This window comes from Oryzias latipes, chromosome 9, assembly GCF_002234675.1.
Source record: "Oryzias latipes chromosome 9, ASM223467v1".
Classification (NCBI taxonomy): Eukaryota; Metazoa; Chordata; class Actinopteri; order Beloniformes; family Adrianichthyidae; genus Oryzias; species Oryzias latipes.
Window position 1 is genome coordinate 4,274,138 of NC_019867.2, and position 288,358 is coordinate 4,562,495.

A 288,358-nucleotide genomic window follows, 5' to 3' on the forward strand; every position below is an offset into this window, starting at 1 on the left:
GGGTGCTAGTGCTCCTTCCCAGCCTTTCACTGTGCAGTGATGGACAGACTGACACGAGCTTTAGGAAGTCCTCGCGCCCCCATGATTTACTATTCAACAAGTCCCAGTGTCACCTCTTCGGCTTTTACGCATTCCTGCTGACGAAGGGGCGCCTCGTGATGAGTCTTTGATAGATCCGCATTTTCCATGAACGACTTCCTGCTTGATAGAATAAAGTCGCGCCTTCTGGCAACTTTTGGAGGTCTTGCGCGCAAACGCAGCGTGAGGCTCGTATGAAGGATCTATCGGTTACAGAAGGAACAGGTGTAGCGTGTGTCTGCATGAATAATGTAGAGGAGCGCCTTTATAAAGGATAAACAACGCACGAAGGCGTGCACCGTGAAGCCAACACACACATGACAGAAGACAAGAAAAGCAGTTTGGATCATGTTTAGAATCTTTTCAGATTTTTAGTCTCCAACTTTTTATTAAAATCCTTGAAGTTTAATCATTTTGTTTTTCTTTAAACACCGACAAAACCCCAAGAAGTGATCCACTCATCCAAAAGAGGCAGACACAAGCAAAAAGAAGAGGTTTTACGCACTCTATTGGCTGCTAAACTGCCACTCTTGTCCCCAAATCCCGCCCTTCAATTTCGCCCCCCACCACCCCCTCACCCCTCTGCTGCTCTACCGGCTGGTGGAAGCGTCAGAGCTCTTTTGTCCTCTCCTCCCTCCATCACGACTGTGTTCACTCTCAAGTTGAGCGCAGAGGAACACTTGCGCGGAGAGAGGAGAGGAGTCAGTGGACACAGAGCGGGGAAGGAGGACAGGGAGAGAGGAGCAGCTTCTCAGCGAGCGGATTTTGGATTTGTTTCCCCCCAAACGCAGGAGCATCAATCGGCAGTTTTAAATGGGTTTGGAAGTGAACTTCTTTTTCAGTGCATGCTGGAGAGTTCGAGACACTTTTTAAACTTTGGAGGAGCGGAAAGGGTAACAAAGGCATTGACACTGAGGTCTGCGCACCTTTGACCATCCCGTCTGGATACATGACACAGAGGAGCGCACGGTGGGAAGAGGGAAGGGGTTCACACTAAAGCCAGGCGTGACGGGAAGGGTCCACGACGCGATTCTTCCGTTTTGTCGCTGAATACATATGGATTTATAGTTTTCTCCGAATCAAATTTTTGGCGAAGGCAAAGGGACGCAGTTTGGACAGAAAATGAGATTATTGATGGCACCAGTGCGATAGTGGCATTTTTTTTTTACAAAAGGAAATCTAAAAAAAACAAACAGATTTTACCCAATTTCCTCGAACAGTTCTGCTGGTTTAAGTTGGCAGGAGGTATGGAGCGGGTCAAGAGAGGCGCGCTGCTGGGATGTCGCCTCTGGAAGACGATGCTCCTTCTGGTCTTATGGAAAGGTAAGAGGTGGAGGTGGAAACTTTTCGCTGCTGACTCAAAGTTCCCCCCATTACCTCAGGAGTACCGATGTGTTCTTTTTTATAGCCTTTTTCTGTGTGTTCCTAACAAGTTTTAAAACAATATAAGTTAGATTTCTTCCTATATTATGTTGATCACCACATAGATGGAACCACAGCGGAGATGTTCTACGTATTTAGAGGTTGCAGTTTTTGGCTGAACTTTTGGCTCAAACTTAGTTCACCATATATTCCTTCTCCATCAGCATGACTAAAAAATTAACAACTTTCTCCAGTTTACAAGTTATTGAATCTTTCAAAAAGATATTTCCAGCTATTATTTCATAAATCCCTTTACGCGCGTCTGCGGGAATAACGATGACTGATGCTTTTTAAATGTTGGTGTCTTAAACAGTTTCTGAGGCAGCTGTGGCTGCAAAGCCAGCGTCTAATCTATATCTTCATGGTAAAAAAGCCCGACATGAGCTGTGGGAGTTCAGAGCTGATGCGTGTCCCTTGTGTGACCCCAGGATTTTTTTCTTGTTGTTCTTGTGAGGTCTTTCCCATGAATGGAGGATCGGCTGTCTCCTCAGCCTGCCGGAGTTTCTGCGGTACCGGCATGGATGGCCTGTGATATTCTCCTCGTATAATTACAAAAAATAAAAACTTTTGCTTTCCCTGAAATCCAAACTTGGATAAAGACGGGGTTGTTTTTCCCATGATTGGTTTGCTTGCAGAAGTTTTCATTTTAATAAATACAATCGAGTTAAACCGGTTCAGTGGTCTCAATTAATGATGGGTCAGATACATTCTTGCAGTAACTTCCTTGTCTGTGGGGACCCTGAAGTCGCCCAATCAGCTGCTCTATTCACATGAAATTGGATGCAACGTTTACTTGAACGATTACTAAACGGTTCATGTGCAGGTCGAGGAACAGATCCTCATTTTATCCACGGGGAGATAAAAAAAATAGCGCATGAACAGCCGATCAGAGCGCACCATGGCACACGCAGCCTTTGTTTTCCGCACAAATGACACCAGTTCTGCTGTTCCTCCTCAGTCCTGTCTGTGTTTTACCGAATGCGCGGTTGGTCGGCTTTGCGCGTTTTAATCAGCCTGGACGCTCACGCTCCGCCGGGCAGCGCACAGAGGCTGCGTTGTGCGCTCCGGAGCGCAGGGTCGTCGCGGCGCGCGGAACACAAACAAGCGACGGACTCTGAACAGGGGGACGCGAAGGAAAACGGCTGTGGCTGAGAAGCCACCGAGTGACCAAGGACTGGATTTGCTCAAACATCTCCCCTCTTCCTCTCCTTCCCCGACCCTCTGCTCTTGTCTGGCGCTCTGTGTGTGATGGAACACAAAAGCGCTTCGTGTCCAGAGACCGCCAGCGAATTTATATTATCTCCGGCTGCTGAATCTCTCCACTGGTAGCTGCTTCCCCTCCTTGCATTTCTCCTTTCTTGTTCTGCCTCGCTCTCATGCGCACACAGCGAGACCCATCACATCTGAACTGTGGTTAAACGATTTTATTAGACAAGGGAAACTCTGGCCCAGTTAAAAACCCATCCGGGTTTACCTCGATGTCTTTTCAATTGCAACAGCGAGTTCACCATCATGTGGACCTCTTATTCAACACGTTTGTTCCATTGTTTGACTGGAAAACGAAAACTCTTTCACTTAAAAAAAGTTAGGTGTAAGTCTTTGAATTTAAAACATAAATACAAAAAAGAACTATTCTTAATTTAAACAGACAGTAACTGTGACTGAAACTTTTCTCCTGGACTGTTGGGCCCACAAGGCTTTGTTTCCTGCAGTCTGCATTGTTTACTAGGCAAACTCTTTTTCACTGAGGGCCACATCAGCATAGTGGCTGTCCTCAAAGGCCCAGACAAAACTTATACATGTAACTAAATGTAATGAAAAATAAACGTAACTTCTCCTTAATGTTAAATAACTCATTATTCATGTATTATAACTTTTTAATGTGACAGTTACAGTTGCATAAAAAAACATGTTTGTTACTTTAGCAGAAATCCTTTTAAATTTCATTCTGTCAGGTTAGGTTATATGGACAGTGTTTAAGTCCTAATGTATAGTTGCACGATCCAATATTTCAAGTCCGATTCCCCCTAGATATGAATAAATACACAACAATTTTTTTATTTTATTTTAAGAAATGAAAAACTTTTATGCGCTTGCGGGCCACATAAAATGAAATGGAGGGCCACATTTGGCCCCCGGGCCTTGAGTTTGACACGTGTTTTCTAGCCCATAAGAACCCATGGTGACATCACAGAGGAACACCAAAAAATGTATTCTTTGGTCCACTTGGTCTGTGTATCTTGCACAATTTTCCTTTAAGGAAAAATCGGTCTGGGGTCTTATGGGTTAACTAAATGAAGAACTCTGGCCCACCTAAAGATAGTGGTCAGATTTACCTGCAGGTGAACCCTGATGCGGTTCCCCACAGTTATATAGTACATACTGAATTAAAGACGGTGCATTTTCTGCAAGAAATGATAAAAATGCTAAAAAAAACTCTGGTAAAGTGATGGGAGAAAGGAGTTTATCAATATATGATATTCAGAGAAGACTGTTTGCCTTTTTTCTTTTTTTTCCCCCATCCTTGTGCTCATTTATTGCAATATTTCCCCCAAACAGCAACTATAACATCTCCAGAAGGACTGATCTGAAATAAAGATGTGAAAGATCTGAGTGGGCTTGCACAGTGGCGCAGTGGGAAGCACTCTTGCTCACAGCATGGTTCAAATCCCTGTGTGAAGTTTGTGTACATGCTGGACAATCCGGCTTCCTCCCGCAGCCCAAAAAACATCCTTCCTCGGTTGATTGGTGACTCTAAATTCCCCTAGGTGTGTGTGATTGTGTGGCCCTGCAACAGGCAGGCCACCGGTCCAGGCTGTACCTCGCCTTTGCCCAACAGTAGCAGGGACGGGCTCAGGCAACCCTGTGACCCCACAAGGGATAGAGTGGGTTTAGACAAGGATGGATGGAAGATCTGAGCATTCCTCTACAGAAGTGTCTGCTGGACTGTCAAAGCAAACTTACAGCTTTCAATCCCAATTATCTGCCCCTCTTAATTATTCCACACAACACCACATATTCATTTGTGGTTTTCCCACATGCCACCCTGTTTGTCGGTTTTATCAAACCTCTGTTTTTATGTCAGGCAGTTTCTTTCTAATTGCATCATCCCGGCATTTCATCATCCAGGTCATCATCAGGATGTCATTGTGAAAGCAAAGAAAAGAGGTGTGTGTGTTCACTGTTGAAGGCTCACAGGGAAGAAAGTCAATGAGGGTTTCGGAGCAGAACTGCTGTGGGCAGAGTCTGTACATCTGACCATTCAGTTTTTGCAGCTTCATCTATCAGCTTTAGCCTGATCCTGTCTTCTGTCAACACGCAGGCCGTGAAATATCGATTCTTTCTTCAATTAAACAAGGATTTACATTTAAGCTTCACATTTGGATTGTTTTCTGGACAAAAACTGAAGAGATTTGTGAACATGTCATTGCATTGACATCAGCTCTCAAATCAAAAATGTGAAATGGTTGGAAGATTCACTGCAACAGTGGTGGAACCTGGGATTTATTAGAAAAAAATTAGAAATTATAGCAAACTGCTGCTGTTCACTGTAGCTAAAGCTAGACTTGGTATGATGTGTCTGTCTGCTGTTGTGACTGCAGTCTGTCATTCCAAACTGCATTTAAATATCATGCAAAATCCATTTTTGAGCTTTTAAGTGTATTATAATGTTCATTCCTCACGAAAGGAAAACCCCAAAACAGTAATTTATTCAGTTCCTGCATTTCTCATTTCTCTAAAATCCTGCGGCCCTCCCAATCCACGAAAACGAGCTGTTGTAGACCAGTGAGAACAGCCCCTTCCAGGAAGATCTGCGCTGCCAGCACCGCCCCCATCTTTGTAAAAGTTTGGATATTGTTTTTGTGGGGTAAAAGCAGACACGCTGCCGAGGCCGACTCTAGGTTGACATTATTAATTATGCGGTGCCTAAAAGGAGGGAAAGGCGGAACCTAAGAGATCAAGTTGTCGTTTATTTTATTTTTTTTTTCACTCTAGCTTCCAGTGTAACAGTTCTGAGTCATGGAAAAAATCTACATCACATTTAAAGGTTCCTACTTGAAATCTAGTGTACAAATGAAGTTTAAAGCAGCTACAGATGTTTTAGAGGTTGAAGACAAACTTTACCCTCAGATGTTAAGGAAAACTGGAAGCTAGAAAAAATTAAATACATGTCCACTTCAGTCTCGTATAGGTCGGTTTGTAAAAATATTGTCGAACATTAAACCGATCAGCGGCCCAAAAAAGGTTGGGGACCGCAGATCTAAATAAAACTGCTTGTATTTACCTTGTGACGTTTCTTATAACTTTAAAATCACAAAAACTGGCTTAAAATATGTTTAATAGGGGGCATAAGGACCGCTTGACAGGGTTATTAACAGTCGTCTTCTAAACGTAGGACAAAAGATGCTAAAAAAAGGGGGAGGGGGGCACAGCCAAAAATTACAATAAATAAATAAAATAAGACATGTTTTTTGGTCCCTAAAAAAAGAAGTAAAACACCACCATCACTTATGCAAAGGCTTCTTACACCAGTGTAACCAACACCAGCCTCTCTGGAACTGGAAAAAGTACCCTTTATAAATGGCTTAGCCCCTCCCACAGGTCCATTAAACATTCTTCTCTAAATTTCTGCCTTTGCAAATAAAATTTGGAAAACCACTGAAAACAAACTAAAAATTGGAGATATCAAAAACAGGATTTTAAGGCCTAAAATACAAAATAAATCATTGACATAGGAAACAAAGTGAACAATTTTGATGTCTGACATCACTTCCTGTGTCAGAGTGTGAACAGTAGAATGATTCCCCATATGTTTCGTGATGTAAGGAACTTTTGTTGACAAAACTTATATTTAATGACATATTGTTTCCTGTGAAGTAAACTAAAGTTCTTTGAACTTTCTTTGTTTTTTTCCCCTCCCCTTTTTCAGTGTTGCACTAGTTAATATTTGCTGCTGTACTAATGCAGGACTTTAAATCAATAAATTCACAATAGCAGCATCATTGTGAAAAGTTATGCTTAAGTTACGAAAGATTGCACTAAAGAAACGGCAAAGCAATAAGAGATCATTGACTTGATGTATTTTTATCTTTGAATCCTCCTAAACTGTTATCTTTTAAATGCAAAACATCTTAAATGACTTAAAATTAGGACATTCTCTTTAACTTTCAGGCACATAAGAGCTTTTAAATCTGTGTCAGACTCGTACAAACTCAGCATCAGCCGATTAGCAGCAGATGATAAATATTTAAATTTGTTAACTTGATCTATTTTTGTCCTCTTCTGGAGGGGTTGATAACATATGAAGTGATTCTGATCTTAACCTGCTCTAACATGCCTTACTTTTACAGCCTCGAATGTCACCAAAGCTCAATGTTTGATAATTGTTTCTGAACACGAAGGCTATTAGAAAACTGCTTAACTCTTAAAATAAATTGGACTTTTATAAAGTTTTCCAGCAATGCTGGTTAAACTAAAGCTAAATGTAGCTCAGTGTTACAAATAGTCCTCAAGTTTTTGAGTTCTTTATATGATTATGATTATGAATATGATTCTTTTTCATTTTCAATAAATTTTATGGAATGATGCATTTGATTTCCAGTCTGCACAACGCTGAGCACTTTGGCATTTCCAAAAATTGTTCAACCATTTTACAGCGAAACTTTAGTTCCAGTGTTCACATATTTTGACTACTGTAACTCATCGACTGTCTACGCATTGAACGTAACTCCAGCGGATGATGAAGCCAATAAACGCAGCCTGATATGCAACATTTTCCAGCAGTGAAGTGTTCACGCAGTCAACGTAAATCAGCGGATTCTGTCTTGACGCAAAGCGGCTTTGCACTGGCATGCAACACTTTGTTCGTGTTGTGTTGCATAATGATAAAAAGCTGTTGTTCTCCGCATCAAAATCCGTGGATTCAAGTTGATCGCATAAACCAAAATCTATGATACGTCTAAAAGTGTTTTATTTAGGTGTCGCCGGTGACTTTTCCGGTTTAAAGTGTTAAAAGGACATTCCAGATGCGTTGATTTTTCTCCCACAATGCTGTCAGAGGCAGATCGGCTTTTAAAGATGCAGCCTTTTCCTCCAGACCTCATGCAGGGAAATGTTTGACTGACTGGAGCCATTTGAAATGTGTTTATCAGGAAATCTCATCAGTCACGGCCCGCGGTTCGACTAGCGTGTGCATTAGCGCTTGGGTAATTTTAAAGAGATTACCTCAGTGTTCAGTGGATCATTTCATCCTCCATCACCTTTGTTGAAGTCGCCATTTTTTTCTCTTACTTGCTTTCTTTGCAAAATGTGAGTTTCTGATGGAGTAGGTGCTGACTTTAAAAGATGAAAGCTCACAGCATTAGCTGGAGTTGCTGCAATTTCTACACAGTCATATTTTACATGTCACATTGACAGGAAAAAAGAAAAAGGCACCATTCATGTTGTGTGTGTGTGTGTGTGTGTGTCTCCGTGTGTGCCTGCCTCTGTGGTTGAGTGCGTTTTGCACTACGCTGTTAACCTGTAGCAGAATGTCAGCTCTTTGCACCATTACTCATGCAATACAGAGCATTAATTATTAGTGACATAAAATCAGTGACACACACGCCGCTGCTGGTCTTTTTTTTCCTGCCCTCTCTATATGCTGCTCTTTCTCCCCTGCTTTCTTTGTGTCTCAATGGTTTCATTCAGGGCCACGCGCTCGGATCACTCATGCGCGCACTCGCAGACGTTCATATACAGCATTCAGACACAATTAAAGCTGGCTCTTTGAAAAGAAACAGAACGAATTGTCAGTCAGACAAGGGATGTTTCCCCGACGTGAAATATTTGAGTTAGTGAGATGTGAGGCTTCTAACTACCATATTGTTGGTAAATTATGCTCTAATGGTGTGTCTTTCAGCCCCTGAGACACGCATGCACACAGACACTCACAGCCTTTTTGTCATGGTGACAGTGAGCGGGTAGAGCAGAGAGGAAGCCTGAGAGATGTGTTGGAGAAGGTCATGGGGACGGGAAAAACAAAAGTGGGGGTATTAGAAGAAGTGGACTCTTCACTATTTTTGTCTTTTTTTTTGCCAGTTCAGACTTTTCTTTTTGTCTAATATATACCTATGTTTTATAAACCAATTTATCTTATTCTCTTTTGTTTCTGACAGCCCTACATGAATAATATATATATGATTTTATTGCAGATGAAAGAAAGTGCTTCGTACAACAGCGGTTCCGAACCTTTTTTAGGCCATGGACTGGTTCAATGTCACGGACTGGCTGAAGTCAGCGTCTGGTTATTTTTTTTTTTTTTAGTTTCCAGTTTCCCTCAACCTTTGATGTTAAGGTCTATACTTCTTCCTCCTCTGTGAAATATCTGCAGCAAATTGCATACAAATTTTTTTATGCAACGTAAACTTATCCTTGACCTGTAACTGGCGAAGTGGAAGCAAAATTTTTAGGTGCAACGGATAGATACAAAAAGAAAAATTGTCACAAAAACTGTTATTTTCTAAATATAATAATAAACCTGATTCCACTGCTTTAGCACCTTTGTTAGCAGCCTACTCGTAAAATTAGACGGCTAGTTGCCAAATATCATGCATTATTGTTATTATTATTATATTGCTGTGTGGAAACAGCTGTCACAGTAAATTCACATTTAGAGTAAAGACTCCTGGTTTTTGTCTGTTAAATGTGGCTTTCTTTTATTTTGACCTTTTCCGTTTCCTTTTTTCTCGCAAAAAAGGCACATATTTGGAAAGAAACTTTCCAAATACGTTGTTTTTTGTCAACTATACTAGCTTTGATTTAGCATTTGGCAAAGCTGCTTTCAGAAAGTATCAGATGGATTTTAAACATGTGACCTAGCCAAGTGTCGGATGTGGAGAACCCAGTAGTTTTCCAAAATAAAACTTCCTTTAGAACGGGCGGCCATGGTGCAGCGGCAGGGCGGTAGACACATGATCGTATTATTGCAGGTTCGATTCCCGCCTTGCACGCCCATGTGTCGAAGTGTCCTTGGGCAAGACACTGAACCCCACCTTGCCTCTGGTGGGAGGTTGGCGCCAGTGTTTGGCAGTGGAGCCACCGCCAGTGTGTGAATGTGTGTGTGCATGGGTGAATGGGACTGTGACTGTAAAGCGCTTTGGGCCTTCATAAGAAGGTAGAAAGCGCTATATAAGTATACACCATTTTACCATTTAGAATCAGATTATAAATGAGCAGGAAAAAATGTAGGCCAAGTTTCTTGTTTTTCCTTTTCGGCCTATTGCAAACTGTTCCACAGACTAGTACCAGTCCGGGTGGGGGGAGTTTAGAAACCATAGCTGTACAGGCACCTGCAGTAAAATCATTTTTTGAAAACTTATCAAATCAAACAACCAAACAAAGGTACTTTTCATTTTTGAACCAATCCAACTTTTTAAACCTGCAAGAAAACTTTTGCATTTTCCACACTATCGTTTTACTTTGACTGTGAGTGTAGAAATGTCAAAATATAGAACAGCTTTTAAAATCACGGAATACATCTGGTATTTCAGTGAAACAGAGATGTCCGACTTGATGTGCGCTTGGCGTGTTTTTCCAGCGTTCAGATGTGCGATTGAACAGCATATGTACACAGACACTCATGTAGGAAGGCGATAAGCCGCAGAATCAGCTGGCATCGCCTTAAGAAGACTAACTCCTCCTGTCATCACTCAGAGGAGCGAGAAGACGAGCGGATTGAAGACACTGACAGAGGTGAAGATTTTATCTTCGCTCCGCCACAGTATTCATCCTCTGTCACTTCCTTTTATCGGTAATCTGGCGGACAAAGCTTCCGGGCCGTGGACAGACCATATTTACAATCGTGCAACACGCTCGTCCACACATCAAGACAGATTTGTCTTTCCACCTTGGACCAACATATGCCATAACAACGTATACTTTATATTCAGATACTTCATTTATGTTGATAAGGAATAGTAAACACTGATTGCAAACATTTGTTTATTTTAGTTTGCTCATTTTTTATCCATGAAAATGTCTTTCAAATTCCGTTTCTAAACGCTTCTAAAAACTTCAGCACAGCTCTTTGATTCATCTCTTTTTTGGTTTTACACTGCTTCTAATAAGGGAAATACTGGAAATCAAATAATATTTAGACAACGAGAGAATTTTTTTGGCTTGTCAAGAAAAAAAACCAAGTTGACATATTTCAAATCAAGTGCATCAAAGTGCTTTGCACTTCAGAGGATCACAGCAAGTTGTAAAATTTGGTCCAGTTTGGTCATTAAAAGAATCATGTTGATTTACAATGAAAGCATTCATCGAGCCAACACAGAAAACATGCAGGGGATGACTGGACGAGGAACAAAAATCAGCTTTTACTAAAGGAAAAAAAACAAGCAAAACAATAAAACAAAAACAAAAGCATGGCCCTACAGTGGAAGGTAGTCGACAAAAATAGCGGTTAAGGGAAACCTTGGCAGGGATGTGAACAAAGCACAGACAAGGATCTGGCACCAAACATTGGAAAGCTGGCAGCAGAAATACTGAGGAGAACTGATGGCTAATACAATGCTGGAATGAGGCGATTGGTGAAAAACCTGAAGGCAAAATTCCACAAAACACATATCAAAACTTCAGTAGTATTTTTAGGAAGAGGCTAAAAGATTTCAAAGAATTTCCAATATCTGTCTTCTATCACTCATTTCAGTGTCTTGAGTCACAGGCTGGCTGGTTGCGCAGCAGCGGAAAAGACAAATCCCGAGAAGTACATCGCTCTCCCCATAATTCCAGAGTCTGAACACTTTGTCCTGATTGGGTCTTTTCTAGCACAATGTAGCTTTAGTGGTTTCAGCGTGACGACTCATAAAAAGCAAAGGCGAAGATGATGTATTCTCTGTTCCGGGACAAAAAGGATGAAGCCTCTTTACTCTGGCCGCTGACAGGTGTTAGCAGTCAAGTTTTAGATGCTGTTTGTTCCTCTGACAAACACCAGCAAGTGACTTTTACTGAAAATATTGAGGGATTGAATTACCCTTCCCTTTTGTTTTAGGATTTTTGCCCCAATTCTTCCTGCTATGGAAAAACCCTTCAACATGTCCAGCAATGTTAGACAAACGTTCCGCACATGTCACCTATGTTGTTTCGGTCGCCATGGAGATGAGTCTTGCCACGTGCGGGACACCAGGGGCAAACATCTGCTTTGTTTCTGCCATCATTCTCAGGCACTGGGGGGGTTTCTGTTTTGGTCAGGGGTCCTGACCTCGCGTCGTTGCAGACAGAAGGGACATCTAGACCGTGTCGGTGGTGTCAATGTGCGCGTTTCCACATGACTATATCTCTGATTTCTCTCAGCTGGGTTTGATATTCAGTTATTTGTAGTGCTCACACATCTTTCCTGAAAGTCAGCTGATTAGCTTGAACGGTCCAACTCGTTTCCTGTAAGCTTGTGTGAGTGTGTGTGCAGTCGGGGGTGTGGGAGCCAGAGTTTTTGTGTACAGTCTGTGAGGCTGCATGGCTTTCAAAGCCATGTCGAGAGGTTTAAGGGTCTCACTAATGAGCAAGTCATTTTCCCTCAGATTAGCATGAATAGCCAGACTAATTTTCTATGTGCATGCCTTAGCACGAGCGCCAGTGTTGTGTGTGTGTGTTTGCAGCTGTGAGTGCGGGTCCAGAAGTCATGTCTTGGGGTTTAAGGTTGAGCTAATCAGCAACACATTTCCCCCCGCATTAGCTTCACTTGGTTGATTAGTTGCACACTGTGTGTGAAAGCGTTCACGTGTGTGTGTGTGTGTGCTGGAGATACGGCCGGATCATTATCATCAGACTCGATGGAAACTTGCCACTATAAGATTTATTCAAACATTTTTGCTTTTGTTTGCAAAGAAAAGGCCCCGAAACGTTTCATCTGATGCGTCTCTTTGTTTGCATGTTTATAGGATTGCATGTTATGAAAAAATAGTAATAATATACAGATTTTTAAAAGAAACCTGCCAGTGTGACGGTAATGAAAGTCAATGAGTTTATTATTAGTTTATACCCTTTTTAGGAAGAAAAAAAGTGCTCCATATCTTGATATACTTGGTTTAATCCCAGATTATTATTGTTATTATCTTGTTCATGTGTCTGTTTTGCGTGTGCAGCAAACTGAAACGTCTCGATGAGGAAATGAAAAAGCAAAACGTCCATGCACTGTGGTTTTAATATCGGGAAAAAGAAACTAGTTTGACGGTTATTCTTTGACATTAACACATTAAGGCGGGAACAATGACTGCGAAAAAAAATATTTTTAGTTGTTTGCTGTTCTTTGTCTTATACATCATTCTTCTTGCATTTTATGAAAACCTGTCATGAAACATGTTGGTATGTGTCATTTCACACTTTTTTTTATTTTTTGTTTTTTAAATCTGTGGGATTAAAAAGCCCCATATGAAAACATTTTAAAAAAAAATTCAGACTATATTTTAAGAGAGCCATCTTAAAAAGAAAACGTATTAAAAAAAAAAAAAGTAGAAATATGAGGGTGTTTGCGAACGGCCTCTTGTCCTCCAAAAATCCAGTATGATTGCTGCAACTCTGCGGACACGCCCTCTGACCCTCGGAGCTGCAAGTCGTTGTCACACGTCTGGATAAGGACATGAGTGAAGGAATGTGCAGCATTAAGGACAACTGGATACAGTGATGAGCTGAAGCACTGTGTAGGACAGGGGTGTCGGAATCTGGGCCTTGAGATCTGGTGTCAAACATGTTTTCCAACCAAGCTACCACTGAAGCTCCTTCCTGGCTAAACACACCTGATCCAGGTAATCAGCAGCAGCTGAGGCAGGGTTTCTGGGAAACCAGCAGGAGGCCAGCCCTCGAGGCCTGAAGTTTGACACTCCTGGTCCAAGGCAACGACTCATTCTAACAAATTCCATTGATATTTTGTTTTAGGTTCCGGGGCAAGTGGAAGCAAGCAAATCCTGACTGAAAGAGGCAGCTAGCAGATAGTCTAAAGGAGCAGAGCTTGTTAAAAGGTCACAGTATCTGCTTGGCAGTACCATATTTTTGGACTTTATTAATGAGCATTCCATTTCCATTAGGTCATCAGGTGTACCAGATTACAGGACACATTAAGCAACAGTCTGGGACAGTCAGAGGACCAAGAGGCGGATGATTAGTCAGATGGATTGATGGGAAGTTTTCTAGCAAACTGTGTTGTTCATCCACGCCTCTTTTATCTGCAATATTCAACCTTTGCAGCGAGTGCCACAAAACAGACTTTGTTCAACTCATTCACAATGATTATATCTCTCAACATTGTTCATAATAAAAGATAAAATAAGAAAGCAGATACTCAATTTTTAGTGAGACCCTGATATCTGCAGTACTCCAACAATCCATCAAGCTGTGGCACTTTGTAGTTTACCAACGTCCTAGTAAAACAGTTTGACAGTTTTCAAAATGCATTGTGCCACAGAAAAATTCAAGATCAAGACAAACAGAAATCATACATAAAGTTCACACTTTGAGAAAATTAAAGGATTTTAAGTGTGCCGTATGTTAATATACAATAACTATTAGCACTCAGTGGCGAGATGGGACTGTTTGTGAAGCCTGTGTTCTATCATTTGTAAGCCCCTGTCGATGTATTCTTGAATACTTTTGCACACAGTTGCAGAGTATGTCACAGAATATTGCCTTGCACAGATTTATCATCAAATGGCCTTTGGGTTTGACTTCTTTGGCCATGTGTCTGGGCTATGGATCAGATAGGGTGGTTCTTGTGACCTTCTGTTAGGCTCATTAAGTTTGTTTAAAGTCTCTTCTCTTGTCAGATCATCTGCTGGATTATCCATAGAGTCTAAATAATTTGAGATCCAATCCTCATTCAACTTCTGTATTCCTGAAACCAACTTGTAATGGCAAGATTGTGACCCTCCCCCCCGTGTGAACATAGTCAAAACGCTCAACAGGACTGGCCAGTGGATTTCTCAAAAAGTTTGCCAGTTCAGTTGAGATCTTCAGAGTTTCATATAAGGAATAGGTAGCAGGTATTCAGGAGCAACTGTGGATTGTACAAAGTTGATGGGCGGGTTTACCTTCCTGTCAAAGGAATTGCTCCATAACCTCTTTCAGATGCATCTATGAAGATATTCACTTCTTGTTTAGAGGTATTTGGGGTAGCATTCCAAGATCTGCTTCCCAGTTGGACCAGACTTGCAGGAGTTAAGAGTGAAGTTCGGTTTCATTTCCACCATTTAGTGTTTCCCAAAGTTTCCTGAGAATGAATTTACTGGTAGCTTGTGCAGAAAGGGTATGCGGGGATCCTCCAGAATCATACTATGAAGCCAGAACTTGATAGATAATTGTTGCATTTGTTGCCCAAGTAGTTAGTTTGTTAGTTGCGGACAAAACCAAGAGGATTGTTTGTTGGGGGTTAGACTTGTCAGCTAATGACTACAGCTCCAAGCTTTTAGGCTCGACTTCAGCGGGCAGGTGGCTCAAGACATTTTGGTGCAACTTAAACCCGATGCAAACGTGGCCATGAGCTAATACAGTCAAATTTCACCTGATAACTCAGCCCCTTGTTGGCAGTTGTCAACATTAACCCCCTTCATGCCTGAATTTATGAGGGGGAAAAAAAAGTCTGAGAATTGCAGTGTAAGAAGATCTGGGCTTCCTACAGCTCGAAGCATTGACATCCAATGCTGCAACACTACATTGGCTGAATGGGCATTGCTTGTGGAACGGCTTGGCTGAGGATGGGAGGGCTTCATCCAGTGTGGAGGTTTTTACTAAAGAAATCAAAACTCATGTTTTTCCACTTTGATTAAAAGTATTTTTTACATTTTCCTTAGATTTGATTTTATGAACTGTTTTCCTCTGCGTATTTTTGTGCAATGTCAATCTGTGATTTTGTTACCATTACAATATTCAATATTATTTTCATGATTTATTCATTTATTTTAAAGTACTTTGAGTACTTTGACTTCTGTGAAAGCAAACGTGCCCTCCATATGAAGTTGAATCTAAATTTTAAAGGAAAAAAACACACACAACAAAAATAACAATAAGGCACAGAAGGCTATTAGATTGCATTTCAAGTAAAATTGTGTTTTTGAGCTTCAGAAAAGGTCAGTATTTACTTTCAAATAGACTTGCAGTGTTATTTAAAAAAATAAAGGTCCTTGTATAGCTGTGGACTTTAATTAAAATGGTCTGTGTGGCGTTTCATAGTTTTTTTTTTAATGAAATACTTGGAGAAAATAGTTTCTTTTGGCAAATCTGAACAAAAATGTAATCTTCTAGAAAAGATTTCTTTAGGTGAGAAGATTTAGTGGACGAGTCCTCAGCAAACTATGTATTCCCTTCAGGTTTTTCATTTACTTTTGGTCTTTGCGTTTGATAACATCTTCATTTATTCATCCACATTAGGTCATCTGTCATTTTTCTTCACTTGTCTGATATCTGTTCTTCCTCTTCCCCTGTTTTTCTCTCTCAAACTATTGCCTGCTGTCTCGTTTTTTTTGTTTTTCACCATCAGGTTTTCAAAGCCACCCTCATTTTCTCCATCCTTTTCATATTTTGTACCTTTTCTTCTTTTGACTCTTGTACATATTTTGTACCTTTTGTCGTCCTCCTCGTCTTTCTGACTCTCTTTTTCTGATCGCCTCTCAACCAGCCTTTTGAGTGTGTGAGCTGCTCAGCCTAAATGATTTTCTATTACCGGCGCCTGTTAACAGGGCTCCATTTGATCAAGCTAATGAAATTGAAAACTTTCATCTAAGCCAAATTGATTTCAAACCTGAAACCGCATGCGGACAGAGGCAGGAAAAAAGGAAAAGGCAAAGAGTATTATGTTAGTGGAGCGTGACATGCACTTCAGACGCAAACAGAAATCCATTTGCCGGCGTGTCTTTTAGCTTTTGTCCTTGATGGAACAAACGCCTAAATGCTTGTGTATCTGTGTCCAGGTACTTGCTATCATGTACAGTAAGCATCAGAAAAAGGCACCTTTGACAGAAATCTTTTAAACTTTAAGGTCCAGTTTGACGCTGAACTGCTGCAATATTCACGTTTTTAGTAAAAAAAAAAGCTGTCAAAAAAAAGCTTTTTTTAACCTTTATTTGGTGAATCTTTTTGTTTTGGTTTTATAGATATAAAAACGTAAAAATGTTCATTTAAAGCAGCAAAGATAAACTCACTGATCAGTAAATAATCAGAATGACTAATATTTATTAGCTGCAGCAAATAAAAATGTATTTATTATTAATAAATAAATAAATTATAAAGATAAGAAAAAAAAACAGTTTTTAGGAAGTTTTACCTTAGAATTATACTTTCACACTTGGCAATACTATTTTCAGCTTTATACTCTGATAGTTAATCTAAGCTGCGTAAACAACATCAGGCTTTTAAGGGAATTTTAACGAATTGTTGAAAGTCATTGTTGTTTTATAGATTCGAAATCAGAAAAAAATGCATTTTAGAAATAATTCGATGGCAGAGCAAAGACATCTGTGAAATAAATCGAATAAGAAATGAAATATTCTGGAATAAATGGTTGCATGAATCAAAAATTGAAGCTGTCTTTGGGTGGGTTTTCAGTGAGGTGCAACTGATTTATGAAAATGTTTCTGAAATGTTAATGGAGAGCGTGTCCCACGTTTGCGTTAGGATTTCAAACGTGTAGAGAACATTTTTCTCTTCATACTATATTTGTGTGGTTTTTACATAAATCAGAGAGGAGGAAAATTTCATGAAGAGTTGATGACAAATGAAATAAACGGTTACAGAAATAAGAGATCTTGTTTTTTTATTTTTTTTTTGTGGTCCCTGAGCAAATATTAGAAGTAAAACTTCATACAACAAAAACCCAAAGGATTTAATGAAAACGAGGTGTTACGGACACAAAACGAGCCGAAGTGCCGGAGCAAATCAAAAAGCAGCATTTTTACAAACTCATGAGCTACGTCAGCAAAAAGAGACAATGAACTAACTTCTAAAAGCATTTTTTAACAACCAAAGTTTTTCTTTTGTTTCTTTTTGCTTTTATCTGTAACTGTTTTATCATGTTTTTATACATTTAGGACTTCTTAAAATATGATATTGTTTTACTGTTAATAATAAATAAGTAGAGTCACAGTTGTTTAAAGGGCTTTACATGTAATGTTCAGTTGAGAGAAGACGGTGTATTCAAACGTCAAATTAAAATAATTATTGTAACATCCTGATGCGAGACAAAGGCAAAATATATCCTTTAGAGGTAGAACTATTTGATTAACATTAACATTTGATTTACATTAAATACAATTATTTCTGATCAATTTTTAAATATGTTTGTAATAATTTGCAATCTGTGTCAAAAGCCTCAACAGGTCTTTTACCCCATTGCAAATTGAACATTTTCATTTGGTTCCTCAGTCGAGGATTCCTTGGAAGTGAATGCTAAAAGTTTCACAACAAAACAGAAAGTCAGCATTTTTCTGTTTGCTTCCATCGGGCTTTAGTGAAGAATGAGGCCTCATTTGGTCTCCCAACAGGTAATTAACCAAGGAGTTCACCTATTTGTTCTTGTTAAAGTAACAAAAAAAAAAAAAAAATTTTAACAGAATGAAACACTCTTCTTCTTAACTATGGGTGGAGCTACAGGGGAGCAGGGGGGGGGGGGGCAGCAATAAGCTTTGCCCCACACTTCTCCCCCCAGTTTTTGAGTGAATATTAGTATCATAATTGACAAAGATTAAGAATTTGTCAATACAAGCTTCTTTAAGCATTTCAAATTGAACAAAAGCAGCATTTTTAAATAAATGAAAAACAATAGTAATAAAACTGTTATAAACTGTAATATATATATTGGGGCGACAGTGGCTCAGGTGGTTGAGCAGGTCGTCCAATGATCGAAGGGTTGGCGGTTCGATCCTCGCTCCCACCAGCCAAAATGTCGTTGTGTCCTTGGGCAAGACACTTCACCCTCCTTGCCTCCAGTGTGGCTCCACTGGCATGTGCATGTGCATGAATGATCCCGGTGATGGTCAGAGGGGCCGTAGGCGCGAAATGGCAGCCACGCCTCTGTCAGTCTGCCCCAGGGCAGCTGTGGCTACAAGCATAGCTACCATCACCAAGTATGAATGAGGAGCGAATGAATAATGGACACAATGTAAGCGCTTTGGGTGTCTTGAAAAGCGCAGATAAATCCAATACATTATTATTATTATTATTATCCATAATCCTTTCTTTTTAAAGGCCGTCCACTCTGGTGTTTTGCCACCCTTCCAAAGTCTTCTGCCCCCACCCCAAAACATTTGTTTGCTCCGCCTCTGTTACTAACTTTAGAAATATGCAAAACATGCAGAAAGAAAATGGAAGAAGACATGAACAAACACACAACAATGCCAGACAGAAACAGGATCACGTTGAGTTAAAACCGGCGGCGTAGATCCATGGTCGTTCCTTTTGTTTGGCCACCGCTCCATTGTCAATCCATTTGAGCTCAAAAGCTCTCCGGATGCAGGTTGTCTTACGTCGTGTTCACAGAACACAAGGCAGGGTAATTTCTGTTCATCTGCAAATGTGTTGGAACAAATGTGGTGTTGGGGGACTGATGTGCTGAAGAATGTTTAGGCTAGCCTGCACACAAGTCCCGATGTTCGCTTTTGTGGCGGCGTGAAGGAAGTTCAGGGATTTGTGTTTTTAATGTTTGGCTCCAAAACACTTAATGACATTAGCCACAGTGTGGGAGAGAACGCAGGGAGGGGAAGGGAAACGAGTAATGGAAGGGAGATGAAGCTGGAGGAGACGGTTTAAAAGTAGGCAGGCCGTGGTCTGGGCTTTGAAAAAATGGATCAAGTGATGGGGGGAATGAGTCGGAGAAATGAAAGAAGATGAAAAAGTAAATGCGTGAAATCAGAGTGTAGGTGGTGGAAGGAAGGAAAAGGGGAATGAGATAACAAAAAGAGGGAAATGGACAAGTAACAAGAAGAGAAGGACAAGATAAACACATTTAGAAAACAAAGGATAGGAACAGGAAGGGTATTTGGGGAAAGAAAAAGCCGGCGCACAAGAGGGAGATTAAACATTTCCTACTGTGTTGCTTTTAGGCTCTAGGCTGGCATTACAGCTGAGATTTCCACTATTTACAAAGCCCCCAGTAGCATCAGAGCTCCATCTACATAATGTTTAACATGCTCAACTCGGCTGCGCTCTGCCTATCAAAGGGAGACGCTGTACGGATTCTGGGCATCAATCCCTGAGGACTGCAAGAGTCCAGGGAGGCTGCAGCAACAAAACTCAAAGAAGAAAACATTTTTTTTAAAGCTCCCAGAATTAGTGTATTGTTTCACTTTTCAGAAGTAAAAATTCCTTTATTTTTTATTTTGCTTCATCTCTCTTCAGATCATCCATCTGCCAAAGCTGAACTTTCTCCCCCTCTCAGTATTTCCTATCCAAGTGAAAGATTAAAGGAACATCGCATTACCTGTACCTGACAGGATAAGTACACGCTCTAGGAGATGCAAGGAATGCCAACGACGGCGCTGAAACAGGCGACACCAAAGCAGAGAACATTTGACATTTCAGTGAAATGTGGCATGAGGCTGTGCTTAAGAAAAGAACTGAGGCTGCATCTATTGTGGATCACTGACAGCCTGGTGATTACACATTGACTCACTAGCAAAGACTACATCACCACAGGCTTGTCAAGGGACTTAAAACCCGCAATTTCCTACTTCTTATTACAACTTTTATGCTTTTGCAAATAGCTTCTATGGATCATAATTTCTTGTATCGCCTTTAGCTCCAAAAAGTTATCCGTGCAGTAGCAGTTTGTCTTCTTTCTCACATCTGGATTTGTTCTCCTCTTTGGATTTGTTTTAAAAAACATAAAGACAAAATCTGGAAGAACCAAAAAAGTAACATCTTTACAAGATTCTTTTTCATGTGGTAACTGTTTCTTCTTTTGAATCAGTTTTTAAACCAGTCTTCAACCATGCTTAAGTAGATAAATGCATCATATATTCTATCAAGAAGAAAAAGCTAAAAATGGCACCAAGACAGATTTAAAATGATTACAAACCAAAGTGTGTGTTTTTCTCAGAAGGTCTTTTAGAAAAAAGTCCTTTAGGTTGCATGGACAACATCTTTGGTAGTACACTATTCCCTCATTTATCGTGGGGGTTACTTTAAAAAGATAACCCGCAATAGGTGAAATCTGCGGGGTAGGATTATAGTTCACTAGTGGACTATGGTGGCAGAGAAATGCAAGACACGTTTACATATAAAATACAACAACAAATCCCGATACAAACGAACATATCCTGAAGCACTAAAAAATATCTCGGTACAAATCAACAAATACTGAAACGCACGCAACAACAAATCACGGAACAAATTACTGAGTCCTGAAAGACAAAAGCAATTCTGGGTACAAATGACCAAATACAGAATCATACATATATCATCATACAGAAACTATCCCGGTATAAATTACCAAGTCCAGAAACACCAGCGCGAAAGCGGAGACACGGCTTCTAATGAAAAGAGAACGTTCTGTATGGTATCAATATAGCGTTTGGTTGCAAATTGTGGGTTTTGGTTCTCAATTTATGCATTTTGATTCACAGATTTGGGGTTTTGATGCGCGGTTTTACTGTTTTGATGCGCAATACTTTAGGCGCTAATTTGACACCATAGTTCTGAATCTCTTAAGTGACGTAATGGCAAAGGATTGAGAAAAATGACACAAAGCGAGCAGCTGCTAACCACAGAATTTTCAATTTAAAAGGGAATACCCTTTCCGTTAGCAGCTGGTCGTGTTTGTTTAACTTTTTCTCTGTCTTTTGCTGTTCTGTTTTGCACTTGCTGGACTGCTTTAACTGAAAGGGAATACCCTTAATACTGGAAGTGACATCAAAACATTACCTTTCTAAACATTGTTATAAACTTGTCATAAACTTGGCAGTGGTCCACCTCCCATGGTTGCTGCATGACAGCTTCCCTGTTTTGTGTGATGAATGGTCCTTTTAATTGTGCGTTTGAAGCCTAAATTCACAAGAAGAAAAGTGGAATATGTGATAAGATCAAAATGAGTCAATGACTGACGCAAACATTTCAGAAAGCTGCTCTGTTTATAACCGTTTTCTTTGAAATGTTTACATTTTCCTTATTATTCTGAGCCTGAGAAGTTAAAAAAAAAAAAAAAAACGTAAACGTTTAAAGTTTAAACTTTTCTCGGATGTCTGTTAAATTAGCGCTGCCATAGTAAAGTGCCTCTTAAAAAAGCCTCTATGCCACTTTTTTTTTTTTACAGTGTTGGTCTTTAAAAAGTGCCATCTTAATCACAGCAACAAAGGTCAATCAATTTGAGAAATGATGGGAGTGCTGTGCAAACGTGTGGCTGATGGGCTGTAGGCAGCAAGAGTGGTGACCTGCTCTCAGACCTCTGCAGATTGATAGAAGTGCTCACAGGTGTCGCCCAGGCGTCACCCACAAGCTCTAATTTAAAGTCAATTAGAAACTCAGACAGAAATATTACTTTAGACACTCCTTGAGACAAGTAGTTTAAAGATGTTGTGAACTAAATAAACACAATCTTTACAATGACCACTTTCAGAAAGTTATGTTGTCATTATTCTTCCTTGCTAAAAGGGAACAAGTCAATAAAAACAACAAACTGAAACCAATGTTCAAACAACTTGCTGCAGTTTTGATATCACTCGGTGGTTAATGTTAAAGGTTTATAAACTCGAGCTTTGTTTCTCTATAAAAAATTACACCAGTCCGTCTGTGGTGCATCTCCATTGCGTCAAGAGTCCGTCTCACGACCGTCAGTTAGTTTACATGGTCTCCGTTTGGGGTCTGTTCACCCCAAAGTGGTTTGTCCTACCAACCCCGTGTCCAAGAACAGTGTTTCATAACCAGTGTGCCGCGGCGAGATGATCAGGTGTGCCATGGGAAATTACCCATTCACTGAACTAAAAACATTTTCCATCTCCAGGATATCAGCTCTGTGTTCATCCAAACAGGCCCTGATAAAACACTGAGTAGTCAAAAAATACTTTTTTTCTTTGCGTTTATTTAATTCTATATAAGACATTTTGATAAGAATGACAGTACAACGATTTAGCAGCAGCTTCAGCTTTGTTTTTGGAAAAGTCCCGCCCCTTTAACTGTCTCCACCAATCATTCTTGGAGGCTTAATCATACGTCATCAGTTTGACCAATCAGAAGTAGTTAAAGTCTTCACTTCCTTGTTCCGATTCTGCTCATAAAGTCTCATAAATAAAAATTACAGTTTTGACCAAATTTGAGAAAAGCGGAAATATTTTTGGAGTTTGTCTAAACAGCGAAAAACTCTGTCAATCTTTTGGTCAAAGGGACACAATAGGTGTTTCTGTAAGGGAAGCCAATTTGGAAGTTTTGACAGAAGGTATCTACCACCTGCGGATGCTGTGAGGGAAAACAGTCTCTTTTGCTCAGTGACAACCGGATTTTGTTTTAAATACGCTCACCATGAGCTTCTATGCCACGGCATGAAGGTGACCTGCAGAGACAAACGTTTAACCAGAAGTAAAAATGAAAGATGCAGCACCTGCAGCAGGATTTGAGACCTGAAGACTAAATATTTGAAGGGTTGCAGATTGTAAACACATTTATTAAAAAAGGCCAAGACGCAAACAAAGGCACGACAAAACTGAAAACTAAATCACTAGACTGAAGAAATGAGGATCAGACTGAGACAAACTGAATTCAAGCTGGCATGAATAATGAAGCACCAGCAAAGTACTCTTTCTGTGGGTCTTATAAAAAATCTCAGCTTTGGGTTGAATGCTCTGTAAGGAATTTAGGTGCAGATTTTTAAAAGTGTGTACTGAATGTGTTGATGGTTTAAAGTTTTGTCAGAGCAGGAGATTGCATTTGACAAAACGTTGTTGACCTCCGACAGCCTTTGTGTGTCTGCACTTGTTGCAAAGGCAGTGAAAGTCAGTGTCATGTGTGTTTGGGCTGCTGCGGTGGGGGGGCTTTTCCCAACTTTTTTCAGGCTCCGTTGTTTTTCTAAAGAGGGAGGAAGCGATTAGCCGCCCGTTAACGAACCTCTTAACGAACTCCACTAATGAAACCTGAGGGCAGCTCTGGGATGGCTTCTGCGTGCCACCCTAATTAGACTACCAAATGAGAGCTCGTTATGCGAACCAGTCAGAGCTAATCTGCATATCTTTACCTGAGACATTTAGGCTACACAGACAAACGTTTACCTAACGGCAGCGAAGGGGAAAAGTGGGGATGGAGAAGTGGACAAAGAAGTATATGGAGGAGATGAAGGTAACAGTTACTGCATCTGATGTGGGGAGCTCTCATTTGGCTTAATCTGTGGGTGGGTGGATCAGTTTTGAAAATAAAAAAGTACATTTGAAAAATGTTCTGGGGTTTTACTTTAAGGCTGTGTAACACAGCCACTATGTAAAATTTGCACAAATTGCATGGATGAAAATTGGTCATAAATGAATTTATGTGGAATAAGCAAAACATTTTGTGGTCTTTTACTTGAAATTTATATAGATGTATCACGAATGAACTATGTTAAAACGTCGAAGAGGTAAAAATAAACCACGCAAGAACACATAAATAAACTTAGAACGTGAACCATGCATGATTATTGTGCCGTTTATATGCAATTCATGCAATTCTGTTTATTTGCAATTCAATGCAATTTATATCAGAATCAGAATCTTTTATAATCATTCTGCAGTGCACAATGAAATTTTTTCCAGCAACTCTCGTCCAACAATATAAAAAGGTAGAATAAAATAAAATAGGAATAAGGAGCTATATAAGGCATAAATACATAAATACTGTATGCAATAGTAATAGTGATGGTTTGAAATAATATTGAATTGAATTTATTTGTGTGTCAACTACGTAATTAGAACGTGAGATGTGCGCCACATACACGACAAAATAGATATACATCGGTCTGACATGCATGAAAAGTCTGTAAGATGTACGCAGAACAGTCGTGGAAAGCCACAAATTTGCACATGCATCTTGAAAAGGTCACACATAAGTACATAAGGGTTGCATAATAATTGGGTATAATCTATGTAAAATATGCGTAACTGCTTAATTCTCAACTGACCAAAGATTTTGAACAGCTCAAAACTGAATTCACGTAAAGACCTGTCGGCCGGAAACCCTCAACGGACATGTGCGAGCATCGAAAAATGATGAACGAGAGAAACACGTATAAATTACGTGTATCACGCATGTATCATGAAAGACTGAAATTCTTACTTATAAAATGTAAAATGTACATATTGACTGTGTGACAGGAAACTTTCCTTCCATATGATTTAAAAAAAAAAATAAGTAAAAAATAAAACATTTTTACAGTTTCATAATTTAATTTGTGCAGTGTCAGGTAGTGAAAATGTAACACTACACAAACTGATTGCAGCACTAGTGTTCCATCGCTATATTGTAATTCACCTTTTGCGGTCTCCCCGTTTCGTGCATTTTTTTTCCAATTGATTTTTGCATGCTTTTATTTTTCATTTTTTTATGGCACACTTTGTTCTGCCTCCTGATTGGCTGCAGACCTCGTCTGCAGTACACAATGAGTTCCACTTACCACATTTAAATAAATCTTCAAACACTAGCAGATATTTGCTTTGATTCTATAAATCGGAACTTAATTTTCTACCAAGGTTTGAACTTTGAAACTATATTCACACCAGGCTTAGAAATACGTATGTGTTCAGACGACCACTTACATGGAAAAGTCTATTTAAATGCACATATATGTGCATTCAAAATGCTCGTTTTCATGCGTCACTACGTAAGTTTTTAAGCTGGTCATGGGGGTCCATGTAGAAAACATTGAATGGGCGTTAAAAGCACCTGTTAAACTTTGACTAATCAGGGACTCGGATTTGTTGTATATGTGGCATCCTTTTTAATTCATGCAAGTGCCAACCAGTTGAAAATTGATCATAATTGTGGTTTGTGTTGGAATTAAATGAGACCAATTCTATTGGTGAAAGGACAGTCCAGTGTGAACACCACATGCTAAAGGCGCATTGAAGAACCCTCGTTCACCACATGCCCAGTGTGCATGTTGCATGAAAGGTTAAATAAGAGAAATTTTGTTAAAATGTTCATATTTGTCAGAGAAAACTGTATGAAGTGTGTAGTGAGGAGTTTTACAGCCTGAAAACATCTGTAAAGATACTTTGAGGAGTTCACCTATTGCGGGTTAATTTCAGAAATTAACTCCCACGATAAACGAGGGAACACTGAACTTAAAAACTAGATCACCATAGGCATGAAGTGGAGCTGCATTTGTGTCCTCCTGACTTGTTCCTACATGATTCATAATACATGCAAGACCTTCTGTGATTGGCTCCTGGGTGAGATGCGTATTTCCTTGCAGCTGTCTCTGAGGTTGATGGGTTTGACCTCTGCAACAGGAATCCTGATGGATCACTTGCAGCAGCCAGCCCAGACCCCTGTATGCTGTGGAGACTGACGCTGCATATAATGCTCTATGAGTGCTGCCATCTGCTCGTTTAAGGTCAGCTTACCTGTATTTTAAACCGTCTGAGCCTTTTTTCCTCTTTGGTCTACTTTACTCATTTTTATGGGGAAATTGTTTATTCAGTTCCAATAAAAACAAGCAATCCTCCTTTGAGGAACACGGCGTGGTCGGATATAATGACAGGTGTGTGCGTGCGCCTGTGAGCGAGGGTTTTCTTTTGTGTGTGTGTGTTTGGCTCATTAGAGCAGTGGTTCAGAGGCGATTAGTTATCGTCATGTTGCTCGGCCTGCTGAGTTGTGGCACAGTCAGCAGCCATCTTTTTTCCACACTCTCGCACAAACAAATGCACACACACACTGAGCTCTACAGGAGTTGTAGAAGTTATTACTTGTCCCCCAGTGCTTTGTACAAACACCAACACACACACCTTCATAACTTATCTTAAACCCCTTATTCCTAAACTCAGATGTGCTGGAATAAACGCACATTCCCTGCACAAACACACACATGCTCTTTCTCAGACTAAAACACACAAGCTAGACCCACACTTGGTCTCTTTATCATCCACCCCTGACTTTGTCCCGGTGACCTTGGGCGATCGTTGCCAGTGGCTGCTGCTGAGATTTCTGCGTAGGGGGTTGGAGGGCGGATGGAGAAAGGCTTGGCCTGGGATCACACAACTTTCATCCCTCCATCCATCCGTTAGTGCGCCTGATGAATAGGAGAAAAGTTTCCCCCTCTATTGACAGATGGCTGTGTAGTTTTTTTTGGAAACTCATGAGGAGTTCATTTATAATAAATCCTCTTTGGATTCCAGCTGCAACCGCATCATATCATTGAAAATGGTGTGATTATGTTTTTTTCAAACAGTGAATGTACACAAAGTAGCATTAGATGATCTACGTCTGGTTAGAAGCACCAAAGTCTAACTTTATTTATGCTGTTTTAACACGAAAACATCTTTACATTTAATCCCAATAGAAATATTAAGAGAGTTTCTTCATTTACAGTCCCGCTCTATAAGTGTAGGAAAAGCATAGATTAAAAGCATCATGTAAAAGCCACTCATACATTCATTAGTGAACGTCTTTAAAACCCACTCGGATCATCTTTTGATCTTTTCTTAAAGCGTTCCCAGTTGTCTTTTGATGATGATTATGGAATTTCTAAAATCCAAAATCCTGTGTTGTTTCCTTGGAGAAACTGTAGTTTCTGCATAGCGACAGGATTTCATTAGAAATGTGTCCCAGAGTTTTGGACAGGACCATTGGTGCAGAGCAACCCCGGTCCCCCCTCAAAGAAGGGAGCTTGTGGCCCGCCCAGTGTATTTTCCACGTCACAAATAAACTTTTTTTCAAACAGTTTTTCATCTGGTCCTGATTCACTATGATTTGACTATAGAAACACTCAGAAATGCAATTTTGAGCTTAACATTCTTTATGTACACCATCAGAAAAATGCCATAAGAATATGTAAAAAAACACCAAAAACGCTTTTTTTACCGGAGTGGGTCTTGAAGCTTGGTTTGATTCAGTATCTACATTACGTTCCTGTTTGGGCTCTACATATTTTCATTTCACGTTTCCTTTTGTAACCCTTCTTTTCCTTAAATTGTTGTGAAGGTTCACAATTAGTCAATGGAGAAGATGGGGGTTTCTTGCAAGATCTTTTAATATGTTTTTTTTTTTGTAAGGGAAGATAAAAAGGTAAAAAAACAGAGTAGTTTCTAAACTAAAGTAATTTGGGCCCAACTGAAAAAAATAACTAAATGAAACAAGACAAGTGGGACTAAACTAAACAGGCCTGACCAGACTCAGCCCCAGCACTGACTGACACACTGGGGAAGCTTTATAGACAGGGACAAACCATGCTGGACACATGAAAAACCATCTAATCAAACATTCCAACTTACTAATCTAATTACAAAACAGGAAAACAGAAACCAAACAAAATTCATAAAACACAGAAATGGTCTCCAACAAGAAATGGACTAAATAATTTCCTTTAAATAAACAAAAATAAAGTCCATGAGGAGAGTTGGTAATCCAATCCCCAGTGGAATTTCCCAATCTCCTCTACTGATCACTAAGGAGGCTCTCACCTGGGATGGAAACTCAGAAAACAAACAAAAGTGAATAAACTATTTTTTCTTACTTAAAACAAATTAATCAAATGTGTGCACCCATTATTTATTTATTTGAAGTAAACAAAGTAAAAATGAATTAAAAGAAAAATAAAGAAATACTAACACCTATGTGGTGGTTTGAGGTTCAACCACCACAGTTGTGTCTGACAAAATTCTTTTTGATGTTTAGAGAGAGATTTTTCTACAACCCACTTTTTAAAAAGATCTGTGGCTGTTGGAGTGAACCTCCTGCTCCACAGAGTGAACCATGTCTCTGATCAGAGCAGCTGGAGTCTCGTAGCTTCGTGTTCGCAGGCGGAGAAGGTGCTTTGTCATAGTGTGCGGCCCGGAGAAGGATTCGGACCGCAGTCCGTTCGGCTGCAAATGCACTTAAGTATAATCATAACAATAATAAAAGCACGTTTGGAAGATAATCTCACTCTATGTCTGAGCTCTGTTTGTTTACAACCGACCGCATAATATCTTCTTCTATGATATTATCGTAATTTGTGCAGACCAATCACTATCTGACACGTCATCGGAGCAACGGACAGCCAATCACATAATGTGATGTCAGCACTAGTCGAAAGACTCCGAACGGTTGTTGCAGGCCGAATGGTTATGGTACCTACACCGGTATTTTTCATAAATTTTACAGACATAACTACAGAAATGTGTTTATTATCGGTGCAAAGCTGCTTTTCTCCACATCAAAATCCGCTGGAATTGCATTAATTGGGTAAACGGTTGAAGTTCAAACGATTTGATTGCTGGAGCTAAAGCTGTGGTGTTTAAGGTTTCATTTAAAGGAAGAAAATATCGTTTCCTACATTCAACAAAATAATATCAGTGTTGAATGAATCATATTACACACAAAAATTGTCAAATTAATTCCTTTGATGTCTAAATGTGAGCAAATAAACATGGCCTAAACTTAAAAAAAAAAAACAGCTTTTAGTGTTGGGTTTATAAATTCTAACGTTAAAAGGCTTTTGACACATGAATGCAAACATTTGATGTTTTTAATAGAAATTGGATTTGGTAAAACAGGCCTGACTTGCCTACAGTCTGGATTTGTCTCTTCTATCCTTTTAACCAAGCTACAAATAATCTGTTGAGACAACTTCTGTTTTCCCTTAAGTCATGACGAAAACTTTTTTTGTCATACTCTTTGAACTCGCCTGTTGTGTCTAAGATTTGCGTGAATCTGACTTTCTGGCGTTGATAAGCATCTGCTGTAGCCCAATGTCCTTGCAGTCAAAGCTTTTGTTCAGATTTTCTTCAGTGAAGAGGCCTTTAACCTTGTAATACTTGGTTATTTGATTTGATGACAACATATTGATGTAAATGTCTGATGCTACTCATGCACCGGCTCAAACTGATGCGCTGTCAACCATGTCTGGCAGTATCAGTCCACAGTCACAGTTTCATTGGCCACACAGCTGCTGGCTGCCATTTTGAAGAACAGCTGACATTTGCTTTCTCTCTCCATCAGATACATTACTGGGCCTGGGCCTCTGACATTTTTGACAATGTGTGTCTCTGTGTGTGTGTGTGTGTTTATGTGCGTGTCTGTGTGTGATGAGTTACTTGGGCATGGCTCACTGACATTTTATTGGATGCTAATGGGATTCATCGCCCTGGATGCTGGATGGGAGGCGGGCTCGGCTGGCCGTGTGTAAATGGCGCCTGTCGTTCACCTGTAGGAATGCGTGTTGATTGTGAGCTGGGAGGAGCTCACAGCGACACATGGGCAGTGTTGAATGAAGGTGTGTGTCTGCGGAGTGGTGGATGCTATGTCAGGGTCTGCTGTCCTTGCAACAGTGTTGGTTCATGGGTGGGGGTGTGTGTCTGGAGGGCAAAGAGATAAAGGCGCCTGGCTTTTTTTGATAAGGACTCCCACCTCAACCTCTTTATCACTTCACTGTTCTACCTCTCTCCCCTCCATCTCACAATTTCATCTCTATCCGTAACAACAACACCGCCTCTTTCCTCCTCTCGACGGTTCATCCTGCCAACGTTCGTCTATTTTACAGTCAGACTTTGCCTCGCTGGCTGAAACAAAGATGCGGCTGCCTGAGGCAAGCTTAAACATTTAACTGTACAATAGGAAGCTGACGCTTTAAACACTGATGTATAGGGTGCAATTTATTATAGTACAAATCCGGTTTTAATATTATTTAAGCTTAAGCATTGCTCGACACGTTAAATCTTAAAATCTATTTTTAGTACAAGTCAGGGCTTTTTTTTTAAAGTTTACAAAAATGGAAGTCTCTTTAAGCCACCCATCTGTCAAGCATGGTAGTTGACTGTTGATGATTTCTCCTTGCACTGGTGGAAATTGGGTTTTACGCAAACGTAGCAGAAATCTGGTTAGACTGGGTCCTGAATCAGATGATGAATGCATGAATCGGGTTTACATGTTCACCCACATTCCTTATCCCACATACACTTCATTAGAAAGAACAATGCAAAGAGCTTGTTGGCTGTTTTCTTCTCGCTGAAGTTGTTGTTCAGCTTTCGGCCTCTCCCGTTTGAGGTTGCAACAGCGAAACGGCTTTAACTGATTCGCACAGGTGGCATGACAGATATTTTTTTTGCCGGCTGCCCTTCAACCCTGTTTTTTATCTGGGCAGGGAACCGAAAGGCACAGAAGGGGCCAGACTTGGGGCCCTCTTGTGGCTACACACAGTAGTAGTGCAAAGAGTCTTGCTCACTCTGGATGAAGCTCATTGTTCACGTGAAATTAACTCTAGTTTCATATAAGGCAGAAGAAACATCCTAAAATGAGAACTTTAGGTCACATTTCAGAAGTTTGTTTCAGTATATTTTTAAGGGTATTATATTATTATTGTAGCATTTTAGCATGTTAATATTATTACACTTATATTATTATTTAAAATGTTTTCCTGTGTCAACACAAAATAAATTATTACAGAAGGTGTTTAGGGATTGAAGATTTAAATTTGTCAAAGAATAGCTAAAGATTATTGTCAGTGTTGTTAATCTTGAATAAAAGTTGTCAAGTTTAAATCATGGCTATAACTAAATCTAACCAAAGTTTTCCATAACAAAACTCCGTATTTTTTGATAGTTTTACGATTTCCCTCTAGCTGACAAAGTTTGCTAAATAAAGTTGTCTATTCTGATTGTATTTTTGACCTTTTTAAAAATTTTAGCCAGCTCAGACACTAACACACCTCACAGCGTAGCACAATTCATGGTTCCTCCTACGAAATGACTAAAATTAGATGCATTTCTCATAAGAGATTATGTGTCTTAGTTTAATGACATCACTTGTTTTTCTTTATTTACTGAGCTGAAAGTTATAGGCTACAGTTAGGAGGCTGAAACAAAAGCTCATCATTGGCATTTGAATTTGAAATTGCTCATCTATGGGTACGCAGGAATACTTCTATACCTGCAACTTTAAATTGTATTTTTTTTAGAACATGGCAAAGTCATGAATCCTAACCAGTCTTCAAATATATCAAAACAAACAGCTGGTGAACATTTTTAATAAAGAGGTGAGAAAAATGTGTTCTGCTCCAATATAACCAAATATTTATAAAACCTTAAAGTTTTGCTTTGTCAGGGATCAGCTGCAATAACAGCCGATGAAGGATTTAGAGGGAGATTGCCCCCTGCACTTTGGAAAAAGGACCTTCTTCTTGCCCTACCAGCCACTTAAGGACTGTAAATCAAGCATACATATAGATGAACTAGTGAAGGATTAGCTTGAAAGTGGTTCTCAGCAGGAAAGCAGACGTAGCCTGTGGTTCTGCGCTCTGATCTTTCTCCTTTTCCTGATAACTCCTTTCTCAACACGCTTCTGCTCACTTTCAAGCATCAAGAAGAAGAAAGAGACGCGTGTACTGGCTGTGATGGATCATTTTCTCTTTGGTTGTCGTAATTGAAACACGTCTAAGACGATTTTCCCTCTTGCTCACTCTCCCAAACACTCCTTTGTTTGTGTCATGATGCATATAGTCTTTTTTTTTTTACTGCTGGGCATCTGTTCGTGCTGGATGAGGTGGCGAATCCCTCCATCTGTACCTCCCCTCTTGCCTCCTCTGTTTCCTGCCCTACATACACATTTATTTTCCTTCTTTCTCTCTCTCTTTTTAAACTTTTTACTTTCATCCTTGGCCACTGACTTTCCACTCTATTCATTTCATCATCTCATGATTTAGGTTTCCATCGATTTTTCCCTCCCTCCTTCCATCCTTACTTACTTTTTCCTTCTGCCTTTCTTCTTCATGCCTGCCTGTCTTTCTCTCTCCTTCTTTAATACCCTCTTTGCCTCCTTGGATCCTTTCTTTTCCCTCCCAGCTGGCTGTTTAGGAGCTGTTTGATATCTGATGTTCCTATGAGAGGTAATTAAAGCCTGAATTACAGGCTGCATGTGTATCCGCCTGTATATGTGCACATTTCAATGGATTTCACACTAATTTGCCTCAGGCTAAAATTGGAAAATGTTTCGGACAAACCACACCTACATGCATTTTAAAAACCTCAAGCCCTCATTGTGGCGGTGATCATCCCGTTAGATCAAACTAAATATGGTTTAAAAATAAATTATTTTTGGCTCTACAAAAGGAGATTCATGCAAACATCTTTTCAAACTTTAAATCTCCAGAAGTTTAACAGTTAGATTTTTTAAGCCTACTTGCTCTAATACAGAAATTGTAGAGACAACGAGACAAGTGCACACGTGCCCTTCCATTTATTTTATTTTTAGGAGGAGTCAAATTGATCACTTTAAGCTTTATCAATAAGCAAATCCTTGAATCCTGACCCACTCTGGAATAAGCTTATCGTGCTTACTGGAAGAAGAACCCTGGTCTCCCACGTACCAGTCCTTCAACTGAGCCATCCACCCGCTAAATAGTCTATATACTGTATGTGATAAACAAAAGTTTTTAAGCTATGGTTGGTCTTAATTTTCTCTGGTTTCCTTCGTTGGGGAGTTCTACAGGGCTCTACTTTTGGACCCTTTGCCTTTTCTCAGTTTACGGTCTTCCTCTGAGTTTGTCATCTCTTTTCTTTGATATGCTGTTGGAAGTCACTTAAATCAGGCTGCACTGTGTAAAAGAAGGGTAGTCGCAGACTACAACTGTTGATTACTTTCCTTTTCATCCAGCTTTGGCAGCTAGCTGTTGCTTTGCAGTACAGCACGTTGTTTTTTGTAGTCTTTAAAGTGCTTCTTCGTTCCTCATTCAGCTGCTTTTCTCCTGAAGCTCAGGTTGAATAACCTCTAAACTAAAGCTCGAAGCAGACAGATGCTTTGCAGCTTCAGACTCCTTGTTGTCATTTTAAAAATACATCTTTGAATTTTTTATTGTTTCTAATTTTTTTATCTTTGTTTTGACCCAACCTGAGGTTGTGTTCTTCTTTTTATCATTTAATTTTTTTTTTTTAATAATACTATTTAACATACATTCCATTTTAGGCTTATTTTTCCTTCTTAGATAAGTTTTGCATACATAGAATAATACGTATATCAATTTTGGTTTGACTTATTCTTATTTTTTCAAACATTTGGGACGAAGACATTAACATGTTCTTCAGATTTTATAGCAGCAAATATGAAAATGGAGCAGAGGAAAAAAGTAAATCTTCTGCCATTTTGTGTCATAATTGTTCACAACAGCATTTATTTCTTCATAGTATTTGCAAATTTCAAAACTCTTTAAAGAAATTACTTATCTTCAAAAAGCAGTTTAGCTGCATGCAAAGCACACATACTAAAATATATTTTGTTCACCATGCTACACTGGGTAAAACAAGTTATATCATTTATTCTCATTTGCTCCTCTTGTGTTGCCGTGTTTTTTCTCATCTATGCCCCTCTTTGTCTTTATTCTTCCATATCTCTGCATCGCCGATGTTCTCTCATGTGCCACTTCTGTTGTTTTCTCACTTGCCTGTCTGTTTCAGCCTCAACCATGTCACCTCATCCATCATTCCATGCACACATTTGTCTCCCTGGGAGTGTTTTTGAGAGACAATGAGTCAGTGGGAAATAGAGAAAGACACCGTTCGTCTGTTTTTGTTGTTGTTCTTTTATCTTTTTTGAAGGCAGTTTGAGATTAGAAAAGAAAACATTTATTAAGAGCGGGTTACTTTCATTGCTCCAGGCTTGAGGTAGAAAATGAAGTTTATGTCTACTATCTTTACTAGAAGTTGACACAAGGTAAAACTTTATGAATACCTGTTTATTAATTGTCTTTTTAAGCCCATACTTTATTAATGCTTTAACGGATGAATGACAGCTAGGAGCCCGTCAAACTCAAAATTTCTTCTGTTCCTTTCCAGTACAATCTGTGCAGCAGGGACTTATCATTACATCTGTAACAGAAATATCTGGTTTGACAGCTTCCAGCAGCTTCTTTAGAATTAAACCGGTACATTTGAACTGATTCATATAACAGAACTTTTCTAAAATCCAAAAATGATTTTCACCTCCTTTGTATAACTTCTACGTTACACATTTTGCCAAGTCGTTTGTTAAAGATAACCTAAGTTGTTGTTTATGACCCAATGAGTTGGGTTGATTTTGACCCAACAAGTTAGGTTGTTTTTAATCCAACTGCGAGGTTAAAAAGGGACTATTTTCAGGTTTATTTGACCTTAGGAAAAAAAAATAAACTTAGGGAAAAATGAAATCAATCTAGCTCCCCCCAAAATCTGTTTTTCACCACACAGTAACCCAAAAATATATCCCAACATGAATGACCCAGAAATGGGTTGAAGAAGTAACCCATGTGTGTTTTTTTCTATGGCTTAGAAAGTTCGTAATTTTTATAGATGAACATCTGAGAGGCAGTATTCAATTCCTTTTAAATTTGAGACAAAGATTCAAAATCTGTGTCTACCTGGTAAGATAAAGAGCACCTGGATGATGGGACACTTTAAATAAACATGTGAACAAACCACAAAAACACAGATTTTAAACCATTTTCCCCTCATTAATTAAGCATAACTCTGTTAAATCAAAGGCAATTGACAGGACTGGTCTGACAAGTGTGGATTCAGATCCATTTGAATTATTCTGATTAAGACTTAATGTCTTAATTTTGCTCTTACTGTAGCACACTGCAGCTCCTGTTCAGCATCTTATATGCAAACACCCAAAACATTCAAAAAAGTAACTCAGTATGAAGACAGGCGGTGTTGGTGCCAGCGTCCCAGAGCGGTTAGGATGTTACCTGCAAGAGCTAATGAGTGATTTCACTTTGGTTGCAACCTTTCGATTAGGTTTTGACTGTGGGACGATGACAATGATCCTGCTTTAGGCTTTTTTATTTTATTTTTTTGTCACAGCGCATGAAAAAAAACCCAAACTGTGCTGAATCATTGCAGAATTTTGCTATTAAAAGTGTCAAATGTGTTCAAAATAGTGGCAACTGTTATTGAGGAAAAATGAACTTGAAACTAGTTCAATTGTTTGCTGAAACAAACTTGGCATGCTCAGAGTTGGAAGGAGAAAGGAAAAAAACTTGGAAGGAAATCATGGATTCCCTTAATAAATGTATAGAAGGGGGAAAAAAGCATGAAGGACAGCAAGAAAGGCAGGAGTTGGGAGTCAAACAGTAGAGGATCACATCTAATCGATTGGAGGTTCCTGTACTTTTTGGCAATGGTTCAGAATTAAAATGCCTTTGTATCTGCAAAGGGAGGCAGAAGGAGCTGCCAAATGTGAAGCATGATGGTAAGAGTGAAGGCACTGAAAAACAGAAGGCTTAAATCGAGGTTTGCTGTGGATAACAGACGAGTGGCTCAACCCAGACAGCTGAAGGATCTGCTGCTGTCCTTCTGACAAACTGCAGCGGAGACTCTTGTGGGATTTGTGTCTGCAACTGATAAACAATATTAGGCAGATGGCTCTGTGCTTACACCTGAAAGAAGTGAGCAGCTTTCCAATGACGTTGTTTGAGGATATAAACTTAGTCACAATAAAGCCTCTCCATAAAGTTCTCTCACCAAACTGGTCAAACTCAGCTAAACCAAGGATAAACAATTGTTTATTAATAAAGTGTGAACTTGTGGGCAGATGGAAAAAAGGATCACAAACAAAAAAAAGTAAAGATAATTGCATTATATACCATATCTGTGTGGTTTCACACAGTACATCGAGACCTCCCACATAGTTGCAGGTTCTGGTTCAGCACCATGGACAGCACCACAACTCTTTTTGACGTAAATGGTTAAACAGAGCAGTGTTTCATCCAACAGTTTGGTCAAAAAAGACACCATTTACACTTAAAAACAGATTATGTGTTCATAACATTCAGAAAAAATCAACTACTTAAAAACATATTAACCATTAAAAAAATACTTTTATCATTTCATCTTAACCAAAATATCTGTTAAAGTTGCCTCTTTTTAAAATAATCCTATTTTTAAGAAAGTAGCTTTGGGTGAGGACACCCTGGATAGGTCACCAGTCTGTCGCAGGGCCACAATCACTCACCTATCCACTCTAACATTCAGACCTAGGAACAATTTATAGTAACCAATTAACCTATGAAGCATGTTTTTGGACGGTGTGAGGAAGCTGGAGACCCCGGAGAAAGCCCTCGCATGCACGGGGAGAACATGCAAACTCCACACAGAAAGGTCCCCCACCGGTGTTCTGTTTCATGTCCCCCAGCCGGGACTTGAACCGGTGGCAAGAGCGCTAACCACTGCACCATTTAACAACAACATTTAAATGTTGTTAGATGTTTGGATCATTTCTAGTCGGTAGGCTCTCTGCATCATAACACAATTAAGCAAAATAGAAAATGTGGATTAAGATTAAGAAATATTGTCTTTCTTGAGATTAGAGCTGAGATCAAAAGCTAAACTTTTTATTTTTGAAAAAAAAAAAAGATTGTGTTTGTCATTAAAAATTTAAGCTTCACTTTATCACAGCAGCACATTTTTTGAATATACAGTATTTGGCCTTTAGACGCCCAACTATGAATGCATGTCAGTTATGGAGCTTCTCTAGAAGCTCTGATTTACACTGTTTGCCTGGAGTGTCTGAAGTGTGGGAGGAAATGATTTAGACCAGCGAGATAAAGAGTATCAAGAAAGAGAAGACTAGAGGATGAAGGAAAGGAGAATGAGATTTAGTGAGAGTGAAAAAAGAAAAACTGCAGATACACTCAAGAAGTGAGGGGGTGATATTAGCCAGGGTGAAAGTGAGGACAAGTACTTTTTCCTTCTATCCTTCTGTCGTTTACTTGGCAGAAGAGCTCCTGTGGTTGTTCCAGTTTGGCAGAATCACTTTGTACTCAAGCTCTCCTTTTCACTATCTCTCTGAGTTAATGTGGAAAAATAAAAGGGGACTTAATGGCTGATATACATGAGGAGACAAGAAAACACTTTCTCCTTCCTTTTTGTGCAGATAGAGGGACTGGTGTCAGCAGAAAAAAGCACAACCGCTGGAAAAAATCCAAACCACACACGTTTAACTTTCAACTTCCTCAGCGTCTTTTTCGACACAGTCGTGCTTCGTATTTTACAAATTTATATCACAAATGAAGTTTTTTTCTTATCTGTGAGGACATGTGGCACTCGATGTTTTACTCAAAAACTTGTGTTCATGTGGTAGAGGTGTTGGGCCTGACCTTCTGCTTGGAGGATGAACTTGCTGTCCTTTGAGTCAGGATCTCTCCTCGAGTTTTTATGTGAGGTGAACATGTTGAAATTCTGAGAGGGACAGAAACTGGTTCTCTTGGTCCTTTAGAGAGAGTGAATGGACCCCTGGTTCCTGTTTGCTCCACCCTTTCATTAAAGACCCACTCGGATGAATATCGTGTTTTCAACATGTTCTTGGAGCCTTTCTCTCATAATGGAGGACATATATGACGTATATGAATGTCAAAATTCCGTTTTTTTTTTATTCAAATTGTTGTAAATCAGGAGCAGATAGAAAAATACTGTTTAACAAAAGAGCATAGTTGTTGCTCCACACCAAAAAACTGCAAAAACTGTCCCAGAAAACATTTTTTTAATTTTGGCTAAAAATGGCATAATAATAATTAAAAGACCAATTTGAATGCTTTGAAAATGGGACTTTTGGCATACTGAAATGACTTTTTGTTATTTTTTAATGTTAACAAAATACCACCTATTACATATTGTATCTCCACTATGAGCATTTGGTTTTCATCTCAGACTTTTTTTTCCTGTGTCTGATGGGTTCTAAATTTTGTTTTCATTTTCTGAGAAGTAAAAAACTCTGAATTTAAATATTTTTTGAATTTTTTTATAGGGTTTGTAAAGAGGGTTTAGACAATTTTTCTACACATTTTTCTTTACATGTTTGCTTTACAAAATTTCCTGAGAATGACTTAACGTTGATCTAAATGGGAATCATTGTTTACCGTTTTACTCATCTAGTTTTGATCATAGTTCTCTCAAGTTTCCTGGCTGCACATGCAGTGGAAAGCTTTTCCAGGAAGCTGTGCAGAGGGAGCAGCTGTCAAGGCAGGGTTGTGGTAACGATGGCTATGCATCACTGTGCTGATGTTTGTGTGCACACGCAAACGTCTGTGAAAGGGATTGGAAAGAGTGACTGCTCATATGTAGTATTTCTGGGTGCACATGTGTGCTGTGTGTGTTTGGTTAAATCTGACAGTCTGTCAAAAAAAAAAAAGAAAATCTTTTTTGGATGTCATTTATCTACCACACATGGAGGGATGTGTGCATGCACACACACGTATAAAACTCCCCAAAAAATCCAGAAACGTTTTTTTTTTCATGTATTTATGCAATTTTTTCCTGTATGCTATTATGTTGTGGATATATTTGTCCCTAGCTTGTTTGCAATTTCAGGATTTTACAATTGAAGTAAAAAGGCAGTGAAACTTCTGAATCCCCATTAAGTAACCATTTTCTGTCCCCTCAAAAAAGGCAGGTTCTTGCCTAAAATCATGACATCAAATGCACAGGATGAGCTCACAGCTGCAGAGTCACTGGTGTTGTGGGTCATTGTAGGTCAGGATTAAAGGATTTGCTCACAGGAAGTTGCTCATCTTTCGACAGGAATGAGGCGAAGACGAGGAGGTTGATGTCGGAGTTGTTTTTGAAGAGATCTGCAGGTCAGACTGGGCGGCAGGTGGGTCTCATCACCTGTTGGTGGCAGCTCGCAATTCTGCGTTCTACACCCGTGCAGCAGTTACAGATGTTTTAGTAAAATGTTAAATAATGTTACAGAAAAATACAGTTTTTAATAAAATAAAACCTAGAAAATACATTTGCTGACATCACAAAATGTTTTTAGTGCTGAAGGTTTATTTTTTTGAGTCCGTTTTTTCACACAAGGTAAAGGCCGTTTGTTTGAGGTGCACTGAAAAACGATGTTTAAAAAATATGCTGGCATAATATCATTTTAGAAAGCAGTGTGCTTGTAATTCTTGATAATTTACCTCATTAATTACAGCTTTCATTGTGACTACCGCCGCTGATGAATTATGCAGAGCGGCTGTAATATTGTTGCTCCTTGCAGACTCATTATTTTTATTGCACGCTTTAATTTCTCTCGTAGAAACTGCATATTTATGGCTCATTTTTAAGTCAACCACTTCAGCTGGGTGTGAAGCATAAAAGAGTTTGTCATATTTATGATGCAAACCTTTTGACGACCAAAGCAGTCTAGGCTAAATGTTGAAGAGAAGCAGAACAAAAGTAATGATGCGAGACTGAGTCAGGAACCTTCTTAAAATGTGGTCGTTTGGAAGAAGATTCACTCCAATGAAAAAAGTGATTTTGGTGTTTTTAAACATGTTTTGGGGCATTTTTCTAAAGATGGAGCAGATATATAAAGAAACTAAGCTTAAAATTGAATTTCTGAGTGTTTCGCTACTCAAGTCATTTTGAATTAGTAGCAGACGACAGAACGCCCCTTGGAAAAAGCTTGTTGCTGTGAGGTGGAAGCTACTTTGGGAAACCAAAGGTTCCCTGCTCCGCTCCATTCTGATGCATCCACATGTAGATGACTGGATCCATGGACGTTTTGGTTTTCCTCGTCTGAGCTGGAATCTGGATCAAAACCATATGGCTGGATAGCTATAATGTGTAAGCACTAATGTGAAGCCCGTGTCACACAGCCACTATGCATTCTGCGCACTTTCCTCGTATGAAATTTCAGTCTTTCGTAATACATGCGTGATATACGCAACTCATAAGTGTTCTTACGTTCGTCATTCGCCAATGTGCGTCGAGCGTTTGAGCAAATGGATCTTTATGTAAAGGCGGTTATTAGCTGTTAAAAAATTTTTGTCGGTTGAGAATTATGCAGTTTATGCGGATTATATATAGTTTATACGCAATTAATACAAAAATTTAGTGCAATTGTGCGTGAATTCTGCGAGATGTATACACTAATTTGTAGTTTTCAACGACTGTTACACGTATGAAAAATGGACTTTTCACGCATGTACCACCGATGTATAAGTTTCATATTTCCTAAACGGCGCACATATCACATTAAAATGACGTAATTGTTGCATGAATCACTAATGAATTCCACATAAACAGCACAATAATCACACAGGATTCATTTTTCTATGTTGATTTACGTGTTATTTGCGTGGTTTATTCAGACTTTTCTGTGCTTTTAATGTGGTTAATTCGTGATACATCTGTGAGAATTGAGAAACGACCACAACTTTCTTGCTTTTTTTCACATATGTATGGGGTGGGCTTACAACGGCCACAACTCAGTCCAAATAAGTCCAAAAAAAAATGACCCAGGTTTTTTTTATTTTTTTTTTTAGATTTGGGCTAAAAACAACATAATCCTAATTAAAAGACCACTGGGAATGCTTTAAAAATGGATTAAAAGAGGATCGGAGTGGAACTTTAAACACAAAAAACAGATCCCCAAAGCTTAAATGATGAAGATTTATCTTGGAATATAAAGTTGCAGCTTGGAGAGTAAATAAGAGACTAAAGTAAAGGTGAGACAGAAATGATGGGGGAAAAGAAGAGATTAAAGAGCCAAAAGGTAGAGGCAAGTGTTTTAAATGTGGGACTGGAGGAAGTTAACTAACCCCTCAGAGTGTGTTTGAGCATGTGCAGGACATTCAGCAATGTAGGGCATCACCTTGTCAGAAGTATTAGATCGTTTTCATCCTTTCTCCCGCCTGTGGGGAGAACTGAGGGAGAGCTTCACTCACACACATGCACACTCACAGCTGCTTGGTAGAATACACTCACTTGAGCTGAAACAGACAGAAACATTTTGCATAGTATGACACACGGAGCACATCTGTACATGCCCAGTCACATTGTTACAGTCGCGCAGAGACAGTGTGTGACAGGCTGCTGGTTTCAGACTTAACATGCTCCCTAAGCTGTCGCTTCTGCCTCACTCGGCCAGTCAGAAGGATCCAACCTGCCTCGCCTCACATTTGCAGGATGAGGTGGGCAGAAAGGGGAGAACCTATTACACTACTCTGTGCTATAATCCACTTAATGCCTCTTTGGTTAAAGCTAGGACTTCATCCATTTTTTAAAAAACTTACTTATTCATTGTTTTTTTACTGTTTATCTCTCATTGCTATAATATCCTCTGGCTTTAAACTGCAACCGGTTTCCTTCTGCTCACTTGTGCAGAGAGAGATTGGATGTTTCATTCATTTCATTGACGCACAAATATTTGACTTTCATGACTTCTGCTCTGAATTTGTCCTCAAGGAATGCAGGAGTATTCTCAAATATCGTTGCACATCTTAATGTTCCACATTCATGCAAAAGAGAGTATAATTTCCTGGGCAGCTGTGCGTGACCTGAGACTATGCATAGAGAATATGTTTTCTGTATGTTTTGGATTTCTATGCATGGATTCAAAATTAGCAGTTTAAGTAGTGACGCACATCCACTGTGATTTGCGTGTCAGGAGCATCCAGTTTAAATGCTAAGTCAATGTACAGACGCGATCAGCGGGTACTGTGGCGTGTTTTGAGCATCGAGTGCAGCGCAGAGGCCATTGCGCGTTTTTGGGTGAAAATTCTGTTGAAAATTACAGATATAGTCATTGTTTTTACTGTTTATTTCGCTGCATGAATTCAAATATCGGAACTTTGGCAAAGTATTGTGTCATGCCAACCATTCAGGAAATGAGCTTTGGCCTTTGTTGTGTTGATGATGTAATCAGTGGGTGGAGTCCAAAACCAACACCGAGGACAATCTGATCATTCTCCTCCTGAACTTTATATTTTTCTTTTTGTATCACGACAATATTAAAAAAGTTTCTTCAATTTTAATTTTATTTTCATTTGTTTCCTCCTCGGACTAATGCGGGATAGCAAGCAGTCAAACTGGAGAAGCTCACCGTGCCGGGAGAGTCTCTGATGGATCTCATGAACCCAAACATGGAGACAGGACTGTAGAGCTCCTTAAAATGAATAAACCTGATGTCATCCATGTCTTTCATAAAATTTAAATTAGATGTTCAGTCAATGCTTCCATGTAGCGATGAGGCCGAAAACTTTGGGCAGTAGCTCCTCCCACCCGCGTCTGGAGCATCTCGTTTATGAAACATTTTTGGACAAGTGTCCAACGGCAAATTTGCCGTTTGTCAAAACGGAGGTAGAGGATGCAAATTCGCCGCTTAAACTGGTGTGAACGGAGCATGAGATTCAGAAAGGAAGAAATCTCAAATAAGCAGAACTTGTGGTTTGTTTGTAAAACCACCACTTTTAATGTCTGCTGCTCACAAATTCAAACCGTCTTTTGCTACATGTACAATTGTTTTATGATTCTTTAAAGGAAGAATTCATAAGAGAATGGATTGTTAGTGTTGCCTGAAGGGCCCGGATAAGAGTTTTACTACAAAGAAAACACAAACAAACTTTGAACTCCTGGCATAGCCGTTTAAACCTCTTATTTCTGAAACCACAGATGTCCTGGTGTGTATGTTGAAGCTAATCAAGCAAATAATAACCAAAACAAACTAATTAAAATGAAGCAAAAAGAGCCAATCATTTCATTTATTGATTGGTCAGTTTATTTGAAGATTTAGTAAGATTTGATTTTCAAGTGAGTTTATAATAAGATGGCTTGGAAGCCAGTTATTTTTCAACAAGTGACCTTTTTTTTTATTAGTATACATTTAACTGTATGATGTTCTTACGTAGGTGTAGCTTAAAACATCTGCTTTCTTCAATCAAATCCACCCCTACCCATATAATAATAAATCCCCTTTTTTGCCCCAACATTTCCACAAACTTACCAAACAGTTGTGAATGTAAAACAGAAGTTGGACACACGAACGGAAACGTTTTAGGGTCTCCATTAGTTTTAGCACAGGGTAAGGATACTTTTTTAACCAAATACTATGATAGATGACACCCAATAAATGACACACATATATTGAAGTCACTCTATGAATGAAACAAAGTCTTCTAAAAAGCCACTCTTTGAGGGAGTCCCTACAGTTTTTTCAGTACTTTTTGGCACTATAGCCATGCTTGTGTTGAATTTCTGTTACCCTGAGATAAAGAGGTCTAAAAGAAAGCAAAAAAAAAAGTCTTTGTTTATTTGTTCCTGTCTTCTGCTCCGAAGGAAATAGTATGTACATGTAAATAGTATGTGGAAATAGTATGTTCTTAAAATTCTGATTTTTTTAAATGCTTTATTCAAAAATAATTGAGCAAAGCAGTACACCAAAGACAAAAAGACCCCCCCCCCCCCAGCCTTAACACACATAGATAACACATTTAGGCTCAAAACCTTAAAAGTCAGAATAGATTTTATCTTCTGTGAATCTTAATGGTTTATTAGAATTATTTGGAACAAAACTGGAACCAAACAGCACTGCTCTGTGGTTCTGTAAGGCTCCAAACATGCATGTAAAGAACAAAAAATGCGGAAACAGACAAATCTTTTGCTTCCTCCTCCTGCTAACTTTCACAACAGACTTTATCATTCAATTCCAAGTGAAACTCCATTGTGGTGAAAATGCTGATTTGATTTAGTTGCACATTAAGATGTGGTAAGTCCTAATGGATTCATGGGAGGCAGCCTGAGGGCATGAAGCTCAGCTGAGAATAATTCCAAGAACTCTGTTTATTTTGATTTTATGAACAGTGAGAAAATTACTGGAGAAATGTCTAATAATACAAAGAAGAAAAAAAAAACTCAAGACGTAACCATCAAACTGTGATGGTGAGACATCATGCAACAAAAGTGCGCTTGTGTCAATACGCCTTCAATTCAAGAGACAATTCCACATTTTCTGCAAATATAATATAATCCAGCTCCATTTGTACATCATTCTCTGCTCCTTCCATGTTTCCTCTATGTCTCTTTCCATGTTTCTGTATTCTCAAAGCCTCCTCCTGATGCCTTTGTTTCTCTTTACAAGTTCAGCATGCTAACTAGAGGGCGAAGATTAGATGTGATTAAAGCTACATTGGAGACTGTTTCCACCTGCTGGGCCTCCTGGTGTTTTCTCAGGGCTTCCCTCTTAGTCTCCCTCATACTTCCTCGTTGTTTCCTTCTGTCTGCTCTTTTGTTACGTCAGCGTGGAGCTCCTCGTCGTCTGCAGTGTGTAATACTGGGAATGCTGTCTTAATGCCCGAGTATTTGCCAATGAGCCATACAAGCTCTGCTCGCTGAGCAGCAGCAGCATAATAGAAAGTGCACACACTTATGAAGACGCCACAAATGCAGACTGAAACATTGATGCACTTTAAGTTATTTTAAAATCCAGAGCAAGAAGACACTTTTGGTTTTGCTGGGTTTCCTTTGATGCTGCAGATTTAAACACTGTTATTAAACCAGAAATGTTGAGACTAAATTCTGCAAAGAATTTGAAATGCACAGATGAAAACGTGGATTTAAAGGCTGCTGAAACAAAGGAGGTTGAGTTTTTATTTCTTAAGGATCATTAGTCAAAAAACGCTGTTCAAAAACTGCAGAACCTGCTAAAAACCAGAAATGTCATTTGACTGGACCGCCAGAGGTTTAGCTGGAGCTGGACCAAATGCAAGGCAAGAATCTTTGGAACCTCGTGATTCAGTTTGAATACATTTCAGGAGATGATAATTAGAAAATTAAACGACTGTTGATGCATTATGAATCAGTGCTTTAAAAAAAAAAAAGTTTTCTCTTCCCAACAAAATACTAGACTACTTATTTCTTTTGAATGTGTAGCCCATGGTGTTCACAGTGAACATGCAGGGGGGGTCTTCTTCTTTATTCTTTTCCTACTGTTTACAATTGCATGTCTGCCACCTACAGTTGGAAGAGGCTTTGCGCAAAATGTCGAAGTGGTGCAATGTGTGCATAGAACTCAACAGGTTTGGATAATTCAATGGTTCGGTTCTTGCAATGGGAGATTTGGGTTATTCTGTCAGGAGAATATTCCCTTCTCTGCTTCTGTGCCGCTCCTAAGCCCGAATAAATTGAGAGGGTTGCGTCAGGAAGGGCATCCGGCGTAAAACATTGCCAAGTTAACCGTGCGACTCATCCTCGTAGGAGAGGTTGTTTCGCCGTGGCGACCCCTGATGGGAAAAGCCGAAAGAGGAAGAAGAATTATGTCAGGAGAATGGCCTTGGTTTATCTTTATTTGAAAAACAAATGCAGACGTTGTCAGGCTTGTCGCTGTGTCTGAGTTCCAGCTAAATCCTAGATGACCTTAACCCTAATCCAGATAACCCTAACCCCAACCCTAGCCCTAACCCTAACCCAGATAACCCTAACCCGCCACACTCTGAGTTTCGGTGAGTTACCAAATCCCCGATCGGTCAAAGTTCCACCGGGTTTGGGTAGCAATGCGCGGTCAGCCCCTATGCATTTGATACAAGGAGCCCAAAAATAGTCAATAAAAACTTGCATAGCAACAAAAGAGTTTTAAACGCAGGAGCCCGAAACACATGTTTGCATATACCTTTGACTGGAAGTGGCCCCTTAAGCACGCTTTGCAGAGGGCAGTGTGTACGTAGCTTCACAACTACTTCCATTACAGTTAACTTCTCATTTTTATAGCAACACCGTAAAAGAGATTCCCTTTTTTACTCTGCACTTTGCATTTCTTTTGTTTTTTCAAAGGGGAGAAAGGTTTTGCATCTTAATTTCCTGTCATCTCACTGATTGATGTGGCACAATCAAAGATCTTTATAAAGAAAAAAAGCAAAACGTTCTCCGAGCTGGAAATAAGACTTTCAAAGGAAAGCATGTTTTATCAAACCCTGGGGAAAAAAACAAACAAATATTGACTTATTCTAACAGTCACTAAACTAGTGTTTATTTTAAGTAACATTGAGGTTCTTGAGTGGGAGACTGAGTAAAAGAACCTGCCGAGGACATGGGCTGATAAACAGAGATGCTGAAGGGAGATTGTGGGGGAAAAGGGAACTAAATCCTTAAAGACGAGCGACACGGTATAACAAACATAAAAAAATGTATCTTCCCTGCACAGACAGGAAGCCAGAAAGTTGGTGACAGACAGAATCCGATGGGTGGAAAGAAAAAGGTGAAACTTGAGCATAAAACAGTTTGGAAGAGGCCGAAATGTGCTAGAGGGAGAGCTAATCGGTGAGGCATGTTGTTAATGTGTCCTGTGTTTCACTGTGGCCATAAATGAGTGAATGAGTGTCTGCATGCATGTGAACACAAGTATATTTTTAGCTGGGATGATGAAGCTCAATGCATCTGCTACCTTTCGCCCGTGGGAGGCTGGAGCATCCATACTTACTGCATTTCCCTCACACTTTGTTCCGTCACAAACTCACACATGCATGTGATCACCGACATGTCGCCCGCATGAACACTACACCCAGAATGAATGAAATCACACATGCAAGTGATGTTGCTTAAACTACCACTATCTTTTGATCTATTTTCTAGTGGTCTTTTAACTATTAATAAGCCATTTTTAGCCAAAATTAGTTAATAAGAAAGAAAAAAAAAACATTGTTTTCTCTGACACTATTTCTGCAGAGCAGCAGGAATTCATTAAAAATTTGCCACTGAGTTGTAGGTTAATTGATTAGTCTAAATTGTCCCTGGGTGTGAATGTGAGTGTGTGTGTGATTGTGGCACTGTGACACACTGGCGACCAGTCTAGGATGTCCCCAGCCTACGCCCACAAGTGGGCGGGAGAGGCTCCGGCAGCCCCGTGACCCCGAAAGGGACAAAAAGGCTTAAAAGATGAATGAATGAGTTGTGGGCGGGACTGTTGGTGTGAAGCAACTCCTCCTACCTTCCCCATTGACCAACACAAGGAATCTCTTTTGAAAGATCTCTGTGAGGCAGCACCTGAAATGATAAAATATAGTCTTCTAAAATAAAATTAAAAAAATGCACATACCCTTTATAGACACTAAACTCGATAATTATGCTTTTTTTTCCCTTCCTGATCCAAATTCCTGATTTTAGCTTCTCCCATCTTTGCCTTTTTCTTAGTTTTTGCTGTCAGCATCATCCCAAAAGTCAAACTAAAGATATGAAAACTGCTGGGTGCTCATCTTAAAAGCCGGCCCTCCCTGACAAATGCATGAGCTTGCTTATTGCTGGGTGATTTTTTTTTTTTTTTTCTTGGTTTAGAAGCGGTCACTTTCATCCCTTTTGACTGTTCGGATGTAACACAGCATGCAGCTTTGTAGGTTCGTTTGATTATTAGACAATAAAGCGGACGGAAACTCTGGTGACGAGTATGACTGAGCAATTCAGACCTGCAGTTCTGCTGCATTCGTCCGTACACCCACCAAGTCCTGTTGGCACCAACAAACCCCTGGTCTGTGGGGCTTTTGTCTCATTTTTATATTCACTGATGTCTGTTTTGGCTTTTTTTTTTTGTTTTCCTAAGCTGACAAACCACCTACAGACTGTGGTTTGGCAATTGTAGCTCATTAAATGCTCATGGTTCTGTGGCACAAAATTAACTCTGTGGGACAGCGCTGCTTTATGCAGCACACACAGAAGGGCACTTCTTTCTCCGCCCATGGACATTTGGGTTTATTATGCTTTTTCCTGGTCAGTGAGCTTCTTTAAAGCGTGGCCACTTGTGTCAATGCTTTTGTTTAGTTTTTTTTTTTATTGTGTTTTAGTTGGTGCACCACTCTCTGAATGCCATTATGTTTTAGGATGAACTGATAGAGGCAGGCAGATTAACTTAAATCCTTCCAAACGGTGCATGGAGCTTCCAGGATCTAATAACTTTAACAAAGTACTCCCTAAAAATAAAAAGTTTATTTTATCTGGGCTCAGAGAATGATTTGACATTATGCTTTTATTTCTGTTGTGTCCGTCTTTGAGTTTCACGATGTACAGAAAATGTGTTTGCTTTTTAGCAGTGCCAAAAAAGATAAAATTTAGTTTTAATAGGTTTGCTTTTTTATCCACAAGAGGAGCTGTTTGAGCCTGATGTTTTGACTGTTGTTATGTGTGGGATTGTACACAAACCTTTTCTCAGTTTCTGCTCCACGCCTTCTCCTTTTATTATTTTTTTTTTTCTTGTGCACTCTGGTTTGCCAGTCTGTCTCTTTGGATCTGGCGTGGCAAAGCAACATCAGTGAAGTGTCAGACAGGCCTGATCTTGTTTTGACAGAGGGGAAAGGATGAGGGCGGAATGGCAGAGAAACAGCTAAACAGATGCTTCCTCAAAAAAAAGTCAGAGGGAATTATTCTGCTTGGTTATTCAGATTGATGTACATATTTTTTTTCCCTGAAATTAGATTATGTATAAAAAAAAAACTCAAAGACAGACATTTATCTGTACATAAATATATTAAACTTACTTAGGGTATTTAGTCATGAATTGACAGGAAATTAAGAAGTAAAAAAAAATTATAGGAATAAGCATTTATATATATTTCGTTCATGTGATTATATTGGCACACATCATACTTTTATTTTGAAAATATTCCCCACATTTCTGCCCCCTCCCATTGTTCTTCTAAATTTAGTTGGTCTAGTTTTGAGCATAGCTTGTCTTTGTTTTAGATTTACTCAGAAAAAGTTCAGACATCAGAATAAACACATTACATTTGATGAAACAAATCCAACATTTTTAAACCAATAAATATTATGATTACTCCCAAAATGTAGGTTTAATTATACGATAAACGGATACGTTAAGGATAAATGTTTTAAATCGAATACATACTTTGACTCTCACTTTGATAAAAAGTTTAATAAAAGAAATTCCAAATGATAAAACACTTGATGTCAAATTCCAAAAGCAGAAGAAGTGAATTTAGGTCAAAATCACTTGAATAAACAATATGTGAGAGGAAAGAGCAAAATCCTGTTCAACGCTACACTGAGACTCTGGGGAATCCAGACACAAAAGCACTTAAACTGACGGCCCGAACTTAAATTTCACAAACAGACGTGTGATTACCAAAGCTGGCTTTCTCTTTATCCAGCCGCCTCTTCTTTCTAGCAGCAAAATCCAGGGACTTCAAGCAGAGGCTGTAACGCTGCCAGGCTGGAGAGGCAGGGAAAATGAGTCAGAGAGAAGTCCATCTATGACAAAAAAAACATGCATTTAAATCAACGTTTAAACTGCATTTTTTTTCAGTTTCAATTTCATTTGTTAAAAAGCTACCAAAACATTGACATGTTTACAGTTTACTTCCAATGTTTACCTAAATATTTCACTGTAAATTTGCAATAACTTGCACTCATTTTGTAGCATAAGAGGTTGAATTCACTCACAAAGTGTGGGACCATCCAGCGCCCTGGATTTTAAAGGCCCACTCTGATGACAATCCTGTTTTTAAAGTTTTCATGTTTTTGTTTGTGACGTATATAAAAAAATCAAGTACAAAATTGAACTAATTTATTTAAATCAATGTGAATCTGCAGCAGATGAAAAAATGCAGTTTGTAAAAGAGCTTATGTGTGATGCAGAAAATGTGCAGAGCGAGCTCTCTGCTCTCAGCAACAGGGAGGGGAAGGGGGGGGGCGGGGTTGCTCCATGCGGACAGTCCTGCCCACAACACAGAGGCAAATTTCTAATGAAGTACTGCAGCTTTGAGGAAATATGTCCTGGAAAATGACACTGGTTTTTGGATTTTGGTTAAAAACGGCAATTCGTTAACATACTATGAGTCACTCTACTTTTTTTTTAAATGTATTCTATGCAAAAAATATTCAGAACATTTTGCAAATACTATTTATGAATAGTGTGTTCTCATGATTTAAATAGTTTTTTTTTTTTTTCCAAATAACCAATCATTCAAACACAATGCATTGTGGTCTATTTTTGCAAATTAAATAAGATTTGATGCACATTAGTTTTTGGTAGAGACTTCTGGGAAATTTCAAGGGTGCTGGGTTTAGGATTTTCCAGATTGACACATGGCAATCGCCCTTTATAGCGCACTGAAATGGTGACTGAATTCAGATGAAGTAATAGCATTTTTAATGTTAAATATTTTGTTTTTCAGGACTTTACTTTGGTCAAGTAAATGTCTCACTGGTTTCTGTGTTTCACTGAGAAAAAACTCCTTCTCGACATCATCTGGCCACAATCCAAAGTATGTTTGAAATGTTTTACATATTGTTTTTGCTGCCAGTGATTCGGTGCCACATGGTGCTCAGTTTGGTTGTATTACACTGCTTCTCTAGTTAATAGGGTGAGACAAGACAGCTTCCTAGAGACATGCTGTGTTATTCTTACATGAGCCATTTGAAACTTCTGTCAGCTGCTGAAGTGAAAAAGATTGCTTGTTGAAAGTAAAGAAAAAAAAAGAAAGGCTAAAACGAAACGTTGTCTTGTGTCTTATCCAGTTTTTATTTGTCGTTTGATGAGCGAGTTCTAATTTTCCAGCAAAAGAAGAAGCAACTCTTGCCAGAGTAATTGAGCAGGATTAGCCTTCCAGACACTTTTTAAACATGTTGCTGCAATGTTATTGAAAGAAGTAAAATACCCAAACACCAATTTGGACAGTCTTGCGTGCTAACGCTCTATCTCCTCCTTTTTGTACAACACCAAAACAGCATCGCTAATGAACTGACTTGACATTAAAGTCCCCGGAATCTGTGCTGAGGGATCTATCTCACTGACAGCTCGGGACTTTTTGGGAAGACAAAGTGCAGAAAACATGTATTTATTGACATTTATTATTTGTAATCTTATTTGCGACACGGGCTCCAAAAGTTCATCAGTGATTTTTCTGCATGATCTGTAACATCAGGTGGAGAAGGAGACTTTAGATGGTCACCAAGTCTGTGAAAGTTTAGTTCTGTAACTCACAAGCTTCCCATAAAATGTTCTCACACTTTCTGACTCCAGGAATCTAAACTGGTTTGAGATGCTTTTGAGGCTCCTGCAAGGATTCGTTCAAAGGTGGAGAAACACATAATAATAATAATAGATATTTTATTTATCCCACAATGGGAAATTCTCCACATTTTGACCCATCCCCTGGAGGGCGCGGTGAGCTGCAGACTGGCCGAGCTCTCGGGGGGCGACAGCTGGCTGGGGAAAGCGGGGATTGATCTGCCAATTCTTTACTTGTTGGACAACCTGTTCTACAGTTTAGCTCAGCAACATGATTGTGCCCTTATAATTGGGGTTGAACTTTGTAAGGTTTTGAAATAATTTGTTAGAAGATTTTATGTGCTGGCAGTCTCTCTGAATCTTTTTACAGGTTTGTAACTTTTGAGCTGAAATAAAACCTCTAAATAGTCATCCATGATCAATTAAAGTGTTTTTTTTTTTTTTTCAGTCAGATATTGAATAGATGGCAAGTTGGAGTCCAGAAATGATGTATTGGTGTATGTTCCAGCCTTTGAGTGTGGGAGACCAGACTCTCTTTGTTAAGACTTCATATGAAGCAGCAACATTTCAGATCTTCTCTGCATTAATGACGAGGCTGACACTGAGGTTCGGCTTCAGCAAAGCTGCTAGGTGTCTAAATCAAACTGTGGGGACTGTGATATTTACTCGAGATGTGCATTGCTATTTTTGCAGCTTCTATATGGTTGCAGACATGATCACTATGGTGTAGTGTTTGTGCTGCAGAGGAGGTGCTGTAATTGGACAGTGTTTGATTCTGGTGGCTGCATGTTTCAGAGGAAGTCCCTTTCATCCTTTCATCACTCATGACACGCTTGATAACCTTTTATTGTCTGTCTCAACTCTTCTTCTCTTTTGTTACCCCCACCCTGGCCTCTTTATCCCCCCCCCCCCCCAACCTGCTTGCTCTTCCTGTTCTTTGTGCAGTTTCTGTTTCCCTCCCCGCCTCTCGTCTTTCCTCCGCCTTCGTCTCTCTTTGCAGCTTCGTGTCGTCATGTCTGTATTTTGGCTGTGTGGGCGTGATCCTGTCAGAACCTGCTGTGTGTCTGTACTCTCCCGTCTCCACACATATCGGTGTTCCTTTGTGCACACGGTTCTGTTGCCTGTTGTGTGTCTGTTGATGTTGTGTGTTTGCAGTTCAGTTGCCATAGAACTCACAGTTATTTCCTAAAATTCCAAACTTTATTGTCTTTCTTGGAAACATTTTAGTTTTTCTTGTTTAAAGGTTGTCTTCACAAAGGAAGTCTATAATCTTACACCAAGGATTAGCTGTGTAGTATTATCCAGCAGGAGTGACCAATAATTACACTGAACAAAGAAGAGGTTTGGAGAAATCCTCCAAATTTAGCAAGAAAGGCCTGAATGAAACCTCTAACTAGACTGTATTTGAGACCATCTGTCGTGACCCAGTTGGGTTTAGAGAAGATGGGAAAAACACAAAAAAACATCAGAAAATCTATTGTCACACATTTTCTAGCCATTTGGGCCGTTTTCTAATGTGCTTCCCAGATTTCCTTGCCCTTCTCTTGCCGTATTTAGTTGAAAGCAATGTAACAACATTGACCAAGTAAACTCCTTAAACATGTTTCTGTGCTATAAATCATCCTAAATTGGGATTTAAGAACCCATCAAATGAGGTGTCCTTTTTTCTCTCTTATTTAGAACACCCCAACATTCTTGTTGATACATCATTGGGATTACACAGAAGGTGGCAGAATGTTGTGATTCTCAATCTTGTCACTTTTGTGTAAAATCTGGGATGGTAGTCTCTTGCTAAGTCCTCCCATATGATGTAACTCACTCCTCTTTGCTTTGTGGAAATAGCAGTTTTTCTTAATTGCAAACCAAAAATAGATTGATCTGTTTTTCAAAAGCCTGATTTTATTGTCAATTATTTGACAATTATTACTTTTTCTTCTTTTTATACAAAACTGACATCAACTGCAAACAATTTCTGATTATTTAAAAAAAACTTTTAGAAATATTTTTTTATGTATCTGAACACATTTTTTACTTTCTTACATCAGACACGCTCCACCTGCCAATTAAAGCATATTTATAAAAAATAAGAATCTTCTCGCACAGACAAAATAGAAAGTGTGACTTTACCGTTCGTCTCATTTCCATGTGCTTATTGTGTTTTATTGTCAGACTGAACCAAAAACGGCTTTCGACAAGAAAAGGAATTTTAGGTAATTTGTTTGGCTCAAACTTTAAAGTGATAAAGTTTCATCTCACATTCAGCCCACACTGCTGTGTGTTTATGCCAACAGTTTTCGCCCTGGTTCTTAAGTATGTCAAAGTAATGAACAGTGTGCTTTGTCAGGACTGCCACAGCAACGGGGGTTCCCGCAGAGTTTGCTGCCCTCACCAACAGAGAGAAGAGAAAGAAAAAATTCTGTGGGCATCCTGAGCTGATTATGCATTTACAGACACTTTTTCAGGACAAAGTTGAAGACCAACTAATTGACTGTTCAACCCAACCATTCACACAGCAGCCTCCAAGCTGAATGAATAGTTGTTTGGTTGTGGTCTTGACAGGCTGCATGTTAAGGTTTTTGTGGTTCAGACATTTGCCCTCTAACGCTTTTTGGCATTTATCCTGTGAGAGCCCCTCAATATTCTCTCATGCGGGTTCTGGCCCAAATTCAAGACTCCAGTAATCCATTTTAGTCCAAATCATTTCAAGACTAACTTTTCCTAAAAAACTTTCAAATACATTTTTGTACAACCACGTAACAAATAAGATTGAGAATTTTTGTTCAGTGTTCTAAAAAAATAAAAATTAAAAATAAAAACCCTCCCTGAGAACCCCGGATTTTAAAAGCAATTTGGACACAATGCTTTTAAAAGCATTGTGCAAACGCCACACAGAGAGGTCCTGTTTTTTTAGATATGACGTCAGAAATTTCATGAACTGAAAAACCAAATCAATACGAGCATTTTAGGACAACTATTAATGATTCCACTGTGTTCTGATGATGAAAACATTCATCTTCTTCTGCCGTTTTATCCCTTTCGGGGTCACGGGGCTGCTGGAGCCTATCCCGGCTACTTGTGGGTGAAGGCAGGTGGACACCCTGGACAGGTCGCCAGTCTGTCGCAGGGCCGCAATCACACACCCATTCACACTCACACCTAGGGACAGTTTAGACTTGCTAATTGACCTGTGAAGCATGTCTTTGGACAGTGGGAGGAAGCCAGAGACCCTGCAGAAAACCCACGCATGCACAGGGAGAACATGCAAACTCCACACAGAAAGGTCCCCCATTGATGTTCTGTTTCAGGTCCCCCAGCCCGGACTTGAACCAGGGGGCTTCTTCTTGCTGTGAGGCAAGAGCGCCAACCACTGCGTCAAGGTGTATTGATGGTTTATTAAAACAAGTAACATTTAAACACATTTTTTTCCCCAAAATTGTTCAAACACAATGCATTGTGTTCTATATGCCCAATCGAGTGAGCATTAATGCACTCTAGTTTTTACGGACAGTACTATCAAATGGTGAACGCACTATATAGTGCTCAATGTTGTGAGCAGTGAAGGAATTCAGACACAACCTTAATGTAATCTACATGTTCGACACTGCAATCACATGGTTATAGGGTAGCTTTTTTAATCCTTCTGAAATCATTCCTCCCTTTTTTTGTAAATCTCTTTTAGTTTAACATTCAATCGCTGGAAATAAACTTGATTTGAGTTTTTATATGTTAGCCATTTCCTAGAATGTGTTTGAAAACAAGTCTCTTGACATCTTTGAAAACCGGATCCTGTTTTTTACACCAGCCATCCAACTACTATTGAAAGGGACTTAATGTTGACCTACTAGGTAATGGAACATGCATTTTAATTTTTTTTTCTTTAATAATAATAATTCGGCTCTTTTCCTTTTCCATCCTCTCATTACTCAATAAGAATTGGTGCTTGTAAACCAAAGCAGACAATGAGAGAATTCTGAATTAGATAAACAAACAAACCTCGTGACCTTCTCTCCACCTTTCATCTCAGTTTCATATATCAGTCACTTTGTCGTTTATTTCCCTCTTTAGATCTTCTCTGCTCATCACTTGTAGCTATCTCTCTCTCTCTCTCCTGCTTTTTCTACTCATTTTGTTAATGTCACTTAACCTCTCATCCCTTCTTTGTCCTTGTGTGAAGCTGTCAACTCTTTTCCTTAGCTGCAAATCAGCGCTTATTTACCATTTAGTTGACCTTATCTGACATTTAATAGCCTGTAATAGGAGATTGTTAAAATATCTTGTGCCTGAACCTCTATAAAAGTTTGCGATATAGCCATTATTTATGAATACAACATAAAATTGTTCAACATCTATTTACATTTTTAATTTCTAAACGCACACATTTAAAAAAAAATCATCAATTTTCTTAACAACCAGAACGACATGTCATTTTCTAAAATAATTTAAGAATTTTTATTGAAATTAATAAAATGACAATGGATATTTGAGACCTAAAAGATCATCAGTGTGACGGGCGATGCTTCAAAAAATAAGAATTAGTTTCTTTATGCAAAGTCAGTTCTTGTCAGAACAAGCATGTGTGAGCAGGCAGCTTCACTCTGGAAAGATTTGGAGTGTAAAGTTGGATATAAAAACACTTTTTTTTTAAAACAAACAAATTCTTCTTTTCTGTTGAAATAATTTGGTTTAAAGCTGCAACTTTCCATCATTAACTGTTTCAATATAAAAGTCAATGTGGTGGAGGATGTAGAAAAATCCCCCAAAATTACCTTTTTATTTTTTTTAGCCCTCTGCAGCTTTGACGATGAATTGTCTAATTGAAAAGCACTAATCACCCTTTCAGGTGCATCTGCTTTCACGTCTTTCTCAGAACTCTATGTTCTTGAAAGCCTCCATAGTAGAACTCAACAGTGAGACAAAAGTGAAGTGAGAGGCAATTCCGTCTAAATCTACACTTTATAAATAAAAAAAAATAAAAAAAAAGAACTCCATCAGAGAAAACAGGAAGGGAACAGAGAACTAGATTAAACCCCGTCTCAGAGACTGAAGGCATGACAGGAATCTGTCTGGGTAATACAAAAACCTGACATGAGAAACTTAAGGAACCCCACCCACATTCATCAGCGATGGAGGGGGGAATTGAAATTTATAAGAAGTAAGGAAGAAAGGGATTATTTATGCATTGTGACAGACATTATTAAGTGGATTTCTAATATGTAATAAGAGAGCTGAAAGGAAAGAGAAGGAAGCAGACACTAAAACAGACTTTCGGGCTTGACTGCAGGATCATCTGAAGAGCAGCAGCATAGAAACACCAAACAGTTAATACATGAAAACATTTCCCAGATGTTTCTTTAGTTTCTAAGTCCCTGAAAAACAGTCAAAAAGCGGAATTATTAAACCTTAAACCATCTGAAATCATATACCAGATGCAGACAATTATTAATGACATTTCATTTTTTTAATGTCCCCCCTAAAGCCTTATTCACATGCACATGTACAGAAGGTGACCTGTGATGGTGCAGCAGGTTATTATGTAGTCCGGGCCCGTAGAGGGTCATAGAGAGGAGTGGCTGCATTTTAGCCCTGTTAATCCCACTGGAATAAAGAATTGACCTAAATTTATTTTTTTTTTAAATTAAAGGGACTATATCATGCTTTTCTTCAGCCTTTCAGAGAAAACTATATCCATATATATGATATTTTTTTTACCTTTGGCACACTAAAGAATCATTTTTAAATGAAATATACGTTATTTTTGCAGCTCTTTTTCCTACCCGGGGCTAAGACGACTCGATCTCTGAGGCGGCTCCTTATAGGTGCCACCCAATTTGTGGCGTCATCTTAGAGCCGGCCTCGGCAGCATGTCCGCGTTTCACCCATGAATACGATCAACATCCAAACCTTTACAAAGATGGAGGTTCATATAAAACGAACAGGATAACTGCTAGCTCAGCGGAGAAAGTGTGTGTTTGTGTTAGCCTGGCGGCAGGGCTGGCAGTGCAAACTCTTCCTGGAAGGGGCTGTTTCCCCATTTTGTGACCCCCAATGTGAGAACTATCGTTTTCATTGATTGGCTGGTGCTCAGAGGCAAAGTTTTGTAGAGGAATAATAAGAAATGCGTGAAGGTATCAAAATACTGGTTTGGGGTGGTTTATAGTGAGGAATGAACATTATATTACACTTAATAGCTCAAAAAAGTTGATTTTTCTTGGTATGGACCCTTTAAGATGATTTTTAAACACTGATAAAATCCACAAAATATTTTTGTAATAGGATTTTTTAAAATTAGAATTGATTATAATTTAAAGGGTGATTTGGTAAGTAAAAAATATTGAAATGAAATTTCAGGAAAAGTCACCTTACAGTCTCTCATTTGATACAGTGGTTTGATAACATAGTGTAACTGTATCACAAAGAAATACTCATCATCAACAAAACCTCAAGTACTCATTTCCTGCCAAAACTGTTTTTTGTTTTTCGATTTCATGAAAGCAGGATTGGTTGACAACAAAGAAAAAAAGAATCTCAACAACATGCCTGCTTCTCACTTTCTTCACTCTGACTTACCCTTGCGTGTTGTATACGTGTTTTCTACAACCTGTCACCCAGACAAAAATATGCATGAACATTTGCACTGTTCAGGCTGACCGAGTGGTGTATGAGCTTGGCATTTCATGTGAGCCACCTGCGTATAGGTTTGCTCTTTCTTTCCCCTGCAGACACCCATTGACAGTTTAGACTAACGCTTAAGATGTTTATTTCTTTTTCCTTATTTGGGAAATTGTGATCCTTGTTTTAACTGGAATACTGAAGCAACATGTGGAATCTTAAAAAAACCGGAAGCATAATGCCATTTGACTGTAATAAGCAGTGCAGTGGAAGAAGTTCTTACATAACAGCAGGAATGAGTGTACAGGGCAGAATGAGCACTGTGGCAGCTTGAGGCAGTGTCAAATGAGCTGTTCTAATGCTTAATAGTTTGCTTTTTTTCCAAAGCAGCTGAAATGGGAGTAAAGTTTGAGTTTACTGCCATGATACCACCTTCTGTCTGACTGACAGGTCTGGAAATGAGCTGAAGGCGAGTCTTAAATCTAATCGGTGAAGATGACTACAGGCTCTTGATCCACTTCACTCCCAATTATTGCACCCGAGAAGATGTAGCGGGGCAGAGTTACAGGAGAATGGGAGATTAGCACAAGCACCGATAAATGGTGTGTTCAGGCTGTGCTTGAGGAGCAAACATGCTGCAACTATGACGTTTGGGATTCGTGGCTGGCCGTACATGTCATTTGACTGTGTGCTTGTGTTGTTTTCTCCTTCTTATATTATTGTACTTTGCAAAAAAATGGACCACTGTCAACTGTTCCCCTGGATGCTGGGTGTTAATCAGCTTATTTCATCTATTCAAAAGGGAGACAGCAAGTCTTCTGCATGCTGGGTAATCACAACGACAGATTCCTCTTTGCCTCACTCTCCGGTTCTGTGTCAAGTTGAGTTCCCACACTATTCAAGCATATTTGCGCCTTTTACCTTTTTTTGTCAATCAAATAGAGAAGCAGCTAATGAAGCAAATATAGAATTTGAATATTTGTTTTTAAAAAGGACAGCTGAACAATAAGGTGTTTGAATATTCCAACAAAAGAGAGACATTGCCTTCAGTCTGTTTTTTTCAGACAGCTGAGCGATTAGGTAAAGTAAACGCCCTTTTTTTATGGAGCCTAATCAATGCTGCAACTTTATCACTATCTTTATCACAACTTTATCTATCATGCCCTGCAGTTCTGCTTGTGCGGGACGGAGGCAGAATGGAGATCAAGAATTTTGAGGCTTTGACTCAGTGTCCAAGACTCAGCACAGCAGTAACGCCTCAAACATCTGCCATGTGGCTGATTACCAGCGAGCCATCTGAAAATCACGCATCTGATTGGCAATACCCTCCTTTCTTCTGATTTAGCAATAGTGGGTTAACCCTGAATGACCCTTTTGGAAAATTATTAAAAAATTACATTTTGCTCTAATATTTTACTCTTTAAGACCCACTTTAATGAAAATTTTATTTTGGGGGTTTTAATTATAAGGTTCTTGTGTCATTTTTCTGATATGGAAGGTGGACATATATAAAGAAAATTAAGTTCAAAACAGAATTTCTTTAATCAAATCGTTCTGAATCAGGAGCAGGCGAAAAATGTCATTTGGAAATTAGTTTATTTGTGACAGATAATACTTTGGGGGGGGGGGGGGGGGGTCACAAGCTCCCTGCTCTTCTCCATTCTGATGCATCCACTTCCAGACAAATGGATCTATGAACGTCTTTGTTTTCCGCGTCTGAGCAGGAATCTGGCTCAAAACTGTACAGCTGGATGGCTTCAATATTGCTTGCCACTTTTGTAAATCCGGTAATGTTAGGTTGGGGGTGTGAGGGACTGTAAGCCAGTGAAGGAGTGTGTAAACAGAAAGCTCTCAGTTATGGATGACGGGAAGGGGTGGGTTTGGTTGCTCTGGGCCAACAGTCTGACTCACAACTTGGAGGCAAATTTCTAATTAAATCTGCGGATACAATTTCTGAGACAATGGCACACCTCTTTAAAAATTTGGCTAAAAATGGCATAATCTAACATAAAAAACCCCACAAGGAATGCTTCAAAAATAGATCAAACGGTGATTGGAGTTGGTCTTTGAAACTGTTTGTTGCTGAATGCCCATCTTTTTATGAAAACCCCAGCCTCTTTTTTACTGACATTTTTTTATTATATTACACAATACATACAGCGCGGCTAGTCTGCAGCTCACCGCTCCCCCCAGTATGGAAGCAATTCTGTAGCTTAATTAAAAATAAAAGTCAAAACCAGAAATGTTTTTCATTTTTAAAATGAAGCAGCATTTTTTGACTCAAAATTAAAATTGAAAAAGCAATCCATCAAAATGCTCTTTTCTTTTCTACTTCAACACCGCTTATTCTGTCACTTAATTAAAATGATAAAGAAAATGGTATTTGACATTTCATTTTCAAAACGTTATCTGGTAAATGTGTACCAAAATTAATTTAAAAATATCAAATTTGACAATTAAAATGAATTAACAGAAATGCTTTTTCATTTTCAAAATGTAACTGCATTTTTTGACTCAAAATTAAAATGAAAAATCAATACTTAAAAATGCTTTTTCATTTCTACATAAAAAACGCTTATTTTGTGTCATATTTAAATTTTTATTTATTTATTTTTTTTTTTTTTTTAGACTTGTCCTGTCCAACAGCTAGGCAAACAGATGAGAGCTGAGGGCCTCTTGTGTTGGACATATTTTATTTTAACAAGAGGGGTTATTAATCTTCAGACAAACCAAAGGTATGTCTGAATAAACCCCTTTTGTAATTGAGGCCAAACTTTATTAATTTCAATCATGTTTGAAAATCTTTGGTGTTGGACCGGACGGAAAAGGAAAAAGGGGAAGAAGAGAGAGGGACGTTGGAGAGAGGGGGGGGTAGGAGGGTGATAATAGGAGGGGAAGGGGGGTAAGACCATGAAGCAGCATAGAGCAGGCAGGTTTACTGGTTGTTTATCGTTACGGTACGGTTCAAATATAGTACAAAAAGGGCGGGGCCTGTTCACACACACTCAAATATTATCAACACACCTGCTAGCTGCAAAAATGTCCACATGTCAACATGTACACAAAACAGATAGTGTTCACAAACGCATACCTATGCCTTTAAACCAACTAGTGTGAAATCTTTCATTCATTCAATCATGCAAACTGTTAGTGCAAAGGTGAGCTAACACCTGTGCTCAGGTGAGTGTTTATGTTCTTCTAAAATGGATGGTGGAATGTGAAAAGAAGGAGGAGGAGCGCCCAGCCACCCCCACACCCAGACCCCCGCCGCAGCAGCAGCGGCAGCGGCAGCGGGAATTCCCCCAACGCCACACGGGAACAGGCAGGGAACAACCGCCCCCCGGGCGACCAAGACCGCCACCCAGGCCAGGGCCAGCAGGACCGCCGCGAGGCCCCCAGAGCCAGAGAGCAGGGAGGCGCAGAGGGAAAGAGAGCGCCGCCCCAGCCCAGCCAGGAAAGCAGCCCCCCCGCCGCGCCGGAAGAGCCCAACGCAGGGCCCCACCGGAGAGGGACGCCCACAGCCCCAGACGAGCACCCCACCACCACCCAGGATTTCGGGCATCCCCCCGCCCCGACCCCAGGTACGAGCCAGGACCCCCCAAGGGAGACCCGCTCCGCACTCCAGGCAGCCACCCACCCGGCCCACGGTTGGTCCAGGTAGGAGCAAGGCAGGGGCCCGCCGCCCCCGCCCAGGAGGGGGGAACCCCGGGGAAAAAAGGGTGGCCCACAAGGGGTGTTATAAATATGGCCCGACCAGGCTCGGCCATGTTGGAAGTTTGGCGGGGCCCAGCGCACAGGGGCAAGGACCAGGACCCACCCCCCAGGGACACGAACACCCCCGGCTCAAATTAAAATGCAAAGAGGGGACTGCATTTGGATTTTAACATCCACCCTGCGAACATTGTCGCATTATTCAATTTGAATAAGCATTTCCAGATGACGTCAGTGCTATCTCCATGTGTCCGGCTGCTAAGAGACACATGCTAGGAGCAGTGTATCTTTGTGTTAGCGGCAGAGGAGAGGGCTTTGTGATGGTTGTGAACTTCTGAAGATTTTACACAACTGGCAGCTGCCTTCACATAGCGGAGCGCAAAGCCCCCCGCGACCCCTTCCATAATTCAGGGGATGGGTCAAAATGTGGAGAAGAATTTCCCCATTGTGGGATAAATAAAGTTTAAGGTATTATACATAATAAGCCTGAAACTGTACAAAAAACAAAATTCTAAGAAGTAAATAATGTCAATTTTTTACATAATGAATTGAGATCAGATGATTTATAAATTTTTATAAAAAAGACGAAATGTGTATAGACAAAAATAAAATAAGGAAATCCAAAAACAAAGCAAAGAAAAGGTCAAAATAATGTAAAAAATGTGTTAAAAAACAAAAAAAAAACAGACGACCCTCCATGTTCACATTTACATGACATAACTCTTGTCAAGTTTGTTTTTAAACCAAAAACGTCTAATCAAACATGTCTATGAAGACTCTCATTCTAATCAAACAACCATTTTGAAACGTCTAGGTTAAAATTTTGAATGAAAACTACAATAATGTCAGGTTGGCGTTATTCCAGCATCATTGTAAACAGCCGAAGTGATTGGTTACGCACCGGTCAGTTCAGAGACTACTTAGAGAGCAAAGGTGACCTTTTCAGTGCAGATTTAGTGCAACAGGCTTTACCGACATGACTAAACACACATTCTTTTTTTATAATAAATAAAGCAGACTTGTTCGCATGCACCCATGTTTGAAGATAACATATATGTATTGATCGTGTGAAATCAGATGTTTTTGTGACACATTTAAAACTAGCTTATATTTGCACATTTCAAATAGACTGGAACACACAGGCATGTGTGTGAGTGTGTTTCTGCAAGGCCTCTTAACATTGATAATAGCACACTCCTCTGCAGTAATAGATCTGCCATTCAGCAGAAAAATAAAAGGCCACACAAAATCTCCTCTGTCTTGCTTTCTTCACATACTTTAAAGCTCCTTTTTAACGTATCATTATCAAGCCATCATATTTCCAAATTGAGGCAACACTGTCACATATTTTCTTTAATTGGCATAGGAAGTTACCCCCACATTCAGATTTTCCCTTTGAATTGTAAAAATTCCTGTATTAAGGATTAGGTCACAAGCTGTCACATTTCCTCTCCAGCTATAATTAGGAGTTATGTAACACAATACCGCTAAGCGCACTGTTAGACACACACATGTGGCTGCACACATATCCTCGCGCATTACAATGCAGTTTCTACAGACATTTACCCCCTCCAGACATGCACAGGAAAACGAGCATGTGCACAAAAAAACACACAAGTTGCTGATGTGGGAGAATGGATGCAACACGCCTGAGGGACTTTTAAATTATTGAGATGATGCCTTGAAACAAGTGATCACATGCAGCCTGGCATAAACACAGATTAAGAAAAAAGACTGTCTGGATTGCATTACTTTCTTTTCCCGCCATAAAACAAGCCTTCGGGTAGCAGAAAAAAACAAGCGGTCAATGATTCATCAGCAATGACCTATTTTATAAATAACAAGCTTTAATTAGCGTTCTTCAGGGCGCACCTGCTGTATAGTTAGAGGTCTATCAGCTTTAAAATACCATTAAAATGATTTCCATTAAATATGAAACTCTTCAAATGGAAAATGGGAGATAGATGAATAAGAAGATAAATACATAACTGGGCTATTGCCTCGCGTATTGGACAGGGACTTGATTGGAATACCTGACGAATTTTGTCCCAAAAAAGAAATATGAATGCACAAATGGAATTTCTGTCTCATTCCAGCTGGTGGAATATCAGGCAAAGACAGAAAATAATGAAGAGATGAATGAGGAAGACATGGAAGCAGAAAGAAATGTGGATAAAGTATTGCTTAAATCCAAAGCAAGAGATGGAAATGGATAGACGGATGGATGGTAATAGGATTTCTGCCTCGTTTTTGACCAATGGACTTTAAGCCTCATGTTTGTTGTGTGCAGATTGACTGAAAGCTGCTTATAATGCTTCACACTGCTGCAAGTCAACTCTTACAGTTTTTACTGACTGTAACCCCACTTATTACGCTGTAGGAAGCTTTGACTGACAGCCACTTTGCAGCGCTGATCTAAATTTAGCTTATTTTGTCTAAAGCAAATTTTAAAAGTTGAGTGACAAAAGATGGTCTAAATCCACTGATTGCCTTCTGGAGGTGAAAATAACTTTTTCGCTGACCTTTTCTGAGTAAAATTGAGTTTTTTCTTTAATAATTCCCATCACCAGTGACCCTCCTGCTGTTTTACATGCCATCCATTTCCCTCACCATATGCTGAGTGGGTCAGACAGTAGACTTTACTATCCACAGCCAGGGGAGACTATCTCAAAAAAAAAAAAGTTCACTTATTGTATTGGCTTTTTCATTGCAAAATTTGTCAGGTTTCTGGTGTTTAAAGGTGTTTTTTTTTTTCTTTGATTGTCTGTGGTTCTGTTAACGTGTGTGTCTGTGATTGTGTGTGTGTACCAGAGGACATCCAATATCACCTCTGCAGGAGGCCAGAAAAACCACCGCTTCACAGTTGGAAGCCAAGACAGTCATTACAAAGGGCATTGTGTTTCTATTTTACTGTGTCCAAATCTGTCTCATGTGCAAACAAAAGCAGCAACACACGAGTCCATATTACATAATAATTTGATTATTTTCAAGTTCATTCCTGTAATGAGATGCAAAGAACCACAGGCTTCAATGAAATGGTTTTGGCCAAGTTCTCGGATGAAACATTTTCCCTGGCTACTTTTTAAAAAGAAAAATCAATAAATTGGACAGATACATGTTAATAAAACTGAATCTTTAAAAAAACCTGGATTGAAAAAATGTATTGTTTTATAAAGTTCAAGTTTGAAAAGCAAGTTAAGATTTTAAAGAGTTTAGATAAGCATCGTAATTAGCTTTGGAAAGGATGCCAAATAGCGGCACGTTCTTAGTCAAAATGACATAAAATCAAAAACTGCTAGCAAATAAAAAGAAAACATTATTTTGTAACATATGATGTTTTGTTCCTCTCACTCTTTGCTTGAAATTCAAAATTTTCTGTTTCAATCTAGACTTTTCTTTTTTGGTGTTGAGCCTAACTGTAGGTGGAGCTGAAATGATGTCATCATAACCTCTATTACCCGAGGTCAATCATGTTCAGCAGCCGATGGGCTCAAAATCCTAGATTTAGGCTCAATTCCAAAAACAAAGTCTGAATTGACACTGTAAATTGAGGACTGAAAGCAAAGAAAGAGAAATGAAAAAATGAACAATTCAAATTCAATTATTTTAAATATTTCCTCCAAGTTTACAACGTGAATTGATAAGTGTAAAACTCTTTTCAAATGGTCATTTTTTTTTTCTGATTTACAATCTGTTTTTTTTTTTATAACCCACAGACATGTTTTAATGTGTTACTTTTTACTGTCTACGGTAAATGCAAAATTATTCAGTCTAAATAGATTGTTATTTGTGCAATATATCTGTCTGACATACCTAATTTAGTATCTGTTAAAAGTATCCGGGTGGGTGGCCTTCCTTCATTTCTTTGCTTTGTTGGTTCCACTTGCAGGATGCTGAATGTTGTTGTTTAATCAGTGGTTCAATAATTAACTCAAGCTGCTGGTAAGAACTTCTTCTGCACTTCTTCTGTTCCAAAATGGAACAGTAATTGACAATGAAAATTGGACAATATTAAGTAAGAGTTGCAGAAACTACCACCTACGTTCAACAAAAAATCAAGAACTTGCCTTAATCAAACCAAAATGAAGTTTTTTTACTAAAAACTTTGATTACGCGAACACCAAAAATTCTAATAAGATTCATCTGTATTTTTCTGTAGCAGGTCTGGACATGACACTTGCCGGATAAACATTAATCCCACTTTTGGTCCTGTGAGTTTGTGTATAATGTGTTTTGTTGTGCTATCATCTTAGTGTGTACCCCCACGATGTGCAAGAATGCTTTTCAGTATATGTGCAGCCTTTCAGGTGTGTTTGTGTCATTTCGTATGTGACTGAGCCTTTGCATGAAAAGAAAGGTAGGATTACTGGCTTGTTGTTGCGAGATAGGGTAGGATTTACGTGAGAGGGAAAAGGGGAAGGGGGAGAGCTGAGGCAGGGGGTGTGACAGGAGCTGAGATACAGAAACAAAGAGATAGATGAGGTGACAGTCAGTGGGAGGAAATACAATCAAAACGAAGAGCTGAAGAGGCGGTTAGAAATTAGAGAGAGAATAGGATACAAAGAACAAAATAAGAGGGAAAAAAGTGCACATTTCTAATTCAGGAGCATTTTAAAATAATAAGTTGTGTGTTACCAGTTGACATTCTACATGCGGTGGACTTATTTTCAATGTTTTTTTCTAAATCTGGAGATGATGTTGGTATTTTGGATGAATTTCCAGCAACTGAGGAGGGATGCATTCGGATATTTCCCTCAGAGGCTGGGTGAGAGGACAATTGTCGGTGGCTGCACAGATTTAGAACACTTTAACAAAAATGTTCATCTTTCTTTTCATGGAAGAGAATTTCTACTTTCAAAAATATAGCGTTTATCTTTGATTGTGACCCCCGGGGTGTCCGGCAGTAAGTCGGCCCTTTTCCCGGTGCATGTTGGACTCCGGCAGGGCTGCCCTTTATCACTGATTCTGTTCATAGTCTTTTTGGAAAGCATTTTTTAGGTGCAGTCAGGGACCAGAAGGGGGTCTGGTATGGGGACCCAAGGATTTCCTCTCTGCTCTTTGCGGATGATGTTATGCTGTTGGCTTCATTAAACCTCCAGCATGTGATAGGGTGATTTGTGGCTGGGATGGAGCTCAGCATCGCAAAGGTAGCTTGTTCTCTCTGGGTGGGTGGAGTGCTCCTGCCCCAGGTGGAGGAGTTTAATATTTTAGAGTCTTCTTCATGGTTGAGGGAAGATGTGTCACACAAGATTGACAGGTGGATTGGAGCAGCATTCGTTTTTATGTAGTTACTGTTTGGTCCGTTGTGGTGAAGAGAGAGCTGAGCCAGAAAGCAAAGGTCTCAATTTACCGGTTGATCTTCGTTCCAATACTTACCTATAGTCATGAGCTCTAGGTCATGACCGAAAGAACAAGGTCCCGAATACAAGCCGCTGAAATGAGCTTCCTCAATAGGGTGGCTGGGCGCTCCCTTAGAGGTCGGTGAGAAGCTTGGTCAACTGCAGAGAGCTCGCAGTAGAATCACTTTTCCTCCACATCGAGAGGAGCCAGTTGAAGTGGTTCAGGCATGTAGTCTGGATGGGCCTCCTGGAGAGGTGTTCCGGGCACTACTCACTGGGCAGAGGCCCGGGGAAGACCCAGGACACGCCGTCTCTCGACTGGCCTGAGAACGCCTCAGGGTCCCCCCAGAGGAGCTGGAGGAAGTGGCCAGGGAGAGGGAAGTCTGGGCATCTTTGCTTGGACTGCTGCCCCCCAAATGAGTGGAAGAAGATGGATGAATGGATGGCTGGATGGACAGACAGTCTTTAACTATCCTAAATATGACGTTGGTGCAATATTTTCATGGTTTTCATGAATAACTAAAATTATCTGATCTTCTGCTTCCTGCTTATCACAATAAGACGCTCTGGCCACCATCAGCCTGCAGGTAGCCAGGCTAATGTCAGGTAATCTTTTGGCTTATGTAGCTCTTATTGATTAAGCAGACAATTTAAGGCATAAAATGGTTAAAGAAGAGGTCACACTGGCTGGACATGACCTCACTCTGTTTCAGTTTAACCTCATGCCCCAACGGGAGTATCTCAGAGGTTCTTTCCATTCCATGAGAGGAAAAATCATTTCTGGGACAGAGATGTTTTGTGAAACTACTCTGAGTAGAAAGGCACAAATGATGGTGAGAACAATGGAAACCGTCACTACAATAGTGCAATGTCAGTTACAGGAAGTTTCATGACAGGCAGAGAGGCAAAGCTCAACTCCATATCTCTGGTTTGCAAAAAACTCTTTTTTTTTTGTTTTTTTGTTTAAATAATCAGGTTCTTTAAACTAAGGCATGAATTTGTTTTCAAGAATAAAGTCAAATTTATTCATTATTCTTAGACAAAAGACAGCAGAAAAAGCAAATTCGTGTTATTTTAAAATGAGAAACTTTGGAGGAATTCAAAACCTTGTTTATGTTTCTTTCTTTTTTCAGCTATAAAAAGTTAAAGTTTTATATATATTGGATGGGAAGCAGCCCTAGTCTATAATCAAGGTAACAAATTAGAACGTTGACATGTGGGGTACTACCTGTCTCATTTCTTTACCATGTCAAAAAATGTTTATTTCAATATTTTCCACCCCAACTCCTCTCTGGATGTCAGGATTTGTGCAGAAGCTGCTCATCTCCAACCCCTCAATGTGTAATTTGGAAATGCAAACGTCAACCCCCAGATTCAGTCTTCTCAAAGTAAATATGTTGGGAAGAATAGCAGAATGAAATTATTAAAATAAAGTGGGAAAGGCTGTTCAGTTATTAATGTTTGTTTATACTGGCTTCTGTTGAAAGGAAATGAATGCAGGGTGAAGCAATAAAGGTGCAGGCGGCTGCATTTTGGAGCTTCATGCTAATCAGCTTACACTTATATATTCACCCTCTGCTCAATGTGACACTCTCAGCAGGCAGGGATGCCTCCGAAACACACGCTGAATTCCAAACTTCTTTAACATTAAATAACCCATTTATTATGTTTACTTTGTATTTGTTTATAAAGTTGAATGGTTTAGTTATAATTTCTACCAAAAAATACTTAAATATGGCAAAAATAATGCTCACATGCCGCAATTTTCTACAGGCTTCAGAAATTATGAGTCAGAAAACAATATAGCTGTTTTGATCCCGGTGATGGTCAGAGGGGCCGTAGGCGCGAAATGGCAGCCACGCCTCTGTCAGTCTGCCCCAGGGCAGCTGTGGCTACAACCATAGCTTATCATCACCAAGTATGAATGAGGAGTGAATGAATAATGGCCACAATGTAAGCGCTTTGAGCTTCTGGAAAAGCGCAGATAAATCTAATCAATTATTATTATTATTATTATTAACCATTTTTTGTTACCTTTGCGAGTGTGATGGAAGTATCTCTGTGCCCACAAATGAGCGAAGAAAAGATTTACCTACTTTGACTCCTCAATAGTACACCTTATTATAGCAACGTCTCCTGAAGTTTATAATAAAACAGGAGAGACCTGATAGCAGTTAATCAGTACTGCTTCAACTTATAAAATAAACTAGGTATGAAATCTAGACGTCTCTAACCTTTTGTCTTATATGGGCCGGTTCACAGTAAGGGATACACATGGACGGCAATGAAAATACCCTTTCAAAAGTTCATAAGAATACAATTCAACAGTGTACAGAGTTAGTGGTAGCCCTGATGACGCTGGTTCTCTTCATATCGGCTTTCCATTGATATGCAATACATCACCAATGAAAAGAACCACATTTCAGTGCAAGGCTAACTTTCTGAGGTTCACAATCTGCTGGAATTATGCTAATTGTGTAAATGGTTGAAGAGATACGGTACTAGAAACAATTTAAACACGTGAGCTAAAGCTCTGGTGTTGAAGTAAAACAGGAAGGAGCTGTTAACAGTTGGAGTCAGTGACCAAAATATTATGGCTTTAAAATTATGAGATCATCTTGTTACAATCAAGTCCCAAAGTCTTTAACTACTTTTTTACTTTTATTTTGTTATGGTTATCTTGCATGGATGGCACTAAAAACCCATTAAAAAGTGTATAAGAATAACAAGAAAACTGTATACAGAGTTAGTGTCCTGTGCTTGTTTCTCTTTAATGGTCAGTCATACTGCGGGTAATGGGACACATTGAGAGCCTAAGTGAGTTACTTAAATGTAGTTTTGTTGTTTTCCTCTCAGTCAGGATCACCACAGAAAATTCCAATTTGCAAAAACTGGTTGTTGATATTCCATCATGTGACTGAGATAAGTTGCTTCCAATCTGGACAGAATAACAATTCTATTCTTGTTTTTTTTTTTCACAGAGAACATCTTAAAAATGTGGATTATGAATACTATCCTTTTAAATTGTTTTCTGTGCATTATGTTACCAAATGACCCACAGATACCCACAGATACCGGTCTAAGCCCCAATAGTTGGGTACTACATTGCCTGGGTATGCATTGTTTCTTTTTTAGCCACTATTTTAGAAATATCATAAATATCAGGATTAATGTATATTTAATTGAGAAAAAAAGATTTTAACACACACAAAAATATAATGTCCATATATTTGTTCCTCACTCCCCTGAAATACACAGTGTCTTAACTGGGTCTTGTAAAATTAGAAAGGCAAAAGAAAGAAGTGGAATATTGGAGGAACATCTGTTCAGAAATGAATAGATCAGGTCTGTTATAATGCTTGAGCTTGTGTTGATCCACTTTAGATTTCAGAAGTGGCTGCAGATGTTTCCTCCTTTGATGTGAAACTGCAGATACAGCCTGGATAATTGACATGATTTTTACAATTAAATGCTCATTCAGTCTCAAAATAATGCTTGTAAGATGACTCATACTATAATACATTCTCAGATGTTTGGAACAATAGGAAACAGAGATTAAAAAGACAGCAATTAAAACACATGGGATGCATTAAAATTGTAAGAATCTGAGCACAGATTGTAAACTATCTCAACATTAAGCAATAAAGAAACTTGATACAACAGCTCTAACCTTACAAGCTGCTTTTTTTTGTAAAAGGGAACATCACCTTCGGGTTTAACAATGTTTAGAAAAACCAGAGTATTCTCTGCCTCTGTTACACACTGAAAAAATATGCTTTAGAAAGAGTAAAGTGACTGACATGTAGGCTTTCTTTGTGCAAATGTGTACAATTGTCTTTTTTAATTATTTTTTGCTTTGGGTGGCAAAAGTAAGGTGGCCGACACTGCTCACACTACATGCAATAGAAACAACGCAACGGCATAAGCCGTAGCACAACGGAGTGGAATACAAGAGAAATGAGGAACGGACCTTTACTGTAAATAAAAAACAAAAAAACTATTCAAAAAAAGTTATTCAAGCTATTCAGTGCTTCTTAAGAGGTATGTGATATTTGTACTAATAAAACGTGTTTTCTTTCTAGACGTTATGTCTTACTAATATACGTTTGTCTAACAATGTAAATTTAGCCAGCTCTCCATAGTGACATGTGCGTCTAAAGCTTTTTGTTTAACACTAGTAAGAAATCATGTTATCTAGTTCAAATATCACATAACTCTCAAGAAGCGCTGAATTGCTTGAAACTGAACTGATATTTTATAATAAGTCCGTTCTTCATTTCTGTTGTAATTCCCTTCAGTTGGGCTTTGGTTTATGCCGTTGCGTTACTTCCTTTACATGTAGAGTGAGCCGTGTTGGCCACTGTAATAAAGCCTATCTTTAATGTTTACATTTGTAAAAACTTACAAAAGCTTTAAAAAATTATTATTTTTCTTAATTTAAAAACCCCACCTACGGATCTACAGGCTCTGACTTTTTCATTCAAATCCAAATAAAAAAAAAAAAAAAAAACTTGACATGGTCTACTCAAATCAGATCTGCATTTTGTCCTTTGAGGATTTGTTTTTGTGAAACTTTTCACTTGTTGGTTTTTGTTATCAGTTAACATCATCTAAGGATTAGGAGTCAAAGTCTTGGAAAAAAAGTAGGAATGTAAAATGAAAAATAGGCAATTCTGTGTAATTCTACGTCCACTTAGAATAGAGAAAAAAACATTTAAAAAAACCTTGCAGAGGAAAAAAACACATTTGTGGAAAATGAAGCTTTTATTTGATGGAGGGATGAGCAGCAGCTAAAGTCAGTCACCCTTATGGGTGATGCTGGCTGTCTGCAGGTAAAATATGGTCAAGCCTGTACGTGGCACGCAGGTGTTCGGCACAAAATATTAAAGTTGTAGACTCCTCGGTGAGTCCGTAGGGCAAAAATATACATGCCAACTTTTTTATGCATGCTGCAAGGGACAAATTGTAAGGAACACGACAACAAACATAAGGGTAAAGCAGGTAAGATGCAGGCACGTTGTAATGAGTTTTGTTTGGGCATCCTACCGGCACTTACAAATCATGCAGCATGCAGCATTTGTGCACGGTCGGTGAGGAGCCAGAACTCACACCTTACCTACAACTAAAATGTGCAGCATAAGTACAACAGCATCACCAGCACATCATACGTACAGGTAACATACCATATACCACACGTGGCGTCATAACATCCCAAAAGCTGCATGAGCTTTAGGGAGACTGCAAGACACAGCTGCGCTCAAACCTACAGCAACCTCCTGTACAATTGTATGTGACTGGGGCATCAATTTAAGGCAGGATGTTGGTTTACACTTAAAAAATTGTAAAATTGTGCAAAAAAATTATTTGTTTCATTGATATTTTCATTTAAACGGGTTGACTGATCCCGCATCCATTGATGAGTTTTAGAATAAAGGTCCATGAATCCGGTGAAAATGTTATAAGACTCGCTGTACAAACTTGTGTGAGTTTGTTTGTGTGCTGACCACGGTAAAGTGGCACCCTATTCTTTACCAAGACCCCCTAACCTCCCACACATATACTCAGTGTAAGCACAGACTGGTCCTGTAATGAAGTTTAATGACTGTGAGGCTGCTGCCAAACAAGAACAGGGAAGGTTGGAAAGAGGTACAACAACATTACCTGCTTAAAAGTCTGGAATGTTCATTGAATACAGGATATTATGCATTCTGCAAACTGTAGTTGATGCCTTTACTGCACCTATGGGCAAATGTGGGCAAGTGTTTGCAGTGAGACTAAATGAGACCAGATGAAAAAATTACTAATAAAAAGCAATTCATAACACCCATAAAACACCTTTGTGAGCCACCCTTTAAATATACAATCCAATTTTTACCCTAATTTGCTCATTTGTCAAGCATTTTTAGCCGTGCCTTGCCATGTTGACCACAAAGTTCAAGGTGTCTCTTTCACCTCATTGTGCTTTCCAACGAGTTTTTTTGTTTTTTTTTAATCTGTAGGATTTTATGCATTTAGCAGAAACCTGCAATTGCAATATTTTCTCTGGTGACGGGGCAGGATGTGACCCCCAGAAGGGTTTATAAATGGTTTGCCACACTGCCTTTGATAATTTGTAATGTTACCATTAATCTCAGCCGTAGACTTGAGGGACTCCCGTGTCTTAACACCGCATGCTCAGCAGGAATGAAACCCAACATTACTGACATGTTAGAGGCCTAAAATACTGAAAGATGAGCTACACAGTGGGAAACCTGCTATTTAGGTGCATTGGCACAGATCACTAAGAAAGGTGAGTCACATCTTAGGAACCAAGAGAGGCTTACCAAACCTGAATACATTGGAAAATGTTGCTCTGAATCAGTCTTACCACAACTTCTGGATAAAAGAGTCCAAATTTGGCACCAAAACCAAACATTGAGTTACTTACAATTTGAAATTCAAAATTGTTCTGTTTTCTTGCATGGACCATGGACAGGAAAAAAAGACTTTTTCAAAAGAAGTTGAAGTGTTTTTCTGAGAAGATTTCTTAATAAAATAAGATTTCTTAATAAAAGTTGTAAAGCCCTTTTAGCCCCTTAATGCCTGGTGTTGCTAGCGACAAACCACTTCGGCTGCCGAATTACCGAAATGTAGCATCTTCTAAAAAGCAAAAACAGAAGTGATTTTTTTTTCTCCATAGCTTGATATATTTTCAGGCTTTAAGGGGTTTAGGCAAAATTAAATCTTGAAATTAGCTATAAACACTCATATTTAGGTATATTGATCTGGTAATTGGAAATATTATGTCCTAAATAAAGTGTGTTTTGAAAAGGTTTTTTCTTCACTAGAGATATTATTTCTTATATCACGTGTAAAAATATATTAACACTAAAATCCAGACAAAAATACTTTTGTACGGAAAGACCTTTACGTTTTTAGTTTAAGTGGCGGCAAAGACTACATCTAATTGTTTTGTATCAGCAGCAGGGGTCATGATTTGTATTCCAGTCCGTGGTATGTTGAATGTATGCATAGGTATGAATGCTTTATAAATGCGTTTTTGTGTGTTGGTGAATCTCTTAAAGTGCTTGAGGGCTGCATTGACTTTGATGGATCAATTAGCCTGTTGAGCCATTATTTTACTAATTTTTTTGGCAAAGTGGCCGAGCTAAATTTTCAGGGACAAAAGAATAGAAAATGTTACTTGCATGCTGTCAAAACAATGAAAAAGTACATTCATGTTTAAATGAACTAAAGGATTTTAATTTAAAGATGTAAATGTGAATAATGAAGATGTAAATTTTACTTTTTGTGTTTTGCTGTTCCTAGCCCAGGAAGTTGAGGCCTCAGCTGCATTACCGGTACTAATGATGAAGATAACAGTCTTTTTCACTTCGACCTTTCATTTAGAGGGAGTTTTCCTCAACGCTGCCTCCTTTGCTTACTCAGATATTACACTGACAAACTTTGATGTAATCTGTTGGTCACTTAAATAGGTCATTAGGACAGTTATATAAATAATATGGCTTCAATGGAAATTTTCTGGACAGAAATTGATTATTTTGGCTGTAACTGTAAAAGCTCTTTCTAACTGATGTTTCTCCTTCGGTTTTTGTGTTGCACTATGAAAAAATGAGATGAAAAATGAGAAAATTTACTGAATATTAATCCAATGTACAGTGGTGCAAAAGGTGTTTCACAACCAGATTCGGCAAGTAGTCTGATTTAAAAAGACAAGGAAGGAACAAATGAGGTCTGTACTGTGAAAATAAGTATGTACGTCCTACGAACAGGCAAGAACTCACAGATCTCTAAGTTCTTGTTTAAGAAGCTCAATCTTGGGTCAACAGCCAACAATAATGGAGAGAGTGGAGAAGAGGTGAGGAGGTATGTCCAAGTAGGTTGGAACTGGTGGAGGAAGGTTTCAGCTGTGATGTGTCAGCAAGAATTTGCAGTAAGGTGTAGAAGACTGTGTTGAGAGCAGCCATGTTGGACTCTGAGAAAGAGGCTGGAGGCAGAGCTGGAAGCAGCAGAGATGAAGATGTTGAGGTTCTCTTGGGGAGTGACCAGGATGGTACGCCCCCCCCTCCCCTTTTTTTTTTAAATGATGCTTGGCTGGTGCCAAAGTCATGAGGCAGATTGACTGACTTACAGCTACATCCAATCATGTGATGGGTGTCAGCTCTCAGCCTCAACAGTTCAATTAATGTTACAAACTCTAACTATTTCTGTAATAAAAAAAAAAAAAAGTATCTTTATTTTACTTCTTGGATAAAAACCTGTCAACCCTAAAATGAACTGTTTTTTTCAATTAAATGAAAATACTAAAGCTGTGATCATATACATGTTTTAACTGTTATAAAGATGTATAAAGTGAAATATGCAGTTTTAACGAGTTTGTTGAAGCAATTTTTGGAATTTGCTTTACAGACACTTTCCATTATTATAAATCAAAAGTATTTAATGTCAGTAACACAATTTTTACTTTATTGGTTAGTGTCATACTTTTGTGAATTTTCTTATTGATTGAACATCTTTCAGCATTCAAGAATGTAATTGGATTCAGCACAACATATCAAACCTATTTTGCAGACGTCAAACTTGACTTTGATACATTATCAATCACGGTAATGTTTTATTAAGGAGAGACACCAAGCCTTTCCTGCTATTGAACAGAGAGCCTTTCATCAAGTGCCAAGTAATGGTATCGTTGTTTAAATCTGTTTCGTGTCTGTCTCATATGAATTAGAAAGGTATAAAGTAAAATTAGAATTAAAATTCAACACATTTTCAAAAGCTAGTGATTTTCTAAGGGATGAAGTTGGATTTTAATTTATTATTGTTATTTATTGGACATGCTGGTGTCCAAAAGAAACAAACAAAAAAATCACGTCATCTGATTCCTGAAACTTGCAAAATTAAACTATTTTTACCTTATTTTGTTTATAAGCAGACCTTGTCTGAAAGTTACAGGTATATATTTTACTTTGAAATAAAATATAATGGGGAGGTTGTAGGTCTCACTTTTGAAGATTTTTTTTTTTTAGAAGTGCCAGAGTGTTAATGATGTCATATCCTGCCAATGCTAACCAGTGGTTCACACCTTTGGACGGTAAAACCTTAAGACTTGGCTCGGCAAATTGGACTTTTTCTGTGAAACACAACATGAAACTTAGATGAAACAAGAATTTCACTATTAAAGGATGTGAATTGGTACTACAAGTTTAGAACCATTGGAATTTTTGATTTTCTTCATTATTTAACTATATGAACTCATTGTTAATATTGTTGTGGGGTGCCAGACCTATGGTACAAAGTGTCTGTGTTTGAATATTAAAAGAACGTTTTAATAGACAAACCTGCTTTTCTTAGAACTTCCCGTAGTCATGACAACAAATGCAACTTCTTTATCACTTGATTAGGTTAATGTGCTCAATTGCTTATTGACTCAAAAATCTAACCAGCAGATAACACAGCTGCAGCTCCATGTTAGAGGGCATCTCTGTGAGAAGTTACCTTGTTTGTTTGCTGATCGGCTATGAGCAGAACACCCGAGGCTACGCCCCTAAAAGAAACTTCACAGCAGAAGGCCGTAAACATCTCGCTTCCTCTGGTGGCTTTGAATTTTCTCCTGTGTGATTCAGATAGCAGATTGTGAAAATGTCCTGAATAACATGAGGCATTTTATGACCTCATTATAGTCTCTTGAAATACTGCAGTCATTCTTTGGTGGTGTCAGCGATGGAGGATTTGTGTGGATCTCAGCTAACTGTAGGACTCATCCTGTCTTCCATACAGCTCCTGACAACAGTTTAGCTGATTAAACAATTTGTTGAAAATAGAATTGAAATTATTAATAATTAAAGATAAAGGATTGAAAAAAAAGTTTAAAGAAAATAATGTGACAAGTTACCATTTGAAGTCATGCTTTTTTAACTAAACCTATTCGAATGACAAAATTGTCTGCAAACATGAGAACTGATGACCATGTGACTCGCTGGGGGATATTCACACCTTTCTGGATTTCACATCACACATTATGGGATGGCAGGCACACAGCTGCGTGTTTAATAGATGACCTTAAGGAAGAAATGATTAAGTCTGAAGTGTGCACTTGCAAATGTGTGTGCAAATGCTTAAGATTGGAAAGATTAAAAACAAAAATAGCGGAGAAAAATAAGTCTTTCCTCTGCTCTTCTAGTTTCTGCAGAATTTGAGATGAATGTTTGACGATTGTAGGACTTTAGAGAACAGCTAATGACATGAATTGATAGTTTTCATAACAACTGCTGTCTTGGATTGGTGTGGATGTTATCTCTAATATTAACATAAGCTGACACCCTCCCAGCACACACATGCTTACAAAATGGCAAAAGTTCAACAAGGTCACAATTACCCTCACAGCTTTTCACCCCAAATCAAGCCTGTTACCGTATTAAGACACAGAGATTTAAATGGGTTTGCCTGTGTATCTGTGGGTTTGAGAGGAAGTGACAAAAATACTTCCTCTTGTCGGATTGAATTACGTTCAAGTGGCTTTAAGACAGCTCTGAGTGGTAAACTATTGACGGCAAACAGAAGGAGCCTCCAGAGCATCCCAACAAAGTCTGAATCTGAAGAAAAGAAGGTGAACGAGACACAGGAGAAGGAGTCTGTCAAAGTTCCTCCTAATAGTCAGAAGATTACTTTTATCAGATTATGTTAATTAACTGTGGAACATTAATAAGATTATCCTAACCAGATTAGAGCTGCAAACAGATTATAGGGGGATTACAGTAACCTGCTGTAGTAAAAAATGTGTAAGATATTTCACGCTGTGTTTTCTACAGATTTGAACACTAAAAGCCAGAAACCACAACACAAAACCTACATTATGTCGCTTATCTCTGCTTTTTTCTTTCTCTCTTTCTTTTTTTTTTTTTTTTTAATTGTTGAAAGATTTGGTTTGAACCACATTTTAGTTAATCTAACAGTTTTAAATGGAGGTAGCGGAGTTCAAAATGATTTAAAATCTTTTTATTTTTGGCCATATGCTTAACCATGTAGATAGAAACAAACAACTCAGCGAGAACCTGACAGAAAACCCCCTGGAGGTCGATCTATTGCTGTCACTGTCAAACTAACACATTTTACTCTGGTCACAATATTGTCACGTTATTTTCAAACTTTAATTTAAATACATAGTTTCCTTCATAATCTAATAGAAATCTAACATTATTAGGTTCTTTATGTGGAAACGACGTTAAATAACCTTCAGACATTTTTAGCTGGTTTAATAAACACATGTTGGCTCTGAAGTGCAACGCCACGATTACTTTATATTATAATGCCAAAAAATCCACAGATTCAAAAGGTAACTGTATGAACCACAGCCTAGCTATCACTTTTAGCCCTGTGTTTATCACTTTTCTCCTTAAAAAGATCCATGCATTTGGTTTTGAGGTTTTGAAAGGACCCTTTATAACCCCACAGATCAATATAATGTATATTTTTAAAGTTTTGCTTTTAACCTGACTTACTGAATCATTTATTTACACTTTTATTTTTTGCAAAGCATCATGTAAAGTGGCTCCACTTCAGAAAACTCACAACACTAATTTGTGTAAGTGACACTTTCTCACCTACATATGCTCTTACCATGAAAACATTTTGCTTCTATTAATTATGCAAAACATAATTAAACTACATTTTATTTTGCCAAAATCTTTCTTTTTAAGAAATCTGACAGATTTCGCAATTCTCCTTTATTTGAAATAATCCGTTGTTTAAACAGAGTACCTAAGAGTGCAGGTAATTGTTGTAAAAGGATTCATTCCCTAAAAAAACGTGTTTTGACAACTTTTCTGGAATTTTTACCATTTGACTTAAAGCCTTATTACAGGAGCTCTAAGCCACTGTGGCAATTTGTCGAAACAGAAATCAATAAAACGTAATTACACAGTCGATGCTAAACTGTGGCATGACAAAAGGATGTAACATCACTGATATCTAACTCCAAGCTAATTTGTGTTTTATTTTGTTTTCTTTCCCTGAACAGCTAAATTGATGTGTATAAATGTATAGAAAATTCATTAGAGGACATGTTTGTCATTTTTAGTTTCCCCTTATATCTTTTCAAAACATGTTTAGACAGTCTAATTAAAGTTGAGTTTTAATTGTCAAAGCTTCACTATTTATTGCAAATTTAGGGTGAGGAGGTTAGATAAATATAGTGACATTGTAAAATTCATGTGCATATTTGGACATAAAAGCAAATAAAGTTTTAATAACTGAACTATTTGTAAGTCGCTAGGATCTTCTACTTATAGTAACTTTGACCAATGACGAGTTTCTTTCATTCAAGAAAAGTAAAAATTGCTAAATGTTCACCTCGCTTGATCTCTTCACCTCCTTCAGTTGTCTGCTTAGATTTACTCATCTGCTCCTTTAGCTCTTATCTGCAGTCATTTTATCTCCCACTCTTCCTTCTTTCTTTCCCTCTTTTTCTTGATTAACCCTTGTCCTTTTCTCCTCTTGTTAGCTCTCAGCCCTCATCTTTGGTGTCCCCCTTCTTTTCCCTCTAGGAGAACCTCTTGTCATATATATTTTTCTCGCTTGTCCTTCAGTTTAGCTGTTTTTTTTTGTCTTTCCAACTTATGCTCTCTTCTCATCCTTACCAGCACCATCGAGAGCCATCTTTCCTTCCATCATTTCTTTCCTCTTACTGTATCTTTTCTTTTCTCTTTCTTTCCTTTTAGTTGCTTATTTTCTTTCACTTGCTCCATTAAATCAGTTGAGGCTGCAAGTCCTTTAGCCCTTTATAAGCAGCTTTTACAAGTTGGTTGAGTGGCTGTGGGTCACTGAAGGATAGAATTGAATGGCACTAAGGCCCAGTGGATTTATCCCTCTCTTATATTCACATCCAGGAGATCCTGGCTTTGCTCACACACAGGGTTTTCTTCAGATCCCCATTGTTCAATGCTCTTATTGAAAACCCTGTATGGAGCTTAAAAATGAGAGTTAAAAGATGTTCAGTGACTTTTTGCTTAATCTGTTTCAGGAGGAAAACAAACAAGCATCCAATAACAATTGTTTTATTTAATTTTTTTGTGTAATTCTTAAAGCCACATTTGTATGTTAAAAATGGAGAAAAAAATATTCAAATTGTAATGGATACAAATCCATATGATTTACTGCACAGGTCAGTAAATCTTTAAAAGAAAAAGTCATTTAAAATGGCCATAAAACTTTTATTTTTTACGCTCCCCTCTGAACCCCCACCTGAACGTGGTGGGGGAGTTTGAGAGCTCGAGTGATTCCAGGAGCTTAGCTGTCTGGGGCTTAAGCCCCTGGTAGGGTCTCCCATGGCAGACAGGTCCTAGGTGACGAGCCAGACAAAGAGCGGTTCAGAAGCCTCTGATGACAAGAAAGACCAAGAACCAGATTATGTCGCCCGGATTGGCGTCAGCGGGGCCCCACTGTGGAGCCAGGCCTGGGGTTGGGGATCGCAGGCAAGCCCCTGGTGACCGGGGCTCTTCCCACAGGCCTCTGTCGGGCTCAGCCCGAAGGTGCGACGTAGGACCACTCTCCCATGGGCCCACCACCTGTAGGAGACCTCAAAAGGGATCGGTGCAATGTGGTTTGGGTGGTATGGAATTTGGCTTTTGGGACATGAAATGTCACCTCTCTGGAAGAGAAGGAGCCTGAGCTGGAGCGAGAGGTTGAGAGATACCGTCAATATATAGTTGGGCTCGCCTCCACACATAGCCTGGGCTCTGGAACTAAGTCCTTATAGAGGGGTTGGACTCTCTACCACTCTGGAGTTGCTCATGGTGAGAGATGGCGGGCTGGTGTGGGCTTACTTGTGAGCCCCCAGCTCAGCCACCAAGTGTCGGAGTTCACCTCGGTGGACGAGAGGGTCATGTCCCTCCGCCTACCAGTGGGGGACAGGTCTCTGACTGTGGTTTCGGCTTACGGGCCAAACAGCAGTTTGGAGTACCCGGCCTTCTTGGTGTCTCTCGAGGGGGTACTGGAAAGTGCCCCAGCGGGGGACTCCATTGTCCTCCTGGGGGACTTCAATGCTCATATCACACAGATGGCCGTGATTGCTAGAAATAGCCCCCTGATCTGAGACCGGCACGGACTGTTGGGGAGGCAATAACTCGGTCCTGGAAGGAGTTCGGCGAGGCCATGGAGAAGGACTATCCGTTGGCCTCGAAGAGATTCTGGCAAACCTTCCGGCGCCTCAGGTGGAGAAAGCAGTTCTCTACAGGCACCGTTTTCATTGGAGGTGGGGAGCTGTTGACTTCGACTGGGGACATTGTCGGACGGTGGAAGGAAACCTTTGAGGATCTCCTTAATCCCACTGACACGCCTTCTTTTAAAGGAGCAGAGAATGACGACTTTGGGGTGAGGCTGTCTATCACCCAATCGGAAGTCACTGAGGTAGTCAACCAGCTCCTCAGTGGCAAGGCTCCGGGAGTGCATGAAGTCCGCCCTGAGTACCTCAAGTCTCTGGATGCTGTAGGACTGTCTCGGGTGCCACGTCTCTGCAGCATTGCATGGCAGTCGGGAACTGTACCACTGGACTGGCAGACAGGGTTGGTGGTTCCCCTCCTTAAGAAGGGGGGCCAGAGGGTGGGCCTCCCTGGGAAAGTCTATGCCAGTGTACTGGAGAGGAGAGTACGTCCGATAGTCGAACCTCAGATTCAGGAACAACAGTGCGGTTTTACGACCTGGTCGTGGAACAGTGGACCAGCTCTACACCCTCCTTAGGGTGCTGGAGGGATTATGGGAGTTCGCTTATCCAGTCCATATGTGTATTGTGGGTTTGGAGAGAGCGTACGACCGTGTCCCCCGTGGTATCCTGTGGAGGGTGCTCTGGGAGTATGGGGTCCGTGGAGCCTTACTGAGGGCTGTCCGGTCTCTGCACGACCGGAGTAGGAGCTTGGTTTGCATAGCCGGCAGTAAGTCAGACCTGTTTCCGGTCCACCTTGGACTCCGGCAGGGCTGCCCTTCATCACCGGAATTTCTAGGCGCAGCCAGGGGCCGGAGGGGGTCTGGTTTGGGGCCACAGGATTTCCTCTCTGCTTTTTGCAGATGATGTTGTCCTGTTGGCTTCATCAAGATAGGATCTCCAGTGTGCATTGGGGCAGTTTGCGGCAGAGTGTGAAGCGGCTGGAATGAGGGTCAGCACAGCTAAATCTGAGGCCATGGTTCTCGACCGGAAAAAGGTAGTTTGCCATCTCTTTGTGGGTGGAGAGTCCCTGCCCCAGGTGGAGGAGTTTAAATACCTTGGGTTCTTGTTCAAGAGTGAGGGAAGACCGGAGCGTGAGATTGACAGGCAGATCAGAGCGGCATCCGTGCCAAAAGCAGAGCTCTCAATTTACCGGTCGATCCTTATTCCGATACTTATCTATGGTAATGAGCTATGGGTCATGACCGAAAGAACGAGGTCCCGAATAGAAGCGGCTGAAATGAGCTTCCTTCGTAGGGTGGCTGGGCGTTGCCTTAGATATAGGGTGAGAATGTCAGTCACCTGCAAAGAGCTCGGAGTAGAACCGCTTCTCCTCCACATCGAAAGGAGCCAGTTGAGGTGGCTTGGGCATCTAGTCTGGATGTCTCCTGGACTCCTCCCTAGAGAGGTGTTCCGGGCATGTCCCACTGGGCGGAGGCCCCGGGGAAGACCCAGGAGACGCTGAAGAGACTACGTCTCTTGGCTGGCCTGGGAACGCCTGAGGAGGAGCTGGAGGAAGTGGCTGGGGCGAGAGAAGTCTGGGCATCTCTGCTAAGACTGCTGCCCCCGCGACCCGGTCCCGGATAAGTGGAGAAAGATGGATGGATAGCTAAAATATTTTTCTGTTGTACAAAAATTAAACTTTTCTGCATATTTTCTTTATTTAAATTGTTGTAAATCAAGAGCAGATGAAAAAGTGCAGTTGGAAAAAGCTTGTAGTTGTGCATAGAAGCTACAACCTGCAGGCCACAAGCTCCTTGCTCTGCTCCATTCTGATGAATTCACTTGCAGACAAACAGATCCATGTAAATCTTTGTTTCCTCGTCTGAGCTGAAATCTAGGTCAAAAGTGAACGGCTGAATAGCTCCAATATTGCTCTCCATTTTTGTTGCACCAGTAGTGTTAGGTTGGGGATGTGAGGGGCTGTAAGCTAGCGGGAGAGCACGTAAAATCATAGATGATAGCGTTGCTCTGCGCCAACAGTACCACACTCAACTCAGAGTCAAATCTTAAGAATTACTGCTGCTCTGCAGAAACTATGTCCTAGAAAACAACACAGGTTTTAATTAAAAGAACATTGGGACAGCTTTTACAATGGATCAAAGGATGATCAGAGTGGGTATTTAAGGAGTAATGTGTAATTATTATTCCAACTTAATAATATTGAATGTTATGTAACTTATCCATAACTTGGGAAGGGTTTTGTGGGGCCAAAGAGACGGAAAGCTGAACATTTTTGACATTTCTCTGCAGATTATTTCCATCATCCAGCTGAATAAATTCTGTGTGTGTCTGTGAAAGTCTTAGTGAGTTGAGTCTTTCTTGCATGGTGCCCCTCTATTTTCCTCTGTGCAGTTTGACATCTTCTCTGAGAGCTCTCTCTTTTATGTGCCTCTGTCTCTCTGTTGCAGGGTGACCATGTGAAATTGCTCTTCACACTTCCCTGCTTTTCCTGCCACGGCACACATACACAAAGAAAGCAGGAGGATTGACCCCTGCACACATGCATGCACACACTCTCATAAATCACACTTACAAAAACCACCATTTCCTAAGTCCTCATCCCTCTATTTCATCCTTCCTTTACTGGGTGGTTCAAACTGGATGAAAAGTTACAAGAAAACTGTTGAGAGGAGGTCAGTATTGATTACGGACAAGGGGAACATTTTCACAGTTGGACAAGTTAAAATGGGGAAGGAGAGTCGGGTGACACAAGTACACTCAACTTCGACTGTCAAACAAAGACATCTGTGGGAATTACCCAAAATCCTTTAATGCAACTAGACTTGGTTTGTCCTACAAGGGGTGTTAAACATTTTTATTCAAAATCATGGACTGTAGAGGGTAAATGCAGGGTGTGTGGTATATTTTAGTTAGGTTTGGGACTGATCTGAAGCTTGTTTAGTTTTGTGGCTGTCATCTTGACCATATAAAACATCATCAAACCACTACCTTAAGCCTTAGTCAAAACTGCCCTTACAGGTGGAAGTATGCACAAACTTGCACGGGGCTCACAAAATTTCGAGGTCGAAGACAACTCAGTTTTTCTACAGGCATACTGCGAGTGACAGGTCATGGCAAACACTTGTACAAAATGCAAGAATGAAGTAAGGGGGAAGTAGGTGCGACTAAGACAGGTAATTTAGAATGCACACCTCGTACATGCAGCATTTAAAAGCGGTCAATAAGGGGCCAGTACACGCACCTTACTAAAGACGAGAGTGATGTGTAAGGACACCATACGACAGCAGCACTTGTACGTCGTAACAACATGCAACTTCCAACTACATGTGCTGTGGCTGCTCCTCTCTACCACCGTCCACAGGCCCAGACAACCCAAAAAAAGGCTAATGTGAGTAAGACTTTACTAAAAAAGGACTAACTCTGCCTTCAGCCAACAAATCTAGCATTATTTGGAACCAAGCCCCCACCTTGCATTTTTGGTTTTGAAGTTTTGCAATTCCTTGAATCGCTAATAAAGATTAGTAACAAAAGGAGCAATTTAACATTGATTCCAGTCAGATTTTACACCCAAAGTAATGGTATTAGTGGCCTGGTATTTTTCCTTCTTACTTATGGCCATGTGACAACTGGGAAGTGAATCAGTTTTAAGGTATCATTTTGACTTTCCTAGAGCTCCAATTTCTGTATCATGAGTCATGTTTTTTATTTGTATGTTTTTGATTGGCAGGTGGGTTGACCCTAAACTCTCACTGCAGTTTGCCCCCACCCTCCCAAGACAGACACACTGTATGTTGTTGGGTTGCAGTAGTCCAGTGCAGTGTTCAGATATTTATTAGAATGTTGAATTTTAATTTATTATTTTTTTTTTTGATAAGTTCTTGAAAATGTAAAGCAGTAAAGCCACATTATAAGCAAAATCAGGCACAAGGCCCTCCACAAAAATATAAAAGACGGATGACTTTGGCGCCACATTTAGGTCAAAAATCCAGGGCAGGCAGAAATATGGCTCAAGTTTCTAAAATCATAGATAACTTTGTGTTTATAACAGTTATGTCAAACTGCTAAATAACCTTTGGTGAGTTTTGCTTCTTTTATTAAAAAAAAAAAAGTACTTTGCTACATAAATAATCCAAAAAGGTCACTGATGTCAGGTGTTGGTGTTGAAAGTCAGCCTCCTTTCTCCTTTAAAATCCTTTGATAATCCATTTTCTCAGCCTTACTTTGTGATTTTTTTTTTTTTTGTTTTAACTCACATATCTCCAAAGGAGGGAACTTCAGAAGTATTTTCTTATCTTGGCCTGTTTCTCACCTTTAGTGACTGGATATTGAATTCATCTTCAGCAGACATTTTGGACTCAGTGAGGTACACCCCAGGCATTTAGCTAATTGACTTTTTTGTGATTAAATAGAAAAATGTAGCTTGATCAATACTGGACAGCAGGAGAAATAGTGAGAGCACAAAAGAAAAAGGAAAAAACTAAAATGAACTCCTTGCTTGTGATGAATGTGCCGCTCTGAAATAGAAACCTCATCCCTCTTTCATCCCCTTCATCCTCTTTCACCCTGTTATGTCTCCTCAACGTCTTTCCCTTTTGTTCCTCCATAACTCACACCATCTCTGTCTCCCTGTAACGCCTGCAAGTTTTCCCCCTTTCCCTACCTCCTCCTATACTCTTCTTCTCCCTCTTTGATAGCGTGCCATCTGTGTGATCAATAGTGTTCACTTTTCTCAGAAAATTTTCCTGTGATGAATTTTCCAGGCTATCAGTGTTGAATGAGTCAAAAGCAGTCTAACATTTTTGCTGCTTCTCATCAAAGTCTTCTCAAAATCAGAAGAGCTGATGTTAATTAATTTTTTTTTGTACGTGATAATGGCAAACAAATGTTAACACACAAAAAAGAACAAAAAAAGAAAACATCGATACGTGAAAGGTTTCTAATTTAAATATTGAGCTGCTGTTTTTCCTAACATGTTCAATCTTGTGATGCAGATACACACTTCCAGTTCCAGTCCCATAAAGCTGTTTGGAAAAAACAGCTCTTACTGCCGGATTTTTTCGGTTCCAAAAACCCCCCAAAAATCAGAGTCATACTTAATCACATCAATAACAGAGTAGCACTAATGTCGTTATCACTTACTGCCGTCTTTTCTTTTCGCTCACACCCATCTGGCTCTGCTCTTGTTGACTGTCTGTTTTGTTTCTTCTTATCCTACACGCTCCAATGTGTTTTGATTACTGGCTGCATGTGTGTGTCTGTACTTGGGAACAGAGCCGGATGGGCATTTTTATTTGGGGAGAGGAGATCCCAGATGGGCCTAGTCAAATCCTTATACATCTGGCTTTGTTCCTGTCAAACAAATAAAAGGAATATGAATTTTTAGCATTGGTTTCCTTGATGCATTGCACCCATTCTGCACGCATGTGGACAGGTTTGCACTTTTAAAATGTGGCACGCCTGCACGTGTTCATCTGAGCACAATGATGTACGCTAGACTGCTCAGAAATCCACACAGAGACACACAGACGCACAGCGCAGCAGGACGCAGTGGGTATGGACTCCTGTTGTGTTTTATGGTTGCCAAAGTAATAATGCCAGGGAATCTGGGCCATGCCAGCTTTAATGGTGTCCAAAAGCACAGTAGTATAAGTGTGACTGAGGGCCAGGCTGGCTTGTCATATAGTGTCTCCTATCGAGCTGGGATTTGTCATTTACAGCAGACTGCTGTAGATGTTTTTTTCCCCAAAGTAAGTCATCAAAACAACATCAGAAATGGGGTTTGTGTCATTTACTATTTGCTTTTGTTTCCTACTGTTATAAACTGTTTCTGTAGTATTTTGTGGAAACAAGGTGTATTTTTAAAGCTTCCCCTAATGTTGATGACATCAGTAAGTCAATGTGAGGGTCATCTTTTGCTCGCCAGGCTGTGTGCGTGCGTGTGTGTGTGTGTGTCTGTGTCAGCTGCTTCAGGTCCCAATCTGGGGTTGGGACATATGCTTCAGGAGACTCCTGTGGACAAACACCCATGTGGGCCCCAAAGGATGTTGCATTCATTTAACACACACAGTTTTATCTGAAGTGACACCCACGTGGGGGGTGGGCAATATGGGGTTCAGTATCTTGCCCAATAACCATTTGACATGTGAACTACATAAGTTGGTGATCCGTCCAACAATTGGTGATTAGTCCTCCACTTCCTGGTAGTGTAATGTTTTCACATTTGTATCTGAGGAAAAAAGTCGCCTGATGTTTCCATGATGCTTCACAATTGCATTGGCATGAAAGTTGCAGCCAACATGATTAACTATGTGCATTATATGTGGGGCTTCAATCAAAAAAGCAAATAATCTAGAGCTTAAACCAATTATTCACTATCAATAATATGTGTACTTTTCAAACTGTTCACCTTTCAGACACTATTCATGGTAAATACTCTTTCTTCACCAGTTCCATCACTCAGTTTGACAATCATATTTACTGGATTCATTGTGTCGTGTGGGTAGTGTACGTATACAATTGGAAATATGTCTGCTTATAATTGAGATAAATTTTTATGTCAAGAAGTTGTTTTCTTTATTTTCCAAGATATCTGAAATAGATTTGATATATCTTTATATTTTGACTTTTATTTTTTTATGTTGTCATTTTCCCCCTTTTTTATTGCTTGAAATAAACCAATTAATCCAATCCTCCAAATCCTTACTTATACAAACGACTACATTAATCAGTTCAAAGAGCAACATTGTTGGTTAGTTGTGATTTGTGTGACGTAAGCCCCCACCTTTCATTCCTAAGTTTTAAAGCAAACACAGGGAGGGATTTTCCATTGACTCCTATGTTAAACAGTAAGCTTACTTTTGTATTGAAGCTGAAATTATTGTGTTAAGATCTGTATATAAGAACTGGACTGAGGGAATGTGACATTATTCATAGAAAATGGTTGAGTTTGTTTGCTTCTGGCTCAGATGATATGAAGCCAATTCAGTCGCCATTTTTTACGGAATGGAAACCGCCATGTTGGAGCCAGACAATGTCAATAAGCAGGGATTGGTCCGAGTTGGTCTGAGTCAACATTTCCATGGCAACTGCTGTGACCAATCAGGTGTGAGCCTGTTCAAAGTTCACACCCCTACCACTTAAAAGCGCACTACAGAAAATCTGTCAGATGTTTTGAAAGTTGGACATTGGGGCCAGCAGGCACCATTTATTTTTATTGAGGCATCTGATTGGCCAGTTTATGACTTGAATAACTTGCAATAAAGAGAAAAATATATATAATTAAAAAGTAGCATTAGGAAGAACATCTTAAAGAAGGTATCAGAGTAAGACTGAGTAATAACTGTTTATTTCTCTATCGAGGTCTGTGGGATTGAAGTGCCAGCAGGCACTTCCTGTTTGGAATGCTGTCGGTTACTCAATCTAGTTCTCACATACAGTCAGTGGTTAAGGTGTGTTTCTTTGATTGGCAGGTGGATGTACTTATGGCTAAAATGAAAAAAACATTAACAAAACATTAAACATAACATTAAACATAACATTAAACATAACATAAACATTCACAAAGTGTTCCGGTTTCATATTAACGTTTCTAAAACATACGGTTCCTGTCAAAGATTGTTAGTCCAATGTATGTCCATAGTATTCGTCTATCGTGAATAGTCGGTCTCTCGTTCTCTTAACTTGAGGACTTTTCTTTCACAGACATTTCTTACTCTTTGGTTTTCTTTTTTTCGTTAGTTGCCTCTGCTGGTTTTGCTTAAACTCTCCCCTTTGTGTTCATACATTACACTCAAACTACTCTGCTTATTCATTTTTACACTGAGTTATCACTTCATTTCTCTGCTGATTTTTCTTTTTTTTCGTTATTAATATTATTTTTTTTTGGAGTCAGTATTACTTGCCCCAGACAGCACCATGCTGTCCCGTTCTCATTATATTTTCACACTCCACTTCCCTGGGACTCAGAAACACTCCCTCGTCTTTTCCACTCACCACTGGATGTGTGCTTTCCTTGTTTCAGGCGGGTTTTGGAGAGAATCTTCTTGTCTGATAACCGTATAGGAACCAAGCGCAGCAAAGATTTCATTGCTCCATAACATGAGGGATTGTTTCGCGATTTTTCAAATGGATATTCATGGAGTCTGATGTACTTAACACCAATATTGGATATAGTGAAGTCTAGCTCCTCTTAAATTGAACTAAAAGTTTGTTTTAGTAGCTATCAGCTCTAGCAAACACCCATCTCAGATTCCAGTTAATATGTTTAAGGGAAGTGATTGACCATGTTCTCAGCTGGGATGAGGGTCAGTGCCACCAGGTCTGAGAACAGAGAAAGGTTGTTGTCCTCTCTGGGTGGATGAAGCGCTCTGGTCCAGGTGTAGGAGTTTAAGTATCTTGGCATCTTGTTTAGAGCATGAGGTCAACAAGTGGTTTGGTGCGATGTCATGCAGTCCTTGAGCCACTTCATTGTGACGAAGGATGAAAATTCACTGGTGGAGCTTTGTTCCAATACTCACTTGTTGTCATGAGAGCTGGGTCATGACCAATAAAACTAGGCCCTGTAGTGAGCTGTAGTGAGCTTCCTTTGAAGGGTGGCAGGGCATTGCTCTAGAGATGAGGTGTGAAGCTTGGTCACCCAAAGAGAGGTCAGAGTAGAGTCGCTGCTCCTTCACATTGGGAGGAGGCAGCTGAAGGGGCCTGGGCATCTGGTCCAGATCCCTCTTGGACTCCTCCCTGAGGAGGTGTTATGGGCATGTCCCACTGGGCAGAGACCCTTGGGGAAAACCCAGGACACACTGGAGAGACTGTCTCTTGGTTGGCCTGGGAATGATTCAGGATTCCGATTGAGAAGCTGGAGGAAAAAGGGGCAGAGGGGAAATTTTGGGCATCTTTGCTTCTACTATTGCTTCTGTGACCTGGTCCCACATAAGATGAAAGAAGAGAGATGGGGGGATGATGGAAGATCAAGATTAGTGCTTTAAATTCCATCAAGGCACATTTGGAACTCTAAATTTTGTTTTGAAAATAGGAGAGGACATCAAAAGGGCCACTATTCCATCCATTTCTTTAAATCCATTCAGCATTTTCCCCTCTGGATACTTTGACAGTCTTTGCAGGGCCACACAGAGAGAGACAACCTCACACACTCACATCCACACCAAAGGGACAATTCAGATTCACCATTTAACCTATGAAACGGGTTTTTGGAATGTGAGAGGAAGCTGGAGCACCAGGAGAAAAGGCACAAGGAGAACTCTATACAAAAGGTCCCAGCTGGGATTTGAACCGGGGCTTTCTTGCTGTGAGGCAAGAGTGCAAACTGCTGCACAACCCACAGCCCACAATTTATGGTGTCAAAATTCCAGCATGTCAGAAATGCATGAAAAGCAAATGTAAATGTACAAAAAAAAAGAGAAAAAGCAGCATGCTCTTACTGATGAACACATGTAGTGCGCTTTGAGCACATGCTTAGAAAAAAAATGCTATAATGTAACTGCGATGCTGAGCTGATCATTTGAAAAAACCTGTGAGCTAATGTTTCCGCAAGTGGAGAAAGTGTGAAAAAACACCATGTTTTTTTTCCCCCCGCTCTGTCAGTGGGTAGTAATGTGTGTGTGAATTCATATGAAAAAGCTGTTAGGTGTGTGTGTTTGTCAGTGTGTGAACACAAAGGTGCATTTGACAGGTCAGTGACCCTGAATGCACGGCTGCGCTCATTTCAATGATTGGCCTTTTTGGAAAATATTCAGAATAAATCAAACTAAGAATTTCAAGTTGTGAGCATTCAAATCTAATTCTATTTTTCTTTTTTCTCCATCCTTTCTTCATTTTTTCCTTCTCTTTCATCCATCCACCCTTTCCCTGTTGGTGTATTTGTGGACGTAGTTTCCAACAGCACATTAGGAGCAGCAGGAGGAGGACTAGGAGGAGGTCCAGAGTCCTTGCTGCCACGCTTTTCCTCCTCTCTCCCCACCTACCTCCCTGTCCAATGTCAGCTGAGTGGTGCTGACTCCGCCTTCTTCCTGCGGGAAGCCAATCAAGAGGTCATGCGAAACAGCAGCCTATCGTCATGGACCGAGCCTTTCTTTCTCCACCAGCTAGAACCGGGCATCGCTGCCCCGCAGTCCCTTCCCAGCGTCAACTGCAGCTACGGAAATGTGAGCATCGAGCAGCCAATCCCAGCGGAGCTCCTTCAGGGGCCGCCCCCACATCTGCTGCACTCCACCAACCAGGTGACGCTGAACTGGAAGGTCAAAGGACAAGTCGTGGTGCCTAAAGTGGGGTCAGCAAGGCCGTGGATACAGGTGGTTGCTGAGAATTTACTTAAACATTGAAACATCTTTAAATGTTGTGTGTTCATAACTTTTTAATGTAGTCATTGATTTTTGCACATATTTAAGCCAAAGCAGCAGCAGGCCTGTTGGTGATTAAAAAAAAAAAAGATGGTGAAGGACTGAAATGAAAAATATAATTCTTGGCCAAAAAAGCAAAATTAAAATTAATGAGCTATTGAGTTAGATTATAGTTTCTCAGCACTGTAGGCATAATTATTTTGTAATTGTCCAGAGTAATTAGACTTACTAATGAGACACTGTAAATACACTCTTGTAGCTTCAAACAAAACTCTAGTTATCGAGATTAAAAATGTTGCTCACCTAAATTACATTTTTCTTTCATACTTGGCCATTAAATAGGAAAACCGTCAGTCACAAAGGTGAAGTTATTACAAAAAAGTAATGTTCAAATGCAGGAGAATTGAAAGAAAGGTGATTTAATAACAAAAAAGGCTCATAATTTATTGGACAAACTTGTGCCCTCTTGCTTAAAATGTGAAAATTATTCTAACCAAAAGTATTTAAGTCAATCAAAGCAATTAAAGATTTTGCAACACAACCTTGCACGCAAAACCTTCAAAGTGGTCAACAGTCATTGGGTTAAAATAAAAACAAATACATTTATTTCAAAAACTCAATTTTACTGCTAAAAAAAAATTTTTTTACAGAAATAATTTATCAATTTGTACATTTAAAGGACCTTCATCCTTTGATTTACATAAAAATCTTCTCAGGAGTGACATCATATGCATTTTTACATCCTGTTAGGTACTGTTTTACCTGATAGGACGGCGCTGGGATGACCCCAACCTGCCGCCTCCATCCCTCCTGCCTTGTGTCAGAGCCTTGGCTGTTCGTGACAAAAGTGAAGAGGCTCCCTCAGCAGGCTGCCGCCTCATGGGACCATCCGGCATCTGTGTTGTCCGTCTGGAGATTCCCCCAGTCTGGTTTGCACCAACACAAGCGAGAAAGAGACCACCTGAAGCGGCCCTTCCGTCAGTGGATGTTTACTACTCGATTATAGCCATGGAAGGAGCTCGTCAAGAGTGTCCTTCTGTTGTTAGCGAGCCATGGAGAGCTCCGATTTCAAGTGCCGGGGCTGTTTTGGGCCTCAGTGCGGGGCTAGGGGGACAGTGGACTACCATTGATGATGGAGGCCTTCAGGACATGCAGAAAGCTGGATCTGTGGAGATGAGCATGGGCACAGTTTCTGCCAAAGGAGAAAGATTGCATTTGGATGAAAATGTGGAGGTTCTGGTTCCACCCAGCCCGGTCCGGCTTGGCAAAACTGTGGCATTTGGCATTCACATGAAGACCAACTCAAACACGGAGCAGTTTACGTTAAGGTAGGACAGTAAATGCTTTCATCCAGTTTGATTCAGTGTTCCACAGTTTTTGTCTCCTATTATTCATTTCCTTTCATCTCTGGCCTTTCTTGTTGCACCGTCTCTCCTTATTAATTTCTTCCTCATTCACTTTCTCCCGACTCGGCTGCTCCTGAGGTGGATGGCTGTCACTTTTGTATGCTTAGCCTCTTTCAGTAACCGGCAGTGCAAATTACAACTTCATGAATATTCAACGTGACTGATCGAAGAGGAAAGTAAACAGAAAAAAAAGGGTGACTGGGGAGACGGAGAGCAAAAGATAGATTTAAACGAGTACATCTGTGTTATTTAGAGGAATGGTAATTCGTAGTATGTCAATGGACATAGCTGCATAAATGCATTTCATTTTTAATTCAATTGAGCCTTTTTATATTAACTATATTTCACAATTTGAATTAATAATATAGTCGACAACTGATCAGGATGCACACATACTACTATCCCTCCAGATACTAACCCATCACTCAAACTAACACTTAGGTGAGCAGAATATGATGGAGCTACATTCTCAATATAATCTATCATTTAAAGATAGTGTCACAGTTAGAAGAAAATAACATAAGGAATCACCTAAAAACCCGACAATAAAACTGAACTGACAGTTGGGATTCATGCCTGATCTTAGTTGACTTGCTTTTTTGCTTCCTAAAATCTGTAAACGCCATTATTAAGAATGATATGGAATATAAAACTCTGGACTTGAAAACTTGTTTTACCCTAAACTTTTTTTTTTTTTTAAACGTAACACTGGATACATCCTTATGAGATTCACGAAGCTCTATTACATTCTTTTTATTTATTTATTTTTCATTTATTCATCGTCTAAACCCTTTTTTGTCCCTGTCTTGATCACTGGGTTGCCGGAGCCTAACCTGGCAACTCGTGGGGCATAGAAAAGCATGTAAGAGGTGTTTTCAGCGGTGTAATAATAAACAGTTTGACCCTTTTTTCTCTTTGATGATGACAATTGTTGCTTTATGTTCGTCTGCGGCTCATCTGTTGCTTCATTTTCATTCCAATTCTGTTTACGTCGGCTATGGTGGCCGTTTTGGTCCTATACCAGCGTCCGCTTGGGTGTATTCAGACTGAAAATTTGTTCCGGATTATCAGGGAACCAAATGTGTCTTGTCTGAATACACCCTTAGTTTTACTTCCTGTTCTCGCTTCCCACTTCCTTTTTGTTGCTGCTGCTCTTGCTGCCTTTCACTTTATTTTTCACATATACTTTACAGATGTCTCATTGTTTTTTTCATATATGTTAATGGCATTAATTTGCTTTCTATTAAATTGTTGTGTTTATTAGAGGTGTTTAGGCAAACTCTTCGTCTTCATTTTAAAAATAACGTTTTTTTCAGATTTACCTTTCCTATGCATCCATTTAGTGTTCAGTCTTTTAGTTCTCTTTACCCATTTATCCATGATATAGGAAGCCTTTTTAAAATATTTTTTTGTTGCTGAAGTTATAGGGAAGAAGAAATGAGTGTCTGTGTTTGTTTGTGTTGGTCAGTATGTGCTTTTGATTCTTGCCCTCTATCCAAGCATACACTCTAATAGATAATCTTCCATGTTCAAAGCACAGTCAGTCATGTAATAAGGCTTAAGTGGATCCTGCTTGAGCGCAGGAGTGTGTGCATGTGTGTTTTTATGTGTGTGCCAAATAATAAGCCTTAAGTGTGCTCCATTACACTGAGGGGATATGATTATGATAAACTGCTGAGGAGATGGAGCGGCACGAAGAGAGGATGAACCAGGCAGATAGATGGAAAGGAAAAAGGGAAAAATAGTCGTTCTGCTCCAAAAATATAAACAGACAAAACCTGATGAGAAATGAAACAAAAAAAAGAGGAGAGGATCCCCTCGCTTGCATTTCTTCAGCAGCTCCCGAAAAACAAAACAAAAAAAAGATGAGATGGAAGGATGGGCAGAATCCTGCGTTAGTTAAATTAGATCAGGCATCCGTTTAGAATCACCCATCACCGGGCTTGTAATTCACATCACCAAACATGTTCCTGTCACAATGGCTTGAGACTGCCAGTGTGGAGAACAGCTAAAACTGAGGACCTACAGACACGCTCTCATTCCCAATTTGTCACATACTGATGTATGGTCAAGGGCCCTCTATGCCAGTTTGCATGCAGCGAGTACCCATTTATGTCACTTTTTGACACTTATCTAGGATATTTCTCACAGTCTGGGTGTATTTTGGACTTTTTTGTAGATTGTGTCCTTTGCTTGTCCTACTGAACTACTGAAAACTTTTCATTCTCTGCTCTTTCCTGTTTGTCCTGTACGGTTGACTGTATATGAAAACTGGACTGAATGAATGTGATGTCACCCATATAATGGCTTACTCTCAGTTCCAACAAAATGAAGCCTATTCAGTCACTTTTTTTTCTTTTTTTGTGATGTGGCCGTTGCCACGTTGAAACCAAACGATACCAATAAGTGATTGCTCCGAGCCGGTCTGAGTTAACATGTATACTGTATGACAGCCATTCTCGCCAATGAGGAGTGAGCTTGTTAGTCAGTACCCCTCCCACTGGATAGTAGAGCTTCTCCATGTCATTCCATTTTTTTAATTATATAATTCAGAAAGGTACACTTAGAGCTATTCCAGGCTATTTGATGGTGTAAGTTTAATCATATTTTGTTTGGGTATTATAAAGTCAATGTATTTTCAATTTGACTAAGCTCAGGAAAAAAAAAAAAAACTTCACCTGACCACTTATGTGCAGCTCTGCTGTGTTTTAGTTGGAAAACCAAGGAAGTGTCGGCAAAGAGCAGCTGAAGGTGGAGGAGGATGATAAGGTGGACAGTGAGGAGGAGTTGTCCTCTTTTCAGAACAGAATCAGGAAAGAGTTCTGCTACTTACTGTACAATTTAAACTACTTATAATAAAAAATGCTCCAGCCGTATTGTTCAAGTTTCACGAGGATTGTAGAGCTTTATTATGTCCAATAGGTTCTGGCTTTCAAAAAATCAATTGAAGGAAATTAAAATAATTTATTTTGGTCTCAGAAAATAAATTTGAGAAAAAAAAAGTTATTTATCCAAAAGATGTTGAATCTGAAATGAAATCAAGTTGTGAAGTTGTCATTCAAAACTAAATAATTTAGTAATTTAGCTGTTGTTTTTAACACAGCCCTCCTCCCCCGCCCCAACCTATTCTAACAACTAAAGTTGAAGTTAACGTCTCACTAGTTGTCACTAGTTGTCACAGGCGCTGGGTGTGTCAGATTTGTTCTCTGCATTCAACCCATCCTCAGGGGGGAAAGATGAGTTGCAGACAAAGTTGCACACATAACATTTGGTGAATCCAACACCAAAATGCCGATTATGAAAAAGGGGGGCATTAGGACCCATTTTGGTAAAACCCGACCATTGACTGTAAAAGAGAACCGGACTCAGGGAGTGTGGCGCCATCCATAGGAAATTGCTTATTTCCAGCTCATTCAATTCAATTCAATTTTATTCACATAACCCAATATTTACAACAATAGTCATCTCAATAGGCTTCATGCCGGTAATTGAGTAATAAACATGAATCATAAAGAATATAATGTCATATCCGGTCCAACACCAAAGATTTTCAAACATGGTTGAAATTAATAAAGTTTGGCCTTAATTACAAAAGGGGTTTATTCAGACATACCTTTGGTTTGTCTGAAGATTAATAACCTTTATTGTTAAAGTAAAATATTTCCAACACAAGAGGCCGTCAGTTCTCATCTGCCTGCCCAGCTGTTCGACAGGACAAGTTAGAAAAAAAAATAAAATAAAATAATATAAAGTCATAGAAATCTAGCCACAGGGGTTGCAAGCCAGTAACTTCTGTGCCGGTCCCAAGCCCGGATAAATAGAGAGGGTTGCGTCAGGAAGGGCATCCGGCGTAAAAATTGCCAAAATAACCATGCGAATCATCCACAACACTTTAGACATACCGGATCGGTCGAGGCCCGGGTTAACAACGACCGCCACCGATGCTGTTAACCTACAGGGTGTCGGTGGAAATTTGACTACTGTTGGTGGAAGAAAGAGGGGAGGCAGAAGGGTCCGTTGCCAGAGAGAGAAGGGAAAAGGCAGGAACATAGGTTTGAGAATAGGGACTCTTAACGTTGGCACAATGACAGGGAAAGGCAGAGAGCTGGCAGACATGATGGAGAGAAGGAAGGTAGATGTACTGTGTGTGCAGGAGACAAGGTGGAAGGGCAGCAAGGCACGTAGTATTGGAGGAGGATACAAACTTTTCTATCATGGTGTTGATAGGAAGAGAAACGGGGTAGGAGTGATTCTGAAGGGGGAGTTTGTAAACAGTGTTCTAGAGGTGAAAAGAGTCTCAGACAGGATGATGAGCCTAAAGTTAGAAATTGAAGGGGTGATGGTGAATGTAGTCAGTGGGTATGCGCCACAGGTTGGCTGTGAGTTAGAAGTGAAGGAGAGATTCTGGAGTGAGTTGGATGAGGTCATAGAGAGTTTTCCCAGAGGAGAGAGAGTTGTTATTGGAGCAGACTTTAATGGGCATGTTGGTGAGGGCAACAGAGGTGATGAGGAGGTGATGGGCAGGTTTGGTGTGAAGGAAAGGAATCTGGAGGGACAGATGGTGGTGGACTTTGCGAAGAGGATGGAAATGGCTGTAGTCAACACTTACTTCCAGAAGAGAGAGGAACATAGAGTGACATACAGAAGTGGAGGTAGGAGTACTCAGGTGGACTACATCCTATGTAGACGAGGTCATTTGAGAGAGGTTAATGACTGCAAAGTGGTGGTAGGAGAGAGTGTAGCCAGACAGCACCGCATGGTGGTGTGTAAGATGACTCTGGAGGTCAGGAAGAAGAAGATAGGGAAAACAGAAAAGAAGACCAAGTGGTGGAAGCTACAGAATGAAGAAACTTGTGAGGAATTTAGGCAGAAGTTGAGGCAGGTCCTGGGTGGTCAGGATGAGCTTCCAGAGGACTGGGAAACTACAGCAGAGATTATCAGGGAAACAGGTAGGAAGGTGCTAGGTGTGTCATCTGGAAAGAGGAAAGACGGTAAAGAGACTTGGTGGTGGAATGAGGAAGTACAGGAATGCGTCCAGAGGAAGAGGTTGGCTAAAAGGAAGTGGGATGTAGAAAGGACTGAGGAAGGTAGACAGGAGTACAAGGAAGCGCAGCGTAGAGTGAAGAGAGAGGTGGCAAAGGCCAAACAGAAAGCTTACGATGAGCTTTATGACAGGTTAGACACAAAGGAAGGAGAGAAGGACTTGTACAGGCTAGCCAGACAGAGAGACAGAGATGGGAAGGACGTGCAACAGATAAGGGTGATTAAGGACAGAGATGGAAAGGTGCTAACAACACAAGAGAGTGTACAGAAAAGATGGAAGGAGTATTTTGAGGAGCTGATGAACGAGGAAAATGACAGGGAAAGAAGGGAGGAAGATGTGGTTGTTGTGGAGCAGGAAGTAGCAGAGATTGGAAAGGATGAGGTTAGGAAGGCTCTGAAAAGGATGAAGAGCGGAAAGGCCGTTGGTCCTGATGACGTACCTGTGGAGGTATGGAAGTGCCTAGGAGAGACAGCAGTGGAATTTCTAATGAGGTTGTTCAATAGGATTCTAGAGAGTGAGAAGATGCCTGAGGAATGGAGGAGAAGCGTTCTGGTCCCGATCTTTAAAAACAAGGGTGACACGCAGAACTGCAGCAACTATAGAGGAATAAAGTTGATGAGCCACACAATGAAGCTGTGGGAAAGAGTAGTGGAAGCCAGGCTTAGGAAGAAGGTGGAGATTTGTGAGCAGCAGTATGGTTTCATGCCCCGTAAGAGCACCACTGATGCCATTTTTGCTTTGAGAATGTTGATGGAAAAGTACAGAGAAGGTCAGAAGGAGCTGCATTGTGTGTTCGTAGATTTAGAGAAGGCGTATGACAGGGTGCCGAGGGAGGAGCTGTGGTACTGTATGAGGTCGTCTGGAGTGGCAGAGAAGTATGTCAGAGTAGTTCAGGACATGTATGAGAGAAGTATGACGGTGGTGAGATGTGCTGTAGGTCAGACAGAGGAGTTCAAGGTGGAGGTGGGACTACACCAAGGATCAGCTTTGAGTCCTTTTTTGTTTGCTATGCTGATGGACAGGCTGACAGACGAGGTAAGACAGGAATCTCCCTGGACAATGATGTTTGCGGATGACATTGTAATTTGCAGTGAGAGTAGAGAGCAGGTGGAGGAACAGCTAGAGAGGTGGAGGTTTGCTCTGGAAAGAAGAGGCATGAAGGTCAGTCGTAGTAAGACAGAATACATGTGTCTGAACGAGAGGGATCAAGGTAGAAGCGTTAGGTTACAGGGGGCTGAGGTGAAGAAGGTGCAGGAGTTTAAGTACTTGGGGTCAACAGTTCAGTGTGATGGGGATTGTGGAAAAGAGGTGAAGAGGCGAGTGCAGGCAGGTTGGAGCGGTTGGAGGAAAGTGTCAGGAGTGTTGTGTGACAGAAGAGTGCCAGCAAGACTCAAAGGAAAGGTGTACAAGACAGTGGTGAGACCAGCTCTGCTCTATGGGTTAGAGACGGTAGCAGTGAGACAGAGACAAGAGGCTGAGATGGAGGTAGCAGAGATGAAGATGTTGAGGTTCTCCTTAGGAGTGACCAGGTTAGACAGGATAAGGAACGAGTACATCAGAGGGACGGCTCATGTTGCCTGTGTTAGCGACAAAGTCAGAGAAGCCAGACTGAGATGGTTTGGACATGTTCAGAGGAGGGATAGTGGATATATTGGTAGAAGGATGTTGGAGATGGAGCTGCCTGGCCGGAGGGCAAGAGGACGGCCAAAGAGGAGATATATGGATGTCTTAACAGAGGACATGAAGTTGGCTAACGTTAGGGTAGAAGATGTCCATGACAGAGTGAGGTGGAAAAGGATGATTCGCTGTGGCGACCCCTGATGGGAAAAGCCGAAAGAGAAAGAAAGAAAGAATATAAAGTCATAGAATTCCATAGCTGATTGCTGAACTAAACAGACTAAACTGAACTAGGCATCCCGGACGTTAGACCCTCGCAGCAACATGTCATCAATAAACAGTGTATGGTCTGAGTTGGTCTGAGTCAACATTGCTATGGCAACGAGGTAGTAGGTTGAAAAACTGTCATCTGGACTTGGCTTTTAAAGTTGAAAACATTTCACCTTTTATCCAAAAGGCCTTGTCAATTCTGAAATAGATGGTAAAAGAGCAGGTTTATGGGAGGAGTCAGCCCTGAAACTGGATGCCAACCACTCTTGCCTATCAGGAGTGAGCTTGTTGGAAGACCACACCCCTACCACTTGAAAGTGGGATGAGGGGAATCTGTCGGAGATTTAGAATTTAAGATGTGGGGGCTAGCAGGCACCACCTATTTTTTTTTTGAGACAGCTGATTAGTCAGTTCATAACTTGGATAACCTGAATTACAGAAAAAAATAATATTAGCAAGAACATGTTAAAAAAAGGTAGTTGAGCAAGAATGGTAATTCAGAGAAACAGAATGACTGTATAATAACAGTTTATATCTACATTAAAGGATGAGGGATTTTGGCTTATTGGAGCCAGTGGGTGCTTCCTGTTTGGAATGTGAGGGGAGGGGGGTCGCTCAGTCTAATTCTCCTTTGCAGTCAATGGTTTAAACTCACAATCTATACGTCTCAGTGGTTAGTTAACCTCTGAGTTGGTTCCAAGCTGTCTGCTTGCCTCTATAGTTACCACCTTAACTTCCAGCTAATTAACTACTACCTTCAAAAGGAGTTCAGTAGCTACTGAAAAGGTCGTAAAAAAGCACATAAATTAGGGGAACATAAAGTATTAATGTCAACAAACCCAAAATACTGAATGTCTTATAGGTAAAAACAGAACAAAAACAAAGCGAACATAAGAAAAGGACGTTGATGGTCCTGCTTGACTGAATCTTTCCCTCTCACTTCTTTGGGTGAAGACAGCAAATGTTTCTCAATCAACTTTACATTTCCTCTTCTGCCTCTTCAGCTTTTTCCATAAATGTAATTGACATGTTGCTGTGTACCAAAGGAGGTCAGATCTAAATGCCTTAAAAGCCACTTTCATGGACCGTCTTGGGGATTTTTAACCTAAGTGGATTTTAAGACCTGCTGCTTAGTGAGTAGTCACAGATGGAATTAATTTTTATTTCATCCCATAAATATTATTCATGAGTTTAACTCAGTCCGAGGACATCATATTTCAGAAGATTAATCTCCTTGTGTCACTTTACACGGAACACATGTGGGCATGACACCTTTAAAGTTTAAAGTGTTGCCTCAAGATGAAATATCTGTCTACAGCATTAAGATGAAAAAATGACAATCTCCATACAGTAGTGTAGCACAATTTCTGCCTTTATTTTTCAGCTCCCTTTGCTTGATGCATTGCTCGTTGTTCAATTTTTTTTGTCAAATAAAGCAACTGTGCTTATAGTTTTGTGCAGTGCAATACAGTTGCTTTGTTGTCAGAAATACATTATGTCATCACAAATTAAGTTTTAGCAAAGAAGGCTTTTTGAGTAAATAAAAACAGATCTAACAAAAGGTAACACTGATGCAGAATTTACAATGAAATGTGATAAAACCAAAATCCTGAGTAGCTAAAGGAAAAAAAAAAGCCAAATACACAAGGGCCTGCAGACAAAGACATATGACACACAGCAAACAGGGGTAGCAAAGATCATTGAGTTTGTATCGCAAAGATTGCCACAAAATTTGAAGCAGGTCTAAGAATTGTCAGCTGAATCCAGGTCTTTAGATGTGATGGACATGAATGGCAAAAAGGCAACTGAGCAAATGTCTGATTTGCTGTTTTTGTCTTTTCTGAAGAAAACAAATTATTCAAACTATAGCATCAGGGATATTCTACACACCAGAATGCACACTTGAAATGTTCTGCCGGTGATCAAAGCATCAGAAAGGATGATAAATCTGAAGCTGGAAGTTGAAGGTGTGATGTTGAATGCTGTCAGTGGTTCTCCCCCTCAGGTTGGATGTGAGCGAGAGAAGGCAAAATTTGAGGAAGATGGATGAGGACCTTAACAGTCATGTGCATGAAGGAAACAGAGGTGATGAGGAAAAGGTGATCAGAACAGGAGTGCAGAAGGTGGTGGACTTTGCCAGAAAAAAAAAGAAATTACATCGAAGAAGATGTTTTCCCAAAGAGAAAGATAGGATGACATTACATCTTGTGCCGACGTTGTAATCTGAAAAACCTCATTGACTCTAGCTGTGGCTGAAGAAGAGAGGATGGTGGTGTGTTGGATGACTCTGGTGGTAAAGAAGATGATGACAAGAGCAGAGCAGAGCAGAGGACAAAGTAGTGGGTGTTGCAAAAGGAAAATTGCTGTATGGCCTTTAGGGAGGAGTCGAAACAGGCTTGGGAGATCATGAGTTTCTTCAGGATGACTGAAATTAGGGAAACTTCTGGGCGAGGACAGCAAATACAGAGACTTTGTGAAGGAATAAAGAATTTCAGGAGTTAATAGGTTAACTGAGAAAAAGTGGCAGAGAACATAAATTAACAAGTAGGAGTACAGGGAGATACAGCACAGGTGAAGGTGGAGGTGGAAAAGACAAAAAAGGGTGTATGGAGACAAAATGAGGAAGTGTAGATCTGTACAGGTGATGCAGAGAGACAGAGATGGGAAGGATGTGCAGCAGGTTAGGGTGATCAAGGACAGAGATGGAAATTTGTTGACAGGTTCCACAAGTGTGATGGATGAGGAAAATGTTAGAAAGGGCAGTAGGAAAGGTGGATACTGTGGAGTAGGGAGTAGCAAAGATCATTGAGGATGAAGTGAGGAAAACACTGAACAGGATGGAGAGTAGAACAGCATCCTGACTACAAACCTGTGGAGGTTTGGGAGTGTTTAGGAGAGGTGGCAGTAGAGTTTCTGACTGAAGATCGTTGGGAGTGAGAGGACGCCTGAGGAACGTTGACCTGGTGACCACATGTTAAGAAGACAGATGTGTAGATCTTGGGAAACCTCAGAAGAACAACGTTGATGACTCGCACAATAAAAAAAAAGAATAATGGAAGCTAGGCTGAGGCCAGAAATGATCATTTGTGAACAACAGTTTAGTTTCATAATAGGGTAGAGTAACACAGATTATGCTTTAGGTGAACAGTGAAGGTCAGAAGGAGCTGCATTGTGTCTTTGTAGATCTAGAAAACGTCTATGACAGTATTCAGAGAGAGGAGCTGTGGTTTGTGTGAGGAAGACTAGAGTAGTAGAGAAGAATGTTGGAGATTTGCACGACACGTGTGAGAGCTGAAAGAAAGGATTCCAGGAAAAAGAACAGGAGGACAATGTGGACGTTCATGCATGTAGCGAAGGAGGACATGAGGGTAGTGAGGAGAATGAGGAGGATCGAGTCAGAGAGAGGGAGAAGATAAAGGGAATAGACGAGGAGTAATATGTGGAGTACAGACCAGAAATGTATCAATAAAGACTCACATAGATGAAAATAGTGTCTTTGGCATTTTAAACATGATGTTGGGACATTTTCTGATGATAGAGGACATATTTAAAGAAAATTAAGCTCCAAGCTGCACCTCTGAAAATTTATTTTTCAAATCATTCTGGATCAGGACTAGATGGGAAAAAAAGGAAATTTGAAAAAGAGATTATTCATGATGTATCAAAAATTGAGGGGTGAGATGATTGAAGTGGGTCTGTAAAAAATCCAAACCCAACGGACCACCTAAAACTCCACACAGCGATGTCCATGTTACACTGAATTTGCCATATAAGGATATTTACATGCTTCATCAATATTTTATTTACAAATTCCAATTTATTCCCTCAAAAAAAAAAAAAAAGTAAATACGAGTCCATGAAACATTACAAGATCCAAATGCATTAAACCATCACAGTTTCCGAATTATTCCTAACATTGCAACTTTAAAGATGAAAAAAAGGACGACTCATCCGGATGAATCCACGACAGCAGCACGAGAGCGTGAAGCTGAATACCTGCTAAAATAACCGCAAAAACTCTCAGCATGAAGATTTCATGCTATAAATCTATGATTAGTTGATGTTTTAGGCATGTCTTCAGTGTAAATATTAACAGAAAGAAGGTTAAAGTGATCAGTATCTCCCTCAGTAAAAAAACTCTCTTCAACTGCATTATCATTGTTTGGTTACCCAATTAGTAAGATAATTAACTATGAGAGGATAATTGATACTCATGTTAGCATATGTGTCTGACAGAAAGTCTCTTTTGCTTGTTTTTTTTAAATATTTTTTTTAATTTTCTGCAGCTATTAATCCATGTTCTTGTCAACAATATTCAGACATTTGTATGGTTCTTCATAGCGCAACTAGTCAAAATGAGTTACATATTATTTTTTAATTTTAAAAAATAAAAAGAAAGTTGCATATTTTTTATATTAGCAGTAAAATATTTAATAATAAAGTAAAGGACAAACAAGGACACGCGGGTTGTGTTTTTGTACTATGAGCTCCAGGTGTGCGTGTTCCCTCGTCCGTGTCCCTGAGTTAGCCCTGTAATGGACCTGTAACCTGTCCGAGGTGAGACCTGCTTCCTGGCGCATGACAACAGACATAAGCTTTGGGATAAAGTGCAAAGAGTGGCTGGAAGTTTGGATGCAAAGATAAGAGCGGTGAGGTTTCTCCAGAGGATGCAAGGGTTTGGTCTGATTTACCTCCATGAAACAGATCTTTAAAAGAAAAAAAACTAAATAAAAATAAAAACGCAAAAATAAAACAGTGACTTTCATTAGTCCTCTTTAAATCTAATAAGAAGCTTTTGATTTGTGTAAAATATTCTTATCTTTTTGGCTGAAGATGGACATTTGTGTTTTGTGTTGTGAAAAAACAGATACCAGCGAAAGAAAAAAACTAATTTGACATGCTTCGCTGTTTTTATTTATTTTTTTGACATTTCTTACATTATTTTTTGACTGTGTCTTTGCCTTGTTTTTAGATTTATATATTTTCATTCTGTTTGATCTTAAATTATGTAAATTCTTACAGCAGCAAAAATATTACTGAGTTTTTTGGGCAGTTTCAGGTTCATTGCGAAATTACTCTGTAATATAATGCAAAAAAAAAGGAAAACGTTGCAGTTGTACTAAAAAGATGGATATTGAGCACTGAAAGGAGAAAGAGTTTTAAACAACAATAAGTAAAGCAAATTACAAAGTATTAGTTTAAAAGGCTCTGGACTAAAAGAGCGTCTATGTTAACTTCAACCTGCCTTGTACTTAAAAATAAACAGTATGTCGAAATACGTCTAAATATTCTCAAAAAATGTAGACAAGATGAACTGTCAGGAGGTTATTAAAAAAATCCTTTTTGCAATTTATTTTAGCATATTGTTTTTTTCTAAAAGTAACCCCCCCCACACACACACACACTTAATGGAGAAATACAATTAAACGGATACTTTCTCAGAAAAACATGCAATCAAGTGGGGGTGCTGACTTTATTGTTTTCATCTAAAATATGTTTGACTTGTATTCAAGACCCACTCTGATCACCTTTTGATCTATAGTAAAAGTGTCTCCAGTGGTCTTTTAATTATGACAATGCCCTTTTTAGCCAAAACAAAAGAGAAAGAAATGTCCTTCTCTAGGACATAGCTTCTGCAGAGCAGCAGTAGTTCATCAGAAATCACCTCTGAGTTATGGATGGGAATGTTGGCATGAAGCAACCCCCACCCAACCATCTGGTCACCCATAACTGAGAGGTCTCTGAATACACGCTCTCCCACTAACTTACAGCCCCTCAGACAAGCCTTTTTTCATCTGCATCTGATTCACAACAATCAGAATAAACAAATACCCAGAAATTCCATTAAAACCTTAATTCTCTTCATATATGTCTACTATATCTACTATATCCTGAAACAATATATATATATATTCTAGGCAATTTATAAATATTATATGTTTATAAAATGATCATTTTGAGACAAACACAGGGATGTGAAGGTTTTGTTTCTTTAAATTGCAGTCATTTTTTTCTTTTTGTATCATTCTTTTGGAGGATTTTGCTATGCCTTACACAGGGGACCCATGTGCTGTTGCACTTTTCTTAGTGAGAGTCTAAGGCTGTGATACAGTCGCTGTAATGAGCATCATTTGACCTTTTGATTTGCATGGGAAAATAACAGGGTCTTTATACAAGCCAATAGTTATTTTTTTCAATTTCAGTTTGGTTTAGGGAAGTCAAGGAAAAAGGTGACTCAAGGGTAACAGTCAAGAGGATTACATTTACTGATTTCTGCTTTATCATTACGTCTACTGGCCTTTTCACCAAAGTGAAGTGATAGGGGAGGGGGGCAGACATAGAATGACAAAAAAAATACCAACAACTTTATTTAACCCCAACTGTCAATGAGCACCAATTAGTTCTTGTAACCCCCTCTGTGCTGCAGTTATGTTTCAGGCAGAACCATTTAGTTTCTCTAGACTGCATCCTTTCAGTCTCCCTCTCAGCACCTCTCTTTCCTCTGGTCCCTCTGTTTCTCTCTTCCAGATTCAAATCATTCCTGAATATTCATGAGGGTGTTATTTGCATTCCTGGCTCCTGAAAGAGACCGACACACAAAGGTGACAGCCATCAACCTCGAGATAGCGCCAGTGTTTGTGCATTTTTGGGCTGTGCGTTTGTTTGAGGGTGAGGAAAATTGACGGGTAAACACAGACTTGCGGAGGAATGAAATGAGGAGAGAGTGGAAGGAAGGCAAAATGCTATTTTTGCAGTTTTACTCACTAAATTATTGAAATATATCAGAAAAAGTAAGTCTCAAAAAAGCAGCATTACTGTACATTTTCTTTCTTTGCTGGTCTGCTGTTGATGTGCTAATGGTTCACCTTACACCTCCACCTCACTTATTATCCCCACATGCTCATTTAACTCTGTCTCCATACAAAATCCTCTACCGGTCTCTGTTTTTAAACTCCTGGCACTCCATTTTTTTCCTTTTGTATGTGTTTCTCAGCTCTGTTTGAGTTTGGGTCTGGTAATGCCAGCTTGGGTGCGCTTGATATGCAAATGTTTAGACGTCCCTTTTGTTTTGCTCATTTTTTTTTTCTTCTTCTACTTCCTGTTGTAGGATAGAAGAGCCTCTTTTAGAAACTGAGTTCCTTTTCCCAACACCTTCATTCTTGTGTGCTAATGATGCACACACCAGATGAAGTGTTAAAGCTGTTAGAGCACAGGGCAAAATGCCTTATTTTACAGTAACGTTTGAACAGTAGTTTCATTTACCTTCATGCTCAGTTCCTGAGGAATCCGTAATATCGCCATATTTTTTGCTAAGATGATGCTGATGTTCACGAAATTGTGTCACTTATTTTGTTTAGCTTTTTACCAAAGAGATGGTTGAAGAAAACCATCAGACTTCCATAAAAACGTTTTTTTTCTTTCTTTTTTCTCTTACACTATATTACTTTGGTTTCTGCTCCAAATATTTACTATCATTTTTTTTTTTATCTTGGTAAAGTACTGTATATTCTGTACCATAGGGTGCACCAGATTTTAAGGCGCACTGTCAATGCATGGTCTATTTTTGAACTTATGTCATATATAAAGCGCACAGGACTATAAGGCACATCAAGCGAGGAAAAAGAGTCAGAGATAAGTCCATTAGTCAGTCAAACTTTATTGACTTAGTTCACAGTTAATTGAGAACTGGGCTACACATTACCCACATTAAAGTATTCATAATACCTGTAACTCCCAACCTTGTTTGCAACACAAGCTCCATTTCCATTACGCATGTGCACAAAACTTTATCGAAAATGAAACCCAAACCGAATCACACAATAAGTCATTCAAAAACACGGATGTGAACAATTCTTTGATTTACAGCAGATACATTTAAATTTCTGCCACGGCACTAGCGCTCATCATCATCAATCAAAGGAGACATCGGCGTCTTATTCAGGCCATGCAGCGGCGAGCCCCTTATATGTGGGTTTATATACGGTTGAAGCCATTTTGGGAAATGGTGGTTGGTGATTTTAAAGAGGAGTTGTGGATCCAACATTTTCACATGACGCACTAAACGTTTGATGAGCTGTGTGACACTGTGGGACCCTTATGTGGCACCAGTTCCTACCAAGAAGCACATTGCCATCCGGTTGTTGGTCACATGACTCGTTTAATTTTAATGTTTCCATTACAGTTTTGCTAAATATGTCAATTTGGGCAGCTAAAAAAACCACCTCCTCCAAGTGCAAAAACTTTTTTTCAAAAAGTGTGAGTTATTAGAAATTCTCATTTATTAATTTATTAGAACAAATCTTATATGAACAATTTCATTATCAATGGAAATTAGCTGAAGACTGATACCGCTAAAATGAACGTTACTGTGACTATGCCAACTCCCAACCTAGTTAGCAACATGAAAAAAAAGTCTGAAACCCTTAGCCGTGCTACTATATTGACAAAAACACCAAAATTTGTTTGAAACTTGGAAAAAAAACAGGCTGACATTTTGACTAAGCGTCATGTACTGTACCTGTGAAAATGACTCTGACATCAGTAGACACAAATGAATCCATATATACGGTGCTCCAGACTAAAAGGCGCACCTTATAAGGCTTTTAAACATGCCTGCCCTACAGTGTTCAAAATACGGTATGTAGTTTAGAGGTGACAACAAATATTCCTGCTGGAGGCTGGGTGTTCATGATCACTGTTTTCTTCCTCACGATGCATTTAACATGTTCAGCAAGACGTGTGTCCTTTTTTTCATCGTCCTATTCCATTTCTACAAGAAGAGGGTTTAATCTACTCATGCATCATTGATGAGTTATGTGAAACATCAGTTTAGGAAGTAGGTAAGGCTGCAGATGGCTGCAGTCACCTGAGACCACAGTTTGAGTCCTGCAGGATGTCTGTCAATTTCTCTCACTGTAGTTAACCTTCACCTGTCATGTTGTTTTTCCCTCCATTATTTTTTCCAATTTCTCCTGAATTTTTATCAGGAACACAAATTATCTCATAAAATTGGGCAAAAGGGGGGACGCCTATAGTTGCACACCTGGGACACCGTATGTCCCAGGTGTGCAATTCATTTAAAGACCGTTTATTCACAGCAAATGCATGTCAAAATGGGCTGTTGGACTCTGCATAAAAAACAGAGAACACAGTGATTGTCTTTGGGGTGCTTTTGCAGGTAAAAATTTAGAGCTGAGCTGTTTTAATATTATAAAACAGATACATTGACTTTCGTGGGCCTTTTATGAATCACCGAACTGATAGAATTACGGGTGACAGCATAGTTGGCATGTTGGTGTGGCGGTTATGGAGATGAAATCCAGCTGGTGGTCGAAAGGTTAAAAGTTGCAATATAATTTCATAAGGGCTGGTTTCACGAGGTTACATCATTGCACCATGTTTTCTGCAAAAAACATTCCAAATGTCTAAAAACAGTGTAAGCCATCCAGCACAGGTGACTGTAGCAGGCTCACGGTGAGGAAAACAACCTGCTTTGGGCAATTTGGTATTAGCCATGTATGTGAGGTTTTTGGGCTGTGGGGGAAATTGTAGGAAGCCTCACAGATGAGGGAAAATTTGCAAGGTCCATGCAATTTTTTTTCATAGCTATATGGTTAGAACCCCATAAAAGCTGGTGTTTTTAGTAAAATAATTATGTGAAAACAAAAATAAATTGGATTTTAATTGTTAAAAATGGAACATATCTCTGTAAAGCCTTATTAAGATTAAACCTTTTTATTCTTTCAGCAGATAAATGTAACAGGAGAAAAACATCGGTCTACCTGATGAGATCAGGACATGTAAAACAAATTCTGATATTTAAAACAAGATTTTGACCAAAAGAATTAACAGATTCTTTTATAAACTAATTTCCTTTGATTATTGTGTTTTAGAAAGGTAAACATGTTTGGGATTTGTATTTATTTTCACTGAATTCTAAATTTCCAGCAGTGGAAAAGCCTAAAGCAATAAGCTACCATGGCTGCAGGGAGGATTTGTGGTGAACATTTTTGCCCCAAGTGCTTTTCCGAGCAGCAAAATCTGCCAAAAAAACGGGTTATTCCTTTATTTTTGCTCGGTGTAGTGTGACTTTGCCTTTATCCATTTGAATGTAGGTTTTGAAAGAGTCTCCCGTTACTCACTGAACCAATGGACAATCAACTGTAGATTCTGTTTTTTTTTTTTTTTCACAAGTAAAGTCTATTTTCTAAGAGAGAAAAATGCATCTCCAGATTCAACACAGCGAGAAAAAAAAAGAAAATCATAATGGTAAACAGCCTGGGGGAGGCATCCCAAAGGCAGCAGCTGCTTGATCTTTGTGCTAAATGACCAATGAAAGCTCACAAAGATGATGTGTCACAGGCTGCAGTTACACTGACCGCTGTGATCCATGGAGGCTTGTAATGTTTGTCATCTGGGAAAGTTGAGCCCCACTGAACTGCTCAGTCATTGTTAAATCACTCTAGACAAGAACTCTACCTGAAAGCATTCAACTTTAATTCTGTGTCAATTATTAATGAAGGAATTGAAGAACCTCGGAAGTCCCTCAAGGTTTTAGAGGGTGATCCTCCAGGGAATGCTGGCAGGTTCAGTCGTAACCCTTTCAGGCGATGAGGTTATCATTTCTGGAGCCATTCTTTATCTGAAACTAAAGTACAACTTACTGTAATTTCAGGAGCTGGTAAGAAGAGTCTCTGAATGAAGTTAAATCTGAAAAAAAAAAAAGGCTGAAGTGTTTGATCAGTAAAAGTAAGACTGAAATCCTAACTTTACAGTATGTGTTATGTATTTTTTAATCTTAGTAATTGATACTTTATTTTAATGTTTGCAGTGAATAAAAAACTATTATATATTATAATCCAATTATTTCAGGAAGGGTGCTAATTCAGCAGAGACCTATTTTCCCAAAACATTTTAACCACAAACATCATGATTTTTTTTAAGGTTTTTTTTTTCCCCCAAATACTTTTCCAAAGAAAAACTGTGCAAATCGAACATCTTTTGTTGAACATCACAACAGTTCTTGTATATTTTAGACTCAAATAAATGCAGAAAACATTTCAAACGTAGAAGCACTTTTACCTTTTACACTGTACTTCAATAAAACACACAGCTAAGTCAGCATTTTTTTCATTTAAAACTTAGATGTAACACTTGCAGACTCATTTTTTTTTCTTCTTTTGTCAGACTCCTTGTCTGAAAAAAACATCTCCTAAATTAACCCTTCAACACTGGAGGCGTCACTGGCCACCCCTAAATGACACACGCACTTTGACCAAACACAACTCTTCGACCGATTACGCAATCATTCCTCTGATTCTGACATGACTTTTCATATCGGCTTTGCTGCAAAATGGAATATATATGCAACACAGCTCAGTGGCCCTGTGGGACAGTGTCCGCCCTGAGACCGGAAGGTCGTGAATCCAATGCCAAGCCGAGTCGTACCTAAGACTCTTACATTGGGAGCCAGTTCCCTTCTGCTTGACACTCAGCATTAAGCGGTTGGATTGTTAAACTGTGTCTGCATTTCACTGCTGCCCCAGCTCATGGGTCAGGTGCAGAGAAGAAGTTTCACACACAGGTGCTTGACAACTAATGGGACTTTAACGTAACTTTTTAATATTACTAACGTAAAGATTTGCATATCCGCACAAGGCTGCGTTTTTCTTCATAATCTATTACTTTGATTGTGTAAACGGTAGTTAAAAGAATGTCAATGCTGCAGCAAAAGCTCAGGTGTTAAAGGGTTAAGGTTCAGATTCAGGGCAAATCTGTTTTCGAATTAAGTTTTATTTACGTAGTTGTCCTTTTTAAAGTGGCATAAACAAACAAACAAACCTTTTCTCCTGAGTTTCTATATGAGAAAAAAACAAACTGCATCCACTGCTACCTGGTGCAAATATTATTTTATACCACAGAGTGACTGTGCTGTCATTCTCAGGTAAAAATGCACTAGCTGAGCCTATTGCTAAGTTCAAGAAACTATTAGAAATTTCCCATGATGCGTGCTGTAATGCCCCTGCCCCATGTGGCTGTATTAGGTCATTCCTGTTCCACTTTTCTGACATCAGAAATTCTGAACATATTTCAGAAAACGTGCTTGAAACCAAAAAAATGTCATATTGTGGGGCAGAGAATGATTTTCTGTTGCAAAGTTGCCCTCAGAAACAGCAAATTCCGATTTAGGAATGAAAAAAAGATTTGTGACTAAAAAAAAACATGGAATTTGTGATAACCCCTATTGACGCAGCAGCAGACAGTTGACAAATGTCATTTGTTCTGCGGCAAAAATCTTTATTTCTTGTTAATACAATGTTTATTTCAAAACAGTTTGGTGCTAAGGCACAATTGATTGCTGACCTAAAACTGAAATCCTATTAAGAGCAGATGCCTTCCATTCATGTGGTATGGTATGAAGACGTGCCCGGCTCCGTGATTGACCACCGTGCTTCATGTTTGCTCGTTTATCAGTGCTAATTTGCCAGCTAATCTCCCCATTAAGCTCAGTGGGAACATTAGCCTAGCAAATTAGAGCTGATGAATGGGCTATTATTCATCGTAAAATACCCCCACTTCTTTCTCTTGCATTTTTGCTTCCTCTCACCATGCAATTCCTCCCTTTTCTTCCTCCATCTTTATCTTAACTGTACATCTCCACGCTTCAATATTTATATTCTCATTCCATGGTATCGCATGTGCTTTGTGACGACTCTATTTTGAGACATAAATGAATATTATAGTGCATTATCTCATGGCACAGTGTACTAAAATACGGGAATTGTTCCAAGAAGAGTTAACAATGAGAATCAGAGCCGTGAGAAGGTGCACAGTTTGGGCTACAGTTAGATCTTTGAATACTGTAACAGCTTGTATACGCGTTTGTTGGATGAACAGATTGTTAGAGAAACAAAGGTATCACAGATGCCTCCAGTCTTTCTTCTATTTTTTACCATCTTTTCTTCCCCTCTGTATCCCTCCACAGTTCCAATTTTACCATGCAGATCTATAGACACTCTTCTCTATATAAATTGTCTTTGAAAGTGGCATGTGTTTTGTGTGGTTTAATCTCTTTTGCATTCTTTGGTCCTTGAAGTGCTTTTGACTTTTTGTATATTTCAACCCTTGTGGTATAAAGCTGGAGTTCCAGGGCCTCTGAAGCCTTTCGTGTGGATTTCATGAAGGATGAGACAAGAAACTGACAGCTCTATAAGAGAAAAAAAAGAGGGAGTTAGGAATGGGATCATGGAGGGAACAAGAAAGAGAAGCAGTTTAATAGAAATTAACTACACTATTCTGTTTATACCTCTTTTCTTTTCTATTCTATTGTCTGTTGTCTCCTGTTCACTTCCTACTGCTCTTTTTGTGTCTAATCATTAGTATTTATCATGTGTTTCATAATTGCGTAATTAGTTTAAGTAGTCATCTTGAGATTAGTTACCCAACAATCTTTCAGAGGGACTCCTCTATCTGCTCATGTAACATGATCTGCGAAGATACTTTACTTGTACACATAACTGCATCCCTGGATGACTGCACACACACACACACGCACGCGCACACACAAATGCACGCGCACACACACACATGCACACTTATTAGAGAACCTTTCTCATCAGAACATCCTGCTGCTTATTAAGGAATTTTATTTTACAGACTTGAACTCCACACCTCTGCATTGAAGTCCCCTCTGACTGCCAGATTGAGAATGTTTGTAACCAAAGTAATAAGAGCCATGTCAGTTCACCAAAAAAAAAAAAAAAAAAAAAAAAAACACTAGGCACCCTGATACAGAAGTAAGCATGTTTAAAAGCTGGTCTTTCAACCGTCTTTGTTTGTCTTTTCTTCTTATTTTTTTAACCTTAACTTTGTATTTCTGAAGGCAATCTCATGTTTTTGCCTTTTTCTGTGAATTCCTGCAACTTTTGGGGTTGTTTGTTTTGCTTATTGAGAACCTATTTGCATAAGATGGGTATGATAATAAAATGAAACACAACAACTTGGGAAAAAAAAACCCGAACAGTTAGTTTCATGTTTAACATGTCTGGTCTGAATACAGTTTCTCTTTGTTTGGAATTTGGCTTTTACTTCACGGGGTTACAGACAATATCAACGGCTGATTGTACGTTTAAAAAATGCACCCACCATCTGTTTAAGACCAGAAGTTCTTGAAGATTGTCCCAAAAAAAAAAAGAAAACAGTGCAGCAAACATCCCACTACATTTATTGCGCATTAAAAAAGTCGATGCCTGACAAAAAAGTTTATAACGAAGCATATGCGCAAAAAAAGTAAGCACAAATCTAGTAAGTGGCAGCCTATACTGCTTATTACAACTGTTTTTTTTTTACTGTGTAAACAACTAGTACAAAAAAGTACACACATACACTATTCACTAACTGTTTAGCTTAAACAATAAAAGGCTGAATAACAATCTTTTCCTGGTAATATTAAAATCACTTTAGATCATCTTTGGCAGTATTTTTATAGATATTTCAAGTATTTGTTGAGTTAACCAGCCTTTTACAAGGATTTTGTACCATAATATGAGCTAATTCATTTTTGATATTAACCGTTACTGAACCAAATCCCTCCATTTTATAGGAAACAAAAAAGAATGAAAGAGGTCAAACATCAGCTTTCGACGAGACGACATTTTCGTTTTTATTTACTCAAATATTAGATCATTGTGCAAGTGTGGTTTTGCATGAATGCTTAAGTTATTAATGAAATATTACAATACAAGAGAAGGGAGGCACACAAAAAAGCAAAAGCAAAGGACAGACTGACAGTAATGGGTGTACTCCAGTGGAGAGTGATAAGAGAGACGGAGGAAGAGTTGGTCTGCATAATGAGCTCTACAGCATGGAGGAGGGATGTGGGAGGGATGGAAAGAAAAAAGAGCAAGCTAGGGACGGATGAACAAACCTACCAGAGTCCAGGAGAGGACACAGAAATCTGCAGAGATGGATTGAATAACAGAGAATGTTGGGTTTAATGAGTATTCCAAGAGACAGCTTGTAAAGACGAGGACACAAAGATGAACATAATACAAAATGAATGTGGAGGTGAAATCTTAAGATAAAAATCCGGAGACTAGTAAGAACAGAGCTGCTGCAGATAAAGGTCAGCATGCCTCGAAGATATTGTATGCAAGCTCACTACAAATGAAGGGTAAAATACCAATTTGCCCAGAGTTTGAAACATGCAAAATTTGTTATCAAGTAAGTTTGATATTGACGAGTTAAGACAAACTAATCTTCCTCCTGTTTATATTGCAGAAGCTGCTCAGGGTGTGTAAAAATAGTTTATGAGGATTCGATTTGTTTTCAAGACAAACATCTGGTGACACTCATAAAAGATCATAACTTTTAAGGGTCCCATATGTGGCATGACTGCTGTAATAAAGTTTATGAGCGAATATTTATTTAGGAAGACCTATGCCCATTTTTAAGTTTTTAGGGGAAATATCTTGGTGTAATATGTAGTTTAAACTTTGATAATTCTTAAAACATTAGTGAATTACATGTCTTAGTGTTTTGACATCTGTCATTCACCATATGTTTCCTAGCAACTTCTCTTATTATATATTCAAATAATTTCAAAATTTGTTTTTAATTTGGTCATTCCGTTATCCCAGAAGACTTTATTTCTTCTATACTGCAGTGGATGCAGTTTACTTTTCCCAGACAAAAGCTCAGCTGGGCAGGATTTGCTTGATTGTGTGTTTTCATTAAGAACAGCTTAATGTAAATGGGAAAACATTTTTTTAGAGCTTGATTTTCTACACTAGAGCTTCTTATATCCTTGAGTAACATTCCAACAAGAAACGATGTTTCCAAGTCCTGCTAGCGTACCGTATTTATTTATTTGCTTCTACTGTTTCTCCAATCGTTTAATCAGGTAAGTTTGAGTAAAGAAAAATGAAAAGTTTTATTCAATATTTGAAACCAAAGGTACTTTTTGGTTAACAAAATAATCTTCTAGAATTACAAATAAACAAAAACCCTTGTCGAATCCCTTAAAAAACATTACCTTTGATATTAAAAAATAAATAAATCAGAAATTTACTTTTGACATTTCAAATAAGAACCTTTTAATTGTTAAAATGATCATTGAGATTTTTTTTCAATGATTTTCACAAATGAATATGTTAAAATAGGATCTGGGCAATAAAGTCCTGGTTTTGCATTATAGCCTTAATGTATCCTCTCTTACTTTGCTCTCATACTTGATCAAAGGAGCCAAAAATGGCTTCAAAAGCTTTGACTTGTAAAAATTCGTAAAGTCTCTCAGTGCTCATTACTAAAAAAATAAATCAAATTTCATCTTTAATTAAAGTGAGCAGTGAAATGGAACCCAAAGTGTTGTTTGATTGTGAATATTTGCCAACCTCGTGTCTGGATGTAGTAAGACTTGGGATCAAGGTATGTTAAACGTGACCATGACTGAGTGTTCAGGACAGATCTGCTATGTTTGACTGATGTGCAGCAACACATTGACTTACTCATGTTCTTCTATTCACACGCAATGACATTTGCAACATACCGATGAGATGAAGCTGCCAGGATCTAGTGGTGCTCGAAGAATTAGACTGCTGGGTATAATGTCACGCGCTGTCTCTCGTGTGCATTCCCAGAAGCTGTTCTAGCATGATCAGCAGTGGGTGGCATCAGAGGAGGCCAGCATATCTACAGATGCTGATGCTGCAGTGGAGACTATGCAAACCATCAACAATAAAGAATATGTTCCAAAAAAACACTTTTCTGTCCTCCTCCCCTTTAAAGTGTCGATACTTTTACAAATGCGTGAAAGTGGTTGAAGACGAATTGTTAAGCCGATAAAAGAGAAACTGGACAAAAATGTACAACAAATAAAACCAATCAAATGCCCATGCTCCCATTATACAAGCTCATATCAGTGGTATAATGGTACATGCATGTTCATGGACATTTTTTAAGAACTTACCCTGTTTGTCATTGTTTGCCTGTATGATTAAAGCATACACATTCATGTGTGTGTGTGTGTGTGTGTGTGTGGTTTCCGGCACAGGAGTCTGTGTGTTTGGAAGCCAAATCTTAAGAGGGGATCTGAAACTGCCCATGCCCATCCACATGTAGCACAGGCCCATTTGAGCCCCATCATGCAGAAACTTCTGATTCCCTGAGGTTACAGATGAACACAAGCTGGAGCGCTGAAAAGAAAAATACATCAAGAATATTTTTACTAACAAAAAGCAAAACAGTTACATATTTAATTTTTTTAGAAGTCTTGACTTTAATACGATATTTATTTTTACATAACTAAAATTTTCTCCCTAATTTTGAGATAATCTATGACAGTAAAGTTAGGACATTTCAGTTCATTCAATTTGTGAAACAATTCTACCATAAACAATTCCTCTTTTTCTTGAGTGATTTATTGTTGATAAAATTACTGAGTATACACTAATTTAATTTTACATAAAAAATTAAAAAAAAAAAAAACACCCCTCTCACCCTCCGCGGGTGGTTTCTCCTCCAAGCTCGGGTCCTCTACCAGAGGCCTGGGAGCTTGAGGGTCCTGCGCAGTATCTTAGCTGTTCCTAGCACTGTGCTTTTCTGGACTGAGAGGTCTGAGGTCTTTCCAGGTATCTGTTGTAGCCACTCCTCCAGCTTGGGGGTTACTGCCCCGAGGGCTCCAATTACCACAGGCACCACTGTCACCTTCACTTTCCAGGCTTTCTCCAGTTCTTCTCTGAGTCCCTGGGATTTCTCCAGTTTCTCATGTTCCTTCTTCCTGATGTTCCCATCGCTTGGCACTGCCACATCCACCAAAACGGCTTTCCTCTGTTCTTTATCCACCACTACAATGTCTGGTGGATTTGCCATCCCATCAGTCTGGATCTGGACACAGGATCTTTGCCCCCTCATTCTCTACCACCTTTGGAGGTGTTTCCTATTTTGACCTTGGGGTTTCCAGTTAATATTCTGCACACATGTTCCTGTATATTATTCCAGCCACTTGATTGTGGCGTTTCATGTATGCTTTCCCTGCCAGCATCTTACACCCTGCAGTTATGTGCTGGATTGTTTCAGGCGCCTCTTTGCACAGCCTACACCTTGGGTCTAGGGCCCTCACTGGGTGATGTACATTCTCCTCCGGGAATCGCACCCATTCATATCTATCTATCTCTATCTCTCCACTCTCTCTCTCTCTCTCCCTCTTTATATATATATATATATATATATATATATATATATATATATATATATATATATATATATATATAAATAAATATAAATATAAATATAAATGAGAAGGTGTGTCCAAACTTTTGGTCTGTACTGTATGTATATGTGTTTGCTGAGTTTGCTCTTTTTCGTGTAATCTTGAGCTTTCAGGCATTGCTGAGGCTCATGCTGCTTGGTTTTGCATTGTTAGGACCTGCAATCAAAGGGATCCTTTCCTTTTTCTTCCTCTGTGTGTCTATCCAGGGATGTTTCCTTGTTTTACATTTCACTTTGTAATGTGGCCTGTTTGCATTTGTAAAGTGTTCATTTACCAAACGTTAAAACACTTTTCCTTTTATCACCCAAAAAAACTAAATGTAATATAATTTTCCCCGTCTGAGAGGTGTTGTAAGAAAAGCATGTTCAGGATTGAGAAGGCAGACAAAGGCCTATATCACAGTTTTTCAGCCTCTTTTGGGAACGGCTTAACTTTGTGGAGTGATGCTTCAATCCCTCTGAATAACTGGAACTGCTCCACTTTTGTTGTCTGCACTCATTTGTCTTAAATTAAAATTTCCTTTGTGTGTAGTCCCTGTTTTTAAAAAAATTAAGCAAACAAGATTCTACAAAAAGAAACAAACAGAAGACCCAACGTTTCATTATATACTTTTAGAGTATCTTATCTTCTTTTTAAAACTTAAGTAAACGCATGCAATTAATATTAATTTGTTTGAAAACAGATTAACAGATTTAACAACAATCACACAGACATGTGGAGATATACATGAAATTACCTTCTAAAAGTTCAGCAGCTTGTTCTACTTTATTGGTAAATGTTTTAAATGGTTTGAGCCAAACAGCTGTCTGAGAGTTGGGATTTTTTGACTACAAAGGTTAAAGCAGACCAACATCGACCTCTGTGAAGTGTCTCATAGTGATGGTGTGGCTTTACAGTAACTTTTAAAGCACAATATGTTCCGTCTGTATCAGCAGATGGGTAGCACAAGTCAACCTGTCAGTTTGTCAGCGATCCAGTCATCCATGTAAACAGGATACCTTCCTAACAAATCCACAGACAGATTCCCTCTCTGTTGTTTTTTTTTTAGTTTCTGTCAGATACTTTTGCTTCAACTTTTTTTAGTTTGTGACTTTTTTTTCTTCTTTGACTGATCATACTATAATAAGGCAAATGGATCAAACAGATTTTTTCACAGAGGGTGAATCCTGACAATGCCTGTAAAGCTCAGTGTGGAGCAACAAAAGAGCTTCAGACAGAACGGTGAAGAAAGAAATGGATGTTGGAAGCAGCAGAAGAGTCAAGGACATGGGGTTTGATTCCACAATGATCTTAAAACATCGGGGAGGAAAAGTGAAGATCAAAAACTCAGAGGAGCTTTTAATTTGAAGAGATGCATTGAGGTTTAAACAGGTGAGATTAAGAAAATGAGTTGAAGAGAAAATAGTGTTGATGGATGACAAGAAACAAAGAGTTTAGAGGGAAAACAAATCCAATTAAAATGACTCAACATTACAAATACATCTTGTTTGGAAATGAACCCATAGCTTTTCATATAGAATGCCCAACTGAGGGTTTGAAGAGATATGGTAGTCGAAAGAATGTAAACACTGGAGCTAAAGCTCTGGTTAACTAGTTGTGACTACGTTATAGCCCTATTCACAAGTGCCTAATGGGCAGCTTTCGTGTAAAGCCAGTTTGGGGCTAGTACTCACACCTTACGAATGACTAGAGCAAGAGATGCAAACTACAGCCCTGCGCGGGACTGTTTCCTTCTTCCCGCTCCCGCCTGCGTCCACTCCCACCCACACCCGAAAAAGAACTTATTCCCGCAAAATGATAGAGATGCATTGATTTTGTGTCTTCTCCTGTCCCGCAGGAAAAGAAAACACGTATTTGTATTGACATTATTAAAGGGATTCATGGGGTTGTTTGTTTCGTGTCCCTTGCCTGCATGTAAAAAATAAAATAAAATACAAACAATTGAGAAAACTTCTCCAAATGTAAGACTTTCCTTGCTGAGACTTTTGTGCTGTAAATCAGCGGTCCCCAATCTTTATTGGCCGGTTTGACGTCTGGCAAAATTCTCACGGACCGGTATGTTATATGTGGCGGAGACACACTGCAGCAACGCTACAATAGAGGCAGAGACATGATAAGGTTGTTATGAAAAATGTGGGACACATAACTTTTACACAACATGCTTCCCAAGAAACCCAGCAAGGGCAAAGCCTCGTTGCTCAAAACAAAAGTCCAAGCGGTCCAAACACATCAGGATTCATATGCAGGACCTACAGTGGCCGGAATTGCCAGATTGATGTCTGATTGTCACCGGACCACCGACCCATGTCAACAGCTCTCGTCAAGTGCTCATGATGCTGTACGATTTCTAATAATCGGACGCTGGCAGTGGGACGGCAGAACAGGAGTAAGGGGTGGGACAATCTGAAATCTGCTAATCATCAGACGAATTTTGACAAATTTTTGGGGGACCTTGGAGAGCTTGGAGATCCAACTGCCAGTCAATTATTCCGGTGCTAGTTGGTTTGAAGGCATAAGTATGCATGTGTGAACACTATCTGTTTTGTGTACATGTTGACATGTGGACATTTTTGCAGCTAACAGGTGTGTTGATAACATTTGAGTGTGTGTGTGTGGACAGGCCCCGCCCTTTGAGATTTGTACTAAATTTGAACCTTACCGTAATGATAAACATCCAGTAAACTTGTTGCTGTATGCTGCTTCATGGTCTTACCCCCCCCCTCCTATTATTACCCTCCCACCCCCGCCTTCTCTCTAACATCCCTCTCTCTTTTTCCCTCCTTTCCTTTTCCGTCCGGTCCAACACAAAAGATTTTCAAACATGATTGAAATTAATAAAGTTTGGCCTCAATTACAAAAGGGGTTTATTCAGACATACCTCTGGTTTGTCTGAAGATTAACAACCCCTGTTGTTAAAGTAAAATATGTCCAAAACAAGAGGCCCTCAGTTCTCATCTGCCTGCCCAGCTGTTGGACAGGACAAGTTAAAAAAAAAAAAAATTCCGGTGCTGCCTTCCTGCTGCCCACCACCACGCGGCCATCAAATGTGCCCGATGTCCACTGACCGATATCAGAAAATCCTTCGGTCTGCATTTAATTAAAAAAAAATTTAAAACCTCTGTGGCCACAACGCATTGTGTAAAGATGTGACTGCCGCCTCCCGATTACAAATGCCACCACACGTGGATACCTGCGGAGTTTGGCTGATAAACTTGTATTTAGGTTGGGGCGGCTGCTGTGCAGTAGTGGGGCGGTCAACCTCCGATCGGATGTTTGCAGGTCCGATTTCTGCCTTGCCCGCCCATGTCTCGAAGTGTCCTTGGGCAAGACACTGAACCCCACCTTGCCTCTGGTGGAAGGTTGGCGCCAGTGTTTGGCAGCGTGTGAATGTATGGGCGAATGGGACTGTGACTGTAAAGCTTTGGCTCCAGGCCTTTGAGGAAGGTAGAAAAGCGCCATACAATTATACGCCATTTACCATTTAAGGTCGCAGCGTGCTGGCTTTTTGGTAAATATGACCTAGGTTTAAGATGTGGCCACTCCTCTCTATGACCCTCCACAGGGCCGGGCAACCCAAAGCCCTGTAGCACTCCTAAACCCCATGTACAGGTGAATATGACTAAATAATATTCTGTATTTTTATCAGCTTTCATGGGGGGAGCAGAAAATTGTCATTTTGCAGAAGAGTTCATTTGTTTTTTGTTGTTGCATCTGGTAAATAAACAAATTTAGTGAAAGTATTTTGTACAAAGAGAATACATTTCACTTGTATATTAACAAGGGATACAAAAAAGGCTGAAATACATATTTGTTTTATTTTTTTGCATTTTAAATGTGAAAAAAACAAACAAAAGCTTTCTTTAATAAATCACCTTGGGCCTCGGTTTGTTCATCTACAAAGAAAACAAATTACTGCACAATAAGCCATTAGATTCCACTACATCTGAATATCAAAGTTTAGCTTCTGGACAAACTATTGATTTGTAGCTTTGATGCCAAGATTGTGAAACTTGTTCTCTTTTCTCCTTAAATGAATTATATAAAAATCACAAACTGATTTTCTTCCTTTTTAATCCAGATGGTTTATGCTTAAGGCAAAAGGCATTAAAAGGAGAAGGTTTATGCAAAAGTTTTCATCACAGTAATGCTAATGTTTTTCTATTGCCATGCATTCTTTTCAAATGCAATTTGATAGGTCATGTTCTTTATTTTTTTTTATTGCTTTGGATGTTTGTTGGTCCTTCAGATCTTAGCTGAAATTAGATTCTCTCATTTTACCATCTGCTTTGGTAGGTTACCACGTTTCACCAAATAATTGCTCTGTTTTTTTCTTTTATGCACAAAAAATACTTTTTTTTTCAGCTTCCCTTTTTCCAATAAAGTGAAGACAGGTACCCTACTTGACAAAGGTTCTAAAACACCAATTACCCACAACTATTTTTTTAGTTGGTTTTGAATGAAATGGACAAGAAATTTGAGCAAAGTAAAATTTTAGTACCAAATATTTATAACAATTTCTGCAAGACTTGAAAAGAGCTGTCCAGTTTTGTAGACAGAATTTAGTAACAATTCAGCTACCTGACCTGTAAAAGGTGTCTATTTAAAATTAAATGTTTAGGGCATATTTTCGTCAATAAATTGATTCCAAGATATTATACTGAAGATTTAAAATGATCAATTTAAATACATAAATGGCCTATATTGTGCCTTTCAGAGTAAACAATATCCACATACAGTATATGATAACAAAGAAAGCCTTTTATTAAATATGAATTATTATCACAGTCCACGACGACTCAATCTCTGAGGCCCCACCTTTGGCTCTGTGTGGGCGCCGCCCATTTCATGACGCCAACTTGGAGTCGCCCTCGGCAGCATGACTGTATTTCAAAGTGGCTGTTTGTGTGTTAGCCTGGGGGTGGTGTTGTCAGCGCAGACTCTTCCTGGGAGGGGCTCTTCTTCACTTTGTGATGTCACAATGTGAGAACCCACTCATTTTCATGGTTTGGTACTCAGAGAGCAGGTTTTTCGTGTTTGTTAATGTAGACAGTGATGATAAAGGTGATCAGAATCTAATGTTTTAATTAAACCGTGGAATGTTCTAAAGTTTTTGAAAGTTTTGAAATTGTGGAACCTCCTTGACTCTTTGTAAATGTTTCTGTTTTTGGGCAATTTAGAAACTAAATACTTTACGTCCATCACCAAAAAATGAAGCTGACCTTACAATTTGTAACATAAATCCTCCCACCAAACACTGGGATGTCATCCCTGGCAAGCAACAGAGCAGGTTTCATTTAAGAATAGTAAAAGGGAAGTTGGAAAGCTGGTCAGGAGCGAATCTATCAGCGTGACTGACAAGTAAGTTGCTGCAGAGCGTTGCTGGCTGGGAAAGCACATCACTCTCAGAGGAGTGGGGCAGAGTGTGCAGCCAGCAGGGTGATTGGGTTTTGCAGCTACACAGTGAGGCGGTCTGGAGCTGGGCGAGGGGCGGTGAGGTGGGGTGGAGGCGCAGCAGAAAGGCAAGATTTGAAGTACAAAATGGAGGAAAAAAAGGTGGACAGGTCAAACAACAAGAGAAGTAGACTGGAGTGGCAGTTTTCTCCAGCCATTCCCACCTCTGCCAAAGTAAACAGGAAAATAAGCAGGGGAGCAGTGTAAAGGTGTGGATACAAGGAATGGCACGTTTGTGTATTTTATTAATGATGATGCTGAGATAAACTGATTTATAACAAAAAAAAATAAAAAAGGAAATGTGAAAGAATCACAAAAAAGAGGTGAAGATCCAAAGTTTGTTGCTAAAAACGTTTATCAGTAAATATCTTTTTATATATATATTTATATGTAAATTCAGTACAGACCAAAAGTTTGGACACACCTTCTCATTCAAAGAGTTTTCTTTATGACTATGAAGTCACACTGAAGGCATCAAATCTGTAAATTATCACATGTGGAATTATATAGTTTTCCGGTTCCGGGTTACACAGCATCGATATCTTATGATTTTTAATTCTGTCTGATAAAAACTGGGAACCGGATATTGATAAATCATGTAATAAAATGGTTACAGTATAACGGGGTGGGATTATATAAGTTTGCTTCCTTCCACTCCCTTTCAAGCAATATTTATTAATATGACTAATTATCCTAAGTTTGATTAGTGACTGTATGAATGTATAACTGATGATGATATTGCTTTTGTGTATTATTTCTACTTAATTGCTTGAAATAAACCATTTAAAAAAAAAAATATATATATATATATAAATAACAAATAGTGTGAAACTGAAAATATGTCATATTCCAAGTTCTTCAAAGTAGCCACATTTTGATTTGATTACTGCTTTGCACACTCTTGGCATTCTCTTGATGAGCTTCAAGTATATTTATTAAAAAAAAAAACACCCCTCTCAACCTCCGCGGGTGGTTTCTCCTCCAAGCTCTACCAAAGGCCTGGGAGCTTGAGGGTCCTGCGCAGTATCTTAGCTGTTCCTAGCACTGCGCTTTTCTGGACTGAGAGGTCTGAGGTCTTTCCAGGTATCTGTTGTAGCCACTCCTCCAGCTTGGGGGTTACTGCCCCGAGTGCTCCAATTACCACAGGCACCACTGTCACCTTCACTTTCCATGCTTTCTCCAGTTCTTCTCTGAGTCCCTGGTATTTCTCCAGTTTCTCATGTTCCTTCTTCCTGATGTTCCCATCGCTTGGCACTGCCACATCCACCACAACGGCTTTCCTCTGTTCTTTATCCACCACTACAATGTCTGGTTGGTTCGCCATTACCATCCTATCAGTCTGGATCTGGAAGTCCCACAGGATCTTTGCCCTCTCATTCTCTACCACCTTCGGAGGTGTTTCCCATTTTGACCTTGGGGTTTCCAGTTCATATTCTGCACACATGTTCCTGTATATTATTCCAGCCACTTGATTGTGGCGCTCCATGTATGCTTTCCCTGCCAGCATCTTACACCCTGCAGTTATGTGCTGGATTGTTTCAGGCACCTCTTTGCACAGCCTACACCTTGGTTCTTGTCTGGTGTGGTAGATCTGAGCCTCTATTGCTCTGGTGCTCGGGGCTTGTTCCTGGGCTGCCAGGATGAGCGCTTCGGTGCTGTCCTGTAGGCCAGCCCTTTCTAGCCATTGGTAGGACTTCTTGATATCAGCCACTTCAGTTATGGTCCGGTGGTACATCCCATGCAGGGGTTTGTCCTCCCATGAGGATCTGTCCTCCAGCACTGTATCCTCTGTTCTCCATTGCCTTAGACATTCACTGAGCACACTGTCATTTGGGGCCTTGAGCTTGATATACTCATGCATCTTGGATGTTTCATCCTGGATTGTGGCTTTTACGCTCACTAGTCCTCGGCCTCCTTCCTTGCGGCTAGCATACAGTCTCAGGGTACTGGATTTGGGATGGAACCCTCCATGCATGGTGAGGAGCTTTCGTGTTTTAACATCCGTGGTCTGTATCTCTTCCTTTGGCCATCTTATTATTCCTGCAGGGTATCTGATAACTGGCAGTGCGTAGCTGTTTATTGCCCGGGTCTTATTTTTGCCATTGAGCTGGCTTTTCAGGACTTGCCTTACTCGTTGGAGGTATTTAGCTGTTGCAGCTTTCCTTGTTGCCTGCTCCAGGTTGCCATTTGCCTGTGGAATTCCAAGGTACTTGTAACTGTCCTCGATGTCTGCTATTGTTCCTTCTGGGAGTGAGACCCCTCCTGTGTGGACTACCTTGCCTCTCTTTGTCACCATCCGGCTGCATTTCTCGAGCCCGAATGACATCCCAATGTCAGTACTGTAGATCCTGGTGGTGTGGATCAGGGAGTCAATGTCACGCTCGCTCTTAGCATATAGCTTGATGTCATCCATGTATAGGAGGTGACTGATGTTGGCCCCATTTCTGAGTCGGTATCCATAGCCAGTCTTGGTGATTATTTGGCTGAGGGGGTTCAGACCTATGCAGAACAGCAGTGGGGACAGAGCATCACCTTGGTATATCCCACATTTGATGGACACTTGTGCAAGTGGCTTCCCATTGGCTTCAAGGGTGGTTTTCCACAGCTTCATTGAGTTTCCTATGAAGGCTCTTAGAGTCCTGTTGATGTTGTACAGCTCCAAGCATTCAGTGATCCATGTGTGTGGCATTGAATCATAGGCCTTCTTGTAATCAATCCAGGCTGTGCACAGGTTGGTGTGTCGTGACTTACAGTCTTGAGCGACTGTTCTGTCGACCAGGAGTTGGTGTTTGGCTCCTCTGGAGTCTCTACCAATGCCCTTCTGTGTGTTACTCATGAATTGATCCATGTGCCTATTTATCTTGGTTGCAATGATGCCTGACATGAGCTTCCATGTTGTGGAGAGACAGGTTATTGGCCGGTAGTTGGATGGGACTGCACCCTTTGAAGGATCCTTCTGAATCAGGATCGTTCGCCCTTCCGTTAGCCATTCGGGGTGAGTCCCATTTCTTAGCAGCTGGTTCATTTGTGCTGCCAGGCGCTCGCGGAGTGCGGTAAGCTTCTTTAGCCAGTAGGCATGTATCATGTCAGGGCCCGGTGCTGTCCAGTTCTTCATACCTGAGACTCTTTCTTGGATGTCTGCCACTGTGATGGTTACTGGATTCTGTTCAGGCAAATAAGTCCCACCTGAGTATAAATCGCACCCCTTTCCAATCTATGAAAAAAAAATGCAATTTATAATCCGGAAAAAACAGTAAAAACACAAAAAACATTTTTTCATGATTTTTGAAATCCAATCTGGTTGCTGCATGTTTCACAGCTGTCAAATATTTTTTCAAATTCACCCTCCAAAGGAATTGTATGCTATTTGTTTTGAGGAGCGGCAAAATAAAACAAATTAAAAGATGGTATTTTGTAATTTCTCCATTTTTTATGTTATAAAATATGTAAACATCAGCCTCTCTGTCTGAAAATATCAGTTATTTCCTAAAATAAAGATCCCTGATTGAATTGAAGCTCGGCTCCTGTGCCCATCCATCCACTGCCTTTCAGTTTGTTTCTTCAGCCCAGAATAGCACTTTGTGCAACTGCTGTTGGCGTCTAATATTGCTGAGGAGAAACGTCACCTTGTGAGTTTCTCGGAGTCCCCCGAGGTTTTGACAAAATTGCAGCATTTGAAACCCTGGAATGAGAGCGGTTTGATTCTTTCAGGCATGGTGCACGCCGCATAAATGTGGACAACCAGGCGAATAACATGACTTCATTAAATCTGACCCAACAGACATAAAAGTTTGAGGTTGCATTCATTGTGGACTTTTATTTGAATCCAAAGCTGTTGGGATCCACCTGAAGTCTGTGTTGATTCAAAAAACCCCTTGGAGAACCATTCCAATTACTTGTTTTAGGAGAACAATTTGAGCTTATAGGATGAATTTTAATGACTGTATTTTTGTTTTTGTTTTTACTTCTTTAGTGGTGCATTTTCTGGACAGCAGATGTCAGTTGAGGTACTTTTCCATCCAAAGACTGACTGATCAACAGATTTCATCTCATCCCAAATCTGTCCACATCTGTACATAATACTTTTGTATTTAATGGTAGCTGAAAATGAGCCTACTTTTCTGTTCCTTTTCCGTCCCCAGATTTTCCCTCTCAGAGGTCATAAAGAGCCTTTGATGCTCTAACCAGCACCTCATTTCTCTTTCCATTAGGCTTTCAGCACATCTATTTGTCATTTTGATGTTAACTCCATATTGCAACGTGGATGAGTCAGCCTTTGCAAATAAATTCAGATCGTCCATTGAATGAGGTCCTAAAAGTCCACACTGGATGTTTTTGTTGAACGAGTTCCAAAGAGCTGACTGTCGAAGCATAGAGAAGCTGCTGGTCGGTTGGTGCGTTGCGTTAGTTGAGGCTGTAGGAGCAGAGCAGGGCTGAAGGAGGTGAAGGGGAGTAGTGGCGCTGTTATCACATGGCAACACCTGGACCACAGACTGACAGGATTGGACAGAGACGCCAGTCAAATATAAACACTGAGGCAAAGACACACGCCAAGCTCAAGCGATGCAATGCGACGCAAATTTGACGTGAGCTGGATTTGTTTTTCCTGTTCTCTGCTGACTTCTTAAAGGTCACTGAGGCTGGGCTGTCATTTACATTTCTGCCCTAATTAATACTTTACTTTGTGTTTCATAAACACTGTCATCTTGTGTTTTTTTTATGAGTGATGTGATCTTTTTCTCTTTTTTTTGTTTTTTTTTGTTTCATTTATTTTGAGAGACTTAGAGGTTAGATCTGTTACAAAGTTATTAAAATGCATTTTTTTTATCCTTTCTGCTTTTCTGACGTTACCCAACCTTTCTAGTGAAAGACATTAGTTCCTTGTTTTTCTGGGTTTGTGTTTCATTGAAACAATTAAAAACAGCTCATGTTTAGCCTAATGTTTACACATCTGAACAATGGACAGGAGTGCCCAGAAAAGCCCTGTGACGGAATTCTTCTTACACTCTTCTTACATATAAAAAGACAACACACCCATAAATATTGAAAAGAAAAACAAGAGTTCATTTACAGGAGTTTATTGGTCCCAAACAAAACAAAAAAATAAACCAACAGTTTCTTGGAGAGCTTGTCACCACCACTGTAACCAACACTGCCCTTCCTGGAGCTGAGAAAACTGCCCCCCTTTATTTAAGGCAGATTCTACGTTCACAACGGCCGTGGCAACGCGTGTTCAAGCAACCACTTCCAATAAAAAGTCTATGTTAAAGCGCATATATGAACTTCTTGTGGGATCAGCATTCAAAACTCTTGCATTCAGGTGTCACTACACACGTTTTTAAGTTTGTTTTTGCGCTTTATGTACAAAACACGTAGCCACTGAACGCATGTTGGAAATAAAACCAGTTGAACTTCGACCAATCAGGGACTTTGGTTATGATGTATGGTTAGTGTCCTTTTCCACTCACAAAGTGCCAACCATTTGAACATTGATCATGCAGGAGAAATCAATAATTGTGGTTTGTACCTGGCCGGAAAATAAACAACACAAGAGAGCTGTGAAAGACAAAACCTGCAGCAAGATTCGTGAGATTTGCGGCTTTGACATTTCGCACCATGTCTCCACCAACTGTAGGTACGTGTACTAGTATCAGGTAGCAACAGTCCAGTGTGAACGCCAATTAACCTAACACCTAAAAGCATGTTCAAATTTCTGCGTTCAGCATGCACTTGAACATACAACACATGCATGTTGTAAATATAGCATTGGCCCCTCCCACAGGGCAATTAACAAACATTTCTTCAAAACGAATACAAATCAGAAAATTCTTGAACATTAGCCAAAACATGTAAATACTTTAAACAGGATTTTATCTCTAAAATTGTTACAAAAACCTTCATTGGTAAACATAAAAATCCTTTAGAAAGCAAAAACAAAACAACTAACAATTTTGACATATGATGTCATTTCCTGTTTCCTGCTGTGAATGGAGATGTATGATGATGTCTACAATGCTCTGCTTTAAGTGTTTGTGGTGGGAAGAGCTTGATGGTGAGAACATTTCTACTTAAAACCACGTTTGCACCCTTAGATTCAAACAAATGAACTATACAGAGTGGTGAAATGCGAGTGATTTATATGTGTGTGGGCGTATACACACATGTGAGAGGTATGCATGTCGGGTGGCCTGAGAAGTGAGAACATAAAGAAAATTCAGGATGGCGTTCAGGAACTGTCCTGTGATGCTGTAGGATGCTAACTGCTGTATCCTCCACAACAGTTTGGGCATTGAGAAAGTAGGCATGGATGTGAGCCTTCCAGAGCCCCTGTGAACAACAGGCTGTTATGACATCCATCCTTCACAAGAAACACACTCCAGCTACCCTGCTCTCTTAGCTCCTAGCTGCTTGTTTTGATCCCACCAGTTAGTTGGAGTGGTTCACATGCTTGTTCATTTTTTTGTAGTTTTTGTTTGTTTTTTTTTGCTCCTGCCACCAGTATCGCAGTTACTTTAACCCTTGAGGACTATGATTCACTCACTCACCTGGGAAGTTTTGTCTGGGTTTTTGTGCAAATGTGTCAGTTCCTGTTAGGGTAAGCTAGACCTATGTGCACCATAACCAGTCAAGGTGTATGCGAACATCACAGATACACATGACTACATTTATACATCACTCATTTAATGGCTTTAATTGATAGAAAAACCTCCCAGCTGCAACTCTTCACTGAAGAGAGCAGAGGTGCTTTGGATAGTTTTGTTTTGATAAAATATTAGCTGCCGAGGTCTTCCACTCTTACATTTTTGATGAGGTGTTTGTAGCCTTTTTGCTGTGTTGAGTAAGCATTTCTCAATGAAAGTGCAGTAGAATGTCTCTCCGGGGTTAACAATATTTTCACCAAAAAAGCTTCTTACCTCCATCGCGGATGTTTTTGCATCATGGAAAACATTTCCATAGCAGCTCTGTTGTGTTTTTTGGAAGCATTTTTTTGAGATATCTTGACAGTTTTTCTTTCCCCCTACAACAGAAACAGGTGACAATACTGTCCTAAATATCATATATTTTCCTCCAGGCAAGCAATAGTAAACACACACACAGAAACTCTGACTTTATCTCTGTAGTGCAGAGAAAAGTTTTTGGCCAAAGTTTTATTTTTGGGGGGGGTTAGTAATCCTCAACTGGTGAAGTTTGTCTGTATCTGTGCATGGGGACTTTATTTCTAGTGTCTGAAAAGAGTTTAAAAATAGAGTAAGTCTAAGGCTGCCTGTTCCAGGGAAAAAAATCTGCATGTATTGATCTTGATTTTCTTCCACTAGCTCCATGAGAGGAGTTAGCTTAGCTTGGATGTCGTTCACTCGCTCCATGAAAGGATACAACGTAGATTGAATGTCATCAAGTATTTTTTTAAGGTCATCGTAGTCACCTGTTGCTTGGTTTTTCTTCGGGGCCACGGTCAGCTCTCTTTTTTTTCCAGAGAAAATCAACGTTTAAGTCACTTGAAGATCGTTGTGAGAGCTGCCGAGAACCACACACGTCCGTTTTGTAACCCGGAACCAAAAGTATTTCCGAGAAGGCTTTTTAAACTTGTAATTTTGTAAATTTATTTCCAACTCATGCATTTAAAAAATGGAGTAAATTTTTTACATTTTGGCCAAAAAGACAGAAACACACATGTCTAGAGCAATCTGGTGGCAGCAGTGGCTCAGACGGTTGAGCAGGTTGCCCAATGATGGAAAGGCTCGGCGGTTCGATCCCCCGCTCCCCCCAGTCAAGTGTTATTGTGTCCTTGGCCACGACACTGCACCCTCCTTGCCTCCAGTGTGGCTCCACTGGTGTGTGGATGTCCCAGTGACGGTCAGAGGGGGCCGTAGGTGCCAACTGGCAGCCATACTTTTGTCAGTTTGCTCCAGGGCAGCTGAGGTTACATCAGTAGTTACCATCACCAAGTATGAGTGAGGAGTGAATTAATAATAGACACATTGTAAGCACTTTGAGCGTCTGGAAAAGCGCAGAGAAATCCAATCCATTGTTATTCCCTTTTTGTTATTTTTAAAATGATGAACAGAAAGTTTGGTTTGCATGGTAGCAAACGAGCAAACGGAAAGCCTAGAAATACAGTAAACAATAAAAAAACGAAGTGACTTGTAATCTTTCCCTTTCATTTTTAAAAGATCTGATCACAAGCAGAATCTTTCTTTAGTCTTCTGTCATTTGAAAGTGATCAGCATCTTGGTGCTACACAGCTAATCTAGGCCGGCAGCCCAGAGGACAATCTTGAAGTTCTTGCAGCAGCCAGCAACCCACGATCATTGTCTGTACAGAAAAAGATGTCGTTCTAATCCCACGTGTGGTGGGAAGTGGCGTGGGCAGCTTTATTCCATGTGAGAAGGTTTTTATTTAAAACCACAACAGTCTCCCAACATTAAAAGCAGCAGATAGACATTACCAATGTCCTGCATCAAAACATGTGCAATGGTGGCAGCTATAAACACTGCAAACGCAATGGGATCTTAACCCAAGCTTCTTCCATGACCAGGGCAGCATCAGCTGGACGGAGGAAAGAATTCACCTGCTGTGCTAATGCAGAACTGAAACGATGTTTTTTGAAATTGACATCATTTTTTACAATATATGAGAAACATTTGACTTTACTTTTTGCTCCCTACTTATGCCTTCATGTAAATTTGTTAATCATTTCCTGCTGATTTCCATTTTCCCTGCAGCACTCCCAGGCTGTGAGTAATCCTCAGCTAATCAAAGAGAATTATAGCATTTGCATTCAAGCTGTATTTACATTAGCTTTCTTATGCCATTCAGCACACTTGATTCTGAAACATGTAAATTGTTGTCTTTCCTGCTCTGCATCACAGATGTGTTTCTGCAACTGACATTTTTTTCTAGCAACTGTGATAGAAATATACCCACTGCTGAGGTTTCTTTAACATTCTAGTCCATTTTTTTTTGTCTGTTTTATGTTTGCCTTGAAATCTAACATTTGGAACCATGAGTTTTTATCTGACACAAACATTTACTGCCTTCTGTAAGAACGTTTCCTTCATTCTCGGCGTTGCTCAGTCAGTCCAGCTTTGCTGATTGATGCAGAGGTGAAAAACGAGGCTGAACATTCCAAACAAACCAGTAAAATCTTCTTTTTGTGCATTTTGAATAGATTAATCATTTGGGCTGATGATGGATTTGAAACTCGAGACAGAAACTGGATAGACTCTGTGAGGAAGACTTCTTTTAGTTTGGACCTAATTACTAAATACTGTGTGGAGTAAAGTAAAGATGATTTTTGTTTGTATTATTCCAACAAATGCAGACGGTCAAAAGTTTTAAAACATTATTTCTGAAACTTATTTAAGTCCCATTAGCTGTTGCGCACCTAGGTGTGTGAACTGGGTTCTCCACATTTGACCCATCCCTTGGGGGAATGGCGAGCTGCCGGCGCTCAGAAACTATGTGGTGGTTGTTGGTTTGTTCTTTCATGTCAAAGTGCAACAATTGGAATACTTTTTTAATAAAAGCCTGAAACACATTCAAGTGTTTAAATACACTGATCCACATCTCCACCACCATATTTTACAATACATTGTTTATTATATCCAAGACTTTTGAACTTTGGTCTTCAATCATTCTACTATGAAATACAAGAAAATCCAACATTTAGTCCAACTTATAAATCGGAGCTATAGATGAAGTTGTGAGCAGAAATATTTGCTACAGCTTAATTTAAAAAAGAAAAGAAAAACAATCCAATACGGCTGCCCATAGAGAAAACACAGTAACATTATTTAAAAAAAAATCCTTATTTATCAGTAATGTACAGAAATATTTTCATTTGAAAAAATGTGAGCAAAACAACAGATTCCACCTTCAGCCTAAAGTTTGACAGCTCGTCACAGCTGAAGAAAAAACAGTTATTTAAAATGTTTTTTTTGTCAGGATCACAACATCAGTATTCCCATTCCTTTCTGACAGGAAGCAAAACAGAACATTAGAATGTGATAATTTGACAGCTGACTAAATGAAGTTGCACTTTTCCAAGTTAGATTTTTTATTTATATTTTTTATTTTAGAGTGATAAGAAAAATGCAAGTGCTGCTTTGGCTTCCCTTCTGTTGAGTTGTTGTCATCAGATGTCATTGGGTGTTGTGATTTGCCCAACATGCACTCTAGGCAAACTTTTTTATAATGGTGCATGGCATTTTCCTGCAGGAATCGTATCTGCCTCACTTTAATCCTATGATATTGAGACGTTGCCACCTCTGAGCGGAGTAATAGGTTTTCCCAATCTCTCGAGTGCTGGAATCGCTGCTGCGTTTTGGTCTCTGAGCTGTCAGAAATCACTGAAATCATTGTCCTCTGCAGATTTTACGTTGGGAAATTTAAAGAACTTGAGGAGAAGCCATTGAGCTATTTTGTGCTCACTACAGTTTTACTCAATTGTTAGACAAGCAGGAACATTTAGTTGAAAACATACACATTGATCTGGTTTACTGCAGTAGGTTTTGCCCAGTGTACAGGTTGCGGTTCCAAAAACCATTGTGTACTGAAAATGTCTGCTGTATTTATTTATTTTTTTATCTTTCCTTTCAGTCTCATCTGATGCAGCAATATTTTTGACACAGAGAGTGGCCTTTTTGAGTCTGTTTTTATACGCTACACCAAGTTGTTGAATTTCAGCTATGAAAGTAAACAGGCAACGGACTGCCTATAGTTTATTGTGAATTGGCTATAAATAGCTTGAATGATGTTTTTTTTAGGTAGAAGTAAGTTTGTAAACCTTGTGCTATCCTAGGCACTTTAAAATTGGGAGTTGGGTCATCTAGACCCACTAGACAGTGCTCTGAACCTTATTTCTTCATTGATTTGTGATCTTCACTGGTGTCCATGGATTACATGAAATCCTCTCCACCTTTATCCAACTTTGTCATGGTAGGGAGAACATGTCAATGTAAGGGGGGGGGGGTCATCTAAGATGGCACAAGGGTTAAACACAAGTGGAGGCAGGTCAGTTCATCAAGTGACCACTAGGTGACTCGCAAACTAATGATTCGCCTTCCACTTCCTTGGAATGGACTAGATTTACAATAGAAATAAAGATGGTTCCAATCCAGTTTTTTTCTTAGTAGCTAGATTTTACAAAGCTATATACACACCAGGGATGTTACGTGTATTCAAGAACGTCCTAAATGCGTTAATTATCCATTTTCAAGGCACTTCCCTCAATTAAAAGGGACGCCATCCAGACGTCATTACTAAATCCCAAGTCCCTGACTGGTCAGAGTACAACATGGCTTCATTTTCAACATACATTCAATGGCCCTGCATTTACCTAGAGCCCGAAAAGGTTTGTAGAAACTTGTGTAGCTACTCGTGAATGCATGAGTTTTGAACCCAGATGCCCAAAATATGCATTCAGACGCATTTGCACTTCAGGGCCACCGTAGCTATGTAAATAATTTTGTAACAGTGGAGTAGTACTTCACCTGTATCCTCACAGGTGTCAAATTCCAGGTCTTGAGGGTCAGTGCCCCTTTTATTGGCAGTTTCCGCTTGAGCATTCGTTGCTGAGGACAATATTTGGTGATTGCCAAATCCCTAGCTCTACATCACACTCCAAATATTTAATCATTGATTAGCTCTTTTCTCACATATTTCCTCTTTTTTTTTAAAGAAAAGAATACCTATATGACATTTTTGCCAACCAAAAGCATGACTATATCTAAAAAAAAAACAACTGCTTTATTTTTGCCCTCAACCAACTAGAGAACCATGTTTGGCCAGAAGTATGTATTAAAATTTTCTCTTTTGATGAATCCAACAAATTTTTTCTTCAACACTGTGTTTATGCTTTGAAAACCCAGAATTTTACCAGATAGTTTATGTTTTGAATAGAGATTACTGACCAAAGATTATTTGGAGTTTAGAATTATGTCAGGCATCTATACTTTTTAGAGGCTTCATGATTGTAGAGTTCAGTTTAGTTCTAAGAGAGACACGTCAATCTTCTCAGAAGGGAATCCTAAATGTCCAGTCCCTTCCCCTTTTGGTTAAAAGCCACTGGCGGCTGTTTCAACTGTATATTGTGCAAACAATGTGCAGTGTTGTATTTTTTGTTTTGCAGCTTATGCACAGTTTGTCTTTGCAGCATCAGCTTTAGAGGTTCAGAGCACTCCCCAGAGCTGCTCGATCAAGGGTTTCTTGTGATTTAGAGCACTGTGCATATACAGCGTACAGAAGGTAAGAGAGAAGGGATCATAAACCCTCAAACAACATGGCCAGTTTTCAAACCATTAGCTGTAGCTTTTTGCAGCTTTAAATTCTTTGTCAGAACAAAAACGACGGACACGTTGAAACCAGAAAAAGACAAGAAGAGGGATAAGATCAAAGACAGCCAGCAGCTGTGAAAAGCTGGGAATCAGTGGCATATACAAAACTGAGGTGATAAACGGGAGAAATTATTTGTCCAGTAGTTAAATGCTTGGTCTGCTGACCTTTACACCACCTTGTGGAAATGTAGACCCACAATGCAGTTTTTTTATTACTTTAGCTTTACATCTTCGTAACCTGGTTGACCCCGCATCCTTCCTCACTTCCTTTATCTATCTGTCTTTTATTCTCTTGTTTCTGTATATAAATCAGCCTCGACATCATTAGCTGCTACTCAAACAAACCTGCTGTCTATGGTGTCACTACTGCTGCTGCCATTTACTCATACGAGAACCACATGAGGGTGTGACCTTGTGTTTGAACTAACGGTACACTGTTGAACGGTACATCAGAGGATCGTGTGCAGTTGTGTTAAAACTTTAAACTTCATTTCCTCTATAAATATTTTTGTCCTCAACAGATGTGTATTTCCTTTTTTCCCTGACCTTTTTAAAAAGGTAATAAAGTGACCTTAAAGAGTGCAGAAAGGACTGAATTTGGTTTAATTGGGTGAAACGTGTTGTCCTGTCCCTGAAAAAGCTGTTTGTTCCTGGGTCCTTCGTGAAAAGTGTCAGCTATTAATATTCATACATTATAAAATGTTGCATTTTGATGGAGTTTTGAGGGAGCGACGAGGTATTTTAAGGGGGATTTTGAATGTGGTTTGCTTAAAATTAGCATTTGACAGGTAAACAAATATATTGAAGATGTTGAGGTTCTCCTTAGGAGTGACCAGGTTAGACAGGATAAGGAACGAGTACATCAGAGGGACGGCTCATGTTGCCTGTGTTAGCGACAAAGTCAGAGAAGCCAGACTGAGATGGTTTGGACATGTTCAGAGGAGGGATAGTGGATATATTGGTAGAAGGATGTTGGAGATGGAGCTGCCTGGCAGGAGGGCAAGAGGACGGCCAAAGAGGAGATACATGGATGTCTTAACAGAGGACATGAAGTTGGCTAATGTTAGGGTAGAAGATGTCCATGTTAGAGTGAGGTGGAAAAGGATGATTCGCTGTGGCGACCCCTGATGGGAAAAGCCGAAAAAGAAAGAAAGAAGGTAAACAAATATGTTGGAACATATAAAAAGAAATTAATTTACTTCATTCTATATGTTGTGTAAATGCAGTCATGTAATCAGCAAAGTTTTGGATTGGATGGGAAGCAGAACGGGTCTAAGGCTCCAGGCTGCTCTTCTTCAAAACTGCATCCTGCTAAGAAATCCTCCCTTATCTGGTGCTGATTACCTGGATCAAGTGTGTTTAGGCAGGAAGGAGCTTCAATTGCAAGTTAGTTGTAAAACATGTAGACATGTTGGCCTTCAAGGCCTGGAGTTTGACACCTAGAAAGATATAACTGTTGCAAATATCTCAAAGCTACAATGTTGAAATTTTGTTTGGATTTTCTAAAATGTCATTTTCTATTAGCTTTTTGTGTTGAATGATTTGATGATGTTATTTGCACTTCATGGCCAACGCACATAAGAACACATTCAAAACTCAGATTTTTACTTTTATGGGATAATTATTATTAATATACAGGAACATAAGGTATTTAGATTTAAAAATACATTGGATCTGAATCATTCCTTTCAGGATGATAAGGAAGTTTCTCCCTTTAGCAAAAACTCATTGAAGTAAAACAAGTTCAACAAGTAAAGTCCTTTGGTTTCCTCCACACTTCCTCTTAATTTTCCTTTTTGGAACACGGATGTTTAGGTATATCCATAAAGAATATTTTACTCTGGAAAAAGCTAAATTGACTGCACTGAGATACAAACTGCTCATTGAGTCAACAAATATAAATAACATTTGGACTGACGAGCATTAATGTTTCATAAATGTTTGGGGAACACTTCAGGTTTTGCTTTCACTCCTAAATGAAAAGATTTCAAAACTCTGGGATTGTTGGATGTAGTGAAGGAGGACATGAGGGTGGTTGGTGTGAACGAGGAGGATGGGATTGATGAAGGCAGACGATTTGCTTTGGTGACCCCTAAAGGGAGAATGTAGTGAGATCTGGCCATCTCTGAGCAGGAATATGTTACAGATCATTTTTATTTTACAGAGCAGTATTACACAAAAAATAAGAGAGGATAAATTGAGCAAAAAACTAAGAGGGAGGCAGAAATGTCAAGGAGGAGTTAACTTGTCTTCCTGAATTACCTAAAAACAGAAGGAGGAAGAACAATTTGCAGACACTTGTCAGACTCTGTTACTGTACAGAGATCTGACAGAAGCAGCTTTGGGATGCAGCCCTGTCCATCATCTTTCCTGTCGAGAAGCAAAAACTCACTGGCACACACATTCACGCTCACACACATGCAGCAAAGACCTGACAGATGCACCATGGGACGGCGGTGTTACTGGGTTTTTGTGGACAAAGTGACAGGCGGCTTTTCTCTTATGGTTGAACATGTTAAATATGCCATCACATCATCTCTGAATATCAGAGGCCAAGTCAGTAACTCCTCTTTAAACCTGACCGGAAAATGTTACTCCACTAAAACGTGTTATTGCACATGAAATAGGAAAACAGTGAGGTGGTGAAGATGTGAAGTAACTAACCTTGGTTAGTTGTAAATTTGAATCTAAGCCGTTAATTTTTATAATAAAAAATAGCACCATAAAAAGCTTTAAATGCTGCGATAATCTAAAAAATGCACTTTAAATCCTAAATTAGTTGAGGATCCTGAACAAGCTGCCCTTTCACAATATTCATTGACATTTTATGTGATATCCCATAACTGCCTGAGTCCTACAGTAAAGTGGCATGAAGAAGCACAAACAACATAAAAATTATGTTAATTTATTTGGAATAAAAACTTCAATGCCCATTAATACGCTAAGAAACTCCACTTTTAAGCATTTCTTTTGCCCAAAATGCATGTTTCCAAACTGAGGGAGGGGCGCTTCTTCTGCTAAATAGAACAAAACTGATCAGGGCTGATTTCACAGGAGAAGGAGAAAACAAACATAAAACACCTGGAGAATAAAGCAGTGTGGAGAGAGAAAGGGAAGAAAGAAGTTGGGGGGAAAACAGAATAAGATGGAAACAGATGGCTAAGACTCTAACCCCAAAACAAAAGCGAGATAAGAGAAGTGAAGATGGGATGGAAAAAAGAAAAAAAGTTTGGAAAAAGAAAGAGGGTAAATAATTTAGAAAAATCAAGTTAAGTAGATAATGACCAGTGATATAAAAAAGACAACTATGAAAAATGTCTCAATAAGAGGAAGAGGTGAAGAATATTTTAAGTTACAAAAAAAGAACCCGAAAACAAAAGTTTAAAAAGGTTTTTTTATTGATTAGTTCTTTTTTATTTTGACTGCAGTGGTGCTGTAGTTAGCGCTCTCACCTCACAGCGAGAAGGTCCTGGTTCAAATCCCGACTGCCTTTTCAGTGTGGAGTTTGAAGATTCTCCTGGAGGAGTTGAGGGTCTGCTCCAAGCCCTCCAGCTTCCTCCCACAGTCCAAAGACAGGATTCATTGGTAAATGACAGTGACTTTATATCCTGGCGTTCCAAACAGGAATTAGCCACGGGCAAAGGAAGCCAAAATCCTATGGACTTCTGTGAAATAAATAGCTGTTACTCAGTCATTCTATTAGTTTTTATTTTTTATTATTATGTTCTTGCTAATCCTATCGTTTTTCATGATATTTTTCTTTTACTGTAAGTCATTCTATAAAAAAAAATGGCATATCAGATATGTCTACGTTTGAAACATTTGATTGACAGATCAAGAAGGGGCTTGGCCTTCCAACAAGCTCACTTCTGATTGACAAGAGTGGTTGCCAAAAAAACAAGGATAATTTAGATTGATTTGGACCAATTACTGTTTACTGTCGCAGTCTGACTCCAACATGGTGGTGTCTGTATCATAAAGAAATGGTGACAGAATTCATTTCGTTTGGTTGGAGCTGGACGTAAACCACTCACTCAGTCCAGTCAGTAACTCACTCAAACTCACTCAGTCCAATTCTCATATACAGTCAATGGTTAATTGGTGTCTCTAAATTACCCCCTAGGTGTGCTTATGAGTGTGTTGCCCTGTAACCGACTGGCGACCTTTTCAGGGTATATGCCCCGCCTTCACCCAGCAGTAGCTCGGTTTGCTCCAGTATCTCTGTGTGTTCTGATGGATGGATGGATGGATGGATGGATGGATGGATGGAAGATCCCAAAGAATGGGTTTTGTTTTTGGTATAATTTTGAGCAAATAAAGAAATTGAAGTTGGGAGAGTAGACAACAGAGAGAGGGGAGGGTGAACTCCCCTGAGACCACGACTGCAGCTCTCGGTGCTCATTTCATCCACAATAATATCTAGTTCAGCATATTTCACACTGCACACAGATAGTATTTTTGTAAAAAAAAATATTAACTTTCATAAGAGCTTCTGCTGTCACTCCGTTGTCTTCGTCCTGTCAATCCTGCATTTTTTTTTTTCCCCACCGCAGCACGCCGTGGGAGGAAAAAGTGAGCCGTGTGAATCGAGTTTAAAAGACATTTTATACCGAGACAGTATGGCACACATCACAGATCAAAGAAACCAGCCAGGAAATTTAGGGCAGGGACATTCCAAACAAAGCAGATTGAAATTTCAGCAAATCATCCCTTAACTGTCAGTGTAATAACCCAACTGTTTTGTTTATAATGTGCTTTTGTAAACTTCCGATTAACCTCACTCTGTCTTTCCTCTCCCCGTCTTTGTCTGGTTGCTTTATTCTTCTCTGTAGGGTGTGGTTCCAGTCAGGCATCAACTTCCTGGCTGTGAAACCCAGCAACCTCGTCGCGTGGGAGATCAAACAGGAAATGGCAGCGGGAAGCAGTTCGTTGGCAGTTATGTGTCAGAGAAAGGCCTCCTCCACAGCAGAGAGGTAGAACTGAAGCTCTTATATCTACTCCTTTTTTTTTTAACAGCATCTTGTCATCCAGCCACGGCGTGCTCTTTCTTCGTACAAAGCATTTGTGGGTGCATGAGAAGTCTGAAAAGATCTTTGAATCATCAGCTTCAAGGCCATGAGAATAATAGTGCCCTACATTTGTTAATAGGAAATATGGCCTGTTTTCTTTTTCTGTGAAGTAAAAACCTGTCAAGTAATTAAAAAAATAGGCGGTTGATTATGCTGTGCAGGTAATGCTCCATGATTCTTTCGGACGACGAGGAATCATTTACATAACAGCAGCAGCAGCAGCAGGTGGATGGGATTGGACTTTTTGAAGGCTCAAAGAGAAACCACTGCTTGCTCTTCTAGACTGATTCTGTTCTTTACTGTTTGGTGGAGCGTAAAGGCCCACATAATCAGAATAACACAAGGGTTTTATTGCCTCATGGCAAAGCAAAACACATTTTTGTTGAACCCTATTAAACTTTTTTCATTTCATATACAAGTAAGGGATATTTTTCTATTTATCTGATCACATATGGCCTTTGAAATGTTAATTTTTCTACACATGAAACTGCAAAGGAATGTTAGTGGCCACCATGAAAGCAAAAAACAAACAAACCCAGATGAGAATAAAATTGTAAAATTATGTTAAAAAAGTCAACATTTCAGGAAAGTAGTAGTAATAATAATGGATTGGATTTATCTGTGCTTTACCAGACTTACAACGTGTGTCCATTATTCATTCACTCCTCACTCACACTTGGTGATGGGAACTTACCGATGAAGCCACAGCTGCCCTGGGGCAGACTGATGGAGGCGTAGCTGCCGGTGTGCGCCTATGGCCCCTCTGACCATCATCGGGACATTCATTCCCATTCATACGCCGGTGGGGTAATGCTGAAGGCGAGGAGGGTGTAGTGTCTTGCTCAGGGACACAGCAACGGTTGGGTGGGGGAAGCTGTAATCGAGTCGCCGACTCTTCGATCGTTGGACGACCTGCTCAACGGCCTGAGCCACTGTTGTACAGATATGAGACAAAAGTTGTAGAATTGAACAAATAAAAATTTAATTTGTAAATTTATGCATCAAGAAGTCATAATTTTACAAAGAAAGCATGCTTTTTCAAAAATAAAATGTTTCATTTACCTTTTAAAATGCTATAGTAAGGACAATGGAACATTAACCATTTTAATTTGTTGCAGACAGTTCAGAGAAATGAGATGGACATCACGCTGCTCACGCTGCTCCCTAAATCTGCTTTACTTTTTTTGGCAAATGTACAACATTATTTTCTCGAAATAACAACTTTTCTTTCAATAATGCATGACTTTTTCCATGCATGACGCAGCTTTCAAGTTAAAAGCAATCGTTAAAAGCAGTGTGAAAAAATCCACAATCTCTAACGGGTTTGGAAAAGCCAGTCTGCCGCGTGACGGAGAGGACAGCGCAAGCTCAGGAGTGAATTTACCTCAGGATGAGAGTGACGAACTAACAGCGACAGCGAAGGAGACATTGACAGAGAGTGGCGAAGAATATCTGACGCTATTCCAATCCGACACTGAGTAGGAAGACTTCCATGGTTTCAGTGCACAGGAGGCGTGTGCCGCGCAGAGGCGCCTATAAGTTGCTATAAGCTGCTCTCAGTGACTTTTACCGGTATGGTTTTTTTAACCAGCCCTGTTAGTGCTGTTACTACCATATTGCTGTCTTGTTACTGCCGCGTCACAGGCACTATTTGGAAGAGAGATGTGATGGTAGCTTGAGTATGTGCGTGTGTAGGAGGAAGGAGCCCGAGCAGCAAGAGTGAGCGCTTGCGCTGCACGGGCTCTCCCCTCTTTCTTACACACACAGCGCCGCGGTTTCAGCAAATACACATCCTCATTCTACATCACGTTTCCATGTGGTCACATGCGGCTTATAGACAGGTGCGGCTTATGTATATACAAAATGTTTTATCCTTTAAAATGTAATGGGTGCGGCTTGTAATCAGGTGCGCTCTATAGTCCATAAATCATGGTAGACTGTGATTATGTACATATTTTAAGAAGGGTTCAAACTGTGCAGATGTATCTTGAAAAATGGCAAATGGCGTATACTTATGCACTGGAAAAACTGGAAAGATAAAATCACCTTCCTTTCTATAAAATTCAAATGTCCTTAAAAGCTGTTGAGTAAAACAAAAAAAAGTTTCCTCCCTCTCACTGTTACTTTTCCCCTTTCTCTACTTTTGGAAGCACTGTAGAGGAATGACTTCCTGCTTCATGAAGCGATTATTGCTTGGCCACCGCTCAATTAGTACCACTTAGCTAGCTGTTAGCCGTGTCCATCCTTGACTGATTGGCTCATAAAACCGAAGATGAGACGGCTTTCTGCTTTCAAATTAAGCTCCTGAGGCAGTTAAAGTTTGAATGTTTTTCTCTTTTTGTTTTTATTTTAACTTTGATCTGGCTGCCTTTGGTAAATTATAGCATGAGGCGATTTTGGTGTAAATAGAACCCTGTAGTAAAGTGAAAAATGGACACTGGATAAAAACGTAATACCATTAAGATGGTTGAAGATCTGCCAATACAAAGTTGATTTTTTATTTATTTTTTTTGCCAAATAAAGGCTTGCTGGTTTTAAAAAAGAACTCCAAACAAATTAGGCTTTTTTGTTGTTGTTGCCAGTAGCTGTTCTCAGACGTGTCACCTTTTTGAAAATGGAGGTCAAAAAATTGAAATGCTAACTAGCTTTTGATCTGCAACGGGGTAATTGTGTTGTGATAATCCAAAGAATGAAAAGCTTTTGAATTTTTTCACTAAATGAGCACTTTAATGCCAGTCTGCAGGATTGCTCCTCAAAACGGGGCAAAGACCTGTCAGCTTTTGTGCTCCACTTCAGCTTCCTGCGTCAGACTCTCATATTAACCTTTAAAGATCAGCCTAAAACTTTGGTTTTTGCTGAAGCGATCAGTTCAGTGTGCTGCCTTTTTGCCTCACACTCACCATGTAGTTCTGTGTCTCAATCACTCAGCTTGCTTTGTTTTTGATGGCAGATGTTCTCATTTGACCCTTTCTTGAACGGTCGGAACCCCAGTGGGAATACGTTATATCAGATCAGGTTTTTGATTTGGAAAAATACACATTATTGCAGAAATGTGATTTAAATAGGAAACTATTTGATACATTCAAAGAGTTTTTAGGACTTTCAAGATATTTTACTGGGTTTAAAGTTGTTATAACTTCTCCAAGCTTTTCTCAAAATCATTTTGCACCAAACTCTTTACAGTAAAAAAGGTGATATATGACTCAAAAAATAAAAAATGTTCAGGAGACATCTAAATTCATTTTATTCAACAGAATTACTTTATAACATGAAGAAGCCATATGAAGCCTCTCAGACATTTTTTTTTTTTTTATCATTAAACATGGTTGTTTTAAAGTCTATAACAACAAGTTTAGCAAATGTAAAATCTCCATTTTATTTACATTTTATGCTGTAATTTTAATCATTATTCTGATGGTCATAATAAGCACTGTAATTTTTGTATAAATTATAACAATATTAATCTAAAGTTCAATAAATGTTGAATTCAATGTCTTTATTTTGGAAGCAAAAATGTAGATTTATGTTTTAGGAGCTAGTTTTAGGTTTTATGGGAATTTATTTAGATGGATCAGTGTGTACTAAGATGGTATTCTTATTTTGATTATATTTTGTTCTAAAATGACTATTTTTTTGTCACTATAATCAAAATAAACTACACCCCCACCAAAATGTTAACCATTTGTGTAGAACTTGCAAAAAAAAAAAATATTCTGCTGCTTAACATTAAAATTTGAAGTAATGCTATAATAGAAATGGTTGACTTTTTTTATAAGCTTATTTTGATATTTGAGATTTGTTGTCAAAAAAAAGGTTGAAATAAATTGCTGCATGGGCAGATCATTTTATGACATTTTTTTTTTCAGCGTAGAACAAGGGTTCAGATTGTCTGCTGGTCTGACACGATCGGTTTTCCCTACAGAAGAATTACAGTCCCAGCAAACAACATGCAGGAGCTCAGACTTTTATCAGTGATCATGTGGGTGGAAAGCCTAATGAGGAGAGCTGATCTGCACTCATCTGTAATGAGATATTTCTGTTTGGAGCACAAACTAGGATGTGGAAAAATACAACATTTCTAAATTGATGTTATGAAATAATTTATGTTACCTTTTGTTGTTCTGTAATTAAATAGGATCTTCACATTATGCATTGTTTAGCATGCCTGTAAACCAGGAAATGCATGGTGAATGAGTGCAATAATTAAGAGGCTGTTGTTGATGGAGATGAATAGAATGGGAATCGCATGATAACTTGTTTTCGGTGCCTCAAGCGGTAGTTTTTAATTGATGAATTCCCATTTCAAAGCTAATATTGGTGAATTTCTCAGTATTCTCTCATTATCAGATCATCTAAATGTAATTACACCAAACTGCCATATTAGTTAAACTCTGCTTAGTGTCAGTGCAACTAAAATTAAGACTTTTAGGCTAACTTTTTTTTCCCCTTTTGTAAAAATCTAAAGCATTCTTTAAAAAAAAAGTGTATCCCTTATTTCTATTTGTTCCTTTCACCTCATTAAATACCACTTTTTTTTTTTTTAGTATTGTCTTGATGTTTTGAGATGTTACTGAAGCTGTTAGACATTATTGAATCCTCCCAGCAGCATAGTCTAGTAAAAAAAAAGGATCTATTTTCTTTTTCCTCATTCTGTTTATAGTCTTTTTGTTCGTATTAAAAAACGGCCCTGAGGATAGCCTTAATTTTGAAATGACGGTTTAAATGAGGAAAATGTGTCACGGTTTATGATGATGCCACTAAAATGGGAGCAGTGCTCTATTTCATGATGAGGATTAAATAAATAGATTAACACTGTTAATGGTCTTCATTCAATACCAGAACTGGGTTAATGCACTGTCCACATTCCAAACAGGGACACGCTATTTATTTTTTTGACTGTATGTTTGCACTTGTGTGCAGGGAGCTCGCTGCTTGCTGTGGCGGCTTTGGGCAAAAGAAACCACTTGGAAGTTCTACATTATAATTTAATGAATTGAATCTGCAAAAACGAAGTCGTCTCATAGTCTAGAAGGTAGAAACCATTAAGAACTTTAAATGGGCAAATTGCTTTGCCACCATAGCTCAAAAAACAACCTTTAATTTGAAATAAATACCTAAAATGATCCAAGTAAAACGACCTAAGAAGGTAAAAAGGAGTTTTAAATTAGATATGAGGAGAAACTTAAGCAAATCTCACCTATTAATGTAATCTTATTAGAAACTGAGCAGCAGAAACGGTCACTAAAACTCTTTATGACATTCGGTGTATCAAACTCTCAACATAAAGGTTCATGCATTCATCTCGTCTGGAGTTTTCCTGGCATATATCAAACCTACAAAGACTCAAATTTATGAAACTTGATTTTTTTTATTTTATTTTGTTAGACATTTTTGTAGGAAAATAAACCATTCTTAATTGTTATTTTAGGTTTTTAAAAGTGATTTAAATGGAAAGAGTGGTAGATCATTGTCATTATATGTGATTTGGATTAAAAATAAATGTAGTTGGAATGAAATTAGAGCTTTTTGACTATGTGTTGTAGAAAGACGAAGAAAAAAAAACATAGTTCTGTTTTTTACAGCGAAAATATTCCTGGCTGACTTGGCTAAGATCTTAATAGCTCTGGTGTATTTGCATAACATATTTAATGAAGTACGGTGCAGACAGTTTAGTTGGGGTGAAGAGAGGCTTTAGTTTTAATGAACACAAACAAACACATAGGAGGGGCCCCTCATACAAACAGATGCATCCTGTTTCACCTCAGATCTTTGTAAGTACTCTAAATAATCACTACTGCCAGTAGTATTTTTTAGACCAGACTTATAGATTTTTCATGGTCACCATGAGCATCAAATGTTCTTGTTATCCATAAAACAACAGCTGCGGTTACACAGACAAACGTAATCGGAATAAACGCCTGATCAGAATAGAAATGCGTCACATAAACACGCATGTTAATTCTCTGCCCCGATCAGTCATTCAGATCAAATTTTCCCTCACCGCAGCTATTAATTATTAGAGAGGAAAACATTCCTCTACAAAGATTCGCGTTTCCTTTCAATCTTCAGACAAATCAGAGGTATGTCTGAATAAACCCCTTTTGTAACTGAGGCCAAACATGATTAATTTTAATCATATTTGAAAATGTTTTGTGTTGGACCGGATGGAAAAGGGAAGGAGGGAGGAAGAGAGAGGGACGTCAGAGAGGGGGGGTGGGGGGGGGGTGGGAGGGTGATTCTAGAAGGGAGGATAAAATCATGACGCAGCATAAAGCAACAAGTTGCTGGATGTTTCTAATCATAATGGTCAGGTTCAGATGTAATACAAATCTAGAAGGGCGGAGCCTGTACACACACACACTCAAATGTTATATGCATACCTGTTGGATCTAAAAATGTCCACAGGTCAACATGTTGACTTTTTAGCATGGTTGTCCACTCTGTTGTTCTCAGCTGTCACCCTTCCGGTGTCTTCTGCTCCTCCATATATAATGTTCTGGCTCCACCAATGGTTTCACCAACTTCACGTCCTGCTGTCTGCCCGAGTCTTTGAATCTCAGGCAGGTTTTGTAAAAGATGGTAAAGTTTGTTGACTTGAGGCCAAGGACGCTGCGTCACGACTTGGCACGTTGGAGAATGGAAGCAAAAGGAGGGTTTGTTGTTTCGTCTGCCAACAGGTGAGCCAGCGCTGTGCGAAAGTTTAAGTACTTTAAAGATTCAAACTAAAACGTAGCCTGGCCTTGTTTGTCTAGACTAGAATAGTATGTCTATGCGAGTAAACATGTTTCCAGATTTAAAATCCTTTGTCAAAACTTTCTAAAGAGACCAGCTCAGTTTTAGTCGTCTAAGTGGGTCAGGCGTTGAAGCAGCCCTTCTTTAAACTGTGGATGCCACGAATAGAGATGAGGAGGGCATGAAAAAAAAAGAATACCCAGCTTTTTTGGCAACATTTAAAATGATAACCAAGTGGAACTGTCATTTCAAGCAATATATTATTTTATTTTCTTAAGTGCAGATACTGTGTGTCTCTTCAAACTGATAGTAATCTCCATCTATCCTGGTGACTATCATTAGTCACTGCTTTTAACTTTAGGCCGAGAATTGAAACCGACAACCTTTTTACAGCATTAAGGATTTTCCTTTTGCTTTTTCCAATTTTAACTTCCTATAGCAGCAAACTTTGATGTCCTGTTTACAGCTTATCTACCACTGAGAATAAATCCCTCCCTGCTAAATAAAAATCAACCAGCAGCAAACACAATCACAAACACACACATGTGGACTGTGGAGTTCCTCTTATAGAAGAGCAAAGGAAATGACCACCCCAGTGGAAACAGCGTTTGTTGTATTTTTTCTCTTCTCCTTTTCGTCCTGCTTTCCTGATTGTAGGGTACAAAATTCGTGGCAAAAATGTGAACATAGATTTTTTTCCAGAGTACTTTTCGATTGCTTTACAGAGCCTTGAAAAATTGATGACGGTAACAACCCCTCCCTCCGTCTATAAAACATTTTTCCTTTCATCTGTCATTTCATTTTTCTCTCGTTCTCTGTAGATTGATTGCTTAGTGCAGCTTTGCTTTGGATGGTATTCTATATTTTTAAGTTCTGTGCACTCATTTCCTGTTTCGCAAATTCTGCCGGAAATTTGCTTCTTTGTGCTTCTGCCTACAGAGTCTGAACTACTTGGTTTCAGAAAAAAAATAAGTCATCCTCCTTTTTCTTGGTGTCACTTAGTTAAGGTTCAAGGTAAGCATTGTGTGAGTAATTGTTTATTGCAGCTGTTAAACAACAGGACTTAACATTTTAGAGTTAATGGAGAAAACACGCAAACAAAAGTAAACTAGGGATTTGCAAAACTGTTAAAACATTATATGAGTAGGAAACTGATTTTAAAACATTTAAACTAGAGCAAAAAGCAATGCAAAAAGAGCTTTAAAATACACTCGGTAGAATATAAATTAAAGGGAGAGAAGAATCCCAAACAGTAACCCAAACAAAATGACTTTAAACAAAAAACGACTCATAATGTCACTAAAACACAGAAACAGTCAAAGTTGAGGTACAAAAAAGAAAAGTGAAGGGGTGTGTGTCGTTTTCTACCTATATGCTGCAGATTTAAAGTAGAATAACCAGATGCAAATATTATTTTTCCTTCAGCATCAAACAAGTTGTAATGACCCTGCTCAGTGCATTGTGGGAAGTAATCTTTTGCTCTGTGCTGTTATGGTATGCACTGCACATCAGTGGGTTGTTACAAGGTTGACATGACACCGTCATTACAATGTTGGTGTGCTTGCTAATTAAAAAAGGGAAATGAAAGGCTTTGCACTGAAAAAATTGAGCTCTGTCATTTTATTCCGTCTTTATTTTGGCTGCTTAGTCAACTTCTCATCATCAGAACACAGTAAATTCATAAAAAAAGACTTCGTAAAATGTTAATATTTAGTTTTTACTTCAGCAAATGGGTGACGAAAGTAGTAGGTTTGTGTCCAAACTGCATTCAAATTTCAATAAAGTGATGTATGCAATCATACACACAATCTTTCTGAATGTTTTTATAGGCCAGGTTTTAAATAACCCTCAATCCTATTGGGGCTTTTCCTTTTGCTCCACAACACTTTCCGCTCTTGTTCCCGTCATTTTTTTTAAAGAACATTCGTGGTATCCTCACCCTTACTGCCACTGTCAAACTCCCTGGAGAGCCAATGTGGCAGAATGTGTGGCTAATTAAGGCGACCTATGAGGACGCTGCATGTTCCAATCCTTGTCCTTAGAGATGTTCGGTGTCACAGAGGGAGTGCCAACACAAACTCCATACGTCTTTCGCAGGTGACTGTATTTGTGTGTTGATGTTTTTCTCCTTTTTATTCCCTGACTTCCATTCCTTGACTTTTGGTGTCCTCCTCATCTGCACCTACAACTTGTCCTCTATCCATTCTTGCCCTGAGCCAGCCCTGTAATCTTTTCCTCTTCCTTTTTCCAGCCAGTTTGGTTCCGTCGTTCTTGGCTCCTGCTTTATAGCTACGCCTCTCCTTAGGTAAGAGAAACTCCAGGGTCCCACAGCCGCTGTTCTTTTCATCGTCTAAATCAAAAAAACGAGCCCGTGTCCTTGACTTGAGAGCTCTCCAGCTCACAAGAGTGAACAAATGACACAAACAGACTAAGGGGACCGAGTGCCTCCATCTCTAGAGAGAGACGACTTAGAAGTGTCTACTATAGACGCAAAGGAAAGGAGGAGGAGGATAAAACGGAGCTTTCTAAAATGTCTGTTTTTCAGTGGGCAGAGAGGAAAGACGAGGAAGGAAAGGGTGGATAAAAGTTTTGGAAGAAAATTTGTGTTGGTTTGTTTGCATTGTTACAAAATAGAAAGATATATGTATATATAAAAAAGAAATAAATAAATAAAAACAAAAAAACCCACTTTCTATCCACAGCTGTGCATGGTTTGGGTTTGTAACCGTTGAGAAAGAAATGAAAAAAGGCCAAATGGTTCAATTTTTTTTCTTTAAAAGACTATAGCTAATTTAGACTGCCATTATAACACAATTTATATATTTTTTAGGCTAATTCATGTCAAATGTGTTGCAATGGAGTCATAATAAAAAGTATGTGTTTATCCTGAGGGAAACTCAACTTACTTAAAGTTTTAAACAGGAAGAAGCCTGAATATGTGACATGAATTATAAAACAGGGAATCTTTGAAAACTGCACCTACAAATGGTTAAAGAAGGTTGAAAATGAAACCTGGTTTACATTTACATGCTTATCTCGAGTCATTATTCTTTAAGACGGTCTCATTAATTGAAAAAATATATATATACACAGAAACTATAAATGCCAGGGTCCTGGAGAGGAGAGTTTGTCCGATAGTCAAACCTCAGATTCAGGAACAACAGTGCGGTTTCTGTCCTGGTTGTAAAACAGTGGACCAGCTCTACACCCTATCTAGTGTGTTGGAGGGATTGTGGGAGTTTGCTCATCCAGTTTGTGTTTTGTGGATTTGGAGAAGGCGTTCGACAGCGTTCCCCGTGGCATCCTGTGGAGGGTGCTCTGGGAGTATGGGATCCGGGGAGCCTTACTGAGGGCTGTCCGGTCTCTGTATGACCGGAGCAATAGCTTGGTTTGCATAGCCGGCAGTAAGTCAAACCTGTTACCGGTCCACGTTGGACTCCGGCAGGGCTGCCCTTTATCATCGGCTCTCTTCATAGTTTTTATGGACAGAATTTCTAGGTGCAGCCAGGGGCCGGAGGGGGTCTGGTTTGGAGGCCACAGGATTTCCTCTCTGCTCTTTGTAGATGATCTTGTCCTGTTGGCTTCATCGAGCCAGGACCTCCAGCGTGCATTGGGGCTGTTTGTGGCCAAGTGTGAAGCGGCTGGGATGAGGGTCAGAACTGCAAAATCTGAGGCCATGGTCCTTGACCGGAGAAAGGTAGTTTGCCATCTCCCGGTGGGTGGAGTGTCCCTGCCCCAGGTGGAGGAATTTAAATACCTTTGGGTCTTGTTCACGAGTGAGGGAAGACCGGAGCATGAGATCGACAGGTGGATCGAAGCGGCGTCCGTAGTTATGCAGCCGCTGTATCGGTCCGTTGTGGTGAAGAGAGAGCTGAGCCGAAAAGCAAAGCTCTCAATTTACCGGTCGATCTACGTTCCAGTACTCACCTATGGTCATGAGCTATGGTTCATGACCGAAAAAATGAGGTCCCGAATACAAGCGGCTGAAATGAGCTTCCTCCGTAGGGTGGTTGGGCGCTCCCTTAGAGATAGGGTGAGAAGCTCGGGCACCCGCGGAGAGCTCGGAGTAGAACCGCTTCTCCTCCACATCGAAAGGAGCCAGTTGAGGTGGCTCGGGCATCTAGTCCGGATGTCCCCTGGACGCCTCCCTGGAGTGGTGTTCGGGGCATGTCCCACTGGGCGGAGGCCCCGGAGAAGACCCAGGACACACTGGAGAGACTACGTCTCTCGGCTGGCCTGGGAACGCCTCGGAGACCCCAGAGGAGCTGGAGGAAGTGGCTGGGGTGAGGGAAGTCTGGGCATCTCTTCTTAGACTGCTGCCCCCGCGACCCGGTCCCGGATAAGCGGAGGAAGTTGGATGGAAACTGTAAATGTGAAATTTACTGGGAGATTGTTAGAAAGGAAATCAAATTGTGTCAAAATATGATTTTACTTTTTTTCCTGTAAAGGGTCTTTGCAGAGGAATAACAAAAGAAATCATAATATGACATAATATTACAACATAATATAACATGAACTATTTTAACTTGTATATAATTTGTTTCTGTCAACTTTTTTTTTCTTCTAAAAATTACAAACAAACAAATAGACATATTCACACACCTTTGGCTCTTTTAGTCAAAGTTGATATTGTAGTTTATATAAGTTTGCTTCTTCCCACTCCCTTTTCAAGCAATTAATCTAAATTTTTGACAATTATTATATGTAAAGACCAACTTCAATCATATTTTGATCTATTGTCAAAGCGTTCTCAGTGGTCTTTTAAATTTGATTACTCCATTCTTTGCCAAAATAAAAAGAACCTGCGTCGTTTTCTAGGACATAGTTTATGCAGAGCGACAGGGGTTCACTAGAATTTCTTTTCTGAGTTCAGGGCAGAGCAACCCCACCGCCCCTCCCCGATGCTGAAAGCTCATAGGAAGGAGCTTGTGGCCTGCGTCTATGTCACAAATACGCTCTTTTTCAAAGGGTATTTTCTTCGTCTACACCTGATTCACAACAATTTGAACACAGAAATACTTAGAAATGTAAATGGAAAATTAATTTCCCTAAAGTATGTCCTCTAGCATCAGAAAAATGGCAATATATATATATATATTATAATAGAGTGGGTCTTTAATGGAATCAGTGTTCCCTGCGTATACTGAATTTAATAGTGCAAATAAGTCTGTCCATGGTTTGGAGCAATTACGTCATAAAGAGAGCATCATTTAATTTTATTTCTCTATTTTCTAATCAATAATATTTTAAATAATTTTGCACGTGTATCAACACTCAGCCAAATTAGTCTGGCGGAAGGATTGATTGTCAAATGTTTTGCACAGTTTGTGTTTTTTTCTTTTGAAATTGATTTGACATTTCTATCCATATTTTTGCCAGTTTCCTTTGTTTTTATTGGTGAAATTTCTTGGTATAAACCACATCCTTGGCATGAACCAAATCAATTCACTAAAATGCTTCTGCAGGGACATTTGTATGTAGGACTCAAAAAGCAACGACAATATTAAATGGTTTCATAGTTTAGTTTTGAGTCATATTTAAAGCCTTGATTCACTGTTCTTTATGTTCCTGAGAGATTTCAGCTATAAATTGCATCTTAAATTATTGAAGTCATCCGGAAATTCTGCATTATTGTAGACTGAGGACATAAAACTCCAATGAGTTAAACACCATCAAAGCCAGATTGATCACTATTTGGATTGATTGTGTGAAAAGAATTAAACATGTTTAGTTGATGAGCAAAACAAGCTGATCAGGGGGTTGGAGATAAGTGGATGGAGAGGATAGAAACGTTTGCACCAAGACCTATGAAAGCAAAAATGACACTTTTTAAACAAAAAACCTTCAAATATTTTTTTTCTTCTAAATAATCATTTAACCTATTAAGAAACAGATCTTTGGAATATTAAAAATACCATATGTTGCGTTGGAATAATTTCCTTTACAAAGTTTGGTTTTATTACTTTTAACCAGTAGCACAAGTGTTATTTGTTGTGACTATAAAAGTTTCCCCTGATTTCAAAATAAAAGTCCATGGAAAACTGGCCCCACAACAGTCTGTAATAAAGAATGTTAATGTTTTATTTTTAAATCAATATTGTTTTTACAAAGTAATCTGGTTATAAGTTCACCTCAAATCATTTGAGTCCTACAGGTCACACATGACAAATAGGATAATTTTTGATCAGTTAACAATAAAAGTTGAACACAACATGACTTTTTAACTTAGTAGAGAGAGATTGATAAGAAAGATCAAACAAAGAGAGAAAATTTATCTGAGACAGTTTTCCTTCCCTTGAAGTTCCCTGAAATACGTCTTTTTACATTTAGCTCAGTGTAAAGAAATGTGGAAGTCATGGGAGAAAAGAGAAGGAATGTCAAAGGTTAGGAGTTGATGCATCATCGTTTGCTTTTAGAGCTGCAGGAAGATAGGATCAGCTTCAAGGTTGCATCTTAAAATCCATTAATACGATGCTTCTAGGAGTAGAAATGTCAATCATGCTGTCATCCCTGCGTTATGGCATCCGTCCCCTGTGAATTTGGTTGATAAAATCACATTTTTTTCTGGCGACACACTTCTTTTTCCAAGGGTTTAATGACCCAGTTCTTCTATTTACTTCTAACTTCTGCAACTGCAGCTTCCAAAAAAAAACCCCACATCATTTAATGTGTTCCAGTTTATTCTTCACTCTTAAACTTCCTCCCAGAGGACTATAACATGAGCACTGTACAAGATACAAAGCTACAACTTAGTTTTTGTGCCTTTTTTAGTCCTGATGATCTGTTGGTTTGAGACGTTACCTGACGGTATGAAACAGGATATGACCTCATTTTCAACTATAATCATGTGGTTTTGGTGTTACCATTTAGCAGAAAAAAAAAGAAAGTATGTCCAGGTAGTGATGTCTATGCAGACTGTGTCACTACAGTAGGAAATTAGTCAAAAATGTTTTGTTTTTTTCATTTGTGAGCCTGGTTGGAGCTGTGCTGCTTAACGCATTAATAAATTAAGTACTGTTCCTTTAAGCTTTTAGCCTTTTCTTCACATTTTAGAACTGATAACTTGTGCATTTTTATGGTTAGAAATAAAAATGATTCTATTATCACAGTTATAACAAATTATAAGACATACATAAATACTTTATTTTATCTTTAAATAAATTTTATTGTAATGTCAAAGTACATATACTTTAAGAGTCTACAAGTACTATAAATGTTGACAGTTTCAATCTAAAGGTACATGGAAAAATAAGTCAAACAAGTAATAAGCAAAAAAAAAAAATACTATTATTGATTCAAGACCCACTTCAATACAAATTGTCTTTCTGGTTTTTGGCTAAAAGTGGCATAGTTATAATTAAAATAGGACTGTGATATTCTGATCCGTTCACGCTTCTTAGAGCTTTCCTCTAAAAACCTGCTCTCTAAGCAGCAGCCCCTCCCAATTGACGAAAAACAGGGGGTTCTCACATTCATACGTATGAAATTGAGGCAAGCCCCGCCCCCAGGCTAACAGACACACCCACTTTCTCTGCGGAGTTAGCGGTGTTTGGCAAAAACACTTTCTTTTTATATGCACAATATGCACATCCATCTTTTCAAAAGATGTTTGTTTTCGTGGGCAAAACGCAGACCAGCTGTCGAGGCCGGCTCTAGTTTGACATCATGAAATGGGCGGGCCCATAAAGAGCGAAAGGCGGAGCCTCAGAGATCGAGTCGTCTTACTTCTGTGTAGGAGAAGGAGCTGTAAAAATAGCCTAATATATCTTAAAAAAATGTTCTTTTGTGTGCCAAAGGTAATATATAATCATATATTAGTACATTGCTTACTCTGAAAGGCCAAGGAGAAGCATGAAATAAACCCTTTAGGGGGTTAGAACAACAGCCTAAATCCCTTTTACTAAAATTGAATCTATACGTATTCTAGCTTTAGTCTACATAACAGGTAAAAGAAAACTAAATAAAAGTGTCAATCAAATCCAAACGAATAATGAATGTTTCTTCATGTAGGTTTCTCATGATGCCTTATGGATAGATTTACTTTCCCTAAAGCTGTTCCTTTTGTAAGTGAGGGTTGTGTTTGTGTTTTGTAGCTGACAAGAACATATGTCCTCACATCTGACGCTGCTTCTGTCCTTCTATCCATGCTTAGTACTCTTTTCTTTTGTTCCTTTTTGATCTTTTTTGTCAACCTTTTTTTCCCTCCGTCTTCCTGTATATAAGCAGCCCATTCTGCCTCCACTTCTCTCTCATTATCTGTTTCAGGTTCTTAACAAGCTGCTTCCTGTCTGTCTGGCACAGCTGTTGATTACCTAATTACCTTGCCTCTCACAAACCTTCACAGTCACATGCTCTTTTTTGGTTGTTTTCCTTTTTTTTCATACTCACACATAGGGAAAACTGCTGGGGCTTAAACAATGGATTACAAATCAATAATAAAAGCTTTACTCTGTAAACAAACTTTTTGTTTTGTGGAAATGGGGATTGATCGGTCTGCATTTGTGTCCCTGCATGTGCACATCCATGTTCTGGTCTCTGGATAAGTAATGTGGCCTATTTAAAGTAAGTCAACAGCACATTAAGCTTCTGAATAAACCTTTTTTTTTTTTAGGTTTATGCATCTTCACATGTAATATAAAGCATTGTAAATAAATGCTTTACTGTAGAATAAACATTTTGTGATTTGTCTTTTTTTTAAATGGTACAAGTCAAACAACAGATTTTTTTAATCAAAATAATTTTAAAAATCTATGACAAAATTAAGAAATGTAATTTATTTTGTTCTTTGATAACATTTTTTAACAATGATTTGAAGTTGTTTTATGTTTAACCAAAATCTAAAATATTTAAAGTGTTTATTTCTGATTCTTAGAGTTAGCAGAAGTTTGGTCTCATCACATCTATTTTTTACTGCCTTTATATCAGGTAATGGTTTAATTTTTGTCATGTAATTGTGTCTTTTTGTTGGGAGGGGGGGGGCATAATATTACCAGTTTTTTATTGTTGTATTGCTCTACTCCATTTTTATTCATTTATTTTAATTGTTTACATTCTTGTAGCAGAATAAAACAAATCTATCAAAGAATGTAACAAAAAGAAAAGCTTTTTACAAAAAAAATGCACTCAATGAAATTATATTAGCACATCAATATCAAAGAATCTTTGATTTCAAAATTTCAAAATCTTTTTTTTGTGTGTGCAAGTTGTATAGATTTAACCAAACAAAATTATCTTGTAAGTCTATAATGATATGTATAGATACAAGTTTGTTTTATTTTTTAACTAAAGAAAAACACAAAAAGTAGAGATCTTTACGCTACACTGGATATGTATATCTGGCTATGGAAAATTTATACACTTGTCGTAATATCTTATGTTTCCTGCAGTTCTGACACTATTTAGTTATTTTTATACATTTGCTCATAATTCTGTGTATTTGTAAAGTCAAAGTTTCTGTGTTTTAAACTTAAAAAAAAGAACAAACTCAGACCAACTGAAACGAGTCACCTCTTAGGGGAAATGACAGCTTCATTTCACTCTTTCAGGCTTTCCCTTTCTACCATTATTGACTCTTTTTCCCCTTTTTCCCCAGCTTCCTCGTCTTTGCATTGGTGGAAACCTGTCTCGCTTTTTCTCAGTCTATATCTCCATCCTCTATGTGATTAACAGTCCTGATCATGTGTGCCAGAATGCCCATTAGCTCGGATGCGTGTAAAAAGCCACTGCCCTCTTAAACACACACCACTTCCACGGTAATACATCAATCTCCACACACACACACACACAGCGGCATTAATGCTCTCGAGACTAATTATCAGTCAAGCGTGTCATCTTATATTTATTTGGGCCAGCGAGGTGCTAACAAGCATTTCTCCTTTCTTCTCCTTTGCTTTTATTCTAGTTCGCCATCTGTTTTCCTTTTCTATCCTATACTCTTTTCCCGTCTTTCACACTAACCCCCCGCCCCTCGCCATCTTTGTCTGCTCTCCTTCCTCTGCTGAGGCAAGGGTTTTACCAGTTATGTTCAGTGTCAGATCCAACGAAAAGCTGTCAGATATGTGGAGAGAAAGAAGCACCAAGCTGCATTAAAATGAGACAGAACAAAGGTGTGGTTTTGTGTCAGACTGCTGCACTCTCAAGCCCTCAGAAGATGCTCTCCGCTGTCCTGACATGGAAAAACACAACCATTTTTGACCTCTCCAGGTGATGCTTCTTATGAGACAAGCAGGCTCAAAAAGAGCCCCCCAAAAGAGATAAAAAAGCATGCAAAAAGCTACTGCTGAGCATAATTGTTGGTCAATCTTCTGTCTGCAAGTGTAAGTGATAACTGCCCTAAATATTGATCAACAGCAGCCACTTACTTATCTTAACAGGGTTTGATCTCACAAAGATCTTTCTTGGCAGCGCTCTGATGGCAGCGCAGCCAGGATCCATGGTTGTAGCTGTCGTTCAAAGTGAAGAAAATTGGATTATCTTGGATTGAAAATGACAAGAAATGATCGCAAATGTCTCATTGATAGTATTGCTTCATGGGGTTAAAACGTCTCTGCAGCGTTTGGTTGGAAGATTTTCAACTTTTTAATCACACTTTGCTCAGTAAACAGCCAAATATTCATTGGGATTGATTCCCTTTTACTGCAGGTTTGGGTGCTTGCAGCAGTTGACACAAGAATACCATTTATTTTTGATGTCTTAATATGAAACGCTGTAAAAATTTAAGTAAATAGATTTTTACTTTTCATGCACTTCATTTTTTTTTTTTTTACCATCACTAGCATGCATTTTAATACACCAGGATGTGTGCAGACACTTGGACCCATAAAGTTGATTGTGGAGTAGTTCCTCAGAAAGTTAATTCCCGGTTGTTTATGCAACCCAACTCCTGTCATCTGTTGGTTAAATTATTTTTTATCAGCCTGCAGAATTACCGGTAAATCGCCACAGATTATCCAAAGTGCTGCTGCATGTCAACCTCTTTGATCGTCCAGAACTGACATTCATCCCGTCATGGTTCAGACGTCCCCATCATAGACTGTATCTGAGAACTGGACCGAGTCAGTGTGATGTCACCCCCAAATATGGCTTACTACCGGCTTCAACCAAATGAAGTCAGTTTGGTCCACATTTTTTTGTGAGATGTACGTTGCCATGTTGAAGCAAGACAACGTCAGTAGGCAGTGATTGGTCCTAGTTGGTCTGAGTCAACGTTTCTATGGCAACCAATTCCATTAATCAGGAGTGAGAAAAAAAGACTAAATAGACAGACTACAAGCTAAACTCTCCAGCTAAAAGGAAGTACCACCACTTTACGTGTAGCTGCCTCATGATCCCAATAATTCTAATAATGCTAAAGTCTGACCTCTTCTGTTGTCTACTTCTTGACATTTCCTGGAGCATGTAAGACCTTAAATTTATTCCGTTTTCAACATAGAAATCCAACTTTTCCAAAAATGTTAACATTTTCTGTATTTCATGTCAAGATAAGAATGAAGCTCTGTTGATGGTCTTGCATGGAGAGATTCATCCATTTTAACCTCTTAGACCTGGCGTCCACATACAAGGACATCACATTGTGAGTTTTATTACCACTGTAGTTGATTCTGATTACCTGGGGTCCTGAGAGTACGAAATAAGAAGGACATATCAAACAAGAGCACACCACTCAACAGGTTAAATCTGAAAACATTAAGTTTGATCTCATTGACTACAAAGAATTAAAAGCATAACATAAAGCACTGAACATATTTCCTTTACAGCAGCCGGTAATCTTGTCTGTATTTGGACACCTACGCAACCTCCTCTACAACTACCTATCTAAATTCTGTGATGAGAAGCATCCATTTTCCAGAGGTTTAATGTTTCCGTCATTAAGTAAAACTGTTGAAAGATTGATTCCATCTGCAACTCTGAGATTTTGTCAGCTTTCAAAGAGGCCTATGTTGAGATAAAGTGAATAATTAAGGCAAATTTGGAGGATCATATCAATTTAAAAATGTCTATGTAATTTGAGCAAGCTGGCAGACAGCTAAACCAGAGCCAAACTTCAGCTCCCCCCAAGCTAAACATTTCTTCTGCTCTGATTAGCACATTGGTAAGTCACACCAACTGTCCGGGGACATTAGCAGAGACCTTACGGTAAAAAAAAAGGGGGGGGTGGAGCAGGCCATTTGGTGACATTTCAGGGTCGACCGTTGGTGATCAATGGGAAGCTGAAAGAAGATAAGTGGCTGATAATGTGCTCTCAGTGAGAGGAAAATATGAGGGTTGGGGTGTTACACAGACAGACGCTCACCCTGTCTGATTTCATTCACTGATATATTACCTGTGTGTTAAGGCGGTGTCACACAGCCACTACATACCTTTTGTGCATATTTTGTACGTGGAAAATGCACAAAATGAAGGTAGTAGCAGTGTGACATGGCCTTTAGGAACTAGGTTCTTTTTTATGTTTTTGGGTGTTTTCAGACCGCAAAATTAGCTCCGGATTGAATCCCAAACCTTGAGTTTGGTCTGTATTGCTTGTAAGCTTGTAAACAAAACCACGTGACAAAAGGTCTCGTCAGTCATTGGCCAGAAATAATGAGGGCAGGTCAAAACAACAGGAAAAAAATGGATGAACAGTCCTTATCGGGACAGTTAAGTTATTAAAACTTTATATTTCGATTACCAGTTTTAAACGTTGGGAACAACACTTTTTTCCTGTTTGATAACACGACAATCGTTGCTCTGTTTACGTCGGCTACGGTGGCCGTTTTGGTCTGGTTGTTCCGCTCTGGGAACAGTATTCAGTGTATTCAGACCGAGGAATCTCAGAGCGAACCAAAGTTCAGTCCGATTGGAAATGAACCGAGACCACCTCCAAAGATGGGTCAGAGAGCAGTTTCTGGTCCCGGACCAGAGAACGCTTGGGAGTATTCAGACTGAACATTTGTTCTGGATTATCGGTGGAAACGAACTCTGGTTCACTTTAAGCGGTCCAAATGTGTCCAGTCTGAACACACCCTTAGTTTTTGCCAGGTCGTGTTCTAAAGTCACCCTATCCAAAAAAAATAAACAATCCACCTCAATGGGAGGATTAAAAACAACCATTTTTAAGTGTAAAGACTTTTTTGATGCTTTGGAAATGTCATGATGACCCGTGTCCATGGAAACAGCCATCATCTGCCTCTTCTCTGATAAAGAAAGCAACTTTTACTGCAGCAACATCTAGTTAAAGCATGTACATGTACTTTCTTTGCCTATTTTCCACCACTTTGGTCTCCCTCAGATGTAATATGTACATCGTATGAGGAACTGAGGAAAATAATTTGATTTCACAGCTTTGAAGGAGCAGAAACAGTCAAGTAAATCAAAATAATGTGAAATTCATTTATGTTTGAAAATGGGCATTTTTATTGTTTTTATCTGGACAGACACTACGCTTTTTTTCTTTTCTTTTAAAATAGTTAAACACTTTTCTTAAACTGCTGCCATCTCACAATAATTTGGATAAAACCTGTATTCATGCTGTCATGCAGTGTGTGTCTGTGTGAATTGTTGGACCTGATGTAAATGTGGAAACGATGCCTAATCTATCCGGTTTGCCCCAGGTGCTCTCCGTCTGATTCTGGACACAAATTTGTGGATAATTAGAAAACCCAGAATGCACCTGACCACAATTTCAGGCACAACGAGGCGTTGGAACAACTTTCCTACTCAAGCTTTTTATTTTAGTTTTTCACTCCTAACTATCAATCTGAATCAAACACTTTGTTTGAAAATCATTTACAGCACTAAAAAGTTAGTCTTTTGGATGCGACAAAAACAAAAATTCAATTAAAATATACAGACCTTCATACAGTAGACGTTTTCATGACACCTTTGACAATTGCTGTTCAGAATTTCTCACGCATTTTCTTCCCCTTCAGTTTCTGGTGACATCCCCTTCCTTGAAACCAATTCAAACTTTCTTCATCTGTCACAACCAGATGCTTTTTTCCTGTAACAACTCGCCCTGATTTTCTCTCATCTTCCTGTCATCTCCTCTTCCTCTCAGACTTGTAAAGACCTCTGTGTTCCTTTATATAATTTTCTCGCTTTTTCGTCCCAATGCTCCGCTCACTCTAGCTTTTCACTCGCCGTCTTCCTGTCTATTAGTGCCGGACTCACCTCTTAGGCTAAGCAGAAGTGTGTGAATACTGGAGACTTTCTGCATGACACTTTTTTTTTTTTAAATCCTATTCTTTTCCAAATGAGTGGTTTTTCTTTATGGTCTTTCCAGAGGCATGCCAGTGAAAATGTACCCAGAGGAACAGGATTATTTAATTAATAAATAACTAAATCGTTATTTATTTATTTATTTTTGAATGGCTTTATTCATTTAAATGTGGTTGTTCCATCTTAAAGCTCAGTCACAGTCACCTGTACAGAGGTTGAGTTGTACAGGTGCTGAGGATTTGGGGTTTTTCCAGCACCACAGAGGGTCATTGAGAGGAGTGGCTCAATCTTAAGGGGACCACAGTTGTGTCTTGCAGTTCCCTTAACCCTTGTGCTATCCTAGGCACTTTAACATTGGGAGTTGGGTCATCTAGACCCACTAGACAGTGCTCTGAACCTTTTTTCTTCAATGATTTGTGATCCATGGATTACATGAAATCCTCTTCACCTCGATCCACCTTTGTCATGGTAAGGATAATACGTCGATGCAAGGGTGGGGTCATCTAAGATAGCACAAGGGTTACGGCCCGTACAGCCACCTTAAGGGACGTCAGGAAAACGGAACGTACCGTTGTCATGCATATTGTAATTCATGAAATGATATCATGGCAGGCGGCAGCTACGAATCTGAAGGGCCAGCGTATTTCCTGCTTCTGTCGGCATTCTCAAGTTGCAGAATTTTACCTGATGAGTTGGTTGGATAGAAAAAAAACACTGGCTCAGTCAATGATGAACAATGTTTTGAAAGAAAAAAAGAAAGTTCTCTCTCCCACACTTTTTAGTGTTGTGGCTCCACTGTGCTTTGACCTGAGGAAGAAGCTCCTATAAATCCAATCAGTCCCATCTATTCTCTAAATGTTGACCTTTGGCTTCCCGGTTCCCTACTTTCACAGGCTCGGCTACTTCTGTGGAGATAGGCCGTACATTTAGATTATTTCCTCTTCTCTCAGTCTTCCATCCTATGCCTTTTTATCCACCTTCACACCAAATGCATAACACACCTGTGATTTGTTAGGTGCGCCATTTTTTCCCCCCGCCGTGGGACTGAAGCACACCTCCATGTGGGGACTTTCACTTTAACTTCAAAAACTCTTTCTTCCACCTCTTCAAAGCTGAAATGAAAACAGAAAATGCTGAATAATAAGAGCTATCACAGGCTATGAAGCATAAAATGATGGACCCAAATAAGCTGAAGTTGTCTCTAGTCATGCTCCAGTGAAATAGAAATTTCAAAAATAAATCTTCAATTCAACTCATTAAATTGAGTTCAGAGACACTTTATTAATGCCTGAAGGGAAATGAGTTAGAGTGAAGATTGACTAAATTTAGAAGGAAACACTCTGATAGACAGAAAAAAATGTCTTCTAACTTAAAATCAGCGAGAAAACACTCACCTGTAAATTGCTAAGTATCATCCCATCCTTCTTTCATCAATTTTGTATCTTAAGTTTTTTCTTTTTTTTTTTTAATCAGTTTATTTTTATTTTGGCTTGAAAAAGTGGATGGAAATACTCATTTTTGGTGCAAATCCCCTCATTTTTATAATGGTTTCGATCATCTTTTGATGTATTTTAAAAACATTGTTGAATCAAAAAAGTAATAAATAAATAAAAAAACCTGCATAATTTTCCATAACAGTTTAGCAGTGGTAGTTCGTTAGAAATCTGTCTCGGAGTTGTGCGTGGGACCATTGTTGCAGAGCAACCCCGCCCCCTTCCCAACATCTTTTTACACTCTTTGTCGCTGGCTTACAGCCCTTCAAACCCCAAACCGAACATTTCTGGTGCAACTAAAATTGTGCAATTGAGCAATATTGGAGCTGTGGAGCTGAACAGTTTTGATCCAGATTGCAGCTCAGATGAGGAAAACAAAGATGTACATGTATCCACTCGTCTCCAAGTGGATGCATCAGAATGGAGCGGAGCAGGGACCTTGTGGCTTGCCATAGTTGCTTCTACGTCACACTTACAAACCTTTTAAAGCAGCGTTTTTTGTGTCTGCTTCTAAAACAAAACAATTTGAATGAAAATAAAATTCTCTTCGTTTTCTCTATGTCCTCCATCATAAGAAAAATGCTACAAAACCACGTTAAAAACACATTTTCATTGGAGTGGATCTTTAAAGAAACCATAAGTGTGTGTGCCGTCTGTAAGCCCAAATATTAATTTATTTATTTTTGGAATCAGTCAACCAAGGAAGTAATGAGAAAATTAATGACAATAATAATAAGGCGCAGCTTGACATATTCAGTTACACCTCCTTCAATTACATTCTGTACATTCACATCTTAAAAATACTAATTTGATAATACATCACTAATAATAATAATGAGTAAATATTTTTTCAGTGCACACTATTTGATGGTGTTTATTGTGTGCGTCAGTGAGGTCTCAGGAGATTGAGCGGGGAAAAAAATTCACTGTCTGCTGGCGGATTCTAATGACTTTCTTAGTGTGCTGGTTATAAAACCATTGACAAGATATGAGAAGAAAGATGTATATTAATGTAAACTCTTGACCAAGAATAGTTTTTGGGGGGAATTATTTTGGTTTCCTTAAAACTCTGAGCAGCACCTTCGCTCAAACGTCCCTTTCAATGTTATTTAAAGCTACGGAATATAAGATTATTAGTATTATTATTTTTTTTTTAATGAGTGTCATTAAAAAAACTAAACTGATGTATTTATGTCTTGTGCATCATGTTTCAACCTTTAGCATAAAATTGTATCAGACACGAACTGCTTTCCATTCTCCAAACAGTCAAATGGAAAGGTGGGAGATACTTTTTTTTTTCTTGTGTTTCTTCTTGCCAATTTTCTCTCTCTGTGCCTGGCTCTGTCTCATGCAGACCCACACCACTCACAATGTGATAAGGAAACGCCTCGCTGCTTTCTCCCTCTTCCTCTGCAATCACAATAACAACGTTCAATCACTGTCTACCCCCATTCTTTCCCTATCGCCCCCCCAACATCCACATTACCTCTAAATTCTGATAATCCCTTAATCCCCTTCTTTATACATTTAATTCATAACACTAAATATATCCAGATTTTGACCTGATTTCAATCATTTAAGAAACTATTTATGAACTCAGCTCATGAAATCTTAGGAGCAAAAACTGTAGTTTACTCTGGCCAGATTGTGAGGTCGCAGTTATGCTTATCAAAGTTTGCCCTTTGTGAATGATTACATTGCTTGCAAATGCTTACCATTCACATGTCACAGATGTGTGATGGCTTTGTCTATTTATCTGATTTTCTCTGGTTGCTCTGATTGACCTAACACCCCCAACACAACCACCACCACCCTACCTTCCTTCTGAAGTTATGCAAACCTAGAAGTACTAATTGTTGCAGTTCCTTATTAGACCTGGCAATCAACTTCCATTTTGAAAAATGGGAATATTCTGTCAAGTTCTGAAAAAGATCCACCCTGATTATCCTTTGTACAGAGCCGGGGGATTTACCGTATTTTCCGGACTATAAGTCGCACCGGAGTATAAGTCGCACCAGCTCAAAAATGCATTATAAAGTAGAAAAAAACACATATAAGTCGCACTGGACTATAAGTCGCATTTTAACTTTCACAACCTTAAATGACACAATCATAGCAGACTGTTTATCTAATAAGTTCACAGTAATTTTTTCTCAAACTTATTCATTTATTCTTTTCATGAAGCATCATTGGCCAACTAATACTCTGTTTTCATCCTGTATTTGTAGAAACAGTTTTCACTTTTATTGCATTTCTGAATCTATGAAATCATTGGAAAATAGAATATTATGTTGTTAGCCTTCAAGATCTTACTGTAAAAAAAAGTTTGCTGATTCTCTGAGTCACTTAACATACTCTTAACACTTAACATACCTCATACATCAAATTGACCCAGGAACATCATCTCTATTTCTCACAAATGAACATAACAGGGGGGTTAACAATGTATTTATTTCAATTTATTTCTAATATAAGTCGCTGCGGAGTATAAGTCGCACCCCTTGCCAAACTATGAAAAAAAGGGCGACTTATAGTCCGGAAAATACGGTAGTCACAAAAACGATCTATTTCAAACGTCATTATTCTCATCGATTTACAACAGTTTGAATATGGATATAATCAAAGACACAGTTCTAATCTTAATTATGTTTATATATGTCCTCCATCATGAATACAATGCTACAAGAACATGTTAAAAAAACACAATTTTGATCTGATAGGGTCTTTAACCAGGCAACTTTTTTCTTACAATTTTAAATTTTATACCTTAACTTTTCTTTTTAACTCTCAATTGCTCTTCTTAGGAAAGCTGCTTGATTGACAGAGTTGCTAGTAAGAACTGAGGGAATTAGACTCAAAGGCTCCTGTTGTACTGAGTCCAGACCACTTACCATCTGACATTAGAGGCTTCAGGCAGAGGGGAAAAATGGCATTTGGCCTTTAAAAACGGCCCCAAAGACACACCCAAGATATTGACTGGAGAACACAGTAGCCCCCTTTCCCCAAACACACCCACAGTCCAGTTAAAAATAAAACACACCTTGTCAATCTATACATTTAAAAGGTACAAAAACAGTCAGTTTCTGATTAAAAGGGATTAGTTCAGGCTCGTATCTCACTAGGCTGCAACACAATGAAAGTAGCTAGACAAACAACATTTGGGGATTAAAAAATAAATAAAACTTAATATACTTGTAACCATAATACATTAGGTATGGGTTTAAAAACTTTTGGTGAAAATTTTTCAAAAATGTGACCTAGAACCCTACAAACATTTTTGGAAAATGTCGAGTCTCCCTCTTAAATATCTTTTTTAATTTGTTTCATTTAAAATTTTCGTTTCATTTATGCTAAAAGATGGTAGATTTATCATTAGGGAAAGGTGTAACCGCGTGATAAAAAATGTCTAAAATTATTATTTAAATCTGTCACAAAAAAACCAAATCACTGTAATGCATAAGACTGTCCATGATAAAGCGTTTTGTCCTCCCTGTCCCTCTGCAGCAATGGAATATTCCAACAGTAACAGCAAGTCAGCTGCATAGACTTTTGAGAAGGGTTGTGAAGGCAAAGAGAAAGCGAGAAATGTGTTGCCACACTTCTTGAAGACAAAACAGGGTAACAACAGAATTAAAAGGAGCTTCAAAATAAAGAGAAAGAAAGTCAAGAATGATAAACGGTACAGAAGGGGGGAGGAAAGGCAAAGGGGGAGGCAGAAAATAGTATTTTTGAGAATATTTATTTATTTTTTAAACTACACACCACTCCATAGTGTATTGTTTTGTTCCGCCATTCAGGTATATATTTTTTTTCTTTTGCCTTCTTTAGTAAAACGTGACCAATTAAAGAGAAGACCACCAAGTGAGGGGGGGGGGGGGATAACTGCATTTATTTTAATGTCTTTCCAAGTAAAACTAATGTATATAGAATACATCTCTTTAACATTTTAATGGGATTGCAGTTTAAATGCTTAAAACATTTGGATCTTTGGCAGTGATGGTGTCTAAAAGTATTCAGCGGATGTTTTACCCTATAGCACCAAAAAGTTTCCAAAAGAGATGTCTTATTTTTTTGTCTCACGCAGGAACATTTTTATCTTAAGATTAAATAGCAACATATTCTCAGTTTAAGAAAACACATTTTAGTGACTAGAATTTTCCTCATTAAACTAAACAAAATTTTTTTTGTATTTGTCTAACCCCATCGGCAGTTTTTAGCTTATTTAAAGAAATTCTTTTAGATTTTAGGAGGTTTTGACCTATTTTTAGGTTAGATTTTTTGCAGTATGAACATACAAAAATAAAAATAAATAAATAAATCCTACCGCTGTAAGGGGCCCCATGTTATTGTTCACCTGGGGGCACCAAATTATTGCACCACTGATGCAATAACTGATAAAACAGTTGTAAATTACAATGCAGAAAAATCCCTTTAAACTGAACCAGACATGGCATTTAGGTCTCTTCAAAAATGCTCTTTCTTTATGCTCCTTTGCATGTCGCAATTCTCCATGCTTTATTCCTCAGAGATGGATTTACCTAAGCTAATTCTTCAGTATTTTCTGCAAACGTGGAGTTAGAAAGTGACCACGTGTGTAGTTTTTGTATCTGTGCAGGTACTGCAAAGACCTCCACATTTATCCTTATTAGTGGTTCTGTTTTTCTCTGCCTGCTTGTTACAGTGATGGGCTATCAATGAGCTGAGTAACCTTGACGGTAAATTTAAGGTGAAATTGCTCACTTTGTTCTTTCAAAGTGGCCCGCTGCTTCCCCAGCCACTCGGAGTGTTTTTCTGACTCTGCTGCACCCCTTCCCTTGCCATCCTCCTGCATTCCTCCTTCTTTAAACATACGTGCACAGTCACATGCAATCCCTCCACCTCCCTTATGGCTGTCAGCATGAGGAGGTGAAAGGCGAAGAGCGCAGACTTCTGGGAGGGGGTGTAATTTTTATAAGGCCTGAGTGGGGCCCTGGTCTGCATGGCTGACAGGCTGGATTTGATACATGGCCTGATTCAGTCACTCTGCCCGCTCAGCCCTCTGCAACACCCCATGGCATCACTCCGATGCCCCTGTGTATTCTATTAGTGACTAAATATATGCAAAGCACAATCTCAAACGAGGCGGATCATCAGACAGCGGGATGACCGTATGCGATGAGGTCATGCGGTTCTCAGGAGAACGTTGAACTCAGAACACAATTTCACAAAAAAACAAGAACGTAAAATAAAACAAGCACATTTTGTGTTCATTATAAACTTAAATCTACACTGCAAATGTAAGACTAACTTTTTTTTATTTACATTTTTTTACTAAAATGTCCTAAGTTGTAATTGCACTTGCTTGAAAAGACATTTTATAAATAAAGATAAAAAAATTAAATTAATTACTGGTTTTACATAATCACTGAATCCAAGCTGCTCTAACTACACAAGAATGACGTTTTCAAATGAATTTGGTTTTAAAAAAAAGATTTTTGTAGTTGGGATAAGCAGTTGACAGTCTCACAAGGACAAAGCTGAACTTAAAACATATAAACTAATCTAAGTTTTAGTAAAAAACATCCTAACCTTGCTCTACGTTGCTCGTTTGGCCCTTGTTGCCTATTCATGCATATATACATCAAACCACTTCTGCTCTAAAGTTACCCTAAGACGGATGGACAGACAGACAGACAGACAGACAGACAGACAGACAGACAGACAGACAGACAGACAGACAGACAGACAGACAGACAGACAGACAGATTATTTTTTTGTCTTTGGTGGAAAATTGCTTGAATGCCCGCTGCCTCATCACACGACATATAAACATGTGAATTTGTGATGTAATCTAAAAGCACCATTAGAGAACAGTAGCTCTCCTTGTAGATTCAAGGGAATTGAATTGAAGGGAATTTAACATATATATAATTTTTTTTTCTTTTCATAACTGAAGGCAAAATTGAACCAAAAGCAGTGTAGGAGTTGAGAACCTCCATGGTCAAAACACGTGGCATGTTTGCAGGAAGTTCCGTTTTGTCTAAAACTGGTGAAAAATTTGTCTGTGACCAAAAAACAAGACCAACTAAAAACAATTCTTTGCAGAAGGCTCACACTGAAAATAGAGCCATGAAGTCAAAGTACTGATCCATTCAGGTGTTTTAATTTGGACCAGCTGCTCTTTTAATGTGGCTTTGCAGGCAAGAGCATTGATAGCATCTCCTCACACCGCTAACAACTCCCCGTTCGTAACATTAAGGAAGATATTTACCGCTTACAGCTGGCCGTGGCTGCAGCATCTTGCTGCTTAAGTCCCAGCACAGCCAGTCCAGTCTGGGAATCTGTGAAGACGCTCCAGGTGTTTTGTCAGCACACAGGACAAACGTCGTAAAAAGTGATGCAGGTAGTTGTTAGAAGTCAGCTTTTATCAGCTAAAATAAGTCAATATGTTCTTGAGTTTTTCTCAGTGGTTCCTACTTTTTTGTCTTTAATGCAATGATGACCAACAACATAAAATTACGATTTTTCTTTTGTCTTCCTTTATTGTTTTAAGATGTTGCTCTGTAAACCTAGATTCCAGGGCATTTAAAAGCCCCCTGCTCTCCCTTGAGAAATTCTTAATTCAATGCTTTAGACCCTCCGTGCGACTCCCTATCCTCACATCTCCTTAGCATACTTTAATAGTGGAGTGTGATGGCAGCGTAGGCTGGCCTTTATCTCTTCTCTTCTCTTCTCTTGGCCTTTCTGGTTCTTTCTAGTTTCCGCCGCTGTCTCTTCTCCTCTACTCAGTGTTTTTCACTCTATTTGTTGTGATAAATGACTGTAAGATGTGATTTCCCCAGGATCATATCTCTCTTTGGGCCACACACCATAATTAGACAGCATGATTAATAATTCATTTTTCCCTTTTTCCTCTTTGGAAGTCTCTGTCAGAGTGCATATGTGAGAGCCCGGGTTGGGCGTCTGCGTGGGTTTGTGGAAATCCATCACATGATATAAAGCCTAACGTTGAGTCATTTTCCAGTCTGAGCTTGAAACGATGAAGAAGTTTCTGCTGAAACAATAAAGAAAATTAGTTCACCCAAGAAACTCGACCTGCACATCAATGTTTGAAGAACCACTCCAATGAAAACAGTGTTTTTTGTGTTCTTGTGGCATTTTTTTGATAATGGAGGACATACATACAGAAAAGAATAAGCTCAAACTTGCATTTCTGATGATTTATTTACTAAAATTTTGGTGAATTAGGAGCAGACAAAAACATGCAATTGGAAAATGATCATATTTGTTACGTAAAAAACATGCTTCTTGCCCCACTCAGACCCCAATAAGGAGGGGGGTGGGGGTTGATCTGCACCTACTATCCTGCCCACAACTCAGAGGTAGGTTTCTAATAAACTCCTCCCACTCTACAGAAACTATGTCCAAGAAAAGGACACGGTTAATTTTTTTTTGGCTAAAAACTAAAGAAATCATACTAAAAAAAACACTGGGAACACTTTGAAAAAATAGATCCAAAAATTATTGGGGTGAGACGTTAAGAGAAACATAAAAGGAAATTAGGATTAGTAAGAAAAAAAATACCTATGTATATATTTGAGTTGATATAAATTGTGCACCACATCTCTAAAGTATTGTTATGAGGTTTAAAAAGGACATATTATTGTTTACATGTACGTCTTTGGGATCTTTATGAATTTGTTCGGTGTCCATAGAGATGTTTGACCTAAACAGCTCTTCTGCTGCTTTTTCTTATGCGACAATGGACAATAATAACAACTTTCATAATTATAATAGATTTTACTAAGGAGGAGCCTTTCAGACACTTATAAAGTCTGTGCAAACTGGAAACATAAAAAAAAAGACAGATATGCAATCAAATTAAGCCAAAATGGTAAACAATGAAAAAAGAAGTACAATGGGTCCAATATCAAACATAAAGTGAAATATTTTCTGTAGCAAATCCTAAACAGATTTGAGTTCAACTTGCAAAAGTAAAGACTTTAGTAATGTCAGAGGGGAGTGAATTTTAAGGTTGCGGTGAGGAGTGGCTGAATGCCCTTTTCTGCACAATGAGTGCAGACGGAACAGGGAGAAGGACGCTCTGAATGTGTAGGCAGTTACAGTGATATGTGGGATATCAATTCCAGCAGCTGAGGTTGCAAGTTGCCTTGTAAGTCAAAAGCAACATCTTGTGTGGGAGGTGAAATGAGGCTGGAAGCCATGGAGCCTTTTGTAGAACAGGTGTGATAGGACAGGTCAGGTGACTGAAACTCAGCTGCTTCCTTGTGTAGTGCTGATTCAATCAGAACAGTACCAACAGGACATGTCTAGTGCCTAACTTCCACATTTTTGTACATCCTTTATATTTTTATTTTGTGTTTTTTCATGTCCAGCTAACCTGAGCATTTTATCAACATAATTTTGCATTTAACAAAAGAGTGGTTTTGTTCAATTAGTTTGTTGCACCCTAAAAGAAAAGAACCCTAGTTCTGGTCTGTGCTCGTCTGGGGCTGTGGCCGCTCTTCTGGGGCGGGCACTCCTGGCACGGCGGGAGGGCTGCTTTCCTGGTTGGGCTGGAGGTTGCACTCTCTGTCCCCCCCATGCCTCCCTGCTCACTTTGGGGCCCCAGCGGCGGTCCTGCTGGCCCTGCTCTGGCTGGCGGATGTGATCACACTTTCACACTAGTTGATTCAAATGCATAAGTATGCGTGTGTGAACATTATTTGTATTGTGTACATGTTGACATCTGACTATTTTGGGAGCCAACAGGTATGTTTAAAACATTTGAATGTGTGTGTGGACAGACCCCGCCCTTATAGATGTGTGTTACATCTGGACCTCACCTTAATAAGTATAACCATCCAGAAACGTGTTGGTATTTGCTGCTTCATGGTTTGACCCCCCCCCCCCCCCTTTCTATAATCACCCTTCTATCCCCGCTCTCTAACATCCCTCTCTCTTCTTCCCTCCTTTCCTTTTCCATCCGGTCCAACACAAAAGATTTTCAAATATGATTTAAAATGAATAAAGTTTGGCCTCGATTACAAAAGGGGTTTATTCAGACATACCTCCGGTTTGTCAGAAGATTCATAACCCCTGTTGTTAAAGTAAAGTATGTCCAACACAAGAGGCCTTCAGCTCTCATGTGTTTGCCCAGCTGTTGGACAGGACAAGTTATAAAATAAAATAAAAAAAAGAGAGAAAGCTCCTGTAACCTCGATTTTATGGCCATAAAACTTTCTGTAAACAAATAAAAAAACATTTTATTTAAATCTCAGTGGATGGTCTTACATACACAAACATTGTGCATAATGTATGTTTTCACAAACAAAGTGAAGTTCTTTGTTGCACGTATGTAAGAAGTAAAGCAAAACGGATCATTAAACAGTAGGAAGGCCATTGTGAGGAATTGTGTGTTTATGTAGTGAAAGCAAAATTACCACAGACTTCATGCAGACCATTTTGTATATGTGCACTGTGGGAGTTGAGTCATAACTGTGCGGAACTACATAAACTGGAAATTACTTAAAAGCCTCATGGCTGTTTCAGTAATTCTAGTTTAGAGCAAAAGCTATTACTCTATAACAAATTGTAAAAGTAATTTTACCTGGATGTAAATGAATAAAAGATTCACAATTAAGAAGTCAATACACGTACCTAAAATTTGTTACCAACAGAGGACACGATTCACGGTTCTAACTCTGGTTCCATACACTGCTTTTTTCTTCTTCTTCTCTAAGACAAATTGATTTCTGCTCAAATAAATAAAACAAAGGAAATGTCATTTCTGCCCATCAGGGCCAAATAGGCCATATCTCAAAAGGCATATTTTCGCCTCTGTAGAAAAATACCACAAAGGTATCAGTGAGGACGGAGAAAGGCAGAGATTGATGTGAAACATTGTGCCGGATTAAATCAGGGTTTAAGAAGGTTAGTGTGCCTGTCTGTCTGTCTGTCTGTCTGTCTGTCTGTCTGTCTGTCTGTCTGTCTGTCTGTCTGTCTGTCTGTCTGTCTGTCTGTCTGTCTGTCTGTCTGTCTGTCTGTCTGTCTGTCTGTCTGTCTGTCTGTCTGTCTGTCTGTCTGTCTGTCTGTCTGTCTGTCTGTCTGTCTGTCTGTCTGTCTGTCTGTCTGTCTGTCTGTCTGTCTGTTTGTGCCTAAGGTTAGAAGAAAAAAAAAAAAAACGAGACTGTTTTTTCTCATGGCGGGGCAGCAGTGGAGATGACTGCATCCAATTACACTGTATGTTTTATTACACTCCTGCCTGTGTCACATTTAGAGTCAGGCACTGGTTTGTTAATGTCTGTCTGTCGGATTTTCAGAGGCTTTTTTCCTGCAGCTCCGCAAATCGATACGACGCTGCTGTTGGTGTTTGAGTGTGTGAGACTGGCAAAAGGGAATTTAAGGCCAATAGAAACCAATAAAGTTTAAATCAGAGCAGACTGATCTTTGCCTGCACATTTGGCTTTCCTTGTTTCCTTTGTGGCTGTTAAGCAATGCCATAGCCTGACATTTTTTTAAAAAAAGGCTATTTTCAATGTATAATTTTTGTTCATTTTTCACTTTTTCTAGTAAATTAGTGCAAATGTTTATTATTTTAAACAGCACCTTAATTTGTTTTTCTACATTTATTTTGTATTTGCTCCTTTGTGCTTCAGTGAGCTACTGTTGCTCTATCCGTATGTATTTATATGAATAGATAGTTAATATTTTGAATTAAATGTTCAGATGCAACATGCACAGCAGTCATGCAGCTGTCAGGCAACACATGATTAGTGACATCCTCAAAAAAAAAGGGTTTGAAAGAGATGTTTATAACGAGTGAAACTTTGATTGAACTTCAGCTATAATAATAAACCACATCCGAAGGCTAAATAATTGTAACAATCACTTTTTTATAAGCTACTCTGCATTTTTTTCTGTTTAAAGCAGTGGTTAATGAAGTGATGTTGATATACTAAGTGTAATTTTCTACAGGAAAGCAGCAGTTCTCTTTTAAAAGCTCCTGCAGCCATGATAAATGCTTCTTCCCGGCATCTACCTCCGCTTTTCCTGCTGTGTGCCCCAAAAATAAGGCAAAGAATCCATGAAAAATACACAGAAAAAGCCAACAAAAGGGAGACGCCTGGGACCAAACACACACCGTTATCTCTGTGCTGTGCCTCTCTTAAAAGCATTTGCATGTTGGTTTGGATCTGGTGCATCTCCTCCCGTCTGAAATGAGAGGATGAGGAGCCATTGTTAAAATGAGGAAGAAAGAACGGACTTTAAGGGGGATATGAAGGTTATGAGATGGTGTTTGGAGACTGTGTGTTCATGTAAGCCCTTGATGGGGGGTCTGTTCATGAAAAAAAAGATGTATGAGCAGCCAGGAAAGAGAATGGGTGGTGTAACGCGTGTGAGAGGAAGATGAAGGTAAGGAGGGGTTTTCAGTGCATCATCTGAGAGGAAGGTCTTGAACAGAGGCCAAAAGAAAAGAATGAAGAAAAATAATCTACACACAAAGGGAAGCATCTGCATATATAGATGTTTTATCTATAAAAAAGGGAGGATTTTCTGTATACAAATTAAAATAAGATGACTGTGACCAAAGACACAGCACCTGAATTTATATCTGCAGCCTCTTACGCTAAAATCTTTATTTTCTTCTTGTCAGCATGTTTTTTATTTTTTATGTGATGTAAACAAGATTAGGAGTTACAGTTTTATAAATGGATCCTAGATTTTGTGGGGATTGCTCATGTTCTCATGCAAAATAAGGAAATTGGTCTTCTTTTATTCTTTAACCGTATTTTCTTTTTTTAACACGCATGTGAGAGACATTTTCTTTTTTTGTCTGGACATCTTTCTTTGAATTAAATCATAGGAAAAAAGGAAATATTCAGGTTACAACAAAGCAAATAAAGAAGTCATGTTTCACATTGAACTGTTTTGTGCGCATCATAAGATGAACTCAAAATCTTTTTGTTTTATTTTGTAAAATGCGTCTTATGTCCAGACTGCGTTTATTTAGGATTAATTCTGGTTGTGCATACTGTTGTCGAAAGGGATTATTATTTTATTGTTTTTCTTAAAAAGGAGCGCTGCGCTCTATCAAAATGTTTGTGTGATGTTATTTTGAATATTCTAACGCAGCTAATATTTAGCGTTGTTGGACTTTTCTCTATTTTTTTTTAATGTGTTACCAACAAAGCGGAGAGTTAGCGTCGTCACAGTAATGTTTGTTGTAGTGGTTTCAGTCTTGCAACCAAAGTTGGGAGTTACAGTTATTGAACGCACTTAATAAAGTCTGAAGGACAGACCTATCTTCGATGCTTCTGTTTTAATGCACCCTACAGTTCGGGTCACATCATGTATAACATCATTGCAAATATAGACCATTTTATTAATGTTGTTTTTTTATTATTGTTTTCCTGTTTCTCTTTCTTTATTATAGTATCTTCCACCATTTTTTGCCGCTTAACGCCTTATACAATTCTTCAGGTATTTCAACCATTTAACTAATAAAATCTTCAGCTTTTTCCAGCTATGACTTTCGGTTTTACAAATCTTTGAACTTTTCAAGATATTCCGGGATTTTTTGCCTTGAAATACATGGGGAATCCTTGGTGCAGAAGCTCGCTGGTTCGAGCATTTTTCACAAAAATATCTTTTTTGTTATTGTGTTGTTTTCACTTTATTTATGGTCAACTTTGATCATTTCTTTCTTTCTTTTTTATTTTGTGCCAATTATTACCCTTTAAGTTTCATTTTCATTCAGCAGTTTAGCATTAAACCATGTATTTTCCTCTTGAAATGCAGCTCATTTGAGGTCCTTTTTTAATTGCATTAAGTGAAGTAAGTTAAGGGATTTGCACTTCAGGACCACTGCACTTTTTCCAAGTGAACATTTATTTTCCTCTCTTCCTCTTTACTCTCCATGTCCCTGGACTTCAGTGTTTGAGAGCTGATGGTAACCCAGATCTTAGTGGAGGGCAGTGGAGGCTAAACCAGGTTAAGAAGACTCAAAGGATGTGTGTGTTTTCAGTCAAGCTAAGTGTGCATCAGGTTTTTTTTTCTTTTTAATGAAATGTTGGCCAGGCAACCACTGAGTACAAACACAAAGTTACACAAAAACACACACGTGTTTGTCGGTCATGAGGGTTTCAGATGAACTGAGGGGTTGTCTGTGACAGAGCAGAATAAAGGTGAAAGTGTGTGACGGCTCTGACAGAGTGGTGTCAGCCGGTGGTTTCGCAGGGATTCATCTCACTTTAGTCTCTCCTGTCCTCTCTTCCATTCGGCCGTCCATTTGTCCGTTTCATTTGCAAAGTACCCCGTTTCTGTCTCTTTGGGTCTCACGCTCACCTGCAGCAGCTCCTGCATGTTTACATGCCTTAGGGGAAATGCTGTTTTTTCGTAGGAGGAAAAAAAAAATACATAAAAATTGTTTCATTACCTCTTTTCTTGTTGTCCGCTTCCTATTTCCATCTTGCATTTTCTCACCTGTACCCCCTCTCAGGGGACGCTTCTTCTCTTCTTCCCTGCAGTTTGTGTCTGTTGATATGTTTGAGTGTTTGTTCTCCATTGTCCTTTGAATTTCCCCCGAGACCACCACTTTTCTGCAGCATGCTTTGAAAAGACGCCCTGTCTTCCCAGCACTTACCGCATGACGTGAGTGATTGCGTGTTTGTTATATATGTTCTTTTTGAACCTTCCAGGGAGATTTTTCTTCACCTCCGTCTTCTCTTGAGGAGAATGAGCCGTTGAGAGTTCAGCGACAGGGCTTGGATTACAGAGGAGCCGCAGGACGCCCAAGTTCCCCAACTGCCGCATATTTTTGGAATAAAACTTGAATTATCAGCAACTGCTGTAGCTGTGTTCCTTTGTATCAGTTTTTTCATCAAGTCATGCCACTCCGTCTTGACGACACACTTAAATGAGAATGAGAAAACTGTTGAAAAACATAAAGACCCTCTGAATGTCATTTGAGTTGACACAGTCTGGAAAATAAGTATTTTAATTGATGGCAAAATAGATAAAAAGAAAGAAAATAAATAAATCATTTTCCCTAATCAGCTCTGAGACTCTAGAAGAGCCACAGCACTCACAGACTTAAGTGAGTCCATCCGTCTCTGAAGGCACTTGCAGATGCCAGAAGTGTCTTTTTATCTGGGTTTATAGGCTAAGCCATGCCAGCATCCCCAGGCAGCAAAACATCAGAGAGATCTGTATCTGCCTGTCTTGTTTTGCACCAAGCTATCAATTGACTTCCAAAGGAATAAAAGTCCAACCTCAGATATTCAATCCCTCTGCAGAACTGTTTTTATAAAGTGAATGGCCTCAGATCATATTGTAAAGATTAAGAGCTTGTATTGTGCCTTTACCCATTTTTCATTATTTTCTGTTTGTAAATGTGAAAGCTGCATGACAAAGTTACAAAACCATGTCTTAGAGATTTTTTTGACATCTCGAAATACTTTCTGACAAACTCATTTGTGGTCCAAGCATTTGTTTAACTATGTCATCCTGGCACTTTTCTATAAAGTGCACTGTTTTTAGCTTAATTTGAAGCAAAAAAAAATATGCGCTTCTTCATTTTTACAAATAAGCAAAACTTCCACAGTTCCCAAATTGCTTACCTACATAAACATGGAAGTATTAACCCTATCAAATGAGAAGCCTTTTGTTGATTTGCACAATTTCTTTCTTGGAAAAAGACCATTCACTGTTTACAAAGAAAACTTCTGTTTAAAAATGATATGTATAGCAAAAAAAATCTCTTATTTAAAATACTTTTTAATGAGCTGGAATTTAGTTTTTTCGTATTTCAAGTGCAATAAGATATTTAAAGTAGAAACGAGATAAAAATACCTGGTGATATTTTTTCTAGTGTAAATCGTGTTAAGCACAGATTGACCCTGTCAGTCTTGGAGTGCTGACTGTTGCCGCCGTATCAGTGTCTGGAAACACGGCTGAAGGTCAGCGTTGCCTCAAGGAAGACGAACTCTGAGCTGCTGAGAAAGTGTGAATTTCTGCAGCAGCTTTGGTTTCTAGTACTGTCGTTTTGTGTGTACGTGTGTGTTTGTCTGCGTATGCACCAGAGAACAGTGTAATATTGTTTTGGAAGCCTAGTGGTCGAGAAGGAGCTAACACCTGAATGAACCTGTCACTGTAGACACATTGCTTTTTCAGCTCCAGTGATTACACTGCACCCAAACACGCTCAACAGTTTTGGGATAGTTCTTCATGCACGGGTGTGTGTGTGTGCGCGCCTCACAATGTGTGTTGCTTATGGCTTGCCTGTGTGCATGTGTCTATGTGAGAGACAGGAAGTGAAAGCAGAGCTGGCAGAGCATTGTGTCTCTGAGTGTATGTGTCTGAACCTATATGCTGTTTGTGCCTTCTCCCCATAAAATTTAAATTAGGTATATTGCTGCTGCGTTCTGTGATGTTTGAAGAAAAAAAAATACAGTGATTTTGATGGTTGTTCTTGAATGTGTGCACATGTGCATGAAGGAGAAATGCCAACATTTCTTTACTCATCTCTGCATTGCTAACGCATCAGATTGATTGTGCTGAATGAAAAGGATTTTCACACACAGACATCTATAATGCCTGTTTAGATCTATAGTTTGACCAATAGGTTTGTCGCTTGTTGCAACATAAAGCAATATATATATATATACTTAAAACATATAATGTGACAAATAAATGAAAAATAATAATTAAAAAAAACTGAAAAAAAGAACAAAAGGGGGTTTATACAAATTTACACCCTGGTTACCCAAAGATATATAACCTCTTTTTGTAATATTTAAACCTGTCCAACACAAAAGGCCTTCAGCTCTCATCTGTTCGCTCAGTTGTTAGACAGAACAAATAAAAGAAAAAAAAAACACGTTTTTTTTTTTTATTTCTTTCAAGTTTACAATGCGATTCAGTTTCACGTTTAAACTGTTTTTATTTATTCTAATTTGACATCAAATTAACCCACATGGTTGGCACTTTATGGGGTTATAATGTAAATGTCACCTATAGAGCATTAAAGACCCACTCTGAGGAAAATCATCTTTTTGGTGTTTCTGATGTCTTCTCATGGCATTTTTCTGACAAAGGAGGACAGATATAAAGCATGTTAAGCGTAAAATAACTTTCTGAGTATTTCTTTATTCAAATCATTGTGAATCAGGAAAAGACAAAAAAAAAATGCCTTTTGGAAAAAATAGTGCATTTGTGATGTAGAAAATATGCTGGGCGGGCCACAAGCTCCCCGCTCTGAGCTTTCTGAAATGAGGAGGGGTTGCTTTGCGCCCACAATACAGAGGCAAATTTCTAATGAACTCCTCCATCCTAGAAAATGTAGAAAATGACACACGGCCTCTAATTTTTGCTATAAACGACATAATCATAATTAAAAAAACATAAGGAACACTTTGAAAAAAAGTGATTGCAATGGACATTTAAGCATATGAATTGAAACTGAGCTTAACAGCTGCAAAATCACATAGTTCTCTGTTCTTTAAAAACTTAAATTTGAATTACATCAACTGGGCTTTTGTGCAAGTTCAGCCACTTTTCTGTGCAACAATTTATGCTCCAGTTTACTTTAGTATTTTCAAATGAAAGAATTGCACAGTTTGTCTTCTCAGCAAAGGTAAAACTTACTCTTCTCTCTTCATGCAGAAAACTATCAATGCCTAAAAAAAGCAAAAGCTGGCCTGAGATAAACACAAGGGAGGTTTTTGCATTTCAAGGACATGATGGCCCAGGATGATTGTGGCTGCGCACGGCTCTAAAAAAGCTGTGAGTTCAGCAGACACTTTAATCTGGAAGATGAAGATGGTGGAAAGGGTTTGATGATGATGTGGTGTGATTTGCTGGTATTTATTTCTTTTAGTATCATGGACGCAGGTTTGGTTGGGAATCCAGAGTGCTGTATGTGGTGGTATCTAATGGACTAAATTGCAAATAGCATCAAAATAAATACCCCCATATTAGTTTCCTCTTTGAAGAGTGTAGCAGCAAACAAAAATCCTTCAGTACAGCAAGATTTTGGGTTTGTCCGTTTGGGCTCTGGTCCTTCATCGCTCACACTTTCCTTCTGCTCTGACTGAGGACATATTGGTACTGAAAAGCCCATTGAAACTTTATGTAAAATTAAGAAAATGCTAAATGTTTATCACAACCACTGACAAAAGAAATACGAGTAGAGTTTGTTTATAACAAACATGAGAGTTAACATTCACTGATGAATAAATATATTTAAAATGTCTAGTGCTATTTCTATTCAGTCTTGGTAAGAACCCAATATTTTTGGAACATTCCTACATACTGCAAACACGGTGGCGCAGTGGTTAGCGCTTTTGCCTCACAGCAAGAAGGCCCCTGGTTCAAGTCCCAGCTGGGGGGTCTGAACCAGAACATCAATGGGGAACTTTTCTGTGTGGAGTTTGCATGTTCTACCCGTGCATGCATAGGTTTTCCTACAACTTCATAGCTTAATTGGTTAATCTAAATGAACCCTAGGTGTGAATGTGGGAGCGTGTGTGATTGTGGATACTTCACCCTGCGACAGACTGGCAACCTGTCCAGGGTGCCCCCTTGCCTTCGCCCCCACAAGCGGCCGGCACCAGCAGCCCCGTGACCCCAAAGGGGAATAAACGGAAGAAGATGAATGATTCCTACACACTGCATAAGCAGGGGAGAGAATAAAATGCTTCCAACACAGTGCTGGTGCCAAACAGGTACTTTTGAAATGGAACAAAAAAAACAAAAAACATTAAAGTTTGACAAAGCAGCATGAAAGGGTGAAGGACAGTGCTTGAATGGGTCGAAAATGCTATTATTTTCTTATTTTTGACAGTCTGCACTGCAGCGCTGCATTTTATTTTCACATGTGTTGAAATAAACGCATATTTCACCACTCACCGCCACAACAACTGTGTTTTTTGGAGCATCATACACATTCCTCTTATCCGTTGCAACTTAATTAGAATCTTTTGCTGTGGAGTCCAGCCAAACCTTTTTTCGCTTCACCTTTGGCATTTTGACTAAAGTGATAGGGATGTTAAAGAAGAAGCACCCAAATCTGGATAAAGTACCGTAAACGAGTACCAACTTAACATCAAGTTTTGGAACCTATTATACCTTTAACTGGAAGAAACTTCAAGCAAAACACATTTTCGCCAGCTGAGATCAGACGTACTCAAACAAAACAACACTAAAAACCAGTGGGCTAATGTAAAGCTGCATTCACACCAAACACGAGTCGTGAGGCATCGATTTTCAATGTTTAATCAATGTACAGATGCAATCTGAGGTCCTGGGGCACAATTTTAATGACAGCTGCACGATTTAAGTGGCTTGATTTGATCGTCATAGCGCATCGCTTCCATAGTTCAAAAATCAAAACTTTGGGGAGGACGAAGCAGCATGTCAACCAATCAGGGGCTCAGCTTTGAGCCTGTAATGTTTTTTGTGATGCAATCAGGAAGTGGAATCCAAATCCAACATGGAGGAGAATCTGACTGTTATTTTTCTTATTTTCATCGAGTCAAGATTACAAAGGTCCTCTAATTATATTCTTATTTTTTTTCTCCTGTGACAAATGCGGGACAGCAAGTCATCAAACTGGGTCACAGAGAGAGGGAAGTACCGCTGAAAGCATCCGTCCTTCAGACGAAGCTCCTGCTGCAGGGTTGAAGCTCACTGTACCGAGAGAGGCTCTGATCTCATGAACCCATGGAGATGTAATTACCGATGCCTTTGTAGATCTTTTCAAATAAATAAACCTGATCTTTCAACATCATCTGTTCTTCCATGTATTGCGAATGATATATAGACAGACACCACTCCATGTAGCGGTCAGGCTAAAAACATTTGGCGGGACCTCCTCCTTCACGCGTCTGGGGCGTCAAGCTTATAAAGACATTTTTGGACAAACGTCAAGCTACAAATTTGTCCAGATAGAAGCAGCAAATTTAAACACAGCATAACAATGACGCATCAGGTTGTGGAAAAGGTTTTCAGGAAGGAAAAATGTCCAATGGATCACATGTTTACCTCCCAGTAGTCTAGCCGTGACCCTTGTGCTATCCTAGGCACTTTTACATTGGGAGATGGGTCATCTAGACCCATTGGACAGTGCTCTGAACCTTTTTTATTCAATGATTTCTGATCTTTACTGGTATCCATGGATTACATGAAATCTTTCCACCTTTATCCACCTTTGTCATGGTAGGGAGAAGACGTCATTGGAAGGGTGGGGTCATCTAAGATAGCACAAGGGGTAAAGCAGGAAAAAAACTTCATTCAGAACATTGAGACAGCCAATAAACATGAATTTTATTTGTTTTTATCAGATGTTTATCTGCATCGCTGTAGCATTTTTTCCATGTCTATGCATGCTGCTCCAAATCCAGAGATAGTTTTAATCACATCTCCAGAAGAGAGAAGACTACTGAGACGTGTAATAACCCCACAGGTGTGAGATTAAAAACTTTGGTTTGATTTGTTCCGATGATTGTTTGAGTCAGACTGGATGCCAAACTAGTAGAAGGGATAACAAACTGTGCAATGTGTCTTTCTGACAAAAGAGAAAGAAACATGTCAGATCTGATCCAAACAAAAAACGTAGATGTGTCTCCATCTGTTGTTGTGAGTGGCAGCCACATCCATTCCTTCATTTTGCTCTGACTTGCTGAGACAGAAGTTCAGCTAAAGTAGGAACTTATAATAAATTCTTGAGTGAGAACTAAAACAAATCTGATTCAAAGAGCTAAGAGACTGCACTTTATGTGAATTGCTTTTTCTGTTTAAATGGGTTTTTTTCATTTTACCAAAGAATATTGAAAACAGCAGAGCAAATGCCTTTTAAGTTTATGAATATCATTTAGAGAAACACTCCCAAACTTCAGCAAAATGAAAAGGTTCTCAGAGAGTTTTCTGATTTTTTGCTGCGTTAGAGTATAACGCAGCCTCAAAAGGCCTGATTCTTTCAGAGAAGGACTAACCGTGATGTAATGTTGTGTCCCGTCTGTTACGAGACAGAAAGGAAGCAGGATTTGTGGAGACAGATGACAGTCTTACATGAATCTGGACTTGGTAGGAGGTCAAGGGGAGCTGACACCCATCAGTTTTGCTCCTTAATCTATCTCTGTAACGCATCACTCCCCCATCTCCCAGGACACACACACTCCGTCCATCACACACTCAAACAGCAGATATCACAGACCCACAGCAGCTGGCTTTGTCATGACCTCTAACTTCTATATATCTGTGCGTCTTTATGTGTAGTTCGCAGGTTTAGAACGTTAAAAATCAATTTATAGCTCCTTTCCGTTTTTTTTTTCTTTCTCGTAGTGGATCTTCTTGTCCCTGGGTTTGTGTTTTTTAGGTAGCAGGATGACTGTGGCTGGAAAGAAATGCCTTTTTTCCCAGAAGGAACCAGATAGCCTCAAAGAACAGAATTTGTTTGTCTCTAAAATGTGTTTGAATGTTTCTTTTTTCTATTTCAGTGCAGTTTATCCCTCAGGTGTTGACAATTTATTAGAATAATTTCTCTCAGTGGGTCAGTTATGTTGCACTTAATGTGAATTGTAACTAAGTAAATGCTCCACAACTTTTCATATTTACAGGAAAGGAAAGATTTGTTTCTTAAGATGCTCTTTTTTATTTATGTATTTCTTTTATTCATTCTGTCCTAAATTTATCCTGCATGTCACCTCAGGCCTACGTTCTGGGGTAGACTTCCAGCCACAAGGTGAAGAAGAAGAAGCGGAGAACTGTGTGTAGTGAGACGAGACTGAATGAGGTTTAATTTACAGTAGCAGCAGACAGAATCAGCATCTGTGACAGACTGAGAGGCAAAGCAAACTGTTTTTCAAACTGCAAAAGAGAAAGAACATGATGTTCTGGGATGTTCTTCCTGTTTTACATGTGAATCATGACAAAGCTTTCTAAGAACCAAAATAGTTTTTAATGAAAAACCCTTAATTTAGGGAGAACATTTTGAGTTCACAAGGACTACATCATCTGAAAATACTCTGACCAGAAAGGTGAATACAGTGTTTATCCACTAATTATCCTAAATTTTATAAATTTTGGACCATAATGCCAAAATCTTGAGATGCTGCTAAATAGAACATGTTTAAATTTACATTAACTCCTTTTAGTACTGTTGAAGACTCAATTTTATTTAGTTTCAAATGTTATAATGAATCTAAAGGTTTGGGTATTAAAGCAGCCGGGTTGTGTTTTCGTTCTTTAGAACTGGGATTTGAGACAAATCCTACATCAGGGAGTCTACTAGGTGGGGAGGGGGGGGGCTTTCACTCCAGGCTTTGAAGGCTACTGTCATGCTTCTTTTCAAACAACCCTACCATCGCAGCTGGTGGAACATGCCTGAACCAGGTGTTGGTAGGACAGTGATATCTGGAAAACAAGCAGGGCAGTGGCCCTCATGATCTGGATTCAGACAATTGTGCTTTTTGATGCAACTTTCCCTGTGCTTGTTCATTTGAGCATTTCAAAATGATGGGTAGTGACATCAAAATGTAAATTCTATCTGGAAGATCTTGTCATAATGTTATGCTGAGGGCAGTAAAACTTCCATCAATCCATTTTCTGAACCCTACTGAATCCCATTTGGGGTCACGGGGTTGCAGGAGCCAACCAAGCTACTGTTGAGCACACCCTGAACTGAATGCTAGTCTGTTTCTGAGCCAGACTGAGTATTTTGATGCAAAAACTGTCACGTTTGAGCAGATAAACAATACAAATTAGGGTTTATGCATGCTTGCATGACCCCTGGTGCAGTTTACATACAGGTGTAAAAGCAGATGGAATATCCAGTAAATGGGGGAGAAAACTAAAGTGTTGTGAAGGCTGTGTAAGACATGTCTGAGAAATAAGGAGTAGTATGGTGGTACCTACCCCTAAAATATTTATCTACATGATCTCCATGACGACCTTTTTTTTTTAATTGTAGATTGGAAAGTTCCTCCTATGAAGTGATGCAGCTGGACTTTGAGGTGGAGAATATCATTACCTTCGTTCCAACCCAGACTCTACACTGGACAGTGGAATATCCAGACCGAAGTCAGACAAGTTCCCAGCAGGAAGAGAAAGTCTCACACCTCTACATTAGCAATGCTGACATACAAGGCATTGTACCTCTGGCTGAGGTAAGCACACCAATTTCTATTAATACAGACTCAAATGTTTCTAATAGTTTATATTAATGACCTTTTCTGTTTGAATATACTTAATTGTTCACTTTTTTTTTTTTTTTTACCTTTGCTTCACCTTCTTGCTGACACCCCCACCTGCCTCATTCCTCAGGCTGATCAAAGCCTTAAAGGTTACCTTGTTTACCCCCTTCTGTTGCTCCTCCTGGGCACACGCACAGGCACACAGCAGCTACCCTCACAGGTCTCAAGAAAGACAAAAAGCCATACAGTTTGACAGATTGGCATAAAGTTAAAACCAGAAACACGCTAAATATCACAGACATTCTTTCCTTAATGGTTACATACCTCTTTTTTGTGTAGGTGTCATTGCACTGGTCAACCATAAAAGTGAGTCACCCCTGTGACTACACACACTTTGCATGTGTTTCTGTTCAAACACACACACACAAACACACTTATTTCCTTTAAAACTCATACGTATGCATATATTAAGCATAAAGTGTCAGTAGTTGTCAAATATCAGGGTCTGTGAAATTTTTTCTTGACCCATCCCTTGGGTGAGCTGCAGTCCCAGTCAACCATCCGATGGTTTAATCCCCCCAATACAACCCCTTAACCCTAAGTGTCAAGCAGAGAGACATTGAGTTCCATTCTTAGATTCTTTAGTATGACCTGACCACAGACTAAAACCAACGAGCTGCGAGGCAAACACCCCTGAGCTTCCTAAATGTTGCTTTAGGTTTCAAAACAAATACGGTGACGTCATTTGCACACCTGTATAGTCTGACATTTGAACATTTGAACAATTTGTTCTTTTCGTAAAACTCTCAAAATTCTACCCTTCATGGAAAAATAAGTCAGGGGTCATTGTACTTACCTGACATAATGGTATTATTACTTTCATTTATTTTGTGTCTTTCCCTTTTTAAGGCTTCTTTTTAATCATTGCCACGTATTTCTTTTTTTTTTTTTTTGAGTTAGCTTCGGGAACTATCAAGTTAGAATTTCATGGGCCAGTGTTGATGTGCATATGACATTAAAATTCTTGATCCCTTGGAAAATCCAACATTTTTTTGGGATAAACTGTGTGAACCATGTCTCTAAATAGAGATGGGCCTTTTTTTTCAAATTGTTAAGTGCAGTTAGAATCCTAAACACTAGGGGATACTGATTGCTTTCCAAATTTGCAATGTCAAAAATCTTTTTTAGAGAAAAACCTCCTCACGCCTCTTATCACTAACAATTTAATGGATCCTAGTATTACAACCTCAAATGAATATAGCAGTCAAATGTTCCACGATTCACTATGTTTTCTAGGTCTTTCTACTGCTCTATTGTTTGAAACCCAGTTATGGTTTAATTCTAAACCCAAGACAAACAAAAATGACAGTTGAGGAGGCTATGAATTGGAAAAGGCCTGATAAAATGAGTATTTTGTGAAATAAAACTGATAGCTTTCATTTAGTGTCCTGAAGTGTTTTTATCTGTTCTCCAAAATACTCTTACCTATTCCCATTACAATCCAAATCATATGAAAGAAATGCCTGCCATGGTCATTGTAGAAGTCGTGCAATTCCTGTAGATCAGGTCATGTGCTACTAACACACCGGGCATGTGTGGCGCGTTCAAGAACGGGCTCAAGATGGGTTTAGTTTTAGTATAGGTGTTCATACTGGAGTGTTGCTACCCACTACTAGTCATGTGCTCACAGTCTGAAGAGGTTTGGTGTGAAATGTCAAAGCGGCGCAAACCTCGCAAATTTGGCCCCAAGATTATTCTTTCACAGCTGTATTCCCAGATATGAACAATAAATCCAGCCGGACACAAACCGCAATTATTCATAACGGTCAATTCTCAAACCGTCTTTGAAGCGGACGCTATCCATACGTCACTACCAAATCTGAGTCCCTGATTGGTCAAAGCTCTACTGGTTGAACTTTTGACACACGCTCAAACACTGTAATTTTTGTATGTAGAGCACATAAATAGATCTAAAAACGTGCGCACCGATGTATGAGCATGAGAGTTTTCAACATGGGAGCCTAAAACACTCATACATGTGCGTTCACACTGACTTTTCATCAGAAACAGTCTCTTGCATTTCCAAGGCTAGTGTGAATGTAGCATAAAACAAGTGTCAAACCTGGATTATTTGTTAAACTTGGTTCTTTGTATTCATGATGAGCATCTTCTCAGTTCTGGGGTGAAATTGGTTTCTGTGGCTTTCCTAAATCTCACAGTTTCATACTTCAGGCAGCAACACTGCGCTGTTAGCTTTGGTCCGTGTGAAGTCGTCTTCGCATTTCCACATCGGTCTGCCTCCAATGTGTGGCTCCTGTCATGGGGATTTCTCCTCCACATCACCATTCTCGACATCAGGTCAAAGAGTAAAGAAAAACACAGCGATGCCTTTTGGCTGCATTCCTTCACCTTTTACCAAGTTAAATATAAGCATTTCATCATGCATTCACAGCTCTGAATTGAAAGTGCTGGCTGAGCTGAAGCAATGAAAAAGCCTCTAAATGAGGAAGAGGAGGCTGCTTTTCAAAATGCCTCTACTTTCCATTACCACTGAGGTAGAGCTAATCTGGCCCGATAGCCCTCCTTCAAACAGCAAAGCCCAAGTGACAAAAAATTTTAAAGGTCTCTGCACCCTCGTTTCCTCTTTTCTTGCACTTTGGCAAAGGCGAGCTTGAAAGCTTTTTTTTTCCTTTCTTTTTTTTTTAGCAACAGTAATTTTTGAGGAACTTTGAGTAAAATACTCTGAAAGGTTTTATCCAATATTTCTGCTCATGTTAGGTAAAATAAAAAAAACATCCTTTGTTTCAAATGTTTTATTCTGTGAATTTATGAGTGTAATAAGTGTATTTATGAAAATGTTCTGCAATAGCAGCTAATTAGGAACGCTCAGGTTTAGGGAGACGTTCTGTCCCAGATTAAATTGTTGTGATAACCACAACAATGAGAAATCAATAGTGGAAAGGTGAACTGTTTATGTTTCTGCAGTTGTCACAACCCCTCACCAAAAAAAGATAAAAAAGAAGAATGTGTTTTTTGCTGCTTTATTTTGTTAATCTTGGGTTAGCAGACACAGTTTTTCACATTAAAACCCATTTAAACATTTACTTATGAGAAACCAAACGCTGAAACTATGACATCGACTGCTTTTACTCTTCATTTTCTTTTTTTCTGTTAAGGTTTTTCTTTCAAGCTCTAACAACTTCATTCAGCTATTATGCTACATTCATGTGTTGTGCGGTTTCATGAACCTGTGGTATTCACACCAAACAAGCATGGCAGCAGCAGCAGGGAGGGGCTTGTTCTTCTTCAGTTCTGTCACTAGAGCATGTCTGCCAACTACAGTTGGAAGAGTCGTGGTGTGAAATGTCAAGGCGGTGAAGATCTGAATCACAGGAATCTTACTCTAGGCTTTTTTTTTCACAGCTCTAATCAGATATGTGAAAGACTTGGTGTCACATAAAATAAACTGCAATTATTCATTTCCCCTCCATGATCATGTATGTTTTACCCATACCAAATCTAAGTCCCTGATTGGTCAAAAGGTCAGCTGGTTAAACTTCCAGCGTGTATTCAGTAAAAGCTCTGTTTGTTCGTAGAACCCGAGAACGGACTTCAAACTTGTGTGGCGACCCGTGAAAGCCATAAACGTGGGTTTATGGGTGTTTACATAGACTTTACATTGGAAGTGGTTGTTTGAGCACGAGTTGCTGCAGACAGTGTGAATGTGGCTTCCGAGCTAGTACTTCTCTTCTTTCAACTGTTGATTCCTTCTATTAGTATAATATTCACTCACAAACAGTTCATGTATTTGGCTTTGCTTCAAGTGAATATCAAAATATAAGCAGAGAGAACGAGTAATAGAAATGGAAACACAAATGCCGAATCCAGAATGGAAAGAAATATGAAACAAGCAAAATGTGAGAGTTATGAAAAAACAAATAATACAAAGAATCTCGTATGTTTTCCAGGATCTTCTGGACAGAACCGTTTAGTGTTTGGAATTGGATTGGTGCGGATTATGGACATGTTGAATGTGACTGAATTTTATGTTTGTTTTGGAGAAGTGTAATTAAATCGTTAAACTTTAGTATTCCTGAGAGCAGATTAGAGCAAATGATTTTTAGAGAAAAAAACTATGTTAGATACAATTTAGTCCAACTTTTAGTTAAAAACATTTTACTCTTAAGTAGCTTCATGTTTGTATTTGGCAAAGTCCTTTCATAAAATAAATGAGATGTCTACTTTCTGTTACTCCTGCCACCGACACACAAGAATACTGCACACTCATTCCTGCGTCCACATGTGAACATCCCATTTCACTTCCCTCCTTCCACCTCTTTTCCTGCTCTCTCTTTGGGTAAAAGCATCAAAATGGCTGCTATTACAAACCATTTTGGGCTTCCTGATTTGTTTACCAGAGCTCCTGACCAGGTGCTGATTATTGGTTGGTTGTTTGTCACTGGGAAGGGTCAGTGGACTGTGGCTCCAGGATGAAAGCTGCAGATTTTCTGGGGCGCAGAAAGGATAAAATTGTGAAGCAAAAGTGTTGCTTCATCTGAACCCACCTCAAACCTGCTCCAGCCTTTCATCCTTCATTTCAAACTGCTTCACATCTAACAACCTGAATTTGTTTTAGGATACACATGGAAACATGCGTCGTCCCCAAAGCTACTTTCAAAGGAAATGTGACATATTTGAATGATGGATCTTAACTGCTGCTGGGCAGCTGCTCCCTCCTTCGTCTCTTTACATGAGTCAGTTCATCAACAGCCTTTTATAACTCAGCTATATAATAATACAATGCTTCCACCTCTCTGATTTCTTTTTTTTCCCTTCCAGTTCGATGTATGCATTACGTCTCTGGCCTCTTGGCTCAGCTGGGGAGGAAAAAGTCCTCTCCAAAAAGGAGGGATTATTACAAGTAATTTGTATCCTGTGGGGGCTGAAAAATTGGTATCATCTCTTAGTGTCAAGGGGAGAGAGGAGAGTAGAAAAGGAAAAAGACTGCCTTGGAAGAACACATATAGACTGACATGGATTTTGCTGTTGTTGAATATAATTAAAATTCTGCCACCCTTTTTTTGCTTCTGATTTTTCTAGCACAAAAATTGTAAACATTTTTGCCATATTTAGCAAAAAGTAAATCCAAATCCATCATTAGGAGTCTCAGACTTCAGACATTGAGTGCCGGCATCCTGCTGGTTTTCAAGAAATCACCTGCCGCTGGTTCCCTGGATAAGGTTGTGTTTAAGCCAATAAAGAGCTTCAATGGCAGGTTAGTTGGAGAACATGTAGAACACTGGCCCTCAAGGCCTGAAGTTTCAGATCTGTGGGCATCATGATATCCAGAGTAGAATAGAATCTGTTTTGTTTGTCCATGTTGATACTTTGTTTACAAAAAAAAAAAAAACAACAACAAAAAAAAACCAATGTTCAAATGTTTTGTAAGTCTCATTTGTTAAAGTTTGCAGCTCACAATTCATGTTCAAATTCCCCTGGAAAGTTTGCACTATTATATATAAACTAGAAGGAAAGGTTCTTCTGTTTAATTTATAAAAAGCCTTCAGCTAATGCAAAGAGTCATCAATCTGTCAAAATAAACTCAGATGACTTCTCTGTGTCTCCCAGGTTGAATAAAGTATTCACATGCTAATGTTTTCCAAATAAAATCAGAAAATGCCAGATATTGCCTGTTTCAGAGATGCAGATTTACTTGGGAGTGTTTATTTTTGGATGTAAATTTGTTAAGGATAAAATCAAAATATTGGCATTTACTTTAATCTAATTTAGGTAGACTTTTCTTTAAACCAGTGAATTCTAAAATGTAACCAGAACAGAGAAAGAACTGAGAAGGGAGGAGGTTCCGGATTTATGCTAAGATGGAGATAATAAAATGCAGAAGAGATAGAAAAAGAAACATCTATTTAACATCGGTGAGGTTTCAAGTTTTGCATTTCAGCACCAGGGACAGCGTTAGAGTGCCTTCTGCACATCCAGCTGTTAACTTGTTCCCGTCACCTGATTCACAAAAAGCACACATTTCTGCATGAACTAATCTGTAAGTTGGCTAAAAACATCAGACCCTTTTTTGCTCTTAGAACAACAGATAAATGTTGAATGTATGTTTTTGTATGTGGTGCTTGTTAGGACTACACAATAAACAAGTAAAGAACTGTCTCAATTACATGAAAACAACGTTTTGAATTAAGGGAATGCAAAACACACAGACATACTTAACATAGTTGTACAATTTCTTAAATGAGGAAATGACAGGTGCTTTGAAACTATAAAGACACTTAAAGACCCACTTTGAGGAAAATTCTGTTTTTGGTGTGACAGAAAATACACTGGGTGGGCCACAGGCTTCGCTCTAATCTCCAACAAAGAGGGGAGGGGCTTAGATTTGCTCCGTGCCAACAGTTACTTTCTAATGAACTAGTTCCAATTTCCAGAAACTGTATTCTGGAAAATTATACAGGTTTTTTTTTTAGTTTGGCTACAAGGGCATAATCATATTATAAGATCACTGGAAACTCTGAAAATAGCTCAGCAGATGATGGGAGTGGTGGCATTTTAAGTTTATTTTAGAAAACATAGATGTTTCTTGCATTGCATTTGGGGTTTCTTGCATGGCAGTTCTGGCATCATTAGAGAATGAATTGGGCCTTTTCCCATAAAATGAATTCCTGAATATTCTGTCCAATTGGCCAATGTGTGGAGGAAAGTAGTTTTTGTCTCTTACAATTGTCTTTTTCTTTTGATTTGCTCCTTTTCCTATAGTTTGAGATTTCAAAATTCCTTACAATCCGCTTTCCCGAGTTTGCTTTGTCTGTCCTTCCACTTCTCTGTCTCCTCCGCCTAGACTTCGTCTTTGGCCTCTTCATTTCTCAACAGAGTTCTACTTCTCTGAGGATTTGCCTTGCAATTAATTCTTAATTAAAGGGCTTGTTTATCTTTGTTGCTTAAAGATGCTCGTGCATATGCGTGCACGTGCAGACCTCTTAGCAAAGCAGTTATGAGAAGTGGCTAACATAGTTTTCAAACTCAATTACAGATTTAGCATTTCCACAGGCGGGGTGTTCATTAAAAGCGGCCTTTTCCATTTTTCTTTTTCATTCATCTGTCTTGATCCGCTTTGCTTTCCTAGTTTTTGTTTGTGTATGTTTCTTAGTAGTCACCTCAATCTTTCTACTGCTAATGCTCTCCAGAATGTCTCTGTTTCCGTTGCTTTCTGCAAAGAAAAAACGTAAAATTTTCTTTGGAGGTTTACATTGTTTCCTGATGCAACATTTAAGAAACAACATACAAATTTTTCAGTAAATAAAGCAACTTTAATATTTGGTGAATTACCCTCCTTTTGTTTTTTTCCACACAAAACAAAACCGTTTTTATGAGTCTTGTCTTTATATCTTGTTTTAAGCCCAATTAATCAAGACATTTGACACATTCAACGTATGCATGTTGCTGCATATGTATTTGGGTCACTAAGAACTTATGTGTGCTGGGCTGCAGCTTCATTTCCATATTGAGCGACTGAAAAAGAAAGAAGAGGAAAACGCATGGATGTCTATGTAGGAAAGTAGGAAGTAAGAAAAGATTATTAAATAAATGCAGAAGGATGTAAAAACTAAAGAGAAGCTATGAAGAAACTGGACATTTCTGTTTTTTGTAAGGTGACAGAGTTCATGAATTAGTAACAAAGACACACGTAAAGCAAATGCAAGTTGGTTTGCAGAGGATACAGGGCTGAAACACATTTTTTGTAATACTTTTACACCCTAGATTACTCTGATGCTAGTCTAGGTTTCAAGTTGGAGTACAGTCATGTTCTATGCGGGTCTTGATCATGTGGCCAGATAAAAAAACAAACATGGGTCTCTGATATTGTTCAGTGGGCCGGACCAAACATGGAGGCGGGCCAGATCCAGCCCCCAGGCCGTAGTTTGCCCACCCCTGGTCTAGAGTCTAGATACTCTGGAGCATTTTTAAACATTCACACAAAGCAGATACATGCATAATTTCATTTTCTTACTGGCTTATTATAAAATTCCCATTTAAAAAAGAAAAGCAACAAAAAAACGGAATAATTTCAGTCATTTCCAAAGAAATTTTGGAGGATTTAGGTCGACTCCTAAAGTTTGGGACTTAAGTTTTCCGTAAAAACTTTGAAATTTAATTTAAATTTAGAGCTGCAGTTTTGTTTTGTTTTTTTCTGGTAAATTTGAGGCATCAGATGCTGTTTGCCCAATCTGATATTTCAAGTCCGATTCCCCCTAGATATGAATAAATACACACCAATTTTTAATTTTTATTTTAAGAAATCAAAAACGTTTATGCTCTTGCGGGCCACATAAAATGACATGGCGGGCCACATTTGAGGGCCTTGAGTTTGACACATATTAGAGTTTAGAAAAACATATTGAAATGCATATTAATGCATATTAAAGGTGACTGAAGCTCAGAAACATGAAGCTGTTCTAAATGTAAAAATATTGAGGGATACTTTTTCTTTTTCTACAGAAAGTCCAACTTTAAGAAGACAGATATGTAACCTGACAGTTTTTTCTTCTTCTTTTTATGTAAAAGTTAAAAAAAGAAAAAGAGTACAATCTTTATTCTAAATAACACAATCCCATTTGAGAAAACCTCTCCCAACTGTTGTGTGGTTGAATGGCAGCAGATGAAAGTGTGTTGCTGTTGTTAACTCTCATAACCTGTTATTACATGTTGAACAAAATATTACAATAAGAACCCAACCCCCTCCTTCACCCTTCCCACTCCCCTCCGTTAAAACATACGAGCGGTGACCCCACACAAAAGGAATACTGATAAAAGTAACTTCTAAAATAAACTTAAGGCTTGGCTCTGCTGTGAGGAAACAGTATTTTTATGACAACAACGGACAGAAAAAGCAGAGGAGATGTTTGGAAGAACATTAGAAGGTAAACTGAGAAAAAGAGAAAATTAAGGACAAAAATGAAAGAGAATAACCAGAAAAAGACAAAACAAAGAAGTGAGCAGAAAGGAAAATAGGAAAAGAGAGATGGAGAGTCAGAGGAGGGGCCGCTGGAGGTTTAGATCACCGTCTCGGAGGCCTTTGGAAGTCCACGGAAGAAGGAAAAGGGTGAGCGACGCGGAGCAACGAGAGCAGGGCAGTTCTAATGCAATTATGACTCTGGAAATTGAAAGTACAATTCTCCCTGGGATCTTTGTTTGAGTGCTGTGTGTGTGTGTGTGTGTGTGTGTGTGTGTGTGTGTGTGTGTGTGTGTGTGTGTGTGTGTGTGTGTGTGTGTGTGTGTGTGTGGTTGGCTGTTAGCTTTCATATCTACTAAATGTCTTCATCCCTTCCTCCCCTCTGCTCCCTCTTCATCCCTCCCCCCTCTGTTTGACTCCTCAGAATGACTATTTTCACAGTCCCCTCCCCTCATTCCCTTTTTTTAGTTCATTTATTTTTCCTTCCATGCAGACAGACTGTATTCATCCACTTCTTTGCTTTTTCCTCTACAGTTTTTGTGGCGCTATTTTATAAATACCTGCTTTCAGTTTCTATTTTTGATTTTTCATAAACTCAGGAATTCACCTGAGATCACGATCGTCTGGCACAAAAAACTGCCTTAAATGAAATCACAAACATTCTGAAGGTTTTGCTGCCAACATGGAACAAAGTGACTTCTATGGATCAATATTAACTCAAGCTGTGGATCATTACTTAGGTGGGGTTCTGAATGATCCACAAGACTGATCGGATCAACGATTGGCAAACCAAACCACAATTCTAACTATTTTATCTAACTATGTCTAAATTGTTTCTATTCATATGCATTTTTACAGATTAAATGAAAATTATAATAAAATGTGTTAAATCATCATAATGTATAACTTTGTTAAGAACAGGAGATCAGAATCAACAAAATAAAATGCATAAAGATTTTAAAAAAAGAAATTATATTTGTCACACTTAAAGGTCTGTCAACCTCCTGGTTAACTTCAGCTATAGACGAAATCTCAAATTTTTGTTATCGTTTTGGATTATTTAACAACAAATCCTGAAAATGTTCTCTACAGCTTTTATATCCTCAAAGTTTTGCCAACTTCCAGTAGATCGATAGAGAGAAAATAGTGAGTAAAGACACAGAAACAACTTAATAAAAAAACTAGAAAAAATTGAGTTTTCTCGTCTCATTAACAAACTGACTTTTTTCATCTTTAGAGAAAATTGATGCCAAGATTTTTAAAAACAGTCCTAACTTAATATTCACAATGGACAATGACAATAAAAGCATATCTATCTATCTGTCTATCTGTCTGTCTGTCTGTAATTGTATTTATTCAAATCTATTTTTTTTATTTAAAACAAATTCATATTTTTTCCTATGCAAAAAAACAAAAACTTTTTATTTGACAATGAGAATTTTCACTGACGATTTCCTCTGAAGTTTTTATATTTTATTTAATTGTCTCTTTACTACACTGCTAGATTTATAAAGACTGCACCGTCTCATATATTCATTCTCAATTTTTCAGGAACAGATCACAAATATCTGAGTATTAAGACACTCGTAACAGCACTAATAATAACTAAATATATTCTTCTTGTATTTGCTAAAAAGATTAGCCACTAATTCTGTCTTTTTGGGTTAAGCAAAAAACATTTTCTTACCACAGTGTTTAGCATAGGAATCAACCCTGATGTCCATCTTTACACACCGTATCAGGAACTGGTGGTGTTGAACCTAAAATACCAGAAACATCAGCATGACAAAACCAAGGGAGCGACAAAAGAGTGAACCGCAAATCAAACACTTACATCTTGAACACAAATACAACCAAAACCTGGTGTAACTTCCAAGAAAAACAGAAAAGGACAAAAACCAAAGAAGCATCATTAAAATCCAAGAGCAGAACTCCCGTGGACATCAAGTAACTTAATAATTTTTAAAGGATGAAAATCTTACCCTCCTCATCATCAGAGGATGCAGGAAGTGTTAGAAAGTAGTTAGCACAATACTGTCAAAATGCAATAAATACACTTTTTAACCTGTAAACACCAGTTTTCTTACTTTTATTTTCTTTTAGACCATAAACATGTTTTTTTAAACAATCTTTCTTCTAACAGAAGTACTTTTAGAAGAACTGTTGACTTCTCTGTTTTGGTTGCTAAGGAGCCATTCACATTCTAAGTTTTGCTCTAATTTGAAGATGTTTTTGCTTTTTCCATGATGGATAAAAGGATTTGCAGCTCTTGGCTTCACTGCTGACATTTGATGAGAGCTTTCACACCTGCACAACACCTTTTGCTGCACATGTAATGACCTCTCAACAAGATTAGTTTTTCCTGTTGGGACAAAGTGTAAATTGCCTCTATTATCCAACTATTGTGATGCTTGAGAAAATGAATGGCAGTATGTTATAGGACTATAAAAAAAAAAAAAACATAGTTTTGTTCCATGCTTGCACTTGTGTTCATATTTTTGATGTATTCAGTAATTTTCCAAAGCAAACGTGCAAAAAAAAGTCAGATTTTCTCTGGCATTAAGGACTTTTGAGTCTCTGAGCAGGGATTAAAACGAAGGAGGAAGGATCACAAGAAATGTTTCAGCATTCGGACAGCGTTTATCCCAGAGCAATTACGCTGCCTAACATACAGTATGGTGTATTTTCCTATCACACAAACACACACACACACAGTAAAGCAAAGTGTCAAAGTTGCAGACTCAAGAACACACGCAGATGTGTTGCAGCTGAAGAAATGAGGCGGAACTCCTTGGGTCTAATAGTCTGGCTGTAATTAACATTGTCACACTGATAAAAGCCATTTATCTCCGACATATCGCACACACCAACTCTTTTCTAACATATGCTGTCATGTAGCAGTAGAAACTCTTCATAACTTTCCCTTAATGCTTTTTTTTTTTTTCTCAATCTTGATCATAAACAGTGACGGTTGGCACAGATTTAGTGAACAATGAGTCAGCAGGTTTACTCTAACTGCTACAAGACAGGTGAGTTTTACACAAAGGTCAGCTGCAGAAATCCGGTCACCAGCAGGAAACATTTCGCTGAAAAGTCCATGGCGGCTTTTGCTATGGAAGCGACTCGGGGTTGGGTTGTTTATCTTTTCTCTAATTTATGTCAAATGTTTGTAATTCAGCAAAAATGATGCGTCTGCTGGTAAGGACAGAAGCAAGTGCTGCTCTCTGCTGACTCATATTATAAATATCTGTATATGACGTTCTATACATCAGATTTACAAAATGCTGTAATGTAACAACATGCAAGGGAAAGTCAGGGTGAAGTAGGTGAAAATGCAGGCGTGTCATACAGATTTTTCTTTCTTTTTAACCCGCCCCAAATATAGCAGACTGTGGAAGGACCCCATAAGTGCTTTTCACTGGTTTCCCATTTTTTGCCCGTATCTACCCATTAGGGCAGTTGTGACATATTTGGGAAACATTTTGACTCGTGGGCCACAAAAGGTTCTAAAATTTGACAGAAGTACCAGACCAGTGGCAGATTCGAGGAGTGTTTTTAGTAATCCACCTCATGAGAGAAAGAACTAAAAAGAAGCTTGAATTTTCATTGAAATTTGTTATGTTTATTTTGAACCTGAACATTGTGGAAATGTTATTTCAAAATTGTGACTTTTTTCTCATTTATTGCCAATTGCAACAATGGGTTAAAGCTGCTCTGGAAATTGCAAACTTAGAGGAATGCTGCATCCAGGTGGTGCAGGAACGATAAAAAAAAATGGCTGTCTGACTCGGAAAAAACACATGAACGTCAGAAAACCAACGAAATTTTCTAAAATCACATAAATGCCGAATAACCTTCACCACCCAAACAAAAGTCAATGTATTTGTAGTGCAGCATCTATGGGTAGACACCAGAAGTACAGAGAAAAAAAACATAAATATAGATTATTCAAATAACTTATTCCAGATTGGCGAGCCGGGTTAAAAAGTTTAACAGGCTACCTAATGCTCCTCCCACCCCTCGACAAGAGTGTGGCACTGTACGGTAGCCAACTACTTCACTATACACTTACCACACACAACCATGAGCTCCATTTTCAAGGGAACTGCAAGACACACCTGCTCTCCCCTTATGATGTGTCGCTTCAGCCACTCCTCTCCACAACCCGCTACAGGCCCAGACAACCCAAAAACCCACAACACCTGTACAGGTCAGCCCCGTATGGGTGCATGTGACTACGGCAATCATGACTGATTTGTGATCGTACTGCAGTGTGCTCCAAAAGAGAAGATTCAAACAGAAGTAAAAGCTAAAAACTTCATTTAATAACGCAGAAAGGCAACAAGCTGTTGGAAGAGCTCAATTTCTTTTTAGCTTTACTGGACATCTGATCATGTGCTTAGAGGCCTCAACAAAGACAAAAATCCATATAGATGAAAAAAAAAATTCTTTAACTGAAGATCTTCAACATTTTTTCCATTGCTGAATCGTCTAATTGGCTCCATTCTGGTGTAACAATGAGTCAATCTGCCTACAGATCACTATGGTAGATTAGCAGCCCTCACACATTTCTGCAGCTCAGCTTATGTCAGAATCCTGGAAAGCTTTCTCTAATCTTTAACTCATTTCTCAGGCTATCCAGTCCAACTTCTTTTCATTTTCTCTTCATCTATCCTCCTGTTTCCTATACATCTGATTGTATTGCAGAGATCAGTTCATCCCTTTTGCTGATAATTAGCAGAAGTTTGTCCAGACTCCCAGCAAACATTCACACTGACGTAATGTGGAAAGTGGTTGCAGGGTTAGATCTAAGTTAAAGCACTTCACTTTAGCTCGGGGTTAAAACTGTTAAAAAGTCCAACTCCTCCATTATCAGTTTGCCTAATTAGCCAATCGGTAAGCAAGTCGATCAGACGAGGTGCCTCTAATGCGTCTCTACGGATATTTGGTGGCTTTCTTTCAATTAATTGTATGTGTTAGCATGACAGCGTGAAGTGTGGAAAACATCCAGAGGGATGAAGCCTGATATAATAAATGCTTTTAGGTTTAAACAATGACCTCCTCCTGCAAGGATTCACATCTACACATTATGTAAGAGCCTGTTAACACATGTATGTCTAGACAGGCTGTGGCTCTTTTGCTTTATTTCGGTTTAGGAGGTATATCTCTTGTTTTTCCGCGTCCGCTTAAATTACACTCTTAAATCATCGTGTGCAGCTGCAGCAGCAGCAGACGATTTCGTGCCCCACTGTTTGCATTAGTAGACTGTGGTGAAAAGGTCAGAATGAGAATAAAGGAAGACTCTGAGATGTATATGTTCCAAGCAATTTCCCCCTAATGAGAAACCTGACAAGTTAAGGAATGAACAGAACAGTAGATAAGGAAGATGTGCGTCCCTTCACATCTGTGAGAGAGTGCGATAATGTCTCTGCATTTAATGGAAACACAACCGCAGATTAGATCAGCTGTTTTTCCATTTCGATTGGAGGAACTTCCTTTCTTTTGTTTGCTTTTGTGCGTATGAAAGCAAGGATGGAGAAAATGAAACCGGAGAATGAGATAATGCAGAAATAAAGACAAACAGATAAAAATGCTCATGATTCCAAAGTAAGTTTGTACAAAAGAGCCACAAAAAAAAGGTACACAACTATTTCTACTGTGAACTCTTATGTGAGTGTGTTTGCCTCTGTGATGGGTGGTCTCGCTCTGGTTGCTCCACTTGAAGTTGCTTGCACATACACCTTATGAAGCACAAACATGCATGGATAAGCTTCGCTGAGCACAGAGGCTGTTTCTTAGACTTGATTTCTCTTTGCGGCATCACACAAAAACATTTTCTGCAGGGCAGATGCACGTGCAAACCCCAAACGCGTTCTTTCCTTCTGTCTGCTGCGCCCTCTGTCTTGCGAAATCTCTTGTGCACTAGCACAGGTGTGCAGGGAACGACACAAACCCACACAAGAATGCATTTATTTATACAGACACTTGGCTTAGAGAAACTCACCACACAAGCACACTTCCTCTGAGCTTATCTCAGTTTAGTGTGAAGCAGTTTTTTTTTTAAAGCAGTAGGGAGTCAGTTGTTGACAAGCCACTTAATAATTCCTTTGGACAGGCATGAAATCCTTCCCTTTTCTTTTCCTATCGCTTCCTCTGTCTCTTTGACTCCTGTACTAATCATCATTTCCCTAGTGTGCTTTTATTTTTAACACTTTTTTTCGTTTGTCTTTTTGGATTTTACCCGTTCATTACTTTTCTGGTCTGACCCCCCCCCCCCATTTTTCCATGTTTTTCTGCCGTGTCCAGTTCATTTTATAACCAGGAATGTGACAACACACCAGTCCGGGTTATTACATGTCAGGACCATCGAATAAAAATGATGAACTGGTGTGGTCACATGACCATAAGTATGTTTTGAGCTAGACTGATGCTCATTTGAAAGAAGCTGTCAAGGTCGACACCCAGACTCTTAACATGAGGAGAGATGGAGGAACTGTCCACAAAGGACCATTATGTCAAAGTTTATATATGTTTTCTACATATCTCACATGCTGTATTCTCATTACTTTTGATCACCTCATCCTGGTTACACGTTTGCCTTTTTGCATATTTCTATTCACTTTAATGTAGTGCACATCTGCCCTCCCTCCTTCAAACTTCGCTGACTGTCCCCTTGAAATAAATCCTCCTTGCATTTGTCTTAAACTAAATGATATCCACCTTAACTAAAATGGCCACTTCGCTTCATGGGGCCAAATGTAAAAGTTAAAACTCATAAAATAAGCTTAGTTTTGTCAGATTTAAGGCTTAGTATCAAACAAAACATGCTAAATGTAAGTGCAATATATACCTGCAAATGTGAATAAATAAAATTATATTTGTAACTGTACACCATAATGTTGAATCCAATGTGAAGTTAAAAATTATGTTTGAATGTTAAAAGGTAAATGGTGCATACTTATAAAGTGCTTTTCCTCGAAGGACCAAAGCTCTTCATAGTCACAGTTCCATTCACACATTCACACACTGATGTGCAGGTCCGCTGGCACAGACCTTCCACCAGACGCAAGGTCGGGTTAAGTGTCTTCCCCAAGGACACTTTGACACATGGGGGAGCAAGGCGGGAATCGAGCCTACAATCTTCCGATCAGAGGTCCACCGCCCTATCACTGCACCACGGCTTCCCCATATGTCTAAACTGTGTTCTTGAATCTAAATGTTGAAGAAAAAGGCTCATTTGTAAAGCTAAATAATGCTTTTAAAAGTTCCATCCAAATGATTTAGCTGCAAACAAAAGATAAAATGTCATAAATGTATTCTCTCTAGGCGCGTTAACATGTGATCTTCACCTCTTTAATATTAAAAACAATCATTATGTGTTATGCAACTGAAATATGAGGCACAACTGAGCAAAGTGTGAGGACAAAGGACATCTAGAAACAACCAATTATGTGTGTGTGTGTGTGTGTGTGTGTATTTTAGGCTTGCATGAAAAAGCGAGAGCCATCTAATTAGCTAAAGGTCATGTGAGCTGCAGAGGGATATGACATTAGGCAGGTTGTCACTGGTCACTTGTGCTTAAAATCTTGAGTATGTGTGTCAAGTGTTAGCACAAGTTCACATGTAAGTGTGTGTGTTTTCTCTAGGTGCGTATCTGTACCACATTGGAATAATTCTTTTAACAGTCCTCCAACACTTTCTGTAGTTTATTTACCCAAGCAGATTTCATCCGGGATTACATTCTCCTTTATCAGTTTATGGGTAATAGTAACTACGTTTCTGCATTTGTATGTAAAGCAGATCCTCTATAAACAGTTGAATTATTCTTAACTGGTTTCATAGAACTGTTAAATGGACAGGATTGTGCTCTTGTTTTAGTTTTTTATTTGGCTTATATTCTCTTGTCAGCCTTGACTTGTCAAAGTCCCATCAGATTCTAGTAGCTAATTATCCACAGCTGTCTTCCTTTCACAGAATCATCCTTAGAATATTTATGTTCGAATTCCTTCACTACTTACTACATAGTGCAACATTTAGTGCGTTAGCCATTTTGTAAAGCTGTCCGAAAAACCGAAAAACCAGTGTGCATCGATGCTCACAAGATTAGGGAATATAGACCACAATGCATTGCGCTTGAACAATTTTCCATGATAAAAAGGCATGTTCATTGTTTTTTTTAATAAACCGTGTTTACACAATGGATTCATAGTCTTTGTAAAATGTTCGTACTTATTAGCTTGACGTCATATTTACCGTTGCCAGAAAAAAGTTGTTAACATGATCCACAAATTGCTTTTAAAATCCAGGGCACTAGATCGTACCGCACTACATACGTCATTATTAGTTAGGGAGAAGGGAGAGAATTTGGACTCAGCCTCATTGTCTCAGTAGTTTCACGGATCTGCTCTTTGGGTCACCTGCTTTTACCTTTGTTATTTCCTTTGTTCATGGTTTTCTTTATTCTTTAAGTTTATTAAAGCTTTGAAATCTTGACAACAAACTTACTTTTAAATGTAAAAAGTACTGCGGGGGATACACATAATAATTGCAGTATCTAGTATTTAGGCCTAGTGTTTTCGTTTTGTTATTTTGTTTTAAACCCAATGACCTTGTTCAGTTTTCCTACATTGTATTTTGTGCCCTAGTCTTGATCTCCCTGTGCCAGTCCCCAGTCCGGATTTATCTATTTATTTATACATGTTTGCCAATGAGCCGAGACCTCAAAATAGCCTAATTCACACACTAAAATCACCAAAATCAGAGTTTTCCTATAAAATATACTAAAACAATAAGATAAAATACACAGAGAAATTCATTATTAGATACAAGGTTGTGTCAGGAAGGACATCCAGCCTAAAAACCTCTACCAAACCGCCTGTGCAACTCCGTAAAAGGTGATTTGTGTGGCGGCCTCTGAAGGGATACGCCAAAGGGTGAACAACATTTTGTTGCACGTTTGACTACGATTTCCTGTCATATTTGAAGTTTTGACCATTTGTGTTGCATTTTCTCATAAAGTCAAGCATGCAGTTTCATCTATCATTCAGAGAAAGTGAGGTTGCAGCAAACGTTTCCCATAATAGGGATTGTGTTGGTGTTGATAAATGCCCCCTTGGAAACACAACGCCAAATAATCAAGACTGACATGAGCACACAGTGTTCTGGGGAGTGCATGTGCTGCTTTGCTATTTTTGTTGGAAGGATCTAATCAAATGTAATCATGCTGATTACAATAATTGGGAGGTTTCTAATCACTTCTTTTTCTCCCTCATGTTCTTTTCTATTACAGTTTCCCTGTGCTCTGTTTCTTGTTGCTGTGTCTCCTGCATCATTAATCAGCACTTACGTCTACGTTCATATGTGCTAAATGCTCATTTCCAAGTAGGATGGAAGCAGATCAATTCTTGTGACAATTATTTCCTCAATTAATTAGACATTAAATTTTTTACCTGACAGAGTTAGAAAATATAAAACAACATGACTGTGTTTTAATTATTATTGTAATTTACCAACAAAACTGGCACATGAGAAGTTTGTTCAATAATTTTCTTTCCTGTCTTCCTTCAAGGACACAGAGGTGGTGAACACGGCCATTCTCACTGGGAGGCGAGTGGCAGTGCCCGTCAAACTGGTTACTGTGGAAACGGATGGGCAGGTGAGGGAGGTGGAAGACTCCATCACTTGCAGTTCGACAGACGTGGATGTTGTCAAGGTATTTATTTCACTGATTACAATCAAATGTTTGCATTCATTTGCAGAAAAAATAAGTTACGTAATCGTTAAAGCTGACAGGTTTGAAGTTTCCCTCACTGAACGAAGTGAAACCAACGTCCCACAATGCTGCTGACTTTGCCAAACCAAACACAGCAAATATCTAAGGCCATGACAGATCCTCGCAAAATATCATATTCTCCCAAATCTATGTTTAAACTCTGAACTCTGAAATAGAGTTTGATGAATGAGTTATTTCATTATTGAGTCAGCAAGAATTTACAAACGATGAAAATGTACATTTATTAAAATGCTTATTGAAGTCTGGTGATTGCGAGCAGCAGTTTTGCCCCTGGATGAATAAAGAAGTCATTTCTCGAGAGCTTGATGAATTATATTTGAACAATTTGCATACATATTATGCATTTGCAGGCAGTGATTTTTTAAAATGTATTTATTTATTTTGCTGCATGTGAATTGCTCTGCTTCTCCCTGAGTTTGCTCACCTGCATTGATTGACTTATATCCCGTCGATTTTATTCTCCACGGCGATGACATTCGGGGGAGTGGGAGAAATAAATAATGCCGAAAATGACACAGTTTGTTTAAAAATGGAAACATTTCTTTGTCAGGTATAAGAGAGATGCGTCAGACCATTGTCACTTTGTAATGCATTTCTAGAAAAAGTTTTTTAACTTTTGCATTTTTGGACCACAACAAATGAAACTAACAGCAAAATAATGGTTTTTTTTTTCTTCATGTCTTATTATGTTTGCAGAGAAGTCACAGTTTAGATTGTCTTTTTAGACTTAAATTGGAGAGAGCTTCTAACTAAATGTTTTTTCAAATAAAAAGGGACTGAAGGCTCTATTGTAGTTACAGGACATGCATGAGATCTGCCACCCTGCCAACTAAATTAGCTACAAACCGCTTTACTAATTGATAAGAAAGAAACACCATTCACATGCTTTTATAACAGAGCCAGTGTAAGAGCCTGAAGATTGATTCTGCATGTGCATTGCTCTGTACAGCCTCAGGGCCTAATGAAAAGCACCCTTGGTGTGACACTTTCTATATGATACCAATTTCCTGCTACAAGCCGATAGCAGTCGTGCTGTTTAAGCACAATCAATAACAGCACCGTGAAAATGGAAGGAACGTATTCAGTTAAATGTAATGTGTTCACCGACGTATGAGGCCGCAGGACTCTGTGTGTGTTTGTGTGCGTATGGAAGTTGAACATGTGTACATCTCGGTATCAAGTGCATATGACTCCATAAAAAACAGAAATTCTCTTTGGGGCCGCGTACTACAGGGAACTTTAAACCTTAATCGATTTATGAAAAAACAATGATGAGCCTAAAGTCACCCTACAGAATGAAGACACAGCCAATTTAGCCCTTTTTTTGTCCTCAGGACTTTTTTGACTTAAAACAAAGTGTTTCTGTTTTTTGGTAACTCCAAAACTTTGTTAGATTTGCATCTTTGTTTAAAATCCAAATGCACACATGAATTAGACATATTATATATAGTCAAATCATAATATTTTCTGAAATTCCAGAAATGGCTTTATCAAAATATTGCAAGTACTTCAAGGCTGTGTCACACTGCCACTACTTAAATTTTGCACATATGTCTTTTTTATTATTTTTTATATTTCATGGATGAAAAATGGTCATATGTATAAGTACCAGGAAAAAAATGGTGGTCTTTAAGTGAAAATCTAACAGATTTTCATGATATGTGTGGCGTATACCCAATATAAAAGTTATACATCAGTGGTACATGCATGAAAAGTCCGTTAGACATATCTGGACGTACGTGCAACGGTCATGGAAAGCCACAAATTTGCACTATCATCTTGCAAAAATTGCGCACAATTACTTGAGATTAATGTAATAAATGCGTATAAACTACAAAAATACACCAATTGTGTAATTCTCAACTAACCAAAAATTCGGAACACCCCAAAACCAAATTCACGTAAAGACCTGTCGGCCGAAACCTTTGATGGACATCTGCGAAAATCAGCGATAGACAAATGCAAGAAACACTTATGAATTACACAAGTTATGCAAATATCATGAAAGACCGAAATTCTGTTACAATTACAGTTCTGTTAACATAAACCTGTGTTTGTTTGTTCAGAGAGAACCCTTCTTTGCTAACTGGCTTTCTGTGGAGACTTGCAGTTGCAAATTAAAAAAAAAACTGTAGAACGTTTCACAGAGCAAAATTCATCTCGATGCATCACAGTCAGAAAATAAACAACAATAAAAATCACAATTTTGTACTTTTTTTTTGGCATCGTTCAGTTTGAAATCTGGATTTTCGTGGCAAACATATTGATAAGCCATTTGTTGACCAAACCACTATTTTAACCATTAGTCCACAGAAAAAAAGTGCAATGGTGTTGTGAAGGGTAAACTTTAAAATTATCCATACTTATAAGGACCCTGTATTGTTTTGTACGTTAAAGTCTTACACAGTAGCTACCCCCCCTTCTGTCTTTTGTTTACTTTTGTGTGTAGATTTGACAAATTTGATAAAACACCTTATATGTATTTTTTTCATAGTTTGGCAAGGGGTGCGACTTATACTCCGCAGCGACTTATATTAGAACTAAATTGAAATAAATACATTGTTAACCCTCCTGTTATGTTCATTTGTGAGGAACAGAGATGATGTTTCTGGGTCAATTTGATGTATGAGGTATGTTAAGTGTTAAGAGGATGTTAAGTGACTCAGAGAATCAGCAAACTTTTTTTTACAGTAAGATCTTGAAGGCTAACAACATAATATTCTATTTTCCAATGATTTCATAGATTCAGAAATGCAATAAAAATGACAACTGTTTCTACAAATACAGGATGAAAACAGAGTATTAGTTAGCCAATGATGCTTCATGAAAGGAATAAATAAATAAGTTTGAGAAAAAATTACTGTGAAATTATTAGATAAACAGTCTGCTATGATTGTGTCATATAAGGTTGTGAAAGTTAAAATGCGACTTATAGTCCAGTGCGACTTATCTGTGTTTTTTTCTACTTTATAATGCATTTTTGGGCTGGTGCGACTTATACTCCGGTGCGACTTATAGTCCGGAAAATACGGTACTCAGTCATCCCAGCTCTGTGTGGAGAACCTAATCAGAGGCTATGCTTCCAAATGGAAGCTAATAAAACCCACACCTCAAACATGACATTGTGGTTTCAGAGGGCACTAAAGTAAATATTTTTACACCACATAGCTTCTGACAGAGAAATGCATTTTGCTGAAATTTTGTTTTCATAGCCGAAAAGCAGCTGTGTCATTGCTGCACAGCAGCCGCCAAACACAGAAATCATGGAGCAACAGGAAACCGTATAGAGTGATGAGATGGGATGAGGCAACACTGGATGTTTTTGGGTTAAGAACAGCAGCGAAGTCTGCACCTCTGGTGTGGAAGTGTTGTGTTTAATCCAGTAAGGCATCTCCTTTGACTTGCTTCAGATAAATATTTACTTTTGAGTTGTGGCGGAGAATTTTGGATCAATTAAAAAAAAAAAATAAAAAAATCTAAAGTCTCACTTCACAACATCAATGTCCCCAGAACACTTAATGTAACAAAGTTAAATCAAACACAACTAAATGCAGTTAATTTAATCGGTGGATTCTAATGTTGCATAATCAGATTAAAAATAAATTAGATGTAATAATAAGCTTTATTTGTATAGCACCTTTCAAGATATAGAATCACAAAATGCTTTACAGTAAACATAAAGGCAAGAAACACACGATATAATGCACATATAGAAATAATACAAAGTTAAGAGAACGCTATTTTAAAAAGATACGTTTTAAGCTGCTTTTTAAAAGAAAGTACTGAGTCCACAGATCTGAGGCTCTGTCACCTTTTGTTTTCAACCGAGTTCTGGGAATAACCAGCAGACCCTGGTCACAAGATCTCAGGGACCTGTTGGGAGTGTAAGGCTGTAGGAGGTTTGTTAGGTAAACCGGTGCTTGGCTCTTCAAAGCTCTGTATGTTAGTACCAGGATTTTAAAAAGCACTCGGTAACGGATGGGGAGCCAATGAAGCTGGTTCGGCAAGGGGGTGACATGTGAATACTTAGAGGATTTTGTTAAGGGCCTAACAGCAGCGTTCTGGACAACTTGAAGCCGTTCCAGAGATTTTTCATTTAAACATGTGAAAATGGAGTTGCAATTGTCGAGGCGTGTCGAAATAAAAGCATGGATGAGCATCTCCATTTTTGAGCGTGACAGAATAGGACTCAGTTTAACAATATTCTTCAAATGATAGAAACAAGAGCGAACAAGTGAGTTAATATGACAGTCAAGAGATAATACAGGATCTAAAATAATGTAATATCCTATGATAGCATAATATGTTAGTTTATGGTTCAAATCCTATGATGTTCACTGATTTTGCCCGTGGACAAAACAAACCTTATATTGTCCCCAATTGTAAAACAACTTCTGTTTTTATTTTTTATTTTTTTTTAATGCAAATGTATTTATAGGAATTGGGTTGACTCTTCTTATGGAAAAAATGTTAGCAGTGTTCTCGAAATTGGAATAGTTTCACCTAATAATGCAGACTAGTTGGTAGCCATTGACTGACTATTAGAACTGGAATGTGTGGCCCCTCACCCCTTGGTTTCTAAACAGGAAGTACCAGGTGGCTTCCCATAGACTACTATAGAGAAATAAACAGCTGTTACTCAGTCATTCTCTTTGTCCAAATAACCATTCTTGTTGTGATACCTTTTTTGAAACATGTTACTGATAGTCCTAAATATACATACATATATTTTGTGGTTATATGAACAAATCATTTGGGTGCCTCAATAAAAGTAGGTGGTCATGTTTGATTGACAGATTCCGTGTGGTGCACTATCAGATAGCAGTGAATAAAGAAAAATAACATAAAACTGAGCTATAAAGAACAGGTATTGTAGTGTAACATTTTACCAAAAAAAGCTGCACACAGCCTTGCATCCAACTGATTGTTTTGAACGCGGAAACCCTGAAACGCTCACATATGTGTTTACATAGACTTTTCATTGGAAGTGGACATTTGAATGCACCTTTTTTCTAGCCCAGTGTGATCATAGCATCAGGCATGTTTCACATCCTTTAAGGTTGTGCTGTGGAAATCTTAAACACTAGGAAACTGTAAAGTTGGCTTTGAGTTTTACATTTAAGCCTCATTTCCAATGAGCGGTAAAGTTCCGTACAATACTGTTTGGTTCGGTTTAAAACGGTCCGCACAATTCAGGCGAGCATTTCATCTCAAAGTTGGACCATCACACACATGCGGTGAGTAGACAGATTGTGTAGCTTTGCGTCATAGTGGTGCAACTACAGCAAAAAACAAATCTATGAACAACACAAATGGAGTTCAACCGCTTGGCTTTTGGTACTTTGTATATGCAAAACGTTTCACCTTGTTCAAGAAAAGATTGCAGGCGGCGAAAAGGAATACCCTGGCGCTGGTTTGGCGCTTTTTTTTGTCTTTATGACCTTTTGGCAATAAACTGGTTTCATCATGTGACAACAGTATCTGGTCTGTTCCTTTTTTCTATGGACTAACAGCACTCGGGGGCCCAAAAGTTGTACAGATTGGTTTGGGTTGATGGGTCTATTTTATAATGGAAACTGTCAAAATAGCATATCAGACTGGACCGGCCCGGACCGTTCACTGGAAACAAAGCTATAGAAATAAAGTTTCTCTCTTTCACTGTTGTTGTTGGGGCCCTTTATGGTTGATCCATCATATTAAAGGTGAAGCTCAGCCCTACAGTTTTTTTTCCCCCCAGCTTTTAAAGTTTTTTTTTTTTTTTTTTTTTATTATTCCAATCATATGTGTATACATATCTACATTATTACATACATGTTTTGTTTATATTGGAACTTGACCCATTTTTTGTGTGAAAATGTCACTTTATCATGAACACAGCATACTGACCCCAGAGTGGTCTGTTTGTCACTTCATACAGTAGCAAACATGTGATAATGATGTTCTAATCTGGTTAACTGTCATCAGTAGTCTGAAAGGAAAAAAGAAAAAAAAAAAGATTCAATTTGCATTTGACTGTGCGTCAGTAATATTTGTGTAATTACTTGTGGTGGAACAGGGTGGATGATGCAGCACGACACATTAATAAATGTATGGAAATGACTGAACCTGTCACCACTCTGCAGTGCGGAGCAGTGTTTACTGCTGCGGCTCACTTTAGCCTGTTTATCCAGCGCACCGCATAAAAAAAAACAGGGATGTTTAATATGGTGGTCCACACCTCCCCATCCCCCTTGTCACATTCAGTGTGGGTGTAAAATATCTTGTTAAGGTCCCTTGAAATTCTGTCAGTTGTGATGTGCGTATGAGCTGCTGCTGTTGACACAGCAGTATGTGGAGGTTAGCGGTGTCACAGTTAGTCAGGGACAGATAGGGGACAAGCACACGTGTACACACAAATTAGTACCATTATTCTGACCTCACGCAGTGGAAGAAGGTGAAACAAGGAAAGATGGGATGAGATGGTGAGAAGATGACTCACGGATCAATGAAGAGAGGAAGAACGAACCGGGGGAGAGACCTGGGATAGTACGGAAGTTAAAAGGACACAAAACTCCAAACTGTACTGATTTGGAAAAAAGTTTTTGCTCCCCTTCTGAAGACATTTAAAGTCCAAGTCTGCTCATCAAGATTGAACAGAGTTCAGAACAGAGTTCCTGCAGAGCTGCGGGAATTCATTAGAAATTCTGGCACGGCACTGTCGGCACGGAGTAAGCCCGCCCCCAATTCCCCATCACCCATCAATTTACATGCTCTCCAGTAGCTTATTGCCTGTCACACCCCCAACCTCACATTACCCGAGCAACAAAAATTGCGAACAATATCGGCCGTAGTTTTCATCCAGATTATAGCTCAGAAGAGGAAAACAAAGACACACATGGATCTAGTTGTCTTCAAGTGGATGCATCACAATAGAGCGGAGCCGAGAGCATGTGACCCACCCTGCATATTTTCTATGTCACAAATACAATTTTTTTCAAATGACATTTTTTTCTCTTGTTTCACAACAATTTCAATAAATAAATACTTAGAAATCTAATTTTAAGCTTAATTTAATGTATTCCACCATCAAAAAAAGTGCCATGTTAAAAACACCAAAAACATGCAATTTTTTGGAGCGTTTTAAACCAAATGTTTTCTAACTAAATACATTCCAGCAAACTAAGCATTACCCAGTAAACACAGACTATATTATACAGACTATACAGATAAAGCTGGTCAAACTTGATCATGACTTGTATTAAAGCAATAAAATAAAGTTTTAAACTTGATGAGGCCATGGATCTTTTTCGTGGCGACAAATATGATTAGATATTTTCGGAGAGAGTCTGTTTTTCACCTTTAAAGGTATTATTCTGCATAATTGACCTACGTAAGGTTATAATACAAAGGGCAAATCAGTTTCAGTGCATATTTTGAATAAACTCCAAAGCCTTGAGTGTTTTTAGCCTTAATTGTTTTCATCCTGACTTTGGCATGTACTGTTGGAATTTTGATTGTCTGAGATTCTACTTTACTGGTAGAGTGTAGAAGTTTAAGTTATTTTATTTGGTCTTCTAAGCTTTCCCAAAAGTGGCTTTTTTTAATGGTCTGTTCCTTTTTTTTTTATTGTTAACCTCTTAAATGCAAATATGCAAAACTAAATAAATAAAGGAAACCACTTTTTCACAGCATTTAGATCTTTGCATCACTCATTTACCGACTCCAACATAAAATGCATGTTTAGTTTATGCGTGAGTTTTTGCAGTAGAACTCAAACAGACACTTTGCAAAGTAACCTTTTTATCTTTTAACACACTAACAAAGAAAACATTGCATGATTGAAAAAAAAAAGGGGGGGGTGGGGCTAAGTTATCAAAACATGGAGAACACTTGACGAGGATCTGGCAGCACACAACTTTAAACCCAACAAAGATGCACTCTGTGGGAGTAATTAATGAAGACAGAGCTGAGGCAATAAACAGAAACCAGGTTTGAGACACTGACATGTAGCGGCGATGAAGAGAGAGTCGACAGCAAAACAGACATGCAAAACCTAAAAAAAAAACACTCTAAATCACAAATTTGGGTAACAAATAAAGAGAAGGAGGGGCATGAGTCCTCATTAAACTGGGAAAATAGTTGCTTCGACGCTCAGTTAAACTAAATATTTGGATTTGTGGTGCATGTGAGTGCATCCAACAGGATTATTGCAAGAACAAGTTTATTCTAGGTATGACTTGTGTGCTCTTAATGCAGCTACTTGAATTAGCTTAAATTTGTTATTCTAAAACCCAGCTTGATCAGAACTATTATGAAGAACAAAAGTGTTAATTGAAGCTCAGAATACAAGCAACAGTAGGGTGAAGGCAGGGTACATTCTGGACCTGGGCCTTCTTGCTTTGAGGCTAACCACTACACCATTGTTTCCCCAACTTTGACGTAAATGCTGCAATTTTACATTTGAGAGGTACATCACTCAGATAGATACAATGTCTTTATTGTGAGCTGGAAAAAAAATCACAAATTGTTCAATAATGCCAGCACACAAATCCAGTGTTCACAGTACTATTTTATGTCCCGTCTAAACAGCCATTTTTACTTTTTAGCTACATTTTTGTCTCTTTATTTCTTTCTGAACATTTACACTCGTAAGACAACAAAAAAATGGGCAGTACGGTGGTGCAGTGGTTGGCACTGCCTCACTGTGAGATTATCCTGGTTTGAATCCCGGCTGGGTCCTTTCTGTATTGAGTTTGCATGTTCTCCATGTGCAGGCGTGGCTTTTCTCCGGGAACTCTGGCTTCCTCCCACAGTCTCAAAACCTGCTTCATAGGTTCACTGGTGACCCTAAATTGGCCCGTGGTTGTGCAGGACCAGATCTCTTTGGAACCAGAAATCACACGGAAAAATGACGTCAACCTATTCAATGTTTACTCTAGAATTAAGTTAAGGTTCTTTAAGTCAGAGATTCAGGTTTAGGAATGTTTTTCACTTTAAAAGTTCAATTATAGTGTTTAATCAGTATACTAAAAAAAATGTCTCATTTTAATGCTGTGAATTGAATTGATTTTAATCGAAATATCTGTTAAGTGATAGATTTCTAACAAAAGGAAAAAAACAGCTTTTCTGTCATTCATACAGATTTCTTGATTATCTAAAATTGTGGTATAGCGTGTGGCAAAACAAACAGCATCACCATCAAACCCTGGAAAGTTTGGGTTCATGCTGATGAAATCATTTGGAGGTAAATCAATAAAGAAGGATGGAAGGGTAGTCGGGGGCCGTGGGTCATGCGAAAAGCCTAGAAAGGAAATGAAAAGTAAAGTGGATTAAAGATAGAGGTCAGACACACACCCTCCTGCACACACATAAACATAGGCATACACGGACACACCAATCGTTACACACCCGCTCCGTTTCTATAATCACACATTTTTCAGTTAACAGTAACAGGCTTAGGAAGTGACGTGAACTTCACAACAGCAGAGCGGACCATTAGCAAAACCAAAAGACAGAGATCGGCAGAGCTGTGACCTTGAATGGGGGGTATGCTTTTTTTTGTATGTTTCTTTTGTAGAGCCCGAAAAAGGTCTTAAAAATTTCCGTAGAGTCGCGCGTGAGGGTTTTGGATGTGAAAGCCAAATTTGGCACATACTTACATTTGCATGGTCTTTTCATTGGAAGTGGGCGGTGGAACGCGCGTTTCCGAGGCCGGTGTGAACGTAGCACTAGACATGGTCATCACTGTTACATTGGACAGACCAGAGGAATTCTTCTTGCTTCATTACTTGGGACTCGTCCATGGGAAGAAAAAAAATTCAGAGGAAAAACGTTGTCATTAAAAAACATTTAAACAAATCCTTATGTGTAAAGCAAAACACACGAGAAAATGACACAGTAAAGTATTATATCGCGAGTCCATATATTTCAAAATCATTTGCATTGAAAAGTGTTCTGAGAATGAAGCAACAATCCAAAACAGAGGAGATGAGGAACAAAATATCCATATAATATTGGGGCACGTTATCAGGATCTGCGTTGTACAAATCTGTTTGTCCATATGTACACACAGGAGGCCACACAGCAGTTGTATTAATATGCTGCGCTCTAGGAAAAGTGCATCCACATCAAAATTCCCCACTCATCTCCATAAAGTCTGGTTGCCTCAATCAATAGGTAATTAACAGCTTATTACCATGCAAATATCAAAAGTCTATTTATTGATAACTTGAGCAAATGCTGCACCCCTAAACTGTGGTTTTCCAAACCTTCTCATGAGCTGTGAGCCATAAAAATCAAATAGGTCTGCAGGTCACAGTCACTGCCTGTACACAGATAAAAATGACTTGAACCTTGTTCTGATCTCACCGCCTTTATCTGCTCCTACAGTGAGCCCCCATGTTTCCACTCTTCTCTGTTACCTCAAAACTTGGCAGTGGTTGCTGTTTATCAGGCCTCATCAATGGAGCAAAAACTATAAAACATCGCAGTCCTTTTTGGGCTTAAAAAGATTTTATTTTCAAACTGGATTTGATACAAAATATTTGAAAGCCATTTGGATTGGAATTGGTTTATTTCAAGCAATCAAAACAAAAAATACTAAAGACAAACAAAAGATAAATATGCATATATAGAGAAATGATTGGATGATTAGTTGTGATTTGATTGAAAAAATTAAAATACACATCCATATGCGTCAGTCCACACCAGAGATTATATACATACACATATAAATGATACCATTATATACTCTCATTCATATAAAAACATTTTAAACTTATGACAAGAATAGCAATACATGACACATGACACTTTCAGTCAAGCCTTAATTGATTATTTTGATATTTTTTTTGGGGGATATTTTGCAAGAAATTGAGTTTTCTGCTAACTAATAAGCACTGCAAGCATGTGACTGGGCGATGGGATTTTCGATGAATTTAGTGGGGGAAGGAAATGTTAGAGACAGTTAGTTTAAGGTGAAACACACACATCAAGTATCTCATAATTGACAATTAGTGAACTATTCTAAGATGACTTTTTTTTAATCTGCAGAACGCTGCATTGAGTTGCAGCGTTTTGGCTCATTTTAAAATGTAGCATCTTTGGTTTTACATAGTAGAAAGTGAAACTTTTGGCCATCTTATTGTCACTCACAAAAAGTGACTTACATGGGAGCTTTGAAGAGTGTAGATACTTATAAGACATGACAGGAACAGAGGCATGAATAAAAAAAAGAAAAGGGTTTGTAAAATGAAGCTGCAACAAACAAATGTGAAACGGCATTGAATTTATATAACGGCCAAAATCAAAATATAGAATCAAATGCAGCCGTGTCTTTATGTTTAATAATCATTTAGTCAGACATCGGCTAAAAGCTTCACGATTTCAACGGCTCTGAGATCAGGTTGAAGAGTTTTTACTGAAGATGGGAATGGAAACAACTATTGATCTTTTGTAACAAGATCTAAAAGAAATGAGTAACACAGAAATAAAATATATGTTTTTTTTTAAATATAGTTTCTTTAACTGTGAACCAAGAAACAATAAAATCCTGTTCTGCAATAATGTGAGATATTGAGAAGGATTGGTTTCATTTCTATTATGACTATTAACACTATTATATAATTCACTCGACACTATTATTTGTACAACTGCTTAATATTTCATGTATAAATGTATGTGGTATAGAATACTTGTGCATTTAGCACAGGGCTGCAATCTATTAGTTTTACTTCATCATATAATGTGTTGACCTAAGCATCCATCCATCCATTTACTCTACCCGTTTGTTCCAGTGCGGGGTCCCGGGGTTGCTGGAGTCTAGAGGCAGTTTGCCAATCCTTACAGGGCAAAGAACTGCAGCATGAACATCCAAACTGAACTAAACTCATTTAAAAAAACAGAATAGGTATTTTAGATTGTGACCATAAAAAACCCTGATTTCTACCTTTTCTCCAGTTGATTTGGGGGCAGCAGGAAACAGAAAGCTGAGCAGATCTGGCGTTCCTTAAGCCGCGTTCCCCATCTCCTCCTAGGGGAGCCTGAGGCCGTCTAATCCTGCTTGGGAGGTATAATCTCCAGGGCCTGCCCTGGAGTCTCCCCCTCAAATGAATGTGACCTGAATAGCTCCGCAGGGAGTCGTCCAGGAGGAATCCTGATCAGATGTCTACCCGCTGGATGCAGTTTAGTTCCTAGATTGCCTATTCCTAAAGCCATTTCTGTCATCGTCCTGTCTTTTTCATCTCGCTTTCCTCATTTGGGTTTATTTGAAAGTTGAACCGTGGAAAGCCCAGACATGGAGGGAAACATGCTGTAGTACAAGGCAGAAAGAAGAGATGGGAATTGTCTAAATCAGCTGCAGTGGTTCTGTGTGTGTTCTTGTCAGCAGCCTGCGGCTGGCTGCCGCTGCAGAGCTATTAACAGTGGAAAAGGCCAAGCTGCTGAGCTGCTGAGCTGCTTTCACAGGGGTCAGACATCTGCTCTTTCCAGCATTACACCACTTATGTTTAAATCCACTTTAGCTTAAATGTTATGAAATCATGTACTGTAAAATTCGCAGGGCAAAAGTGACACAGAACAGGCAGGTAATTACCTTCATGTTGAACAAATGCGCCGGACAGAGAAGGCGTGCCGATTCTCACCCTTTCCAAAAACCAAATGGGATTCAGTATGTTTTATAAAATATTACATAATGCTTTCATTTTTTTCAATTGTTAGGTTTCAGAAAGATTTCAACTGTTGTTTTTCTCATGAACACTCTTTTCTGATCCTGTTTTGTCCCTTTAGGTATTAAATGTTGCCTTTTTGATCATTTTAGCTCCACAGTATATCGAAGCACAATAATGTAAACAAATGTTTTATTTTGTTTTTCCATAAAGGTTTAATAAAACTATTAATATTGTTCTAAACTTAAGACATTCTGCAGAAGCTTTTGCTTCAAAAATACAAAGGAGCTGCTGTTAGCAAACGTCTCATCATCCGTCTTCTATTCTTTCAACACATCCTTCTGAGAAGAAACCAATTTATTTGTGTTCTCTGTAGGGAAGAGTTGTATTTTGGATTATGTCATTCAAAGTTTTCTTCACTAAATCCTGATGTGATTAAAAAAAAGGACATCCTTGCATTTCTAATGATATCTCACACGTTTGAGTGAGATATCATGTTTCAAAGCATTCCCAGTGGTCTTTTAATTAGGAATTTTCTTGTCGTTTTTAGTCAAAATAATTAAAAAGTCATTTTGTTGGATATAGTTTCTCCTCCCCATTGCTGAGAGCTCTCGGTTTACACGTCTCTCCCGCTAATTTACAGTCTCTCAAATCCCCAACCTAACATTAAATGGCGAGAAATATTGGATCTATCATGATGTACAATTGTAAGCAGGATTCCAGCCCTCACGAGGAAAATGAAGACGTACTTGGATCTCCTCGTCTACAGGTAAGTGCATCAGACGGGAGCGGAGCAGGGAGCTTGTAGCCCGCCCAGCGCATTTTCAAGACCATAAATGAGATATTTTCAAACTCAGAAATTGAATTTTAAGCTTAATTTTCGTTAAATACTTCCTTCATCATCAGAAAAATGCTACATGTTAAAAACAGGATTTTCATCTGAGTGGGTCTTTAAGCCACAAACCAGGTGCTTCCTTTATGACAACATTCCTATTTTTTATTTTTTTTGTTCCTAAACTAAATTAGATTTGTGATTCCCCCACCAAGGTTTGGGTCTACCCTCAGGAATCTTCTCAGTCGAGTTCACCTGGAAGTCCTCAATAAAAAGAAAAAGCACAAGAGGCTTCCTAATCAGACCACTCAAGCTCCTTAGCCGGCTGCTGAAGGCACAAGAGCGCAGCGCCTCTACCTCCCGCCTCCTCAGGATCTTTGACCTCCTCCAACTCTCGTTGGGGCTTCACATATAGCTACCATGTGAAGGGGTCTTTTCTTTTTGCACTTTTTCAAGATAACAATCCAGTTCCAAACCTTAACACAGCTGAGTTTTTTATCTCAAGATCTTAAATGCTCCTCAAGCAACAACGTCATTTCAAAAGAAGAAACGGCAGAAGATGAAGACGGTCATTCCAGCCTTTCTTTTTAAAGAATAAAAAAATGAAAACACCAAATCACTTGGATAAAAAAGAAAAATAAACATGGCATCAATTTTTCACATGGATATGGACGTCAACAGTGGCTTAAAAAAGTTACAGTTTAAATTTTACCATAAAGCAATTATTATTATTATTTTTTTTACTTTGAAACTTGGAAGTGTGTATGTAAAACTTTTAATACATATGTAAAACTTGAAAATGAGCACCAACACACACTTACACTTACACACAGACTCAGTTAGGTCACAATAAGACCATACAAACAGACATATTGGGGGCAGCCTTGACTTATATCCCTATGCTAATAAGCATTTTAATTCGCACAGGACCTGGAGGCTTTACAGAAAAAGAGGCTGCACCCTCTTCACATAAAAGCACAAACATAAAGCCACTCACTCCCTTTAGCTGAAGCCCCGAAGACCTCCCCTAGAAAGACGGAGGAAGGTTTTTCTTCACCGCATTACTAAGAAAAAAAACACTCAAAGGGAGGTTAAAAGTGCGGCATGAAATTTGACAACGATTAATGAGCTGAAAAAGTTATTGTTCACTAGTTGGTGGAATAACAGAAAACACACACATCTCCTTATGTTTCTATCATTGTCTCCTGTTTTCTTGTTTTGTGTAAAATTGTCTACCTTCTTGGGCTCCTTACAAATTTTGTAAATCTATTTTTTTCTTCACATGTTCAAGCTGTCACTTTCTATCTCCTAATTACAGACTTTCACTGTGGAAAACAGCAAAGTGTTTAAGGTCTTAAGAGGCTTTTTTTTTCTTTACTTTACACTTTCTGAAATTAAAACCGACAGGCCCAGCGATGAGATGCAAACTTGTATACTTGCGTGTCTGCAGCCTGTCTCAGATGTCACCAGTGTGTGCAAAAACAGAGCCTTTGTGCCAAAATTGCAGTCATGTGAAACTTTGTGCAAAGATGCTTTGGCTTTATGTGGGCTTCCTTAAATGACAGACAGGTGGGACGTCAATCCCATCAGTCTGTCCCTCAGGGCCCGCTTCCGTCTCAGGAGTGGCCCCTGATTGGATGATATGATTCTTAAAGTCAGATGGATAGGATTGCTGGAGGCAGAGAGAATTTGGAATGGGTGGTGTAATAAAGGGAGGTGGACTGTGAAACGCACAGAAACAAAGACTGAGAAATGAAAACTGAGAGTGAGAGATGGATGAAGGAATTTACAGGTTAGGATTACATATTCTAGAGAGTAATAGAGAAAATCAGATACAGTAAGAGATATGCAGAAGACGGAGAGAACGGCAACTTTAAATTTAGACGGATCACTAAGCTTGAAGGGAAATTAATATGAATTTGAATAAATGACTTTGCCTAAGGAGATTGCTGGCAAATGGGTGTGAGTGGGTGGCTGAGTTTTGGGACTTCTAGGCTGGTTTTGAGGAAAGGAAAGAGAGTCAACTGAAAGACGGGCGTAATGAACTATAAGTTCATTTCATGGCCTGAAGAAAACTTTATGTTCCGTTAAAGAGAAATAAAAAAAATATATAACGCTTTTTTGTTTGTTTGGTTCCTTATGTGGATTGGTTGTAACTTTTTTCAAAAAAAACAAAAAAAAATTGTTTGATTGTTTATTATCTGTGTTTCAGTGGTTTTTGTGTGACGATGCTTTTAAGCGGGTATGGTCGCCTAAGGGCAGCACAGTGGTGTAGTGGTTAGCACTCTCGCCTCAACGTAACAAGTCTTTGGTTCAAGTCCCGCCATGGTTTTTACTGTGAAGTTTCTGTTCGATTCTGCTAATTTAACCCTTTAACTCCAGAGTTTTAGCTCCAGTGTTGACATTCTTTAAACTATCATAACCCTTCAACTGTTTACTCAATTAATGTAATTCCAGAGGATTCTGGTGTGTACAAAAGCAGCCTTCCGCTGATATGCATCAGTAAATCAGCTGATTCTGTCTGGGGAGAAAAGCACATTTGCACCATTGTGCAACACTTTCTGTTAGTAATGTGTTGCATTTTGGTGCCGATATGAAAAGCCGTTTTTCTTTTCTCCGCATCATAATCAGCTGATTCATGCTGATTGCTTAAACGGTCAAAGAGTTATGGTATGTGATGGTATGTGTGTTTTAATCTGAATCGGGAGCAGATGAAATAATGCAGTTTGACAAAGTTTGTAGTTGGTACATACAAACCACGAACGGCGGGCAGCAAGCTCTTCACTCCACTCCATTCTAATGAATCCACTTGAAGACTAATAGATCCATTAACGTCTTTGTTTTCCTCGTCTCGGGTTTTTTGTTGCGCCACTAATGTTAGCTTTGGGTTGTTAGGAGCCGTAACTAGAGTGTAAACAAGGGGATGATGGGAAATGAGCACAGGATTACTCTGTGCCAACTGTTCAGGCCACAACTCAGAGGCGAACTCCTGCCACTCTGCAGAAAGTATGTCTTAGAAAATGACAGTTTTTTTTTTTTTTACATTTTATTTATAAAACAATATGATCATAATTAAAAGACCATTAGTAACAATTTGAAAACAGATCAAAAGATGATTGGACTTCAATATAGCCTAGGCCTAAAATGATGGAGTTATGTTACTTTACAGATAACTTTTTAAGTGAAGTTGATTAATTGATCAATTAATACCTAAACATGGATATAGAAAATCAGAATTACCTCTTTTAGCAACAAGAACACATTTTTTCATTGTTGGTAAACTTGGTGTCGACAAGCTGAAATGAACCCAAAGTAATAAAACAAACGGTTTGCTTTCCAGTCAACAACAAAGTGGTTTTGATATTCAAAGTACAGCTTTTCAGGACAGAGAAAAGTAAAAGGCGGTTTGATAGGAAAACTGTGACTGGCTCCTGCACATCCTTTGAGACATGACTGCAAATTAATGTTTACAAAAGCCCAGATAATAAAGGCAATTTGCGCTGAAGCAAGCCTGGAGTCTGCGGGTCAGAGGCTCCCACGTCCTATTTCAGCCCAGCGTGCTTCATTCTGAGTGAAAGCATGCACATTCACCCTAATCCATTTGCTGAAAATTTTCAATTTGAGTTACAGCCTAGACTTGACTAAATGCTACTCTTTCTTTAGCTGCTGCAATCAAAAAAAGAAAAGAAAACATATGCAGTGTATTTCATTTGTCCGATTACTTACCAGCCCTTGAAATGAAGGGATTGTGTTTAAAAAATGCTTTAGTTTTCACATTTTTACGCAATCTTTTTGTTCAACTCATGGAATAAAAGCTGAAAGTCTGCACTTCAATGGCATCTGAGTTGTTTTATTTAAAATTGACTGTGGCAAAGTACAGAGACTAAACTAGAAAGAATGTGTCTCTGTCCAAATATTCATGGTCCTGTCTGTATATGTATGTTTTTTTTATGTGAACTCTAACATGTGCTCCAACATTTGAAGAAATTGCAGTGCTTTTAGTAATAATGCTGCTTTTAGCAGGTTGCAGCATTATGAGAGCAGACAAACAAAAGTGAAAACATTCCAAACGAAGCAATTCAATGTTCTATTTCAGAGTAACATCTTTCTAAAGTGTGCATGTTGTTGTTATTGCAAAGATAAATCAATGAGAGTCAGACATTACTTTCTCCATACTTCATTCTAGTTTCTGCAGATATAGGTCGTACAGCCCTTTTCAGAGTCATTATTGTGTGTGTGTGTGTGTGTGCACGCTTTGTTGTTTATTGTTATTACATGTGATGAGGACAAAAACTGTTTTTTGATTGTTAACACCTGCTGAGATTATTTTTTTTTTGTAACTTTTTGTCCCCAGTTTTCAAATGTCCTTTTAACCACTCTCCATGTAACTTCATTCTTTTTCTCCTTACGCTGCTTCTGCTTTGTGTACAGGTAAAAATCAGTTTAAAAAAAAATATATATTATTTTCTTTATCATCTTTACATCTCTAATCAAGCTGTTTATTTAAACAGACTGTCTGAATATTTTTATGCGTCTACATTTTATTGCGCAGTTTTCCATGTTAAAAAGAAAAAAGTCTTTCAGTCAAAAGTATAATATTGAGACAAAAAAGGCAGGTTTAACTTGCGTAAAGCGATTTAAAAATTTAAAAATAACAATGTTTTTGTCACTTATGTGAAATGCTACATATTGGCAGCTTGTATGACCACAGTGTTTTTCTCAGTACATAGAGGAACTGTAGCTCTTGGTTGTGTAAATTTAGCCACTTGTTTGTACCAGTTGTGCTGCAATGTAATATAGTGTAGAGCAGGGGTGCTCATTGTGGGTAGATTGCGGGCCATCGGAGATAAACAACTGAAAAAAATTAATTGTATTTTTTAAAAATCCATCAGCGAATCATCATCCTCGCTTGGAAGTCTGTGGCGTGATTGACATGCAGAACGGCCAATCAAACATCCCCTGATCCATACGTCACTGCACACGTGAGCGCAAATTTTTTTCTGCCATCGGAAAGCCGCTACTGGCTCTGCTGCGCGCCAAGTCACCGGCGGAGGACCAGGCACTCCGCCCCGCAGAAGTGTTTAGTGCGTCACGTGTCGCCCCGCGCGACCTTACCATCTCAAAAGACAAGACCCTTAACCCTACTGCATATCTGGGTTTCCTTTGAAAATACAGGGTTGAGCGAGGAAGGGCATCAGGCGTAAAAACTCTCTGCCAAACCAGTGACAGCTGATTCGCACTGGTGAACAACATTATTTTGAATAGTTGCTGTTGCACTTTGGTTCTTTGGCACATCAAAGGGGAATCTTTGTTTTATAAAAGTTACTTAGAGCCAATGATTGTTTAAATAGCCCTGCTGTTTGAACACCAACCAAAAGTTTCAAATCTTTATAGACAAGAAGAAAGAAAAGCTTACAGTTCAATCAATGCTTCAATTTAATGGAGTAGGGAGAGTAATTCCTTGATGATCTTTCCAGCCACGTTCGTATTTGCAGCACCACAAAGATGAATTATTCAACTGCATTAATTCCTTGAATAGCAGAACAAAAATCAGACTTTTTTTTCCTGAGACAGGTTATGTTCATGTGGAAAATGTTCTTTAACTTTTGTTAAAATATTTTGTTTTGTCCAGGAATTCAGTGGTAAAGTTAGAAAAATACATAAAATGACACAAAACTGTAAGCATAATATATAACATTTCTATCACACAGGCAGTGAAAGAACATTTATTTTGCAGCACAGTGTATTCATTTGATGTGAATTATTAAACAGAACAGATATAAATGTGGACAAAACAAACTTTCAGTCAAAAAAAAGACATCTCTCATGCTGACACATACATTAAACTCAGCTGTGTGTCTGTTTGCAGTGGGGTCAACTGTCTGCCACTATTCACGCATTCATCCCGTTTGTCATCCCTTTCATGTGGTTGCAGGCAACTTTTTGGAAAATGCTTTTGCTTCTTGATTCCAGACCCCTTTGGACACAAACAAAAGAAGTTATGTGACCAGATGCAGAATCTTTAGATTTATGTATACTTCTTTAGTGATTAAGTCAGATTAACTGATCAGGAGTAAGCAAATTAAACACAAATATAGGAAAATGATGGTGTAAAGTGTGAACATGTGTTGTCAGACTGTAGAGGAGAAAGCTTTTAGCTGTCATCTTTTTAGGTGGTTCTAATCTGTGTTCATCTTTCTGTGCTTTAAAGTTTTACAGCTTTTTTCCACTTGACTTAAACTTGATTTTGAACGCGGCACTTCCCCCATCCCTCGGGATTTCAGCTCCCGGCACAGTGGCAGTTCAAACCCGTGCTGTAAATAACAGATATGAACAATGGTCACAGTGTTTTGCTCTCCTACTGACTGCCGCCATCTTCAGCCCTTCATTGGAGACCAAACGCCTGCTGCAGTTTTCACACTAATTTTCACCTGGAAAATAAAACTGATTTGGAGAAATAGTTCGAGGCAGCAATAGTCTAACATCCCTTTGATGTTGGCGAGCGGTAAATCAGGTTTCCGAGTAGGGAGGAAGATGAAGAGGAAGACCGGGCAATGAGGGAGGATGGGGATGAGGTGGTAACAAAAGTAAGAGCAGGTCAAGCGAGGAAGATGGTGCATGTTGGGAGAGATCTAAAAAAAAAATTAAAAAGGGGAGAAGAAAGGGAGAAATTGAAAATGGGAAGCTGAGAGGAGAGGGGCCGGGCATCTTATATTTTATGCCAGGGGAGCAAAGGCATAGAATGGAAAGTTAAATTGAAATGTTTTAAAAAGTGAAAGCAGACAGAAGAAACGCTGCGGCTGTGATTTAAGAAATGTTAACCTTTTAGAAGATCAAAGAGCCCAAAAAAGCCTCAAATAAAATATGTTGCACTGCCTAAATTCTATATGCACAGATTTGTCTTTTTTTAATAGAAAAATTGGTAAAAAGCTGAGTAACGCAGCAAAAATGTTGCATTATATAGTGAAAACACAAAATGCTTTTCTACTACTGAGTTTCTGCAAAACAATCTTTTTATATTACAGATAAAAATCACTTTAATTCACCAAAAAAAAATTATAGCTGTAATGGAAAAAGGTTAAATACATTTTAAATGTAAACTTAAAAAAAAAAAATTCTAATAAGTGACCATTGTGCTTTTTTTCAATATGTCAGTCTCTTTATTTATTTTTGTTTGTTTTCCTATTTAGACTGGAGCTGCAGATTGTTAGTATATTTTATATGACGTAAGTATAGGTCTTTTTTCTGTTTTCTTTTTTGATTTAAGAATTAATGCAGGCTAAATTTAAAGGAAATAATTAATCATGTTTGACCATATAAAAAACAACTTCTGTGTATTCAATTTTTTTTTTTTTTTGATATTTCATCAATTGAAAAACATCATCCCAAGTCGTTTCCATTGTGGTCAGAAACATAGGAATTTCAATGCAATGGTAGAAATTCTTTCAGGACACAGTTGGAGACACGTGTGATGAGAAAACGTACCTTCTTTGACAGGATGCAGGTCTGCAGGTATACTCTAGATCAAGGGTTCAACGGGATCTAAAATTGACAGTAGGGCCGAACCAGGAGCAGATGCATGGTGTGTTTTGGCAATCCACCTCATCAGAGAAAGAAATGAGGTCTGGACGAAAACATGCTACAGGCTTTGAAGGAAAACACACAAATTTAACAGAACGTTTTAGATTTTTTTTTCAAAACTGTTGCTTTTGTTCTGATATCAGTGCCAGTTGCACCATTGGGTTGATCTCCCTCAAGGGAAAACGCAAACTTAGAGACAAACTTAGGGACACTGTGTCCCTGTGGGGTGGGTTCTGGTCCTTGCCGCCGGGTGCTGGGCCTCGCCAAACTTCTATCTGTGGCCGAGCCTGGTCGGGCCATGTCTACAACAACCCTTGTGGGCCCCCTTCTCCCTGGGGTGCCCCCCTCCTGGGCAGGGGCGGCTGGCCCCTGTCTTGGACCATCGTTCAATGACTTCATTGTTATTAAAGATTTCAGGAGGCGGTTGACAAAGACAAAAAACACTATACATCAAACAGCCTTTTTTTTTTTGAGCACATAAATACACTCGTAAAACCTAAAAAAATGTATTGTTGAAGTACAAATGCAGTCAACCTGGCACATCATGAAACAGGCCAGTGTGGGCATTATGCTTATTACGCTCACATTGGCCTTCATTAAAGAAGGCACTGTTGGCAAAACATGTGGGATGATTAGTCCAAAAAAGTGTCAAGTGGATCAGTAACGCAGTCAGCCAAGTGAGACAGAAATGAATGAAATCCAGGTGTTTTTTTTGTTTTGTTTTTTTTGCAGTTTGGCCTCAAACAGTCACCGTTTCTGTCAAGGTGCAATCTATTCCTGAAAATATGCATTACAATCTGGTGTCCACACACATTTTCCAACCTTTGTATTCATTGAAATTGAAAAATAGCATTCTAAGACCACAGATCTGCAATTACAAGATAAAAGGGAACATATGTACATATTTCCCCGCAAAAACAGACACTTTTAGTTCAACCGAAAAAGAAAAGCCATCATTTTGTAAACCAAAGTAATCCATTGAATTTATACTATTTATGTTTTTTATAGATTTTTCTAAAATGTGACAAGGTATACTTTCTGCACCGTCCCTTGAAGTTGCCCTCACTCTGCCCCAAATTCATTTTATTTTAGATTTATCTCCTTAGAAACCATTTTATTATTTGCTGGCCTGGGGGTGACAAACACTGTGACTTCTTAGAAGAATCTGCAAGAACAAACGTTTGGATTTCCTTGGCAACAGAGGTTTTTGTGAACCGCGCCCACATTCCTGATATGTTCATATCATCATTATTATTTTTAACATTTCATGTATTTCATTACATTTTCACATTATTTCGGGCAACAGGTAAACGTTTTTGACCCCTCACCACGCTAACGTCATTAAAAACCTGCAACCTCTAAACCTTTTTTCCTAAGTAGCCTCCGATTGATGCTTGAGAAGATGATAGATCACATTCCCTAGGAGGATTTTACTAAAGTGTTTTTGCTATTTTTATTTAACTCTTTTGGATTTTCCACATATTTTTAAAATGTTTGCATAAATATTACCAAATGCTTTTAATGTTTTACATTACCCACGATTGAGGCGAGGGATTAGGCCTCAATATTTATCCTTGTGGGGTTCTGTAACTCATACTATATAAGCATGCTTTACAACAATTCCTCATTTTGGTTACGTGCAACCGCTTGACGCAAAGCTTTTTTTTTTCTGATTGAAGCTCAAAGGTCAATGTGGTGGGAAAAACTTGACCTGGTGGGGCGTGTACGAAAATTTGTAAAGATTGAGCCATCAATTATTTTTTATATTTTACAAGGATGTGAAAATCGCCAAATTTCACACTTTGCAACAGAAAAGCTGCTAAGTTGTAGGTCCTGTGGCCATCCCATAATAATTTCAAAACTTCCTTTGGAAATCCTGGACACATGTTTTTTGGTTTCGTTAGTGGATTTTGAAATACTTTTTTCGGGGGCCCAATAACAGAAGTTGACCCCATTTTTGGGGGGTGGTGGGATAATTTAAAAGGCCCAAAATTCATTTTCCTCAGGCACTAGGTGGGTGCAAATTTAGATGAGATTTTGAGCATGTGGCAGCAGTAACATTTTTGCTTAAAGGTGCAGTAGAAAGGAGGATTGCGAGAACAATCTGGTCCTGCAGTCCAGGACTACTGCAGGTCAGGAGAAAAAGGAGGAAGTGAATTCTCACGCTGTCCTCTTTTTTTTCTTTTGACATGTTTGCAGGTGTCTCAGAATTGCAATCAAGTCTTGGTAAACGGTAAGGAGATGCGGGGTCATCAGTCCTTGGCAGTAAACTTCACCTACCTCCACCTGACCGCTCAGCTGCACCTCAACGTCTGGGTGCCGAAGCTGCCGCTGCAGATCGACATGTCGGACACGGAGCTGAGCCAGGTCAAAGGCTGGAGGGTGCCCATCGTCGCCAACAGGAGGTAACCCCAAAGTATAGAAGGACGCTGATCGTGTGGATGATGGCAACAAGCTTTCTGACTTCACAGCACATCGGCATTTGCTGTCACTCTTCCTGTTTTTTGTTAAGCACATTTAAAGTGGTATATATTTAAAGATTTTTTTGTGACGGCTGTTCCCTTAAGTATTAATCTGCAGCAGCATATTAAGAAAGAATTCACATAGAGCTGCATTATTTTAAGCTTTATTTATTTAATGGGACAAGATTGCAGAACAAGAAGGGGATTTAAAAGAAATATGATATTGATAAACAAGTAAATCTTCTGTACGTCCTCCTTAAACTAATTTAATTTACCTAAAATTTCTATAATAATTTGTATTCTTTTAACAATCTTAATGCTGCCCATTTATTCTAATTTTACGCTCTGCTCTTCAGCTGCTCTGGGGTGCCTTTTTTTTGCCTGTTTGTTGCTTTTATTTTCCATTTTGACATCTTCCTATTCTGCTCTGCTGGGTCTTTTTTTTTTCCAATTTTGCCCGTTTTCGGTTCAGCCAGCCTGGACCTGTGTGTGCAGACTCACACGCGCCTCTCCCCACTCTAACCACGATGTCGCAGAGTAAAACACTGAGCCGCTACGCACACAGACACACACGTGTGACCGCAGCCACGGAGAGTGGAAAGAGAATTCTTCTTATATTGCCTGGTTTACACAAGTGCTGCAAAAAGTTACAGGATGCACAAGTCCTTCAACTGTGTTGGGTGGAAATGATGCAGAGAGGGAAGAAATAGTTTGTGTTCATTTCTGTGTTCCAGGGAAAAAAAAGAGATTTACAGCTGGAGGAGGAACGCCGGAGTGCTATCTTAAAAGAGGAAAATATAATAAATGAAAAACGAGTTGTGAAATTATGAGGAAAAAGCCAAAATTTTACAAGAATAAAGTTAAGCAACCATGAAAAAAAAAAATAATTCACAAAAACAAAGTCATATGAATTTGTGCTTTAAAAAGTTGAAATTTTAAAAGGAAAACGTCATGCTTTTTCAATTCTAAAATGTTATTTTTAGCTTATAAAATGTTTCAGCAAAGACAACTGAACATTCTCTGTTTAGTGTATTTTACTGTTGATTTAGGGAAATGGGATGGACGTCACTCTGCTCAAGTCTATCACTGAATCCGTTTTTTTTCTGTTTTTTGTAATAGTATAACTTTACTTTCATCAAATAACATCTTTATTTTCAAAAAGTGTGACTTTTTTTTTCTAAATGTATGGTTTTAATTCATAAAGTTTTTATTTTTTACTCGTAAAATTGTGACTTTTTTATAAATTCATACGAGTGCTGCACAGAACTGCTAGTGAAAATAAAAGAACAAAGTCATTTATCTTTTCTTAAGAGGCCTTCCCAGCATCAAAATGTTATAAAATACATGAAAGCCTTTAAAAAGCGACACTATAATAAGGAATTGTCCATGCAAAGTAGAAAAGAAATCTACATTTGTCTTTGTTGTCATTCTCACACTATTTTTATATGTGTAATATTATATTTGATGTATACTGATGTTACTAATCATCTTCCCTACATTCAGCATAAAGGACAACATAAACACACCACTAATAATCAAGGAAAAACACAGTTTATTGTTAATAATGATCACAACTGATCTAAGACCAAATGTGTGATGTCAGCCTGGTAAGGTAAGGAAGCAAACGTGCAATTTAAAATAGTTATTTAGCTTTGTACATATGTATATTTTCAGTGAAACACAATTTTATTGTGTTTTACAAGATTATCTATTTTTATTGTTTAAGCAGCTGGAGAGCACCGGTAATCTCGTTGTCACAAGTTTCTTGTGTAACAATGACAATAAAGGCTTTCTGATTCTGATTCTGATTCTGATTCATATTTCACCTGCATTGGTCTGAAGCCATCCACTCTACTCGTCCCTTCCCCCCATTACTGTTATTCTTCTGTACTAACCTGTTTTGTTTTAAATGAATATCACATACCGGGTGTAGGTTCTTATAAAGTCCAGATTTGTTTTAATGATTGGACGCTTAAACTCAAACAGGCACACCAGTAATCTGTTTTTGCCAACATCTCAATAAACTCAGCAGCTGGAATAATGAAGGTGCTTCAAACTGGTCACACATGGATTTTAAATGAAAATGTGTTTAAAATGTAACCTGAAGCTAAGATTTGACACTAGCTTAAACCGAGAGTGCAAAAATTAAAGGGGCCTTTAATTACCTGATAATCTCACCCTCTCATATTATTTTTTCTTTCCGTCTCCTTTATCTCCTGTCCTCCCAGACCCACCAGAGACAGTGAGGATGATGAGGATGATGACAGGAAAGGCAAAGGCTGCACCCTCCAGGTATCATTTGATTGCATTTCATATCACACTCTGAAAGCTACTTTTCTAGATTTGCTGTTGGAAATAAAAATAAAAATAACTTTATTAAGTAATGTTTTTGTTAGCTGGGATTAGAAAGGAAACCTTTTCTAATGCATAAAAGTCTTGGGAGCATTTTTGTAAGTTGTTGCCCTTAAAAATCAAATATATCCTGTGTTTTCTCCAAGACAATAGTTGTATAAATAAGGATTTTAGTGATTTGTTTAGATGATTCTGTTTATCTGTTATTATTTTTATCCCTCTGATCTCATTTCATCCCTTTTCTCCCTTCAGTATCAGCATGCTCTGGTCCGGGTGCTCACTCACTTTGTGGCAGAACCCTCTGACCCCGGGGGGGAAATGGTTTACATGCTGGGTGCTGATTGGCAGGCTGACATCACACATTTGGTCTTAGATCAGTTAAAGGTAAGGAAGCAAACGTGTCCCAGTGCCTGGTGATCTGGGTTTCACGTTTTTATTGATGAGCAGCGGAATAGTGAACTTCAGACAGGAAGGAACAAACGGAAGAGCGTGAAACTGTTTCAAGTTTATAAAGACAAACATTGATCAAGTAACAGCTGGTTCTTTACAGCATTTATAGAACCCCAGTTCTATGAAACAAAGAAGAACTTTGTCAAAATGTCATATTTCGTATAAATTTTGTCTCCTTAAAGATCCATCCAGGTGAAAACTGCGTTTTTGAAGTTCTTATGGGTATTTCTCTGTAGGTGGAGGACACGTATAAAGAAAATGAAGCTCAACATGGCATTGCTGTGTATTTTGATTTAGACAAATTGTTGTGAATCAGGAGCAGACAAGATAATGCTGCTTGAAAAAGAGCTTATTTGTGACATAGAAAATCCTGGGCGGCCACAAGCTTGCTGCTCTGCTCCATATTGACTAGATCCACGCACGTCTTTGTTTTACGCGTCTGAGTTGGAATCTGGCTCAAAACTGTACAGCTGGATACCAGCTGTACCAGTACCAGTAATGTTAGGTTAGAGTAGAGGGGCTGTAAGCTAGCAGAGGAATGTGTAAACAGAGAGCTCTCAGCAGTGGGGTTGGTAAGGGGGGGTTGGGTTGATCCAAATGCAGTCAACCTGGCACGTCATGAAAAAGACCAATGTGGCCATTATGCTTATTACGCTCACATTTGCCTTCAGTAAAGTGCACAACTCAGAAGCCAATTTCTAATGAACTCCTGCCACTCAGCAGAAACTACGTTAAAGAAAATGATTTTTTTTTTGCCCAAAGACGGCAAATTCATAGTCAGAAGACCACTGGGAATGCTTTGAAAATAATCAGAAGATGATCAGAGTGGGACTTTAACTTGCCTACCAGGTGTGTAAGCCCCACAGTTTAATGGCTTAGATTTAAATTGTGCATAATAAAAATACAGGTCTCGTGCACATTCTGTAACATCAGCGTCCAATAAGGTTAAGGAGGATATGGACTGATTTACAATATTAAAAACATATAAAATAATAAATATAAACACAAAAAATATTTTTTTTACTTGGATTTACATGTACATGACTTTTCTACAGTTGTACAACAAGCTTGTAGCTGAAAATAGATTGGATTATTGTTGAAACGTACCCCAATAATGCTCTAATGCTGTGCTTTTTTGTACTGTTGTCACATTCAACAGGTAGAAAAACCTCACATCGCCAAGCTGGTAGATGGAGGGGTGCTGATAGGGCAGGATGTGGGAGTCACCATCATCCAGGTGAGCACAGTTCCTCTTTTCACTGACGTTTCTTCCTGAACCAATTACGGACCACGAAACTGTCTGTTCAGATGTTTCCGCTTAAATCGATGCGCTTCAACCCACAGCTTTCATTTAGATTTCCAGTAGACTGTAGGTAGCACTTCATGGACGACAAGTCCAGAAAGAGACAGTGGGAAATGTCTAATTATGGGGGGTGCAACACCACTTGACACTTCAGATTGCTTCATTGAACACATGGAAGTATTTTCCTCTCTTGGATGTCGAAACGTCTTCTGATGACTCATTACGGAATTGTCTGTGTGTGTTTGTGTTTGCGGCTTGGCCCTGACTTGTTCAGCAGTTACACACATCCTGAACACATGAGGGGAAAGTGGGATGGATTCCTTTGTAGTCTTTACAGTATAGTTAAAAAAATACATTTCTCTTGATAGTTTTCATTTTGTTTGTTTCATGTGAATAGTTTTAAAATTAGGTGAAATCTCCATTTCTTGTAAAATAGGTTGGCAGTTGTATTTGCTGGCATGTATAATTTAGCGCAGAGGCCTCAGGATTTTGGAAACAGATGAGTGTGTTACTTTTAACCAACGGGGGACGCACACACAGATGTACCGAGGCGTGCTCATAGACAGCTGTGCCCTGTTTGAGAGCCAGGAGAATCTACCCGGCATCAAGTTGCCACATTTGACAGCCATCATTTGATAGTTTGACATTTCAATTTTACCACCAAATCAGGTTTTCAGAGTCTCAAGCCTTCCCTCTATCCCACATCTTTCTCCTTCTTTTTTTTCCCTCCTCCTGAATCGGACTTTAAGGCAATCCCATAGACGTCAATCACTGCGTTCTTACCTCTCTGAGGGTGGGATTGAGTTTGACACTCTGACATGTTCTCTGAGAGATTTTCTTTGTACACCAATCAGATGTGGCTGTCCTCGTGTCGCCAGGCGGAGGACTACACTCCAACACGGGGCTCCTAATCTCTTCTACTTCTGTCTCCATCCAGTCCTCCACACGCTCCTTCTCTGTCCTTGTCTGTTTGTCATTGTTGCTCCTCTTCTGACACCTGCCCTGTTTGGAGCTCCCGCTTCACTTTCCTTTATTTCATGGGCTCCTCCTCCGTCTTCTTCTTCTTCTTTTTTGGTTTTGGACTTGTCAACCCAATGGATCAAACAGCAAACAGGAGGATAGTAAACCTCAATTTACTTGTTTGTTTGTTTTTGTACATTTTTTTTACATTTAGCGGCTTTGTAGCCTAGAATAGGTGGATGAATTTGAGGCCAATTTTCCTCCTTTGGGAGGACAAGATTACTTTGATAATTCAGAGGCAACAGCACAAAAAGTACAGAAGATTGCAAAGCCTAAAAGCACACATCTCTTTTTATGTCTTTTTTTTACCTAAAAGCAGACAATTAACGATTTATTAGTACAGTATGTTTTTATATACTTTTACTAAAGTAGAGTTTTTCACATCATTTTTTTTCCTTCCTTAAAAGTGCTTCATGTCATGCTTTCTGCAGGTTCTGTCTCCACTGTCTGACTCCATCCTGGCAGAGAAGTCAGTGACCGTGCTGGATGACAAGGTATCATTTGATACTAGAACACAAGTTTCTTTTAAAATGTGAATATGTTTTTTTTAATGTGTTTATTTTATTTTTATTTTAGGGCATTGATAATACTTGTTTATTATATAGAAATAAGCAGCATCCTAAAGTAAACAAATCGCTACTTGAGCTTTCAAATACTTTCATCCTTCAGTTGTATCAAATTCAATTCATTTTATTCAATTTATCTAATTTCAAACCCCTTCACCTAAAACTTGTATATAGTATGTTTAAATGTAGCACTTCTTTTGCTCATTAATGAACTGGCTTTTGTTTGGAAAAAACACATAATTGTCCACTTAACCCTTGTGCTATCCTAAGCACTTTAACATTGGGAGTTGGGTCATCTAGACCCACTAGACAGTGCGGTGAACCTTTTTTCTTCAATGATTTGTGATCTTCACTGGTGTCCATGGATTAAATGAAATCTTTCCACCTTTATCCACCTTTGTCATTGTAGGGAGAACACGTCAATGTAAGGGTGGGGTCATCTAGCCCAAAGGTTAAACATCCACTCCAATCATCTTTTAAACTGTTTTCAAAGTGTTCCCATTGCCGTTTTTTGCCAAAAAATAAAAAAAATCTGTCATATTCTAGGACATTTTTAGAAATTAACTTTAAGTTTAAGGCGGGACTGCTGGCACGGAACACAATCACCCCCAACCTAATTTCTAAGAGCTCTCTGTTTACACGCTGTCCCGCTAGCTTACAGCCCCTCACACTCCCAACTTGACGTTACCGTTGCAAAAAAGTGGTGAGCAATATTAGAGCAATCTAGCTGTACATTTTTGGGCCAGATTCCAGCAGACGAGGAAAATAAAGACGTACATGAATCTATTTGTCTGCACGTGGATGCATCAGAATGGAGCGGAGCAGGGAGCTTATTTCCCGCCCAGCATGTTTTCTACGTCACAAATAAACTCTTTTTCACAAGGCATTTTTTCGCCTGCTCCTGATTTACAACAATTTAATTTAATTAAATAAGAAATACTCAAGAATGCAATGTTGTGCTTAAGTCTCTTAACATATGTTCGTAAGAGAAATGACACCACAAAAAGGGAAATAGAATTTTCAAGTGGGTTTTTAAAAATATCTTTCAATATCTAAACCAAAATGTTTACATTTTCGACAGTTCCTATTATTTTTAACAATCATTTGGAGAATTCCCAGTTATTTTTCTGCCTTTGAATTGAATTTCTGTCTCTAACAAAGAGATATTTGTTTGTCTAGGTGACGATCACAGACCTTGGGGTTCAACTAGTTGCATCTTTATCCCTCAGTTTGACAGCGAGTCCTGGAAACTACCAAGCTTTGCAGCTCACGACTACAGCGTCCGAGCTGCTGCACACGCTCAAACAGGTAGGACATCCGTCAGGTGATTCGGGAACACTGAGGAGTGCTTTGTGACAAAATTGCTGTTCTTTTGCCCATTTGTTCTAAAGGGGATTCAACAGAAAAAAGCCATCATGGGGTTTGTTCCATTCAAGTCAGTTACAAAAAAAATCAATACATTTATTCTCTCACTCTATTGATAGTTTAGATTTTTAACTTAAAAAGGTAAGAAAACATGATGTCCATTAAAAATAACACTTTACAAACAACAAATAAGGCTACATCTTAAGCTAGTGTTTTTCTTTACTATTGTAATACCTCAACACTTCTCTTCATGGGGGCAAAAGAAGTAATTCTTGTGAAGCCAACATCAGCTTGCTGCTATCTTTTCTATAATCAATTTCTAATTAGGAGTGTGAAATTTCCCAGCAGGAGTGCCACGCTGACAAGAGCCTAAAGTTCTGTTCTTTCATGCAGTGCAGGCCTGAAATACAACAAAATAGACAACTAACAAAGGACGTAAAAAAAAAACATTCACAAAACTTAAGGTTACTGCTCAGTTTTCTGTAAATTCTTAGTTCTGTGGTCGGGCTGCACTTTTTTGTCTTTTTTTTATGTTATACCATATTCTATTAACACCCTGATTTCCTGTTTTTTATGGTAAAATGCTGTTTAGTTATGTTTCAGGAGTTATATTTTACGTTTTTATCTTTGCAAAGAATCCACTTGCATTACAGTTTGCATAACAAAAGTGCGGTTGGCTGTTTTCTCATGTCATAGTGTGAATAATTTATACAGGTGACTAGGACCCTCACAAAAAGTCACTTTTACAACAACAGCAATACAAGTTAATTGAAACAACCGAAACATGTTTAATGCCTTTGTCATAGGGGTGGATACACGGTGGATACAGGCAATCTGCAGGCGTAAAATGGGCAAATCTGTACAGGGCACACAGTTGGCTCTCACAAAGTTTTAAGATAGTAGACAACCCGGTGAGCGCTTAAGAAGAAAATGTTCATGCACATTTTTTTTACAGGCATGCTGCGGGCGTTCAGGTTACAATTTGCACTTTCGCGACATGTTAGAGTGAAGTAGGTGAGACGCAGGTGCGTCACATGGAAACGTGTGAGCTGTACAGGGAGCCTGGTGATAATGTTTAAGTGAAAGGTGCACGCTCTCTGCACATCTCTTGTCTGGCTGTTAGAAATGAGGAAATTAGACAGTCTGAACACCGTTTGTGTGGGCGTCGTCCTATCACTACGTATCACCTGCAAACCACGAGCATGCAGCATTTGGCCTCAGTCAGGCAGGAGCCAGTGCACGCACTTTACTAACGACCAGTGTGCTGTTCAAAGGACACCGTACAACAGCATCACCCGCACGTCATAAGTGTGTGCAACTTACATTATCCTCACAAACACTTCACATTGCACTTACCACACGCAGGGTAATAGTATGTTCCGTTTTTGGCCCTTAAGGTGGCCGCTTGAGCTTGAACTGCAAGACACATTTCCGTTCCTCTAAGAGCCCAGACAACCCAAAAGCCCACAGTACCTGTACGGGTCAAGCCCCATACGAGTGCATGTGGCTAAGGCACAAGAAGTTGTTTGTCACACATGATTTTACTTTCATGAATAGTGCCATTTTGAAGCAAAATATTAGGGATTAGATATTATTGTAAATAGTCAAAGTGGAAATCTATTGAGTTCATTCTGTTACAATAAAAATAAAAAACGGATTCCTCCAAAAGATAATATAAATATTTAGTTTTAGTTATTAATTAATTATTTGATTGGGACGATTGAGGAACATTTATTCAGTGATAGATGCAATTATGCCAGATTTTTACAATAACTCTTGTTTACATATGTAGCTCCCAAGCAGAATAACACAAGAACACAAAATAGATTTAACATGTTTTTTGGTGATACAATTCAAAACAATTCTAACTGGTTTTTTTTGTTGGGGATTGATTCAGGAAGCCGTGTTCAGTGCATGGATTCAGTACAGCGATGGTTCAGTGACGCCTCTGGACATCTACGACCCCAAAGACTACCTCCTCTCGGCTGTCTCTCTGGATGAGAGCGTCATCTCTATCACCAATCAGGTTGAAACAGCACTTATGAAGATTTTTAAAAAGTCTGAATATCTAAGACATCTAGAAGAATACATTTCATGTGATTTGCTATAACAACTCACACACCCTCTTTCCTATGACGTTGACCTTCAGGAGCAGCACTGGCCAGTGATTGTTGCAGAGGGAGAGGGGCAGGGACCTATAATCCGAGTGGAGATGGCCATCTCAGAGGCTTGCCAGAAGTCCAAAAGGAAAAGTGTACTGGCATCTGGAGTTGGGAATGTTTTTGTTAGGTTTGGAGCTAAGAGTGAAGAGAGAGTTGGACAGGAAGACAATGGAGAACTGGAGAACAGCACAGGAGATCATCAGACAAAAGATGACGGAGAATGGAAGGACAACGGTGCAGCAGCAGACCGAGAGGAAGGAGCCATGAGGAAGGTGGGACAGTCATTGGGGGTGTCTGCTCTAAACTTTATCATTTTCAAGATAAAGGATTTTAAATTGATTTTAAAAGTCTTTTTTGAAGGTGTGAAGTCAGTTCTAGTAGAATGTATCAGAACATCTAACCATGTTACTATGAGTTTACTCCAAAACACATTATAATATAGACTTAAATATGTTCCTTTGTCTCTTTCAAATATCCAGGTCAGCACAACAACCAAGAGCACAGTAACTCATCGTGCTTCAGGTGGAAAAGGTGCTGGCAGCAGAGGCAGCGGTCACAGCAGTCACCCAGCCCAGGTGGAAGTACCAGGGGCTGGAAACGGTGAGCTGACCCCGACAACCAGAGGCCTCTCAGACTTGGAGATTGGGATGTATGCCCTTCTGGGGGTATTCTGCCTGGCAATACTCGTCTTTCTCATCAACTGTGTCAGCTTTGCTTTCAGGTAAGAGAAACATAAACACGAATATAAAGTTCATCATTTGAAAGCAGCAATTTAAACTTACCTTAACATTTGAAGACCTACTTGTCTGCATTTACAAAAAAACTGTCCAACCGTTGTGCATAAACTTTTTTTTTTTTTTGCAGATATCGTCATAAACAGGTACCTGTTTTGGAGGCCGGAGGCAACATGAACCACGCCCATGACTGGGTGTGGCTCGGCAATGAGGCTGACCTATTAGCCGACCAGTGTCAAGGCGGGTTGCCTGACGAGTGCACCACCATCATTGACCGGAACGAAGGAGGATATGAGGAGAGCAAGTACCTGTTGAATGGGGCTGGAAACACCTTGGTGATGGGTGTGGCCACAGGTGGACACCGTGGCCTCACCCATGGACAAACCTTGCCAAGGTCGGTTCCAGAACCACATCAGTGCCTTTCAGCAATCACCACAGGTGGCAAAGACACCACCGGCCAAACAGAGCATCTAAATAATTCCCCACGAGCCACGACTGCAGTTGCAGCAGCCAAACGCAAACGTGTCAAATTTACCTCTTATGCCACCGTTCTGCCCAATGATAATTCAAGAGCAGCATACACCAACTCCTCAGTCCTGGTGAGCAGTGGGAATGAGGATGACATCAAGTGGGTGTGCCAGGACATGGACATGGGTCAGTCTGAAATCAGAACCTACATGGAGAGGCTACAAGACAATCTGTGACTTAGGGGGAAAGAGACTGAGAAATAAAGAAGCAGAGGATGAGTGTGGAAAGGGAAAGCAGACGATGAGTACAATTCACCTGTAATGCCTTTGCAATGGATTATTGGAGGGAGAAAAGAAATAATGCTAGAAACAGGATTGAGGACTAAAGGGTTTGAAAGGGTTATAAAGAGACTTTTAAGGGGATGCTTTCATTTGGCTCCCCTTAAGCTTTGGTAAGTGTAAGGTCATCACTAGCTCACACTCAAGCTAAAGGTAGCAAACAATAAGTAACATCATAAGTTTGTCTTGTATTACTTATTGTGATAATTTTAGTGAAAAAATCCGTATTACTCACTCTTGCTTCTGAATGTTTTGTTTCAGAAACCCATTAATATAATATATTCCTTCATTATTAATTCAGGGTAACTTCAGAGAGCCCTGCGATGGACTGGTGACCTCTTCAAAGGTCTTCAAGCCCTCTCCCAATGATAAGAAAGCTCCACCCAACTAAGCAACTGGAGAAATAACAAAAACCAGACTACAAAGTCATTATTAATTTGAACAACAGGAAAACTTTCATCACTACAGACTTCCTTTTTCAAGCTTGTGACATTCACAACATTTGTGTTAAAAAAATCCTGTCTAGTTTTAATATATGAACCTATTTTGTATTTAATTATGATAAAACGTTATAATCTCACAACTATCTGAAAGTCAGATCAACAATCTTTTTTTAAAAATAGTCTACAGACTTTAAAATGTGAAGGGTTTCTGCGGTCGAGTTGAAATGAAGGCGGTCCCGTTCGCTCCTCACTAGGCTTTGTCGACGGCCTTAAGTGACATTTCATGGAAGAGACCAATTCTCCCTTGGATCCAGGACACAGGCATTTACTCTTGCACAATAATAAACTGGAAAGGACCATTGTCGAGGCTTCATCTGTTCCCTTCCTGTGTTCAGAACCAGTCCTGACCCCCCCCCCCCCCCCCCCCCGGCTCTCTGCTGGTCTGTGATTGGACAGCAGTAGACGCTCTGGGAACTGCTATATCCAGTGGAGCGCCATTGGTACACTCACAGGAGTCTGACGGATGGGGCTCCTGTGAAATGGCTGCTTGGGCTCTTCAAAGCCTGACTGAACACGTAATAATAAGGATTCTTCAAAAGAAAATGGGAGCAACAAGACGGGCGGCAGTGCAAGCAGCGTCATACATGGGATGAACAGAAAATGACGAATGACGTGACAAGAAAAAGCAAATGAACATCTAGAAAACAGCTGAGTTCATGAAATACCTTGCTTATTATAAATATATTTTTCCTTTTTGTTTGTACTTTTGATAAACAGCTTTTATTATGTTTTACCTTCAAATTTTCCTAATTTAGGAAGATACGGAATTGTAGCTTTTTATGTTAGAGATTTATTAAGGATTTAAAAATATATGATTATTTTCTTTGTCTTAGATGTTCTATTTATTTGAATGGCTCTTTGAGAGAGTGAGAGATGTCAGAAAACCCAAGGATCAAGATGGATATCAACAAACCTGGCTGGTGAATGATAGCACACACAGGAGGAAGGAGGACAGAGCAGGCAGAGGTTGCCTCACCTTCGTTAAGCTCAGGTGACGAGTCGAGACGAACTGACGATAAAAAGGAGGATTGTTAAGATTGCAATATTTATTTATAAATGTGTTCCTGTTTCAGAGTACACTGTATGTTGTAAATAAATAAACATGCTTCAAAGTTCTTGTGAACACGATTGCAGGTCACTAGCCAACAGCATTGTGATATTTTGTACGTTTTAAAGTGCAAATATGGAACAGAGTATCTACCACCACAATGTGAAAGTGATCTCACTGGTTCTTTTTCTAAAGATGTTCCTGTCCTTGTTTCAAGTATTGCATAAACTCTCATCTATGTACAGGATAGGGAACCATTTTCCTCCACCACGGGGTGTAAAACTGTAAGCATTCATGTCAGAAACTCCCAAAACAAAATAAAACTAAACCAAGAATTCAAATGTCTATGAAGAGACTTGTCCAAAGGACAGCTAAGGCAGGGTCTGGGTGATTCTGAATACTCGTATATTAATTTTTTTCATGAAAAATGGTTGATTTAGAAAAATAATTTACACAAAGACATCAAGTGAAACAGAAAGTACTCTGAAAAGAAAAATGAAACAGGCTGAACAAGGCCCTAAAAAGAACTAAAACTGGTTTGTGCCGCTCCCACCAAAGCAATGGACATTTTGATGAAAAACTATATTGTTTGTTATGGACACAAAACTGTATGTAGCCTTTGCTAACATATTTACAAATCTGCTGTGAACAAAAAGGAATAGTCCGAGTTTATAACTGCTTATGGTACCAGTGTAGCAAAGCTTTCAGATAAAAGTATAAAACTTTTATTTATTTACCAGGCTGTTAGTCACGTCAGACTTCACAGCCTTGTATTTCAATCAATTGGTGTTAACTCAATGAAACATGGAGGGAAGAGGAATTTTTAATAAAAAATGTGTTTTGAGTTATTAAAAAACTGTAATACAATAACCAGAAAGTCGCTCACATTTATCAATTGACAACTCCGATTTACTGCTTGCTTACTAAACTGCTGCTGGCTTTTATCACTATATTAAAGGGAAGAGGAAAAATGTTTTCAGACCACCGGCAAATCTGTCTATTTGGTTTGTTTTTGTATTTTCCACTTTTTAAAAACAATATATGCTGCTCTATAATATAAAGTAAACTTGGAAGGATGTTGTGTCACGGTAAAGCATGCTAGCTTTTTTTTTTCTTCGCCTGGGTACAGGTGGTTCAGTGTGCTGTTTGCAGGACTGGCGCATGGGAAACCAGGGTTCAATACCAGGGGGCACGATGGGCTTCATCCAGTGTCCTTGGGCAAGACCCTTTGCGCAACCACCTAACTATGTAGCCACAAGGGGGCCTAAGTCTGGATCCCCCTGTGCCGGCCCCCAGCCTGGTTAAAATACAGGGCTGGGGACCGGCACAGGGGGGGATACAGATTTAAGGCCCGTTCACACCGGGACGAATTTCGCCGGCGATTTTCGCCGACGTTTAACGCCTCGTGACTAAACAAAGGGCACCGATGAGAGTGTGCACACCGACGCGAAAAAACGCCACGCGTCAAAGCGTCAAATAAAAACGCCTCGGGTTCGTTTTTTTTTTTTTGACGCCTCGCGTCGAAATCTATTCGTCCAATGAGAATGGCGCTTTTGCACACGTTTCTGGAGCTTCTGAAGTTACAGTAAAACACCACTTGGGGGCGCTCAAACACAAAACTGCCTTGCTGAGCACACATACCAGCGAAGAAGATAGACGCCGAGTAGCGTCTACACTGCCGCGAAGAAATAATGACGGACATTCTAAAATATCCCCGAACCAAGCACCAGTTGGAGCTACTGGTGTTTGAAATATTCATGTTTTCTTTGTATGATTCTGACAAGCGCGTAAATACTTGCTCTCTTCTTCTGAGTGAAAAGCGACTTTAAGAAGTGTAAAGTTGCGCAGCGCAACCTTGTGTACAGGAGTATTTCTGTTTACATTAAGCGCCATCTAATGTCAGGGAATGAAATTGCATGTTCGCTCGGCTCATCGTCAGCGAAAATCGCCTGGGTGTGAACACAAAAAACGTGGCGAAAAACGCTGGCGAACAACGCCTGGCGAATATTCGTCCCGGTGTGTACGGGCCTTTAGGCCCCCAGTCAGGTTAAAATACAGGATTGTGAATGCTGAGTCACTGAAGGGATATGCAGAAAGGTGAACAGGTAAAAGATACCTGAGAACAAATGTTTCGATACACACTTGCTGCTTCTCAAACATTTGGACACATGTCAAGTAATCCATAACATATCCATGGTATATTTGACCACAAGTGTGTGATTGCTGTGTCCTGTGCTTCCTAGGAATATGCAAACTGTGCTGAGTAGACTTGCAGAAGTGGGTCACAGCGCACTTTGGTAGAATCTGGATTCTGGTGTAAATGATAAACATTACAGTGGGCTAAGGACAACCTGTACTCCCATTGCTTAAAAAGACTTCATGTTATGAATCACACAACTTTGTATGCTGACCATTGATTGTATAGGAGAACTGGAGAAAGTGAGTATGATGTCACGCATAGAAAACAGCTTACAAACGAAACTAAGTCAATTCATTTGTCACTTTTCATGATATGGAAGCTGCCATGTTGGAGCCAGACAACCTCAAAAACCAGTGATTGGTCTGAAATCTGTCAAACATCTGATTGGCCAGTTTACAACTTGAATAACTTGCGCTACAGAAAAAAATATCGTGAAAAAAATAAGATGAGTTAGGACATGTTAAAGATATATTAAAGCAATAATGTTATTAGGACAAATATACTGACTAAATACATATTATTTAGCTGTTAATTTCTCAATAAAAGTCTGTGGGATTTTGGATTTTGAGGCCTGTGGGCACTTCCTGTTTGTAGTGCCAGGGGAGAGGGGTCACTCAGTCCAATTCTCGTATACAGTCAATTATTTTGACAGCCGGGTATTATTAAGTCTGCTTTTTGTTTTAAAACATCTATTTGAATTTACAATCAAGCTCATTTCTCTTTACTAACAGATGGCTGACGGGCAGTTTTTGTCCGACATGGTTTGGTAGGGATTGTCTGGTGTAAGTAGGACCTTTAATGCCGACTTAAGACAATATATCTGACTTTACATGTGCTGTCTTTTACTCTTAGAAACTGTTAGTGTTATTTAAGAGTTAACATAAACAGGAATAAAACTATAGTCACCTCTGTCCCTGGAGTATCAGAGAGAGCTGTTGACCCCCTAATATTATAGAAGACTACGCAGCAGTATCGGAGACACAAGCCTTGAAACATCACCTGTAATTTAAGTACCCAGGAGCAGACTTTTGTGTTGCTGATGCTCAGCAGGTGGCACAACTGCAGAGAGATATTTATTAGACCTTAAAGTGCCCACTAGTTTTCACGCACCCGAGCGTGCAAAATTTGTTCTCTACATTTTACCCATCCCCGAGGGAGCAGTGAGCCTCAGTACAGCCGCACTCAGCAGCCGTTTGGTGGCTCCAATCTAACCTTGAAATGGGGATGCATTGAGTCCTGTTTTTAGTGTTGTGGGTATGACCTGAACCCACAATCTCTCAGGCTCAGGTGTGGAGTCATGCTTGAATTTTGTAAACAGGACGATTCTTCATTGACAACTTCTAGTTGCAGTGGAAATAGGTGTGGCCCTAAAACCCTAAATTGCCAGCAGTATAATTAACTGTAACGGTTATTTATTTTTTTCATACAGGGAGTTTCATTACCACCTATTGTTTCTATACATCCAATAAGTTTAAGATTGGTTTACTTCAGTGTTGTTTGTTCTCTAAAAAACATTCATGTAAAGTCGCGCATTTATAACTATTCTATTAGTAGCCACTAAAGACTTTAGGATGCCTATTTTTTGGAGACTGTGACTTTGTGTTGTTCTGGGTTTTTGATTTCCCTTTAATTCATGTCTGTTTGGTATTCAGCCAAGTGCGGTGATCCTTTCACAATGTGGACCATAAGACTACATATTCCAACCAAAAGATGATGGGAGGGCTTTGATTCCCCTTTTTTGGTCGCCCCAACCTCCCATGGTTCCTCTCAAATAAGCAAAATGTTTAAATCCAATATAAATATATTTATATAAAATGTTTTCAAATTAGCATTTGATAAAAAGTCAGTACAGAGCAGTAGTTCGGTAAGTAAGCTGTAAAGACAACTTTCAAAAGAGCGGGGATAATCGTTTCTGCACAGGAGACAAAAGTTCTGTTATACAGAAAGGTTTAAGGTTGTGCTTTAGATCCAGCAGTAGAGCAGGTCAGTGCAGGAGAAGCCAGTGCAATGTTCAGTTTAATTTATCTACTTTTTGCTGTAGTCATTGTTTAAATCATGAAGCCCAATAAAGAACTAATACCAGAAACGATCAGTTTTGTCTTTCTTATCCAACAGCGATGTCTTAAAAAAACACATTGTATCGTTTTCCATTGCCATAATCCAGTGACGTGCGGTGAGGTTAATGGCTGGTGAGGCACTGACGTCATCAGTCAGATTTACAAACATATGAACCATACTGAGTAACTTATTCACCATTTGATTGGCAACAGTTAACATGTTTTGTTTAAAATACCATTTCAACATTTTTTTTTTCATATACAAACTGCAGCATAGAAAAAAGAAAAACGTAATTATCGTCTTACCTTTACTTGTAAATAAAGTCCATACGCCGCTCCTTCTGAAGAAAATGTCTTGCCGCTTGCTATCACTTATTCTATTATTTTTTAGCATCATAATCTCAGGGCTCACCGGCGCCCCCTAACATGAGGCACGAGGACTGCTGGCCTCACCCAGCCGCTTTTTTGCCGTCGTTTAGCGCTCAGCACAAGAAACACGTCCCTCACATACAGTTATTTATAAAAACAAACACTGTACATCATATACATCTGCTAAATTATGTAAACTCAGCTCATATAGTACAAGTGATTGAACCGACATACAGAGAGACAGCAGTACCGTCTGACTGCATAGGTATTGCGCAATCCAAGGTGAGGCTCAGCGGGCTGGTGCCTCATTGCACGTCACTTAGTATCTGAACGGCAAACGCGGAAGTTCAGCAATTTTGAAAAGAAAAACACCCAAAAATGGTACAGTTAAATGGAAAATGACTGCAACGCACAAATTACTGATTAAATATAAGAATTGAATTTATTTTTTCTCTTTTCTTTCCATAATGACAGGTGAGGCACAGCCTCACCTGCCTCTCCTGACTGCACGTCACTGCCATAATCTGGTATTTTGGTTGTTAAATGATTAAAAACAATAAAACATGTAGTTATGGTCAAGAGTTCTCTATTAAATCTCCCACAGTCAGTGAAGCTTGAGTCTGTTGCAACATCATGTAAGTAGTACACTCCTCCTGTTCACCTTTAAGGCCCTCCATAACCCGGCCCCTCCTTATCTCTCCGACCTCATCCATATTAAAACCCCCTCTCGTTCTCTTCGGTCCTCCTCCTCTCTTCAGCTCTCTGTTCCTCCAGCCCACCTCGTCACCATGGGAAGCAGAGCCTTCAGCTGTTCGGCTCCCAAACTCTGGAATTCCCTCCCTCCTAATCTCCGTAACATAGACGCTCTTCCAACTTTCAGATCAAAACTCAAAACTCATCTGTTTATTTCTGCCTTCCCATCCTGAGTCACTTTTGATCTTTGTCTTTTATATTTATTGTGCTTTTAATGTCTATTTTTAACCTTTGCTTTTACAGTGTCCTTGGGTTTCATAGAAGGCGCTTTAAATAAAATGGATTATTATTAATATTATTATAGTATGCCATAAGCTTTCCCATTTAAAAGTGTAAATCCACAGATTTTTGGGTGTCATAATTTTTCACTTTTAGATAAACACTTTTAGAGTTTAAGTTTGACTTTTTTTTTGTTGCTCTTTTTTGTGTATTCAATGATGACATACAAAGACTGATATTATACTTATTCCTGTCAGAGTTGCTGATACTTTCCCAATTTTGTCTGTTGCCTGCAGTGGGACAGCCAGCGGGACTCTTTATGATAGAGAAGCATTTGCATCAAAAGTTAATTAAGATAATGCTTTGTAGCTCACTGGATTGCAACGAAAAATAGGAAATTAGAGATTGATGATTAAGTTAACACTTGATCCTCAGGAGCACAGTTACCCTATGGCACACTGGCCACCATCTAAAATGTGTGCGGCGCAAACTTGTCTGGAAATGTAGGGCCAGAGGGGAAACTGTTAGATGTTATGTTAAATGAGCTTCTGAGCCAGCAGCTCTGTGATTTTAAGTACTGTCAAAGCCTGTTAAGTAGTCATTCATCAGCCTATATGTTACAGACTGCTAAGGAAGTTGGGACTACATGCTCAGGCATATTGCATTCAGAAGCTTGAATGTTCAGATGTGATGTAAAAACATGTTCTGTTTGGCACAAAGTTGTGTTTGTTACATTTGACTACTGGAAGGTTGCCAGATGATTGTTCATACAAATTAAGTCAAATGATTTTTTAAGGGTAGATACCAATCCATGAGATCTTGGGCAAATGTTTTTTTTATTTTTTCAGTCACAAAAAGGTGTCTCTTAAATTAACAAATACATAAATGTTTGCCCTGTTTACACCTTAGTCCAACGTCTTAATAAATAAAAAGGTTTACTTGTCTCAATTATTCCTCAAAAGTAAAGGTAGGGGGTTTAGACGCAACAAGACAAGGAAGGATTTCAATTTCTATTTTGAGAAGAATTAAAAACCATTTCTGTATCCAATATTTGTCAGAAAGTTTGATTTTTCTTTATAAGATGGTAATGCCAGTAAGCAATGAATTGTCCACTTCAGAGATGTGTTTGTACTTTTTATGGTTCCACCATAACAATGGTCTTGTCAAATTAAACTCCAGGAAGGAACTGAGATTGCTGTGGGAAGTGAAAATAGGAAAGAAAAAATCTGAAAGGGCAGAATAATTACTGAATTTGTAGATTTTTAAAATATTTTTGTTATTATGCTAACAAGCTGTTGCGTATTTGAAAGTCAGGTTTGGGATGTGATTCTCAAATATTACTTAAATTTCATTTCTCATAATACACATTAATTCACAAAGTTGTTCTTTTTTTCCAGCCTGTTAAGAGCATTTGCACATGCTACAAATACAGATTACAATTTAGGGGTGCATTTGAAATGTTTTCACATAAAGCAAAAATGATTTGCTTGGTATTTACCAATCAGTGCAGACAACTAATAGGCGAGCACCAGATCTATATAAAACTACAAGATGTGGGATGTTCCTGGCATTGATAAATCATTTACGTAGCTTTCCAGTAATTTCTTGATTTGAAATTAAATCCCACATATCCAGACACATCAAAAATCGGGAAATTTACATGTTCTGCACAGCCCCCCCACCCTCCACCACATATAAACAGCTAAACTATGTTGTAGCACAAGGCCAATTTGCATCAAAAGCAGAACGGAGCAGAACTGGTACTTGATAATGTAAAGAAAACCTGTGTTTACAGTAAATATAAAGATTACAGGCTAAATATAAAGATAGGGAAAGTATTTTCTGAACTTGCAAATCAATGTTCTCACTTTCTACCTTTACAGCGACTTGCAATATATTATACCGTTTTGATCAAATGGCTTTGATAAGGCAAACCAGCAAGATGAATTTATGACAATGATCTCCACATGACAACAGTAATACAGAGAACAGCCGTGTTTTGATAGTCCTGTTGTCTTTTAGAGAAATGCTCTCCACAAACACACACCAGATTCATCAGATCCAAACTACCTCATATCGATCTTTTATGAAACATCATCACACTTTATAAGTCAGTCATTCAGGCCATGTCTGCAGGGCTTCTTTGCCTCTCTCCACTGTCCTGCAACTCAGGATAGAAGAAGAGAGAAAAAAAACATACCGTAAACAAAGAGAACATGTAGTTTTAAAGCGGCCATCTTTGCTAAAATGAAGAAACTTCTCATAACACAAGTAGGAACTCTGTCCTCTACCCGAGATAGTAATTTGGAATCTCCTAGGATTAAAAAATGAAATTGGTCATGAATTATGTTATTAACTGTCATCACAAGTCTAAATAACAAGGTAACTTGTTCAAGAACACTAATAGCTGATAAAATGAACCAAAAATTTGTCAAGTGGAACCCATTAAGTCATTGTCAATAAGCTCAAGACTGGCACACAAGAAACCAATTTCAATTCCCAGGGAACACAACAAGTCCAGTGTGGGTCCTTGGGCAAGACCCTACTGCTCAACTATGTAGCCACCAGGGGGCTCAAGTCTGGCCCCCCTGTTCCCATCCTTAGCCTGGATAAAATACGGGCTTGTGACAAGAAGGGCATCTGGCGTAAAGAATCTCTGCCAAACCACCTGGTGACTCTGACCCTTTTCGTGCAGGACCCTTATGCTGTCTAACCAATCCAGTTTGTAATTGATGTGAACATCCAGGTACCTGTACCCATCCACCCTCTCGATGTCCAGTCCCTGGATGACCACTGGTGGAGACTGAGAAGCCTTTTTTCGGAAGTCTACCACCACCTCCTTGGTGTTGGTGGCATTGATGTGAAGGTGATTGAGTTCACACTGGTCAACAAAGTCCTTGATCACCTTCCTGTATTGCAGATCATTCCCCTGTGACACACGTCCAACAATGGCTGTATCATCAGAGAACTTCTGGATGCTGCAGTTGTTTGAGTCATAGTGGAAGTCAGATGTATAAAGGGTGAAGAGAAAAGGAGAGAGCACTGTCCCTTGTGGAGCCCCCGTGCCACAAACCACCTGATCAGACACACAGTCTTGGACCCTCACATACTGTGGTCTGTTGTTGATTGAGGTAGTCATGTTCCAGCAGGTCAGCTGGATGTCAACTCCTGCTCCTTCCAGCTTTACGCTGATGGTTGAATGGTGTTAAAAGCACTGGAGACGTCAAAGAACATGACTGCCGCAGTACTTCCAGGTTCCTCCAGATGTACCAGGGTTCTGTGCATTAAGTAGATGACAGCGTCATCCACTCCAATGCCCGGTCGGTACGCAAACTGCAGAGGGTCAAGCACTGGGCTCACCAGGGGTTGGATGTGATTCAGTATCAGCTTCTCCAAGGTCTTCATCAGGTGAGACGTTAAAGCTAAAGGTCCGAAGTTGTTGGGCTCCCTTGCATGTGCAGTCTTTGGTACTGGGACCACGCAGGAAGTTTTCCACAGAACGGAGCTGGTCTGCACAGTCCCTCGAACAGTCTGGAGCAGATGCCACCTTTAGCTTTCCTGGTCTTGATCCTGCGAAGCTCTCCTCTTACCTGATCCTTTTATATATCATTTTATATATCAAATTAAACAGAATGTGTTTGTAAAGACGGACCAGTAAAATGTTTAAATGAAAGTAATTTTAAAAGTTAAACAGATTCCAACATCATAAACTCAAACCATTTTTGATTTTTTGATAGATTGTATTATTTAGAGGGAAAAATAGAGTTCATTGACCAAATGCTCCTGGTGTTTTCTTCTCTTTCTTTTGCATGATTATAAATTCTACCACTAAATACAGCTTTTTCTAATATTTTTAATACCAGTTTTCTATTGTTGACCTTATTTATTTGACACAAAATAGAAAAAGAAAAGCTTGCTTGTTGCTTCCAGCTTCTGCCCAAGGGCTCCATCTGAAATCATGGACCACTTTGTTACTGTTGAATACATGGAACCACAGGGATGCATTGAAATGTATTTTATGCTCCACTAGGAACAATCATAAAGGAAAACAAGAGCAGTAGCCCCACATTTAGACCCTTTATTACTCTTTATGAGTAATAAGGGTCACATACAGGTAAAGCCTCTCAGGCCATTTCTCTAAATATCTCCCCATTTTCCTCCAGCACTGATGTCATATCAGATCTGAGAGCGTGTCCTATCTACTGTTTCTCTGAGGACCACACTGTTCTAACAGCAGTTTTGGCTGTTTGTCCAAAATCCTTTACAAGGAAAATACATTTTCTAAAACCTGTTTAGTCTTGTGAAAACCTAACAAACTCCAGATAAATATACATGTCTGTTTTTGCACAAGTCTTTGCATCGCTAAGTTTTCCTCTAAAAACCTGCTGTCTGAGCTCCAACCCCCTACCAATCCCCAAATCAAATGGGTCACAATGTGACGTCACAAAGTGAAGAAAGCCCCTTCCAGGAATAGCCTGGAAGGGGCTTTCCTTTCGTTTCATTTTTGCTCTACAGGCTCATTGAGTGGTCCACAACCCTGATTTTTCTAGCAGACCCCCTGCGTGCCCTTTGCTGTTGTCCATTTTCCACCTGCAGACAGCCTGGATTTGCCCTGTATCCACCTGTAAGGGGCTTTAGTTTGCTTATTCAGTGTTGTTTAGGGTCATGTTCTGTTTTGAGTTATTTCCTGTTACAGTCCCTCCAGGTTGAAGGTCATTATCATCTACAGCTGTTTCCATTTGTGATAATTGTCGTTAGCATATAGGTGTCTCTTTCAGTTCATCCTGGTCAGGTCATTTGTTTTGTCACCCATATTTTGCTCCCTAGTTTTTGTCATGTTCAGGTTTTAATTTTTTTATTGAATAAAATGTAATAATTTCTGCCGGTCTTCTGTATTTTGGGTTCTACACCACCGGTTGTTTGTGTGAGCAACGGCTATGCTACGATGAAACTATCTGCTGTTGCTATGATGATGTAGTTATTTTGGAGGAAGCTCTGTAATGACAGTATTACATTCAGCATGTTGAAATGAGCCTGTAGTGCTTTGGTCCATTAAGGTAAACATGCCTTTTGTTTTCTTTAATGTGCTGCAAAGGGCAGCTGCCACTCGCTTTTATCCTATTGTACAACATACATGTTCAATTCCACCACGACATATCCATCCATCTTCACTGCCTGTTGTGTCCTGAGCAGGGTCACAGGGGTTGATGGAGCCAATCCTGATACTGCAGGGTGAAGGCGGGGTTCACTCTGCATCAGAACTTCTCAGACCCACATAGAGACAGACACACTCACACTTAATACCCAAGGAACCAGAACATATTGTCAGCTAGACAAAAGTTGCATCTGTGTGTTGCTAAAAATATGGTAGTTATTGAACAGCTATTAGTTAAGATCTTGAAGTGTTTCTAATGACGAAAAAAATTATTTTGTTGATTGGATAACTATTAAGATTTTTGTCAAATTAAACTGTAATTTAACATTTTAATTTTTTGCTCTAAGACATGCGGCTGCTCAGAATGTCAATTTTATTTCACTGACATTCTTACACAATATGTACGATGAGATCCAAAACATAAAATAATAAATAAAAATAACAATAACATTGGAGTTTAATCCTCCGTAAAACACTATACAGAAAACCTACACAATGGGGTTGCATGTAAAATTATTATGTTTTTTTTTTTTTTTTTTTTTTTACTTGTCCTGTGTATCGTCTGACAAACCAGAGGTATTTCTGAATAAACCCCTTTTGTAACAGAGAGTGCAAGCTCCAGCCCAACCAGGAGAGCAGCCCCCCCGCCGTGCCAGGAGGGCCCAACGCAGGGCCCCGCCCCAGAAGAGCCACACAGCCCCAGATGAGCACCCCACCACCACCCAGGAGTTCTGGGCATCCCCCCACCCGAACCCCAGGTACGAGCCGGGACCCACCGAGGGAGACCCGCCCCACGCTCCAGGCAGGCACCCACCCGGCCCACGGTTGGTCCAGGAAGTAGCAAGGCAAGGGCCAGCCATCCCCGCCCAGGAGGGGGGCACCCAGGAGAAAAGGGGGTCCACAGGAAGTGTTGTAAAACATGGCCCAACCACGCTCAACCACAGTTGGAAATTTGGCGAGGCCCCGGGCTCAGGGGCAGGGACCAGAACCCACACCACAGGGACACGGACACCCCCGGCTCAGATATGATGTGATCCCCGGCTTCTGGCCTTGCCATAAAGCTCAGAGATCCCTCTCCTTGCGTGGAGAGAGGGCTGCCAGGCGTAAGAAGCCAGCATCCAGAGAACACGGCCACCGTTGCCAGGGACCCGGTACCCCCTACAAGGGATGGGGTAGGGGACAGATGGTCCGAGGTCCCACCTTCCTTGCGAAATGCATGTGTGTGTGTTTGTGAGGGTGTGTGCGTGCATGTATGTGTGTTTATGTTGGAGTGTGTATTTTGAGGAGTAAAGGGTGTGTACTAAGGGGGTGCAGTTAAAATTTGGCAGGTAGGGCACTTGGGGGGGACATCTCCTGATAACGCACAGTGTTTTCCCATCACTCTCCCCACCAAGGTGCCCTAAATGTCTACGGTGCAGTTAAAATTGGCGGGTTGGTCCCCAAAAGTACATCTGCTGCTTGCTGGCAGTGATGTCCAAGCATCCCCCCTACCAAGGGCCCTACATGTCTAACATGCAAATAAAACCGAGAGGGGGGTGGGGCTATTCCATAAGGCAACCATGGGAGGGGGACCACTGCCAAGTAGTTCCTCCCCCCAAGGTGCATCGCAGGCTGAACACTCCCCCCCCCCCCATCACCCTAATAAGAGATTATATAAAGAAGAGGGTAAATTGGGGACAGTCTACCAGGTCAAACAGCCCCCCCCCCCAGCATAGGGCCCAAGTCCCCTCACCCCAGGGGTCCCATCCCCCGAAGTTAAATCTTAAACGGTACATATTTATCATTTTTATTTTTTCATGTTGGATATCCCTGTCTAAATGTAACCAAATCTTGGACAGAATTTGCTGACATCCTAAAAGGTCCAGAATGTTTAAAACACTGCTATAATTTCAGTTTGGGGTGATTTTCTGATCCCTAAAACACATTTTGCCACATCTGTTGCCCAAAAGTGGAGATATTTGGGGAAACACAGACATGGTTTTTTGCACCTGTGCAAAAGACAATTCAGCTGCCACATCTCACAACTTTGTTTGCGATTCTGAAAGACCTGTAAATGAAATCCCTAACATGTTATTTTAAATCTTTTTTGCTTTTTTAATTTTATGTATGCATTGTAAATAATGGTTAAAAACATTGAAAAACAGACTTTCATTCATACATTCATCTTCTATTCCGTTATATCCCTTTCGGGGTCACGGTGCTGCCGGAGCCTATCCCGGCCACTTGTTGGCGAAGGCAGGGGACACCCTGGACAGGTCGACAGTCTGTCGTAGGGTGGAAAAACAGACTTATATGTTAAAACAAACATTACTCTGACTAAGCTAACTCCCAGGCTTGTTAGTTAGTAACACTAAAAAAAAAAATCTACGACACTGCTACACGTTAGCTATGTTGGCATATTTACAAAACACCCAATCTTGTTTGGATCTCGTAAAGAAAGAAAAAAGAACATTCAGACAGACCACCTTGTAACCCTCAAAATTGCTTCAACATCAATGAGTACAACCAAAATTAATTCATATATGAAGCACTCTTGTTAGGCACACTTTTTTGAAAATTAAAAACGGTTTTGAAGTATGACTTACGGTGGAGATGGTACAGTAAGAAAGACTATTAACTCAAATTGCCCTAAAATCTGCTCCAAATTCCATCGTTGTTTACAAAAATGCACAAAACCAAAATCTCAAACTTCTCAAACTCAGTTACTGAGTAAATTACTTTTCTCTACATCTGAAAGTCCACATCAGCAGTCGTCTTTTTGCGGTTTCTCTTTACATTATTTCTTTATGCTTGTGCAACACTTCACAACAATTTAGGGCTTCTCTCCATTAACATGTGTTTTTTCTGTCCCTGCAGGCTCTGCTCTGCTACACAAGTTGATTTACAGCTCTTATCAAATACATATTGCCAAGCGAGTGAGACGTGCAACCTTTCATTTGCACGACACTGCCCCGCAAATTCGACACGCTACATTAACAAGAAAAATGACTGCTGCTATGCAAGCCAATACTGTGTGTGCGTGTGTGTGTGTGTTTGTGTGTGTGCCCCAGAGAGAGGATAAAAAATGCAGTTCTGTAAGTGTCTGAGAGGGAAGTTTTTCCGCAAAGCGTTAGAGAGCGTGCACGTTTCAAAGTAAATCATTCACAGATCCAAGTGCATGAAGGTTTGGCACTGCTCAAGTGTTTTCTATGAAAAATGGAGAAAAGAACAACGACAACAACAAAATGTAGCCACAAAGATCCAGTTAATCACTTAATGCCAATTAAATTCATCTTTTTGATTTAATGTTTCAAAATCCCCCTGAGAGCTACGTTGGTGACATTAAGTGTCGGTCAGTTGCTCCATTTTTGGAAAACACGAGCTTTAGAGCCAAATGCAGGCATACAAAACTTTACAAGACTTTTTAGATATATTTTTGTACTTTAATATTTACAAAAAATATATAAAAAAAACATGCAATCAGCTACCCTGGGTATTTATTTAAGAGGAACATGTTAAATGACATTAGTTGTTTTCTGCACTGGGACTAATGGAACTATTAAATAATGTAATTGTGAGCTTTTGTTTGGTTATCCAAATTCTGACTTGATCTTAAAAAAAAAAACTAAATAAATAAAATAATCAAAAACAGACCAAATTTGTAGGGGGCATTAAAGATAAATCTGTAGACCACATTTACACAATTATTATTATTTTTTTTATATATCAGAGATAATTACTCTGTTATCCAAAGTGAAAGAATTATAGAGGGTTGAATATTGTATTATTATCATTTTTTATTTCCTCCATAATATTGAACAGCCAATTACCAAAAGTGGTATATAAATCATACAATGATATTTCAAAGTTCTGAGAAGTCAGATACTGATAAAATAGCGTATAATAATATTTCACAACTATACCTCAATTAAAACACACAAATAGCCAATAAACCAATTAAAAAAACAATACAAAAATTAAAGGAGTAAAAATAAAGCACATAAACAAAACAGATGCCATGGACCTTTTGTTGTCACTTTTTTCAGACTGGTTTAGAGATAGGAGCCAAAATGTAAAGAAGGTCATTAAGATTTTATCATGGACATTAAATGTCTGGTGTTTCAAAGAGGTCAAGGAGCTTAGTACAGCTCAGTACAATGTGTGTCCATTAAAACAAAAAGCTGTCACCCAGTCAGTATTCAGATAACTGAAGGTGTCCTCTGATGAGTCTACAACCAAGTTAGACTTTAAAGGTCTCTTTGGTACAATGATTGGTTTACAGCTATGATATTCAAAGGCATTTCTATTCTTCCCTCCATACCATTTAGTGTCTGTAATTGAATTGGGCATTGGCGTGCGTTAAACTTAAAGAAGACATATGCCTCTGCACTCTTCACCTGTAGTGATTTTATTGCCTAACAAATAACCAGAAAGAACGATGAATTTTCCCAAGGCAGACACACGGCAACACCCGCAAATGAACTTCATTATTTGAGTCAAGAGTCTTCCATATGATGAAATAATTACCCATTGTGATAAGAACCAGGTCTGTTACTATCCCCACAAAGCCGATCAGGTTTTTAATTGAGTGGTCTGAGTTCTTAATGGCCATTGAAACCAGCATTCAGTGTAGTTTTCTCTATTGACCACTTCTTTACTTTGATTGCCTCTTTTTGTCTTTAAGTGTCTCCATGGGAAATTAAGCAAGCAAAAACACAGTTTTTGTTGGTTCATATTCATTTGTACATTTTATTCATTTCATTTATGTGAGTCTATGAATGACTGTAACCTCTTTTTTTGTTTGACCTCCCCCGCAGCTCATCAGATAGTAGCTGACAACCTCTTGTGTTGAACATATTTTATTTTACCATCTGCTAATTATTCCACGGGCAAACCAACCATATGTTTGGATAAAACTCTTTTATATTGAAACCTATAATAATAGTTTTCTTTTAGTTTACAGAGCAGATGAGAAACACAGAGCGCCAGGCAGATGTGGACAGAGATGTTAGGAAAACGTTGGTTGAAGGTAAGACAGAGAGTAATGCCTTAGTCAAAACTGCCCTTATGGGTGGATATGGGCTGTCTGCAGCCAGAAAAATGGGGAAAACCTGTACAGGGCAAGCAGGTGGTGCTTCTATCTACGACCTTCCACTGACCTGGAAAACTCGAAAATCTGCAGCAGCCGTACAGATCGACCCCCTGTACGTGTGCATGTGACTAAGGCTCAAAGAGGTGAAGCGCTAGAGGGTACAGGGTAGTTTTTAAAACCAGCATTACTTTGCTGGAGATTATTTCTAGAGGTACAGCATCAAACACCAAGGGAATGCACTTTTGCATTCACAATTTTCATTCTCAAATAATCAGCTAAACAAGACACCAAACCTGACCCACTGACACGTTGACTGATATTGTTTGTAAAACAAAAAATAAATCTCATTTAGTTTTAGATATAGACATTTTCTCTTGGCTGTATGTTTGACATACAGGTGTAATAGAGGTGACTAGAGCATTAAAGTTCTGCTCGGGGTATTTTGTGCCATGAGAAGGAGAGTTAACTTCTGTATTGATGATAAAAATTATGGGGGAAAAAAATTGAAGCTTATATTTAGTGTTGTTTTATGATCTAAATTTCAGGGTTTAACCCCTTGTGCTATCTTATGGGGTCCAGATGACCCCACCCTTACATTGACGTGTTCTCCCTACCATGACAAAGGTGGATAAAGGTGGAGAGGATTTCATGTAGTCCATGGACACCAGTGAAGATCACAAATCATTGAAGAAAAAAGGTTCAGCGCACTGTCTAGTGGGTCCAGATGACCCCACTTCCAACGTTAACGTGCCTAGGATAGCACAAGGGATAATTTGGGCAACCTTTCACTTGAAATTCACATCAACACATTCTCTATTTATCTTCAAAGTAAGTTTTCGAAACTTTTCAAAAAATTTCCCTTTATTTACGGAACCTTCTGAACTAAATGTTTAAGGATTGAAGCCTGTCATGATCCTGCATCACTTACTGCCTGCAGCACCTTAAGGTAATCAATCTCACACTTCCCACCTGTGCTCTTGCCTCTGTAACCAGCCTTCACTCCGTAGATTATTTGCCATGGTTCTTTTTGTCTCACTTTTGATTTCGGGATTTCCTCCAAATTCTTCTTGATTCTTCCAGATTAATGCTTTTGGATCTCCTGCTGAGATGGGTTTATGTTTTCTCTTTTTTTTTTACCTGTGTAAATTTTCCTGGGGTGGAGGATTTTCATCTTTTAACAAGACAAATCACAAAGAATAGTTCAACGGCAGAAAAAAGTGAATAAAAGAGGCATCTGGAATCTTTTTCCCTTTTAAAGGTTAGATTTTTTGCCCATTCAAGTACTTTTTAGTTTTTTTTTGTTCCTACTTCCATTTATCTGGCGACTCCTGATAGAGGTCTGGGACATCTCCTCCAACATCACATGAAGACGTGGATGTCTTCTTCTTTGTGTTTGCTTCCAGATGCTTTTCATTTATTTCTATTGCACTACTCTTGATCACTGTGTGCATTTCGGACGTCTACTCTCATTTCACACCCTGTCACAGACCCAAAGCTGTGGCTGTTTTTAGATAAGTATATATGAGTAAGCACAGGCAGGATTTGGCAGTATGCGGAATTGGTTGTCAGTAGTCAAAGCAGGAAAAAAGGGGTTAAAGTATAAACAGAAGACGTATAACCAACATGAGAAACCGTTGCTGTTAGGTAGCATGTTGTGCTTAAAGCCTCAAAGGAAAGGTCAGATGACCAATTACGGAAACGGATTGCTCATCTTGAAGGATCTGGAAGGATGAATCCTGACTCTGGAAAGTATCATGCAATTTCATGTCTGTTTTAAAGTGCCAGCTTGAGTCAAGTGTACAGGGAAATGAAGCAGCAACCTGGAGGGGAAATAAATATATAGTATATGGATATGTAGATCTCCAAGTGGTGGTAAGAACAAAAATGGTTGTACCACAATTTATTTTAGAATGAAGTTATTTCTGTTCACACACAACAGAAATGAGGGATCCTTCATCACTACTGCTTTATTACCTTTTACACCAGAACTTTAGCTCCAGAGTTTACATTAGTTCAACTACCGCTAACTCTTCAACCGTGTAAATGAGCTGATTCTGTGAATGGCGGAAGAGTTGCGGCAGGTCAATTATTGAATTGGTCACAGAACATGCAGTTAAGCATCACTCCTGTGATGGATCCTTGGTAAGGCATGCAGATCATACTCTTTACATGGTTTACTTTTTCATTTGGAGTGGAGAAAATCATGACTAAACCAATGCAACCAGTACTCGTACTACAGAAACCAAAAAGAGGAAGAAAAGTATAATAGAGAGAACACCTTATCCTTCTGACTGTTACATGTTGGTCAGCACCTCCATTTCCTTACTAAAATTATTTGCTATCAGATTCCTGAATTTCACACTGCCTTTTCTTTCCTTTCTCTTTCATGTCTTACTGGAAGTCTGTTTGCGCCACAATGCTGGGAAACTGCATGAGGGTTCACCTGCAATTGAATCAAGATCCTCTATTTCAGAAGGTTTAGCTCTCAGACCAAAAGAAGCATTCATGATCGTAGAATGAATGTGCCGCCTTTCACATTTATTTCCCAACACTCAAAGAGCATGTGCTTGTCAGTGACAGAGCCACATTTTAACTGAACCTGTGTTGATTTAAGGACAACGTTGCAGGTTTGCAGCACAGACTTACCTTATTGGTTTTGATCATTTCAAAACAACCTTGGTTGTGAATTGCTGCATAAATAAACTTAATTTATTGGAAGAAACACTATAATGTTTGTGCAAACCAGCTTCCTGATACCATATGGTAGGATCCTATAGGGTCAAAGGTTAACACAATTCAGTCGAGCTGCAGATGTTAATTCTAACAGTACTTTAACAAATCTGACCTTCTTAGGGCTGTTTGATGAAACACACCCCTGAATAAGCTTGTTTGCATTAAAATGCACGCTGACATGGACTCAGTAATGAATACCTTCAGAGCCAAATGCAAAATAAATCTGCTCAAGTACAAAATCCCCACGCTGCGGTGCACAGTGTGCAGTTTCTCCGCAATGACATGCACCGGCTTACCTTTCGAATTCACAAAATGGGGCTACAAACTGACAAGGTGAGCTGCAAAACCCTATTCTATTTCTAACTCCACACACGTGCCAAAAATACATTCAGGTTCTCCTGTTTTTCCCAACTTTTATGACACCAGCAAAAAGGCAGACAGGAGCAACACAATTCTGCAACCCCGAAGCCCGTGTTCCTTCTCCCTCTCCCTTTTAAGTATTAAAACACAACCACACACAAACGAGCCCGTTCAGCCCACCCTGCTGCTCTTTTTGTCCCATCTCCCCCATTAAGAGTCCGACAATGTCGGCCTTGATTTATGGCAGCACCTTAGTGTGTCACCATGTGTTTATGTAGGCCCTTACTTATAGGCTGGGGGAACACACTGTGCATGTGTGCAAAAACAAAAAACACCATAGTCTGATAAGCATTTGAATATGTGTGTGTTGTTCTTTGAGTTAGATTGAAAGCCTTAACTGGTTCCTCAGGGATCCAATACTCTTTACTAAACGACAACTTGGATTAGATCTGAGAAAAATTAAGTGAGCAAAAACAAAATGTTATGAGATAAAATATTGAAAACTAGTAACTGGGTCAAATCCAGCCACTGAACTTCAGTGGTTTCACTAAGGTGTTTATTCTTCCTCCCAAAATCAGCTAAAAGCAAAAATTTGTTTAGTTTAAAGCCGCTTGAAGAAAAAAAGCTTTTAATGTAAACACTAAGGTAAACTGGATTTTGTTGTTCAAAATAGGAACTACTAACTAACAAATGATTTTTTTAGGATGTTACACAGGAAAAAAAATATCATTCTAAAAACAACTCAAAACACAAATTACAATATTTAAATGAATACATTCTGCAAATGAAATTAGTAGAATTTGTCTTTGTAAGAATTCTTAAAATTAGTTATATCTTGCTCTTTTAAGACAACTTGATCTTCAAATTAGCTATAAAAACACTCATATTTAGGTACATTTCTCTGGTAATTGCAAACATTATGTCTTAAAATAGGTGTGTGTTGTTAAAAAAAGTTGCTAATCTTTTAAGTAAATATTATCCTTTAAGGGCTCAGCAGTCCAAATGTCCAGATAAAGTTGGCAAAATTGTTGAAAATTGGGTCAAAATGCTAGTATTTTGTGTTTCAAGTGTTTTCAAGATAAAAAGACTAAAGATTTGTTTATACATTAGTTATTTATATAAGTTGTAACACCTTATTGAAAAGCTACTTGTTAGTTTTTGTCTTATATCAAGTGTAAAAAATATATTTGAACTAGAAACTGGACAAAAATACTTGGTGTTACTTCGTGTTTTTTAGAGTACAGCTTCACGGGGAGTTATGAGTTTCTCCAGATTACTTTTTAATTTTGTACTTGTGTTGCAGGTTTATGGGTGTCCGGGCCAGTGAAGGGTTGGGTTACCAGAGACCTGTATGGCCACTTCAAGGGACATCATGAAAATGGAACATACAATCGAGGAGTGTTCATAAGGCTGTTGACATGTGGGTGATGCTGTCGGTGGCCTTAAGCCACACTCAAGTCATCAGTCATGGCTGTACAACTTACTGCTGGACATCGGTTATCTACCAGTACTGGATGGACAAGTGTGATCAACATATGTGGGCCCCTTGCACAGTCTGCAAGGTTTCCACACCCCCTGTGTCTCACCTAGTTCACCCTTATTTACTCTTGAATATTGTTTAAATGTTCGCTACGACCTGTTGCCTGCAGAATGCCTACAGAAAAAAAAACATTTTTTTTACTCACAGATCGGTCAATGACTTTGATATTTCGATCACCTGTATGTCCTGTACAGGTTTGCCCCTATACACCCGTAGGGGCAGTTGTACATGAGACAGTAAGTCTCAAACCTTTATAGAATAAATTTAAATGCGCCATGAAAAGCAAGACAGAAAGGCAGATTTTGGAAAGACGGGTGACATTTAAAAGAAAAGAAAAAAAAAGACAACCACTGACATAAAGGTTTTCACCTTTTTGTGAAACTGGCTTCATTTCCAGCTTGTTGAACAAAGACAAAAAAATGCTGCCTAATTTCTCAGAAGCTGTCTTTCACATCCACACCCCTTTGGAAGCTTACCTGCCATGTCACAGTTCAACAAAATACTGCCACAAAATGAAGCTGCAGAAATGTTGGATAAATAATGCTTAGAGTGAAATAAAGATGACGTCCAGGGGGTCTCATTGGAACAATGGACTAGACCCAGTGGGTGTTGAAGCGATTTTATTGGCAACTACTGAGCTGTAAATGTTTCTTCACAACTCAGGCGTTTAAGCACGAAAGTTGTTCATCACAGTTTTAATCATCAAAACCTGTAATGGATGACACTGTCTGGTAAACGGGACTGATGGAGCCGAAAGCATTGAGGTTTATTTCAACAGCTTTTTACAATTTTTGTCTTGTTTAACTGAGCTTTGAGTAACTAGCCTCTAAATTCTGAGTTGTTTTTATCGAGTGTTTGACTAAAAAATAAGGACTTTAGAGGGATATTTCTTTAATTATTTTAGCAAACTAAATCTTTTCTGAACATGACCTATCATGAAATCTAAACCTAAAAAAGTGAGAATATTAAACTACCAATACACATGTTTAAGTCCAAGAAATTATAAGCCGTATTTCTTCCCAAAGCCTACAGTCCTTTTACACTTTGATAGGATTCCAAATAGACTTGTAGCTAAATTATGAACATTATGCGCATTTCTACCCTTTTTCCCCGGTTGCCAAGAAATATTCAGTCTTATACAATGAACATTAGCTGAATTTTTGCTGATTATTGACTTTGACTTTAAAAATGCATTCAGACTTGGAGGAGCAGCTCTTTATTACCTTGTCAAGGATGTGTTATAGGTTGAGTCAGTGTCTTATTAGGAGTCCTTAAACACCATCCAATGACTGACATAAAGCTTCACTATGTACATCTATAAAAAAAATAAATAAAAATAACACCCCTCTCACCCTCCGCGGGTGGTTTCTCCTCCAAGCTCGGGTCATCTACCAGAGGCCTCGAAGCTTGAGGGTCCTGCGCAGTATCTTAGCTGTTCCTAGAACTGCACTTTTTTGAGAGGTCTGAGGTCTTTCCAGGGATCTCTTGTCACCACTTCTCCAGCTTGGGGGTTACTGTCCTACGTACTCCAATTACCACGGGCACTACTGTCACCTTCACTTTCCAGGCTTTCTCCAGTTCTTCTCTGAGTCCCTGGTATTTCTCCAGTTTATCATGTTCCTTTTTGAGAAAATATGAAGCTGTATGTATGTATGTATGTATATAATAATGGATTTGATTTATCTGCGCTTTTCCAGATGCTAAAAGCGCTCACAATGTGTCCATTATACATTCACTCCTCATTCATACTTGGTGATGGTAGCTACTGCAACAGCTGCCCTGGGGCAGACTGACAGAGGGGTGGCTGCCAGTTCGACCCCTCTGACCATCACTGGGACATTCATTCACACACTAGTGGAGCCACACTAGAGGCAAGGCTGGTCTTGCCTGAGGACACAATAACAGTTGACTGGGGGGGGGGGGGGGGGGGGGGGGGGGTTGAACCGCCGACCCCTTCGATCATTGGACAGCCTGCTCAACCGCCTGTCTGTCACCGATCCTAGCACTTCAAACATTACTCCTTAATCATTTCTGATGCTTTGTGAACATAGGAATAATGTTCAACATAAACACTTCTTTACATTTTTATTCAGAACAAGGTGTGTAGCGTACTTTCATCCGGATGATAATTATTTTCTGCAATTATCTTCCTCAATGTATCAAGATATTTTCTGGCCACTTCTGAGTCAGCTGATGCCATTTCGTCATGCAGGGGCACAAACTTTGGTTGGTAGCGATTCAGGAACTGGTGGAAACGGTTCTTGCTCGCTGTGAAATTTTCTTTAGCAGCTGGCGGGGAAGCCAATGGACCGGCGTGCTCCTCATCTCCACTCACCTCCTCAGAAATTCCCGCAGCACCTTCTTCAGATGCAAAAAGTCTGACACAAGCGTCTTGAGTCGTCTGAGCTATTATGATGAACAGAAGGAGTAATCTGTCAAAACAGGAAACCGTAACTATTGAAACGCGAATAAGCAGGGATTACTGTACTGCTACTCTGACAAAACTATGGCCTTAAAAACTGACTGTTTTTTTGTTGAGTAGGTAAGAATGCAATATTCATAATTAAAAGACTACGGGGAATGCTTTAAAAAACAACTCAAAAGATGCTCAGAGTGGGTTTTCAAGTTGGTGGGGGTTTTTTTGTGGTGTTTTTTAAGCTTTATTTTGGCTTAGAGAAATAACATGATTCATGAGCGTCTTTGCTCGTGACATTTGCATCACACAAGAGCCCTTCTATACCCAAAGATACTTTGTTCAATAGGTGCAGCTGATTTGGTCCAAAATAGCATCTCAATATGCCGTTTTCAGTATTTGAGGAACAATTTCCTGTGTGTGTTTGTGTGTGACAGCTAAAACGAAAACTGTTAAAAGCCTTTGGGTTTCTCTTTTAACGCCAGTTCATATTGTTGTGCTTCAGAAAGATTAAAAATCCTGATCAAGCGACAACTCTTCAAATATTTTCGCTGAAGTTGATAAACAAGAAAAACATGACAAATGGTTCTTTCACCCTGAGATTCCACTGCCCTCAAAAATCTGCACTCCAGTTTTACTCTGCTGGCTCACTGTAGGTCCCCCTGATTCCCTTCAAAAGCAAAGCGCTTCAAGCTCTCCTCCACTCTGGTAGACTTTGTAAGTTAAACTTCAAGTATTAGGATTAATTTGAGATCACACAGTGAACTGTTTAAGCTAAAACCAGAAGGTCTAACCTGTTATGGACAGATTAGACCTTCTGGTTAGACCTGTATGGTGGGATCAAGGCATCCTTATAGAAAGTATCAACTTTTTTAGAAAAGGGGGCATTTAACTTTAACCTCACTGGACAATCAAACTCTGACAACATGCTCATCAATCATCTCCAAATCTTTCATCCATAATTTATCCGTTAAACTACTCATTTGTGTGTATTTGCCCTCCCTCACTTGTATTTTCTGACTTTTTCTTTGTAATCCACATTGTTTTAAAAAATAAATAAATAAATCTCTACAAGTTTGAACGTGCACATCCCTGGTGGTCTTACAAATAGATGATCCAGATGACATCAGCCCTGTAAAAACCTGCTTCTCTGAGCATTCTTGGTGAAAATTACATTTCTCTTCCGTGCTTGACATTTCTCCATAGTGATTTTTTTTCCTCCTTTATTCCCTCTTCAGGTGTGCTGTGCGCTCTGCGCCTGGATACTGTAGGCCTTATTTACATTCAGAGCTGGACTGGATCCCCCAGGAGTCCTGCAGCCGTTCACAGCAGCTTTTTCCTTGACAGAGGCTGGCAATTCTTTTCGTAGCGGGCCCGTCCTGCCTCTTTTAGGTTTGGCTCACTCGTTCTGGATACCCTTGTAACCCTTTTTCCTTTTTCTTCATCTTAACTGAAGATTTTGGACTTTACACAATTTTAAAAAGTCAGTGTATATCTTGTTAAAACAAGGAAATAGAGTCTTTGCTGTTTCAAAAGACAAAACATTATTGCAGTCAGCTGGTTGATGCAAGTCTGTGTTTCACATATAAAAAACAATGGTATATTTCTAGTAACCCTTGTGCTATCTTAGATGATTTAGATGTTGTCATATTAAAACACAAACCACAGAGTGTCAATAATGCAAAATGTTGCAAAAAAATTAACAGTTCGGTTGAAATGAGAATTTCATGCTTGTTTTGATCTTTATTGTAGGTAACAATAAAGTTTTATTTAATAATAATAGCAAAACAAGCTTAAACTTTTCAATGAAAAGAGGCAAGCTTAAGTGAACTGACATGTCTATGCATAGGGTTTAAGGTAAATAACAGCACGTAAATTTGAAAGTTGACATTGTAAATTTTGAAAAAAATAAAATAATGTTGAAAATTTAAAAACAGTACACATTCTTGAATAAAAAACTATATATAAACCTAAAAATGCTATTAATTTAAGTGTTTATTTGTAACAGTTTACATTTTGTATTTTTATTTTTTTTCCGATTCTGTCCTTGGCTTTTTGTTTTCAGAGTTGAGCCTTATTTTACATGGGGGTGGGGCTATGGGCACATTGGCTGCAGAGACATGGTTGACATCAGGTGATAGAAGTTATGGTGACATCATTTTCACTCCAAAACAGTGCCTGGTGTTAGTGTTACTGTGTTATCTCTGCTTACATTTATCAAAATTTGGGAAGGCATCATCACTACTATGCCACAATTTTTTTTTTCAATATTTCTTTCAAGTTTAGAATGTGTATATTTCAATATATATTGTGTATATTTTCAATTAACTTTAACCCCGTAGACGTGAAGCCTTAAACTCTACAGTCTCAAGCAAACTTTTCCCCCTGCATCTTCAGAGCCTATATCTTCGGTTTACTCAAAAAGTGTAGTTTGGGGGTTTCCGGTGTGAAACCCTGATCCTTCAAGAGTAACTGCATGTTGCAGCTACTGGCAGTTTTCCATTTATCCAAGTTGTTTCTGTGTCTACTGTGTTGGAAAACTACACTCCCAAAAAGACCAATGACAGTGAAATTATAGCCCAGTAATTGCTGCGGTGCTTGGCTGGGTCCCGGGATTGCTCCTGTCTCCAGACCACCAAACTGCTTTCCAGAGGGCAACCACTGGAACTGATTTACCTTTGAATTTATCAGAGGTGTCACTCTCCACTTCCTATTTCTTTATCTCATTTCATTATCTCCCATCACTCAATCACTTGCTTTTCATTTGATTTTCAGACGGTAGTTTTTTTCTATTGAGTAAGTGGTAAAGTTAGTTTATTGCTCTATTACTGCCGCTCTTTACTAATTAAGGTGTCGACAGACCTCAGCCTGTGGATACAAAATCTGACTTAAGTGTTTGGATGTTAAAAGTGGGGAAAAAAACAACCTCTCTCCTCTCTTGTTGTCACATTTAGATGAAGAAAAATTCCGTTTGCAATAATTTGTTGCAAAAAGACAAAGTCTATTATTATCCTTTATTGATAAGTCAGCAGTTACTCAGTCAGTACAACAGCTTGTTCTCCTTTTGTCATTTGACACCATAATTTGTTTTTATCCAGGCAAATACGTATGATTTTCTTTCTTTTTGTATGTCTACGGGTGCTTTTAAATCAAAATATCGAAGTAGTAAGTTATAAAACTTTCTTCTGCTTTTATTATCCGAGAGAAAATATGTCCTGGAACATTGTGATTTCTGAATAATTAATTTCAGTATAGATGTGTGAAAATGTTGTAAGATGATGGCATTTATGGAAACGGTATCTGAGCGTGTGCTAACTATACTAATGATCTTTGTTGTATTTGTAGAAATACACAAAAAATGACCACTTTTGGCATTCCAGCTCTAATAAGGGGCAATTGGAATCTTTGTTTAAATTCTATATAATGCTACTTTCCTTAAGAAATAGATTTGGTCAGAAGGCAGCTGCTGGTATGTTGTCTGACAGAAAACTACGTGACAACATCACCCCTGTACTCTGCTCTTTTAGGAACCAGTTGAAGTTTCAGATCTTCCACTCAATTTCTCCTGAAGGTTCCTCAAACACTGATCCAGAGGGGACAAAGCATATGCAATTGCTAAACCTAAAGGCAGTGTCACACAGCCACTACATACATTTTGCATGGATGAAAACTGGCCATACGTAAATAAATGTGGAAAAAGTGAGAAAAGTTTACGTGAAATCTTCACAGGTGTATCACGAAAGAACCACGTTAAAACCACAGATGAAGTACGAACCACACAAAGAACACGTAAATCAGCGTATATGAACCGTGCGTGATTATTGTGCTCTTCATGTGCATTTAATTTGTGATTTGTGCGTCAATTATGTAGTTTGAACGTGATATGTGTGCCATATGGACAATAAAAAAGTTATACATTGGTGGTAAATGCGTGAAAAGCCCGTTAGCCATATGTGGGCATACAGTAGCAGTTTTAGGTAAGGGCAGTAAGAGCAGTCAATTCAAAGGGGGCACCGGCTCAGCACTTGGCGGACAAAAAATCTGCACAGCTTCTATTATCTCTTATATCAGTGTTTTTCAACCAGTGTGCCGGCACGTGGGAGATGGCCAGGTGTGCCGTGGGAAATTGCCTTCATTAACTGATCTAAAAACATTTTCCATCTCCAGGATATCAGCTCTGTGTTCATCCAAACAGGCCCTGATAAAACACTGAGTAGTTAGGAATATGATAGATCGTAAAATACCTTTTTCTTTGAGTTTATTTGATTCTGTTAAAGACATTTTGATAAGAATGATGGTACCGCGATTTAGCCGTAGCTTCAGCTGTTTGCGGAAATGTCCCGCCCCTTTAACTGTCTCCACCAATCATTCTTGGAGGCTTAATCACACGTCATCAGTCTGACCAATCAGAAGTAGTTAAAGTCTTCACTTCCTTGTTCCAATTCTGCTCATAAAGTCTCTCAGTTCCAACAAAAATACCAGCTAAAGCTCATATTTAGCAGTGTAGCTTTCCACGGGATCAGGTGTCAGACCGTGGAACAAGTGAACAAAACCATGAAGCTCAGAAACGAGAGTCTTTCTGCCCTTTTGTGGCAGTTTTTACACTACATCACCCATGATGCATTGGGTTAAAGTGACAGCATCTCAGCGCACAATGAGTCTTTCTTGTTAAATGTCTTGAAACCACAACGAACACACATCAAACAGTATTTAAATCTTCTAACTTCACTTTTATTACATCTTTTAGAAAAAACAGCTGCAACGTCCAGCTTTTTCTGCTATGATCACAAAAATGCACGAGAGATTGCGGAGGGGCTGTAGATCAATACAGACTAGGAGTTTCCCCCCTTTTTTTTTTTTTTTATGCTGGTGTGCCGCGGGATTTCAGTCGAGGTTAAAGTGTGCCATGGCTCAAAAAAGGTTGAAAAACACTGTCTCATATGATGGTGTTTGGAACAGCCTGAAACCAGCTAATTGGCGCCCCCTGCAGCTGTGCGCAACGCGTTCCTGTCGGCTGAGAAGGCCTGTGAAAGGTGTGCAAAGAAAAAAGGGATGGGTGGAAGAAATCAGTTCAACCGCGAGTCTCTCCAAAATTAAGTGGACGAATGGGAGACGAAGGTGGGGGCGGAATCTACTTTATAAACTGTTTAAAAAAAAAAAGTAATACCGTAACATTCTATTACCTACATTTTGATACTGGAATATAAAATTGTGCATTTTATGTTAATTTTTTTATGAAGTGGCCAAATAAAAATGAGGTCACCAAGGTAAAAAAATAACTTTATTTGAAAACTTTGGTGGGGGAGTTAATTGTCAAGCGCCAAAACACCAGTGAGATGAAAGTAAAAGGTCAAAGCCATCTGGTGCCCCATTTAGAACACAAGAAACGAAGAAAAAGAGAAGCGAGATAAAGAAAAGCGTTAGTCTTCATAGCTGGGGATGCATGTTTTCCAGTGCTACCTGCCACAACGACGTCAACGACCAAAACTAGTCGATGACTTAAACGGAAGTAGGCCGAAATGTTGCAACTGACATCAGTGATTATTTTTCACGCCTTAATTTTCTTCTTAAAACTGTGCCCTACCTTTACTTGTATAATTAGCAGTAACCGTTAGCACGTCATGACTGGTGTGTCTGCAGTAACACTAAGGTTTTATTGTATTAGTAGTTCATAAAAGTTTAATGAGCTGTGATAGTTATACAGAAGGCTGCTGCTGCCATAAGATCCTCATGAGGTAAATAACTTCAGATTAGTCATTATTTCAATAATCATTTGTGGCAGCCTAAACGCATTTACTGTTAAAGGCTGAATGAAGTCTAACCCCTCTTTATAAGTGTTTTACTTTGGTTGCATATTTGAACTGTTTATTTCCTAATGAACATATTAAAAGCTATCTAGGAGTGACGTAAAAAAGAGACTTTGGTTTTTAAACAGCCTTCAAACTGGAAGTCAAAGAGTTGATTCTTTTTTAACGACAACTTTCATCCCAGTTGAGGAAAAATGCATCATTCTGTTTGTTTAATTGCGTCATTTTAATATTCTCTGTGATAGAATTTTGTTCCAACTATTCTTCCAAAATTAAAGTGGAGCCATGAGGCTCGTTAGAGAGCCATTTATTTTGAAGAGTTTGGCAAAATATTCAGAGCCTTCACGACTGGAGTAAACATTTACAGACAAAATATTCCAAATACTGGCATATAACAAATATGGTATCCCAAAAAGTGAGTTTTTGAACTAACATTTGAAATAGCATTTGGAACTTTAGCTTTTTTTTTTGGTTGATGCTTTAAAAATGTGCATATGTTAAAACATAATGAAGCATTTGAATGTCTAGATGAAAGGGTTTGCTTTGAGCACCGATCAGTGTCTCTGCAAGACAAAACTGTTCACTCTTTCACCCTGGAAGAGAGTAAAGGAAACAGGAATATGTCTGTTTAAGAAAAAAAGCCTTCTTTTCTGTGTTGTCAGTGACAAGAAGCATTCTTTGCTGTGATGTAATCTGAAGTAATCACTGATGACAATTGCAAGTACAAAGCTTTTGTGAACATATAAAACAAAGCATGAGCCACACTGTTTTACAAACGAGACAGAAAATAAAAAATGTGCACATCTGTCAGCATGTTCTTTTTTCTGTTCTGTGTTCTGTGCCCTTGTGAGCTACAAAGCTCTTCAAGGAGTCGTCTTGCTTTGGAGGTAAGTTAAATTGTAATAAAAAACAGATTCGTCCTAAAATTATCAGTCATCTATAATTTTTTTTAGGTTAAAGCAGACTAGATATATCCTAAATTGGAATGTATTAGATAAATTGAGGTAAAATGTGAAGGTTTGACTTTAAATTCATTGCATTTTTGAATATTTTAATATGCAGATGACATACAATTTACTATCTGCTCAAATAAACTTAATTTAGTGAAAAACTGGGTTTGCTTCATATGTCCGTCTACCCTATCACTGCCATGACTTCCCTCAGCCTCAGGCTAACCAGAGTTTCTAATCCAAGAATGATTTGTATGTCAGCATTGAGCATGTTTGCCTTTTACTGGGAGGCATTTGTGAAATTAAATTCCTCCAGATTGCCTGTTTTTTTGTTGTTGTTGTTTTGAATAATGCTAGTGTTCCTTTTCAAACAAGACAGCAAGATTTTCCATTTACAAAAGCAGTAATGGAAAACCAGCAACGGCGGGCAGCAACAGACTAAACACAGGACAAAAACCTTTGTTCAGAGCGAAAACTCTGCTTTCAGAGAAAAGTAGCACTTTGAACACCAGACGAAAACAGAATAAAATAGTCTGATTGCAGAATGATGTGTGAAACTCTGAAAGAAAATATAAAGTTAGGCTCAAAGCCTAAAAAGAAGGCTTCTGTTGTGGTCACTGTGTCTGTACCTGCAAATAAAAACTGAAATCTATGTAAACAGCGACATGGATCACCAATTAACAAAAAAGACTTTTTAGGTTTAAAATTCAATCTAGTTTCTCAGTCTTACTTATAACCGTTTTACACCATCAAAATATATATCTCTTCCATTAAATTATTTGCTTTGGTATGAGCCAAATACTGTAGGTCACATCACATTATGAAGCTTTGGTGATCTCACCATTCACTGGTGTAGCAGCACTATTTATCCGGTTTAATGTGATAAAAAAAAGTAACACAATAACTTTTATGTATCAAGATCCTACTGATTCTTGTTAGTTTGTGTTTTTACAGTGAAAGACACCAATGTATTTTTGTTTTGTTTTTTTCCCCAAAAGATATTTGGCAGCAATAGATGGAGTTGATCTTTTTCCCCAACAGAAATAGTTTGAAGTTGTCCTTATGAGGACAATCCTAGATGCCAATCCTGGATTTGTACCTATGACAAATCAACTTTTGTTTCATGTTGATGTCAAAACACAAGTATCATGAAAAGAGTCTAAAGTTTAAAGGTCTGACAAACAAGTTGGTGTGCATGATCTCTTTTTTTTTTTTTTGTCAGAGCATTTCTATCTGAAAGCTCCAAAGATTATGTAAATTTAATATCAAAGTAATAGAAATCTTAACCCTTTTTAATTTTGTGGTAGAGCTAAAATGGAAGAAATCTGGACCCATAATAGGTAGAAATTTAAATTTATTTAAACAAACTCAAGAGAAACAAATTGTAGCTGGAACTAAAATGAGAAACTAAAACATGATTGAAACTGAACTAAGTTTCCACACGAACAAGTTGACGTGCAGGAATCTGACATAACCCAATCCAAACGCAGGACTCAGATGTACTGAGGGAGTGTTAGCTGGAACAAAAACACCTGTGGTGATTTTTAGGCCAAAGCAGGTGTGAACTTGACTGGAGCAGAACACAACTGTCAAATCAAAACCACACAAGCTCCAAAGCAAACTGAAGATTAGCTAACTGTATCTGTGTATCATCAGGAAAGTTTAACCAAAATAACCCAGGTGATGGTAACAGGATTTCTGTAAATATAGTACATTTTATGACTTTAAGTATTTTTAGTTCTTTGTTTCTATCATCTGCAGGTTAAGAAATGTGGCTGTGAGGTTGCTGTTACTACCTAGAAATATGAGCTGTGATGGAAACCACAACTGGATTGTCTCTTCATCAGCTTGGATTCAGGCTCAGGTAAGAACAAAATGTTAAGGTTATTTTATTTTTTTGCGTGCCTACAGCATAGGCCTTCTCCCTTTTTTTTTTAATTTTACTTTTTTTTTTTTGAGGGCATGTTTTGTTTCAAAATGAACGTGGATTTGTTCGGCTTTAGACTGTTTCTTCTTAGAATTTTAAAAGAAAGTGACTGTTTGCACGCATTTCTCTAAAAACAGACCGCCAGTGCTGAATTTTTTTCTTGGCCGCATGAACCCGGAGGAAGGGTTAGGGTTGCGTTTAAGGTTAGGCTAATATGTGCAACCAACCACAACATTTAATTCAATTTTATTTGTATAGCCCAAATTCACAACAACGGTCGTCTCGATGGGCTTTAGTCCTGAACGCTCTTTAAATATGTGCAAACAATGCAGCAAAGTGCATCCAGATGAATTTCCATCATTTTTTGTGCTTGGTTTCACGTACAGACAAGCAAATACATTGGCCATTTAAAAAAATAAAAAACAAAATATAAGTTCTTTTGTGCTGATGGCCTTCTGTTTCCAGTTTGTTCCCCTTTGTGTTTCCTTTGACTTTTCTTTTTTCCATCTTCCATCTTTCTTCATCTTTTGTCATTGGACCTTTTCACCCTCAAACCCCCACTTTCGCCTATTTTCCACCCAGGTGAGTAATGTTATGTCAGAACAATGGGCTATTGTGTTTTATTGAGTTACCCATATTCTGCTCTCCATCGTTCTTCATAAATCCCTCCTTTAGTATTCCTTAATCTCCTCCTGACTGTGTGTCATTACCCTTTGGATTAAATATTCTGTGGCTTCCCTACACATTTCAGATTGAAAACAGATGCTCAGGATTTTAGAAATGTTTTGGTAAAATGACTAAAGGAATTCCTGGAACATTTTGAAATAGGAGGAGTAGGGAATTGCTACAATTGCTAATGAAAGTTGGATGATCGGGGTGAATAATTTTAAAACCTGACTAGAAGATCAAGAAAAAAAGTCATTCAAAAAAAATAGTCAAAGGAAAACAAAAGGTGACAAAAGATTGTAAACTTAAAAAGAATTAATGGGACCTTCGGAGTGTCAATCTGCTGGATGGACTCTCCGTGTGATGGAGGAATACGCAGACAAAGCGCACTAGAAGAAAAGACAGTGTGGTGAAAAATGGCCAGTCAGTGTTGAGGCTTTAATCAATGCTTGATTAATATTAATTCGTTTAGCCCTGGCACAGAGGCGGGGCTAAGCCATCACTTCCTGCCATGATTGATTGCTGTGAGGGCACGAAGGGCATGCTAACATAGCAACACACACTGGACTTCCTCTCTGTCCCTCTCCTTCTAAAGCACATTCACATATGCAAAACCACTCGTGCATCGTTTGTGCTGACACTGTCTGAACTTTCAGGACCTCGGATTGTGAGGCTTTTTGCATTTTAACCTTCCTAACATGTGCACGCAGAATGAAAGGCGATTAAAGTCGTGCCTGTTTAGGCAGAGCTCTAATCTAAACTCTTGTTGGTTCAGTCTGTTGCTGCATACATTTGAACACATGTTGGGCTTTAAACAATTTTCTGTAGTACAGTGTTTGGAGGGAAGCGTTTTTGGAATTATGCAGTTAGAATTAACACCCTTGTGATGTTCCTTTTTTTGAAATTATAATTTTTTTTTTAGAAAGATATTTTTGTGAGTTTAGTTTTTGTGCAGTCCCCCTTAATATTTGATATTCCTGTTCCAGACTATAATAAAAGGCCCTGAAACAACTTTTATTCAAAGAGGATGCTTAAATAGTGCACCTTTTTTTTTCTCCTGAGGCTAAGTTTAACATGTATATCATTCAAAATCAACTTTTTGAGCTTTTAAGTGTATTATGTTTAATTCCTCACAATAAACAACCCCAAAGAGGTATTTTGATCCATTTGCACATGTCTAAGCATTCCTCTAAAACCCTGCTCTCTGAGCATCAGCCCCTCCTAACCCACGAAAACAAGCAGGTATTCACCTTGTGATGTCACCCAGAGAGGACCAGCCCCTTCCAGGATGAGTGTGTGCTGCCAGCTCCGCCCACAGGCTAAAATACACACCCACTTCCTCCGTGGAGCTAGCGATTATCGGCAAAACATTTTCCTTTTATATGCAGATCTATCTTTGCAAAAGTTGGGATGTTGTTTGTTTCCACGGGACAAATGCAGACTAAACTAAAAAAAAGAAAAAAAAGGAGTAGCACAACACACCTAAACCATTGTGTCCACCCCTGAGGATGATGTTCTGCTCAGTTCCAAAGTTGGGTCCGTCCATCAGCTTAATTTGAAAAAACAAAAAACAAAAAAGTGTTTTTGGACATGCAAAACATGAAATCAGTGACTCCCTCACTAATGCTGATCATTCTTCCTCATCATTTAAATGTTCTGTTTTAATTGCTTATGAAACTTGAGTATTGAGTTGGCCGCTCCCGATTAAACAGTCAGATTTCTTGGAGTCAGCTGATCATCTCTGCCTGTGTTCAGTGTTTATGTCTGCCTTTGTGTTTTCAACATCTTCAAGCCTTTGGTTTAGCTTGATGGAGTTTGTTTTCTATCTGCCTCTCGCATGTCAATCATGTGTTTTGGTTCTGTTCTAATGATCATTGCAACAGACTTGGAAAATGAAAAATCGCCAGATTAAGGGATGCATGTGTGTCTATGCTCTGAGGTTGTGCTGCTATATGTTTGTATTTAGGCTGCAGGAAGTGAAGGGGGGTAGAGGAACACGTCTGGTCCAATGAAAGCTGGTATTGCTCAGAGCTCTGCCATTTTTTAAGCTAACTAATAGCAGTCCGTTGGCCCAATAAATCATAGAAAGTGAGATAAAAATGACTATCAGCAAGATGGAGAGGAAGAAGCTGTGCCTCGTCATCATTTTATCACTTGTATGTATGTGGATCTGATGGAAAACCTGCATGTACTGGTCTGAGTGTATGGTAGAAATATTGTTTAAATCTGTGAGTCTGTTGGTGAACATTTACAGATTCATGACAAAAGCCTGCTGGGAAATTACTCATTTATATATTTATCTGTTGGAGGCTAAAAATTCTCACAGGAAAAAGTGGCCATAGAAATCAATTTTTCTCCCAGTGGAAACTCTGTTTCAGAAATGGAAAGTAATCAAATGCAAACATGACCAAATTAGTTGCAGCTGAGGTCAGGGGGGAAGCAACGCCTGTGTGTCCTCATGTCAGTGGGGAAAACATTTGGAGATGCAACAAACATTTTAAACATGTAAAGGAAACATTAAACCTCCACCTCTGTTAAACTGTGCAATAGTGAATGTTTTCTTCGTATTTACGACTATATCATCTCTCGAAACATTTTATCTAAAAGGATGCCCAGGTAAAATAAAAGTTAGATGACTGAATAAATAATTTTGAAAAAAGTAATTTCCAGAAATCAAACTGAAATCAAATGAAAACCCAATGAGAAACTAAAAATGGTAGGTACTGTGGGACATCGCTGATTGGATGATGACGGTTGTCCATGATATCATACTAGATATGCTCCGTAATATAGAACTTTATTTTTTCATTTTTTATCAGTATGCGGACATTGAAAACTCATTCGGAAAAAACGTACATTTCAAACCAATCATCGCACCTCATCATTCAATCCAAGATACCCCCCCCCCCACCCTCTCCGATGCCTTACTTTTTTCTGATATGTTATTTATTTTTTTTAAATCATTTTTCTTTAATGAGTTTTGGTTTCTGGAATTTTCTGTTTTTTATTCCTTAAATTTCTTTTTTAATTGACATGATAAAGTTCATAGTGTCTGTATTATCAACTGACTTCTTGGTTCTTTTGCTATCAAACACGGGTTGTTTTTCACATACCTGAGATCTTCCAGAAGACGAACGCCAGTCAGTTTTATAATTGACGTTGTGATCTTTGTCTTTATACGGTTAGTGGTTTGAACATCAGGGCCACCATACTAAACTGCACTCCTGCCCATTTCCTAATGCCAGCAGTGATACATTGTGATCACCCCAACAAATGTCCCAGATACAGTTTTCTCCACATCGCGTGACTTCGTCTAATCAAAACACCCGTTATGTAGTGTCTCACATCACTGGTTGACATCATTCTGAACATTTCCCCTTTTTATATATAGTCCGTTCTCCCGACACTTACTGCTGAGGACAATTTAAAGGTGCAATTTTGTCAAATGAAGATATTCATTGGACAATATAAAGATGCTACAACATGCTGGGACCAAATTACGGCTGTAACACCAGTGACGCACATGGAAACCTTTTGAGTCATAATGGCTTCCTAAGAGCTCCATAAATGAATCCCATCAAACTGTTTTTGAGTTCTTATCCCCCAAGGTGCTAAAAATTTCTCAAAATAGTCATTTGAGATTTTCACAGAAAAGATAATTTTCCCACACCTTTATTTTGACATTAATGTGAAAGTCTTTTCTCTGCTCAGTGCCTCACTTTGATTCTTGGTCTCCCACGTTCTTATAATTTTAGTATTCAAGTGCTGAATTTTATTCCACTTCAACTTTCATATTATTTTTACATAGGCTGGCATTCACAATCTTCTACGTACAGTGTTGACTGTCTTATTCGGCCGTGGTGCAGCGGTAGGGCGGTCGACCCATGATCGTAAGATTGCAGGTTCAATTCCCGCCTGCACATCCATGTGTCGAACTGTCCTTGGGCAAGACACTGAACCCCACCTTGCCTCCGGTGGTTGGTTGGCGCCAGTGTTCGGCAGCGGAGCCGCCACCAGTGTTTGACTGTGTGTGTGACTGAATGGGTCTGTGACTGTAAAGCGCTTTGCGCCTTGTAGGTAGAAAAGCACCATATAAGTATACGCCTTTTACCATTTATTCATAACATACTTAACCTGTTTGATCACATGGAAAATTACAACTTGAATTGTGGTGTTTTTAAAGACAAAAAAGTCCAAAATAAAATACAGCAATAGACATTGTAGATCTAAAGAGCAGACATTGTACAGGTCAACTTATCGAAGGTCAACTTGACCTCGACTAAGACCTCAACTCAGGTCAAGTTTTTCATCAATTTACTGGCTTGCCATACAGACACTGCCATTATTTAGTCTGAGCTCATTTTCAGAATATCACAATGCAATTCTCCCCAAAAAAGACCATACTTTTTCAAGAATATAAAATTAGGGTATTTAAGAATTGGTACACATGACGGCATTCTGTCAATGATGATGGCTCAAAAACAAAATCCATCCTTCCATTATCGCTTTTGGGGGTCACTGCCAGAGCCTAACCTGGCCGCTGTTGGGCGAAGGCAGGGTGCACCCAGTCACTTGATTTGGACGCACATTTTATTAAAAAATCAGATGGTATAATTATACACATGCACTGATGAGACTACAATGCACTCCAATTCAAATTACACTTCACTCAGGCTTTTATATGGCAAGCCCAGAGGAAGCTATCGATTTGCCAATTTGCTTACTCCGCTTTTCTGCATGCAATTTTTCTTCCAAGTTACTGGTGTGAGGAATATGATAGGTCAAAGATAGCAGGATTTTTTTTTCTTATAGAATTTTAGTTTTACTCTGTTTCTAGACTTACAAATGCAGATCCTAATTTAGATGAGTAGAATATTTAACTTTTATTTTTTTGTGCAATAAATATATAAAAAGTAATGACTAGATTTGGAGGGTTTGAAGGATCTGCTCTGGTGTTTAAGTTTGGACTGAGCTGCTGGTGTGTTCCCATTCTCTGTGGATGTTGCTGATCCTAGTACTCACTGGACAATGTTTCTGAAGACATGGGGGCTTTTGTTAAAAATGACCCTGTTGACATTTTCACAGTTGTACTCCAGAATAAGTCTTTTCAGACGAGTGAGGGGGAACTGGAAGGTTTAGGTTTTTAATTTTTTCTTTTCACTGTCGGACATGATCTTTTTCCTCCATTTTTTTTTGTTCATTTATTTTTTTCTTCAACTCTGCTGACCTCTTTATTTCTGCGCTGCAGCGACATTCATGAGTCTCTTAATGCAGCTGCATGTATTTAAAAATTGTGAACATTCAATTCAAATAATTTTAATAGCACACCAAGTACATGTACACTCTTCCGTTTTCATTAGGGAAATGTATCACATGCAAATTGACTCTAGAATTGACATCAGAAAATCCTAGTTTGCAGTTTATTTACTTTAAGTTAAGCTTTGTTTTCCTGTGAATTTCTAAATTTCCATCAGTTTGTGTAGTTGACAGCGCCGATCTGAGTTTTTTTTTTTTTTTTTAAAACATACATCTTTTTAAATAATATAGGCAAAATTAAGAAATAATGAAATGGGTAACTGCTTGAGAAGTATTTTGGAAGAAATGTTGAAACCAGCCTCGTTCTAGGGTGTTTAGTCAAACTTTGTAACCAAAGGGGGGGCCTGGGTGGGAGTGAGGACTATCAGACAGAAAAGGGAAACATGGGTTTGAAGGTATGGAGTGTTAAACTCCAGCCTCACGGCTGTTAATTGGACCCCTTTGTTTTCCCGGTCTGGGTGGGCACTGTGGCAATTTTTTTTTTCTTCCTACGGCCGAGCTGGCTCCTGGTGTGAAGAGATTCCCAAAATTCTGTTTCCTCCTTTCCTAAGAAAACCCACTGCAGCAGAACAAAGTTTAAAACATTAATGAAATATGTTGCTAAAATGATTAGAAATGGAAATGCACTCAAACTCAAGTTCACATCTGGATCTGTAAATAATGTTGTGGGTGGGAATTTTATTTTTTAAGAATAAAGTTAAAGAAAATATTGTTGTCAACAGGTGTTGTCATTGTATTTTTTATTTTAATGTTTGGTTGTGATTTAAAGTTTCGGTATGTGTTGTTGTGCTGTGTATTTTGGTAATCTGGTGCTCTCCTCTCTGTTTATCTGCTCTCAATTGTACTCATCATCATCCCACTCTGAATTTCAATGATTTTTCTTTTTTTTGCTCTTGCTTCCTCCTATTGTCCTTTTCTTACTTTAAAGGGACTACAGGTGGACAATTGGTGGACAAGGCGACCCATTTTATACATCCATTACAAAATGCAAATCAGAACCAAACAGCAAGACTGAACTTCTATCTGTAGGGTTTAGAAGAGGCAGCTTTGCCATCGTGAGTCTCGTTTAATTTCTACAGATCTTTTTAATATTTTACATGCAGATTTAAAAAAAGCTAAAAAAATATTTTAAATACCAAGAATAAGAAATGGTCTTGGCTTGCCAAATATGTACAAAATACATAAAATCTGTATAGTCTAAAAAACTCTTTGGGACGAATGACTTTTAAACTAAAACGCCTTTTTCCATGACAAATTTGAACGCATCGTCTTGAGCCCAGATGAGAAACGAAGATAAATGAGTGACGGAAAAGTGCTGAGAACAAACGAGACTCAATCAAGTAAGGAAAATCAGCAATAAAAGGAAGCGGCACAGAAAAGAGGTAACGAATGCCTTGTCAATGAAAAACACCAGGACTGAATACAAATGGCAGATGTGGAAGGAGGACACCAAAGAGGTAAGACTGTACTGATTGATTAAAAAAAAAAGACCTGTTACTAAATAAGAAAATGTAAAGATGTTAAACTGTAAGATTAAGAAATCAATCTCAATTTTGTATTGCCAAAACTTGTATTCTATTTAAACTGTATAAATAGAAAACATTATTTAAAAGTCATTTTTCTTTGATTTAGTTGAGTGTCCCTTAGCCCTCAGGACTATCTGTTGGGACTCTTATACTTAGGGGACATTATTGCTTCTAGTGTGACTGAATATCAATGACATAAACTCATCACGTCCTCAGATTACAGCCCCCTAGAGAGCTATAAACCATGGGAAGGCAGACGCATCACAATTCAATAATTGCCTCAATCATTTACCCCATAGCCGCTGACATAGACACAAAACATGCTGTATATGTTTGCATCTGGAAAAACGACACTGAACTACACTGTAAACTTATACTGCAGTACTGTTACTCTGGATTGTTGCCCAGCCCACTGTCTGTTATGGTAACAGAAGTAGAAGTTTTCAGTTGACAAGTTCCAGTTCCATCTTTGGCGTATGTTTTGGTGTCAAAAATGTCTGTTTGTGAAGATTTTGGCAAGTTGATGTTTCAGTTAACCTATAGGCTGATTAAGAAATGTCTAAAAGAAATATACAGACTGAATTGGAGCAGACCCAGAACCAAATACCGGAGAAAAACCTAGTAAAAACAGTAAAAGTTTTAAGGCTTGTGCACCCAAAAAATGAATGCATGGAGTCCTGAGATTTGATTCATATCCTCTTATTTTCACAATGGTATTGGCAGTTTGGTGTATAGGTTTCCAACATTGTCATGGTATCTCATTTTCAATGGATGCCAATGGTTCCAAAAGCTGCTGCAGAGCCCTGGAAAAAACTCCGGACATCTCTAGAAGGGAAAAGTCCCAAGAACCGCAAAAGCCCTGCACGGGACCCTCAAGCTCACAGGCTACTGGAGGATCTGAGCTTTGGTGGGAAGCAAACTGTGGAGGATTTTATTTTTTTTACGTTTTTCATTTATTTGTATTTATTTTAGGTGCAGCAAAGTACAAGAGCAAGTTCCCCATTTTTGCTTTTCAAAGTCCTTCTTGTAAAAAGAGAAAAAAATAAAAGTGAGCCTTATCTGGTTCTTTTTATTTTTTCAAAAGTTTCCATAAAATAAGTTTTTAATAAATACTATTAAAAACAAGGCACATTAAAGTGTTGTAAAATAGTCCTAGTCTAATTAGAGGGAATTCCGTTGTGATTAAACAAAAGCCTTTCTTCTGGGAACATGAAAGACACTGTACATTTATGTGGTATTCTGCTGTGCTGCAGAAAGGGGGGCAGTACTGTTTCCAGAACAAGAGAAAGTTGTTTTTCAGGTGTAGATTACTTTAATGTGACTTTTAACAGGAAGAGAAGTCAGAAGAAAAACTTGGAAATGGGAGCTACAGAGAGAGGAAAAAAATCCCCTCAGAAATTCAGTTTCAATCCAATCAGTATGGATTTAACTCTTATTTCCACACAATTTATTGAAATGACACTTTTAGCTATAAATGTATTAAAAACTGGTTCGGAATTATAAGTTAAGAGTGAAGATAAGACTATTTTTCTGGCTGATACATGGCAAACGTACATTTTAACTCTGTCAGCCCAAATGTTACTTTACGTTACAAAATGTTGTATTATCAGGAGTTAGGAATATTATAAAAGCATAATTTAAGAATAGTTAAGTTTATATATTATTCTCTGGTGTATGTGCTTAGGGTTAGTAAAGTTTGGTGTTATAGTTTGGTGTAATACAGCATAAAGCTGGTTGGTAAGACTAGGGCTTAGCATTTGAGAGTTAAATGTGAAGCCTTCATTGAGAGTGATCATTTTTTTGGGGAGAAAAAAAAATAAAACTTCAGTAGAGTTTGAAAAAAAAAAGTGTTACGGTTTGTAAGAAGGTAAAGATTTATAATTCTTTTTAGTAACTCCTTCAGGATTTTGTTCTGTTTTTCCTTTAATTTCCCCTCAATTTTCTTTATCAATTTGCATTTGCCATTATTTTTACCTCTTCTCAAGTAGTACTTTTTTTTACTTTAATATTAGTTTGTTTTAACTTTTTTTTTTTTCTCTTTAGCAGAATGGAGGCCTGGCTTTTATCCACTATTTTCTTATTGGGTTTCCGATTATAACTAGTCCTATTTTTTTTTATTTTTTGTTTATTTTCCCTTACATGGAGCAATTGGACTTGTTGTAGCTTATTTTTACAGTTTCAGTAGAATTTACTGCACAAGTCATTGAACCTCATAGATTCCCCAATTTGGTAAGAGTGTGCAAGTCCTCCAAATAAAACATATGAGATGCTTCTATGTTTAGTCATGACAATGTTTTTTTTTTTTTTCCTAAAATGTGCCTCTGTTGAAATTGATGAGATTAACACCCCCCATCCCATCTGCAGGGACAACCTTTTAGTATAATTAAGATGGAATATGCAAAAGATTGCTGTCAACCTCATACTGTCAAGCGCTCCATGCTGCACTCAAAGCTCCCTGACCATCAATCACAGCATTAACCACCTGATCCTATCACATTCCCATTGACAGGTTGCATCAAAGCCCCACATCTCTCAAAGCTTTACAATCTTTGCCTCTGAAGAGCAGCAAATTGACTTGTTTGGTTAAACATTAGCCGGTAACATTTATCCATGAAAGTACAAAGCATTTCTGTTTCCAGATGGGATGGGAAATTCTGAAATCTGTAATGGAGGAGGACACCTGTTGGGTTTCATTCTGCAGATTAATGTGGTATTAAATGGAATCTCTCTGAAATTGAAATTTAAGCACCTGCAAACTAAATGGTACGTCCACAGCTGTGTTGTACTACACATCAAGCTGCATTAATCATTCTGTATGAAAACACACCAATCACATTATTAGGAGTACTGTTGTAGAACTGGTGAGGAACTTATAACCAACCCACTTTTCCACCAATGTTCATCTGAGTTGGTGTTTGTTTGATCTTTTTAATATCCATGTTGACTTTGTGTGACAGTCTGCAAATTTACCACCTGCACACAAAGGATGCATGATTCTTTGTATCATTCGAACATTTCTTAGTAGAACTGATAACAGGAAGGACTTGCTGCTGATGGCCTAATTAGATGTTTTCATTTAATCAGAATCTGGAATCAACTGTCTCAGCTGAATTGCTGAATTGCAGTGAATATGACAGAAGAAAAGGGGCAAAGTGGTAGATTTATGAGGTTATATTTAGGCTCTACAACAACAGATCCCTGACCCTGCCAATAATTAGCCTGAATGTTGTTCAAATACGATATAACCTGTTTTCTCAGAGACAATAGGCCTTGAAATACCCATTCTGATGAAAGTTTTTTTGATGTTTTTAATATGTTCTTCTTTTTTGTGGCTACAATTGGCATGCCACAAACTTCCTGCTCCACTCCATTGTGATGCTTCCACATGTAGACGAATAGATTCATGTATGTCTTTTTTTTTTTCTTCATCTGAGCTGGAATCTGGCTCAAAACTGTTCGGCTGGATAACTCCAATATTCATTTTTGGTCCACTGGTATTGTTATGGGCGGGCTTTGCAGGGGGGTTTAAAGCCAGCGGGAGAGAATGTAAACAAATGGGTGACTGAGGCAGCATGATCCACACCAACAGTCCTGCTCACAACTCAGAGGCGATTTTTCTAAAAGTACTGTCGCTGTGAAGAAAATGTTCTAGAAAACAATAGTGTTTTTTTGATTTTTGGAAATGACAATCATATTAATAATGATGGGAATGTTTAAAAGAATGGCTCAAAAGTTAATAAAGCCACCAAGGGACTGTATTACCACCTCTACAGTTGATGCAATAGGCAGAAAAAAGTTAGTTGGGAGGGGCAAAGGTAGGAAGTTGAAGTTGTCTGAAACTCGGTTACACGCCTCTTGGGGGAGACCATCCAGTGATTGGGCTTCCCTATCAGAGGATGATTGGAAAAGGCCACGCCTCTCTTTGCTGCAGAATGACTGCTTGCATGTAGAGTTAGATGGGGCTTGAGTCTATCTGTATATCCTACGGGAAGTTGTGAAAGTAAAATCGGGACACAGTGCCAGTTGATCAAACTTTATGTACTTCATAGAAAAGTACAACAAAGGCATAGTGTTGTGAGGCAGGAGAAAAGCTCTAAGGATCTCAAACTGTGAGCCTTCACTGGAGTAGTTGGCGTTGACATTAGTCTCGAACAGGCATTATGAGGAGCTTCAGGTTTAAATAGCAAACTTTAAATATTTCATGTACTGACTACCAGCCAAATATGTTTTCAAAATGAGCTTGTATTTATTTTAAAGGGTCACAGATGAATAACTACTCAGGCATTCCCAAATGATGTGCACTGAAATAGCTCTGCTGTGAGTATACATTATAAAGTGACATGAATCCCTCTGTTTACAACTCCAGCCCATTATATTCTGTATTCCCTCAGCTCTCATTCCTCAATGCTAATCTGACACAGCATCACTTTGATGATGAGTGCAGCCTCATTATGTTTGTGTGCTCTTCAAAACTGTGTGTTCTTTCTTTGCAGCTGTGCGCGGGTGTTTCCTCGTGCACGTGTCTGTCTCCATGTTGGGAAGTTGACAGAGAACTCCCTACAGAATAACAATCAGCTGTACAAGTGCTGCAAAAAGGAAAGATGAATAGTTGTTGAAGAAATGCAAAGAGGGAGCAAGAAAAACGTTGACGGCGCTAATTAAAAACCAAACCATTAGCTTTGTGTTAATAGGATGATTTATTTTCCCACGGGAGTGAATAACTATTAAATTATGCCTGTGGTGGTAAAATGAATTTTTGGTATTCAGGCTTGTGATGAAGGGATTGTTCAATATAAATTGTAGTAGTTTTGATCATTTACATTCAGTTATAATTATTGCTTACTGTAGCTCATCAGCCAATAAGAATCCCTTTGTCACTGAACAAGGGAATAAGAATATGAGAAAAAAAATCTAAATGAAATGCCATTCCTGGATTTATGTATAACAGTCATTAAGGTTTTATTGCTACTGTCCAAAACGCTTGACATTACAGTATAACTGGTGACAAAATAAAAGGGTAAACATTTAAAATAATTTAGTTCCATTGCTACAGTATGATTAACCTAGAACTACCTTTCCTGTCCATGCTCTGCACCTGTCTTTATGTGCAATTATAGGATAGAAATCCAGCAAGCAGCCGTGGTAAACTGTCACTTCTAGCCTCCAGACGGCTATGTGCAAACTTTGTTTCATGCTGGATGTTCACTGTGAAACTTACTAGTCATTGGCCACCAGTGTTAGGCTATTAATTCAAAAATGTAAACATAAATCTTTACTCTTTGTTTAAAGGTAATATTTTAAACATATAGTGATATTTTCTTTTCTTCCTAAAATTAATCATTGTGAGGAACGGACTCTCAGATTTAGTTTTGGGTTTTATTTTCTTAGTTCTTGCGATGTTCAGTAACACCAGGTTAATGTTGATGATCATCTACAGGTGTTTTCATTTCTGATGGTTACACTCAGTGTTTGTTAGCAAGAGTTTGGAGTTGATTTCAGCAATTTGCTTAGTGCATATGTTCTACTATGTTGGTGTGCAACAACAAATCCTAAAAGTTGGATTGAAAATGTTTGGAATCGTGTCAGTATGTGGGGCTTTTGCTGATGGTAACTTTAATGGCATGACTAATATTCTATTTGTAATTGTTCATGGTTTATCAAGAGAAGTAATCTTATTACTAACTCTGGTTATCATTCTTTTCCTTTGTGTTCAGCATCATAATTGGAATGGGATTAAAAAAAAATCACTTTTTAGTCAATTCATTTTGTTCGTAGTTGATGTAATATGGCAACGTATAAACTTGATTATCATTAGAAATGTTTCGAAGGAATGGATGCTTATACTGAGCTGTTACTTACAGTTATTGCTGCACTCTGTTGGGTTTTCATTCAAGCTAAACCCCCGTTGTAGCTCTAGTAATAATAGTAATAAATAACTAATAGTGCATTTGATGTAAATCAGCTTTCAGAGCACCAAAGCACATTGTACACGGTAGAGGGTTAAAAAAATGAATAGAAAAAGAACCAGGAGCACAATAAACAAAAAATAATATTGCAATGTTATGAGAAGGCAGTTTTGACCAGAAGTGTTTAGATTAGAAAATAGAGAAAAAGGCAGTGTTGTGGTTTTCAGAAGGAAGGAAGTTCCAGTTCGGAGCTGAGTAGCTTGAGGCTTTGCTCTTGTTTGTGCTGACGTGGACAAAAGGCACAGTGAGGTGGATGGAAGAGTAGGGTCTGAGAGAACCAGAGGAAGACGATGTATGCAGGAGATTGGACAGAGGATGAAGGGAAAGGTTGTGGGTGGCCTTAAATTCAAACAATTTCAAACTAAATTCTATGAGATTAAATGCAAGGCTTTCAAAATGAGAAACTGGACACTGTTGGAGATAATCTAAGCAAAAGAAATAAATTACGTTTTTTGAACAGCTTTTGAACAACAAAGGGAGAAGAAAAAAGATAAAATGAAGAGCTCTAGGACGAACCCTTGAGGGATCCCTGATGTGATGGGGCAGCTAGGACCAGAAGGATTTGTGTTAACTTGTCCTGTCCAACAGCTGGGCTGGCAGATGAGGACTGAGGGCCTCTTGTGTTGGACATATTTTACTTTAACAAGAGTAAAATCTTGAGACAAACCAAAGGTATGTCTGAATAAACTCCTTTTGTAATTGAGGCCAAACTTTATTAATTTCAATCATGTTTGAAAATCTTTGGTGTTGGACCGGACGGAAAAGGAAAGGAGGGAAGAAAAGAGAGAGGGGGGGGATAGGAGGGTGACAATAGGGGGGGGGGGGGATAAGACCATGAAGCAGCATAAAGCAACAAGTTTACTGGATGTTTATCATTACGGTAAGGTTCAAATGTAGTACAAAACTAGAAGGGCGGGGCCTGTCCACACACACACACTCAAATGTTACCAACACATCTGCTAGCTACAAAAATGTCCACATGTCAACATGTACACAAAACAGATAGTGTTCACACGCATACTTATGCCTTCAAACCAACTAGTGTGAAATATTTCAGTCATTCAATCATGCAAACTGTTAGTGCAAAGGTGAGCTGACACCTGTGCTCAGGTGAGTGTTTATGTTCTTCTAAAATGAATGGTGGAATGTGAAAAGGAGGGAGAGTGCCCAGCCATCCCCACACCAAGACCCCCGCCGCAGCAGCAGCCGCAGCCAGAACCCCCCCAACACCACACGGCAGCAGGCAGAGAACGACCAGAACGACCCGTTGACACCATATGTCAACGTTTTATAGAAAGGACCTAACTTTTCTGGTGCAACAAAAACGGCGAGCACCATCGGAGCTTTCCAGCCATACAATTGTGAGCTAGATGCCAGCTCGGACAAGAAAACAAACTGTAAATGAATGTAGTCGTCTGCAATTGGATGCAACATAATGGAGCGAGGCAGGGAGCATGTGGCTCACTAAATTTTAGCACCTACTCGCTGCTATAAGCTTTCTCCAACAGTATTTTTCATCTGCTCCTGATTCACAATGATTTGTAGAAAGACATTCTCAGACACATACGATTGAGTTTAATTTTTTTTTCATTATGTGTTCCATCATCAGAAAAATGCCATAAGAACAGACTAAAAAAACCAAAAATATGATTTTCATTGGAGTGGGTCTTTAAGGGGCAGTATGTGAAAATGAGCCAGAGGAATTTCAGAAGAGGGAAATTCAGGATGGAGCAGAAACCTTCATTAGAAAGAGAAACTAGTGTATGCGCACATAACCAGAGTCAGACTGTGGCCCTAGTACTTTAAGCTAACAAATGATTCACTACTCAGCCAGTACACTAACACACTGAACTACTCACTTTTCTGACAAGCCAACTAACCAGCTGTGAAACTTGCACAAACATCGGCCTCTTAGCTGCTGCATGCTGTTACTCTGAGTGAATATGCAGTCAAGGAGAGAGGAGGTACGGAGGGACATGGAAGACCAAAGGAAGAGGGGGATGATGAGGGGGAAGTAAGGGGAGAGGTGAAGAGTAAAATGCCAGAGAGGAAAGGTATGTGGGTGGGGTGATGGATAGAAAAAGGGAAAGGGGTGAGTGAGGGAAAAATTGAATGAGGGATGGAGGAGAAAGAGGGACAGGAGTGTAAGTTTGCATAGGGGTGAAATTGAAGTAGCTTTGAAAGGCAATTCAGCTAAATCAATTTGAAGTCCTCTATTGAAGGACTTGGAGAACATCTAAATAACTCAGAGGTCCACACACATACACACTCACACACATTCAGACAAGGACCAACTGAATATGCAAAATGTATCACACCCACTTCTCACATGTGCAAATGAGTATAAACTGTAATAAACTTTCTGTAATGGATCACATTCGTGCACATTTGGTTATTCACACTTCTTTGTAAATGTATACATATGTCACATTAAGACACCAATGAGTCATTAAAGAAGTTAATGCAATCTACATCCAATCTAAAATCTGTTTGCATCATCATTATGATGCAACATGAAGACTAGCAACTTTCATTTGATCCCAAAATATTAAGTTCCTTCTATACCTGGTTGATTAATTTGTTGGCCAATGACAATGAACTTGTTGGTGTTTGCAGATCCAGTCTTGGTCCATAACACTAAGGCTACAGATACACCGGCCATGTGACATGTGTTCGGGAACATGCTAAACACACATTCTTTAACACCCATTTGGCACATGGTGTTCATTCTCGCTAGACTGTGAAGTACCCGATAGTACGGGTACCCCCAGTTGGAAGAAGCCTGATGGGAAATGTTGAAGCGGTGCTAGTCTTGCTCCAGGGATTTTCTTTTACAGCTCCATTCCGATATATGAAAGACATGGTCATAATTTTGGTCGGGCGCAAACTGCAATAATTTATTTCTCCTCCATGATCACTTTTCAAACGGCTCTCCCATAAATTGAAAGGGAAGGCACTAACAAATCTGAATCCCTGACTGATCGAAATTTGACTTGGTTTAACGTTTTATGCATGTACAATTGCCGCACATTTTTGTACGTAGAGCCTAAAAACAAACATAAAAATGTGTGTCGCTATACGTGAATGCAGAGGTTTTGAATAAAAGCCCGAAATGCACATATCAGCATTTACAGACTTTTTATCGAAAGTGTCTGCTTT

At 39.0% G+C, this 288,358-nt stretch overlaps 1 protein-coding gene across 1 annotated transcript; it reads left to right on the forward strand.

Moving 5' to 3' along the window:
* The first annotated feature begins 691 nt into the window (after positions 1-691).
* Positions 692-240,516, forward strand: LOC101160243 (transmembrane protein 132C). Its single transcript, XM_020705714.2, has 16 exons — positions 692-1,401; positions 91,057-91,475; positions 92,274-92,851; positions 140,747-140,887; positions 185,354-185,549; positions 204,119-204,262; positions 227,600-227,805; positions 230,091-230,154; positions 230,467-230,598; positions 231,824-231,901; positions 233,419-233,481; positions 234,733-234,861; positions 236,816-236,944; positions 237,068-237,352; positions 237,560-237,801; positions 237,945-240,516. Exons 1-16 carry the CDS (start codon positions 1,326-1,328, stop codon positions 238,516-238,518), a joined length of 3,456 nt encoding a protein of 1,151 aa, XP_020561373.2. The 5' UTR covers positions 692-1,325; the 3' UTR covers positions 238,519-240,516.
* Positions 240,517-288,358: the final 47,842 nt, after the last annotated feature.

Bases quoted from the DNA above. Each gene is read 5' to 3' on its own strand.
- LOC101160243 (XM_020705714.2), top strand. From the start codon at position 1,326: ATGGAGCGGGTCAAGAGAGGCGCGCTGCTGGGATGTCGCCTCTGGAAG. The intron at 204,263-227,599 runs GTATTTATTTCA...ACATGTTTGCAG, and splicing joins CAGACGTGGATGTTGTCAAG to GTGTCTCAGAATTGCAATCA. The intron at 237,353-237,559 runs GTGGGACAGTCA...TCAAATATCCAG, and splicing joins AGGAAGGAGCCATGAGGAAG to GTCAGCACAACAACCAAGAG.